This window comes from Narcine bancroftii, chromosome 12 (genome assembly GCF_036971445.1).
Source record: "Narcine bancroftii isolate sNarBan1 chromosome 12, sNarBan1.hap1, whole genome shotgun sequence".
Classification (NCBI taxonomy): Eukaryota; Metazoa; Chordata; class Chondrichthyes; order Torpediniformes; family Narcinidae; genus Narcine; species Narcine bancroftii.
In genome coordinates this window covers 37,855,293-38,143,650 of record NC_091480.1, presented here as the reverse complement: position 1 = coordinate 38,143,650, position 288,358 = coordinate 37,855,293, and the positions used below count along the sequence as shown (strand labels likewise).

General features: G+C 42.6%; 1 protein-coding gene across 2 annotated transcripts; it reads right to left on the bottom strand.

Annotated features, from left to right (window-relative positions):
• Positions 1 to 131,885: 131,885 nt before the first annotated feature.
• On the bottom strand, positions 131,886 to 250,536 carry tfcp2 (transcription factor CP2). 2 transcript variants are annotated; one of them, XM_069906541.1, is made up of 17 exons: positions 250,359 to 250,536; positions 217,400 to 217,551; positions 213,458 to 213,534; positions 210,134 to 210,239; positions 204,436 to 204,542; positions 185,620 to 185,772; positions 184,660 to 184,770; positions 181,038 to 181,126; positions 180,901 to 180,949; positions 166,809 to 166,874; positions 165,757 to 165,850; positions 163,533 to 163,623; positions 154,392 to 154,501; positions 145,033 to 145,175; positions 135,840 to 135,891; positions 135,516 to 135,648; positions 131,886 to 134,611 (listed from the first exon to the last, which is right to left on the bottom strand). In XM_069906541.1, exons 1-17 carry the CDS (start codon positions 250,481 to 250,483, stop codon positions 134,608 to 134,610), a joined length of 1,662 nt encoding a protein of 553 aa, XP_069762642.1. In that variant the 5' UTR covers positions 250,484 to 250,536; the 3' UTR covers positions 131,886 to 134,607. The 2 variants fall into 2 exon arrangements, with proteins under 2 accessions (XP_069762642.1, XP_069762643.1); XM_069906542.1 differs by lacking the exon at positions 135,516 to 135,648 and having other exon boundaries at positions 250,359 to 250,534.
• Between the last annotated feature and the right edge of the window lie 37,822 nt (positions 250,537 to 288,358).

The following is a 288,358-nucleotide window of genomic DNA, read 5'->3' as shown; positions in this document are numbered from 1 at the left end:
CACACAAGCTTGTTCTATTCTTACCTTACCAAGATCCTTTTCTCTGGTGAATACTGAAGCAAAGGATTTAGGGCCATCATAACTTCCTCTGCCTCCAGACACATGTTGCCTCCTTTATCTTTAACCAGCTTGACCTTCACTCTCATCATCCTTCTGTTCCTCATGTATGTATAGAAGGCCTTAGGCTTTTCCTTAATCATGCCCCATTCCAGCTCTCCCAAGTCCTTACTTAAGCTCCTACCCGGCTACCATTTATTTCTCATGAGCCCTTCCATTTTTCAGTTTCCTGTATCTAATGTCTGCTTCCTTCTTCCTCTTAATCAGCTGCCTTGCCTGTCTTGTCAACCACGGTTCCCTTTTCCCAACCATCTTTTCCCTGTCTCAGTGAGACAAACCTATCCAGAACCCCACGCAAGTCGTCCCTATATTTACTCTCCATAGTTCCTGCCTCATTAACCTAATTAATCCTTCTCCAATTAACACTTTGGACACCATGTCTTGGTTTGCTGGGACTACCAACAAGTGCATATACTCCATGTTACTGGTTTTACACCCAGCCGTGCACTGTACTTTACTACTGTAAAGGTTTACCCATGGACCCAGTCTGGAGTATACATGATGAAAGGTTATAAATGGCCAGAGTCCAAAGGGTTAAACATTTTACCATTTTGACGACTTTTTTACTTGTTTGGATATGCTAAAGCTCAGGGAGATGTGGTCGTTATCTTTGAAATGCTCACCCACTGAGAACACTGTCACCTGACCAGGTTCATTACCCAGTACTAGATCCAGTCTGGCCTCTCCTCTAGTCAGCTGGTCCACATACTGTGTCAGGAATCCTTCTTGGACACTCTTAACAAATTCTGCCCCATATACCCCTCTTACAGTGAGGAGGTGCCAGTCAATATTTGGGAAGTTGAAGTCTCCCATAATAACAGCAACCCTGTAATTTCTGCACCATTCCAGAATTTGCCTGCTTATTGGTTCCTTGGTGTCCCAAGGACTATTTAGTGGCCTATGGACTACTCCCAGTACAGTGATTGCTCCCTCCCTATTTCTTACTTCTATCCACACTGACCCCAGTAGATGCCCTCCACAGAATTTTCTATTTCTACCGCTGTGGTACTATCTCTGACCAGTAAACTTACTCACCCCTCTTTTACCTCCCATCCTATTCCTTTTAAAACATCTAAACCCCGGTACCTGCATCAGACAATCCTGTCCTTGCGTCAGTCAAGTCTCTGTAACAGCCACAACATCTCCTTTATTCCTAATATTCCTTCCATTGAGAGAGACCCATCTCTGCTTCCTCCCCTGCCTGTCCTTCCTCACATACCCACCACCAGTGGCAGATTGACCATTACGCTGAGCAGGCTGAGGTCTATGGGCCCAGAAGGTCAGAGGACTCATCACAACCACTGGTACAACACCCGTCAATCAAGGCTCACGGAAGCACTGCATTCACCTGTCAATCAGCAGCGGGATCTTGGTCCCATCAACCAATTCGGGCTTCGCTGGTCCCAATGCTCCTTGTCAATCAATGTTGGTGTTTGTACACACACGTGAGTCGGATGTCTGCCTCCTGCAGCAGAGCTCAGCTCATGCAGCATTGCTCACGAGAGGTTTACATTGTTAAAAAAGACTCTCCCTTCTCTTGTGTTGTTTTGTATGGAGAATTGTTTTTTTAAGAACTGATTTTTAAAAATCTTTTTGTAACTAACAGACTTTTCAAATTATTTAGGGCCAGCAGACGGCTTCTGTAAGGTAAAGTTTTGTTTGATTTTAATGAAGTTTTTCCTTCCCTTCTCCAACCAAATACCAACAGGTGTATTCCCAGCAGACCCGTTGGATAAATTTAGAATATGTGAGGGTATCATGCCCAAAGGCTAATAAATGGAACTATTTCACTTTATTCTATTCAACGAAGGATGGGGGGGGGGGGGGCATGAGGCAGTGGGGCAAGGCCATGGGAGCACCTTACTAAAACTCAGCCTAGGGCCTGGGTGGTAGTTAATCTGTCACTGCCCACCAAACACTGCATCATCCCTCTACCCGACCTTTACTCTGCCCTCACATTCTGGTTACCATCCCCCTGCCAAGCTAGTTTAAACTCTCCCCAAGAGTCCAAGAAAACCTGTCCACCTGGATATTGGTCCCTCTCCAGTTCAGATGCAGTATTTCCTTTTTGTACAGGTCATATCTTCCCCAGAATGATCCCTTAAAACTAGAAAAACATCAAACAGTCCCTTTTTTGAATATTCCCACTTATTGAACCCACCTCTTGGGCCGAAGTACTACGCAAGTACAATCAGTGCAGACTTTTGTGTTTCACTCCACGTGAAGCAATTTTCTTCCAATTTTAGCCCTGAATGGCTAAGTCCTTATTTTTTAAAAAATTCTTTTTATCTTTTGATCTTTTAAATAACGAGTCCTTCTGGTCGACAAGCCCACACTGCCCAAATTCACCCATGCGACCAATTAACCTACGAACCCCATACGTCTTTGGAAGATGGAAGGAAACCGGAACACCCAGATGAGACCCACACAGATATGAGGAGAAGGTACAAGCTCCCTGCAGACAGCAGCAGATTCGAACTCGGGTTGCTGGCACGGTAATAACATTGCATTAACCCCCTACACTAACCATTCCGCCCCATCGTGATACAGTGGCCTGCAGATCTAGACCCTCCATACAAGGAAAGCATCAACACTAAATCTATCCTGTCTAACATTCTGAAATTTAAACAGACTGCTTAACCTCCTCCGAACAGGACAGTTCCCTTCACCCTGGATTGACCATCCATGTTCAAAGCAAATGAAAGCGCAAGTCACTGCCTCAGAGCTAAGATCTTGGAATCACCAGAGCAAGCGTGAGTAGAACACTTTCTCAGCTAGTTAAGCATTAAGTGATTATTGAGACATTAATGCTTGACTGTGTTTTATCTGGGGACGTAGAATATATGATTTATGATTAAATAAACAGAAGCATGTAGGCGTTCGGACTAGACAGGACACCAAGGCTCACAAACAAACACCCCCATGCTTGTCTGTCGTTATGGCAACATCTGAGCTGATCATAAAGCAGTGTTGGATTTTCTGAAAGTAATCATTGGTGAAACACTATTTCCTTATAAAGATTTTCCCAGAACTGTAAGGTAATACACCTTTTCTTTTGGAGATCAAGGCTTTCAAAATTAGGTGGGTTTTGCATGTGGTGAAAAAAAAGAGACTTGAAAGGAAAGTTGATAATCAGAGGACAGTGATGAAAGAACCAGAGAGGACTTGAGGAAATTGCTTTTCTCATTCAGTTATTAAGATCCAGAATACAGGGTCCAAAATGGTGATGGAAATAGGTTCTACAATCATTCAGTCATTTTCAGGGCAGAAGCAACAGAAGCAGGGCTGGGTTACACCAATCTGCAAAGCTGCTCCACCAGTGCAGCTAACACTGTTCTTCACATCTCCCTTCTCAAGTAGCCCCACATTTTCTAATTCCCTCCCTGTTCAAAAATTTTTTTAAAACTGTCTCCGATATACTCAGGGCTGAATATCCAAAAAATCCAAAGAATTCCATAGAATTCCAGGGATTCTCAGAGTAAAGACACATTCCAACAATGCAGTATTCACTATGGGTGGAGGAGAGATGGGTGGGTCTAAATGAAATGGAGCCAACAATGCCAAGCAGAAGGAACTCAATAGGTCAGGAACATCCAAGGAGAAAATGTTGCAGGGCGGGACCCTGTAAGCCAACGCACATATGATGATTCGAATGATCTCCCCATTCTCCAAGATTCTACCGGAATTACTTTGTGTTAAACTCCAACCGCATGGAGAAACAATAGTGTAGATTTCACATTTATTGTCAGAGTTCATACATGACATCACATACAACCCTGAGATTCCTTCTTCCTGCAGGCACAGCAGAATTACCACTAATTGGTAGTGCAAAAAAGTAAACTGTACACAGTGTAAACAAATAAAATAACTGTAAACAGATAATGAATGTAAACAAACTGACTGTGCAATACAAGGAGAACAAAGAAAATCACCAAGTGCTGAAGTAAGAGTCCTTAAATGAGTCCCTGATTGAGTTTGTTGTTGGGAAGTCTGATGATGGAGGGGGAGCAGCTGTTCCTGAACCTGGTGGTGCGAGTTTTGTGGCACCTGTACCTCTTCCCTGATGGCAGCAGCGAGAACAGAGCATGGGTGGTGTGGATCCTTGACAATTGCACTGCTCTCTGAAGGCAGCGTTCCCTGTAGATGTACTCGATGGTGAGGAGGGTTTTGCCTGTGATGTCCTGGTCTGTGTCCACTTTTTGGAGGGCTTTATGCTCAGGGGTATTGGTGTCCCCATACCAGACCAGGATGCAGCTGGTCAGCGCCCTTTCCACCACACCTAGGTAGATATTTGCCAGGGCTTCTTCATAATGCCATTGGTTTGTTAGTGTAACTAGTAGAGCTGCTGCCGTCGTCTAATATGCAGCTTGCATTTTCTTCCTGTGACCCGGTGGCTTTCCTTTGCCTGCGTTAGTTTCCTCCTACATCCCAAAGACATGCATGTTGGTTGGTTAATTGGTGGTTCCTGGTGCGTAGGTGAGTGGTAGAATCAGGGAGGAGTTGATGGAAATATGGGGAGAATGGGTTACAGGAAAATGTGGGGGAATGGGACAGCTCTTTGTACCAGCATCAGCTTGATGGGTTTAAATATATCTGACATGATTAAGAGCGTTTATTGTCATATACAAGCATACAATGCAGAGAGTCACCAAAAATCTTATTTATTTGCTTCAGCCATACACCAACAACAATAGTATTAATCAACATTCTGCAACATATCATGTTAGCGAAGAAGAGATAACAAATATAAAAGAATAGATAGATAAATACTCACATTTGCAGTTAATGAAAAAAGAATATGATGTTTCAACAGTTCAGTCAAATCTTATATGGTCTTGGAATAATTGATTGACTGGGATGGACAGGGAATATAATAAGAATATGGGAATTTAACTGTTAATAATGGACTGGAGAGGGCAACTGAGTTTAGGTAAGATAGAAATTAGTGGACATTGGTTAAGGGCCAAGGGTGAAAAGGAAAAAAAATTAAAGGGGAAATTAAGTGGGAAAAAAATCTTCATGCAAAGAGTGGTGGGAGTGTAGAACGAGCTGCCAGATGAATTGGTGAATGCAGGTTCAATTTTAAGAAAAATGTGGACAAGTACATGGTTAGGAGAGGTATGGAGGGATCTGGTCCAGTTGCTGGTCAGTGGTGGAAAAATAGTTTGGCATAGACCAGAAGGATCAAAGGACTTGTTTCTGTGCTGGTTCTATGGCATTTGGCGAAAGTGAGATTGGGTGTAAATCAAGGACTAGTCCATCAGCCCCTTCCAACCCCAGACTCCAGGAACACTGACAGCATCTGACCAAGTGTCAACAAGCCTACGAAGGTTGTGGGTTCGAGCCTCACACAAGTCACAGATGCCTCACTGTGGGTTACAGGTGGCCAAAACCCTGCCACCATCCCAGATGCATCGCCAAACTTTTCACTTGTCAAATGAGTCATTACAGTGAGGTCCCAGCTGGCTGATATAGATCCAATGGCACTGCAATTATAAATAGTTCATGGGTTATTTGCTTTATTAATGTGGATAGGATGAGTGGACTAAAAGGTTGACGAATGAATCACGATGAGGAGAAATCCTCTTGGAAGGAAGAAAGAAAAAACAAATTAATATTTATATGAGAAAGACCAAGATGATGCTGAGCAGTAGACACAAGTTTCTCAAGTAGATTATCATGGTTTTGTAACTATGTGTAAATATTTAACATGGTACATTAATTTATAAATGTAAAGGGTGCATACTTACTTTATAAAGTGTACTATATATAGTATGAATATCTTTCAGCTTTGAGTGTACTTTGTAGAATGATGGATTGGTTGTTGTACCAACCACACCTTTATTTATTTGTTTTCAGGATCTGGGTAATTGTGGCAAGGCCCAGCATTTATTGCTCTCCACTAATTTCTCCTGAAAAGGTGGTTTGGCTACTTGAACTGCTGCAATCCTCTGGAAACAGGCCCTTCAGCCCACAATGTTGTACTGACCTACACCAACACAATCTAATTTTTGCCTGCCTCAAACCCCCTATTTTTCTTACATGCATGTGTCTATCCAAGAGTCTTTTGAATGTCCCTATTGTACCAGTCTCTACTACCCCTCCTAGAAATGTATCCAGGCACCTACCATTCTCTGTGCAAAAACACATGCCTCTGACATCTTAAACGTTCTCCACTCACCTTAAACCCTCTCATACCCACCCACAGTGCTACTTCCTCTCACAGGTTTTCGACCCAATGACGATGAAGGTTTTGTAATATATTTCTAAGTATCAATGTGTGTGAATTGAAGGGGAACCTGCAGGTGGTGGTGTTCCCTTGTACTTATTGATGGTTGAAGTCATGGGTTTGGAAGGTGCTGTCAGACCAGCCTCAGCAAGTAAGTTCAATGCATTTTGTAGATGGTATACTCTGTAGCCACTGTGTACCAGTGGCGGATGGAATGAACATTTGGGGTGGCCAGTGGCTTGCCAATCAATTGGACTCTTTTGTCTCGAAAGATCATTGAGTCATAGAGGACCAAACAGGCCCATCCTGTTGCACGAGTGGAGAGACTTTGGAGTGTCAGAAGGCGAGTCACTTGCCATAGGACACTGGATCTCTGACCAGCTCTTATGCCAGTGGTAGTTGTAGTTGGTCCAGTTGGATTTCAAGTTATTGGTCATCCTCTAGATTACTGATGGTGGGAGACTTAATTCCATTGAGTGTTAAGGGTAGGTGGTTGTTGGTGTGGTCACTGCCTGGCACATTTATGCACAGATGTTATTTTTCACATTAATCTATGTTTGAATGCAGTTCAGGTCTTACTGGACATTGAAACAAACATCAGTAAACATCACTTTTTAAATTAAAATTTTAATTTTGACATACAGAACGGTAACAGGCCATTTTTGGCCCCATGAGTCTGTGCCATCCAATTTAAACCCAATTAACCTACACCCCTGGTACATTTTTAAATGGTGGGAGGAAACTGGAATCCCTGGGGAAAATCTACACAGACACAGGGAGAACATACAAACTTCTTACAGACAGTGCGGGATTCGAACCACAGTCCCGATTGCTGGCACTGTAAAGTCGTTGTGCTAACCACTATGCCAACCGTGCCACCCTTATGATGGAAGGAAGGCCATTGCTAAAGGAACTGAAAATGGTCATGCAAGGATATTGCCCCGAGGAACTCATGTGATGATGTCCTGGGGTTGGGATAACTGACCTCCAACAATCTTCAGCAATAGCCTTCCTTCCATCAAAAGGCCATTCCTCCAATCACCTTCCGTTGCACAAGACATGACTCCAACCTCTGGCATATTTTTCCCTTCTTTAATGCCCATTGACTTTGGTGATACCAAGGATGATGCCACCACTGGTCAATTGCATTCCTGATTTTAAGAGCAGTGACTCTCACCTCAGGATTTCATCACTTTGGCTCCCATTTGAATTGTGATCAGTTCCAGAGCTGAGTGATGCTGGAAAAAACTAACCTGGACATCAATCAGCAGGTCAACTGTTTGACTGTTCCAACCTCACTGTGGGTACACACTGTTTGACAGCACTATTCATTCCTTTAAGAAGAGAGGGATTGGGCAATAATGAGCAAGATTGGATTTGTCCTGCTTTTTGTGAACAGGAAATGCATGGGGTTCAAACCTTGGCTTTCAAATCCATGCATCCCTCCAGGCAGGTTGGTGCACCCATTGGAAAGATAGTTAAGAAGGCCTATGGGATTTTGGGATTTATTAATAGGGCGTGTGAGTTCAGGGGTAGAGAGGTCATGTGGCAACTCTACAATAATCTCTGGGGAGACCACACATAGAGTATTGTGTTCAGTTCAGCTCACCTCGTTATAGGAAGGATGTGGAAGCTATGGAGAGGGTGCAGAGGAGATTTACCAGGATGTTGCCTGGATTGGGAAACAAATCTTATGAGGCAAGGTTAGCAGAGCTGGGACTTTTTGGAGCTGCAGTGAACTGGGATTCACTGGTAGGGTGCTGTGCTGATGGCCGGCTCCACTCCCCATCTGCTCACATATAACCTTGGTTTCCCGCCTAAACCCAGAACCCTTCTGAAGACGACTGTGAGACCCTACCCTTAGTTATAAGCTAATAAAAGTGTATGTTCTCCTTCCAGTCATGAGAGTTTTTATTCGTGCTACAATTTTATTAGCTTATTCCCTAACAATGGAGGTGCTGCTCAAGCCAGGGATGGTGCTGATAGGCCCTCCGTCCCCTGATGTGGCTGAGGAGTTCACATACTGGCCTACCTGAACGCGACCAGAGACGTCATCCACACCGATGAACTCAGGAGGTCCGCACTCGTTTTGAGGGTAGGAACGAAGGGGTATGCAGTTATCAGAAGGTTTTGTAATATATTTCTAAGTATTAACATAAGATGCTGCCATCGAGGCTTTGAAGGCTCAGTACCTGAAGTCACAAAACAAGGTCCTAGTGAGGCACCGACTCACTCTACATCGCCAATGGCCAGGATAGACCATCGATAATTACCTGCTGGATCTGTAGACGCTTACCAAGAAGTGCAGGTACGAAGCGGCTACGGGCCACGTTCATGAGGAAGAACAGATCCAGGACACTCTAGTCACGGGAGTCAGCTCAAGATACATGAGGCAGCAAATGCTTGAGTTGGGCAAGAAGGACAAGGCCAGCCACGTTGAACTGGGCGTTGCTGGAACAGGCGAAGCTCGAGAACAATTACCTCGAAGCCAGCGAGATCACTGACCCAAGCGACCCCTTCCAAGAACTGGTGGCTCCCACTGCCCCTGCCCTAACAGCTGCTGTTCCCATACTAGGGAGGGCTTTTTCTGCAGCAAGAGCCAGCATTCTCGATCTCATTGCTCGGCTAAAGACTCAGTGTGTTCCACCTGTGGCAAGAAAGGACATTGAGGGTTTTCCACTCGAGGGGAAGCCCGGGGAAGTCCACAGCCTGCACAGCTCCCGGATCCAATTCCAGCCCGCCACCTTCCCCGAATTCACCTGAACCCACTTGCTGTGTGACATGACGATGGAGGTTGGTAGTGGCAGTGAGGAAACAGCACAAAAAGGCTCAGCAGCCACTTTGCTGTGACTCAAATTCAAACTTGGCACCATCATCGTCAGAGGAGGAAGGAGGACGGCCATCTTGCCGCGCCATGAGGCCGACACCATCTTACCTATGCAAGGTAAACCAGGACAGTGGGGGCCACTCAAGTGAGGAGTATGGAGTCTCCAGTGTCCTGGCCTCGATGGTTCTAGATCAGGACAGACCTCACCAGCTCAGCAACTCCATAGTGACTGTGAAGGTAAACTGACATTCCATTAAATGCCTAATCAACACAGGCTTTACTGAAAGCTTCATAGACTCACGGACTGTGTAGGAATACAACCTAAAGATGTATCACATATTCCTTGCATCTCATTCACATTTTACGTGTATTCAACAACATTGTGCAGTACATCTGTCATTTGAAGGGGAGGAATTCGGTAAGATTCGCCCATATGTACTTGATGAATTGTTTGTTCTGGCGCTGTTGGGTCTGGACTTCCTGTGTCACCTTCAAAGCGTGACCTTGGAGTATTCTGATCCCCTCCCCACTGTAACAGTTCAGAACGGAGGGCCCCTAAAATCAGAACTGAATATCAACCCCACACCTCTCCTCCTGAATCTGTCCTCAAACTGCAATCCTATTGCTACCATGTGCAGGAGATACAGTACAGCAAACCGAGATTTCATAGAGGCTGAGACACAATGTCTGCTCGACCAAGGTATCATCGAACCTAGCACCAGCCCATGGAGAGCGCAAGTGGTGGTGGTAAAAGGGGAAAACAAGTCCAAGCTAATAATTGACAATAGTACACACTCCAGGACACATATCCCCTCCCTCGAATTTCGGACATGGTGAATGATATTGCACAGTAGGGGAGACATCAGGGGTAAGCTCTTTACTCAGAGTGTAGTGGTATAACACGTTGATCTAAAGTGCTGCACATAAATTGGTTATTGTCTAAATGATGACAAGCAGTCAAAATACACCGACACAGCCATCTTTTTACATAGACTATCCAACTTAGAACATTAATTATTTAAACCCTAACCCGTTCCTCCCGTTCACAGCAATGAACAACTTCCCAATTTCAAATGAACAACAGTGATACAAACACCAGACCAAAGAACAAGCTGAAAACATAAATAAGCCCGGTGGCATTTCCGTTTGGATGTTACAGAAAGTCCAACCGCAGCTGTCATTAAAGTCTGCCAGCTTCAAATGGGAAACTACCAACCAAGTCACAGTTTCTCGATGCAACGGAGCAACAGTTCGCCTCAAAGAGCCCCCGACCTCGGACGATTCGAATGCCTTAAGGCCTCATGACTCAGGACGACATCGAACATAACCTACACATCTTTTGGGATTTCTTTGGGCTAACACTGCTCCACCACTCCAGTACTATCGGGATACCACCTCTGTCTCTTCCACGTGGCCCCATTTCCATGGCCATTGAAGCAGGCACCACTAGAAGGCCAAGGATGAGGTCACATTGCCACACTACCCCACAGCTCAGTCTCTTCAGTCGGCATCACTCCACGACCGTCGAGCTGCAAACCTTGTGGCTTTGTCACAGCGACCGGCTCGCTGTTTGGCGACCCAGGTTGCAGTTCCAGACTCCCTGTGTTTCACCAAAAACTCTTGTCGAATCCAGGTTTGGGGACGGCACATCTACCTGTTAGTTACAGCAGTCCTGGGATCCAGAGCAGCTGGTGCTGTGACCGCAGTTGTGCCACCATCTTGCAATCTTGGATGGGGGTGGAGTTGTGGGGGCCTGGAATGCCTTGCCAGGGATGGTGATAGAGGCTGTAACATTAGTGGCATTTAAGAGATTCTTATAGACAGGCTCATGAATGAAAGAAAAATAGGAGTATTCTAGACCGCCCAATAGTCCATGTTATATTCCGGGTAAAACAGACAAACTTTCTGGCCAACCTGTGGTCTTCCTCAGTGTGTGGATACGGAGGCTTAAAAAAAAAGAGATTTGACCTATAATTCAATGAACTGGTTCTTTGACTGTAAATAAATCAGTATTGCAAGTTGATAGCAGTGAGACCATGCGCAGAATCGGAAAATGTAAAGCGCTTTTAATTGAGCCGACACCAGGTCAAATATCATAAAAGGTTGCTTCCCAAAATATTGTCTATTTAATCCAATTTACCTTTTGCAAAAGGCTGCTCACAGTAATATGCAACATGATCAAAATTAACCGATTTGACTGTAGTGGGACCAATCCAAAAATAAAGGTAAAATATAACATTCTATTTCAAATTAACATGCAAGTCAGATTTGAAATGAGACACGCAGCAAGAATGATATATAAAAAGAACTTGGGAACAAAATGTGCAGGTAAGAGTAAAAATGTGCATGTAATTGTTTTTACATGTTTTTCAGCTCTCAAAGTTTATCGTATGGCATTAAGCAAGTTTGGGCATCCTTAGTATAAATTGAGAGCAGGTAAGTTTCAAGGTAAGAGTTTTGCACAAAGAGGAACAAGGGTCTGGAATGCATTGCCAGGGCTGGTCATGAAAGATGGAGCAAAAGGGATGTTTAAAAGTCTCTTAGATCGACACATGGATGGAAGAAAAATAGAGGCTTCTGGGTGTGAGTTAGGATGGTTTAGTTCGTTGAGTGCATTTATGCAGGTTGGCGCAAAATGGTGTAATGTTCTATGTTAATGCTTTGATAGGTTTAGATAAGAACAGGGTCCCCATAATTAGTGCAAGTCCTATGGACAAGTTTTCAGGCAGAAATCCAGTTGATGATGGGAGGAAAAACATTTTTTTCATATAGCTTCATACCTGGAATTAACTGTCCATGAGAGTGGCAGATGTAAAGGAAATTGGATAGATCCCCAAAGGAGATATGCCTTCAAGGTTAAGGGGATAGAGTGGAGAATAGGACTGATTGGATTACTCCAAAGAGAACCAGCAAATACTCAATGGGCCAAATGGTCTCCTACTTCACCCCAACACTTGCATGATTTGACCTTAGGATGAAAAATGTAGGAGGAACCTCCAAACCCTTTGTGATAATGACCAAATTGAAGTGGGTGGAGCAACCACATGGTTAGATGGGCCAAATTGCTGCCCCAGTTGTCTGCCACAAGATGGCATGGGCCTGCCTTCCTTTCTGAGGAGAAGTCCGTGGTTGGTGACACGCGTTGCCCGGGGGACAGTGCTGCTTCCGTGTTGCATGCCACTGGACAGGGAGTGATGCCATGATGCACCGATGTCACTTCTTAAGGTCAGTGTGCCCCTCACAGGAAGTGGGTGATCTCTTCGAGCAGCGCAAGGAATTCAAAATAAAGTTTAGTTACTGGTTCACCTTGTGCAGTGTGGTCGTCTCTCATTTCGGTAGCGCTGCTGTTGGTAGACACTACAGTGGTGACCCCGATGGTTCCAACATCTTTGGAACCCACCTTGAAAGCGACAAAATGCAGGATGCTGCTACCGTTACAGTTGCAATGGCATTTGCCACCCTTCTGGTCCAACCAGCCCAGCAACTGGCCGCGCCTTAGTTTCAGGTCAGAAGCATTGTCTCAGAGGACACCAAGTTCTGGCAATCATCAGCGGCCTGGATGCCACTACCGCAGTCAAAGTAAAGTCCTTTGTAGAAAATCCTCCAATAGAGCATAAGTACCAACAATTACGGCGTTTCCTCCTCAATTCCCTGGAACGGAGCTGACACGAGCACTCCATCTGCATCCTGAATATGCAAGGTCTGGGCGATAGAAACCCCTCCGAGATCATGCACGAAGTGGTGGCTTTAGCGGACGGACACACAAACTGTTTCTTGTTCGAGGCCCTGTTCCTCTCCGGTGCACGTTTCCTCGGCAATATCCGACATGGATTTCAGCGCCCTCACCTGGAAGCCAAGGAAGCAGACAGACTTTTCCGCACCCCACAACAAAGCTCGATTCATGTAAATCGATCTGTGCCGTCGGTTCAGCAACCCCCCCGCCAGGCCCTTCAGCAGTAGCCATGGCCCAACTGCAACGTAACAAGCACTCAGACAAACAGAGTGATTACTGTTTCTACCACCACAGATGGGGGCGTAAAGCCCAGCAGTGCATCCCCCCATGCTTGTTCTCCAACATTAAGTGTAGCACGGTGGCAGGAAATGGACAGGCCAGCCACCGATAGTGGCCTCGGCGGTTGGCACACACAAAGGCCTACTCTACTTCAGGGACCAGCAAACAAATAGGGACTTCCTAGTTGACACACGTGCCGAGATAAGCCTCATTCCACTGACATATTTCAAACTGAAACAAAATCCCAAGTCCTCCCCCTACAGACAGCCAACGGTTCCTCCATTTTGAGTTTCAGCACCTGTCTGGTCGCAATCCATGTGGCGGACAAAATTTTCCATTGGAAGGGTACGTTTGTGTCCATGGGACACAAATATCCTCCAGGCACATGATCTTGTTGGACATAAACAGATGCCGTTTGGTCAACATTACCACATTCCAGTCATACCCCCTCACTCTACGGCAACGTTCCTATTTACTGTTAGGAATCTACGCTCTGGACCATAATGAATATGCCCACCTACTGGCCAAGTATCCATTACTGTTGGTGCCTAATTTCCACGACGCTAAACCAGTACATGGCATGGAGCACCACATCGAGACCACTGGACCCCCAGAGTACGTATAGGCATGGTGCCTCCCTCAAACTCCTCCAAGCCAAGACTGAGTTTGCTGCCATGGAGGAATTGGATATTGTTCGCTGCTCAAACAGCCCCTGGGTGTCCCTGCTGCACATGGTCCAGAAGAATTCCGGCAGTTGGCACCCGTGTGGCGACTACAGATGACTCAACAACACCACCATCCCAGATAGATACCCCATCCCACATGTCCAGGATTTCGCCATGAGGCTCTAGGGCTGCTGAACTTTCTCCAAGGTAGACCTCGTCAAAGGGTACCATCAGATTCCGGTGCATCCCAACAATGTCCCGAAAATGGCCATTATTACATCTTTTGGCCTTTTCAAGTTCCTTCGGATGCCTTTCAGATGAAAGAACGCAGCCCAGACATTTCAGCGTCTCAATGATGTGGTTGGCAGGGACCTCGATTTCGTCTTCGTCTACCTGGATGACATTCTCATCACCAGCCCTGACACCAGCACCTACAGGACACACCTGACTCACCGTTTCAACAGGTTGCAGGAATTCGGACTCGTGGTGAAACCAGCTAAGTGTCAGCTCGGTCTGGAAACTATTGATTTCTTGGGATACCGTATCACCCAAGAGGGGGCCACACATCTGCCGGATAAGATAGAAACCATCCAACATTTTCCCAGGCCGAGCACAAGGCCTACAGGAATTTTTATCATTGTTTGCTCCCAGGAGCAACTCCAATTCAACCTCATCAAATCCGGCGAGAAGATGCTCCAGTGGACCCATAAAACATTGAAGCATTCCAGGCAACTAAAGTGGCACTGGCGGAGGCCACATCTTTGGCTCATCCTGACTCTTCCTCCCCCCGGCCCTTACAACAGACTCATCAGACAGAGCAGTCAGCGCAGTGCTGGAGCAGTGGGTCGATGAACAGTGGCGCCCTCCCTGACCTTCTTCAGCAAACATTTCCGGTCACCAGAACTTAAGTACAGCACGTTCGACCATGAGCTGTTGGCCTTGTACTTAGTAATACGACATTTCCGGTACATGTTAGAATAAAGGGTTTTCGTTGCCGACACAAACCACAAACCACTCACCATGCACTCAGCAAGGTCTCGGACCTATGTTCAATGAGGCAACAATGGCACCTCTCTTACATTTCTGAGTATATAATGGACATTCGCCATGTCATAGGCAAATCTAATGCGCTGTCCAGACCAACCATCGCTGCTACCTCAGGAGGACTCGATGTTGCTCAGCTGGCCAAAGATGAAGCAGAGGATGCTGACATCCTGGCCTACTGGACCGCCATCACCAGCCTGAAGATTAGCGATTTCTGTCCTTCACCAGGGAGCCCAGCTTTACTGTGTGACATGTCCACAGGCTTCCCCAGACCCATCCTACCCATGATCTGGCAATGGCAGGTATTCGACCAAATACATGGTCTGCCACACCCTTCCATAAAGTCCATGGTCCTCCTGCTGTCTGACAAGTTTGTGTAAAACGGCCTCTACCACGACGTAACTCTATGGGCTAAGACTTGTTTGGACTGCCAACGCGCCTAAGTGTACAGACACACCAAGGCCCAGCCCCAAAATTTCAACGTGGCACAGCGCCGTTTTGACCATGTGCCCTTGGACATCGTTGGTCCACTCTCTGTGAGCCAAGGAATGCGGTATATATTCACAATAGTTGACCATTTTCCCCATTGGCCGGAAGTGAAACCCCTGCCCACATACAACACAGAGACTTGCGCCAGAACTTTCTTGTCCACTTGGATTGCACACTTTGGCGTCCTGACCCACATCACATTGGACCGAGGGGCCCAGTTCACGTCCTCGCTCTGGACCAACTTAGCCAAATTCTGCAGTAGCCAGTTACACCACACAAAGGCCTACCATCCTCAGACAAACAGACGTTGAACGTTTACACCACCATCTGAAAGCAGCCCTGAAAGCTTGACTACAAGGCCCGAATTGGATGGACGAACTCCCATGGGTGTTGTTGGGAATTCACACAGCACCAAAAGAAGACCTGCCAGTGTCGTCCACTGTGATAGTGTATGGCTCCCTGCTTACCATCCCAGGGGATATTAATTTCAACTCTCCCGGCCTACAACCCAGTGCCCTAGACATCTTCCAGCGATTGAGGGAACAAACGGGTAAACAGAAACCTCCGTCACCTTGCCAACAGGGCTCTCCACCCTGCCACGTTCCAGTGAACCTGCGGTCCACTGAATTTGTTTTTGTTCAGAGGACAGCAAGGAGGACCCCTACAAAGGCTCATTCAAGGCATTGCAGCACAATGGTGTAGTTTTCACCCTGGACATTGGCGGGCTGCTGGACAGGTTTACCATTGAATGCCTCAAGGCCAGTCTGCCCTGGGTCAGACACAGAGGCCGCCTGCCCAAAGACAGTATGGTAACTTGCTGAAACGGTGGCAGCTATTCTGGGGAGTGGTTGATGTAGCGAGATGATCCACTGCGTGGTTAGACAGGTCGAATTTCGGCCCCAGTCTTCCGACACAAGATGGCATGGGCCACCCTCCCCTTCCGAAGAGAAGCCCACGGTTGGTGATACGCGTTGCCCGGGGGGGGTGGATGGTGCCACTTCCTTGTTGTGTGCCACTGGACGGGAAGTGAAGCTATGACGTGCTGATTTCACTTCCTAAGGCCAGCGTGACCCTCACAGGAAATGGGCGGTCTCCTCAAGCAGTGCAAGGAATTCAGAATAAGGTTCAGTCACTGGTTCACCTCGAGCTGTGTGGGCATCTCGCAGTTCGGTAGCACTGCCGTTAGCAGATGCTACAAGATCATTGATTTTGCTGACACCGATTAAGGCAGGATATCAGGAGGAATCTCCTGCATGCACAGAAAACACTACACTTGCTAAGAAATAAAAGAAAATTAGAAGGAATCTAAGAGGACAATTTCAGGATTTACATTTTGTATTGCTTGGAGCTGTCAACCAACATTTTATACGATGCCTTCCATTCCCAAAGTGCATTGGCTCCATGATGATGTAAGGCAAAAGGGTGATTGTGAATCAGTGATTATTTCAGGAATCAGATGTAATTCTCTGGGATTTATTGCAGGAGGACACAATCCCTCGAGGCTCTCATGCAGTCTGCGGTTTCTCTGTCTGTCTGTCTGTTACCTTCTTTTTAAATCTTTAACTATTTCTTGGCTTTCAGCATCGCTCATTTCTGGAGACAAGCAGAGAGAACTGAGCAATTCCAGCAATTGTTGGATTTTCCCTGAGAAAAAACAAATCTTCATAGTTTTCAGAAAAACTTTAATAATTTTTCATAACCCCCTTGATTTAGGATTTGAAATCCTGGTACACAGAGGGTTAAGTGGAAATGATATCATTTTTGTTCTGAGTTAGCGGCAAAGAATTTAATGTTCCAGTTGTCTCTAATTTCAACAGGAGCTTTGATTAAATGTATGTACAGCCCTGGCTTTGGAGTGAAAGTGATCAATGAGAACAGAAGCCGGGTTAAAAACGCAAAAGCATTTATCTTCCAATGTACTGCCATGATTGACGGAAGGAGATAAAGTGTCTGCAGTTAGCAGGTAACCAACGTGCAAAATTAGCAGGGGTTGAAAGAGGTTGCAGTTACAACAGCCTCTCCACGAGTTGTAAAAATGAATCCTGCACCACATGTCCGATCGACTTATATTTGATTAAACAGCAATAACTTTGCTTATAATTTCTTTCCCCAGATTATCATCACTTTGACCTTGTGTTAATGATAACATTTCCTGCCACAGCTGCATGGATTGCCCTTGAGGCCAGATTACGAGATAGTCATTTAATTGAAGATTGCTGATCAAAGGTTTCATGTTGCTCGGAAATTTTAAAAAAGAAAGGACAATATAGATCTTTTTTTTGTGCTCATACACACTTTGTTCCTTATTGATGAGAACACAGGTAAGGGGAAGAGATAAAATATTAGCAAATTTATAATCTCCTTTCCCTCTTCCGCCTGGGTCCAAGACCTGGATTAGCTGTCAACTGTTAACATCCTGCACAGGTGTTGAAAGCTGTCAGGGAACTCGGGGTTTATGGCCCTTGTAAATGCCTGCAGGTGTGAGAATTACTGCAATTATTACAGTAACCACCCTCCAGTTCAAGGTTGCAAACTATTGAGTGGTAAATCTGTTTCTCCAGCAGTCCCCATATTATTACAAAATCTTGTCGTACAGGGATTTCCCTCTGTGAACCTCAACTGTGAAGGCTGACGTTCATCTACCATCGCTTTCTCTCTGTGAGCTCTCTGCACACGGAGAATGCTGAATAGATTGGTTTGGGGCCACCGGAATCGCAGGGGACAGGACGAAATAACCACACAAGGCGTTTTTAAAGTGAATCAAACAGATTTACACTTCATCACCCGCACAACCTTTTAAAGGCCAGAATCAGGCACTCAACACGCCCTGATGCCATCACGCATTGACGTCGCATGACCAGTTCGAAGCCTCCTGGGAGTTGTAGTGGCACCATAGCGCCACTACAGGTTCCTATTTTTGTTGGTATCTCAAAGGCTGAAGCCACAGGTTAACAACCATTTGAACTTGGATGGCACCCTTGATGCTGCAAAATATCCCATGGACGTTTCATCAAACATAAATTATGACCAAGTCATACCAGGACAAAGCTTGGTCATGGTGATAATGTTGAGAAAAGGGAAGGGAAGTTGTTGAGAGGTGTGATGATGTAATTTCAGGGCTGGGGAAAATGTGCCTCCAAGTGGTGAGGCAAAAAGTATCATGGATAAACAAGAGTCAGAACTGGAGGAGAATCCAGAAAATTCACGTCCGATTGAAATTCTCAGGAGGCTACGGTATGTAGTTAAGAAACTATAAGAGCAATGTGAAGGTCGAGCCATTAAAGTACAGAAAATGAAGGAAATCTTTTTTGAATAGATCATTTTAATGGCAGACATGTCCGCAAAATTCACAGTTACTGTAACTTCAACTCAGGACAGGAAGAATATCTTTAGTCAAGACATTGTAACAATTGAGTGCAGGGGGTAGGACATCATGTTACAACTGCACAGGGCATTGTGAGATTTGTGCGCCATTTTGGTTGCCCAGCAACAGGAAGATTATCATTAAATTGGAAAGGGTGCAGAAAAGTTTCATGAGAATGTTACCAGGCTTGTAATTCAAGTGCAGTTTGAGCTGGGACTTGTTTCTCTTGCATAGGAATCTGAGGAGACCAAAACGAGGTTTGGGGAAGAGCTGATTACAATGGGATGAGGCAGGAACTAGGGAAAGTAAATTGGGAACAGATGTTCTTGGGAGCACAGACATAGTGTGGAGGATGTTTATGGATCACTTGTGCAGGGTTCTGGATGGGTTTGTCCCACTGAGACAGGGAAAAGATGGTGGGAAAAGGGAACCGTGGTTGACAAGACAGGGGATGCAGCTGGTTAAAAGGAAGCAAAAAACAAGAAAGGCTCATGAGAATTTGGGTAGCCAGGAAGGATATTAAGAAAGGACTTACAAGAGCTAGAAGGGGGCATGAGAAGGCGTTAGCAAGTATTTAAATTTAGACATACAGCATGGTAACAGGCCCTTTCCACCCACGAGCCTGTGCCACCCAATGACACCCAATGTATCTGCAATCCTGGTACATTATGAAAGGTGGGAGGAAACCAGAGCAGCCAGAGGAAACCACGCAGACATGAGGAGAATGAACAAAATCCTTACAGACATCGCCGGAATCGAATCCTGGTCGCTGGTGCTGTAACGGCATTGTGCTTACCGTTACACTAACCATGCCACTGTAGGAATGAGGAAAACCCAAGGTCTTCCACGCTTATGTGAAAAAACTGAACAATGATGAGAATGGCCACTTAAGGATAATGGAGGTAACATGTGCCTGGAGGCAGAGGAAGCTGGGGAGGTCCAAAATGAATACTTCACTTCAGTATTCACAAGAGAAAAGGTCCTTGAAGTTAGAGTAGAACAGGCTTGTGTGCTGGACCATGTTTAGATTAAGGAAGGGGAAGTGATGGATTTTCTTAAAAACAAAAGGATTGATAAATCCCTGGGACAAGACGAGATATACCCCAGGTTGCGATGGGAAGGGAGGGAAGAGATTACCTGGCCATTGGCGATGATCTTTGCATCGTCCTTGGCCTCAGGGGAGATGCCAGAAGATTGGAGAATGGCAAATGTGGTCCCCTTACTTAAAAAAGGAACTAGGGAGAATCCTGGGAATTATAGACCAGTGGGTCAGACATCAGTGGTGGGCAAACTATTGAAGAGCATTCTTAAGGACAGGATTTACTAGAATATAGAGAAGTACAGACTTATCAGGGATAGTCAACAAGTCTAATTGAGTTTTTTTAAGGAAGTAATAATATAACTTGAAGGTAGAGCAGTAGATGTGGTGTATATGGATTTTAGTAAGGCCTTCATAAATCAAAGTATTGAGTACAGGAGTTGGGATATTAGGGTGAGGTTGTATAAGACAATGATGAGGCTAAGTTTAGAGTATTGTGTGCAGTTCTAGTCGCCAAACTACAAGAAGGATATAAGTAAGATTGAAAGAGTGCAGAGAAGATTTACCAGGATGTTGCCAGGTCCTCAAGAGTGAGTTACAGAGAAAGATTAAACAGGTTAGAACTTTATTCCTTAGAGCGTAGACAAATGAGGGGAGATTTGATAGAGGTTTACACAAATTATGAGGAGTATAGACAGAGTAAATGTGAGTAGGCTCCACTTAGATTGGGAGAGATAAATATGAGAGGACATGGCCTTAGGGTGAAATGTGAAAGGTTTAAGGCAGGGGTGTCAAACTCAAATTCACGGAGTGCCAAAATTAAAAACTTGGACTAAGTCGAGGGCCGAACTAAATATTTATTGAAAATTTTCAACAACATCTGCATGTTTTCTCTTCTTTCAACATATGTAATGTTAAACTTTTTCTTATTAAAATAAATGTTTAATAATAGTTTTGGATAAACTCTTTCCAGAAGCATTAACAAATGAGAAATAAAATATTCAATAAATAATATTTCTCGATAGAGGATTTGTCAAATGTTGCTAGTGTGCTGTCGAATAGTAAAATCTGAGGGCTATTGAGAATGTGGGAGAATAACATGATTCCTGAAACAATCAAATGGGTGACTGATTGTGGGCATGAACTCTAGCAGGGTTATTTGCCATGCCCTTTTTCCATTGGTACAGATATCCTTTGATTTACACATTTTTCAAGTTTTATGCCTAATGAGCTTGTATCCAGATGCAGGACCATTTTTAACCAGGAATATATTTATCACTGTGACATGAAACTATTGGAAGATCGTTTTATCCTGAGATTAAAGTTCATAATACTTACTCAGGCCTGTGTGTGGGAGGGCGGAGTTTCTCCCGGATCCCCCTTTGACCTGTTGAGTTTCTCCCGGACCCCCCTTGACCTGCTGAATTTCTCCCAGACCCCCCTTGACCTGCTGAGTTTCTCCCGGACCCCCTCCCCTTGACCTTCTGAGTTTCTCCCGGACCCCTCCCCCTTGACCTGCTGAGTTTCTCTCGGATCCCCCTTTGACCTGCTGAGTCTCTCCTGGATCCCCCTTTGACCTGCTGAGTTTCTCCCGGATCCCCCTTTGACTGCTGAGTTTCTCCCGGACCCCCCCTTGACCTGCTGAGTTTCTCCCGGACCTCCCTTGACCTGCTGAGTTTCTCCCAGACCCCCCTTGACCTGCTGAGTTTCTCCCGGAGCCCCCTTGACCTGCTGAGTTTCTCCCGGACCCCCTTTTCTTTCCGTGCCGGTGTCCCAGGACCTTTCCAGGGCAGTCTCTGCGCTCAGGACCGCGCTGGGATCCCGGTCAGCAGTGGAGGAGCAGGTGATCGTGGCTAATCCCGATCCAGCCCACGCCACTCCCTACCTGCCCAACCAGCCTCACTCTCCACGTGTACTCCGGGCACCCGCCGCTGGTCCGGTGGGAAGGCGCAGGGCGGCCAGCAGCCGGCGCCCCCATCACCCGGCGGGGAGCCCCAATCTTCCCTCCGGCGTCCCAACTCCATCTGCAGCTCCAAGAAACGCTGTGCCACTGGGGTTCCGGGTGCTGGGAAGCGGCCTTGGCTTCCCCTGACACCGGCCAGGCCGCGCTGCGGTGGTGGGGGGGTGGATGGGGGGACACGACAGCGTGTTTATAAAACCACCCACCACTACTTTTCAAGGACCAGGATTTTTCTCTCTCTCTCTCACCCTGGGACACAGCGGTTACTGTGCATGCGCTATACTGGCGCGGCGGCCAGCGGGCCACCTCTAATACATTTTTGATATGATCTTGCGGGCCAAATATAATTATATCGCGGGCCAAATTTGGCCCAAGGGCCAGAGTTTGACATGTGTGGTTTAAGGGGAACATTAGGGGAAACATCACACAGAGAGTGGTGGGAGTTTGGAATGAGTTGCCATCTGATATGGTAAATGTGGGCTCACTCTTAATTGGATAGATACATGGATGGGAGTCGTCTGGAGGGTTATGGAATGGGTGCAGATTAATGGAACTAGAGGAATGGTGTTTCAGCACAGACTAGAAGGGCCAAATGGCCTGTTTGCTGTACTGCAGTTTTCTACGGTTTCTATTTGTTAAGGTCCCCATGGGATATTTGTTCAGAGAGTCATAAGGTATGGTATCCATGGAACCTTGGCTGTGTGGATGCAGAATTGTCTTGCCTGTAGAAAGCAGAGAGTAGTCCCTTCTGAAACATTGAGTAAGTGTTCTGCTTGGAGGTCAGTGACTAGTGAAGTTCCACAGGGATCTGTTCTAGGATCCCTGCTCTTTGTGAGTTTTATAAATGACTTGGATGAAGAGGTACAGGGATGGGTCAATAAGTTTTCAGATGATACGTATGTTGGTTGCTTGGTATTGTGGATAGTTTTGAAGGCTGATATAGGTTACAACAGTATATAGACAGGATGCAGAGTTGGACCGAAAAATGGCAGATGGAGTTCAATCTAGGCTAAGTGCATTTTGGAAGGTCAAGCATTTTGGAAGGTCAAGCTTGAAGGCATGATTAATGCACAATACAATGTTGTTGAATATGTGTAGAATGCAAATGAGACGCACGGAATTATGTGATAATTGGATGGATACATCTTCAGGTTATATTCCTGCACAGTCCGTGAGTCTATGAAGCTTTCAGTAGAGTCTGTGTCGATTAGGCATTTAGTGGAATGTCCGTTTACCTTCCCAGTCACTATGGAGTTGCTGAGCTGGTGAGCTCTGTCCTGATCTAGGACCATGAAGGCCAGGACACCGGAGACTCCATACTCTTCACTTGAGTGGCCCCCACCGTCCTGGTTTGCCCTGCATGCGTAAGATGGTGTTGACCTCATGGCGCAGCAAAAGATGGCCCCCCTCCTTCCTCCTCTGACGACGATGGCACCGAGTTTGAATTTGAGTCATGGCAAAATGGCTGCCGAACCTTTTCACACAATTTCCTCACTGCCACTACCACCTTCTGTCGGCGTATAGCACAGCAAGTGGGTTCAGGTGAATTCGGGGCAGACGACTTGGGGCTGAAATCGGATCCGGGAGCTCTACAGGCTGTGGACTTCCCTGTGCTTCCCCTCACGTGGCAAACTCTCGTTCAATGCCCTTTCTTGCTACAGCTGGAACGCACTGAGTCTTTAGCCAGGCAACGAGATCAGGGATGCTGGCTCTTGCTGCAGAAAAAGCCCTCCCTAGCACGGGAAGTGGCAGCCGTTAGGGCTGGGGTAGCGGGAGCAGTCGGTCCTTGGTGAAAAGTCGATGCGTCACTAGGACCTTGTTTTGCGACTTCAGGTACCGAGTCTTCAAAACTTCGAGGGCAGCATCATATGTAGTGCAGTCCCTGATGACTGTATGCCCTTTCGTTCCTACCCTTGAAATGAGTGTGGACGTTCTGAGTTCATCAGTGAGGAAGACGTCTCTGGTCATGTTCAGGTAGGCCTGGAAGCAGTCTAGCCAGTACATGAACTCCTCAGCTGCGTTGGGGGCCAGAGGGTCTGTCAGCAGTATACCTGGCTTGAGGAACACTTCCTTTGTTTAGGGAATAAGCTAATAATAGTGTAGAGCAAATAAAAGCTCTCACAATTGGAGGGAGAACAAATGTTTTTAGGGGTTCACAGTAATCTTTGGAAGGGTTCTGGGTTTAGGCGGGAAACCAGGGTTATATGTGAGCAGATGAGGGCTGAGCTGGGAGGCGGACCCAGCCATCAGCACAACACCCTACCAGTGAATCCCACTTCACTCCACATATCAGGCAACTGACTTCATCAAATGCAGGGAAAGAATGTCATCAGATTTCTGGTGGGATTGTGGTACGAGGGGAGATTGGATCAACTAGCTCCAATCAAGTTTAAAAGCATAAGAAGGAATTTAATGTTCCTTTATTGTCATGTACCTAAAGCACAAAATGGGTTTACTTTTGTTGACCTGCAAAGGCACACAAAGAGGTGCCACTAGTCTAGCTCCCCCACAAAGAAGAGAAAGAGAAGCAAAAGAGAGTCCCTTCTGAGACATTGAGTATCCATGGACCAGCCATGTCCTCTGATGCCACTAACAAGTGTCAACTAACAAGAAGGGTTTTGTCCTGGAATGTCAACCATTCTTCTTCTCTCACCGATGCTGCTTGACCATCTGAATTCCTCTAATGCATTGTGTTTAGCATTGAAAAGATGTATGGATTTTCAAAGACCAAGTTATCGAGAGATACAGACAGGAAACGAGGGCATACTCTCAAGATAAAGAATCAGCCATGACTGGAAGAGAAGAGCTGCCACCTACTCTCTATGGTTCCTGGTTACAATGTTAGATGAGCCCTCCATGCCTATATGACAGATCTCACATAAGTGTGCATATATGCATTGATAATCAAAGAAACCAGGGTGATTTACGATAAAGGATATGGCTAAGTAAATCGAAACTTTGGAGGGTGGATAGAACCTGATCAAAGGGAAGAAACGGTATTTGCAGAAAGAAGCAAGAATGTATAGTAATCGATAGAATGAAGTAGAATTCACAGTCGAGGGCTTATGTAATTAGAGGGGAGGTGTGAAAACAGATCAAATGTTATTTAAAATTCTAAATTCACTTTCCAGTATTTAAGACATCCTTAACTGAAAAATCCTATGCATTTTGTATATGCTGAATTCAATTAAAAAAAAGCACCAAGTAACATCAAGTTTCATTCTCTTTCAATGTAAAATGGGTGGCATGGTTAACGTCCTGACTCATGCCATGCTAATACAGCGCCAGCAACCCAGGTTCGAATCTGGTGCTGTTTGTAGGGAGTTTGTACGTTCTTCCTGTGACCTCCAGGTGATCCGGTTTCCTATCACCCTCCAAAAATGTCCAGGGTTTGTGTTAATTGGACAGTGTGGGCTCGGGCTGGAAGGGCTGTCGTCCAGGGTTTGTGTTAATTGGGCAGCGCAGGCTTGGGCTGGAAGGGCTGTCGTCCAGGGTCTGTAGGTTAATTGTGCAGCGCGGGCTTGGGGTGGAAGGGCTGTTGACCAGGGTTTGTAGGTTAATTGGGCAGCGTGGGCTTGGGTTGGAAGGGCTGTCGTCCAGGGTCTGTAGGTTAATTGGGTAGCGTGGGCTCGGGGTGGAAGGGCTGTTGACCAGGGTTTGTAGGTTAATTGGACAGCGTGGGCTTGGGCTGGAAGGGCTGTCGTCCAGGGTCTGTAGGTTAATTGGGCAGTGTGGGCTTGGGCTGGAAGGGCTGTCGTCCAGGGTCTGTAGGTTAATTGAGTAGCGTGGGCTTGGGCTGGAAAGGCTGTCGTCCAGGGTTTGTGTTAATTGGGCAGCGCGGGCTCGGGCTGGAAGGGCTGTTACCGTGCTGCATCCCTAAAATTTAAAACAAAATATTTAAAGTGTTCCCCAGTCATTGAAAATGACAACAACTTTGCACAAAGTTGATTGTTTTGAGGAGATGGTATAGCTTTGGGCAATTGATGACTCTCAGCCAGGAGTTAGAAATCAGCATCTGTAATGATCTGTTGCAAATCTGGGACTCGATGGGAAAATAGAACAGGTGTCAAAATAGTGCAGAGCCATCAACCATCAGTTAAACCGAGATAATCCCAAGTGCAAACGAAAGGGAAAGGGTGGGTGGTGGCGAGAGCAAGGGAGAAAATCAAAAATAGCTAAGGAGTGTTAAAAAAATGCTTAAATCCGATATCCCTCTGGACAAATTAAACCTTCATCTACTCAACCAACAACTGAACGTGGGATGATATGGATATCTTCCAAGAATATAAGTTCAAGAGAACTGCTGAAAAAGATATTTCAAAGTGAGCACGAAGTACTCAAAACTACAGCTGTTCTTAGATCCCAGCAGGATAGAAGAGTTTGGGCCATTTATATTGGAAGAGCAGTTTAATGGTTATGCAATGCAAGGAGTATTAGGAATAAAGGAGATGAACTTAGAGCATGGATCAGTAAGTGGAATTACAATGTTTGGTCGTTATAGAGACTTGGTTGGCAAAAGGACAGAATTGACTGATGTATGTACCAAAGATTAGGTGTTTTAAAAAGGATGGGATGGAAGGTAAGAGAGGGGGTAGGTGGAGTAATATTACTGGTCAGGAATAGTATCACAGCTCTAGATAGGGATAACGGTGTAGAGGGAGTGTCCACTGAGTCGGTATGAGAGGAAGCCAGAAATAGGAAGAGAGCCATCACTGTTCCAAAATAGCCCTCAGGTCACTGAACAGATAAGTAGGCATATTTTGGTATGGTGCATAAATTATAGGGTTGTTATCATGGTACACTTCTCTAATATTGACTGCCACCTCCTGATAGATGGGGCAGAATTTGTCAGGTGTGTCCAAGAAGGATTCCCAACACAGTATGTGGACCAGCCAACTTGAAGAGAGGCCATACTGGATCTAATGCTGGGTAATGAACCTGGTCAGGGACAGACCTCTCAGTGGGGGAGCATTTTGGTGATAGTGACCACAATTTCCTGAGGTTTAGCATAGCACAAGGATAAAAGCAGAAAAAATGGGAAACTGTTTAATTGGGGACCTCTTACCAACTTTTAGGTGCTTCCATTGGGGATGAGAAACCGGAGTATCAGAGCCAGCACCACCAGGCTGAGGAACTGCTTCTTCTCGTGGGCAGTGAGAATGCTGAACCACTGTAATGTGGATTGTGGAGGGTCATGTGACCTCTCTATCTGGAACCTGGTCAGAATGTGGATTATGGAGGGTCATGTGTTCTCTCCAGATGGAACCAAGCTGGAAGTCAACTCGCCTGCCAATCAGGGTCAAGTCTCGTCAAAGGTTTAGGGCACATCTGGTCATTAGCCCCTTTAATTACCTGATTGATACCCGGGCCAGACTCTCCAGCTGATGGTAGTATAAATCCCACCACATGTGAGTTATCATCCTCTTTCTCTTCTAGGACAAACCTGAGCTGCAGTCCACATTGGGAACCATGGGAGGATCTTTGGCAAAGTGTGTGCAGATGAAGGGTTGGGAGCTATAGTATTGTGTATCTAGAAATTTCTGTCCCTTGTTTAGAGTAGTTAACAGCCTTGCCTGCGAGAGATATTAAAGGGTGGCAGGTATCGTATGTTGTAACTTTACTGTAAAGCTTTCTATCCATGAATAGTTGTGAATGTATGTACAATCTGGTGCATGTGTGTAGGTCTGTGTCTTTTATCCACGTTGAGACTCCCCCATATGTATAAATAAAAGCACTGTTCAGCCAGCATGAATTCAGACTCATTGCTCTTGGGACTCATCCAACTTGTTTCTTCACACATGATAACCAAAAGAACTGCTCACACTAACCATCCGAGACTCTCAATATTCATGAAATATTTATTTATTTGCATATAGGAATACTTTCCCTGCATATGTGATGTTTGTTTGCCTGTGTGTTATGTCTGGTTGCATGTCCGCATGTTTTGAACTAAGGACCTGAGAACACCGTTTCATCAGCTTGTACTTGAACAAACAGATGCCAATAAACTTGACTTTAAAAAATATTTTATTTAGCAATTTTTAAATCACAACAGTAAATTCATTTCTTTCAATAAAGAACTTACAAAAATTATACATGTGGTTTACAAAATCCCCCCTCCCTCCTTCCCTTTTCCCCTCTCTCCCCAAACACCACAAAAAAAAGAAGAAAAAAGAAAATAGAAGAGAGAAAAACTGGAGAATGTCAAAAGAGAAAAACCTATAATATAATGATGCTGGAGGTTACCAAGAGATGGGGTCTTCAGAGAGTCTGTTAAACATTCATACCCACATTTTGTAAATTATAAGTAACCTTCTCAAGTGAAGTTCCACATGTCATCTCTCCATCCTTAAATCTATATCTGATTTCCAAATAATAGCTATACACTTAATAGAAACTGCTAAATCAATTTGTACAAATTCAATTTGATACATAGTTAATTTCAATTTATAGTCTTATAGTCCTAATATTACTCAACAGAAATAACATCAGATCCTGTGGGAACTTAATCCAAAAAGTTTCCAACTACCAAACAAAAATGCTTAACTTTAGGACACTCCCATGTAGAATGCAAAAAATGATCCAACCTCTTGACCACATCTAAAACATAAATCTGAATTTTTTGAGGAGTTAAGTATAAGTGATGCAAAAAATTGTATTGAACCATCCTAAATTTAACATTCATAACTTCTGTCATATTATCTCTACATAATTGCATCCAATCTTTCTCATCTATTTGTCTATTCAAATCCACTTCCCATCTTAATCTTGATTTATGCACCCCTATTTTAAGGGCTTTCTTTTGAAGCAAATTATAGAGATAAATTTATTCACGTCACTGTTATGAATAAATAATTCCAATTCACTCTGACTAGGTAACACCAAACAGACCTATTTTGTCAGTTAAAAAAAAACCCTTAACTCAATAATAATAGAAAAAAGCATTATTTGACACATTAAATTTATTCTTCATTCATACAAATGTAATAAATCTTCCAGCTTCAAAACAATCTTCTATTCTCTCAACACCCATCCACATCCAAATCCTCAGAAATTGATTATCCATAGAAAATGGAACAAGTCCATTTTGACATAAAGGCATTTTTCATGAAATTAAACTTTTTGCACCTATTTCATAATCTATTTTATTCCATAATTCAATCAAATGTTTCAAAACAGGTGCATCCTGCTTCCCACCAACAATTTTGAATTCCACTTGTAAATAAAATCCTGTATATTAATTTCTCCTATTTTACTAAGTTCTATATTAACCCAAACAAGAATTTTACACAAAACAGTATATTAATAAATCTCAACTGAGCTGCCTTATAATAATTCTTAAAGTGGGAAAGATGTAAACCTCCCAATTCAATTTTTCCAAAGAAACCCTTGCCATTTTTCCTTTCCACAAAAACTTTCTAACACTTGTCTTCGTCCTTAAAAGTTTTTTTGAGGAACTGAGATGGGGATTGACTGAATAAAAATATTGAAAATATTTATCTAACACAATTAACTCCACCTACTAAAGTTATAGGCAAGTTATTTCACCTATTCAAATCCTTCTTAATTTATTAAGTAATGGTAAATAGTTCAATTTATATAAATTATTTAAATCATTATTGACCCTAATACCTAAATATTTAATTCCAGCATCAGGTCACCTAAATTGAGTGGCCTTTCTACATTGAGTATAGTCACCCTTAACTAAGGGCCAAACTTCACTTTTGTCTCAATTAATCTTATTCCCAGATACTTCACCATATTCTTCCAATCTTATATGTAATTGGTGCAACAAATTTATAAGGTTTGTCAAATAAACCAGAACATAATCAGTAAACAAATTTATTTTATATTCTTCTTGATTGACCTTTATAGCCTTAATCTTAAAATCTTGTCTATTAACTCCTTTAAAGGGTTTATTCCCAAAATAAACAAAGCTGGTAGTATAAAGGACATCCCTGTCTACTCGATCTAGTTAATTGAAAAGAGGTAGAAATTTGTTCATTAGTCACCACTTTTGCAGACAGACTTTTATATAAAATTTTAACCCAATTTATAAATCTCGGTCCAAAGCCAAATTTTTCCAATACCTTGAACAAAAAATTCCATTCTAACCTACCAATAAATTTGACTTGACTTGAGAAGCTTGCATGTTTTTTCTTACGAAGGGCCCAGGCCCAAAACATTGCTTATCCTTTATTTCCTACAGATGCTGTCGAACTGATGAGTTTTTCCAGAACATTTGGACATATTACTCAAGATCATAGGCCATCTCAGGATGGAATGTTTTCCATGGTGATACTCAGGAGGAAAGTTCACACTATCAGAAGTTCTGCATTTTCATTTTTCAACAATAACCTCAAAATCTAATTTTTCCATTGTTTAAAAAAGGCATAAGGTGCAGGCCAAGTAATTATCGGTCAGTAAGTTTGAATTCGGTGGTGGGGAAAGTTATGGAGGATATTCTTCGAGATAGTATATACACATATCTGGATAGGCAGGAATTGATTAGGGGCACTCAGCATGGGTTTGTAAAGGGAAAGTCGTGTTTGACAAACTTTGTTGAGATTTTTATTTTTTAAATTTTTTTATTTTTCACACCATAAATCACATTAGCCATGATATACACTTTTTCTTTTTCACACATTTACAGTGACTTTTTCTCCCCCCCCTCCCTCCTCCCAAGCCACCCCCCCATCCCCCCCCCCCCCTCATCCATTTTAGGTATACAATCTAGGTTGCATTAATTCAGTCAGACAATGTTGTCATTCAACAAAAATACACCAGAAATTCTACAGAGTCCATTCTTTTCTTTCCTTCTCCTTCCATCAACTTAGGTAATGTTTGTCCCCGGTAGGTTTTCGCTATTGTATGAAATATTCGAACAAGTATGAGCCTTACATTAAACTTTGTTGAGATTTTTGAGGAGGTGACAAAAAAAGTGGATGAAGGTAGGTCGGTTGATGTGATCTATTTGGATTTTAGTAAGGCTTTTGATAAGGTTCCGCATGTAAGGTTAATAAGGAAGGTTCAGTCACTAGGGATTAATAGTGACATGTTCAGAGATGGCTGGAAGAAAGATAGCAGGGTGCCTCAGGGATTGGTGCTGGGTCCCTTGTTGTTTATCATTTATATCAATGATTTAGAGGAGGGTGTGGTTAACTAGGTAAGCAAATATGCGGATGATACGAAAATAGAGGGAGTGGTGGATAGTGAAGATGGTTTTCTTGGATTACAGAAAGATTTGGTTTGTTTGGAAGAGTGGGCTGAAAGAAACAAGATAGGACATATGCTGTTAAGGGGAGGGCATTGAGATACGAAGAGGAACAGAGGGACCTGGGGGTTATGGTACAGAGTTCCTTGAAGGTGGATTCCCATGTAGACAGGGTAGTTAAGAAGGCATTTGGTATGCTGGCCTTCATAAATCATAGCATAGAGTATAGGAGCTGGGAAGTGATGCTGTGGCTGTTTAAGGCATTGGTGAGGCCAGGTTTGGAGTACTGTATTCAGTTCTGGTCCCCAAATTATAGAAAGGATATAGATAAGGTGGAGAGGGTGCAGAGAAGATTTACAAGGATGTTGCCTGGCTTACAACATTTAGAGTACAGAGAAAGATTAAGGAGACTGGGATTTTATTCATTGGAACGTAGATGGCTGAGAAGGGATTTGATGAGGTTTTTAAAATTGTGAAGGGAAGAGGTAGACTAGACATAAATAGACTCTTTCCCCTGAGGGCAGGGGAGGTTGGAATAAGGTAAGGGTAAGGGGGCAAAACTTTAGGAGAAATATTAGAGGATGCTTTTTCACTCAGCGAGTAGTGGCAGAATGGAATGATCTTCCAGAGGAGATAGTTGCGGCAGGGTCCCTTCTGTCCTTTAAGAGAAGGTTGGATGTGTACAGGGATGTGAGGGGGTTGGAGGGTTATGGGCGGAGAGCGGGAGGGGGGAGCTAGTGAAGTTGTTCAAGTGAACTGGCGCAGACTCGAAGGGCCGACATGGTCTGTTTTCCGCGCTGTAAATAGTTATATAGTTATATGGACACTAAGCAGCCTTTGTATCTGGTTTCTAAGAATTTGGCAAAAGCGGACATTCCAAAAGCCTGGGGTTTTTTTAAAAGCAGTCTGCTGGATGAACTCAGCAGGTCGAGCAGCATTTGTGGGAGAAAAAGAGACTCTCAATGCTTCTCGAGTTGAATTCCTCCAGCAGTTTGTTTTTTGCTCCAGAATCTAGCATCTTCAGTCTCTCGTGCGTCTCCTGGTATTTTTTTAAAACCTTTTCTTTTTCAAAACTGAGGGAGATTATGGCCAGCAAGACTCCCTCTGACAAGGCATTCAGTTTCAGTCATGGGCAATAAGGATGTAAGATTATACATGTGTGGACCAATCATTTTCCCACTTAGGCCTAGCAAGCTCTGGGTCTACATGATTTCTTTTTTGAAACATAAACCCAAGAATCGATTTTATATTTGAAGTGGGTCATGGTGGTTGGATTATTTTTATAGACCTTCAGTACATTGGTTTGGAAACGATCACTATGTGTCTGGAATACTTCCTTTCCCTGCTGGACGCTGCTTTGTTTTTCTTTCACTTGCACCTCTCGATCTGTTGGGACAGTCTGCAAGAGTGAAATATCAAACAAATAGAGCTACTTTGGAAACTGAGAGCACTTGCTGCCCTCCCTCTAAATCCCAGTTTGTGGAGTAAAACATGAGATCATAATTATTCTGACAGAAGCCAAGGTATGCATTGTATCTCATAGAATGTGCCCAGACACACAAGCAAGTGACAGTTGTTCAGGTATCCAGCACGCTATCTGGTGAGCTGGCCGTAGCAGAGGGGCGCCACATCATAATTTAACCATTTATATACTGCAAGAATTCCACAGAGAATTGTACAGCATTGAAACAGACCCTTCAGCCCACTACATCAATGCTGACCTTCACACTGATCTTCACGCAGGATCTGTCCTGGAGCCTCCACATTGATGCAATCACGAAGAAGGTTCGCCAGAGACTATGTCACCAAAGACTCTCATAGACTCACTGCCTAGTATGGAGGCGCCAACTCTCAGGACAAGAATAAACACCAGAGGGCTATTAACTCAGCCTGTGACATCTCAGGCACCAGACTTCACTCCATCGAGGACATCTACCTGAGAAAGTGTCTTAAAAAATAAACCTCTATCCTCTGAGACTCCAACCAACTAGGCCATGCCCTCTTCACTCTGCTACCTTCGGGGAAAAGGTACAGGAGCCTAAAGACAAGCACCCAGCGGCATCCCCATTGCCATTAGATTCCTGAATAATCAATGAACCAAAGACACTGCCTGACTTTTCGTGCACAATTATGATAATTAATGTTTTATTACTGTAATTTTGTAAAATGGTTATAATTATGCATGTTTGCTCTATGACGCTTCCGCAAAACACTGAATTTCATGATTTGCTCATGACAATAAATCCTGATTCTGATTCTTTTGATTCTACCTGCATCAATTCTGTTTCCCTTATTTTTTTTCTTTATTTTTTTTCTTTGGCTTGGCTTCGCGGATGAAGATTTATGGAGGGGTAATGTCCACGTCTGCTGCAGGCTCGTTGGTGGCTGACAAGTCCGAAGCGGGACAGGCAGGCACAGTTGCAGCGGTTGCAAGGGAAAATTGGTTGGTTGAGGTTGGGTGTTGGGTTTTTCCTCCTTTGTCTTTTGTCAGTGAGGTGGGCTCTGCGGTCTTCTTCAAAGGAGGTTGCTGCCCGCCGAACTGTGAGGCGCAAAGATGCATGGTTGGAGGCGATATCAGCCCACTGGCGGTGGTCAATGTGGCAGGCACCAAGAGATTTCTTTAAGCAGTTCTTGTACCTCTTCTTTGGTGCACCTTGGTCTCGGTGGCCAGTGGAGAGCTTGCCATAGAACAAGATCTTGGGAAGGCGATGGTCCTCCATTCTGGAGATGTGACCCACCTAGCGCAGTTGGGTCTTCCTCAGCGTGGATTTGATGCTTGCCGACTCTGCCAGCTCGAGTGCTTCGATGTTGGTGATGAAGTCATTCCAATGAATGTTGAGGATGGAGCGGAGACAGCACTGATGGAAGTGTTCTAGGAGCCGTAGGTGATGCCGGTAGAGAACCCATGATTCAGAGCCGAACAGGAGCGTGGGTATGACAACGGCTCTGTACACGCTGATCTTTGTGTGTTTCTTCAGTTGGTTGTTTTTCCAGACTCTTTTGTGTAGTCTTCCAAAGGTGCTATTTGCCTTGGCGAGTCTGTTGTCTATCTCTTTGTTGATCCTTGCATCAGATTAAATGGTGCAGCCGAGGTAGGTAAACTGGTTTTCCGTTTTGAGTTCAGTGTGCCTGATGGAGATGTGGGGGGGCTGGTGGTCATGGTGGGGAGCTGGCTGATGGAGGACCTCAGTTTTCTTCAGGCTGACTTCCAGGCCAAACATTTTGGCAGTTTCCGCAAAACAGGACGTCATGCGCTGGAGAGCTGGCTCTGAATGGGCAACTAAAGCGGCATTGTCTGCAAAGAGTAGTTCACAGACAAGTTGCTCTTGTGTCTTGGTGTGAGCTTGCAGGCGCCTCAGATTGAAGAGACTGCCATCCATGCGGTACCGGATGTAAACATTGTTGAGGTCTTTATTGGCTTGTTTCAGCATCATGCTGAAGAAGATAGTAAAGAGGGTTGGTGCGAGGACGCAGCCTTGCTTCACGCTGTTGTCAATGGATAAGGGTTCGGAGAGCTCATTGCTGCATCTGACCCAACTTTGTTGGTTTTCGTGTAGTTACATAACCATGTTGAGGAACTTGGTGGGGAGCATCCGAGGTGCTCTAGTATTTGCCAAAGCCCTTTCCTGCTCACGGTTTCAAAGGCTTTGGTGAGGTCAACAAAGGTGATGTAGAGTCCTTTGTTTTGTTCTCTGCACTTTTCTTGGAGCTGTCTGAGGGCAAAGACCATGTCAGTAGTTCCTCTGTTTGCGCGAAAACCACACTGTGATTCTGGGAGGACATTTTCGGCGACACTAGGTATTAGTCTATTAAGGAAAATCCTAGCGAAGATTTTGCCTGCAATGGAGAGCAGCGTGATTTCCCTGTAGTTTGAGCAGTCTGATTTCTCGCCTTTGTTTTTGTACAGGGTGATGATGATGGTATCACGAAGGTCCTGAGGCAGCTTTCCTTGGTCCCAGCAGAGCATGAAAAACTCATGCAGTTTGGTATGCAGAGCTTTGCCGCCAGCCTTCCAGACCTCTGGGGGGATTCCGTCCATACCTGCTGCTTTGCCACTTTTCAGTTGTTCAATTGCCTTATATGTCTCTTCCTGGGTAAGGACCTCATCCAGCTCTAGCCTCAAGGGTTGTTGAGGGAGCTGGAGCAGGGCGGATTCTTGGACTGAGCGGTTGGCACTGAAAAGGGATTGGAAGTGTTCTGACCATCGATTGAGGATGGAGATCTTGTCGCTGAGGAGGACTTCGCCGTCTGAGCTGCGCAGAGGGCTTTGGACTTGGGGTGAGGGGCCGTACACAGCCTTTAGTGTCTCATAAAAACCCCTGAAGTTGCCAATGTCGGCGCTAAGCTGGGTTCGTTTGGCGAGGCTAGTCCACCACTCATTTTGGATCTCCCGGAGTTTGCGCTGAAAGTGGCTGCTTGCGAGACGGAAGGCTCGTTTTTTCTCTGGCCAGGAAGGCTTTGCAAGGTGAGCCTGGTGGGCAGATCGCTTCTTTGCCAGCAGCTCCTGGATTTCCTGGTTGTTTTTGTCAAACCAGTCCTTGTTTTTCCTGGACGAGAAGCCCAGTACCTCTTCAGTGGATTTCAGTATGGCCGTTTTCAGCTGATCCCAGAGGGTTTCAGGAGACGAATCCGTGAGGCAGATTGCATTGTCAGGCTTTGCTTGGAGGTTTGCCTGGAAGTTTCCTCTCACTACGTCTGACTGCAAGTTTCCAACATTGAACCTCTTTCTGGGGGCTCCACTGTTCTTGAACTTTGGCTTGAAGTGAAGGTTGAGCTTGCAGCGAACAAGCCGGTGGTCAGTGTGGCATTCCGCGCTGGGCATGACCCTGGTGTGGAGCACATCTCGTTTATCTCTTCCTCGCATCAGAACGTAGTCCAGGAGGTGCCAGTGTTTGGATCGGGGATGTATCCAGGTAGTCTTCAGGCTGTCTCTCTGCTGGAAAAGGGTGTTAGTAATGACAAGCCGCTGTTCTGCGCAGAGTTCCAACAGGAGGCGTACGTTGTCATTGCACTTGCCGTCGCCATGCTTGCCAAGGATTCCTGGCCAGGTTTCTGGTCTTTGCCGACGCGAGCGTTGAAGTCGCCAAGGATGACAACCTTGTCGGCTGTAGGGGTGCGTTGAAAGAGGTTGTGCAGGTCAGTGTAGAACTTGTCCTTTTCTGCTGGTTCTGCCTGGAGGGTTGGAGCATAGACACTGATGAGGGTGATGCGACGCTTGTTTTGGAGGGGGAGTCGCAGGGACATGATCCGGTCCGAGTGGCCTGTCGGGAGGTTTTTGAGTTTGGAGGCAATGGAATTCTTGACCATGAAGCCAACACCAGATAAGCGTCGTTCAACCTGAGGCTTTCCAGACCAGTAGAGTGTGAAGCCCGCGCCGTGTTCTTGGAGGCTGCCTACATCTGCAAGGCGGACTTCGCTGAGAGCGGCTATGTCGATGTCGAGTCTGAGGAGTTCATGTGCGATGAGGGCAGACCGACGTTCAGGTTGGTGGCTGTCAGACTTCTCTAGCATGGTTCTGATGTTCCAACATGTTAGTTTGAGTTTGTGTGCACCTTTTGAAGGGGAGGACGTGGACCTGTCCTCGGGCCTGCGCAAAGGAGCTTTGAGGTGGAGTGCAGTGTGCGCAGTACTGGCCCCACCTTTTACACCCATGGTTCGTGTGCCGTGGCCAAGCATGCTGGGACGTGGCAGCGAGGTCCTTGGGTCGTAGGTTTTATATCGGAGTGACCTTCTCCTATGCAGGTTGCTTAACCGGGCTGAAGAGGCCTGCCTCCCCTTTTAGCTCGAACCATATCTGGAGATCTACGACCGCTGTCCACAGTTATGGAGTGGTGCGCCCTGGAATTGGCCTGCATGCGTTTAAGCCCTGTTTATTGCACATGAGAGATGAATCCAGAACAGGAGCTGAAAATACAAAAGTGAGCCATTCATCATTTCAAAGGAATTCGTAATGCTCCAGTAGAAAGAATTCACAAACATAAATCTGGGACAAAATTTCCAGGTGGGTTTGAAATGTGCTGATATTAAAAACTTGGTGGCTGTTTTTAGTGTTGAATAACTTTTAGATATTATCAACTGGATTTCAATTGCTGTTTATCAAGAGGAAGAAGGGGGCTATTCAGTCCAATCCAAATTCATCCTAGAGCCTGTTTTTTTCCACACAATCTTACATGTTAGCCCATGTGCTTTATGAAATTTCCTGAACGATCTGACTTTCAAGTTGACTGTCCATTTTCTAATAACTCGGGCTGGCAATTACTCATCTTTTCAGTTATATAAATCTCTAGCTTCTGAATACAAGCAACCAGCCAGAGGGAAAAGATACTGTTCAATGTCATTTTGATTTCTTTAACCAAGAAGTACAATCCCTGCTCTCCAATTCAATGAGTACAATCCCAGATTACAATTCCCAGACCTCCAATTCAGGGAGTACAATCCCAGCTCTCCAATTCAAGGAGTACAATCCCAGATTACAATCCCAGCTCTCCAATTCAGGGAGTACAATCTCAGCTCTCCAATTCAAGGAGTACAATCCCAGCTCTCCAATTCAAGGAGTACAATCCAGCTCTCCAATTCAAGGAGTACAATCCCACCTCTCCAATTCATGGAGTACAATCCCACCTCTCTAATTCAGGGAGTACAATCCCAGCTCTCCAATTCAACAAGTACAATCCCAGCTCTCCAATTCAGTCGTCTAATCGTTTGAAGCTGCTGAGCTGGAGGGATAGGTCAATGGGACCATTTTTAATAGGGTTGGGCTAAGCTTGCCTTGGCAATAGGTAGATGAAACCCCCTGTTTGACAGATTAAAGAGAGCTGTTAGAAAGAGATAAAACAAATGAGGGGATATCTAAAAGCGGTGAAGTGCCCAGCAACCAGCCAGATCCAGTGGAGATGGAAACAGTTGGATAACCTACCACAGAACTGGCCAATTCTGAAACAGACAGAATATGCCATTGAAATTGCTGAATTCAGCACTGGCTCCTTAAGGCTGCAAAGTTCCCACGAGAAAAGATAAAGCTCTGTTACTTAAGCTTACATAGGGTGTTAGTACATGAGTGCACGAGGCTATAGAAAAATAGATCAGAATGAGAATGGCTTGAAGAATTGGCAACACCTCAGGGTCACCTCTATAGGGTGAAATTATTGTACTTTGTAAAGCAGTCACCCAATCTGCACTTTGCGTTACTTCACTTCTGGGCTCTCTCGTATGTCTCTTGGTATTTTTTTAAATCTTTCCTTTTGCAAAACTGGGAGAGATTATGGGCAGTAAGCCTTCCTCTGACAAGGCATTCGAATTCAGTCATGGACAATAAGGATGTAAGATTATACATGTGTGGACCAATCATTTTCCCACTTCGACCTAGCAAGCTTTGGATCTACATTTCTTTTTAGAAACATAAACCCAGGAATTGATTTTACATTTGGAGTGGGCCATGATGTTTTGAAATGAAGGTGATTATTTTTATAGACCTTCATTGGTTTAGAAACGATTACAACTCTTCAAGGGCTCATTCCAGTTCATTTAAAATCTAATCAGGTATCCTGACTCAGGCAATGAATGACTGAATTTTCATCAGTCTTTCCCTCGCATCTGCTCTCGAACTCAGAATTTTAATTAAATGTCTCTCAGTCATCACTGCATGAAAAAAACTCAATCCCAGTCGAGATTGTCATCATAACCATAATTCTTCTTTTGGACCAGCTCCCTTTTTTTCTTGAGTATGAATGCCAAATGGTGTATAATCCCCTTGATTTAGGGTGATATACCTAACTCCATATTTAAGATACCATTTTGGTCTTTTATATTAATCAGTATTTGCTTTGAATGAAACTGCACAATAAGAAACATTTGCAGCGATACAGTGATATAGGAACAGGTGCTCCAATACCTCGAAAGGACTGTCTGCACTATTGTGGCCACTAATGGTGCATGAGGGACAACTATGAATGTTCATTATGTGTCTACTTTTTTTGCATTAATTGTTTTTCTTTAAATTGATTAAATATATTTCTGTTGTTACTATTTTACAAAGTACCTTTCTGCCTGCAACAATTAAGAATTTTGGTACAATGTATAAGAACATAAGAAGTAGGAGGAGTAGTCGGCCATCCGGCCCGTTGAGCCTGCTCCGCCATTTAATGAGATCATAGCTGATCAGCTCATCTCCACCTCCGTCTCTTCCCCATATTCCTTAATTCCCTTACTATCCAATTGTGTCTTAAATATATTTACTGAGGTTGTCTCCATTACCTCAATGGGCAGAAAATTCCATAGATTCACCACCCTCTGGGAAAAGCAGTTCCTCCTCATTTTTGTCCTGAATCTACCACCTTGAATCTTGGGGCTGCCCCCAGGTTCCGGACTCCCCTACCAATGGAAACAACTTACCTACCTCGATCTTTTATAATTTTATATATTTCTAATAAGATCCCCTCTCATGTTCTAAATCCCAGAATCTCAATCTCTCCTCATAGGCTAACTCCTTCATCTTTGAAATCAACCTGGTGAACCTCCTCTGTAAGGTCTCCAAAGTCAGATAAGGAGACCAGAACTGTACACAGTACTCCTTGTGCAGTTGAAGCATAACCTCCCTGCTCTTAAATTCCATCCTTCTTGCAATGAAGGGCAACATTTAATTTGCCTTTTTGATTGCCTGCTCCACCTGCAAACCAACCTTTTGTGATTCACGCACAAACACTCCCAAGTCCTTCTGCAAGGCAGCCTGCTGCAATCAAGTGCTATTTAAATAATATCCTATTCTTCAATTTTTCCTTCCAAAATGGATAACATTTACCAACATTGTACTCTGACTGCCAGACCCTGGCCCACTCAATTAACATATCTATATCTCTCTGCACAATTTGCTTTCCACTCAATTTAGTGTCATCAGTGAATTTAGATACACTACATGATGTCCCCTCTTCCAGATCATTAATGTATATCATGAACAGTTGCGGGCCCTGCTCCGACCCCTGCTGGACCCCGTTCACCACTGATTACCAACCAGAAAAACACTCCTGTACCCCAACTCTCTGTTTTCTATTGGTTCACCAATCCTCTATCCATCCTAATACATCTCCCCCAACTCTCTGTTTTCTATTGGTTAACCAATCCTCTATCCCTGCTAACACATCTCCCCCAACTCTCTGTTTTCTATTGGTTCACAAATCCTCTATCCATCCTAATACATCTCCCCCAATTCTCTGTTTTCTATTGGTTCACCAATCCTCTATCCATCCTAATACATCTCCCCCAATTCTCTGTTTTCTATTGGTTCACCAATCCTCTCTCCGTGCTAATACATCTCCCCCAACTCTCTGTTTTCTATTGGTTCACCAATCCTCTATCCATCCTAATACATCTCCCCAATTCTCTGTTTTCTATTGGTTCACCAATCCTCTCTCCGTGCTAATACATCTCCCCCAACTCTGTTTTCTATTGGTTCACTAATCCTCTCTCTGTGCTAACACATCTCCCCCAACTCTCTGCATCCTTATCTTCTTTTATGTGGCACCTTATTGAATGCCTTCTTGAAAGCCAGTTAAACCATGTCCATCTGCTCCCGTCTATCTACCGTGCTCGTTATATCTTCAAAGAACTCCAGTAACTTTGTCAAACAGGACCTGCCTTTTCTGAATCCATGCTGTGTCTACCTGACAGATTGTTTTCGCTCCAGTTGGTTTGTTATTTCTTCTTTAATGACAATTTGTGTCTGGGCCATAACCTCCAAATCTTTCTTATTCACATACCTGCCTAAATGTCTCTTAAAAGTTGTGATTGCAATCATCTCTACCACTTCCTCTGGAAGATTGCCCCATTGACCCCTTACTCTGTGTGAAAAAATTGCACCTCAGGTCATCTTTCCCCTCTTACCTTAAGTCTGAAGGGTGTAGAGTCCTCAACCCTGGGGAGAAAAAGACTTTAACGATTCACCTTATCTACGCCCTTTATTATTTTATACACCGCTATCTGGCCACCCACTGATGCTCCAGGAAGGAAAGCCCCAACCTATCCAGTGTCTCCTTTGAACTCAAACCCTCCAGTGCCAGTAACATCCTTATGAATCTTTCTTTATTGCCCTATGGAAAGAGATAGACATTCACCTAACACTGCAAAGAGAACATGTAGATATCATGGAGATGGTTCCACACACATTAAGCAGTGAGAGTAGTGTACAGAACATTTTTAACACAAAGACAGCAACAATTACGTCTGACAGTGGGAGCAGTGGACAAGGTGTCTTATGCTGTATGTTGAGCATAAATATTTTGATCACACAGAGGACTACATGCATCATACACATGGATTCACGGTGACCTTAGGCATGAGGTGCATCTCTCTTTCTGTTGGATCTGCAGGATGCTCTTATGCTCTGAGTATGTGCACTGCTCTCATACTTCTTTGCCTACTGGTTTCTCTGTGTGCATCCTTCTCTTTGTAAACTGTTTTTGTTTGTAGATATTCTGATCTTCCTATGCTGCTCCCTCTGAATACATGCTCTCTCTAGGTACACAGCTGACCATGCATCTCTCTGCATATTCTGCTCCTCAATCCCCCCCAGATGATATGTTGCTCTTTTCATATGAGCTACATCATTGACCATTTTGGCACTGACTTCATGCCTCACTCACTTCCCATTTAACCATGCTGATTCTTCATTATCACTTACATCAGAGAGGTTTTAGAGGGATACAGACTGGCCAAATGAATGAATAAAGACAGAGCAGAGGGAATATGATGTGGAAGTAAACCACACTGGTAGAAATTAGAGCAAGGCAGAACATTTTTTAATTGGAGTGACTGACAAGATCTGGAATTTTTTGGGGAAGTCTGTTCTCTATAGAGGGATGGAAGGCAGTAAAGATTCAACAGATTATTCACCTAAGAGTATGTTTGTCATATGAAAACAGATTAGACTCTGCACTTTCTTGAGTTGAGAAAGGGAGGTGGTCCTCTTGAAGTGTATAAAATTCCATGAGGGTTTGACAAGTAGATGAGGTAAATGATGTCTCAAAATAAAGGGGCCAGCCATGCAATACGGAGGTGAGAAGAAATTTCTTCACCCAGAAGGCTATACATCCTCTACACAAGTTTGTGGAGGCTCATTTGCTGAGACTGATCAAGATTATACACAAGTATGGTGGAAAACTGCTTCAAAGTTGGCATAACTTAACAAGGCTTTCACAGACCTAAAGCAGGGCCTCAACTCAAAACACTCACAAGTTTAAACATCCATAAAATGGGCGCCTGCCTTCCTTTATTTCGCCCTTCCAATAGTTTCTAACGGTCCCTTTTGCTCCCCCAACACGAACCTCACGCCACTCACCTTGCTGACCCATTGGCTTATTAACACGCATGTTATCACAACTCCTCACTCTAACCGCTCGTATGTGTTACTATCATCAGCTGGCTTGCGCAAGTGCACTACCTCCCACGTCCATCACTCTGAACGAACACTTGCGGCGCCAGGTCCAGGTAGGCATGTAACCATGTCAATCCCTTCCCAACCCCTGGGTTCCGAATCAGGTGAGGAGGCATCTGACTGGATCTACTCTGATACAACACTGTCTGGTGGGCAGACCATCTGTCCTGATCTTGACTGGTATTGCCAAGCACAGTGGTTCAAATGTCTCTCCCATGTTGGCAATGCCAAAGCAAATGGGGCATTGATTATAGGCTGCCTTTATATGATCAATGGAAACAGAGTCAGCGTTACCATTCCGCTGGATCATAAAATACTTAGGCTGTCGTTCCATGACTTCAAAGGAGCTGCCGAATACCAGTTGGAACCACGTCATGACGCATGTACAGGTTTGCAAATCGTGCGGTACATAAACCGTGTTTGACGAACGTTAGGTATGAGTTGGGCTTAACACCTTATATTCTCCTGAAGATGGTGGACATAACTTGATGGTTCATACAGCGGAGTCCCAATGCACAGCTCCACAAATTTAGCAGGTAGAGTTGAAAAAACACACAAATGCTGGAGAAACTCAGCAGGTCAAACAGTGCCTTTATGTAGCAAAGGTAAAGATACATCACCAACGTTTCAGGCTTTAGACCTTTATCAAGGTGTAGGAGAACAAGGTAGAGTTAGTGTGATGCCATACACCAACTACACAACCAAACACCCTAGGTCCTCTTTTATAGCCGGGTGCATGCCAAGGAGAACCATGGGTAAACGCTCGCTCCAATCAGACACTTCAGCCCCCCTCACCCCCATCCCCCAACTGCAGCCTTCAATTGTCAGTGGAAATGCTCCATGAGGCCATTGAATTGGTGGGCTGTGGTACAAATGTGGGTGGTGCCCAACAAATCTGTTTGAGTTTGAAGCAACGCCAACTCAAACTGAACCCCTTGATCCATGGTAATAGCGTCTGCGCCTATAAAAGAAAAAATCCAACAATGAACAAAAGCCCGAGCCACAGTCTCTGAAGAGATGTTGGTGATATGAATGATCTCCTTCCATCTGGTATGTCAATCCTTGAACTTGAGAAGATAAATAAATCCTCTTGATGGAGGGAGTGGACGAACAAAATCCTAGTGCACATGTGTGAAAGGAGCATCTGGAACAGAAAAATCCTCAAGCCTGAACTTGGTATGACTTGAAACTTTCGAATGCTGGCATGAGAAACATTTCCTTGCTCATCCTTTAACATCCCACTTAACATGAGGCCAAGTAAAGTGGTCCATAATCAACCTTTTCTGCCTGGGTGTGACATGTTATGGAGAGCCATGAAATCCTCCTACTGCATTGTCGTGAGTACAAAAGGACTTGGTCAACCTATGGAAAAGTCACAGGCTAATGTCTAACCAGAATCGTCTAGGCACAGACCTGCGTTGATCTGTTGGTATCGAATGAGATCAGTATTATTCGTAAAATCAATGACTGCCATTATATTTAAGGCATCAATGTCTCGTTTGGACAGGGGTCAGCCACCGAATTTGCCTTCCCTTTGATGTGTCATACATCCAATTAAAATTGCAGAATGAAATCCAAATCCTCATGGGGTGAACAGTGGTGCCTGCTTGTAAGTGGCTGGTGATTAGTATAAATGGTAAAAACTCGCCCTTCCAACCAGAAAAGGAAATACCACATTGCGAGGAAGATCGCCAGGAGCTCGCACCAGAAAGTACTGTATTTTGTCTGAGCAAGTGACAATTTGGCAAGTCCAGCGGCTCCAATGTCCCACTGATTTTTTTTCTGTGAGACAGCTCCCACTGCATTCTCAGAGGCATCCATGGTGAGAGCGAGAACAGCAATGGGCTTCTGATGCACCAACATCGTAGCTTCTGCAAGGGCAGTTTTCACCTCAGTGAAAGCTCGGACGGCCCCATCACCATAATCTAATGGTCCTTTAGAAACTGCCTTATCAGACCCCTTACGTAGATTGGTCAAGGGCAAGAGGGATGCAGCCTCTCTAGGTATGAACCAGTAGTAGAAATTAACCATTCCTAGAAACTGCTGCAACTGGTCAAACATATTGGGGGTAGGAAAATCTCAAATATCCCATACCTTTGCTTTCTCTGGCAAGACGGCATCTTTTGTAACCTTGTGCCTAAAAACATAAGCTCAGTAGCCCCCAAAATCCACTTGGATGTATTGATAATGATGGCAAACTCATCTGGAATAGCGTCAGAAAATGGTCCTTGTGTTCCTGTTTATTGACGCTCACCACAAGGAGGCCATCAATGTAAGTAAAACTGGAGAGGTCATGATCCATATATCGCTGAAACATTGGAGCTGCATTCTGTAACCTAAACAGAATTTGGAGAAACTCTAATGTTCTGAAAGGAGTAATATCTGAAGGTTCCTCTAGAATCTGACACATTTAGTGTCAGTCTTAGTGAAGCCCCATTTACCGTGCAGGTTGGCTGAGAAACTTGCAAATTTAGAATATTGTACCAATAGAGGTTGGTGGTATTATTCAGTGCACGGTAATCACCACATGGCCGCCAATCTCCCAGAGACTTTATCGGAACCATATGCCGTGGCGTTCGCCTGCAGCTATTGGACCTGGGATCAATTCCCAGCTCCTGCTTCGAACTCTGCCTTTGCTAATCCTGAACTTCCTTGGACCACAAGACCCTGCAGAGGATAGTGAAATCAGCTGAAAACATCATTGAGGGCTCTCTTCCTACCATGAAGGACATTTACAATACTCAATGTAGGCGCAAGGCAATAGACATTGTGAAGGACTCCACACATCCTTCATGTAAACTGTTCTTCCTTCTGCCATCTGGTAGGAGGTACTGCAGCACTCAGGCCCTTGCCCAGATTAGGCACCAGTTTTTTTTTCTCCTTCAACATCAGACTCCTGAATTCCCAGAACATTTGGGGTTAGGATACCGTGGGCTGATTAAGTCTTAATATTTTAAATGTGCAGTACTTCTATTCTAATCTATATTTATGTAAATCTGCTCCATGGTCCTGGAGAAACACTAACTTGTCTTTACTGTGCGAGCATGATCTGAATGATAAATAAAGGAGACTTGACTTGATTTGAAATAGTGCAGGGGTAATCTACACATAAGCGCTAAAACTGGGGGACCATAGGTTTCTATAGGGATGTTTTATATCCCTGTGCTGAGATGATGGAATTACCAAACAAGGGAAATGCTTGAGCAATCTCTGAAATGGGCAGGTTGGAGACCTGTAAGATGGGTGATGACCTTTGATGGATGTGAAATGCAGCTCACTTGCAAACAAGAACAGTGGTCCACTACATAGCTACTCCACAAGGAGAGAAAAATGTGATATAAAATTCACTCCTGAAATGGCATTCGCTACCTCTGCAACTGTGAAAGCCCAACGGAATGGCTTACGAAGCCCAAAATCCAGCCGTACAGCTGCATATTGGAGTTATTTGTGGTGGATAGAACACATGATCTATTAGGGTGTCTGTGTTCTTGAGAAATAGGTGAGACCACAGAGACTTCTGCACCAGAATTCACCAGAAATTGAGTACCTGAGGGATTGTCTGAGGAACAGACAGTGGCTGACGTGACCATGAGCAGTAGTCACAACCACTGCTGGACCACCTTGTTTCCCAGACGCTGTTTATAGAAATAGTGAAGTTAGATTACTAGAGCTGATGGGGCAACTGTCCCTTGATAATTTGTGGCTAAGTGTGTGCGTTTGGAAGAGTGTCCCCGGGAATCAGTGCCATTGTTCTTCCCATTGATTGCATCAAGCAAGTCTCTGCCAGCACAAGTGTGAGTTTGTAATTGCTTCAGAGAGTGCCAGAGAGGTGAGATATTCAACTCACATCACCACCAGTTTCTTTGAAATCTATCTCATTTGTCACAGGGCACACATTGTTGAGTTGTTCTTTCTTCTTAAAATATTTTAATTAATTTTAATAAAGAGCTTATAATTCTAATACAATACAATAAAATGATATGGATAGTTAGATATAATTAATAAAGCAATCAATATATCAAAAGCAAACATAAATTTTAAAGAATATCCATAATTCATAGTCCAAATAATATTCGTTTAAAAAAAATAAAACTAATAATAGAAAAAAAGGAAAGAAAAAGAGAAAAAAAGGAAAATGACAGGAAAGGAGAGACTAAACAAAAAGAAATAATTCAGTCTCCCTCCCTAACAGTGTTGCCAGGTGTCATAAATTATAAACATTGGGTGAGTAAATATGCAGACAATACAAAAATAGAGGGAGTTGTGGATAGTGAGGAGGGTTTTCATGAACTACAGAAGGACCTGGACTGTTTGGAAAGGTGGGCTGAAAGGTGGCAGATGGAGTTTAATGAGTGTGAGGTGCTTCATTTTGGGAGGAATAACCAAAATAGGATGTATCCAGTGAAGGGGAGGGCACTGAGGAATGCAGAGGAACAGAGGGATCTTGGAATAATGGTTCATTGTGAAGAAGGCTTTTGGCATGCTGGGCTTTATAAATCATAGCATAGAATATAGGAGCTGGGAGGTGATGTTGAAGCTGTTTAAAGGCATTGGTGAGGATAAGTATGAAATATTGTGTGCAGTTCTGGTCTCCAAACTATAGGAAGGATACAAATAAGGTAGAGAGGGTGCAAAGAAGGTTTACAAAAATTCTGCCTGGATTGCAGTATCTAGAATATGGAGAAAAATTGAGTAGACTGGAACTTTGTTCATTGGAATGTAGAAGGTTGAAGGGGGGATTTGATAGAGATATTTAAAATTATGAAGGGAATAAATAAAGTAGATGTAAATAGACTCTTTCCCCTGAGAGTAGGGGAGATTGGAACAAGGGGTCATAAGTTAGGGTTAGGGGGCAAAACTTTAGAAGTAATATAAGAGGATGCTTCTTCAATCAAAGAGTGGTGGCTGAGTGGAATGACCTTGTAGGCGAAGTAGTTGCGGCAAGGTCAATTCTGTTATTTAAGAAGAGGTTAGATGTTAGGGGAAACTGCCAAAATGTTTGGCCTGGAAGTCAGCCTGAAGAAAACTGAGGTCCTCCATCAGCCAGCTCCCCACCATGACCACCAGCCCCCCCACATCTCCATCGGGCACACAGAACTCAAAATGGTCAACCATTTTACCTACCTCGGCTGCACCATTTCATCTGATGCAAGGATCAATAAAGAGATAGACAACAGACTCGCCAAGGCAAATAGCACCTTTGGAAGACTACACAAAAGATTATGGAAAAACAACCACCTGAAGAAACACACAAAGATCAGCGTGTACAGAGCCGTTGTCATACCCACGCTCCTGTGCGGCTCCGAATCATGGGTCCTCTACTGGCATCACCTACGGCTCCTAGAATGCTTCCATCAGCGCTGTCTCCGCTCCATCCTCAACATTCATTGGAATGACTTCATCACCAACATCGAAGTACTCGAGCTGGCAGAGTCCGCAAGCATCGAATCCATGCTGCTGAAGACCCAACTGCGCTGGGTGGGTCACGTCTCCAGAATGGAGAACCATCGCCTTCCCAAGATCGTGTTCTATGGCGAGCTCTCCAATGGCCACCGTGACAGAGGTGCATCAAAGAAGAGGTACAAGGACTGCTTAAAGAAATCTCTTGACCACCGCCAGTGGGCTGATATCGCCTCAAACCGTGCATCTTGGCACCTCACAGTTCGGCGGGCAGCTACCTCCTTTGAAGAAGACCGCAGAGCCCACCTCACTGACAAAAGACAAAGGAGGAAAAGCCCAACACCCAACCCCAACTAACCAATTTTCCCCTGCAACCGCTGCAACCGTGTCTGCCTATCCTGCATCGGACTTGTCAGCCACAAACGAGCCTGCAGCAGATGTGGACATACCCCCTCCATAAATCTTCGTCCGCGAAGCCAAGCCAAAGAAAGAAAGAAGAAGGAGGGTTATGAGCATGGAGTAGGTAGGTGGAACTAGTTGGAGTTTCACGTAAATCAGTAAATGGCTTGTTTCCATACTGTAAATTGTTATATGGTTATATGGGGGAGGGAGGCAACTGGGTTCAAGATGAAAAGTTGATCATCTGCATAAAGAGAGAGCTTATGTTCAATTCCCTTCCCTCCAGATCCCCAAATGACTTTGCACTCGTGATAAGCAATTGCTAATGATTCAATTGCCAGATCAAATAATAAAGGACTTAACAGGCATCCTTGATGAGAGCCACATTGCAGATTGAAAGGCTGTGAACATTGTAAATTAGTAAGAATTGTGAGGGATGGACATGAATAACCCATGAAATAAAATCAGAACCAAAATTAGATTTTCAAGAGTTGTAAACAGATAGAACCATTCTATTCAATCAAAAACTTTTTCTGCATCCAATTAAATAATACACTCAGGAATTTTCCCAGAGAGCAAATACATAATATTCATTAAGCGGTATATTAAAATAGGAATATTGATTTTTAATAAACTATGTCAGATCTTAACTGATGGTAGAATTTTTTCCATCCTAGTAGCTAATAGTTTAGCCAAAATTCCAGCATCAAAATTTAGTAAAGAAATTGGTCTAAAGAATGAACATTTGGTTGTGTTTCTACCTTTCTTCACAATTAAAGATATGCAAGCCTCATTAAATGAATCTGGAAGTTTACCCTGTTTAAATTAATCTGCAAATACTACACTCAAGTAAAATGTGAACAATTGAGAAAATAATTTGAAAAATTCCACAGGAAGCCCATCAGGTCAAGGGGCCTTTCCAAATTGTAATGAAGAAATAACAATTGTTATTTCCTCTTGCAAGATAGATTCATCCAGTCTAATTTGTCTATCTGAAGAAATCTTGAGGATATTCAATCGGTCTAGAAATTTCTTCATCAAATTACCATCAGAAGAGTACATTAAGTAGAGTATAGTTTGGAATAGAATATTTTAAATGTATTATTTATCTCAGAATGTTCTTAAGTCATAGAACCATTATGTTTATAAACCTTTTTAATATGCTGCTTAGCACCAAATTCTCTCAATTGGTTAGCCATAAACTTACCAGATTTATCACCATGAATGTAAAATTTACTTTTAGATTTCAAAAGTTTGCAGTTTAAATTTAGTTTTCAGTTCAATCTATTTTTTGTATACATCTGAATTTTTAGTTTGAGTGTATTGCTGTTTAATTTGTTTAATTAACTCAGATCTTTTTTTATTGCTCTTTTTTTAGTAAGAGTATACAAAATGATTTGCCCTCTAAGAAAAGATTAAAAGTATCCCACATAACTAAGCCAGAAGTCTTCGAAGAGATATTAGTATCAAAAAACAAAAACTAACTGTTCTTACATAAATTAAACAAAGTTTAATACTGAATTAAAGTATCAAGATTAAATTTTCATCTTGAGGAAAATTAGGAAGATTCAATGATAATGTAACAGGGGCATAATCAGATGTTACAATACTGTGCTATTCACAAGAATGAGTTAATGGAATTAATTGATTATTGTTACGAGGTCAGAGGACCCCAAAGCCCAGCAGCAATAGATATTCACCAAGACAAAAGGTTACTTAAATAAAAGTTGCTTTTAATTATCTTTAAACATAAAAAAAGAATCACACTTTAACTTGACTTACCTAACCTAACTTAACCCCCTTCTAATTCTAAGCGCATGTGTATATAATGTGTGTGTAAGTTCAGAAAAATACTTTGGATCACAGTCCAATCCACTGAAGAGGTACTGGGCTTCTCCTCCAGGAAAAACAAGGACTGGTTCGACGAAATCCAGGAGCTGCTGGCAAAGAAGCGAGCTGCCCACCAGGCTCACCTTATAAAGCCGTCCTGTCCAGAGAAGAAACAAGCCTTCCGTCGCGCATGCAGCCATCTTCAGCGTAAAGTCCTGGAGATCCAAAATGAGTGGTGGACTAGCCTCACCAAGCGAACCCAGCTCAGCGCGGATATTGGCGACTTCAGGGGTTTCTACGAGGCTCTAAAGGCTGTGTACGGCCCCCACCCCAAGTCCAAAGCCCGCTGCGCAGCTCAGACGGCAAAGTCCTCCTCAGCGACAAGATCTCCATCCTCAACCGATGGTCAGAACACTTCCAATCTCTTTTCAGTGCCAACCGCTCAGTCCAAGATTCCGCCCTGCTCCAGCTCCCTCAACAGCCCCTAAGGCTAGAGCTGGATGAGGTCCTCACCCAGGATGAGACATATAAGGCAATCGAACAACTGAAAAGTGGCAAAGCAGCAGGTATGGATGGAATCCCCCCAGAGGTCTGGAAGGCTGGCGGCAAAACTCTGCATGTCAAACTGCATGAGTTTTTCAAGCTTTGTTGGGACCAAGGAAAACTGCCTCAGGACCTTCGTGATGCCACCATCATCACCCTGTACAAAAACAAAGGCGAGAAATCAGACTGCTCAAACTACAGGGGAATCACGCTGCTCTCCATTGCAGGCAAAATCTTCACTAGGATTCTCCTAAATAGAATAATACCTAGTGTCGCCGAGAATATTCTCCCAGAATCACAGTGCTGCTTTCGCGCAAACAGAGGAACTACTGACATGATCTTTGCCCTCAGACAGCTCCAAGAAAAGTGCAGAGAACAAAACAAAGGACTCTACATCACCTTTGTTGACCTCACCAAAGCCTTCGACACCGTGAGCAGGAAAGGGCTTTGGCAAATACTAGAGCGCATCGGATGCCCCCCAAAGTTCCTCAGCATGGTTATCCAACTGCACAAAAACCAACAAAGTTGGGTCAGATGCAGCAATGAGCTCTCTGAACCCTTCTCCATTAACAATGGCGTGAAGCAAGGCTGTGTTCTCGCACCAACCCTCTTTTCAATCTTCTTCAGCATGATGCTGAACCAAGCCATGAAAGACCTCAACAATGAAGACGCTGTTTACATCCGGTACCGCACGGATGGCAGTCTCTTCAATCTGAGGCGCCTGCAAGCTCACACCAAGACACAAGAGAAACTTGTCCCTGAACTACTCTTTGCAGACGATGCCGCTTTAGTTGCCCATTCAGAGCCAGCTCTTCAGCGCTTGACGTCCTGTTTTGCGGAAACTGCCAAAATGTTTGGCCTGGAAGTCAGCCTGAAGAAAACTGAGGTCCTCCATCAGCCAGCTCCCCACCATGACTACCAGCCCCCCCACATCTCCATCGGGCACACAAAACTCAAAACGGTCAACCAGTTTACCTATCTCGGCTGCACCATTTCATCAGATGCAAGGATCGACAACGAGATAGACAACAGACCCGCCAAGGCAAATAGCGCCTTTGTAAGACTACACAAAAGAGTCTGGAAAAACAACCAACTGAAAAACCTCACAAAGATAAGGGTATACAGAGCCGTTGTCATACCCACACTCCTGTTCGGCTCCGAATCATGGGTCCTCTACCGGCATCACCTACGGCTCCTAGAATGCTTCCACCAGCGTTGTCTCCACTCCATCCTCAACATTCATTGGAGCGCTTTCATCCCTAACATCGAAGTACTCGAGATGGCAGAGGTCGACAGCATCGAGTCCACGCTGCTGAAGATCCAGCTGCGCTGGGTGGGTCACGTCTCCAAAATGGAGGACCATCGCCTTCCCAAGATCGTGTTCTATGGCGAGCTCTCCACTGGCCACCGTGACAGAGGTGCACCAAAGAAAAGGTACAAGGACTGCCTAAATAAATCTCTTGGTGCCTGCCACATTGACCACCGCCAGTGGGCTGATATCGCCTCAAACCGTCCATCTTGGCGCCTCACAGTTTGGCGGGCAGCAACCTCCTTTGAAGAAGACCGCAGAGCCCACCTCACTGACAAAAGGCAAAGGAGGAAAAACCCAACACCCAACCCCAACCAACCAATTTTCCCCTGCAACCGCTGCAACCATGTCTGCCTGTCCCGCATCGGACTTGTCAGCCACAAACGAGCCTGCAGCTGACGTGGACATTTACCCCCTCCATAAATCTTCATCCGCGAAGCCAAGCCAAAGAAAAGAAGTTCAGTAAAGTACTTTGGTTCACAGTCCAATCTCACTCCTCATTCCTCCAAGTTTACTGGTTGCAGGCAATTCTTATACTGTGCATAGAATTTAACATTTATAAAGTTCTCCAGGCTTTGGTGGTTGAAAGGTAAATGGTTACCACTCATGAAGGTTCTTGTCAGTTTTCAGAGAGAGATTTGTTGTTCCTGGACACCCACAACTGATTCCTTTTTAATCAGCCATGTCAGTGTCTTAGCGATGAAACTTGCCCCCTCAGGGTTCTCCAGATGATAAACTCTTTCTTTCAGGTCACCACAGAGTTCCTTTTTATTTTTCTTATTTCAAGAGAAACATTAGATAGCCAGTGCTCTCCTCTTGCATGGGCTTTGACCAGGCTGAACTAAGCACTCACAACCCATCTTCCAAATGGGGTTTTCCACAAACTTTCCAGCTTGTCCTGTTCAAGTCCCAGTTGCTGCTGCTGACTGTAAAACTGAAGACCTGATCTCTCTCTGTCTCTGTCTCTCTGTCTCTCTGTCTCTCTGTCTCTCTGTCTCTCTCTCTCTCTCTCTCTCTCTCTCTCTCTCTTGTCTCTCTCTCTCTGTGAGAGAAAGCATGTTTTACTCTCTCTGCTTGCAAAACCACATGATCCTCTTAGAACAGCAAGTTCCACTGCAGACAGATTGTGGCTCCGACAAGTTCTTTCATCTGTTGTCTTTTTGTAAACAATAATCCATTAGTGAAATCTCTTGAGCACTCTCCAAAACTTTTCCAAAGGCTCTGGGCCGACATATCTAGCATGAGCAGAGCTCCAGTATTTTAAATAAAATCTGTTTTAGAGTGTTTGTATGTGACCTACACTAAAAAAAAACCTGCCCCAATTTATCTCCCAAAAACATATCTATAATTTGTCACAATTATCAATTAAAAAAGTAATCAATATGTGAGTCAGTGTGGTGAACATAGAGAAAGAAAAATATACTCTCTGTTAGTAGGATATTTGAAGTGCCATAATGTGATAGAAAAGAATGTATTAATAAGCCAGATTTATTTAATTTAGCTGGGTTAGAAGATGAATGATCTAAGATAAGGACCAATCAACAGTTGAAATCCCAGCATAGAATAAGTAAAAATAAACTTAAATCCAGCAAGCAAGTAAAAACAAATTTAAAACCCCAGGTCATCAATATTGGGGCATAAATATTTGTGAAAACCACCATTTTATCATGTAATTTCCTTGAAACAATAACAAACTGAATGTTAGAATCTGAAACAACGTTATATTTACTAAAAGGAATAGTTTTATTAATAAGGATCAATACCGCTCTAAATTTAGCTTGAAAGGAAGAATGATATTGCTGCCATTTCCACCAGAAATATCACTGCCATGAATATGTGTCTCCTGTAAAAATATAATTGCAGCTTGTTTTAAATATGAATCCACTTACCTTCATTTTATTGGATTATTTAAGCCTTTCACATTCCAACTGAGAAACTTAATAGGATTAGTTATTAAAAAGTAACAAATTCAAAAATTCCAGTGCACAGTTCATGCATCATGCATAACAAACTCCAGCCTGCAGATGGCCCTGTTAAACCAATAAGTACAACTCCAAATGCCGGAACCAAAACAAACACAGCAATGAAGCACCATTGGCAATGCAATACATGAACCCACCCCCGGTCTTCTCAAGTCCCACTCCCCCCAAGGTTGTCGAATAGACCAACAGCATGCTAATTAAGTCTGGAAACCTATTACCTTCCAGTGATATTAGATGTTGCTGCTCAAAAGCAAAATAATAAACGTTATCCCTGCAGCTGCTCATACCAGACGAGAAGTCAACAGGTTTAGACTAAGTTACAATACACACAAAAAAAATAGATTGAACACTTCTCATAAAGCTTTTAATAAATCTGTTACAGGGGAAAAAATTATCCCTGTTACAGGGGATATTAGAATGGCTATGGATATATATGTCTTTAAAAGAGATAGATGGGGGTTTCATGTAGGTCACTTCACAAACAGAGCAACACTTCACAGAAGACATTCCATTTTAAATGCAAGATCTTTGCTGAAGCTAGACATTGATGCTCCAGTTGGCTTTGCAGAAGCAATGAAGATGCTGATCTATTGTGTCTGGGCAATAAAGTCCAGGCTCAGAGATACTGATAAGGTCTTTCAAAGATTGGGTTTGGAGTCTTGGGAGAGGTTTTTGTTTTTTTTAAAAGCAGAGCGAGGAAAAAGCAAGCAGGTTTTTTTCTCAGAGAGAGTGATGGAGATAAATCAGTTCTACAGTAGCAGTTGAAGCTGAAAAATGGCAAGCTGGCAGGCTTGTTGAAAACCCAATTTTGAAGACGAGTTGTGAGTTCTGAGTTCAGCCTGTTCAAATTCATAAATGTTAAATTCTGTGCACAATATAAGAATTGCCTGATACCGGTGAACTTGGAGAAGTGAGAAGTGAATGATTGGACAGTAAAGCAAAGAACTTTCTTGAACATACGCATTATATATTCATGCACTTAGAATTAGAAGAGGTTTAAGTTAGGTTAAGTTAATAGTAATAAGTTAAAGTTTGATCTTGTTATTATGTTTAAAGAAAATTAAAAGCAACTTTTGTTTAAGTAACCATTGTCTTGGTGAATTTATATTACTGCTGGGTTTTGGAGTCCTCTGGGCTCATGATATCCCATTTTGATAGAAAAGTCTTAACTGTAAATATAATCAAAGTGTGTTGAATTCTTTCCCTTCAACCACTCCAAAATAAATCAACTCGCAATAACAATGCTTTCCCTGTGAAAGCCTCCAAAACAACATTCAACAGAAAAAGGAAAAAGAAAATGTCAATCAAGACTTGGAGCAGGAAGGTTGCAAGTGCATTCCCAACTGTCATCCACTGTACAAAATCATTTCTTGTTTCCCGCTGGATAGATAAAAAATGTAAAAGGAAAAGGTTCCATTATTGCCATGTAATACTATATTTAGAATGTGACATACATGAAATTCTTTAACTTTGTCTACCGTAAGAAAGACAGAGAATCACCACTTTGTCGAGTGCCTCTCACAGAGAAGAGAGACGAGCTGGGAACAGAAATGAAGGCTTACACCCATGCTTGAATAGCTCCAATATAACTTCCCTGTAGATGATCCATTGCTTCATAACGTTGGGAGAGTAATCTTCCATGATTCTAAATTGTTTGTCAAGATATTGGAGTGAACCTTCACGACAGGCTTCATGGATCAGCAGTTTCTTAATTTGATAGCGGTATAGCCAAATAACCACAAAACTTGGTTTTTGCCCCAATTTAGGCTCAGGCAATAGTGAACAATGCACTCTATCAAGCTCCAGTGGTGTTGGGTACATCTCTTTCCAAAACAACTTTACCAGCAGGTCAGAAAAAAATTAGTATATGTGCCAGTTTCAGTATCTTCAGCCAAGCCCACAATACGTAGATTCTACCGTCCACTTCAACTTTCGAAATCAATAATTATCACTGTTAACTTCCCGTTATTATCTTGCAGTTGACATCTTGTTCTTCTGTAGGACAACAGGCAAGTTGATTTTCCAATACCAACATCCTAGCATTTAGAACTTTAAATTCTGCAGCAATAAATTCTTTGACCTGCTCGAGCTCAGTAGTTTCTTGTTTTTTTTTCCATTTTTTTCAGTTTTTTCCACTTTGCCTCTTGTATCCATTTCAACTTAGATAATAGCTCAAAATATGAAATGTGACAGTGATTTGAAAATTTTAAAAAGGTAAGCAGGGAAAAAAGGAATACCGAAAGTATGGAGCTGTTATAGAGATTACCTCTCCATATCATGCCCAGCCAGAAGTCCTTGTTGACTTGTTCTGAGGCATCTTCTGTCGTTTAGGAAAGAGAAGGAAGATCCTCGCAAGGATTTACAAGCAAAACTTGAAACAGTATCTGTTTCAGTAAGGATCTTTTATTGCAATCTGTGCACTTTCAGTGCTTTGAGTTTAATTTGTTCTTAGATTCACTGTGCCTTAAAAAGTAGGAATGTCAGTCTCTGTGCCAAGTGACAACAGCATTTGCAATCCTGCAACTGGTAAGTTGGAAAGTGACACCAGTGCAGGTGGTTAAGTTTCAACATTGGTGGAATCACCTGCCTGCAGATGTTGCAAGTGTTGGGAAATGAGAGTGAAAGGTGAAGTTGTACCCAGGTCGGTATTTGCTGGAAGCACGAATAGAAAGGTCTCACAAACAGTGCAATAACTCCATAATTCATCAGGAAATCACAGATATAGCAGGCAATTTATTTTGAAGTAAAAGAAGTAGGGTTTAAGAATGTGGGACATGGTGACAAAAGCACTGAAGGATGGAGGGAGGGATAGAGAGAGGGAAGGAGACAGGAAGAGAGAGAGTGGGGAGAGCAAAGGAGCCAAGAGAAGGATGGAGAGAGAGGGGAGAGAGAAAGGGAAGGAAAGAGAGAGAGAGAGAGAGAGAGAGAGAGAGAGAGAGAAAGAGAGAGAGGGTGAGAGAGAGGGAGAGAAAGAAAATGACTTCCAAGCAAGAGCAGAGTTAACCTGGTTAAATATGATTGTTTCCAACATGGTGGACAGATCCCAATGGGATCATCTGGGCACACGGAGAGTGGGAGCATCTCACCTTGCATTGTAGGCGACAATCCCCAGTAAACCCCTCCCATCATGTGGCTCGGACTTTATGTTCTGTATAGCATTTCACCATTATTTCATCAAAAACACCTCTACTCTTCCCACCAGGCCAACTATGCCCTTTCAGGTGTGGTGAGAAAACAGGGGAAGAGAGACCACATTCTTTTCTGCCACCAGTATTGATGTCTCTTTTCAAAAAGGCCTTCTGTGTCATTACAAGAGGTTAATACTTGGTGGAGAGGAGCACTGAAGGAAAACAAGCCCTATTGTCTGTTTGGCTATTTAAATGTTGATTTTTTTATATAAAAAAACTGGAATCTGTTGCTTTTGGCCAAGATTTCCTGCAGCTGGTTGCTGAGAGAGAAGGGGTGACTTGTGCCCTGGCAAGGTCCCTGATGCTTTTTGCTTTATAAAGAATGAGACAGCTGCACGTGCTTGGTACAGACGGGACCCAGACTGGCCATTCATCACAGGTTTGACTGGTGCAGACACACACTGTAGAAAGGTCACTTACAAAGGGGCAGCAGGAGGGAGAGAGGGGCTGCATTGGGAAACACAGCACGACAACATCCTGAGTGCAAGTAAATGGTGTAATTGTTAACTCAAGGCAGATGGGAGAACATTAACGTTTTCCTTCTTAAGTGAAGGGATTAAAATTCACTTTGATAAATACCAAGAAGTCATGAGGTATGGAAACGGGGCCCTTGGCAAAATGAGTCCTCACCAAATATCACACATCCATCTGCATGGATCCTATTTTATTCTCCCCACAAACACTTTTGCTTTACTTGTACTGAGACTGTGAATATTTATTCATCCATCTATTCCTTACATGTATTATCTGTGCGGATACTATTGCAATTGTATCTTACACACTTGTTTGCCTATGAATTGCAATGCATCTATACATTGTATAATGTATATGACAGTAAACTCATTATTGTTATAATTCCCCCTGCTCCTCCCAGGTTCAACCACTCAGCCATACTCAAGCAGCTTCATACCCTGCTGTCTCGGTTATGACAATTTCAGCACCTTACTTTTTGATGTTAGTTCACTCTTATTGTTCCAAATCATACAACAAATGGGAATAACATTTGAGTGCCAGTTCTATAATATTATGTTGAATCACAGAATACACTCTGTATCATTTTGTACTTTGTATGGGTTCACACAACAAACTTCCTCATTATACCAAGGTACATGTGGCAATAAATTTGATCTTGATATTGCTCTTTAGCTGTCAGCACCAAGGTTTATAGCATTTCATATTATCTACCTGCTACACCATGCCTTACTTCACCTCCTCTCATTTCCCACCAGCCACCGGTTCACATTTCTGCAGATCATCACCTGGGAATCAGGGTTTATTGTCGTGAACAAGTCACAAAATCCGTTGTTTTGCAGCAGTATCACAGGGCAAACATTCAATATAACTCACCTTACAACAATAAAGAAAAATAATGCACAAAAAGTAAGGCAGTGTCTTTGGTTCATTGTTCATTCAGTAATCTGATGGAAGCAAGGAAGAAGCTGTCCTTCAGCCATTGACTTCACTCCATGGAGGACATCAACAGGAGATGGTGTCTTCAAAAAGCAGCCTCTATCCTCAAGGACTCCCACCACCCAGACTACGCCCTCTTCACACTGCTATCATTGGGAAAAAGGTACAAGAGCCTAAAGACGAGCACTCAGTGGCACAAGGACAGCCTCTTCCCCGCTGCCATCAGATTCCTGAATGAACAATGAACCAAAGACAATACTTTGCTTTTTATGCACTAGTATTGTTATTATTCTTTTCATTTTTATATTAATATTGGAAGATGCATATAATTTGGCTAAAACACCACAAGTCTTTCATGACTTGTACATGACAATAAATCCTGATTATGATTTTGATTCTAAATTTGCTGGTCATTCTGGGGCTTAATGGTCATTCAGGGTTTCATGGTCATTCTGGGGCTATTTGTCATTCTTTAGTTAATGGTAATTCTGGGGGTTAATGGTCATTCAGTGGGTTATTGGACATTCTGCGTGTCATTTGTCACTCTGGGGGTTATTGATAATTCAGGAGTTATTGGACATTCTGGGGGATATTATTCTTTCTGGGGACATTGGTCATTCAGTGGTTGATGCTCCTTTTGCAATTAATGGTCATTCAAGTGTTTTGGTCATCCTGGGAGTTAATGGTAATTCTAGTGTTATTGGTCATTCAGGGTTTATTGGTCATTCTAGGGAATATTAGTCTTTCTCGGGGTTATTGGTTATTCAGGGGATAATGCTCATTCTAGGGGTTAATGGTCATTCAGGGTTTATTGGTAATTCTGGGAGTTAATGGTCATTCTGAGGTTTATGGTCATTCAGGGTTTCATGGTCATTCTGGGGCTATTTGTCATTCAGTGAGTTATTGGACATTATGTGTGTCATTTGTCATTCTGGGCTGTTATTGGTAATTCTGGGGTTTAATTATCATTCTGGGAGTTAATGGTCATTCTGGTGTTATTGGTCATTCAGGGTAATTGGTCATTCTGTGGGATATTAGTCTTTCTCTGGGTTATTGGTCATTCAGGGGTTAATGCTCATTCTTGAGGTTAATGGTCATTCAAGGTTTATTGGTTATTCTGGGAGTTAATGGCCATTCTGGGGTTTATGGTCATTCTGGGGTTATTGGTCCCTCTGGAGTTATTTGTCATTCTGGGATTTATGGTCATTCTGTGGTTATTGGTCACTGGAGTTATTGGTCATTCTGGGATTTCGGACCATTCTGGGGTTTTTTGGTAATTCTGGGGATTAATAGTCATCTGGGGGTTATTGGTCATTTTGGGTGTCATTAGTCATTCAGGGCTTAATGGACATTCTGGGTGTTATTGGTCATTCTGGGGATTATTGGCCATTCTGGGGGTCATTGTTAATTCAGGGCGTTAATGGTAATTCTGGTGGTTATTGGTCATTCTGCGGCTTAATGGTCATTCTGGCGGTTAGATGCCATTCGTGGGGTTATAGGACATTCAGTAGTTAATGCTCATTCTGGGGTTTCTGGCCATTCTGGGATTTTTGTCATTCTCCGGTTTAATGGTCATTCACGGGTTAGTGTACTTTCTGGGGGTTAATGATTATTCTGGGGGTTATTTTTCATTCTGGGGGTTATATATAATTCTGTGGGCTACTGGTCATTCTGGGGCTTCATGGTAATTCAGGGTTTCATGGTCATTCTGGGGGGTTATTGGACATTCTGGCGTAATTGGTCATTCTGAGGATAATTTGCCATTCCAGGGATTAATTGTCATTCTGGGTGTGATTGGTATTTCTGGGGGTTAATGGTCATTCTTGGAGTTATTGTTCTTTCTGGAGTTATTGGTTATTCTCGGGTTATTGGTCATTTTGGGGTTATAAGTCATTCTGGTTATTGGCCATTCTTGGTGTTATATGTCATTCTGGCGGTTTTAAGTCATTCTTGGGTTTATTGGTCATTGTAGGGTTTATGGCCATTATGTGGGTTATTGGTCACTCTGGAGTTATTTGTCATTCAGGTTATTGGTCATTCTGGGGGATATTATTCTTTCTGGGGGAAATTGGTCATTCAGGGGTCGATGCTCCTTTTGGGGTTAATGGTCATTCAGGGGTATTTGTCATTCTGGTAAGTTAATGGTCATTCTGGCATTATTGGTCATTCAGGGTTATTGGTCATTCAGTGGGATATTAGTCTTTATCGGGGATATTGGTCATTCAAGGGTTAATGCGCATTCTAGGGGTTAATGGTCATTCAGGGTTTATTGGTAATTCTGGGAGTTAATGGTCATTCTGGGGTTTAGGGTCACTCTGTTGTTATTTGTCACTGGAGTTATTGGTCATTCTTGGATTTTGTACCATTCTGGGGTTTTTTGGTCATTCTGGGGATTAATAGACATCTGGGGTTTATTGGTCACTTTGGGTGTCATTGGTCATTCAGGGCTTAATAGACATTCTGGGTGTTATTGGTCATTCTGGCGGTTATTGGCCATTCTGGGGATTAATGGTCATTCTGTGTTTGTTGTTCATTCTGGGGGGTTTGTTAATTCTGTGGGTTTTTGGTCATTCTGGGGTTAATGGTCATTCTGGGAGTTAATGGTCATTCTGTGTTTATTGGTCATTCTGAGGAATTTGTTCATTCTTCGGGTTTTTGGTCATTCTGGGGTTAATGGTCACTCTGGGGTTAATAGTCATGCTGGGGGTTATTGGTCATTCTTCGGTTATTTGTCATTCTGGGGTTTATTGGTTATTCTGTGGGTTAATGGTCATTCAGGGGTTTTTGATCATTCTGGCAGTTAATGGTCATTAAGGGGTTATTGCTCTACTGGGGTTTTTTCATCCTTCGGGGGCTATTGCTCATTCTGGGGGTTATTTGTCATTCTGAGGTTTATTGGTCATTCTGCATTTATTAGTAATTCTGGAATTAATGGTCATTCTGGCATTATTGGTCATTCTGCATTGATTGGTCATTCTGGGAGATATTATGCATTCTGTCATTTATTGGCCATTCTTGGGTTATTGGTAATTCTGGGGTTTTGACCATTCTGGGAGTTATTGGTCATTCTGCTGGTTAGAGTTCATCTGAAGTTTATTGGTCATTTCAGGGGTTAATTGTAATTCTGGGTGTTATTGATATTTCTGGTGGTTAATGTTCATTCTGAGGATCATTGTTCTTTCTGGGGCTTCATGGTAATTCAGGGTGTTATGGGTCATTCTGGGGATTATTGGTCATTCATGGGTTTTGGCCATTCTGGGGGTTATTAGTCAATATGTGAGATATTGGTCATTATGGGGATTATTTGTTATTCTGGGGGTGATTGGACATTCAGGTGGTTATAGGTCATTCAGCTGTTTATTGGACATTCCGTTGTTAATGATTATTCAAGGGGTTAATGGTCATTGAGGGGCTATTGGTCAATTTGTGGGGATATTAGTCATTTTGGGGGTTACTGGTCATTCAGGAGCTAATGGTCATTCTTGGGGTTACTGGTCATTCTGGAGTTATTGGTCATTCAGGGGGATAATATGCATTGTGTGGTTTATTGGCCATTCAGGGATTAATGGTCATTGGAGTTGGTTAATGATAATTCAGTGGTTATTGGTGAGTCTGGAGGTTAATGGACATTCTAGGGTTATTGGTAATTCTGGGGGTTATTGGTCATTAGGTGGTTAAAACACATTTTAGGGGTTAATGGAAATTCAGGGGTTATTGGTCATTCTGGGAGTTAATGGTCATTCTGTGTTTATTGGTCATTCTGGGGGGGTTTTGTTAATTCTGTGGGTTTTTGGTCATTCTGGGGTTAATGGTCATTCAGTTGATATTGGTCATTCTGGGAGTTAATGGTCATTCTGTGTTTCTTGCTCATTTTTGGTGGTTTTTGGTCATTCTGGGAACTTTGGCAGTTCTGGTTGTTGGTCATTCAGGGATTATTGGCCATTCTGGTGGTTAGATGCCATTCGTGGGGTTATAGTACATTCAGTAGTTAATGCTCATTCTGGGGTTTCTGGCCATTCTGGGTTTTTTTGTCATTCTCGGATTTAATGGTCATTCACGGGTTAATGTACTTTCTGGGGGTTAATGGACATTCTGGGGGTTAATGGACATTCTGGGGGTTACTTTTCATTCTGGGGGTTATATATAATTCTGGGGGCTACTGGTCATTCTGGGGCTTAATGGTAATTCAGGGTTTCATGGTCATTCTGGGGGTTATTGTTCATTCTGGCAATTGGTCATTCTGGGGATTAATGGTCATTCAGGGTTTCATGGTCATTCTGGGGCTATTTGTCATTCTGTCATTAATGATTATTCTCGGGGTTAATGGTCATTCAGTGGGTTATTGGACATTCTACATGTCATTCTGGGCTGTTATTGGTCATTCTGGGGTTTAATGGTCATTCTGGAGTTATAGTTAATTGTGTGGGTTAATGATCATTTTGGGGGTTATTGGTCATTCTGGGGGTTATTGGTCATTCTGGGGGTTAGAGTTCATTCTGAAGTTTATTGGTCATTCCAGGGGTTAATTGTAATTCTGGGTGTTATTGATATTTCTGGGGGTTAATGTTCATTCTGAGGATCATTGTTCTTTCTGGGGGTTCATGGTAATTCAGGGCGTTATGGGTCATTCTGGGGATTATTGGTCATTCATGGGTTTTGGCCATTATGGGGGTTATTAGTCAATTTGTGAGATATTGGTCATTATGGGGATTATTTGTTTTTCAGCTGTTTATTGGAAATTCAGTTGTTAATGATTATTCAAGGGGTTAATGGTCATTGAGGGGTTATTGATCAATCTGTGGGGATATTAGTCATTTTGGGGGTTACTGGTCATTCTGGAGTTATTGGTCATTCTGGGGGATAATATGCATTCTGAGGTTTATTGGCCATTCAAGGATTAATTGTCATTGGAGGGGTTAATGATAATTGAGTGGTTATCGGTGAGTCTGGGGGTTAATGGACATTCTGTGTTTATTGGTAATTCTGGGGGTTTTGTTAATTCTGTGCATTTTTGGTCATTCTGAGGTTAATGGTCATTCTGTTGATATTGGTCATTCTGGGAGTTAGTGGTCATTCTGTGTTTATTGGTCATTCTGGTGGTTTCTGGTCATTCTGGGGTTAATGGTCACTCTGGGGTTAATAGTCATGCTGGGGGTTTATTGGTCATTCTTTGGTTATTTGTCATACTGGGGTTTATTGATCATTCTGGGGTTTATTGGTCATTCTGTGGGTTAATAGTCATTCAGGGGTTTTTGATCATTCTGGCAGTTAATGGTCATTCAGAGGTTATTGCTCTACTGGGGTTTATTCATCCTTTGGGGGTTATTGCTCATTCTCGAGGTTATTTGTCATTTTGGGGTTTATTGGTCATTCAGCATTTATTAGTATTTCTGGGGTTAATGGTAATTCTGGGTTTATTGGTAATTCTGGGGGTTATTGGTCATTCAGTGGTTAAAACACATTTTAGAGGTTAATGTAAATTCAGGGGTTATTGGTCATTCTGGGAGTTAATGGTCATTCTGTGTTTGTTGTTCATTCTGGGGGTTTTGTTAATTCTGTGGGTTTTTGGTCATTCTGGGGTTAATGGTCATTCTGTTTCTTATTGGTCATTCTCGGAGTTAACGATCATTCTGTGTTCATTGGTCATTCTGGGGATTTTGTTCATTCTGCGGGGTTTTTGGTCATTTTGGGGATAATGGTCACTCTGGGGTTAATAGTCATGCTGGGGGTTATTGGTCATTCTTCGGTTATTTGTCATTCTGGGGTTTATTGATCATTCTGGGGTTTATTGGTCATTCTGTGGGTTAATGGTCATTTAGGGGTTTTTGATCATTCTGGCAGTTAATGGTCATTAAGGGGTTATTGGTCTTCTGGGGTTTTTTCATCATTCGGGGGCTATTGCTCATTCTGGGGGTTATTTATCATTCTGAGGTTTATTGGTCATTCTGCATTTATTAGTAATTCTGGGATTAATGGTCATTCTGTCATTATTGGTCATTCTGCATTGATTGGTCATTCTGGGGGATATTATGCGTTCTGTCGTTTATTGGCCATTCTTGGGTTATTGGTAATTCTGGGGTTTTGACCATTTTGGGAGTTATTTGTCATTCTGGTGGTTAGAGTTCATTCTGAAGTTTATTGGTCATTCCAGGGGTTAATTGTAATTCTGGGTGTTATTGATATTTCTGGGGGTTAATGTTCATTCTGAGGATCATTGTTCTTTCTGGGAGTTATTGGTAATTCAGGGTGTTATGGGTCATTCTGGGGATTATTGGTCATTCATGGGTTTTGGCCATTCTGGGGGTTATTAGTCAATATGTGAGATATTGGTCATTATGGGGATTATTTGTTATTCTGGGGGGTGATTGGACATTCAGGTGGTTATAGGTCATTCAGCTGTTTATTGGACATTCTGTTGTTCATGATTATTCAAGAGGTTAATGGTCATCGAGGGGTCAATTAGTGGGGATATTAGTCATTTTGGGGTTTACTGGTCATTCTGGAGTTATTGGTAATTGTAGGGGATAATATGCATTCTGAGGTTTATTGGCCCTTCAGGGATTAATGGTCATTGGAGGGGTTAATGATAATTGAGTGGTTATTGGTGAGTCTGGGGGTTAATGGACATTTTGGGGTATATTGGTCATTCTGGTGTTATTGGTAATTCTGGGGGTTATTGGTCATTCTGTGGTTAATACACATTTTAGAGCTTTATGCAAATTCAGGGGTTATTGGTTATTCTGGGAGTTGAGGGTCATTCTGTGTTTATTGTTCATTCTGGGGGGGTTTTGTTCATTCTGGTGGTTTTTGGTCATTCTGGGGTTAATGGTCACTCTGGGGTTAATAGTCATGCTGGGGATTTATTGGTCATTCTTTGCTTATTTGTCATTCTGGGGTTTATTGATCATTCTGGGGTTTAATGGTCATTCTGTGGGTTAATGGTCATTCAGGGGTTTTTGATCATTCTGGCATTTAATGGTCATTCAAAGGTTATTGCACTACTGGGGTTTATACATCCTTCGGGGGTTATTGTTCATTATGGGCGTTATTTGTCATTCTGGGGTTTATTGGTCATTCTGCATTTATTGGTCATTCTGGGGTTAATGGTCATTCTGCGGGATATTATGTATTCTGTGGTTTATTGGCCATTCAGGTGTTAATGGTCATTGGAGTGGTTAATGATAATTCAGTGGTTATTGTTGATTCTGGGGTTTAATGTTCATTCTGGGGTTATTGGCCATTCTGGGGTTATTGGTCACTCTGGGGTTATTGGTCATTCTGGGATTTTTGACCATTCTGGGAGTTATTGGTCATTCCTGGCGTTATTGGTCATTTAGAGGTTAATACACATTCCAGAAGTTAATGATAATTCAGTAAGTATTGGTCATTCTGGGAGTTAATGGTCATTCTGTGGTCATTGGTCATTGAGGGGTTATTGGTCATTCTGGGGGATATTAGTCATTCTTGGGGTTAATGGTCATCCTGCGGTTTTAGGCCATTCTGAGAGATATTTGTCATTCTGGGGGTTATTAATCATTCAGTGGTTAATGGTCGTTCTGGGGTTTATTAGTCATTCTGGGGTTATTTGTCACTCTGGGAGTCATTGGCCATTCTGGGAATTCTGGTGATTCTGGGTGTTGTTGGTCATTCAGGGGTTATTGGTCATTCTGCTGGTTAGATGCCATTCATGGGGTTATAGGACATTTAGTAGTTAATGCTCATTCTGGGGTTTCTGGCCATTCTGGGGTTTCTGGCCATTCTGGGTTTTTTTTGTCATTCTCGTGTTTAATGGTCATTCACGGGTTAATGTACTTTCTGGGGGTTAATGATCATTCTGGGGGTTATTTTTCATTCTGGCGATTATATATAATTCTGGGGGCTACTGGTCATTCTGGGTCTTAATGGTAATTCAGGGTTTCATGGTCATTCTGGGGGTTATTTGTCATTCTGGGTTAATTGGTCATTCTCAGGATAATTGGTCTTTCCAGGGATTAATTGTTATTTTGGGTGTGATTGGTATTTCTGGGGGTTAATGGTCATTCTAGGAGTTACTGTGCTTTCTCTAGTTATTGGTTATTCTCGGGTTATTGGTTATTCTCGGATTATTGGTCATTTTGGGGTTATAGGTCATTCTGGTGGTTATAGGTCATTCTTGGCTTTATTGGCCATTTGGGGTTTATTGGTCATTCTAGAGTTTATGGCCATTATGCGGGTTATTGGTCACTCTGGAGTTATTTGTCATTCAGGATTTATTGGTCATTCTGGGGGATATTATTCTTTCTGGGGCTTAATGGTCATTCAGGATTTCATGGTCATTCTGGGGCTATTTGTCATTCATTAATGGTCATTCTGGGGGTTAATGGTCATTCAGTGGGTTATTGGACATTATGCATGTCATTTGTCATTCTGAGCTGTTATTGGTAATTCTGGGGTTTAATTGTCATTCTGGGAGTTAATGGTCATTCTAGGGGTTAATGGTCATTCAGGGTTTATTGGTCATTCTGTGGGATTAATAGTCATCTGGGGGTTATTGGTCATTTTGGGTGTCATTGGTCATTCAGGGCTTAATAGACATTCTGGGTGTTATTGGTCATTCTGCGAGTTATTGGCCATTCTGGGGGTTATTGTTAATTCAGTGGCTTAATGATAATTCTGGTGGTTATTGGTCATTCTGGGGCTTAATGGTCATTCAGGGTTTCAGTCATTCTGGGGCTATTTGTCATTCTGTAGTTAATGGTTATTCTGGGGTTTAATGGTCATTCAGTGGGTTATTGGACATTCTGTGTGTCATTTGTCACTTTGGGGGTTATTGGTCATTCAGGAGTTATTGATAATTCTGGCAGTTATTATTCTTTCTGGGGGATATTGTTCATTCAGGGGTTGATGCTACTTTTGTGATGAATAGTCATTCAGGTGTTTTGGTCATCCTGGGAGTTAATAGTAATTCTAGTGTTATTGGTCATTCAGGGTTTATTGGTCATTCTGGGGAATATTAGTCTTTCTCGGGGTTATTGGTTATTCAGGGGTTAATGCTCATTCTAGGGGTTAATGGTCATTCAGGGTTTATTGGTAATTCTGGGAGATAATGGTCATTCTGGGGTTTATGGTCATTCTGGGGTTATTGGTCACTCTGGAGTTATATGTCATTCTGGGATTTCGGACCATTCTGGGGTTTTTTGGTCATTCTGGGGATTAATAGTCATCTGCGGGTTATTGGCCATTTTGTGTGTGATTGGTCATTCGGGGCTTAATGGACATTCTGGGTGTTATTGGTCATTCTGGGGGTTATTGACCATTCTGGGTGTTATTGGTAATTCAAGGGGTTCATGGTAATTCTGGTAGTTATTGGTCAATCTGGGGCTTAATGGCCATTCAGGGTTTCATGGTCATTCTGGGGCTATTTGTCATTCTGTCATTAATGTTCATCTGGGGGTTAATTATCATTCAGTGTGTATTGGACATTTTGCGTGTCGTTTGTCATTCTGGGCTGTTATTGGTCATTCTGGGGTTTAATGGTCATTCTGGGGTTGTAGTTCATTCTGTGGGTTAATGATCATTCTGGGGGTTATTGGTCATTCTGGGGGTTATTGGTCATTCTGGGGATTATACTTAATTCTGAGGTTTATTGGTCATTCCAGGGGTTAATTGTAATTCTGGGTTTTATTGATATTTCTGGGGGTTAATGTTCATTCTAGGGGTCATTGTTCTTTCTGGGGGTTATTGGTAATTCAGGGTGTTATTGGTCATTCTGGGATTTATGGTCATTCTGTGGTTATTGGTCACTGGAGTTATTGGTCATTCTGGGATTTTGGACCATTCTGGGGATTTTTGGTCATTCTGGGGATTAATAGTCATCTGGGGGTTATTGGTCATTTTGGGTGGCATTGGTCATTCAGGGCTTAATGGCCATTCTGGGGGTTATTGTTAATTCAGGCGGTTAATGGTAATTCTGGTGGTTATTGGTCATTCTGGGGCTTAATGGTCATTCAGGGTTTCATGGTCATTCTGGGGCTATTTGTCATTCTGTAGTTAATGGTCAGTCTGGGGGTTAATGGTCATTCAGTGGGTTATTGGACATTCTGCTTGTCATTTGTCACTCTGGGGGTTATTGGTCATTCAGGAGTTATTGGTAATTCTGGGGGATATTATTCTTTCTGGGGGATGTTGGTCATTCAGGGGTTGATGCTCCTTTTGCGATTAATGGTCATTCAGGTGTTTTGGTCATCCTGGGAGTTAATGGTAATTCTAGTGTTATTGGTCATTCAGGGTTTATTGGTCATTTCGGGGAATATTAGTCTTTCTTGGGGTTATTGGTCATTCTGGGGTTAACAGTCACTCTGGAGTTAATAGTCATGCTGGGGGTTATTGGTCATTCTTCGGTTATTTGTCATTCTGGGGTTTATTGATCATTCCGGTGGTTTATTGATCATTCTGTGGATTAATGGTCATTCAGGGTTTTTTGATAATTCTGGCAGTTAATGGTCATTCAGGGGTTATTGCTCTACTGGGGTTTATTCATCCTTCGGGGGTTATTCCTCATTCTGGGGGTTATTTGTCATTCTGGGGTTTATTGGTCATTCTGCATTTATTGGTCATTCTGTGGTTAATGGTCATTCTGGAGTTATTGGTCATTCTGGATTTTTTGGTCACTTTGGGGTTATTCGTCATTCTGAGTCTTATATGTCATTCTCGGGTTAATGGTCATTCTTGGGGTGATAGGTCATTCTGGGTTTATTGGTCATTCCTGGATTAATGGACATTCAGGAGTTCAAGGTCATTCTTGGTTTTATTACTCATTTCTAGGGTTATAGGTCACTCTGATGTTAACAGTCATTCTGGATGTTATTGGTCATTCTGGATTTATTATTCATTCAGGGGGTTATTGGCCATTCTGGGGTTTATTTGTCATTCTAGGGTTTATTGGTCATTCTGTGGCTTAATGGTCATTCGGGGTTTTTTGGTCATTTTGGCAGTTAATGGTCATTCAGGGGTTATTGATCTTCTGGGGTTTATTGGTCATTATGGGGTTTCTTGGTCATTCTGCGTTTATTGGTCATTTGGGAGTTAATGGTCATTCTGGAGATATTGGTCATTCTGGATTTATTGGTTATTTTGGGGATATTGGTCATTCTCAGGTTATTGCTCATTCTGTAGGCTATTTGTCATTCTGGGGTTTCTTGGTCATTCTGCGTTTATTGGTCATTCAAGAATTAATGGTCATTCTGGAGATTTTGGTCATTCTGGATTTATTGGTTATTCTGTGGTTATTGTTCATTCTGGGGCTTATTGGTCATTATAGGTTTAATGGTCATTCTGTGGGTTAATGGTCATTCTTAGGGTTATTTGTCACTCTGGGTGTTAATGGTCATTCTGGGTTATTGGTCATTCTGGGGTTAATGGTTATTCTGGAGTTATTCATCATTCTGGGTTATTGGTCATTCTGGGGTTAATGGTCATTCTGCAGGGGGGTTATTGGTCATTATGGGGCGTTATTGGGGATTCTGGGGGTTTCCTGTTACCTCTGGTTGACCTTTGGTAGTTCTGAGAGTTTATAATATTGAACATTAGAACATCGTCCAGGGTCTTCAGCCATAATGTCGTGTGGATTGAAATAAACCCACTCAACCATCTTAACATTTTCTATCTCACACCTCTAATTATCATTCATCCATGTGCTGGCAAAATGTCACAATTGTACCAGCCTCCACCACCACACCTGGCAATGCATTCCAGGAACACACTACCTTAAACTTTCCTGCCTCATTTTACACAGATATCCTCTGATGTTTGGTATTGTCCCCATGGGAGGAAGTTTCTGTCGGTTCACCATATCTCTGCCTCTTGTAATCTTGTCGATCTCTATCAAATCTCCTCTCATCTTTTTTCGCTGTGAAAAGAAAAGCCCTAGCTCTGTTATCCTTGGCTCATAAGACATATTCTCTAATCCAGGCAACATCCTGCTCCCTCTCCAAAGCTTCCACATCCATCCTGTAATGAGATGTCATATTTGCTCATCATCCTGGGTGTTTTCTGGTAGTGCCGGGGTTTGCAGGTTATTCTGCTGGTGGTTCTGAAAGTTTAATGGCCATTCTGGGTATTTGATAGTCATTCTGGAGGCTTGCTGGTAGTTCTGGGATTGCGCTGATCATCCTGGGGGTATCCTGGTGATGACACGGTGAGTGTGGCAGAAGCATCATTGTTATAGCACCAGTGACCTGGTTCAAATCCTGGGCTGTCTGTAAGGAGTTTCTGTGTTCTCCCGGGTCTTCATAGGTTTCCTGCTGCTCTGGTTTCCTCCCACCCTTCAAAACGTATGGGGCCGGAGGTTAATTTAAGTATATTTGAGTGATACAGGTTTAATGGCCAGAAAAGGATTCTACCATGCCGTAAATAAAACTTCAGAAACATTCTCACACTTCTGGTGGTTTGCAGGTCATTCTGGGGTGATCCTGGTAGTCCTGGTCATTTACTGGTCATTCTCAAGATTTCCCAGTAGTTCTGGGAGGTGCACCTCCTCATTCTGGGGGCTTCCTGTTTGTTCTAGCTGGTCATTCTGTGGGGGGTGGGGGGGGGTGGGGTTGCTTATAATTCTGATGACTTTCTGCTTACCGTGGAGGTAGTTAGAACCAGAGAACATTACAGCACAGAAACTGACCTTTCGGCCCTTCTCGACTAAGCCGTACTCCCACTGACCTGCACCATTCCATAGCCCACCATACCCATCCCATCCATGCACCTGTCCAAACATTTCTTAACTGATAAATGCCCTTATTCACCACTTTAGCTGGCAGCTCATTCCATACTCCCACTACTCTCTCTGTGAAGAAGTTCCCCCTTAAATTTCCCCTAATCTTTTCCCCTTTCACCTTTATCCCGTCCTCTGGTTTGTATCTCACCTCAGTGGAAAAAAAAGCCTACTTTAATTTACTCTGTCTATGCCCCTCATAATGTTGTATCTCTCTCTCAAATCTCCCCTCATTCTTCTACGGCCCTGGGAATAAAGTTCTAACCTGTTTAACCTTTCTCTGTCCTCAGTTTCCTGAAATCCTGGCAACAGTTTAGTACTCTCTCAATCTTACTGATATCTTTCCTGTAGTTAGGTGACCAAAACTGCATTGGCCTCACCAATGTCTTATACAACTTTACCATACATCTTAACTCCTGGACTCAGTACTTTTGATTTATGAAGGCCTGTATGCCAAAAGCTTGCTTTACAACCCTGTGGTAACAGCAGCACGGTTAGTATAGCAGTTCAGTGCAATGCTGTTACTGTTCCAGCAATCAGGTCCAGGTTGAAATCCCGTGCTGTTTGTAAGGAGTTTGTACATTTTTCCCATGTCTATGTTGGTTTTCCCCAGGGCTCCTGTTTCCTCCCACCGTTCAAACTGTACCAGGGTTGTAAGTCAATTGGGTGTCATTGGTGGCATGGGGTCGTGAAAGGGACTATTACTATGCTGTATGTCTAAATTTCAATTTAATTTAAATTTTAAATCTATCTATGATGCCACTTTCAGGGAATTATGTATCTGTATTCCCAAATCCATTTGTTCTACCGTACTCCTCAGTGCCCTACCATTTACCATGTATGCCCAACCTTGGTTTGTCCTTCCAAAATGTAGCACCTCACACTTGTCTGCATTAAATTCCATCTGCCTTTTTTCAGCCCATTTTTCCAGCTGGTCCAGATTCCTCTGCAAGCTTTGAAAGCCTTCCTCGCTGTCCAAATCACCTCCCATCTTAGTGTCATTTGCAGATCATTGATATACAGGTAAGATGACAATGGTCCCAGCACTGAGAGGCCCAGCACTAGTTGCAGGATTCCATTCTGAGAACTACTCTCTGGCTTCTCCCACACAGCAAATGTCGAATTCAGTTTACTAATTCATCATAACTACCTCGCGCCTGGACCTTCCTGACTAACCTCCCACAAGTATCAGAATTAGAATCAGAATCAGGATTTATTATCATGAACAAGTCAGGAAATTCGGTGTTTTGCAGCTGCATCAGAGTGCAAACATTCATCTTATAAATATCTTATGACATAATCTATAAATAATAAAATAATAGCAATAATAGTGTAGGAAATGCAAGGCAGTGTCTGTGGTTCATGGATCATTCAGGAATCTGATGGCAGTGGGGTAGAAGCTGTCCTTGAACCACTGAATGCTCGTCTTTAGGCTCCTGTACCATTTTCCTGATGGTAGCCAAGTGAAGAGGGCATGGCCTGAGTGGGTCCTTGAGGATAGAAGCTTTATTTTTAATACACTGCCTCTTGTAGATGTCCTCGGGTGAGTGGAGTCTGGTGCCTGTGATATTACAGGCCGAGTTAACAACCCTCTGGAGTTTATTCTTGTCCTGTGCATTGGCACCTCCACACCAGGTAGTGATGCAACCAGCCAGAATGCTTTCAATAGTTCACCTGTTTACCATAGATTTCGGTGATGTTCAGAATCGACTCAGATACCTCACAAAGTTAAGCCGCTGGCGAGCCTTCTTTGTAATTGCATCAACATGGAGGCTCCAGGACAGATCCTTTGAGATGTTGATACCCAGGAATTTGAAGTTCTTGACCCTCTCCACTACTGAGGTCTCGATGAGGACTGGATCATGTTCCCCTGACTTCATCCTGAAGTCCACAATCATCTCCTTTATTTTGCTGCCATTGAGCGCAAGGTTGTTGTCGTTACACCATTTAATGAGCTGATCTCTCTCCCTCCTGTTCGCTTCCTCGTTGCTGTTTGTGAATCTGCTGACAACTGTGGGGTCTTCAGCAAACTTGTAGACAGTATTGAAATTGTGCCTGGCCACACAGTAACAGTCATCACCTCTGGTCGTTTCCCCTCCATGGCCACCAACTTCATTCTCTCCCACCCTCGCACTTCCCATTTTTACCTTCTACCCAAGATACACAAACCCAACCATCCAGGTAGACCCATTGTTTCTGCCTGCTCCTGCCCCACTGAACTAACTTCATCCTACATCGACTTTATCTTTTCTCCCCTGGTCCAATCCCTCCCCATCTACATCCCTGACACCTCGCATGACCCCAATCTCCTCAATGACTTCAGATTCCCTGAAAAGGACCACCCCATCTTCATGATGGATGTCTAATCCCTTTATACCTCTATCCCCCACACAGAAGGTCAAAAGCACCATTTATTTCTGGACCAAAGACCCGACCAGTCACCCTCTACCACCAACTCCCTCGGTCTGGCAGAACATCCTCACTCTAAACACCTTCTCCTTTAACTCATCCCACTTCCTCCAAATCAAAGGAGTAGCCATGGGTACCCACATGGGTCCCAGCTATGCCTGCCTGTTTGTGGGCTTTGAGGAGCAATTCATGCTGCAAGCCTACACAGGCAAGACCCCTCAATTCTCCCTCCAGTATAACAACGACCACGTTGAGGTTGCCTCATGCCCAACGATGAGCTTGTCGATTTTATCCACTTCGCGGACAAATTCTACCCTGATATCAAACTCACCTGGTCCATCTCCGACAACACTCTTCCCTTCCTGGATCTCTCTGTCTCTGGCGACTTAGACTACACCTCCTCACTCCCTGTCCCCTGCAGGGATTCCATCCTCTTCTCTCAATTTCTCCATCTCCACTGCATTTGTTCCCAAGATGAAGTCTTCCAGTCCAGATCTTCTGAAATATCTGCCTTCTTCCACATATATGACTGGAGGTGATGAAGTTGGAGATGGTGTTGGAAACAGTGGCTTGATGTGTGGTAGTGGCGTCTTGTGGGAAGGGACAATAGGAGGAGGGGTCTGAGAGCTGTTGACTGGCCTCAGCAAGGTCAGTGCGTCAGACCACAAGTTTTTCAAGGAGGTTACCAGGAAAGTTGAAGAAGGAAAGGCCCTCACCCGCATCTCTGCCATCTCCCACTCATCTGGGCTGGTCCCCTCTGTGCCCAGCCATGACAAACTTAGAATCTCCCTTATCCTCACCTACAATCCCACCAGCCTCCGCATCCAACACATTATCTGCCAGAATTTCTGGCACTTACTACAGGATCCCACCACCAGCCACAATTTTCCTTCTTTTCCCCTCTCGGCCTCTGCAGACACCGTTCCCTTAGCGAATCCCTCATGCACTCATCGCTTCCCACCCATCGCATCCCCAGCGCCTTCCCCCGTTCCCACGGAGGTGCAACATCTGCGCCCACACTTCCTCTCTCACCACAGTCCAGGGCCCCAAACAGGTCTTTCACATGAAGGGTCACTTCACTTGTAGATCCAGAGGACTTATTTACTACATCTGGTGCACCTTTTGTGACATTCTCTACATCGGAGAGACCGGTCGCAGACTGGGAGATCACTTCGCTCAGTACGTCTGCTCTGTTTGCAACGACAGCGACCTCCCAGTGACCAACCATTTCAATTCTGGGTCACATTCTGTAGCACGTTGAATGACTCAAAGACTTGTTGACTCAAACCAAGGCTTTTAATAGCAAAAGACTGGAGCATATTACATCGAGATTGACAGTCCAGACTGACCTGGGTCTGGTTAGGAGCAGCCCTTTATGACCTGCCTGTGGGCGTGGCTCAGATCTCAGCCAATCTTCTTTGGCTTGGCTTCGCGGATGAAGATTAATGGAGGGGGTAAATGTCCACGTCAGCTGCAGGCTCGTTTGTGGCTGACAAGTCCGATGCGGGACAGGCAGACACGGTTGCAGCGGTTGCAGGGGAAAATTGGTGGGTTGGGGTTCGGTGTTGGGTTTTTCCTCCTTTGCCTTTTGTCAGTGAGGTGGGCTCTGCGGTCTTCTTCAAAGGAGGTTGCTGCCCGCCGAACTGTGAGGCGCCAAGATGCACGGTTTGAGGCGAGATCAGCCCACTGGCGGTGGTCAATGTGGCAGGCACCAAGAGATTTCTTTAGGCAGTCCTTGTACCTTTTCTTTCCAATCACTATATTTAAATATATACAAATATATACATTGGCGATAGTATCCTGTACTATCACACACTCCTGCACATACATGTCTGTCCATGGCTTTATGTACTGTCCCAACCTGACCACCCGCAGATTGGAGGAACAACACCTTATTTTCCATCTGGGCACTCATCAGCCACATGACATAAACTTTACTACTTTCCATTAAACCTGTTTGCCTTTGCTTTCCCCTCCCCCTTTTCCAGTTTCTCCAGTTCCTCCATCCATCCAGTCATCCCTCCTCCCCCTCTCTTGCTGTCTCCTCCCTCCTTTCTCCACCTATCATCTCCTGTATTTGCCAACCCCCCCCCCCCCTCCCCACCAACTCTTTTGTTCAGACATTCTCATTCTTTGATGAAGAGCTCAAGCCTAAAACATTGGTTCTGTATCTTTATCTTTGCTGCATTAAAGGACACTGTTTGACCTGCTGAGTTTCTCCAGCATTTTGGTTTTTTTTCCTCAAAAAACTCTATAAGACTGGTTAAACACAACCTACCACGCACAATGCAATGTTGACTGTCAGTCCCTGAAAATTTAAATACGTATATCTGATCTCTTAGAACACTTTCCAATAATTTACCTACTCTTTTTCTTTCTTCTTTGGCTTGGCTTCGCGGACGAAGATTTATGGAGGGGTAATGTCCACGTCAGCTGCAGGCTCGTTTGTGGCTGACAAGTTCGATGCGGGACAGGCAGACATGGTTGCAGCGGTTGCAAGGGAAAATTGGTTGGTTGGGGTTGGGTGTTGGGTTTTTCCTCCTTTGTCTTTTGTCAGTGAGGTGGGCTCTGCGGTCTTGTCTCCGCTCCATCCTCAACATTGATTGGAGCGACTTCAACTCCAACATCGAAGTACTCGAGATGGCAGAGGCCGACAGCATCGAATCCACGTTGCTGAAGATCAAACTGTGCTGGGTAGGTCACGTCTCCAGAATAGAGGACCATTGCCTTCCCAAGATCGTGTTATATGGCGAGCTCTCCACTGGCCACCGAGACAGAGGTGCACCAAAGAAGAGGTACAAGGACTGCCTAAAGAAAGCTCTTGGTGCCTGCCACAACTTACCTACTACTGACAACAGAATCACTGCCCTATATTTTCCTGGGTAACTTTTGAAGCCTTTTTTAAACAACAAAACAACATGACCCACCCTCCAATCCTTCCACATCTCACCTGTGGCTAAAGACATTTTAAATATTTCTGCCAGGGTCCTCAATGTCTACACTAGCCTTTCTCAAGGTCCAAGGGATTTATCCACCCGTATTTGCTTTCAGACTGCAAGCTCCCACTCCTCTTTAATCTGTATAGGTTCCATGACCACACTGCTTGTTTTCATTACTTCCCTCAACTCTGTACCCATTTCCTGAGTAAATACTGTTGCAAATAAAATTTAAGATTTCCCCTATCTCTTCTAACTCTATAAATAGCCAACCACTCTGATATGCAATTTTGTCCCTTGCTAACCTTTTGCTCTTAATATATCTGTAGAAACACAGGATTTTCCTTAATGTCATATCTTCTTTTAGCCTTCCTGATTTCCTTCTTAAGGTTTTGTATTTTTATACCCCTCAAGTATCTCATTTGCTCCATGTTGCCTATACCTGCTGCACACCTTTCTATTATTCTTAACTAGATTCCCATTATTCCTGGAAACAAGGTTCCCTATCCCTGCTAACCTTGCCTTTAATCCTGACAGGAACCTACAAACTCTGTGCAGTACTCTCAAAATTTCACCCTTGAAGGCCTTTCACTTAACGAATACATCAATGCCAGAAAACAACTTGACCCAGTCCGCAGATTCTGGATCTTTTCTCATTTCCTCAAAATTGTTTTTTCTCCAATTTAAAATCTCAACCTGAGACCTATCCTTCTCCATAATTAACTTGAAACTAATGGCATTATGATTACTGGACCCAAAATGTTCCCCTGCAAATACTTCTGTCACCTGTCCTGTCTCGTTCCATAATAGGAGATCCAGTATTGCACTATCTCTAGTTGGTACCTCTATATATTGATTTAGAAAACTTTCCTGAACACATTGACAAACTCCAAGCCATCCAGCCCTTTTAAAATATGGGAGCCCCAGTCAATGTGTGGAAAGTTAAAAGCTCCCATTATCACAACTTCATGTTTCCTGCAGCTGGCTGCCGTCTCTCTGCAGATTTGCACCTCCAATTCTCGCTGACTGTTGGGCTGTCTATAATACAACCTCATGAGTGTGGTCACATCTTTCCTGTTCCTCTGCTCCACAGTAGAAAAGCCTTCTGGGTTGTCCTGTCTGAGCACGGTTCTGGGTGTTTGCTGATAGATCGTTTATTGGTTATTCTTGGGTATTCTTGGTCATGCTCGGGATTTGATGGTTGTTCCAGTGGTTTGATGCTCATTCCAGGGGTTTAGGGGTTTCACTTGTAGTTTTGGTGGCTTTCCAGTAGTTCTGTGGGGGTGGGGGGGTTGCTGGTCATTGTGGGAGCTTGCTGGTCATTCTAGTTTTTTGCTGGTCATTCTGGGGCTTTCCTGTTGTTCTGGTAGTTTTATTTTAATTTAGACATAGAGCACGGTAACAGGTCTTTCTGGTCCATGAGCCCAGTGCCATCCAAATACTGTAAAACCCTTGGTATCCAGAATTCAAGCAACCAGCAGCCTCAAAAACTGGCAAAAAAAATCAAGGAAAATAACTTTCAAAAATTAAAACAAATAAGAATAAAATAATGTGTAAAAATATGTAAGTTTAATATCGTAAATATAAATGTTCTATGTAGTAACACATAAACCCTTGGTGAAGATGGGAGGAAATATTCAGCCAGTGGAGTCCTCCAGTTGTGGTTTGCTCGTAGCAGCTGTTTGAATAAAGTTGTGTGAAACAGCAATGGTTTCACCCAGGATGAAGAGCTGGTTGATGCCACTCGCCGTTGGGGTGACTCCCTTAAAATGTCTCCTTATTCCTGCTTAGTAAGAGTCTCCCTGGTCAGGTGCATTATCTATAAGTTTGGGTGAGGAAGGGTTAATCATCTATAATGTCATTGTCTGTCTCTCGGGCAGCTCTGTGGAGGGGAAGATGCAGCAACAGTTAAATGTTTTCGAGGAATGTGACTGAAAAAATTAAATGCTTTAAGATTTATGTATTCATGCAAGTGAAATTAGTTCACTGTAAGTCCAGTATAGCAGTCTTGTCTTTTAAACTGTTTTCTAAATGCAGTTAAGCATTGTTAGGGCAAGTTTCAAGCAACCGGAAAATACACATCCAGCATCTACCAATCTCCATAGGTGCCAGATACCAAGGGTTTTACTGTACCCCAATTAACCTACAACCCCCGTATGTTTTGAAGGGTGGGAGGAAACCAGAGCACGTGGAGGAAACCCTCGTAGATGCAGAAAATATAAAAATTCCTTTCAGACAGCGGCAGATTTGAACCTGGATTGCTGGTGCTATAACAACCTTGCACTGACCTGCTGCACTAAATGTACTACTCATTGCTGGCCATTCTAGTGGGGAGGTTAAATCTTAAATTTAGACATACAGCACAGTAACAGGTCCTTTTGGCCCACGAGTCCGTGTCTCCCAATTAACACCAAATTGACCTACATCCCTGGTACGCTTTGAATGGTGGGAGGAAACTGGAGCCCCTGAGGGAAACCCACCTGGACATGGGAAGAATGTACAAGCTCCTTACAGACAGCACAGGATTCGAACCCCATTCCTGATCGCTGGCGCTGTGCTACCCATGTCGGTAATTGTGATTGTTGCTGTTAGTTCTGAGTGTTTATTGGTAATGTTATGGGTCCAGAGGACCCCAAAGCCCAGCAGCAATAGATGGACCAATACAAAGTGTTACTTAAACAAAAGTTGCTTTTAATTATCTTTGATCATATGAAAACAGAATCAAACTTTAACTTATCTCTATTGACTTACTTAACCTACTTAACCCCCCTCTAATTCTAAGCACACGTGTGTGTAATGTGTATATAAGTTTAGAAACATTCTTTGCTTCACAGTCCAGTCTCACTGGTTGCAGGCAATTCTTGTATTGTGCACAGAAGTTAGCATTAATAAAGTTCACCAGGCTTTGGTGCTGAACAGGTAAATGGTTACCATTCAGAAGGGTTCTTGTTGGTTTTCAGAGAGAGTTTTCTCATTCCAGGACACCTACTCCAGTGTCTTGCTGACAAAACCTGCCCCCCTTCAGGGTTCTCCAGATGATAACCTCTTTCTTTCAGGTCATCACAGAGTTCCTTTCTGTTTCACCTATTCCAAGGGGAACACCAGACAGCCAGTCCTCTCCTTTGACCAGGTCTCTTCCAAAGCTTGCCAGCTTGTCCCTCTGGAACCGAAGTCTCTGTCTCTCCTCTCTCTCTCTCTCTCGACCTCTCACTCTGAGAGCAAAGCTGTTCTGCCTCTGCATGCAAAGATCACCTGCTCTTCCAGACAGCAACCTGTTTTCCAGACAAAGCTGCTGCTGTATGTTGCTACATTGTTGCCTTTAGCAAATAGCACTCCATCATGAATATGTGAGCACTCTGGAAACATTCTGTGTTTTAAAGTGTTTGTGTGTGACCTGCTCCAACAAACCTTTCCAAATTTATCTCCCAAACACCTCTACACACTCTGTCACAGTAGTTCTGAGGTTTTCTTGACATTCTGGGTATTTGACCATAAGACATGGGAGCAGAAATAAGCTATTTAGCCCATTGAGTTTTCCCTGCCATTTAATCATGAGCTGATCTATTTTCCCACTCAGCCTCACTGCCTGGCCTTCTCCCCATAACCTTTGATGCCCTGGCTAATCAAAACTCTGCTTTAAATCCACCCTATAATCCGGTCTTCACAACCACCTGTGGCAACAAACACCGCAGATTTTCCATCCTCTGGCTAAATAAATTCTTCTGCCTCTCTGTTCTAAGCAAACACCCTTCAATTCTGAAGTTCGGTCCTGTTGTTCTAGACTCTCTTGCCATGGGTAAAAACCTTTTTACATCTACTCTGCCATGCCTTTCAACATTCAAAAAGTTTCAAAGAGATCCCCCTCATTCTCCTAAATTCCAGTGGGAAAAGGCCAAGAGGTGTCGAACACTCCTCATGTGATAACCCTGTTATTCCCAGAACCATCCTCTGATCCCCCTCCATCGTCAACACATCTTTTTTTCAATAAGGAGCCCAAACCTGCTCACCATTACTGCAAGGGAGGTCTTTCCAATGTCTTCAACATCACATCCCTGCTCTTATATTCTATTCATCTTGAAATGAACGCCAGCATTACATTTGCCTTCTTCACCACCGACTCAACCTGCAAGTTTACCTTCAGGCTCTCCTGTGTGAGGACTCCCAGATCCCTTTGCAACTGGGGATTTTCAATTTTCTCCCCATTGAGAAGTAGTTGGGCCCATTTATTTTTTTCTACCACATTGCATGACCGTTCATTTTCCAACATTGTATTTCATTTGGCCATTTCTCTGCCCTTTCTGCAGCCTCCCTGTTTCCTCCACACTACCTGCTCCTCCTGTCATCTGCAAACTTGGCTACAAATCTAAATCGTCAATATACGTCTGTGTATATTAGCAGCCCCAACACCAGCTCCTGTGGAACACCACTAGTAACTGGCACCAACCCTGCATTCTGACTCTCTGCTTCCTGCCAATCCTGCCATGCTAGCATGTTTCCTGTTATACCAGGGGCTCTTAACTTGTTAAGTAGCCTCATGTTCGGCACCTTGTAACTGTGGGGGTTTGCCAGTAATTCACCACAATGAAGGCATTTCCAAAAATGGAAACAATTAACTGTAAAGCAACATTGACTGTTTCTGAGGTTCGGCAGAGTTCATTCTCTTTCCCATTTGTTTTCTACTGAAGTGCTGTTAAACCTTCTCTTATCATCTCTTCTTCCACTTCAAGATTTTCATGATGTAAAGCCTGGTCCTGGCCTTGAGTTAATCGTAACGATCTCTGGCTCCTGTTGCCCAGTGACACAGCAATATCCATTTCCTGCATGCCGCCTGGGGCCATCGTCAAAACAGAAATGACCCTGCACAGCAGGTTGGTCTTTGGTGGCGTTACCCAGTTACTGCTATTGCAGATTCTGTCCTAAGAACCCCATTCATCTGAACACTCTGCAACCCTGAGCTTCCATCCTCCAGGCTGTTGATCATTCACATATCAGTAGCCACATGTAAGCCTTTCATTAGTACTTGTAGATCTCCCTTCGAGTGGGTTTCTTCCAAATGCCAGCAAGTTCCTGGGAAACCCTTCTTGGATTTCATTGGCTCTCCACTTGACCCCCGCTAGGGACAAATTATGGGCAGACAATACTGTTTGGCCCAGCAGGTGAGCCTTTAGTCTTCACAACCAGAGCCGTCCATTGACCCTCTCAGAGAATAGAGGGTGGAGGTGGATTCAAAGGAGTGAGGTGGAAGGTTTTTTTTATCTGCTGTACTGCACAAAATCCAACGCTCCACCAACATCAGGAGAACCAGATTATTTGGCCAGCTCACTCTTGGGCATCAATGACAATTGCCTTGTTGAAGCAGTGATGATGCTTCTCAATGTCTTTTCTTGACGCATCATGGGACATGTGATGATTTCACAGGATTCAACCTTCTATTTGGTTTCATTGTCAAGAATGACAACATAATCTTCATGTTCCTTCTCCTGGCTATGTCCATTTAAAGGACCTGCATATTTAGAACATGGGGGAAAGGATGGAACTTTTTTTTGACACCAAGCACTTTGATCCATTCAAACAGAACACATCCTGATCCTCTGCAGTTCAAACATCAACCTCGTCTGACTCACTAACCCTCGGAGCCAAGCCCTTTGCGATGTGGTGTCTTTCCAGTAAAGCAACTTGCTACTCCCAGCAAGTCAACACACTGGAGGAGGATGAGTGTGGAGTTTATTAAAGGAATAATAGAAAGGCAACAATGCAGAACCAGTCTGGTGGAATGTGAACTAGGCTTGGAAGAACACAACGGTGGAGCAAGAAAACGGAGTCAAAATTCCACAAACAGTGGCAAACTTTTTACCCTAGGCTACAGCAGCAGATGCTTCATTTGGCTCTAGATTGTTGGCTGGAGAACTTACTGAACGACTGTACAGTAATTATAAGGTCCTGCCATTGTGAAAGAAATGGAGGAGAAACAGGGTCTTGGGTGGTGGGAGGGGGGAGGGGGCGGTCAGGAAATGGGACCTATCATCTATAGTAAAGCAGAATTGGTGACAGTGGGTTCTTGATAGTTGCTTCAGGTTAAAGGGGTGCCAGAGGGGCAAGCGTGCAGAGGGATTGGAAATCTGGCTGGGAAGGAATAAGTTAAGTAAAAGTTAAGAATGAGCTGCAGCTGTCACAATCACCTGTTTCAGTGCAGCTGTGCACAACTCTCAGCCTCAGGCAGCACTGGCCAGATTGAAGCAGTGGAAAAGGAGAAAGAAAAAAGACAGACAGAGACAGAGTGAGTGAGAGAGAGAGAGAGAGAGAGAGAGAGACACACACACACACAGACAGAGACAGAGACAGAGAGAGACACACACAGACAGACAGAGGGACAGACAGAGACAGAGAGAGACACACAGACAGATAGAGACACAGACAGACAGAGAGACACAGACAGACAGACAGAGAGACACACACAGACAGAGAGACAGACAGACAAACAGACAGACATACAGACAGAGACAGACAGACAGAGACAGAGAGAGTGAAAGAGAAAGAGAGAGAGAGATCTTCACAAGTTACAGCTCCTACTGATGAGACATTTGTATTTCTGTGGCTCTCTAAATCAGGCAGTGCTGTTATGCAGACAAATAATTTCCTCTGGGTACTGGTGAATCCAGAATAAGTTAAGATTAGAGCAAAGACATTCAACAGATGGCAGTGAAATCTGAGAGTCAGGATATGCAAAGTCGATGGAAACAGTCACACAACATCAGTAGAGTCAAGAGGGAGGGGGTGTAGTGATGAAGAGTAAATCATATTCAAATGTTAAATAGAGCTGTCCGATGGAGTGACTGGTCTACACTTGCTCATTGGAAGGACTTTTAGCCCCCCCCCCCACCCCCCCACCCCAGCCGTTTCCTTTGGTCAATGATGTGGTGTTGGAAACCTCGTTGATCGTGGCTGCTTCCTGCTCCCTTGCCCAAGGGATCACTCTCCACTCCTCACACACCATGATGTGATGACCAATCTGGGAAGCTGGTGGGGGACAAGGCAGTGTGGGTGGAAGGGGTGGGGGGCGTTGCATTTATATCTCTCTTTCTGGTTCTGAGTGCAGGGAGAATGTGATGCTGTTGCTTCCTGGACATGTGAAATATTGATGTGCCATATCATGTATCTCTCTAATCCTGAGTTAAAAGCCATCTGCAGTAACATTGTACTGATAGGTCTAACAGTCCCTCTTATTGTGTAACGCTTGGCACAGACCATATATAAATGTGAAGGATCCATTTCATAGTTATTCTCATTGCAAACTGACAGGTTTTGCTTGAACTGTGGTCAGAGCCTTTGACCAATAAAAAAACAATTTGGCTTTCAACATTCCACCTTTTGACCTTTAAACAAAACCCTCCCCTCTGAATCAGAATTATCGTGCTTGAACTGAGGGTCCTTGAATGAAGTCAAGTGGCAATGAGGAGCAATGCATTCCTCACATGCGTTGGACGTCTTGGGATGTTGCGAGCAGGCCCCTTAAGTTTTCTCCTGGGTACTATCGCAAACCTTTATGGAGAAACTGAGATGCATTCTCGGTGTCAGCTTCAGAAGTGCTGTAATCGATTAAAGGAAATGAAGGCCAGACCGTTCCATTGTTTATCGCATTTTCCAGTTATTTCAGTTTAAAGTTTATCTTGCTACTGGTGAGGAGTGAACTTCGTTGTGTTGACGGTCCTTTGCGTTTGAAAGTTATCTTTCATCTTTGTGAAATAATTCCCGGAATTTTGGACAAAGCAGGTGCCCTGAAGGGGCCTCCTCCTGTGGGAATTTTTCTGGAATTCCACAGATAATCCTTTAGCCTTTCCATTTCCTATCCTCTCGGTGACATTTCCTCTGATCCTTGCGTAGTCTGGGTCACCGTGTCTTCCGGGCACAGCAGGGTCAATGTTTTCAAGTCCCTGCAGATCTCACATCGTTGATGATTAGGCTTTAACGGCATGTGGATGCTTGGAATGTAGCTTTATGGTGGATGGATTCTAGGATATTTTAGGGAGTTATATTCCCTGTTAAATATACCTCATCTGTTTACAGACAATGATGAAAAATGCTGGCAGATTTTCACCCTGGTTAAGGCTGAGCGACTTTTCACAAACACTTTTCACAAATGTGTAGCAGGTCACAGGGCATTCATAGGAAGTAAAACGCAGACAACATTTTTGGGCCCAAGCCCTGGTCAGGTATGTTGAACTTGCTGCTGAACTTCTCCAGCATTATGTGTCTTTTGCTTCAGCCACGGTGTCTGCAGAATTTTGTGATTTACCTCTTCCCATTTTATCCTCCTCACCTTCCAGTCAACCTCCTTCAGATGGCATCACTCAGTTACACAATTTGCTTTACAATGGCCAATTCGATAATGAGGTGATTGCTGTGCACAATTACAACAGCCTAACAGCAACGTTGTAGAAAAAAAACTTCCAATTAAATTACCAAGCAGAAATAGATAATAAATATCCACAGTTCGTCTTCCAGCTAATAATTAAGTGGACCATTTAGACAAAAGCTGACAGTGAGGAAAGGAAACTTTGGTTACAAAACAATATTGTGCCAGCTGATAAATTGGAGAGCAATTTAATCCTGGTTAAGGTGAGGTGTTACATTTTGGGCAGGTCTAATAGGGTAGTTCACACACATCAGCCTCTTTTAAATTGCAGCACCTGCAATTGGGTTGTAGAATAGAGGCAAAGGCAAATCATGTTGCAAATTTATAAAATTGTTAGAGTACTGTGAACAGTTCCAGTAACCACACAAACAGATGGGATATGATTACATTTGGAAGAGGGGCAGTAGGGATTCACCAGGATACATCTGGGATGAAAGACCCTATAAAGAGAGGTTGAATATGCTGGATTAGTTTTCCTGAGAGTGAAGGAGGCTGAAGGGGAAGCTGACAGAGGTGTACAGATTTATGAGAGGGTAAATAGTGGGAAACTTTTCCCTGTGGTCAAAGTGTCCCAGACCGTGTCTGCAATGCACCACAAGAACTCACTGACACTTCTAATGACTGCTTCCACCACTAAAAATTCCAAGGCTATCAGGTGCATCAGTACCAGAACACCACAGGGCTGCAAACTCCGCCCCCTGCTCTACTCACTTTACGCCTATGAGACTGGCTTGGTACAACAACAACACCATTTTCAAATTTGCTCATGATGCCATGGTAGTGGGTTGTATATAAAGAAAGGTGATGAACAAAAGTGAAAAACAGGTGTATAATCCAGGGATCAGAGGTGGAGAGGATGAGTTGGGAGTCACTATCTCGGAGGATCTTTCCTGGACCTAACACACCAATGGCATCATGAAGAAAGCACGTCAGTGCCTCTACTTCGTTAGGAAGTTGCGGAGGTTTGGTATGACATCAGAAGCCCTGGCAAATTTCTAAAGATGTGTGTTGGAAAGTCTCCTGACCACCTGCATCAGAGTCTGGTATGGGAACACCAATATCCCTGAATGGAAAGCCCTGCAAAAGGCAGTGGAACAGCCCAGGAAATCACGGGCAAACCTTCCTCACCGTTGAAAACATCTACAGGGAACGCTGCCGTCGGAAAGCAGCAGTAATCATCAAGGATCCACACTACCCGGCACATGCTCTGTTCTCACTGCTGCCATTAGAAAGGAGGTCTAGGTGTCACATTACTCACACCACCAGGTTCAGGAACAGCTACTCCCACTCCACCATCAGACTCCTCAACGACAAACACAATGGGGGACTCATTTAAAGACTTTTAGTTTTATACTTTATTGATTTTTTTCTCTCTCTGTATAGCAGTCAGTTTGTTTACATTTCTTTATTTGTTCACATATCTTCTTGAGTACAGTTTTTTTGCACTACTAACAAATGGTAATTCTGTTTCACTCACAGGAAAAAGAATCTCAAGTTTGTATGTGATGTCATAGATAGACATGTAGGCATTGGAATGAGGTGTGGAATTAAAATGGTTAGCCAGGAAGAGGTCCCTGTTATTGCAGTAGTCAGAGCGAAGGTTCTCAATGAAACAATCTCCCGTTATGTGACCAGTCTCTCTGATGTAGAGCAGGACACTATGCAGTGGAAGATTACTCCTGCCGATGTGTTGCTTCCCTTGGAAGGACTGTTTGGGCCTCCAAATGGTGATAATAGAGAAGGTGTGGGCACAAGTGTTGTATTTTCTACAAACACAGGGGTAGGTATGGAGGAGGCGAAGAGTGGGAAGGAATTCTTTCCTGCCCTCTATTCATGTTAATCTATGGTATCAAGGCTGTTGGCATGTGTTCATCCCCCCCATTCTCTCTTCCCTCCTCCCTCCACCTTTATATGCAGGTGACAAAGGGCTCAGGCCTGTAACGCTGGTGACATACCTTTGCCTCCTGTGGATGCACATGCCCATGGCTACCCCTTTGACTTGGATGAAGTGGGATGAGTCAAAAGAGAAGTTATTCAGGCAGAGGGGACTGGTTGGGTCTGTTGTTCAGGAAGAAAAGAAGGGCTTTGAGTGTTTCAGTATGGGGAATGGAAGTGCATAACGATTGGGTGCCCATGATGGAAAATGAGGCAGTTGAGATAATGGAAGTGGAAGTTGTTGAAGTGATGGGGGTTATGGGAGGTATTGTGGATTGTAGGGACTGGAACAGGGGGACAACATTTAGTCAAGGTAAGATGGTTGTGCTACTTGCCATAGTGTTAATTAGCTCTGTGGTATTCCCAGCTTCTTGCAAATTCCTGATTTTTAAACACCTAAAACAACATATCAAATCACGAGCTCCTTCACCTCCTCCATCCAATTCACAGAACAAAATCAGATGACTGAAGATTCCCATTAGTGTGCACAATGGTCTTCTGACTTAAATCTGAGATCATTGAGAAATCAGAGAAGAGAGAATTCACAGACAGGGCTGTTAAAAGTTTGTATTTTAAACCATGGTCATTTAGTGATGTCAGCTGCAAATATTTGAAAAAGAAATGAAGTCATTACAGAACATCCAAAGCAATGACAGGGATCTATAACCTTGATGGAACTACTGTAATGGAGAGCAGGGAGCGGAGATAGGTGCTCCCCTACAGGGTCCAACCACTCACTCCAACTACCATCAGCTCCGTACAGGCTTTTATCAGCCTATTTAATGGAGCCAACAGTGGTTTCATTTAAAATATACCTCAACCGCGAGGTCTGGCCTATGATTGGCAGTGGCCACGAGGGGTTGCAGACTCCATAAAAGCAAAGGACTGTTATGGGGAACCAGAAAATGGGGAGAAAACACCCCATTTGAGAAGGAGAAAGAGGAGACAACCCATGAGACAGTGACCACAGAGGCGGACCAGTGAGGGTTTATGCAGCTGAAGGCACGCACGCAGCGGGCTGTTAGTAACTCAAAATGAGGAACCTATGCAGGCAATTGGGATTCTCACCAGGATGTGGACTGCTGGAGACTGGCCGGAGACTGCTGGAGACTGGCCAGAGACTGGCCGGAGACTGGCTGGGGGCTGGCTGGAGACTGGCTGAAGGGGTACCAGGTATTGGAACTGGGATGCAAGGTGCCAAGAACTCGAAAGGTTTCCTGATCATGTCAAAGGTTTGGATCTGGAGCTCAAGCTACTGATGGTTTGGGCTGCGGAGGCTGCAGGAGTGGTGGAGACAAATTCACTGTCACTCAGTGACTCTGGGGTAACTCTCTTTTGCTTCTCTTCCTCTGACTGTAAGAGGCACTTCAGCCAATGTCCGCCAACGGCCAATCTGTCTGCCTTATGGCAGCCTAAAGCAAATTCATTTAATATGACATTGCTTTCTATTACATGACAATAAAGGAATCTTGATCCTATTTAGATACATCTCCAAATGTTTCAGCGTAAATACCCATTGTTCTATCCATGGCCTCCTGCACTGCCAAACTGAAGCAAACCCAATTGGAGCAACAACACCTCATTATATCTCTGGGCTCTCTCCAAACAGATGGCATTCACATTGACTTCTCCAGTTTCCAGTAAAATCCATGCTGTCTCTCTCCTTTCCTCCAATTCCCCTTCCACTTCCCCCTCCATTCAGAGAGCAAGCTGCTCCAACAATCACTTTCCAACTTTTTTCTCTTTTCCCTTCCCATCCAAATCCACCTGCAGTATGACCTGTTAACCTCTACTCCTCCCCCTGACCCTTCCTCCCTCCCTCTCCTCTGCACCCCCCACAATTTTATTCAGGCACCTGCCTTCCTTTTGCTCAAACCTTGACGAAGATCTCAGGCCCAAAACATTTATGGTTTTTAGACTGCAGGCATGGAACGGCGCAATCAAGGAATTTTGTCGCCACACGGGGCAGTCTAAAATTTGGAGGCAATTCCTGCCCCGCGATTTATCCTGCGGGACCCCTACAACTTTTTGGAGGAAGCCTGCAGCATAAATCGTACAGGAAAAATTTGTTGACGGTCATCCGGTCTACTGCATGTCCAACCCCCAGGACTGTTGCACTCAAGTACTTGCAGTCTAAAAAGGCGCCCAGTTGTGAATGACCACATGGGCAGTAATTATTAATTTTTTTCTGGTATTTTGCTAACATTAAAAAGCATAATTGGTTACCTTTTACTTCCTGTAGAATTGTTCCAGCATTATTTCTCCATTGCACTACAATCACATCGTAGGCAGTTTAAAATATTCATGAAGGAGGTTTGGCCGCAGAAGGTGGGTGGGGTGTTGGATAATAAAAATGCTTTCAATTTTTGAGGCCGATGAAGATATAGGGATGATTTGGAATAGATGTAGAGTCTGGGAAGCGAATAGAATAAGAGAAGGTGGAAGTGATTGCAGTTTCCATGTTAGTCTGGGTGGACTATCGATGAGATGACATTTGGGGTTCAGTGTCCAGGATGTTGGTCAAACTCTGAGGTGATCAGAGTGAAGTAGGGAGATTTTGCGGCACAATCACAGCAACGAGTTGGTGGCAGAAATGAAATGTAATCAAGGAGAACATATAGTGGAAGCCGGGTTTGGGATCAGTCAAGGCATCAAAAATTCAACTGGTAGCAGGAAGTCCATTGGCAGATTGATTCTAACTCAGATTGAGAGAGAACAGCCTTAGTTTGTCAGCTGTCAATCAGCGGACGGTTTGCTTCATCCAGTAAGTCAGGCTTGGTGTCATTTATGTACAGAGGAATCTGAGCCATGGAACTGGTATTGAGGACTGGGCAGGGGATGGACACTGGACCAGCTAGCCAGGATAAGGCCTTTAGCAGTAATAAAATAAGCTGGATTTAATAAGACAAGAGTTGATCAAAAGAGATCGGTGGGGGATGTTGGTGGTGGTGGTTGGGGGGTAGGTGGGTCTAAAATAAAAACAGAGAATAATACAGACAGACAAGGTAACCACAGAGGGATAGACAAGACTGTCATGAGGGATAGACAAGGCTATCGTTGAGGGATATGTGAATGTGCCTGAACTGTCTGTGTTGTGAACTGGGTGTGTTACATCGGTGAGGAGGGCGTGTGCACACTAGAAGAGTCAATTTGTCAGCTAAAAGGGTCAGAACACTCACCTTGACAGGATGACAAACTCCTACACTGCTCCCAAATCCTTGATGACAGGATCCTGATTGTGAATCTCCTGCCAGCGATACTTTAGCCTGATGACCCTCTTGTGCCCTCTGCTGCAGAGCATGTGTTCTCCTTCATCACCTGCTCCACAATAAAGTGTAGACCTGATGGTGAAAACCATCTCCCTCACATCCAATTCTCAGACACTTGTATCAGTGGATACTTCAGTGGACATGTTTCTTTTAAGTTAGAGATATGGTGTCAATTGGCCTAATAACTGGACTGGAAAGGTGGGACCATTTATCAGTTATTCTTCATCTTCCTCCTCCTCCTCGAGTTGTGTGTTCTGAACTGGTTGAATGAATCCCATGTTGCAATCATAGACTCTGCCACAGTGGTACCTGCTATCTTCTCTACTATGGGCTGTTAAAGGCTAGAGGTCAGAAGAAACATCTCTTCTTCAAAGAGGCTTTCAGAATATCCTTAAATTATTTTCTTTACATTCGCTTCGCGTGAGAGAACTCTGACTGGAGTCAGCTTTTGAGAGTGTGATCAACATTTCTTGCCCAGCTTACATTAACAAGGCTAACAGGGTGTTTTGTCTTCAAAACCCACATTATGTGTTTAGAAGGATGCTCCCGTGGAGTGGGTCACCTGTGCAGGCCGACTTGTACAGGCGCAACAACTGTCCCTTTTTGCTGACCCTGCTTCTCTCCTCATTACTGCTGTCTGACGACCCATTGAGGAATTGTTAAGACTTCTATCTCAACTTTCCAGGATCGGCAATGCTCTGTTCCCTCTTTTAACTTTTCTGAACGATGAAGCATCACTTATATGTTCACTACGAGTTCTTTTTATCATCAAGGAAAAACAAAATGAAACACAACATCAGATTTTAGCATCAGATGAAAGGAAAATAATCAACCTGCTGGGTTGTGCGATGTTACTTGGTGCTGTCTTCTTCTTCTTTGGCTTGGCTTCGCGGACGAAGATTTAAGGAGGGGGTAAAAGTCCAAGTCAGCTGCAGGCTCGTTTGTGGCTGACAAGTCCGATGCGGGACAGGCAGACACGGTTGCAGCGGCTGCAGGGGAAAATTGGTTGGTTGGGGTTGGGTGTTGGGTTTTTCCTCCTTTGCCTTTTGTCAGTGAGGTGGGCTCTGCGGTCTTCTTCAAAGGAGGTTGCTGCCCGCCAAACTGTGAGGCGCCAAGATGCACGGTTTGAGGCGATATCAGCCCACTGGCGGTGGTCAATGTGGCAGGCACCAAGAGATTTCTTTAGGCAGTCCTTGTACCTTTTCTTTGGTGCACCTCTGTCACGGTGGCCAGTGGAGAGCTCGCCATATAACACAATCTTGGGAAGGCAATGGTCCTCCATTCTGGAGACGTGACCCATCCAGCGGAGCTGGATCTTCAGCAGCGTGGACTCGATGCTGTCGACCTCTGCCATCTCGAGTACTTCGACGTTAGGGATGAAAGCGCTCCAATGGATGTTGAGGATGGAGCGGAGACAACGCTGGTGGAAGCGTTCTAGGAGCCGTAGGTGATGCCGGTAGAGGACCCATGATTCGGAGCCGAAGAGGAGTGTGGGTATGACAACGGCTCTGTATACGCTTATCTTTGTGAGGTTTTTCAGTTGGTTGTTTTTCCAGACTCTTTTGTGTAGTCTTCCAAAGGCGCTATTTGCCTTGGCGAGTCTGTTGTCTATCTCATTGTCGATCCTTGCATCTGATGAAATGGTGCAGCCGAGATAGGTAAACTGGTTGACCGTTTTGAGTTTTGTGTGCCCGATGGAGATGTGGGGGGGCTGGTAGTCATGGTGGGGAGCTGGCTGATGGAGGACCTCAGTTTTCTTCAGGCTGACTTCCAGGCCAAACATTTTGGCAGTTTCCGCAAAACAGGACGTCAAGCGCTGAAGAGCTGGCTCTGAATGGGCAACTAAAGCGGCATCGTCTGCAAAGAGTAGTTCACGGACAAGTTTCTCTTGTGTCTTGGTGTGAGCTTGCAGGCGCCTCATTGCCTCCAAACTCGAAAACCTTCCGACAGGCCTCTCGGACCGAATCATGTCCATGCGACTCCCCCTTCAAAACAAGCGTCGCATCACCCTCATCAGTGTCTATGCTCCAACCCTCCAGGCAGAACCAGCAGAAAAGGATAAGTTCTACACCGACCTGCGCAACCTCATCCAACTTGGTGCTGTAGAGCCTTTAGAAATCCCACACAGGGTTAAAAGGGATAACACTGCAGTGAATATGTGTTCTATCTCAACAGCCATCTCTCCTCCCTGTGGGGTGGTGTTCTGTATATTTTTCCAATGGAGCTTTATCTGACTGTTCCAGATAATTGGTCACACTCTGGTGGCCTCATTAAACGAATGTACACGTCGAATTACGAAAAGCAGAAAAAAAAAATCTCTGGGCAGAACAGCTGTTGGGTGAGTTCATCTCCTACAAGGGCCTAAAGCCAGCTGTTCCTATCTGAATGTGTCAACGCTGCCCCGAATGGAGATTGATGGAAGTGAACACGTTCTTCGGGATGTCAGGTGGTAATTTCCTGTAATAAACATCCCTTTGTGTCATTGATTCTTTTTCCTTTTGTTAGAGTGCACACATCACTTGTTTTTTTTTTAATTTTGTTGGCACATATTTAGTCTTAATCAATGGTAGAAGCTGGCAAACTGGAGCAAGGCACTGAGTTTGATAGGAGTGGGTTTATCATGCAAATTGACCTGCTCGGCTTCCTTCCAAAGTATTTGTTAATGGACAAAATATGCCCAACAGAATTTACATCACCTGCAGGCTTGAAGATTTTAACTATTGCTGGGACAGAAATAGCAACCCCAGCTAAAGACCCCTAGGAATCAAAATTATTTTTTGACTTTAGCAATTCTAAATGTGCAGTTCACCTTCCTAGAGTTTCCACATACTAAAGCATCCCTGTTTAATGAATCCCAAAGAGAAATGTTCAAAGAGCTTGCATTGAAATTGCATCTTGCATTACCCCAAGGGGTCCCAAAGTGATTTACCACAAAACAAGTTTTTGCTGTTGGAAAGTACAGAAGTTGATTTACATCTGGCAAGCTCCCATAAATAGCAATGGGATAATGAACAGTTTCCTGGTGTTGACTGAGGAATGAACGTTGGCTGGGCCATTGGTGGTATTTTCCTTTCTCTTCATATGGTGCAGTGGTTAGTGCTGCTGCCTCACTGCTCTGGGGACCCCCTTCCTATCCCAATCTAAGCTCTTGTCTGGCTGCATGATCTCTCCATGGCCAATGGAGTTTGTCTGGGTTCTCTGCTTTCCTTCCACGTCCTGAAGACATGTTTGTTATTTATTGTAACAATTGTATTAATGACAAAAGGAATCAAATGATGGTGAGATTCATTGACATGCACATGAGTACAATATACAGAATGTGATGACATTGATTCTTGCTCCCGCAACGCAGGCACATAAAACACACTAGCAAGCAATAAGTAGAAATTAAATTAACATAATCTGCCATAGACCCATAGAACACCACAACACAAAAAACAGGCAATTCAGCCCTTCTGGCCTGCACTGAAACATTATTCCACGAGTCCCATTGATCAGCACCCTCCAAACCTCTCCCATCCATACATCTATCCAATTTATTCTTAAAATTAAGAGTAAGCTTGCATTCACCACATCAGATGGTAGCTTGTTCTACACTCCCACCACTCTCCGTGAAGAACTTTCCCCTAATGTTCCCCCTAAACCTTTCCCCTTTCCCCTAAAGTATTTATCTCTCCTAATCTAAGTGGAAAGAGCCTACTCACATTTACTCTCTCTATACCCCTCATAATTTTGTAAACCTCCATCAAATCTCCCCTCATTCTTCTACGTTCCAAGGAATAAAGTCCTAACCTGTTTAATCTTTCCCTGTAACACAACCCTGAAGACCTGGCAACATCCTAGTAAATCTTCTTTGCCCTCTTTCGATCTTACTGATATCCTTTCTGTAGTTAGGTGCCCAGAACTGCAGACAGTACTCCATATTTGGCCTCACCATAACATCCCAACTCCTGTACTCAATACTTTCATTGATGAAGGCCAAGATGCCAAAAGCTCTCTTTACAACCCTGTCTATCTGTGACGCCACTTTCAGGATCTGTATTCCCAGATCCCTTTGTTCCTCCGCACTCTTCAGTGCCCTATCATTTACTGTGTATGTCCTACTTTGGTTTGTCCTTCCCAAATGCAACACCTCACACTTGTCTGCATTAAATTTCATATATAATCAGTTGCTCGGTCTGACTTCTACCCACCCCAACCATCTACAATGCATTACAAATTAATTTTCCATGCTGATGTTACATTGATAAGAGAAGCAAGCGCACCTGTGTAAAAATAGTTAATCAATATTGGGCCTACCCTTGAGGCGAGAAGTACCTGGGTGCCTTGCATGAATGATTCCTTGTGAGCTTTTCACTCTTTGATGTAGAGGCTGTATTGTTTCAAAATACTTTGTGGTTTCAGAATATAACTGGATTTTGTACATATGGATTTAAAGCATAATGAGGTCAATATTACAATACCATTTTAGTAAATGCTTACTTTTAATAATGTTCAACTTTTGACATCTTTCACATCCAGAACACTTGATCCAGACCCACTCCTGTGCATCACAGAGATCAGTGGTTGCCTTTCTCATATGACTCAGTCAAGCCCCTGTCTGTTCTCTCTGATGGATGTCATAGATTTCATAGAAAATAGGTGCAGGAGGAGGCCATTTAGCCCTTTGAGCCTGTACCACCATTCAATATGTCCATGACTCATCATGCAACCTCAGTCCTTTGTTCCTGCTTTCCCTCTGCACACATGTGCCATAAATGCCTCATCCAACTCCCTTTTGAATATACAGGTGCTCCTCAACTTACAATTGAGTTACATTCTGACAAACCCATCGTAAGTCGAAAAAGGATACAGTAAAACTCCGACAGTGCTGTATCAGTCCCCAGACTGATCCCTCTGCCCCACTCTCTCCTGACAGCCCTGTATCAGTCACACATTGATCACAATGCCCAGCTTCCTTCTGCCCCGACAGCACTGTATCAGTCCCTGCACGGACTCTACTGCCTGCTCTCCCCTGACAGCGCTGTATCAGTCCCCATACTGATCCTACCGCCCCTCTCTCCCCTGACAGCGCTGTACTAGTCCCCACATTGATCCTGCTATCCCCCTCTCCCGCCAGCACTGTATCAGTCCCCATACTGATCCTACTGCCCCACTCTCTCCGGCCAGCACTGTATCAGTCCCTGCAAGCTTTCCAACTGAACTAAAAGAGTTGATTAACCAAGGAGGCTACAAAGAATTCACCTTCACAGAATTATCAACGTTTATTGGAAAAATCAACGATGCTTGCAATTACCTTAATTTAACATATTACATGAAAGTAAATAATGACCGTTACGGTGTTGTACCATCGTAACTTCAAAAAATCCTAAATCGGACCATCGTAAGTAGGGGAGCACCTGTATTTGATGAAATGACCTCAACAACTTTCCTTGGGAGGGATTCCACAAGATTACAGCTTTGATTGAAGAGGTTTCCCTCATCCCAATCCTAAATGACGTACCCCTTCTCCTCGACTTATTCAACTTTGGAAACATTCTTCCTGCATCTAACTTACTTCAGAATTGTATGTCTTAATAAGATCCCCTCCCATTCATCTAAATTCCAATGAGTAGAACCCTGGCCTATCTTCAGATTTTCTTCATACATCAGTATGCCATCTCAGGAATCAGTCTGGAGAACTTCGCTGCACTCCTTCCATAACAAAGATTAGAAAACCAAAATTGTACACAGTATTCAAGGAAGTGAAAACTCCCTTGACACCACTCTGAAAAATGGGCAGATAATTTTCCAAGGTATCCTGGCTCATACTTAATTCTTAGCATGCACCTGTAGCACTGTGTCGCAGCGTGAAATGAAGAACAAGAAAATGACCGGATGAGGTCAAGTCGAAGTTCAGTCAAAGTCGTTACTCAAACAGTCACCTGCAGCTTTTGGAAATCCCACGCGTTCCAAATGGCATCATCACCTTGTGACGTCATGATGTCACTCAGAACCTCCCGAGCCAGTTTGATTAAGCCTCTGATGAGCCTCTATACACCAGTAACAGGCCACAATCACTTTGCACTTAGTGGTATCACATTGTGCTTTATTTGCCTGCTACAATTCTCCCATTTTAAACTCCATCAGCTGTTAAGTTACTTTGGATGATAAGAGGTGGTTTACAGTGAGATAGAAATGCAATTCTTTCTTCAGTCATCATGTGGTCTCTGTGGCTGATCTTGTCGCAGGAAACCTCTGCTTTTCTTTGCCCAGCATTCCAATGGCCCACAACTTGCCAACAAAATATTGTGTTATTATCAGGAAACTTAGAGTCATGGACTCTAAGTTATGTTTATGTTCCTATTTCCAAGCTGTATAATATGAAACAGTCTGGAGTCTAAAATCATTTAACAAGAGACCAAGATGGCCAAGGACAGACTGGTTTGTCCACAGCTTTGGTTCTGAAACACAAGTACACGTGGGCATCTTGGCATAGAATTTCAATAGTTTCTAAAAGAACTAGGCAAAAGTAGGACCTAATATTGGACATCATGTACCTAATACACCCTAAGCATATTTTCCCTGCGCCTTGCATGTGCAGCATTACCCTCTAGCCCTATTGCCCCATTGTATGCACAGCCAAGTCCTTTGGATGGATGGGGAAGGGAACTGTTTTTCAATGGTGGGCCTGGCCTCGTGTGGTAAGAGCTGGTTCAGTGATCAATGGTGATGGTGTGGTCATCTCTATTCTTAGCTCACAAATTCTTCAATCTCAAATTGAAGAGTTCCTCACTTCGACTTGTATGCTTTTAATGTTATAGATCCAAGATGTAGTCCTGGCCAGGCCCCACCGATTGCGCTGTCAGTCCAAAGACACTGCTGCATTTATCCAGCAGAGACCTGCATTTCACCACCTCAGATGCCAGGGCTCATAGGTCAGACAGCATCTGTGGAAAGAGAAACAGATAATGTTTCAGGATGATAACCTTTCATCAATGTTTGCACATGTCACTGATGGGTGAAGGTATGTCTGACAGATGAGGCATGTCAGAAAGCATCATGGGTAGAAATGGTCAGTCAACCCTTGATTAAGGTGGAGACCCTTTATGAATACCTGACCTGAAATGTTGACTGACCATTCCTACCTTGTCTGACCTGCTGGGTTCTCCAGCAAATGCAGCCCGAGTACCACCAGTGCTCATCAACAAGCTTCAAAACCTGGGCCTCTGCACCCACTTTGGCAACTGGATCCTTGACTTCCTCATCAGAAGACCACAGTCAGTATGCATCGGAAACTATGTCTCCTCCTCACTGACAATCAACACAGGGACACTTCAAGGATGCATACTTAGCCCACTGCTCTACTCACTCTACCACCTACAAATTGGCCAATGAGGCCATGGTCATTGGCAGAATCATAGACGTATACAGGAGGGAGATAGATCAGTTAGTTGAGTGGTGTCACAACAAGAACCTTGTACTTAATGCTAGAAAAACTAAGGAACTGATTGTTGCCTTGAGCAGAGGGAAATCAGATGAACACAAACCAGTCCTCAGAGGAGTCAGCAGTGGAGAGGGTCAAGAACTTCAAATTCCTGGGCATTAACATCTCTGAAGAGCGATCCCGGGACCTCCATGTCAATGCAATCATGAAGAAGGCTCACCAGTGGCTGTACTTTGTGAGGAGTTTGAGGAGATTTGGTATGTCACCGAAGACACTGCAAATTTCTATAGGTGTACCATGGAGAGCATTCAGATTAGTTGTTTCACTGCCTGGTATGGAGGTTCCAATGCACAGGAGAGCAAAAGGCTGCAGAGAGTTGTAAGCTTGCCAAATGTCATCATGGGCATTAAGGACATCTACAAGAGCTGGTGTCTTACAAAACCAGCCTCTATCCTCAAGGACCCTCACCACCAGGCCATGTCCTCCCTTTTCACATTGCTAGGAGCCTGAAGACCGATGACAGAAAAGCAGCTACTTCCCTTCAGCCATTTAATTTCTGAATGGACAATGAACCACAGACACAACCTCACTTTCTCCTTTTTGTGGTGCATTATTTATTTTTTTGAAATATCACTTAAGCAAAACAATGAATTTCTGATCCTGATTCTGTTTCACTGCCAGGAAGTTTGGTGATCAGAGGACGCAGTGTTAAGGTGATTTGTAAGATAAGCAGCGGTGCCAGTCAGATATGGCCTGAAAAGTATGGTGTTGAAGAGTGATGCAGGCATGCAATGGGAACTGCAGGAGCTTGTGCCTACTTTCCAATGCAGACCAAGAATACAACAATGCAGCAGATTTGATACAGCTCTGTAACAAGTCAATTTGGCCGCACAATTTACACCCCAGTAAGTTTTTGAAGGGTGGGAGGAAACTGGAGCTCTCAGAGAAAACCCACACAGACATGGGGAGAACATACAAACTCCTTACAGATAGTGCGGAATTCCAACCCAGGTCTGGTCCCGATCACTGGTGCTGTAAAGGGGTTATGCTAACCGATACGCTCTCCGTGCCTGTGCTAATTTGTGCTGCATCCTCTCTGTACCTTGGGATATGACTTTTTTTGCTGTTTCCTTTCACTCACAGTCAAGTAACAGACTGTGAAGTATTTATAATATACAGGTTAGAAGGGGTTGTCATTAAAATAGAGGCAAGTTCTGCCCTGGGCTATTGTGCATTCTGTAAACTGAGATGGAAGTGCATGAGGCAGAACGTGCTGTTCAAAATCATTGGAATGTGAAACAAAAATAAATATTTACAAGAGATGCCAAGAGTATGTAATGTCAGAGATGTCCTGAATTTGTCTGAAGGTATGTCAAACCACATTGTTCCACAAGAGTTCATCACACTTCACAGTAAAGAGCTTGCTGCCTGTCAATCTCTGACCTGTCAATGTACCTTTGAATCTTTTCTCTGGCATTGCCTTTCTGCCTTCTCTTAATAATACTTGCTCTGAATTTCCTACCAACATATTATCCATTTTTGCACAGTTACTATTATTTAGAACATAGACGTGTCCAGCACAGGAACAAGCCGTTCGGTCCACATGTCTGGGCCGAACATGATATCCAAATCAAAGCTCTGCTGCTCGCACTTGGTAGATATCCCTCCCCTATTTTCATATTCATGTGTCCATCTGGAAGCCTATTTAACACTACTATTGTATTTGTTTCCATCACTGGGTAAAATATTTGCCCCTCACATCTCCCTTACACTCCCTACCCCTTATCGTCTTCTTTGGCTTGGCTTCGCGGACGAAGATTTATGGAGGGGGTAAATGTCCACGTCAGCTGCAGGCTCGTTTGTGGCTGACAAGTCTGATGCGGGACAGGCAGACACGGTTGCAGCGGTTGCAGGGGAAAATTGGTTGGTTGGGGTTGGGTGTTGGGTTTTTTCTCCTTTGTCTTTTGTCAGTGAGGTGGGCTCTGCGGTCTTCTTCAAAGGAGGTTGCTGCCCGCCGAACTGTGAGGCGCCAAGATGCACGGTTTGAGGCGATATCAGCCCACTGGCGGTGGTCAATGTGGCAGGCACCAAGAGATTTCTTTAGGCAGTCCTTGTACCTCCTCTTTGGTGCACCTCTGTCACGGTGGCCAGTAGAGAGCTCGCCATATAGCATGATCTTGGGAAGGCGAAGGTCCTCCATTCTGGAGACGTGACCCACCCAGCGCAGCTGGATCTTCAGCAGCGTGGACTCGATGCTGTCGGCCTCTGCCATCTCGAGTACTTCGACGTTAGGGATGAAGGCGCTCCAATGAATGTTGAGGATGGAGCGGAGACAATGCTGGTGGAAGCGTTCTAGGAGCCGTAGGTGATGCCGGTAGAGGACCCATGATTCGGAGCTGAACAGGAGTGTGGGTATGACAACGGCTCTGTATACGCTTATCTTTGTGAGGTTTTTCCAGACTCTTTTGTGTAGTCTTCCAAAGGCGCTATTTGCCTTGGCGAGTCTGTTGTCTATCTCGTTGTCGATCCTTGCATCTGATGAAATGGTGCAGCCGAGATAGGTAAACTGGTTGACCGTTTTGAGTTTTGTGTGCCCGATGGAGATGTGGGGGTGCTGGAGGTCATGGTGGGGAGCTGGCTGATGGAGGACCTCAGTTTTCTTCAGGCTGACTTCCAGGCCAAACATTTTGGCAGTTTCCGCAAAACAGGACGTCAAGCACTGAAGAGCTGGCTCTGAATGGGCAACTAAAGCAGCATCGTCTGCAAAGAGTAGTTCACGGACAAGTTGCTATTGTGTCTTGGTGTGAGCTTGCAGGCGCCTCAGATTGAAGAGACTGCCATCCGTGCGGTACCGGATGTAAACAGCGTCTTCATTGTTTAGGTCTTTCATGGCTTGGTTCAGCATCATGCTGAAGAAGATTGAAAAGAGGGTTGGTGCGAGAACACAGCCTCGCTTTCCGCCATTGTTAATGGAGAAGGGTTCAAAGAGCTCATTGCTGTATCTGACCTGACCTTGTTGGTTTTCGTGCACTTGGATAACCATGTTGAGGAACTTTGGGGGGCATCCGATGTGCTCTAGTATTTGCCAGAGCCCTTTCCTGCTCACGGTGTCGAAGGCTTTGGTGAGGTCAACAAAGGTGATGTAGAGTCCTTTGTTTTGTTCTCTGCACTTTTCTTGGAGCTGTCTGAGGGCAAAGACCATGTCAGTATTTCCTCTGTTTGCGCGAAAGCCGCACTGTGAGTCTGGGAGAATATATGACAGTCAGATTCTTTTCCCCAGGGCAAAAGTGTCACAGTAGAGGACGTTTAAGACCTTCAGCCTCCTGCACTCCAGTGAAAACAATGCAAGTTTGTCCAATCTCTGCCCATGCTGATACTGAATCTTATTGCAACAGGACTTCTGTTACGAGCCCAGAGGATCCCAAAACCCAGCAGCAATAGATATTCATCAAGATGGATGGTTACTTAAACAAAAGTTTCTTTTAATTATCTTTAAACATGAAAACAGAATCACACTTTAACTTATCACTATTGACTTAACTAACCTAACTTAACCCCCTTCTAATTCTAAGCGCATGTGTATGTAATATATGTGCAAGTTCAGAAAAGTTCTTTGGTTCACAGTCCAATCTCACTTCTCATTCCTCCAAGTTCACTGGCTGCAGGCAATACTTGTACTGTGCACAGAATTTAACATTTATAAAATTCACCAGGCTTTGGTGGTTGAAAGGTAAATGGTTACCATTCAGGAAGGTTCTTGTTGGTTTTCAGAGAGCAATTGTTGTACACTGGACACCCAGCCACTTCAGTGTCTTGCCGAAGAAACTTGCCCCCTCAGGGTTCTCCAGATGATAACCTCTTCTTTCAGGTCACCATAGAGTTCCTTTTTGTTTCCCTTATTTCAAGTGAAACATTAGGCAGCCAGTTCTCTCCTCTTGCATGAACCACAAGGGCTTTGACCAGGCTGAACTAAGCACTCACAACCCATCTTCCAAATGGGGTTTTGCACAAGCTTGCCAGCTTGTCCTGTTCCAGTCCCAGATGCTGCTGCTGACTGTAAAACTGCAGAATCGATCGCTGTATCTCTCTCTCAGAGAGAAAGCCTGTTCCACTCTTCCTGCCTGTAAAGCCTCATGATCATCCCAGAACAGCAAACCCCACTGCAGACAGTCTGTGGCTCCGACGTTCTTTAATCTGTTGCCTTTTTGTAAACACCAATCCATTAGTGAAGCCTCTTGGGCACTCTCCAAAGCTTTTGCAAAGGCTCTGGGGCTGACATGTCTAGCATGAGCAGAGCTCCAGTATTTTAAATAAGATCTGCTTTAAAGTATTTGTTATGTGACCTACACTAAAAAACCTGCCCCAATTTATCTCCCAAAAACATATCTATATTCTGTCACACTTCAAAACATGCAGCTAATGCTGTTCTTGAAGGGCTTCAAGTTTATGACCTTTCTCATTCCCAGATCGAACATTCGTCAGGAGCACATTACCAAATTTCTGAGGCAAGATTTGAATGCGCGACCCATGAAAGTGCTCGCATTGAGCCTTGGCTCAGATTTCAAGGTAAGTTTTGCTTGGAATTCAGGAATGGTTTACTTATCATTCCAGAAATATGGCATCAAGCACTCTTCGTTTGATTCAGCCAACTTTTCACTGAATGTTGCTTATGCTAAAGCAAGAGCACACATTCCATCACAACTCACCAGCTGTCCTTCCACACTGCCTTTGTCTGTTCCAACCATGCTGACCAGATATGCCCCTTCAGCCAAATACAGCAGATGTTCATCCGAGGGGTTTAGGGGCTAGAATGGAAGGGTAAATTGACAGTGTCCCACCTGGGCTACACATACAAGTGGCTGCAACCATTTGTGAAGTCAAATCCAATTAAAAGAGCAAACAATAATCTGTCAATGGCATTTTTGGATCTGGCTGAAAATGATCCATTTTGTACTGTGATGATGGAGGTCAGGAAAGTGCCGACGTTTCCCCTCTTCCACCGATCGATCAGCATGGACAAAGGGTGAGGTGGACACTTGTACATTCGATCCTGAGGAATTGAGGCCTGGAGTAGGTAACCGATCTTATTGAATAGCTTGATGAGTTAGCAAGTGTATTCCTACTCCAATTTTCCTGTGTTCATTTGCTGTTGTGGGTGAAGACCTTCCCTGCCCCCTATCCATTTCCCTTCCCCTCTCCCTTTCCCCGCACCTTTCCTTTTCCCCTCAGCTTTCCCTTATCTTTCCCTTTCGTCATCTATTTCCTTCCCCTTCCCCAGGCTCTGAGGTATAGAAATACTCCATCTGGGTGTCCAGTGCAAGATTGCCAAAGGACTGGTATGCAAGTATAACAAGTAAATCCAGATGTTCTTATTTATTGTTGTGAGAATTGAAGACAACTGTATTCAATGCAGCAGGTCAAGTCATAGTTCAGTTCCTTCGGGCACTGGTGAGACCACATCGATGAATGTGCACAGCATTTGTCATGGGGTGATACAGTAGAGAAAAAGGTCACTTCTCCCAACAGGTCCACCCAGGTGTTTATGTTCAGCGCAAACCTCCCCAACACTCCCCATCTCACTTCTAACCCAGAGTTACGAGGTTCTTTGAGATCTGGAGAGTGAGTTCCCACACGATCTCGGGAAGAGTCAGCCAACAGCACCCTCTGCAGCCACAATCATCTCTCACACCTCATGCCAATCTCCCTGTCAGCTGACTCAGACTTCAGGACATGACCACAAAGCTCTTCCAGAATCATACTGCTGTTTATACAGAGCTATCACTTGATATTTCCTGCCGGCTGTCTCGTGTCAACCTCTTATTTCTAGCATGAAATTGTGGGTTTAACAAGCAGCAACATGTGTGCCTTGTAATAAAATAAAAAGAGGGAATCTATGCAGCAAGCTACCCAGCTGCTCCCGCTTGTATGACCCCTTCTTATCCATCCTTTATGATTAAAGAAAAGCACTCTCCCTGACCAAGAAAGCATCTTTCAACTGCAGTAGAACGCAAAGTTCAGTTATCTGAAATGAAGAGATCTGATGTGATGTTCACAGGTAACTAGTTATCCCTTCAGAGTGGCTTCACCTTCATCTTTGCTTCTGAAATCTTTCACTTACCCCCAGTCATGGAGTCATACGGCATTGAAACAGGTCCTTACACCCATGACGCCCATGATACCTATCTATACTAATCACGATTACCTGCCTTGGGTATACACAGCTGATCCCAAGAATGTCACGGCATGGAAGGAACTTCTGACCAGGAGCTTGGATTTTTAAAAGGGCAAGTGGAGATGGAGAGATTTTGGGGGAGGTTGCAGAGATCCGGGCACGGCAGCCTACATTGGTGAGACAGTTCAAACAGGAGATTTAGCCAACTCTCTCTGAACTGGTTGTTTTTGTTGTTAGTTGACGTTGGTGCTTTCTTACACCTCCTCCCTCACCATTATTCTGGATTAGCAAAGCCCTTCCAGGTGAGGCAAAAATTCACATGCATCTCCTCCAACCTCAGTGCCCCCGATGAGTGGATTCCTTTCCATCAGTGACACCAAGCAGGTGAGGTAACTGATTTGCACAGTGCCTGCACTCCGTTTGCCAGCTCCTGGATTCATGTCATTTCAACTCCCCTTTCCCATCCCTACCCAACCTGTCCATCCTCACCTTGGTGGTCTACAAAACAATGATGTGAGCATTGAATTGTCCAGTTTTAAGAAAACTTAACTCCTGTATTCCCCTCTCTTCTCTCTCTCTAAATTTCTCTCTCTTTCTCTCCCTCCCCCTCTCCCTCTGATCCTCAGGTCCTCACGTTTTTGTCTCTTTTCCCATAGCCCTTCCAGCACCCATTCATCATTCATTTTCAGCTCCCTTCCCACTCTTGGTTCTATGCACCCACTACCCACACATTTCACTCTCTGAATTTCCTCCCCTCTCCATTACCATCTTCCTTATTTATCAGCCTGCTCATCTCTTGCCTCCACTGTCACTTTCCCCACCATCACCCAGTTCCATCTATTTTTCCTTCCCAATGACCATTTCAACTGTCACCAAAGTCCACCCCTCACACCCAGCTCTCTGTCCTTCACCCTTCCTTGCTCCACCTCATCTGCGGCCCCTTCTCATTCCTCCCCATTTCCTCGATGTACTGTCTATCATCTCTCTCCTCTCTTCAGTCCTGAAACATGGTCAATTCCCTCACAAATGCTGCTCGACCCACCAAAGTCCTCCAGCAGTTTACTTTCAGCTTCAGGTTCCAGCATCCCTTGTAGTGACCTCAGCCAGACTCTCCCAACTTCAATTGGCTTCAGATCGGAGAAAGATTAGTTTTTAAAAAAAATACAAAATGCATCAAAGACATGTTGAAATGTGAAAAATACCCTGACAGCTGATGTGAGTGACAGCGCAGCGTGACAGGGTGATCATTTTACTTTCATGCCATATGCCGATGATGTGTTCTCTCCACAGTCAGGCTTTGGGCAAGGAGCAGGCCATGCTTGCCCAAGGCATTAATGCAGGTTTGCAGTTTCCTTTCTGTCTGTGTCCCTCCTCTCCTCTCCTCTGGACTATTGTGAACATTTCTGGTCTCCTAGCTAGAGGAAAGATATCATCAACTGTAAAGGGTGCAGAAACGATTTCCGAAAATGTTCATGGGAGTGACAGGCTTGCATTATAAGGACAGGCTGTAAAAGGCTGGGACTTATCACTCTGAGTGTAAGAAACTGAGGGGGACCTGAATAGGAATGAATAAAATCATGACAGGGCATAGATTAAGATACATGTAAATATTCCCAGGGTAGGGGAATCTAAAATGTGAGGGCAAAGATTGAGGATGAGAGAAGGAAATTTTTAAAAGAGATCTGAGAACTTCCTCACAGAGGGTGGGGGGATATATTCACAGAGGTTGGTACCTTTTTCTCACAGAGGGTGGTGGGTTATATTCACAGAGTGTGGTAGCTTCTTCTCACAGAGGGTGGTGGTGGGTTATATTCACAGAGGTTGGTACCTTTTTCTCACAGAGGGTGGTGGTGGGTTATATTCACAGAGGGTGGTAGCTTCTTCTCACAGAGGGTGGTGGTGGGTTATATTCACAGAGGTTGGTACCTTTTTCTCACAGAGGGTGGTAGTGGGTTATATTCACAGAGTGTGGTACCTTCAAACAGAGGGTGGTGGGTTATATTCACAGAAGGTGGTACCTTCTTCTCACAGAGGATGGTGGGTTATATTGACAGAGGGTAGTACCTTCTTCTCACAGAAGGTGGTGGTGGGTTATATTCAAAGAGGGTGGTACCTTCTCACAGAGGGTGGTGGGTTATATTAACAGAGAGTGTGGTACCTTCTCTCAGAGGGTGGTGTAGGGTAATATTCACAGAGGGTAGTACATTTGTCACACAGAGGGTGGTGGGTTATATTCACAGAGGGTGGTACGTTTTTCACTCAGAGGGTAATGGTGGGTTATATTCACAGAGGGTCGTGCCTTCCCACAGAGGGTGGTGGGTTATATTCACAGAGGGTGGTAGCTTCTTCTCACAGAGGGTGGTGGTGAGTTATATACACAGAGGGTAGAACCCTTTCTCACAGAGGGTGGTGATGGGTTATATTCACAGACGGTGGTACCTTCTTCTCACAGAGGGTGGTAGTGGGTTATATTCACAGAGGGTTTTACCTTGTTCTCACAGAAGGTGGTGATGGGATATATTCAAAGAGGGTGGAACCTTATACTCACAGAACGTGGTGGAGGGTTATATTCACAGAGGGTGGTACCTTCTTCTCACAGAAGGTGATGGTGGATTATATTCAAAGAGGGTGGTACCTTCTCACAGAGGCTCGTGGATTAAATAACAGAAGGTGTTACCTTCTTCACACAGAGGGTGGTGGGTTATATTCACAGTGGGTGGTACCTTCACACAGAGGGTGGAGGGTTATATTCACCAAGGGTGGTTCCTTCTTCTCACAGAGGGTGGTGGGTTATATTCACAGAGCGTAGTACAAAAACAAAGGCGAGAAATCAGACTGCTCAAACTACAGGGGAATCACGCTGCTCTCCATTGCAGGCAAAATCTTCGCTAGGATTCTCCGAAATAGAATAATACCTAGTGTCGCTGAGAATGTTCTCCCAGAATCACAGTGCGGCTTTCGCGCAAACAGAGGAACTACTGACTTGGTCTTTGCCCTCAGACAGCTCCAAGAAAAGTGCAGAGAACAAAACAAAGGACTCTACATCACCTTTGTTGACCTCACCAAAGCCTTCGAATCCGTGAGCAGGAAAGGGCTTTGGCAAATACTAGAGCGCCTCAGATGCCCCCCAAAGTTCCTCAACATGGTTATCCAACTGCACGAAAACCAACAAAGTCGGGTCAGATACAGCAGTGAGCTCTCTGAACCCTTCTCCATTAACAATGGCGTGAAGCAAGGCTGCGTTCTCGCACCAACCGTCTTTTCAATCTTCTTCAACATGATGCTGAACCAAGCCACGATATACCTCAACAATGAAGACGCTGTTTACATCCGGTACCGCACGGATGGCAGTCTCTTCAATCTGAGGCGCCTGCAAGCTCACACCAAGACACAATAGCAACTTGTCCGTGAACTACTCTTTGCAGATGATGCCGCTTTAGTTACCCATTCAGAGCCAGCTCTTCAGTGCTTGACGTCCTGTTTTGCGGAAACTGCCAAAATGTTTGGCCTGGAAGTCAGCCTGAAGAAAACTGAGGTCCTCCATCAGCCAGCTCCCCACCATGACTACCAGCCCCCCCACATCTCCATCGGGCACACAAAACTCAAATCGGTCAACCAGTTTACCTATCTCGGCTGCACCATTTTATCGGATGCAAGGATTGACAACGAGATAGACAACAGACTCGCCAAGGCAAATAGCGCCTTTGTAAGACTACACAAAAGAGTCTGGAAAAACAACCAACTGAAAAACCTCACAAAGATTAGTGTATACAGAGCCATTGTCATACCCACACTCCTGTTCGGCTCCGAATCATGGGTCCTCTACCGGCATCACCTACGGCTCCTAGAACGCTTCCACCAGCGTTGTCTCCACTCCATCCTCAACATTCATTGGAGCGACTTCATCCCTAACATCGAAGTACTCGAGATGGCAGAGGCCGACAGCATCGAATCCACGATGCTGAAGACCCAACTGCGCTGGATAGGTCACGTCTCCAGAATGGAGGACCATCGCCTTCCCAAGATCGTGTTATATGGCGAGCTCTCCACTGGCCACCGTGACAGAGGTGCACCAAAGAAGAGGTACAAGGGCTGCCTAAAGAAATCTCTTGGTGCCTGCCACATTGACCACCGCCAGTGGGCTGATCTCGCCTCAAACCGTGCATCTTGGCGCCTCACAGTTCGGCGGGCAGCAACCTCCTTTGAAGAAGACCGCAGAGCCCACCTCACTGACAAAAGACAAAGGAGGAAAAACCCAACACCCAACCCCAACCAACCAATTTTCCCCTGCAACCGCTGCAACCGTGTCTGCCTGTCCCGCATCGGACTTGTCAGCCACAAACGAGCCTGCAGCTGACATGGACATTTACCCCTCCATAAATCTTTGTCTGCGAAGCCAAGCCAAAGAGAAAGAGTACCTTCTTCACATAGTGGTGGCAGGTCATATTAACAGAAGGTGGTACCTTCTTCTCACAGGGGGTGGTGGGTTACATTCACAGATGGTGGTACTTTCTTCTCACAGAGGCTGGTGGCTTAAATACACAGAGGGTGGTACCTTCTTCCCACAGAGGGTGGTGGGTTATATTCACAGAGTGTGGTACCTTCTTCACAATAAGAGTGGTGGGTATTATTCACAGTGTGTGGTAGCTTCTGCTCACAGAGTGTGGTGGGTAATATTCATAGAGGGTGGTAATTCTTCATACAGAGGGTGTTGGGTTATATTCAAAGAGGGTGGCACATTCTTCACACATAGGTTGGTGGGTTATATTCAGAGGGTGGTACCTTCTTCTCACAGAGGCTCGTGGGTTAAATAACAGAGGGTGGTGGGTTATATTCACAGAGGGTGGTACCTTTTCACAGAGGGTGGAGGGTTATATTCACAGAGGGTCGTGCCAGGTGAGATTCTCCACCAAGTACACACTGAAAAACTTGATACTCTTTTTAAAAAAAAGTTTTATATATAGTTATGAAAATTTTCCATCTTCATAATATATAGATAACTTTTTCTCACAAAACACAACAACCCCACCCCCTTTACAGTATAAATCCACACACCGCCAGGGTTTAAAAAAGGAAAGTCTTCATTGGGGAGGTCACTCATATTTTTATAATAGTAACACCTTTTTTATATTTGGGCCCCTATATGATCTAAATAAGGTTGTTGTATTTTTAGAACTACATCGCAGTTGTTCTTGAGATTGAATATGATTTTTTTTTTTGTCTCTGCCTTCCATCATGCTCTTTGTAGAGGGAAGTCAAATTTCCAAGTAATCGCAATGCATTTCTTAGCCACGGCTAAAGCCATTTTAACAAATGAAATTTGGAATTTTGTTAATTATTTATTTCAATAAAGTTGCCCAAAAGATAAAGCTCCAGGTCTTCCGTGAAGGCCACCCCTTTTACCTTTGTTAGTATTTCAGTAATATCCTGCCAGAAAGGTATCACCATCACACACGACCACTTAGCATGGAAGAATGTATTTATTTCTAGTCCACATCTGAAACACATCTCTGATATTTCCAATTTTGATTTATGTAATTTCTGTGATGTGAAGTATAATTGGTTGCACTGATCCGTATCTTGCATTTGTCATTGACATCATACTATCCAAACACCAATGAGACCAGCATCTTTCCATTATTCCAACTCCCATCTCTCTCTGTCTCCGTAAACCTGGTTTTGCACTTTCATTTTGGAGACCAAAGTACATCTTAGATATAAATGTAGGTGTGTTCCCCATCAAATCGTTCATTCCATCTCACTACAGGTAGGGCTAAGTTTGGTCCCCATCTTTCTCTTAAGAATGATCTTAAGTAGAGAAAGCAGAAGAATGTCCCATCAGCTACTCCATACTTGTTTCTTAATTGTTCAAAAGACTGAGATTCTTCCATATAACCATCATCAACATATCTTATTCCTTTGTCATACCATGAATTCAATATTTGGTTACCCAGATTCATAGGCAGTAGTACATTTTTACATAATGGTGTCCTCAGTGATATACCTGCTTCTCCCCCCACCCCCTTACATTCATTTATTTCTTGGCCATATTCTAATCATGTGTATTAATATAGGATTGTCCATTTTTGCGTTATTAAGTTAACATTCATTCCACTTGTAAATAAAGTCCTTCATTGAACTCAGTCTCATTCAAATCCATGAGGGGGGACTGTTTACTTCAAAGAAAGATGATAGAAATCTTGCTTGTGCTGATAGATAATGCTTCTTAAAATCCAGATGTCTAAGTCCTCCCAGTTTATAATCCCATGTTAACTTTTACAGCGCAATTCTTGGTACTTTGTTATTCCATAGGAATTTTCTTATACAATTATATAATAATTTAAAGAAAATTTTAGTTAGTACAATAGGCAGCAATTGAGAGATACTGTTTTCTTGACATTACCTTCATTTTTATACAATTTACTATTCCTACTAATGTAATTGACAAAACTTTCCATTTCTGTAGTTCTTTTCCTATTTTTTTTCTTGTAGAGGGGCATATTTAAGCTTATATAAATTTTGTAAATTATTGTCATTATTCCTACATATTTAATTCCATCTTCCATTTAAATCGACTGCCTTTTTGATATCTTTCATAATCAAAGTTCTGCAATGGCATTATCTCACTTTTATCCATATTTATTTTGTACCCTGATATTCTTCTATATGTTTATAATATTGTTTGTAATCTTATCAGTGATTCATCTGGGTCAGATATATATAATAGCACATCATCATAAAATAAACTAATTTTATGTACTTCTTGTCCAACTTTGAAGCCCTTAATATCTGGATCTCTTATAAACTCTGCCAGAGGTCCAATAGCTAGGATGAATAATGCTGGTGATAGGGGACACCCCTGTCTACTCGATCTACTCAAGGGAAAAATAGACAACATTTGGTTATTAGTTATAATTTTAGATTGTGGTTTATGATAGAGTTCTCATCCAAATTATAAATTTTCTACCTACAAACCAAATGTTTCTAATGTTTTAAATAGAAAGACCATTCTAAATTGATCAAATGCCTTTTCTGCATCTAGAGAAATAGTTGTTTGGATTCAACCTTGATTTGGCCATTTGTATCATATTGAATAATTTACCTAGGCTTTTTGAAGAATATCTTCCTCTAACAAATCCCACCTGATCTGGATGTATTAATTTTGGTAAATACTCACCCAGTCTATTGGCTGGTGCCTTTGCTAGAATTTTATAGTTTGCATTCAGGATTGATATTGGTCTGTATGATGAAGTTTTTAATGGATCTCTACCTTTCTTCAGTGGCACTGTAATTATATAGCTATTGAAAAAGTTTCCAGGAGGGTTTGGGTCTCCGCCGCCTTGTCCAACACATCCATCAAAAGGGGCATCAACAAATCTTTAAATTGTCTTTAGAACTCAGGTGGAAACCATCTTCCCTCAGGGATTTATTAGCCTGTAAAGTACCCAGAGCTTTCTCTATTTTCCCCTTGTAAAAGGAGTATCTAAATCATCTTATTCTCTCTCTCTTCTAGTTTAGGAAGTTCAACATTTGTTAAAAATTCTTCCATTTTGTTTTCTTCATCTACTAATTCTGATTTATATAGTTTCATATAGTATTGTCAAAATGTATTAATTATTTATTTTTGATTGTGCTATAGTATCAGCTTCTATTTTTATTGCATTTATCATTTTGGATGACTCCTCTGTTTTTACCTGCCAAGATAACACTTTGTGTGCCCGTTTTCCCAACATAATATTTTTGTTTAGGTTTAATATCATTTTTTCCATTCTATATGTTTGTAGTGTATTATATTGTGACTTTATGTTCTCTAATATTCTATATTTTTTGTTCCTGTTGACTGATAATTTTTCATATTTGTTATAATCCTCTGTCACTCACATATTCTTAAGATTTTTAGTTTAAGAAATAATTTATCCCCTCAAATAAGCTTTAAGTGCATCCCATATTAGAAAACTGTTGTCAGTAGAAGGAAGATTGTTTTCTCAAAATATTTGTCTTTTAATAAATTCACAAAAACCTTTCCTTTTCAATAATGTAGTATTAAGATGCCATTTGCTTTTCCATTACTGTGATAGTTAACGATGAGTGGTCTGATAAATGTCTTGCCAAATACTCCATTTTTACCAGTCTACTTTCTAACTGGGCAGACATTAAAAATAGGTCAATCCTTGTATGTGAATCATGTTCCCTTGATTAGAATCAATAGTCTCTTTCTAAGGGGTTGAGCAGCCTCCATATATCAATTAAAATCCTTCATAAAAGATAGTGTTGTTTTTTCAGCCTTCACCCTTCTTGTTGTTCTTGCTGATTTGTCCAATATTGGATCTAAACTAAAATTGAAATCTCCTCCAATCAATATATTTTGCCTTCCCCCGGACTTTTTGAAATTGTATCCTTCATAAAGACTTCATCATCATAATTTGGGGCATAAATGTTCATAAACATCCATGATTTTGCATCAACCTTACAGTGTGCCATTACATATCTTCCAGCTTCCCTCTTACTTTTGATCCAAATGAAGATAATATGACTTGACCCACCCATCCTCTTTTCAATTTTGCATGTTTCAATTTGGTCAGATGTGTTTCTTGTAAATAAAAAGACTACCTGCCTTTAATTTTTTTAGGTATGCCAAGACCTGTTTTCTCTTCACTGTTGAGTTAATTTCATTCATATTAAAACTAATTAAATTTTAATGATCTATCCATATTCTTTTTAAAACAATATTTTTAACAGTAAAATCTCTTTGACTCTTTAAATAAGTAATCCTTCCCCTTTAAGAAAAACACACAATGTCCCTACCTTGATGGTGACGTATACATAGAGCCTCGAAAGCCCGTGAGAAACACCCATGGAATCTTTTTGAGGAAGAAGAACCCCTCCCTTTAGTGCCATCTTTTTTTTGTTTCTCCTTTCCAGGTGCCATTCTCTTAAACCAGAGCCTCTACCCTCCTATTACTTTCCCAGAATTATTTTTCTGCACTGAGCTCTCTGTGAACATTTCTATGCACTTTAATTTTAAACAATAAATACAAAGCAGTTTAACAAAAATGAAATTAAAAAACTGTTTCATAGTTCTATTATAAATATTTTCACAATCTTCTGCCTTAACCTTTTTTATATACAATCTTCACAGTCTTCCTCTTCATTCTTCGTCTTGAAAATCACTGGTTCCCTTCTGATACCTCGAACTTCAAAGTTGCGGGATAAATCATTAAGTATTTTAAGTTTTTAGCACATAATGGTCTTTTCACGTCTTCAAATTCTTTTCTTTGTTTAATCAAGGTCAGGCTAAGGTCTTGAAATAACAGTACTTTTTCATGATCAATCTCGGGCGGGCCATTATTCTGCTTAGTAGTCATATGCTGCTCCCAGAATTATCTCCTGTTCTCAGTAGCATAAAATTCTCACCAGAACTGGTCCTGGTCTCTAGTTTCTGGCTTTTCTAGGTCTGAGTATTTGGTGAACTCTCTCGATAGGCAGTTTTTCCAAATTTGTCTTCTCCCAACACTTGTGGGATCCATTTTTGAAAAAAAAAATCATCGGGTCTCTTCCCTTGATTTCTTCCTTCTGTCCAATGACTGGGACATTGCTCTGTCGACTAAAGTTCTCCATATGGTCAATTTTGTCCAGCAGTCACTGTTTATCTGACTCCCATTCTTTGGCTTTTTTTCCCCCCCCCAAAGCCTCAAGGTTTTCATTCGTTCAATCCCTGCTTGACCCATTCTCTCCATCAGGTCTTCAACAATCTTTTTTATTTTGGTAATTTTCTCCATAATATCTCTCATCACCGTTTCAACATTTATGAATTGGTTACTCAAATTCTCCATTTTTTTCCCCAGGAAGATGTTCAATTTTAGACCTGACTCCCCAGTTTTACCTGGTCTGCCGGTCTCGTTGCCATTTTTCACCAATCCCTTTCGAACTTTCACCTAACATTCCCAGTTGAATAGGAGCTTCTTCAATCTTTGTTCTCAGCTGCCTTGGCCTCTTCATGCCAGTTTTATCCATTTTTGATGAAGAAAATCTTGATTTTTCAAGTTTTGACCATCTATTTAGCTCTCTTCCCAGAGAGCTCAACCAAAACATGTCTGTCCAAGTTCTTTGCATGGCCATGTTCCTGGAACTTGATATTCTTTGTCCTCAATGGTCGAGGCATCAATGGTCAGCAGATGGTGGTCTCCTGGGCCCTCCTGAAGTCCACAACCTTCTCTTTTGTTTTATTAACATTCAAATACAGGTTGTTGGTTCTGCACCAGTCCGTTATCGACTGCACCTCACCTCTGTATGCTAACTCCTCATTCTTACTGATCAGGCCCACCACAGTTATGTCGTCAGCGAATATGATGTAGCTCGAGTTGTGTTTAGCTGCACAGTCATGGGTCAGCAGAGTGAACAGCAGTGGTCTAAGCACACAGCTCTGGGGGGGCCCTGTGCCCAATGTGATGGTCTTGGAAATGCTGTTACTGATCTGGACTGTTTGAGATCTTCCTGACAAGAAGTCAAGAATCCAATTGCAAGGGGGTGTGTTTAGACCCAGCAGGCTCAACTTCCTTATTAGGTACTGAGATATGATTATATTGAATGCTGAACTGAAGTCGATAAACAGCAGTCAAACATGTGAGTTCTTATTTTCCAGGTGGGTGAGGACTAGATGGAGGGCCTAAGATGAGGTCTTCCAGTTCAGATCCTCTGAAATTTCTGCCACCTTCCTCAAACATGACTTCCCCTCCACCACCATCAACAGCTCTCATCAGCATCTCCTCCATTTCCCACTCATCTGCCCTGGCCCCCTCTGACCCAGATGCAACAAACACAGCATACTCCTTGTCCTTACCTACCATCCCACCAGCTTCTGCATCCAACACATTATCCTCCAGTTCTGGCACTTACAACAGGATCCCATTACCAGACACCTCTTCCCCTCTCCTCCCCTCTCTGCCTTCTGTAGGGACTGCTATGTCTGTGACACCTTCATGCACTCATCACTCCCTACAATCATCCCTAGCACCTTCCCCTGTGGCCATCAGAGGTGCCACAATTGTTGGTTCCTCACCACAGTCCAGGCCCCAACCAGGCCTTTCAAGTGAACCAACACTTCACTTGTGTATCCAGAGGATTGATTTACTACATCTGGTGCTCCCTTTGTGGCCACCTCTACAACGGAGAGACTGGACACAGACTGGGAGATCCCTTATCTCTGTCTGCACCAGTGTCAGAGACCTCCCAGAGGCTAGCCATTTCAGTTTTGTGTCACATTCCCATACTCACATTTGTCCATGGCCTCATACTATCCCAACAGGACCACCCATGCATTGAAGGAACATCTGATTTTTCCATCCGGTTGCTCTCAAGGTGGAAGGAATTAACACAAACTTTTCTGTTAACCTGCTCTCCTTCTCCTCCCCCCATCCTTCCCTCAGCTCTCTGTCCCTTCCCTCTCTATTCACCTAGCTCCTCCCCATGCTTGATGCTGTCCCTCCCTCCCTTCTCCACCTATTACCTCCTACCTTTGTGAACATGCTTCTTCCCCCTTGCCTTCCCCTTTTTATTCAGATGCCTGTCAACTTTTTTTACCCATACCTTGTGAAGGCCTCAAGCCTGAAATGTCGGTTATGCATTTTCATCTTTGCAATATAAAGGATATGGTTTGACCTGCTGAGTTTCTCCAGCATTGTTTCTAAACTTCAATATGAGCTCACTCCTCTTTCCACTTTGGAACCTTTCTTTCCTTCACTCTTGAGCTGCTCCAAAAGCACAGAACACAAAATGAAATGGTTTGGAATGAGTTCACAGTTGAGATAAGCGACAAGAGGTCATTGTAATGTTGAAAACCTGAAGAGCAAATGGATGGGGAGAAAAAGACAAGGTGGTCCTAATTGCAGATTATCACAAGGTACAAGAGCAGAAGTAGTCGATTTAGCCCAATGAGTCTGTCTTGCAATTCCATCATGAGCCGATCCATTCTCCTACTTAGCCCCACTCCCCGGCCTTCTCCCCATAACCTTTGATACCCTGACATTCTTAGACATGCGATTATAAACCCAAATGAAGAATAGCTTCTCAAACATCCACACAAACACTCTATTGTCCTGTGAGTTCCATGAGTGTGCACATATTTCTTTCCTGGACCCAACACACTAATGGCATCATGAAGAAAGGCCGTCAGCACCTCTAATTCCTTGGGAATTTGCTAAGGTTCAGTATGACATAGGAAACCCTGGCAAATTTCTACAGATTGAAAATGCGCTGACTGGCTTCATCATGGTCTGGAATGCAGACACCAATATCTCTGAGTGTAAAGCCCTCCAAAAGGTAGTGGGCACAGCCCAGGGCATCACAGTTAAACACCTTCCCATTGAGAACATCTACAGAGAACACTGCTTTCGGAAAGCAGCAGCAAAGATCAAGAATCCACACCACCCAGCACATGCTCTGCTCTCGCTGTTGCCGTCAGGGAAGAGGTCTAGGTGCCACAAAGCACCACCAGGTTCAGGAACAGCTGCTACCCCTCTACCATCCGACTCCTCAACAACAAACTCAATCAGCGACATTTAAGGATTCTTACTTTTGCACTTCATTGATTTTTTTCTCCTCTATTGCACAGTCAACTTGTTTACATTTCTTTATTTATTTGTCTGTGTACATTGTGTAGTTTTTTTTTTGCACTACCAATAAGTGGTAATTCTGCCTCCCCCTCAGAAAGAAGAATTTCAGGGTTGAACGTGATGTCATGTATGAACTCTGACAATAAATCTGAAATAAAATGATCTTTAAATTTTTTGGTACCACCATTAACAAATTACTGAAGTATCTCAACTTTAGACTCTGTCCCAAGGATTGCTGCACAACCACCGTATTTGTCTTCACTGACATGATGCAAAAAAAATTTTCTCCTAAATATTTGCAGTGACTTGAAATTCTATCTGCCCAATAGACTAGTTCTCCCTCGGCATTGCATTCTTTATCACATACAGCTTGTATCTTTTAAAGCTAATTATCAATGTGATCTGCTGCCTAATTTTCCAGTGGTATCAAAGCGTAAAAGGAATAAGTCACATGAGAATTTAATATTTTGTTTCGTACAAGGTCCCAGAAAAACAAGGGTGAAACACTAAAGTCTGCAAACACTGTGATTGTACACACACCAAAATGCTGGAGGAACTCAGCTGGTCTTGAGGTGTGCATATATTGCAGATGTTTTGGGTTTGGGCCCTTATTCAAGGAATAAGCAAAGAACAGGAAATCTCAGAATAGAGACAGTGCTGGCTGGGGCAGGAGTCCAGACCAACAAAAGGTGCTAATTGGATATGATAAGGGGAGAGGTGAGAATCAATTTTGTCTGTGTGAAATGAGACAGGGAAAAAGGGAGAGGGACAGACATAGGGGAAGATGATGGGGGGGGGGGGATTGGAGGAGAAGTGGAGGGCCTGGGGTTGAACAAAAGCCAGAGAAGTCTATGTTAATGCCACCTGGTTGAGGGTGCCCAAAAAGAGGATGAGGTGTTCTAATTTCTGGGTGGTCTTAGTCTGGCGGTGCCTGAGACCACAGGCAGATATGTCAGCAAGGGAATGAGGTGGGGAATTAAAATTTGTGGCCATTGGGAGCTCCCCACTATTGCAGTGGCCAGAATCAAGGCGATCTCCAAGTCTGTGTCCATTCTTTTTGATGTAGAGACCATAGCGGGTGCATCGGACGCAGTAGATGGCCCATGTAGATTCACAAGTGAAATGTTGCTTCACTTGGATGGTTTAGGGCCCCAAATGGTGGTGAGGGAGGTGGTGTGGGTACAGGCAGTGCATCTCCAATGGTCACGGGGTAGGCATCAAGGGGACAATTGGTGGGGAAGGAGGAGGGACAAGGTGTCACAGAGTGGTCCTTACGGGAGGCAGAGAGGAGAGTTCTAGTGATGGGATCATGTAGTAGGAGGAAATAGTGGAGGATGATGTGTTAGATGCAGAGTTTGGTGAGATGGTAGGTGAGGACAAGGAATCCTGTCCTTGTTGCACGTGGAGGTGGAGGGGGCCAGGGCAGATGGTGGGTAATGGAGGATATGCAGGTGAGGAACAAGTTGATGGTGGTTGAGGGAAAGCCACATTGTTTGAAGGACATCTGTGATGATTTGGCATGAAAGTCCTCGTCCTGGGTGCAGATGTGATGGAAGAATTGAGAAAATGGAATGGAATCTTTGCAAGGGACAGGGTGGGAAGAGGTGTAATCGAGGTAGCTGTGGGAGTTGGTGGGTTTGTAGAAGAGTTTGTCACCTGAGATGGAGACAGAGATCAAGGAAAGGGAGAGTTGTGCTTGGGATGGGCCAAGTGATTCTGTTGAATGATCCTATTGTGGGGGCGGCATGGTTAGCACGACACTGTTACAGCGCCAGTGACTGGGACCTGGGTTCAAATCTCATGCTGTCTGTAAGGAGTTTGTATGTTTTCCCCATCTCTGTGTGTTATCCCTTTATGATACCAGATTTCCTCCCACCCTTCAAAAATTGAACTGGGGATTGTAGGTCAATTGGGTGTAACTGGGTGTCATGGGCTCATGGGCCAAAATGGCCTGTTACCGTGCTGTATATCTACATTTTTTCTTTGTAATATTTATCATTTTAATATACTTAACAATCAACATTCATATCAAATGTAAAACATCAAGAAAACCCCTCACCTCTATATAAGTCCAATTAGAGAAATAACGAAGAAAAAAAAATCATCCCATTGTCAGTGTATACAATAAAACGCATGGAGACATGATAATACCACAGTGTTAAAATCTTTACAGAGGTCTACTAGCTAGCCAGTAGTGATTGTAACCCTATGGTGGCACCAGTGAGGTACCTATATGTTTTCTTTCTTCTTTGGCTTGGCTTCGCAGATGAAGATTTATGGAGGGGTATGTCTACGTCTGCTGCAGGCTCGTTGGTGACTGACAAGTCCGATGCGGGACAGGCAGGCACGGTTGCAGCGGTTGCAAGGAAAAATTGGTTGGTTGGGGTTGGGTGTTGGGTTTTTCCTCCTTTGTCTTTTGTCAGTGAGGTGGGTGCTGGGTGGGTCACGTCTCCAGAATGGAGGACCATCACCTTCCCAAGATCGTGTTATATGGCAAGCTCTCCACTGGCCACCGAGACAGAGGTGCACCAAAGAAGAGGTACAAGGACTGCTTAAAAAAATCTCTTGGTGCCTGCCACATTGACCACCGCCAGTGGGCTGATATCACCTCCAACTGTGCATTTTGGCGCCTCACAGTTTGGCGGGCAGCAACCTCCTTTGAAGAAGACCACAGAGCTATATGTTTTAGGAAGATGTTATATCCCTTCCTGAGATTGTATGTGACCTTTTCAGCTGTTCATCTCTGAAGGTCACCTATCCACGATGAGATGGGAGTCAGACTTCCATGTTACTGCTATGCATTTCCTGGCCACACATAAGGCAATACCTGTGAATTTAATTTGAGAATTAGTTAGAGATCTGCCAACCGTGATAAAGTTCCCCAGAAGACAAAGCTCTGGGTCTACTGGGAAGGCAACTCGTGTGATCTTAGGGTATCACAGAGGTCATACTAGAAGGGTCTCACCTTCGTGCAAAGCCAGGTAGAATGTAAAAAGGAACCAACTTCTATATCACATCTAAAACACATCTCTGATAATTCAGGTTTATATTGGTGTAATTTCTGTGGGGTGAAGTACAGTTGATGGAGAAAATTATAATGGACTGATCTATACCTGGCATTGATAGTAGTCCACAAACTTCCCTGACATAGATCTAACCACAGTTATTTGTCAATTGTTGTGACTAGGTCTGACTCCCATCTCACCCTAGACATGCAAACCTGGCTTTGTGCTCTCACTCATCAATAAAAAAATAAACATTCTAGAAATAAACATATTTCCTTCATGGAGTAGTTTCTCCTTTTCAGTGGGTCCTGGTAGAGTCATTTCAGGGCCCAAGTTGATTGCAACTGATGCTAACAAAAAAAAACGTCTTATTGGACAAGTCATATTTTTTCTCCTGCTGATGAAATGACATGAAAAGTCCTTTTTCATAACAATCCTCCAGACGTTGTATCCCCTTATGATACCAGGCTTTAAAAAAATTATTATTCAAAGTCATGGGTGTAAGTTTATTTTGTCTTAAAGGTGTCTTCAATTACAATCCTCTTTTCAACCACATTTTATCCAAGTGTTTTAAAATGGGGTTGTCTATCCTGCTGCCTATAATTCTGGAATTCGATTTGCAAATGAAATCATTATACACCTTCTCTTTCAGAGAGTGCAATCCAATTAGTACCAAGGAGGGGATAACATCCCTCTCAAAAAATGAAATGAATCTCATTTCGGCTGCCAAATACTTTTTGAAACTTGGCAACCAGATGCCTAGTAATCCCATGTTAACTTTTCTGTGGATATTCTAGGTACCTCACAGTTCCAAATAAATTGCCCAACATGCTTACTGATGGTTTTAAGAAAGGTTTGAGGTAGTGGAATTGGCAAGGATGGGAAAAGGTACTGCAATCTTGGCAATATATTCATCTTTACACAATTGACCCTGTCAATTAGTAATGGGTAATTTCATCCACCTCCTCAAGTCTTGTTCAATTTTACTAAGTAGCAGGAGGTAATTTAGTTTGTATAAATTTTGGAGATAATCATCCACCATTATTCCAAGGCATCTGATGCTATCTGAGGGCAATTTGAATGGACTTGTTGGCTGATACTAAGCATAATCAAAATTTGTTGGTGGGATGATTTAACTTTTCCCCAGTTCACCTTTTATCCTGAAACTTTGCCATAAGTTTTTAATAGGATATGTAATTTAGTAAGGGAATTGATCAGATTTGTTAAATATGGATTACATCATCTGTCATAAAATGAATTTTGTGGCTTATCTGACCCACCACAAAACTCTTAATCTCTGGGTCTTTTCTAATTGCCTCTGTCAAGGGCACAATCGCCAAGACAAAAAGTCCCAGAGACAAAGGGCAAACCTGTCAGCTCGATCTGCTCAAAGGAAATGCTGCCGAGATCTGTCCATTAGTGCTGATTCTGGTTTTGGGTCCTTAATAAAGAGTTTTAATCCAACTAATGAACAGCTGCCCAAACAAGAGTTTGGTCAAAACTCAAAAATTTTACATCCATTCTAGCCTGTCAAAGGCTTTTTGTCAGCATCCAGGGCCACAGCCACACTCATTTCAGCCTTAGATTTTGCATAGTGGAAAATATAGAAGCACCTACATAGGTGCTTCAATAAAGCCACTCTGATCTGGATTTATTAATTTAGGCAAGTATTGGTCAAGCCTGTTAGCCACGGCCTTAGAAATCAATTTGTAATCTGTTTAGTAATTAAATGGTCAAAATGAAGATCATTTCAATGTGTCCCTGATCTTTTTATGTATCACAGTAATTATGGCAGTAGAAAATGATCCAGGGAGAGTTTGGGTTTTAGATGTTAAAATAATTACATCCATGATGAGGGGTATAAGTAAATCCTTAAATTCTCTGTAAAACTCTGGTGGGAAACTGACCTCCCCAAGTGATTTATTGGACTGTGATAAGCCCAAGCTTTTCAATTTATTTTGAAGTAAAGGGAAGGTCCAAATTTATTTGGTCCTCTTGGTCAAGTTTGGGTAGTTCTTCTGTGGCTAAAAATTCATCAATCTTAGTCAGGTCTTCTGGGGAATCTGACTTACATAGGTTTGTATAAAACTGTTTCAATATATCATTGATTTCTGTTGAATTACGTGAAATTGAGCCCATTTCAGTCTTGAATGAATTTATTGATCTCGAACTCTCCTCTGCCCTCGTCAGGACAAGACTTTATGTGCTTTTTCTCCCAGTTCATAATATCTTTGTTTAGTTCTTAGGATGGTTTCTTTTTCAAATTCTCTAAGTGTGCAGTGGGTTGTACTTGAGATTGGTTTTGTTTACAAGCACTTTATGTTTCTTTGGAGCTGGAATATTGAAACTTCTTTTCCAATTGCAGAATTTCTGTTTCCAGTTCTTCTATGTCTGCCATGTATTTCTTCTTAATAGCTTCTGTATATGAAATTATCTGACCTCTAAGATAGGCTTTTAATGTGTCACATAGAAGGGAGCAGAGGGGCAGTTTATCTCGCAGAACAGCTTTATCTGGTCTCTAACGAATTTGCAAATTTCTGTGGATTTTGGAGTAAGATAGGATTTAGATGCCATCTAATTGATTTTTCTGGCATCAAAATAGAGAGTCAGAGGTAAGTGATCTGATAAGATTCTAGATAGGTATTCACATTCAAATGTTCCGTGGATTAACTGTGTTGATAACAAAAAGAAGTCAATCCTAGTATGGTAGTTGTGAGGAGCAGAATAAAAGGAGTAGTCCCTGGTTTTCCTCCGCTTTCATTTTGGATACTGTTTACATTGATGTGTCCAGAATAGGGTCCAAACAAAAGTTGAAGTCGCCCTCTATAAGTATATTTTGTTGTTCCCTGATACCTTAGGGAAGATATCTTGAATAAAGGATTCATCATCATAATTAGATGCATACAGGTTTTATAATATCCAGCACTCTGAGTAAAGCTGACAATTAACTAATACATATCAGCCTGATGGATCAATGATAGTTTCTCCAGTCATTACTGGCATGTTTTTATTTATCAAGATGGCTAGTCTCTGGCTTTGGAATTAAAAGATTATATTACATATCCTACCCACTTTCTCCTTAATTTCTTATGTCCCTGTGTAGTAAGGTGGGTTTTTCAGTTTCATTTTTTTTAAGTGTCCCTTGACTCGTTTCCTTTTAACTATTCCATTCATCCCATTCACATTAAAGCTAACAAATTTCATCATTCATAAATAATAATCATATATATATATATATATATACACACCAAAGTGTTGCAATGTCCTGTAAAATCTCCATACAAGTAAAAATGTGTCTCCTGTGACAAAGAAGCAAAAAATCAAATAAGGCACTGACATGGTTGACAAATTAAAAAAAAATGACTAAGAATAAAAATAAATATAAAAAGCCCTCCCTGCTCCCTCCAAATGAACATTTGGCATTACCTCCCTCATTAAACTGCACTCACTAAGTGCAGCATATCTAACTAACTAACATTTTGTCCGGCCCAGAGGTCCAATATAAAAAATATGAACTATTATACAAGATTATTCAATTTTGAATACAGTATTTCTAAAAAAAATGCTCAACTCAGAAACAGTTTCTGTGACCATAAAAAAAAATTGGTCAGTTTAAATTGGTTAAGATTGGAACTTATTTATCTATTTCTTTGGCTTGGCTTCGCGGACGAAGATTTATGGAGGGGTAAATGTCCACGTCAGCTGCAGGCTCGTTTGTGGCTGACAAGTCCGATGCGGGACAGGCAGACACGGTTGCAGCGGTTGCAAGGGAAAATTGGTGGGTTGGGGTTGGGTGTTGGGTTTTTCCTCCTTTGTCTTTTGTCAGTGAGGTGGGCTCTGCGGTCTTCTTCAAAGGAGGTTGCTGCCCGCCGAACTGTGAGGCGCCAAGATGCACGGTTTGAGGTGAGATCAGCCCACTGGTGGTGGTCAATGTGGCAGGCACCAAGAGATTTATTTAGGCAGTCCTTGTACCTTTTCTTTGGTGCACCTCTGTCACGGTGGCCAGTGGAGAGCTCGCCATAGAACACGATCTTGGGAAGGCGATGGTCCTCCATTCTGGAGACGTGACCTACCCAGCACAGTTGGATCTTCAGCGGCGTGGATTCGATGCTGTCGACCTCTGCCATCTCAAGTACTTCGATGTTAGGGATGAAGTCGCTCCAATGAATGTTGAGGATGGAGCGGAGACAACGCTGGTGGAAGCGTTCTAGGAGCCACAGGTGATGCCGGTAGAGGACCCATGATTCGGAGCCGAACAGGAGTGTGGGTATGACAACGGTTCTGTATACGCTTATCTTTGTGAGGTTTTTCAGTTGGTTGTTTTTCCAGACTCTTTTGTGTAGTCTTCCAAAGGTGCTATTTGCCTTGGCGAGTCTGTTGTCTATCTTGTTGTCGATCCTTGCATCCGATGAAATGGTGCAGCCGAGATAGGTAAACTGGTTGACCGTTTTGAGTTTTGTGTGCCCGATGGAGATATGGGGGGGCTGGTAGTCATGGTGGGGAGCTGGCTGATGGAGGACCTCAGTTTTCTTCAGGCTGACTTCCAGGCCAAACATTTTGGCAGTTTCCGCAAAACAAGACGTCAAGCGCTGAAGAGCTGGCTCTGAATGGGCAACTAAAGCGGCATCGTTTGCAAAGAGTAGTTCACGGACAAGTTGCTCTTGTGTCTTGGTGTGAGCTTGCAGGCACCTCAGATTGAAGAGACTGCCATCCGTGCGGTACCGGATGTAAACAGCGTCTTCATTGTTGAGAGGTCTTTCATGGCTTGGTTCAGCATCATGCTGAAGAAGATTGAAAAGAGGGTTGGTGCGAGAACGCAGCCTTGCTTCACGCCATTGTTAATGGAGAAGGGTTCAGAGAGCTCATTGCTGTATCTGACCCGACTTTGTTGGTTTTCGTGCAGTTGGACGACCATGTTGAGGAACTTTGGGGGGCATCCGAGGCGCTCTAGTATTTGCCAAAGCCCTTTTCTGCTCACGGATTCGAAGGCTTTGGTGAGGTCAACAAAGGTGATGTAGAGTCCTTTGTTTTGTTCTCTGCACTTTTCTTGGAGCTGTCCGAGGGCAAAGACCATGTTAGTAGTTCCTCTGTTTGCGCGAAAGCCGCACTGTGATTCTGGGAGGACATTTTCGGTGACACTAGGTATTATTCTATTTCGGAGAATCCTAGCGAAGATTTTGCCTGCAATGGAGAGCAGCGTGATCTATCTTAGCATAGGTCCCCTGAAACCCTCTGGAATCAGCTGAAGACTGCCATACTGCAATCCACTGAAGAGGTACTGGGCTTCTCCTCCAGGAAAAACAAGGACTGGTTCTACGAATACAACCAGGCAATCCAGGGGCTGCTGGCAAAGAAGCGAGCTGCCCACCAGGCTCACCTTGCAAAGCCGTCCTGGTCAGAGAAGAAACGAGCCTTCCGTCGAGCATGCAGCCATCTTCAGCGCAAACTCCGGGAGATCCAAAATGAGTGGTAGACTAGCCTCGCCAAACAAGCCCAGCTCAGCGTGGACATTGGCGACTTCAGGGGTTTTTACGAGGCTCTAAAGGCTGTGTACGGCCCCTCAACCCAAGTCCAAAGCACGTTGCGCAGCTCAGACAGCAAAGTCCTTCTCAGCGACAAGATCTCCATCCTCAACCGGTGGTCAGAACACTTCCAATCTCTTTTCAGTGCAAACCGCACAGTCCAAGAATCCGCCCTGCTCCAGCTCCCTAGGCTAGAGCTGGATGAGGTCTTCACCCGGGAAGAGACATATAAGGCAATTGAACAACTGAAAAGTGGCAAAGCAGCAGGTATGGATGGAATTCCCCCCAGAGGTCTGGAAGGCTGGTGGCAAAACTCTGCATGCCAAACTGCATGAGTTTTTCAAGCTCTGCTGGGACCAAGGAAAGCTGCCTCAGGACCTTTGTGATGCCATCATCATCACCCTGTACAAAACCAAAGGCGAGAAATCAGACTGCTCAAACTACATTTATCTATTACAGGTGGAGAAACTGACTAAGGAACATATCCTCGTCAATTTGTGAGGATCATGGTTGCGTCTCCAATTTTCCACCACCTGCTCTTGCTTGCTATTTAATTTTCCTCCTGGCCAATTACGCAAGAGTGTAATTTCTTCCCCGGGCACTTTGAAGAATCTCCTCCTTCCATCAGGGAGTACAACCCTCTGTGTTGCTGGTTGAAGTAAGGCAAATGGGAGATTCTTAGACTGGAGTTCTTTCTTTACCTGGTCAAACTCACTCCTCTGCTTCATTAGACCTGCACTCAGGTCATGAAAAAATAATACTGGCCTGTTGTCATATGAAATGGGACCCCCTCTCTTGCTTGCCATGTGGGGGTGCGTAGAATTTTATCCCAGTCTTGAATACCTCAACAGATCTATCAGGACGTGTCTTGGACTCTGCCCCGCAGATGTGCCAGGCACAGAGATTTGATGGCCTATTTCAATCACTATTGGTTCACTAAAGTGTTCTCATCCCAGGATCCAGCTTTTTAAAAATTCTATGGGATCCATTCCCTCAGAACCTTCCTTCAGGTTAATGATACGGAGATTATTATACTGCTGTCATTTTCTAGCTGGTCCACTTTTCCCAGCAGAAAGTCATTTTCTTTTCTTAGTGTCTCAAGGGAGGAGTCCACCTCTGTTATTTGGTCCTCTACCATCCTAACACACTCGAATGGTCAATTGGTTGAACATGATGAAGTCCTGAGATGGAGTGATTAATCTCCTCCATTTTGGCATATAATTTATTGGAGAGGGTTTCATTACCTCTTTGAATCTCCTGAAGGAAGATATGTAAATCCGCTCCTTCAGTGGTTGCTCCTGGAGCTAACCTTGTGTCAGGGATGGATATCTTTGCAGACCTTAAGGTTTTTCCAGTGGCCAACCTGCTCCCCTGCCGATGTCCCTGTGCTAAGATGGATTCCACTATCAAGGCTGGACTCTGGTCAGTAATTGTATTTCTTTGTTTAATTCCTCATTTTTTTGTTAATGCTTTAGGAATGTAACTAGTTTAAGGCAATTTTAAGTGTTTTAAACAGCTGCCATCTTGCAGTTTTGCTGATGTCCCATTGCTGGGATAAACTTCACCATTAAGGTTAAATTCTGGTCAGAACCTGTATTTCTTTGCTTGATTCTTCATTTCTTGCTCTTCGTTCAGCTAATGTAAAGGCAATTTTGAGCAATTTTAAGTGTTTAACTGAATTCTTCTGAGAAGTCCCAGGGCTCACATCCTCCTAGCTATGTGGCATCATGTGACCTCCCTCTACATTTAAAAATAATTAAAAACATAGGCTGGAAAAGATGCACAAGGGTGTTGTCAGGACTGAAGGGCTCGAGTTATAAGGAGAAGCTGGATAGGCTGGGAATTTTCTTCCCTGAAGTATAGGAGGCTGAGGGGGGGGGGGGGGGGATCTATAAGGTTAATAAAATCATGAGGGGCATGGATAAATGAATTGCCATAGTCTTTTCCCAAGGGTAGGGGAATCAAAAACTTGAAGGTTTAGATTTAAGGGGAGGAGACAATTAAAAGGGAATGGAGGGGCAACTTTTTTTTCCCCAATCAGAGGGTATATGGAACAAGCTGGCAGAGGTAGAGGAAGGTACAATTGCAATGTTAGAAGGATAGTTTGACAGCTATACAGAGGTTAATGGATCTGGGCCAAATGCAGGCAAAATGGGACGAGCTGAGATGTCCAACTTTCCCATCATGGGCTAGTTGACGCATACTGCACAATTTGCATCACATAGGTGATGGATGGAGTTCAATCCGGGTAAGTGTGAGGTGATTTTGGAAGGGCAAACCTGAAGGCTGAGTACATGGTTAATGGTCGGATACTTAACAGTGTGGAGGATCAGAGGGACTTAAGAGGACAAAATCCATACATCTCTCAAGGTGCCACGCAGGATGATAGGATAGTTAAGAAGCTTCTGGGTTGCGGGGTTTCATCAGTCGGGTGATTGAGTTCAAGAATCGAGAGGTAATGTTGCAGCTCTATAAATCTCTGGTGAGACCACACTTGGAATACTGTGTTCTCTTCTGGTCACCTCATTAAAGGAAGAATGTGGAAGCTATGGAGAGGGTGAAGATATTTACCAGGATGTTGCCTAGATTGGAAAATGTGTCTTACGAAGCAAGGTGTGAAAACATTGCTCTTCCATTCCCTTTAATTGTCCTGCCCCCCACCCCCCCCCCCCACTTAAATCTAAGCCTTCAAGCGAGGGCTTTTATTTTTGGACAGAAGGATGAGAGGTGACTTAATAGAGGTCTACAATATTATGAGAGGCTAGATTTAGACATACAGCACAGTTACAGGCTCCTTTGGTCCACAACCCCGTGCTGCCAAATTACACCCAATTGAACTACAATGGCGATAGGAAACCGGAGCCCCCGGAGAAAACCCACGCAGACAAGAGAAGAATGTACAAACTCCTTAGAGACAGTGCGGGATTCGAACCCCAGTCCCGATCACTAGCACTCTAAGAGCATTGGGCTAACCACTATGCTAACTGTACCGTTAACAGAGTTGCTATTCGAGAAGAAATCCTTCCAGCTGTAACTCGGGCTCAAGGCACATTTCCCTGCAAAAGAACACACATTTCATGTGAACGACAAGGCACATTCTGTGGCCATTGTGAATTTGCTTGAGTATTGTATTTAGGTGTTTGTGAGGGTCCAGCTGGTGAATGCGATTAGTATCGTGTGGACAAGAGTCTGGCCCTGTGCTACATAATTCTATGCATTAACACACAATATAAAGAGTCCACGCTGCTGAAGATCCAGCTGCGCTGGCTGGGTCACATCTCCAGAATGGAGGACCATCGCCTTCCCAAGATCGTGTTATATGGTGAGCTCTCCACTGGCCACCGTGACAGAGGTGCACCAAAGAAAAGGTACAAGGACTGCCTAAAGAAATCTCTTGGTGCCTGCCACATTGACCACCGCCAGTGGGCTGATATCGCCTCAAACCGTGCATCTTGGCGCCTCAGTTTGGCGGGCATCAACCTCCTTTGAAGACCGCAGAGCCCACCTCACTGACAAAAGGCAAAGGAGGAAAAACCCAACACCCAACCCCAACCAACCAATTTTCCCCAGCAACCCCTGCAACTGTGTCTGCCTGTCCCGCATCGGACTTGTCAGCCACAAACGAGCCTGCAGCTGACGTGGACATTTACCCCCCTCCATAAATCTTCGTCCGTGAAGCCAAGCCAAAGAAGTAAGGATGCAGGAACATTTTCTACATCAGCACCATTTACTGATTCTCTAAAATCCACACAAAACTGAGTCAAGGCTGTGGCAAATTCATTCTGCATGAGGAGAGTCTTATTCAAATGGTATGGGCAGAATTCAGCTCTTCATCCCCCCAACTATGGAATATTCTAATATCTTCTGCCAAAGACTCTTGCAAATTTCTACAGGTGTGCCGTTAGGAGTATTCTGACTGGTTGCATCACTGTCTGGCATGGAGGTGCCAATACACATGACAAGAACAGACTACAGATTAAAACACAAAGCTGGAGAAACTTAGCAGATCAAACAGGGTACTTTACATAACAAAAATAAAGATACATAACCACGTTTCGGGCTTAAGCCCTTCATCAAGCCTGAAACGTTGGTTATGTATCTTTATCTTTGACCAGATGAGTTTCTCCAGCATTGTGTTTTTACTTCATCCATGGTGTTTGCAGACTTTGATTTTACTACAGGACACAGAGAGTTGTGAACAACATCATGAGCATCAGTCTTCACTCCATTAAAAGACAGTGCCTTAAGAAGGCAAAACGCACGCCATGATCTCTTCACACTGCTACCATCAGGAAGGAGGTACAGGAGCCTGAATGGTACAAAAACAGATTATTCCCCTCTGCCATCAGATTTCTGAACGGACAATGAACCCATGGACACCACCTCATTTTTTCTGTGCTAGTTTTTAAAAGAAATCTTTTATTTATGGAATTGTAATTTTATCCATTGTCATTTTGAACCTTATTCTGCACAATAAAGCTGCCACAAAACAACAAATTTTGCGATGCACCTTCATGACAATATATCCGATTCCGATTCAATTTGTAACACTAATCTCATGTTCCATGAGGCAGGGTTCGAGCTAACTTCAGCCTTTCTCCCCTTTCGCAAATCATATTGTCGCAGGTGGAACTCATCATTGAACAGGACCTATCACTACTTCTTCCATTCCTCCATCTTCCCTCCTACAAAATGGCTTCAAGTAGTTTACAACAACAACAAAAAAAGATACTCTGGAATTCTGTATTTCAATTGGCCGCTGATTACACAGACATTAAAATGGCCCAGATATCAAGGCTCTTGAATTATGGTACAAATTAAACAACTTTAAAAAAAATCAAAATTATGTCCTGATTTACTCAATTTCTATAGATTTCCGACAATTGCAAACCAGAGGTTATTAGAAAATTAAAACCAGTTACAATTATACATTTTGTGGAGTGTTTTAAAAAATACAGGTATTGATGAAACCTAAATAAACCATGGATCATCTTGATCTACTAAATTGTGTGTTTTTACACAATAGAGCATTTTTAATAATGGTGAACAGTATCCATTAATGGATATCCTTTAATGGATGGCACAGTTAGCATAGTGGTGAGCTGTTACAGTGCCAACGATCAGGACCAGGGATTCCGGTTTCCTCCCACCCTTCAAAATGTACCGGGATGTAGGTCAATTGGGCGGCATGGGCTCAAAAGGCCTGTTTCCGAGCTGTTTAAAATGGTGCAGTATCTAAGTTATGCAGATTCTTGAAAACAGCAGCTTTACTCTTTGCAGTATTCTGTTCTTTTGATTACTTTCTCCTAATGTATCTTCTGCATTCAATTTGACAATCTAAAATGATTTGTTTTAAACAATAAACCATTCTGAGACATTTATTTAACTATTGCTGCTGCCTGACACACCTCAGATAAACTCTGTTACATCTAATAGTTTTACAGATCCTACATCCTTTGGTGTTTGCAATGTTCTTTTATGATTTCTTACATCTGGATCATATCACGTTAGGTTATGCAATGTATCAACTTTGCTTTACATTTTCTGTATTGGTTGCATGGAAAAAATGATTTAAATTTGTAATCAGTCATTGACTATTAGAGCCAGACTACCTTCTTCCCTACATCCTTCAGGAAATTCCATGTATTCAAGAGTTCCACTTAATCGACTGGTTCATTCAGTCTGCAAATATGCCACACCACTAAAGCCAATGCAGACATTTATATCAAAGATATCACATTCTTACAATTGGACTCCAAGATCCTCTCAAACCCAATCTACAAAACAAGCAAACATATATTGAGATAATCTCTCACCCCACATGGCAAGAGGAAAATTATGATTTATTTCACATTTTGATTCAATTAAATATATTTAAATATGAACTTGTATGGAACAGAAGACAGTCGAACTCAGACTCAACTGGTTTCCTCATGAGCCCACATCCTCAACTCCTTGACAGCAGCCCCAAGGTTAAATTCACCCCACAGTCAAATCAGGTCAAGACCATCAACTTCATCACTGATGGTCCCTCATCATTTCCATCTCGAATCTATTTTTCTGTATTGGAATTAATGACACATAAAATTGGAATGGGAATGCAAGCTTGATCCAGAATAATCTATTGTCAGACTTGAGTTTCTAAACGTTGTACAATCCTAAATGATGCTGCCCCTGGACACAGAGTCACAAACATCTACTCCATAACTAAGAGTAAAGGAGCTTTTATTGTAGCCAGGTCATGGGCATCAAAAAAGATAGTACTGTAATTTTATTTCTGAACTTAACAGTGTAAGATGCAAACCATGGCAAAGGTGGTATTCTTTAGATCTTGGGCAGTTCCTTTACACCTCCTCTTTGCTCTTGCCATCACTCTGATACAGGCTAATCTTGGTCTAATCTGTCCACAAGACCTTTTTCCAGAATTCTGCAGGCTCTTTTAATTACTTCTTGGCAAACTGCCACCTGGCCATCCTTCAGTGGCTAACTAGTGGCTTGCATCCTACAAAGTAGCCTCTGTATTTCTGTTCATGAAGTTTTCATTTGCATGTCCATACCTGCCTCTGGTCTATCGGACAGGGGATTTGGGGATTTTTTGTTCATTATGGTGAGAATCCTTCAGTGCAGTGGAGATCTTCCTTGGCCTTCCAGTCCCTTTGTGATTACTGAGCTCACCTACATTTTCTTTCTTCTTACAGTTGATTTTTGGTATCATAAGGTTTGGACGATGTCTCTTACTGTTTTATTCTTGTTTTTCAGCCTCATAATGGCTTCTTTGACTTTCATTGGCATAACTCTGGTCTTCATGTTGAAAAATGGCAAGCCCAGCTCTCTTATACCTGCACCAATGAAGCAATTAAACTTACCTGAATAATCACAAAGACCTGTGAAGCCAAATGTCCCAAACATTATAGTGCCCTGAAATGAGGGGACTATGTGTAAAAAGTGCTGTAATTTCGATATGGTCAAACCAAAATGTAAACAAATAACCTTGAATAAAATGTGGAATGTGCACTTTAATCACATGTGAATTGTTTGCTTACAAATTTAAAACTGTGGAGCACAGGGGAAAATAAAAGAAAAAAAATAGTCTTTGTCCCAAACATTATGAAGGGCACTGTTAATGATGAGCCCTCAACTGTAGCTGGAGAGTTCCAATGGAAATACAGTTTCTGCTTCAGCTCCTTTCTGCCTTCCCCATGACCACACCTGCCCCTTTGGTTCACCCACGGTCACATTGAAAAATAAAAGGAAGAAAGCTGCATTTTAGTACAAATGAATTCCCCAATGGACACAAATTTTAAGTGAAGGAGTGGTCTGCAAATAAACATCTCCTATATGTAGTAAAACACAAAAGTCCGCAGACACTGTGGTTGGAGTAAAAACACCACGCTGGAGAAACTCAGCAGGTCAAACCGTGTACATTATCTCGCAAAGATAAAGATACATAACCAACGTTTCAGACGAGCCCTTCATCAAGGTATGGAAAAATGTCGGCAGGCCCCTGAACAAAATGGTGAGGGGAGGAGCACAAGCCCAAAGGCAGGAGGTAAGAGGTGGATAAGGGAGGGAGGGCATAGCAGCAATTAGGGGGAGGAGGGATGACTCTGTGAATGGAAAGGGAAGGGGGGTGGAAAGCTAAGGGAAAGAAAACAAAGGGAAATGGAAGGGAGGAAGAACGGAGAGCATGTTAGCAGAAACGGGAGGTCCATGTTAATTCCAGCCATTCGGAGAGTGCCCAGACAGAAAATCAAGTGTTGTTCCTTCAATTTTCGGGTCGTCTTGGAGGGATAATTCATGAGGCTATGGAGCTTGGGAGTGGGATGCAGAATTGAAATGGTTGGCCACTGGGAGATCCCTGTCACTGATGACAGCGCATGCTAATTTTTACATATACCTGAAACAATAGATATTACTATACCAATGATGGCAAGATGTTTAAATTTAGATATACAACATGGTAATGGGCCAGAAAATGGCAGATGGAATTTAATGCAGACAAGTGAGGTTTTGCATTTTGGAAGGACAAGTCAAGGTCGGACATACATAGTAAATGGTAGGCACTGAGGAGTCATGTAGAGGAGCAAAGGGATACAGCGTTGTAAAGAAAGCTTTTGACATCTTGGACTTCATCAATGAAAGTATTGAGTACAGGAGTTGGGATGTTAGGGTGCGGTTGTATAAGACATTGATGAGGCCAAATTTGGAGTATTATGTGCAGTTCTGGTCACCAAACTACACATAAGGATATCAGTAAGATTGAAAGAGTGCAAAGAAGATTTACTAGGATGTTGCTGGGTCTTCAGGAGTTGAGTAACAAGGAATGATTAAATACAAGGAATGATTAAATAGGTTAGGATTTTATTCTTTGGAGCAAAAAGAATGAGGGGAGATTAGATGGAGGTTTACAAAATTATGAGGGGAACAGACCAAGCAAATGTGAGTAGGCTCTTTCCACTTAGATTAGGAGAGATAAAGACGAGGGACATGGCTTTAGGGTGAAAGGTTTGGGTGAGCATTAGGGGAAAGCTCTTCACTCAGAGAGTGGTGAGAGTGTGGAACGAGCTGCCATCTGACATGATAAATTCAGGCTTACTCTTAATTTTAAGAATAAATTGGGATAGGTACATGCAAAGGAGAGTTCTGGAGGGTTATGAACTGGGTGTAGGTCAATGGAACTCACAGAATAATATTTTGGCACAGACTAGAAGAGTTGAATGCTTTGGTTTCTGTAGCGTTCTATGGTAACAGGTCATTTCGGCTTACGAGTCTGTGCCACCCAATTTACACCCCATTAACCTACATCCCTGGCATGTTTTGATTGGTGGGAGGAAACCGGAGCCCCCGGAGAAAACCCACGCAGACACAGGGAAAATGCACAAACTCCTTACAGACAATGTGGGATTTGAACATCAGTCCCAATCTTTGGCACTGTAAAGGCATTGCGCTAACCACTTCACCAACCATGTCATGTTATATTCTCCATATTAGGTTTAGTGAAGATCATTTTTAGTTGGAAATCGACATCCCTCCTCTCCACCCTTCTGTTGGTATGGAGTCTTCCCATTATAGATTTTGTCTTCCAAGAAATTTCAATGATAATTCAGAGAAAATAATCAAATCAGTATTCTAAATAAAAGGCTTAGACAGAGCACTAAATGTGGACCAAGAGTTACAAGATAGGACAGCCTGTGGTAATGCAAGATTTGTGGCAAATAACTAATAATATGCAACCTTGAAGCAAACTGCACTGGACAAAATGTATTTCCGATACATTTTCTATCCAGGCACTAAAAACTGCGCACATAAATTATGCAAAGGTGCAAGTTAAGAATTGGGGAAAAAGATCGAGCTCCGGCCAAAACACCTTTCTCACATCACCCCACCCTCCCCTGCCCAAAGTCAAGAACAGCAACGAACATGATCATCAGGAACAATTTTGTATCAGAGCTGAACGACACACATTCATTTGTCGGGTTCTCTCACTTCCCCTACCTATCCTCCTGCCTGCAATTTAGAGTATGCTTCAATAGAAACCAGTCACGTGTCAGGCTGTTGGATGTATGCACAATCCCGTCAAGATGTGCAAAGGTAGGCAGCCACATCTTTGTCTTTGTTGATGGTCGTACGAGTCACAACTTTGGGGTCAGGTCATTCACAGAAGACATTATCCTTGGAGGTGACTCACTTGAGGATTATGTGGTAACTGTCACTGTCCTCAGCTGCAGAAAAGAAATGGATAAAGCAAAGATCGATTATATTTTAGACTTATTGATTTACAGACACAACATCACATATAACCCTGAGATTTTTTTTCCTTTGGACAAGGCAGAATAACCATTTATTGGCAGTTCAAAAACAAAATACACAACATACACATTTAAACAAATAAAGAAATGTAAACAAACTAACTGCAGTACAGAAAGTAAAAAAACATTAAAGTGCAAAAGTAAGAGTCCTTAAATGAGTCCCTGGTTGGGTTTGTTGTTGAGAAGTCTGATGGTGGAGGGGAAGCAGTTGTTCCTGAACATGGTGGTGCGAGTCTTGTGGCCCCGATACCACTTTCTTGATGGAAGCAGCGAGAACAGAGCGTGTGCTGGGTGGTGTGGATCCTTGAGAGCTGCTGCTCTCTGGCAGTAGCGTTCCCTGTAGATCAGTGGTTCTCAACCTTTTACTTTCCACTCAGATGCCAGTTTAAGTAATCCCTATGCCATCGGTGCACTGGGATTAGTAAGAGATGGCTTAAGGTGGTATGTGAGTGGGAAGGTTGAGAACCACTGCCCTAGACCCAATTGTTACTGAAATATTTTGCCTGAGAAAAATTGTTATTGGTCCATTTCCTTTGGAGTTATGAAACCATGCACATAAAGAGTCAATTAAGTACGATAAAACAATGGTTTTCAAACTTTTTCTTTCCACCCACATACCACCTTAAGCAATCCCTTACCGATCACAGAGCACCGATGGCATAGGGAATACTTAAAGTGGTATGTGAGTGAAAGAAAAAGGTTGAGAACGACTGCTGTAGATGTTCTCAATGGTTGGGAGGGTTTATCTGTGATGTCCAAAGCTATGTCAACTACCTTTTACAGGGCTTTACGCTTGAGGGTATTAGTGTATCCATACCAGTCCATGATGCAGCTGATCATCTTCAAGATGCCATTAGTGTGTTGGCTCCAGGCAAGATTCTCCAAGATAGTGACTCCCAAGTGTTGTGCTAACTGCAATGCTAACCGTGTCACCCTAAGAGTTAGAGCAGCTGAAACAATACAAGTAGTTGGAACTGAATTTACCTTCTAATAGTCTTCTACATTTGTGAAAATTCATTATTATTGCTTTTCAGTGACTGGTGAAACCCAAAGATTGGGAATTAATCACCTGAGACCATACATCAAGCTGTGTGAAATTATTTGAATAGAAAAGATGGAGATTCAGTGCTGGAGCTGTTACCTTTTAAGGTATCGAGAATAAAACACGATTCATCCTGGAAGTTTTGGATCATCTGGAAAAGCAAACACAACAAATAGTGCATCGCCTAAGAGATTTTTATTTCAGTGAAAGGCCAAAATCAAAATCAGACAACTGACCAGATTCAAAGAATGTGGATGCCTTAATGAGCTTCCCCCTCTGAACATTGTACTACAACCTTGTTATGCAAAAGCCACAAGCTGCACACACAGTCTTTTATTTCTAGTTTATAAATGTCTCAATGGGCCAATTACCATACATACTCGTGTAATCATCAACATTATGTTAAAGTCGACCCCCCCCCCCCCAACTTTGGCCTCAAAAATTGGCAACCTATTTTTGGCCCAAGCCACCTGCCCAATGGAGCTCCTGTCACCCTGGCAGCCCTCTTACCAGAGCTCCCGACACCCCAAACCAGACCCTTGCCCTGGTCATCTGCCCACCAGAACTCCCGAGATCCCAGTTACCCGTCCATCCGAACTTCTGATGCCCCGTCCACAGTCTCTCTCCTAGGCCCCAACCGCCTGCCCATTCAAACTCATGACGCCCTGACCATGTACTTATCACCCAGTCCCGTTCATCCAAACTCCTGACACCTTGAACAACGCAGGTACTTACTGTGGTCAAAAGTTTGACCCATGTAAAAGTTGACCCCCATTTTTGGCCCTGAAAAGTGGTCCAAAAAATTCCACAATTACACAAGTATATATGGTAATTTCAATCTGAAATCAAACTGAATCCAAACATTAATCTTCCAAAAAACCTGCAAACATGTAAGTGTATGCCAAAGAATATTAATTATTTAAAGAGGAAACACTACATACAATTTATATTTTACACCCTCCAGACAGTTTTAGGTGCAGACATGAATTTAAGAGGGTTGGATTCCATCCCTGAAACCAATAGTTAGTTTTGAGTTGCCAATGGGATTCCATTAATGTGGTGGAACACTGTATTACAGTCATTGTACTGGTTGGTTCGCTTCCGATATTGTAGCTCCTCCCCCTCCAAGATCCCTAATAATCCCTTGGAATCGGGCCAACAGCATGTAAGATATAACTGTGAGTTTATAGTGATTAAAGCCTATTAATCTCAACTTCTGGCCTGTCGGATCTAACTGATAGCACTACAGTTAAATCACAAGATATTGGAGCATAAATAGTTTCATTGGCCCATCGTCTGCTCCACTATCCTAATCCATCCTCCCTCTCAGCCCCACTCTCCGGCTTTCTCCTCGTAACCCTTGATGTCCTGACTACTCAAACATCTGTCAATCCCTGCCTTAAATACACCCAACGACCCTGTTTCCACAGCATCCTGTGTCAACAAGTTCCAGACTCACAACTATCTGACTAAAGACATTTTCTATAGACAATAGGTGCTGGAGTAGGCCAAATGGCCCATCGAGCCAGCATCGCCATTTATCGGATCATGGCTGATCTTTCTCTTTCAATAACCAATCCCAGCCTTATCCCCATAACCCTTAACTCCCCTGCTCACAAGAGCCTTATCCAACTCTCTCTAAAATCTATCCACACCTTTGTTTTAATTGATGCTTTTTTATCCTGAAGTTATCCCTGAATCCCCTACCATGGGAAACATCCTTGCCACATCTATTCTGCCCAGGTCTTTCAGCATTTGAAATGCCTCCATAAGGCCTCCCCCATCCTTCAGTAGTCTTAACTCTTCCATTCCTGGTATCATTCTACTAAATCTTCTCAGAACCCTCTTCAATGCCAGCACGTCTTTTCTCAAATATAGTGTCCAAAACTGTACACAGTACTCCAAGTGAGGTCTCACCAGTGCTTTATAGGGTCTCAACATTACATCTCCGTTCTTGTACGTTATCCCTCCAGAAATGAATGCCTACACTGCATTTGCCTTCTTCACCACCGATTCAACCTGGAGGACAACCTTTAGGCTATCTTGCAAGTCCCTTTGCACCTTGGAGTTTTGAATTTTCTCACCATCTAAATCAAAGTTTGCCTGTCTATTTTTTCTACCAAAGTACATGACCATCCACTTTCCAACATTGTATTTCATCTGCCACCACTTTGCCCGTTCTCCTCATCTATCCAAGTCTCTGTGCAGCCTTTCAGTATCCTCAGCTCCATCTCACCTACCACCTATTTTAGTATCATCCACAAATTTAGACCAAAAGCCATCTATTCCAAAATCCTGGTAATTAAAGTGTTTTAAATTTGAAATTACTTTTGTGGCTCTGCTTTGCATCTCTTTAAAGCCTCAATATCATTCACCATGGAGAGGATTTAACGTGGTCATGGTATTCTAACTGACCTCATTTCTGAGTGGGACTTTGAAAAAGGAACACCATGAGGTTTTATTTTGGGGACTGAAAATGTCAGAGGTTTGGCAAATCATTTTCCACTTTTGCAGTCAAGAGCAGAGGTCTTGATTGTCCATTTAGGCTTAGCAGTGAAGTACCACACATGCCGTCGTCTAGGACAATCCTCTAATCTTAAAATTTTCACCATAAAATCAGATCATCTTATACAAAGGATCTAAAATTCTTACCTTGACAACTAAGTCTCAACACCGCTGCCATCTTCCTTCTGGCTCCAACACATTCTCAAGCGTGTCCCGTTAGTTATCAGCGAAGTCTCAGCGCCCCTCTGCAGGGTCCATCAGCCCGGTCTGATTGCTGTTAGCTCTGTATAGGCTTTAAACAGCCTGTTACAGGAGCTGACAGTGGTTTATTTTAAAATATCTAAATAAAATTTAAAACTTTAAATGATAATTTGTTGTTAAGATATTGTGATTTGGCTTTTAACAGCATCCATTGCGGTAAGTGCCAGATTTTTTTTTGGTGGGTGGGGGGGGGTTGTCATATATAAAGGGAATCATTTTGGGTGGAAATTCTGGGGACATATACAACGGCATATGTAGAATAATAAATGTCAATATGTGAGATTGTTTGTAATTGAAGTCGGTGACACTGTAGTTCCCCATTTTAGTGTCTTCTAAGCTCATGGTTCTTCAGATCAGATTTCAGATTTATTGTCAGAGTACATATATGACATCACATACAACCCTTTTTCCTGCAGGTGAGGCGGAATACCACTTATTGGTTGTGCAAAAAGAACTACACAATGTACATGAAATGTCAACAATTGTGCAATAGAGAGAATTTAAAAAAATCAATAAAATGCAAAATTAAGAGTCTTTAAATGAGTCCCTGATTGAGTTTGTCATTGAGGAGTCTGATGGTGGAGGGGGAGCAGCTGTTCCTGAACCTGGTGGTGCGAGTCTTGTGGCACCTCAACCTCTTTCCTAATGGTAGCAGCAAGACAGAGCATGTGCTGGGTGGTGTGGATCCTTGATGATTGCTGCTGCTCTTTGTCGGCAGCATTCCGTGCAGAGGTTCTCGATGGTGGAGAAGGTTTTGCTTGTGATGTCCTGGGCTGTGTTCACTACCGTTTACAGGCCTTTATGCTCAGGCGTATTGGTGTCCCCATACCAGACTGTGCTCAAGTTCAGCTTAGAGTCATCAACATAAGAACACAAGACACAGGAGCAGGAGTGCAAAAAAATGACATCTGGAAGTCTGACGAATGCTTCAATTACTGATGGATCTGTCATCAATGAGATCGAGAGCATACTGCAAGGTGATTCAATCTTCAGTATCCATGTCAACTGCAAATGGGGTATTGGAGGTGACCGTGCCATTCAGATATGGGCAGACTAGAGGGAATTCCACATGGCATGTTTCTGAGAGAGCTCTCTCCACAGCGAGTACGGTGGGACTTTGCGGCCCTGATTCTTTTTTCCTACCTTCTGTACAAGAATTTGGTTTACATCAATGGTCAGTGTTTGGTATCTAATCTTTCCAAGATCTCTTTATTGACCAAAATTTGGCCTCTTTTGAACAATTATCTTCTAAATTAATAATAATGAAACACCATTTTTTTAAAGATCTTTACAGCTTTTTAAATTCCTTGCTATTATATTTAAAATATTTTGATTGAGTTTAATCGAAAACATACATAATAGGTTCGTAAAGTACCAAATACAATATATATTTATATTGATTATCATTTGCCTATTAATGATAGTACATGAAATCACAATCAAACCCATATTCATTGTCCCCCAAAAAAAAGACAAAAAGAAAAAAGACCAACTAAATAAAAAAACCATAGCTCTAACCCCTCCTACTAAACAAAGTTAAATTAATGTTATTAGCAGCTTGGAATCAAGGAGCGACCAGAGGTCCAGCAAAGCATATCAATCTACTGAATCCATGTACCTTAATTATTTAAATTGTGGAAATAAACCATAAATGTATCCCATGTCTTATCAAACGTGACCTTAATTTTCCTGACATTATGTCTAATTTTCTCTGGAAATGGTATTCTCTAACCATTGCATATGATTAGGTGTAAAATCAGCTTTCCATTTTAACAGGATTTCTCTTCTCGCCAGCAATATAGAAAATGTTAAAACCTGTCTTTGATTTGACATTAAATTTATATTCTCATCCTTGGAGAAACCAAATATTGCTTTTAACGGACAAGGTTCAAGATTGATCCTGAAGATATCCAAAAAGGTTTTAAAAATATCTGTCCAAAATTAGGAAAATTTTGGACATGACCAAAACATGTGCATCAAAGAGGCCTCAAAAATTTTACATTTATCATAGAATGGATTGAGATCAGGATTAATTTGAGACAGCGTAACTTTAGAAAAGTGTATTCTATGTACCACTTTAAATTGAATCAAACTGTATCTAGCACACAGAGAAGAATTATTGATCAGGCCTAGAATTATGAACCAATCTTCCTCTGAGAAGGATAAATTAAGATCATTCTCCCATTTAGTTTTGATCTTTATTAAGGAAACTGTCTTTATATTCAATATTTTATAATATAATGTGGATTTTATATCTTTATGTATAAAATGTCATTCAAAAAGTTTGTCTATAAAATTCAGATCAGAAAGGCGTGGACATTTTAGAAGTTTAGATTGAATAAAATGCCTAATTTGGTAAAACTTAAAAAAAAAAGTCTAATTGGTAAATTAAATTCTGCAATCAACTGTTGTAAAGATGCAAAATTTTGTTGAAGAAGAAGATCTTTAAAGCTTTTATTCCCTAGCCAATTCCATTTTTCATAATTGCATCTAAAATGGAGGGCTGGAAAAGATGATTACAGAATCGGACTGGAGATCAAAAATCTCAGAAAGCCAAAAACTTGGTATTAAACCTCCCTCAAGATTTGGAATTAAAGATGATAGAGAGGATTTATCTTCTTTGGCTTGGCTTCGCGGACGAAGATTTATGGAGGGGGTAAAAGTCCACGTCAGCTGCAGGCTCGTTTGTGGCTGACAAGTCCGATGCGGGACAGGCAGACACGGGTTGCAGCGGTTGCAGGGGAAAATTGGTTGGTTGGGGTTGGGTGTTGGGTTTTTCCTCCTTTGCCTTTTGTCAGTGAGGTGGGCTCTGCGGTCTTCTTCAAAGGAGGTTGCTGCCCGCCAAACTGTGAGGCGCCAAGATGCACGGTTTGAGGCGATATCAGCCCACTGGCGGTGGTCAAGGTGGCAGGCACCAAGAGATTTCTTTAGGCAGTCCTTGTACCTTTTCTTTGGTGCACCTCTGTCACGGTGGCCAGTGGAGAGCTCGCCATATATCACGATCTTGGGAAGGCGATGGTCCTCCATTCTGGAGACGTGACCCACCCAGCGGAGCTGGATCTTCAGCAGCGTGGACTCGATGCTGTCGACCTCTGCCATCTCGAGTACTTCGACGTTAGGGATGAAAGCGCTCCAATGAATGTTGAGGATGGAGCGGAGACAACGCTGGTGGAAGCGTTCTAGGAGCCGTAGGTGATGCCGGTAGAGGACCCATGATTCGGAGCCGAACAGGAGTGTGGAATCTTAAACCAAATACCAAAAAGTTGATATTGGTTATCTATGAGCTATTATTGAGGTCTAATGTTGATTCCCTGGACAAGACTAGGAAATGATGAGAGCAAGATTTTCAGTAAGAATTTTCTGATGCTCTATGGGGTTCTATTTTGAAATTGGTTAATTCATCTTCTCTATGTGTCCGACATTCACTATTGCAATTGAAAGTAGTACAATGAGCTTACTTTTCCAAAGTTCAATTGGCTAAATTTTATTCTAATTTCTCATCAAAGTGTGATAGATGTAAGACTGATGAAAATACATTATTTCCTGTTTGGTGATGTTGCTCAATTTCCAGTTTTTGAGAAAGTATCTTCTGTACCTTGTCTTTAATTTGGCTCCTAATCCTTTTCTTGTCCTATTAAGTTGATTTAAATTTGTTTGGGCTACAATCCCATGTAGTTGCCTTTGCTCTCCTTGTTGCAAGAAGATGGAAGGATGCTGTCCCTCCTACACATACTCAATGGTTATCTGATGTGATGGCATGCTTGACTCTGGAAAAAATTACATGCTCTATTAATGTAATGAAATTTAACTTTTTAAATTTCTGGGGCCCTTTCCTTGATTATTTTCAGAATTTTTAAGATTATTGGATCCAATTCTATTGTTTGGTTGTCCTTTCTTTCATACATTAATGGAATATATATGTTTAATCATAACTTCACAAGGGAGGGGTTAGATCATTAGAATATTTTTTGTTTTATGTACATTTTCATTTTTGTCTCTTTCATAGGTTGTTTACAGTTATTTGTTAATATACGTTTTACTTTGTTGGATATATATATATATTACCTATATATGAGCCCACAGTATATTTACATGATACTCAATAAAAATATTGGAAAGAGGGACTTTGCGTCCAAATATGATTCTGATGTTCATGCACGTTCTATTTAATTTTTTTTCATGTTGACAACCAGGTTGGAAGTTCCGTTGTTTCCTTGTCCCTTGAGATTTGTGGGATCCTTGGCTGCATCCAGTGACACTGGACAACAAAGATCTTGCTTCCTGAACACTTTTGGGTGTATTTTATGGATTTTGGGCTACTGATCATGAATATCACCTTCAAATTTTCCAATAATGTACTTTTTTTTAGATACAACCTATTTTTGTGATTCCCTCTCATATTATAAGTCTAATTCAAGCACACAAAACCATGAAAATTCATTTTCCTCATTCGCACTGGACCTCTTCCCCACTGATCTTGGTGCAGTGATGAGCATGGTGAAAGGTTTCACCAGGACATTGCAACCATGGAAAAGCCAGTATCCAGACAACTGGAATCCATCAATTCTAGCCAACTATTGTTAGACACCAACATGAGATGCATCAGTTGCTGAGCACAAACAAAACCATTTTTAGGTCAGTTGAACTAACACAATGTGACAGCATCATCATAACCTGCTAAATTCAATGTTTCTCCAACTTCCTACGTGACACTGCAAATCTGAAATTATCTTTGTGTTCAGCTTGCAGTTGTCTATCATATTCCCCATTGTTTTTTCAGGAAGCAAACATTTTGGAAAAAATAATTGTCCAGTGTTATCATGTGGCCCTCATTACAATTCAGGGCCCCAAACAGTCCTTTCACTTCACTTGTGTATCTGGTGCTCCCAGTGTGGCCTTCTCTGCATTGGAGAGACTGGGCGCAGGCTAGGAGATCACTTCACTGAGCATTTTAGTTCTGTTCACATTAGTGACAGGGATCTCCCAGTAGCTAAACATTTCAATTCTGCACCCCCCCCCCCCCCCCAACCCCACTCACATCCTACTAAGACCATCTGTAAATTGGAGGAACAACACTTGATTTTCTGACTAGGATGCCATTGACATCAACTTCCCTGGTTATTCTTTTCACTTACTCTCCATTTTCCCTCCCTTCCTTGTAGTAAAAACAAAATGCTGGAGAAACTCAGCAGGTCAAAAAGTGTACTTTAGATACAGAAACATAAAGATACAGAACCATCATTTCGAGCTTGAATCAATAATTTGCCTACTACTGACATCAGGTTCACCGGCCTATAATTTCCAGGGTTACTTTTGGAGCCTTTTTTTTTAAAACAACAGAACAACATGAGCTACCCTCCAATCCTCTGGTACCACACCCGTGGCTAAGGTCATTTTAGATGTTTCTGCCGGACCCCCTGCAATTTCTAAACTAGCCTCCTTCAAGATCTGAGGGAATATCTTGTCACACCCTGGGGATTTATCCTCTCTTATTTGCTTTAAGACAGCAAGTAAATCAACACCTAATAGCCTGTATATGCCTGAGGTTGTCTGTTCTCAGAAGCTAAGCAGGCACAGGACTGGTCAGTACTTGGAGGGGAGACTACCTAGGGACACAAGGTGCTGTAGGTTTCTGTAAGGGGCACTAGACAAAGTGGTGAGAATTTCATGTACGTTACATTCTAAATGTAGTATTAGATGATGATAATGGAACCTTTACCTTTTATCTCCAGCATTTTTTACTTGTCATGTGGCCATAATGTTCAAGATTAGCAATTCTTCCTGTTGCTTTTGTCAATTCAATTATTGCAATTTTATAAACGCATCTGGCTTCAAGATCAAATTAAAATGACCATATGTACCGCTGTTTAGGACAACTCTGTAAAGGATGACCCTCGGAATTTCCACCTAAAATGTTGATTTTGAGCGATATCCTTTTTATAAGATGAAACACCTCCCCCCCACCCCCCACAAAAATCTGGCACTTACCGCTGACCAGTGGATGCTGTTAAAAACATATCACAATATTTTAATAACAAATTACCATGCAAATACTCATACAGTTAGCGTAGCTGTTAGTGCAATGCTGTTACAGCATCAGCAATTGGAACTGGGGTTCGAATCCCGCACTGTCTGGAAGGACTTTGTACATTCTCCTGTTCCGGTTTCCTCCCACCATTCAAAACATATCAAGAGTTTGTAGCTCAACTGGGTGGCACAAGGATGTGGGCCAAAAGGGTGCGCCAATACATCAAAGATAACTAACAGGGCACGTGCAAGATTGCATCAGAGCCGGCAGAAAGATGGCGGTGTTGAGACCTTACCGACAACATAAGAATTTTAGACTACTTGTATAGACAATTTTGAAGTGAAAATTTTGAGTTTCAAATATTATCCTATACAATAGAATATACAATATTGCATATAGGGTATTGCACTGTGTAATTATCAGTGCACAGGATCGCAATGGCACAGTAGGATACCAGCTGTACAAGTGCTAACATTCAAAATTCCACAAGGCATTTACCTCATCGCTCACAAGCACGTGAATACCTGTGGGACCCTGTTTATAGATCTGTTGTATTTGATGGGCAGAAATGTTGAAAAGTTGAGCGATCTTCTCCATCATTTCAATTGCTGTTAATTCTTCCAGATATATTGCATGGTACACTGTAATAAAGGAACACAAATGAAATTTGACTGCTTTAATAAAAACTTCCCACCTTATCAGTTTTACATGTATTGTAATGTGCTTCAAATGTTACTGCTACCCATTCATGATTCAACTTATTGTCATGTAATAAAAACAGTATCATATTACATGAAATTGCCTTTTGTCTGCTGGAAAGCAAACACATTTGCCGTTGGCAGAAATTGTCTGAAGCGCCTCTTAGAGTCAGAGAAAGAGAAGTAGAGTTCCCCCAGAGTCTCCAAGTGTCTGTGGATTCACCTCCAGTACTCCCACAGCCTTTGTAGGCACACAGAGTCCAGGCAACCCGAGCTCCAGATCTGAACCTTCAATATGGTCAGGAACCCTTCAGCATCCTCGACACCCTCTCGCATCCCAGTTCCAATACCCGGTAGCCATTCAGCCAGTCTCGATCCAGTCTCCAGCAGTCCACAGCCTGGTGCGAGTCCTTTACGCACAGTATCCAACAGCCCACAGCCTGGGCAGGTTCCTCCCCTTTGGTCACAACAACCTCGCTGCCTGTGAGTTCCTCAGCCACAGAACACCTCACTGGTCCACTGCCGTAGTCACTGTCCTTTCAGTCGTCTCCTCTGCTTCTCCTTCTCAAACAGGGAGTAGTCCTCCTGGTTTATGGTGCCCTGCAACTGTCCTCCACTTTCTTAGAGTCTGCAACCCCTTGTGGCTGCTGCCGATCAGAGGCGCTGCCATCTTGATGCAGACCCCAGGTCACAGATTTTTAAATAAAACTACTGTGGGCTTCTTCTATAATCAACATATAGGAAGAACACATGCTATGATAAGGGGCTGCTGTTTTTGCGGAGGTTTAGCCTGACATTGGAAAAGCCTGGCAAATTTCTGCTGATGTGTGGTGGAAAGAGTGCTGACTGGCATCTAATACCCCTGAGTGTAAAGCCCTGTAAAAGATTGTAGACACAGACCAGGACATGAATTTTTTTAAATTCTCCGTATTGCACATTTTGTTATCTGTTCACAGTTCTTTATTTGTTTACTTTTTTTGCACTGCCAATAAGTAGTAATTTTGCCTTGCAGGAAAAACAATCTCAGGATTGTATGTAATGTCATGTATGTACTGACAATAAATCTGAAATCTGAGGATGGAATATAGAGGAATCAATGAATTTTGGCATGGTACCGATGGACAGGACAATTGTGAATGTCACTCCACTGTTTAAGAAGGAAGCGAGGGAGCAGAAAGAAAATTCTAGACTTATTAGCCTGATGTTGGTGGTTGGGACATTATTGGAGTTGATTATCAAGGATGAGGTTACAGAATATCTGGATGTGCATGAAAAGATAGGCCCAAGTCAGCAAGGTTTCCTGAAAGGAAAATCTTGCCTGACAAACCTATTGCTATTTTTTGAAGAGATCACAAGTAGGACAGACAGGGGAGATGCAGGGGAAGTTGTGTATCTGGGTGGTACAGTTGGCGTAGTGGTTAGCACAGCACCAGCAACCGGGACTGAGGTTCAAGTCCCACGCTGTCTGGAAGGAGTTTGTACATTCTCTCCGTGTCTGCGTGGGTTTCCATGGGGCTCAGGTTTCCTCCCACTATTTGAAACGTACTGGGGGTATAAATTGGGTGGCATGGGCTCATGGGCTGAAAGGGCCTTGTAGGTCTAAAATGTAAAAAATTTTAAATAAAAAAAAAAGCCCTTTGACAAGGCGCCACACATAAGGCAAGATGAGAGCCATGGAATTACAGGAAGGGTATGGGTAGAGTGTTGGCTTATGGGCAGGAAACAGATAGTGGGAATAAAAGGATCCTACTATACTTGTTGGAGTACAGGATGAGGGGGGACCTCACAGAGGCATTTCAAATGTTGAAAGGCCTGGACAGAGTAAATGTGGCAAGGATGTTTCCAATGGTAGGGGATGCTAGGACAAGAGAGCATAACTTTAGGATAAAAGGGCATCAATTTAAAACAGAGTTGCAGAAACATTTCATTAGTCAGAGGGTTATGAGTCTGTAGAACTTGTTGCCACAGGCAGCTGTGGAAGCGAGGTCGTTGGGCAGAGTATTTGATGAATCAGGGCATTAAGGGAGAAAGCTGGGGAGTGGGGCTGAGAGGGAGGATGAATCAGCTTATGATTAGAAGAGCGGAGCAGACTCACTGGGCCAATGGGCCGAGTTCTGCTCTGATATCTTGTGAAGCAGGCAATGCAGGAAATAATTAACAGTGCAGCCCTGCATCTCCAATCCAGACTCCACAGGACCCCTCTGCTTGGAAGATGGAACCAGTGAGTTTATCCATCAGTTTCTCAAAACCCTCTGGGCAAAGGGAGGAGGAGGAGAGGAGGGAGGAAGGGGCAGGGAGAGGAGGGAAGAAGGGGCAGGGAAGATCATACGCCAACAGGAAAAAGGTCATATGTGGATATAGGTGAAAGGGCAGAAAAGAAACAAAAGCTGAGAAGTGATATGAGAAGGGGGTAGCTCTCTGAATTTAGAGGGAACGGAAAGGGGTAGGTAGCTGGAGAAGGAGACAGAGAGATAGAGAAAGAGAGAGAGAGATGGGAGAGCTTCACTGAAACCACATTAACTATGTTAATACCATTTGGTTGGAGAATGCCCAGATTAATTCCTCCAATTTGTGGGTGGTCTCGGTTTGGCAGTGCATGAGGTCATGGACATTAGATTTAGATTTCAGATTTATTGTCAAGAGTACATACATACATACATGACATCACATACAGCCCTGAGATAATTTTTCCACTTAGTGGTAGTGCAAAAAAAACTACCAATGTACACGTGTAAACAAATAAAGAAATGTAAACAAATTTACTGTGTAAAGAGAAAATAAAATCAATAAAGTGCAAAATGTAAGAGTCCTTAAATGAGTCCCTTGTCGTGTGCACACTACTGCGAAGTGTGGAAAGAAGACATACACACACGAGAAGTCGAAGTTAAAGACTGATTTATTGCACTGGCAGCTCTGCTTATATTCATTCCTCGCTGCTGACGTCAGGAGTGATGTCACAGCAGTGCTGATCTCCGACTGGGCAGCATTCCCGCCATTGCTCACTGTTTCCCGCTGTGCTGGTGGTCACCTGGGACGAAGTTCATTGGCCCCCATGGGGTCTGTGCAGTCACTGTGTTCGTCAGCTATTTTGTGTACTGCATCGCATCCCGGTTAGCAGGCCGTTACACGACATCCCTCCCCCCCCAGAACTTGGAATCGGAGCACTATTCGCTGCTTTTGGTGGCCTACCTCTACGACACAGGGGCTGCGGGGAGAACGGTTGGCTAATGTGCAGATGTGCTAGTTTGAGGTGGTCAAGCGTGAAAGTCTCTTCCTTTCTGCCGATATCCAGCACACATGTTGACCTGTTGTGTCCATTATTTTATACAGCCCCTCATATGACCGTTGCAGAGGTGTTCGATGTGCCCCCCTCCTCACAAAAACATACTCACAGGTTCCTAAGTCTTTGGAGACATAGGTTTTGGTCTGGCCATGTGGTGGAGACTGTGGAGGTGCTAGAGTGCCCAGTTTTTCTCTCAATTTTGTCAATGAGGCTATGGGGTCCTCCAGGTCCTTAGCGGCGGCCAAGAACTCCCCCATTATTACAAATGTTGCACCGTTTACCATCTCAGCTATGGAGGCATTGAAGCCCTCTTTCGGCGCAGTGTAGATCCATGGGAGGACCCAGGGTAACTCATCCGCCCAGTTCAGCCCCTTGAGTTGAGCTGCCTTTAGGTGCCTGTGGAGCCGCTCCACCAACCTGTTGGGCTGATGGTGGTAAGCCGTGCTATGGTGGAGCTGGGATCCCAGAAACTTAGCCAGTTGAACCACCTCCAGCCACCTTGTGGAGCGGTCAATCATGGTGAGAGATATCTTGCTCCACGGGAGACCGGAAACAGCCCTACAATGTCAATATGGACGTGGCTGAACCAACGTCGCACTGGCTCGAAAGTTTTTTTGGGGGGAGGGGCGCCTTGACATCTGTCTGCACTTTGGACGTTTGGCAGAGCGTGCAGGTCTTGGCCCACCTGTTTCCGGAAGCCATGCCAGACAAACCTACTGGTCCCCATTTTAATAGAAGTCCTAATGGCTGGGTGCATCATGTTGTGCACTGCGTTGAAGATCTGCTGCCTCCACGCTGCCGGCATGATGGGGTGGAGTTTGCCGGTAGAAATGTCGCAGAGGAGCATCTGGTTTCCAGGATTGATGGTGACATCCCCCAACCTGAGACTGGACACTGCAGTTCTGTATGCCAGGATCTTAGGGTCTTCCTGCTGTGCACAGAATAGTCCTGACATCACTCCTGGGACAGGGTCTGGACGCATTTGATCACGGGGCAGGACAGTGCACCTGCCACCACGTTGGTCTTACTCACGATGTGTTGGATGTCCGTGGAGAACTCAGACACGTATGAGAGTTGTCGCTGCTGCCTGGCTGACCACAGGTCAGACACTTTGTGGAAGGCAAAGGTCAATGGTTTTTGGTTCGTAAAGACCTTGAATTGCCTGCCTTCCAGGAAATACCGCAAGTGCCTGACTGCCAGGTACAATGCCAATAGCTCCCAGTCAAAGGCACTGTATTTAAGTTTTGGTGACCAGAAGTGCCTGCTAAACAAGGCCAGAGGCTGCCATTACCCTTTGATTAATTGTTTTAGTTCGTTCCCTTCCGCAGTGCTGGAGGCATCTACTGTGAGGGCGGTTGGTCCTCTGGCCTGGGTGTACCAGAAGGGTGGCATTGGCCAGAGCATCCTTGGCCTTCTGGAACACCTCCGAGGCCTCATTGACCTGGGTAATGTCTTTACCCTTCCCAGCCATGAGCGCAAAAAGAGGGCACATGATGCAGGCCGCTGCCAGTATGAATCAGTGATAGAAATTAATCACACCGGTAAATTCGTGCAACCCCTTCACTATGCGGGGCTTGGCGAAATGCTAGATGGCCTCTACTTTTTCAGGCAGGGGTTTCGCTCCGTGCTTGTTGATCCGATGCCCCAGGAAGTCTATCTTTTCCAACCTGAACTGGCACTTAGCAGGGTTTATAGTTAGCCCGAATTCCTGCAGCCGGGCGCACAGTTGCCTTAGATGGGCCGTGTCCTCTGAGAATATCGTCCAAATAGATAAACGTGAATGGGAGATCCCAGCCCACCGCATCCATCAACCTCTGAAACATCTGGGCTGTGTTCTCAAGTCCAAAGGGCATTCTCAGGAATTCAAAGAGTTTGAAAGGGGTAATGATGGTGGTTTTGGGGATGTCATCAGGATGGACTGGGATCTGATGATAGCCCCTGATGAGATCAACTTTTGAAAACATCTGTGCCCCTCGTAAGTTAGTGGTAAAGCCTTGGATGTGTGGCATGGGATACCTGTCAGATGAGGTGGCCTCATTGAGGTGGCGATAGTCACTACATGGCCTCCACCTTCCTGCTGCCTTCATTACCATGTGCAGGGAGGCCCAAAGGCTGTCAGAATGCCGCACGATCCCCAGCTCTTCCATTTTTTTGAACTCTCCCTTGGCAAGGGTGAGCTTCTCGGAGGGAAGGTGGCGGGGTCCTCAGTGAGGATGTGGTGCCTTAGCCTGTACTTCGGCTTGATGGCGGAAAATTGTGGCACCAAGATCCAAGAGAACTCCAGTAGGATCCACATTAATGTGTTGTCGGATAGCGTAATGGAGTCGAGATGGGAGGGCAGGTAACTTGGCTTCCCTGAGGGGCATGGTCTGAAAAGTCCTGGCATGCATCAGTCACCGCCCTTCAAGGTCCACCAACAGGCAGTGAGCTCACAGGAAATCTGCTCCCAGAGTGGTTGTGCCGCAATCATGAACGTCCATGTGAACCAGTTGCTGCCAAAGCAGAGGGGAACGGTACGGTTACCGAATGTTTGTATGTTGGTGTTGTTCGGTGTCCTCAGTGCTGGGCCGTTTGTCATTCCAGGTGTCGTAGGCCAATGGGGGGGGGGGGGGGGGGGAGGAGAAGAATACTTATTTTGGTGTCGGTGTCCACAAGGAAGCGCCTTCCTGACAGAGTCCCACATGTGGAGGAGGTTGTCACGTTGGCCAACCGCCGCAGCCATCAACGATGGTTGGCCATGGTGTTTCCCCACCCCATCGCTGATGATAGTAACAATACTGTTGGGCCGGGGGGTCTACTTGCCACTGTTTGCTGTGGCCTTGTTGCGGCTGTGTGTGAGGCCTAGCGACCTGCTCCACCGAGGTGATGTTTCCTTTCTTTGCTCTCCAGCTGGGCTGAGACTTTCCTGGGGGTCGCTGAAGTCCTCGTTGGCATGCAAGAGTTGGATATCTTTGGGCAGCTGCTCCAGGAAAATCTGCTCAAGGAACAGGAAAGGTCTGTGTCCTTCAGCAAGGGCGAGCATTTTGGTCATGAGGGTGGATGGGGCCCTGTCCTCCAAACCGTCCATATGCAGCAATCAGGTGGCGCACCCATGCTGTCAGAGCCCAAAAGTGTGGGTTAATAGCACCTTGAGGGCACCTTATTCGCCTTGCTCTGGAGCTTGCTTTAGCAATTGACAATATATGCTGTCTTCTCCTGGTCGAGCGAGCTTAGCACATAGAAGTAACGTGCATCATCGGTGTTGATCTGTCGAAGTAGAACTGGGCCTCGGCCTATTTGAACCACACGTGTGGCTGGGACACCTAGAAAGTTGGCAGCTTCAGCGAAATTGCATGAAGAACTGCTTGTTCCATCATCTTCTGGTCCAAAGTAGCGTGCGTGCTACTGCGAAGTGTGGAAAGACACACACACACACACACACACACAAGAAGTCAAAGTTGAAAAGTGATTTATTGCACTGGCAGCTCTTATACTCACTCCTCGCTGCTGAAGTTGGGAATGACGTCACAGCAGCGCTGATCTCCGACTGGGCAGCGTTCCCACCATTGCTTTTTGTTCTCTGCCATGTGGGTGGTCACCTGGGACGAAGGTCGTTGGGGTCTGCACGGTTACCGCGTTTGTCGGCCATTTTGTGTACTGGGTTAGCAGGCCATTACACCCTGCTTGAGTTTGTTGTTGAGAAGTCTGATGATGGAGGGGTAGCAGCTGTTCCTGAACCTGCTAATGGGAATATTGTGGTGCCTATATCTCCTTCTTGATGGCAGCAGCAAGAACAGAGCATGTGCTGGGTGTCATGCATATCAGTGTGGGAATGGGGTGTGGATTGAAATGGCAGGAAATGCTACACTTATGCCTGCACCACCTCCCTCACAACTATTCGGGGCCCCAAAAAGTCCTTCCAAAGGAAGCAATAGTTCACTTGCAAATCTGCTGGGGTCATCTACTGCTTCCGGTGCTCCCATTGTGCACTTCTATACATCAGAGAAACAGGACGCAGACTGGGAGGTTACTTTTGCTCTGTCCACTGCTATAGCGGTGACCCCCACTTTCAATTCCACACACCATTCCATATATGAATGTCCTGTAGTTGAAGATGAAGCTTGAACAGCAAGGAAGGCTTTCAAAGTTTGCAGAGGGATCTGGACCAGGTGGAAAAATGGGCTGAAAAATGGCAGATGGAATTTAGTGGAGACAAGTGCGAGGTGTTGCATTTTGGAAGGTCAAACCAAGAAAGGACGAACACAGTGAATGGTAGGGCACTGAAGAGTGCAGTAGAACAGAGGTACCTGGGAATATAGATAAATAATTCCTTGAAAGTGGTGTCACAGATAGATAGGGTGTAAAGAAAGCTCTTAGAATATTGGCCTTCATAAATCAAAGTATTGAATAAAGGAGTTGGGATCTTATGGTAAAATTGTACAAGACATTGGGGAGGGCAAATTTGGAGTATTGTGTGCAGTTTTGGTCACCTAACCACAGGAAAGATATCAATAAGATAGAAAGAGTGCCGAGAATATTTACTCAGATGTTGCCTGGACTTCAGGAACTGAGTTGCAGGGAAAGATTAAACAGGTTAGGACTTTATTTCCTGGAGCATAGAAGAATAAAGGGAGATTTGATAGATGAATTTAAAATTATGAGGGGTATAGACAGAGTTAATGTAGGTAGGCTTTTTCCACTGAGGGTAGGTGAGATTCAAACCAGAGGACATGGGTTAATGGCGAAAGGTTCAGGGGAAACATTAAAGGGAACTTCTTTGCACCGCGTGGTGTGAGTGTAGAATGAAATGGTGAATGCCGGCTCGATTTTAATTTTTTAAGAAGAATTTGGACAGGTACATGGATAGAAGGGGTTTGGAGGGCTATGGTGGTCGTGCAGATCAGTGGAATTATGCAGAATAAGAGTTCAGCACAGACTAGAAGGGTCAAAGGGCCTGTTTTTGTGCTATAAATGTTCTGTGGTTCTATGGTTCTAACACAGTGGTTGTTGTGGGAGACCTCAACTTTCCAAATATTGACTGGCACTTCCCTATTACAAGAGGGGTAGAATTTGCCAGGCATGTCCAGAATGATTCCTGACAGTATGTGGACAGGACATACTGAATCTAGTGCTGGGTAATGAACCTGGTCAGGTGACAGAACTCAGTGCAGGACCATTTCCACGAAAGTGAACAGGATTAGACCATGTGGTTTTATGGGGGAAGGGCCAATTACAATGAAGTGAGGCAGAAACTGGGGAGAACAAATGGGAACACACGTTTCTGTGCTGTATTATTCTTTCTGTCAAAAGTGGAGATGCTGCCAGAGCTGCTGTAACAGCAGCGTTGCCACTGAGCAGACCCACAAGTAGCAGGGAGTGGAGTCACAGTGCTCCCACGGGGTCCAATTGCCCAGCTTGACTGCCATCAGCTATGTACAGGCTTTAAATGGCCTGTTAATGGAGCCAACGGCGGTTTTATTTAAAAATACTGTAAAAACAATGGAGGCAAATCCATAAACACTTAGGTACTCCAAAGGGACTCTCTTTTGCTTCTTTGACATCAAAAGGTGCTTCAGGCAACTTCTGCCGAGGGCAGACAAAAGCAAATTCCATCTGATATTGCATTGTCTTCATTACATGACAATAAAGGAATCTTGTATCTATAGTTCTAAATTTAATTAGCATCTTAAAAAAGGTCCAAAAATGGAATTTGACAGCTATGCAGTCAACTCTAATGTGCATTTCACAGTTCAGGTACAATTGCACAGCTTGGGAGGGGAGCTGACTTGGAAGAAAGGAAGACTCGAGGGATCAAATTTTCTCATCCATCAATAATTTACAGAATAATCTTAACTGATATTGATTTCAGGTGTACAGGGCAACTTCAATGCACTTACCGAAGAAAGAACTGGTCACAGAGTCACCATTTTCTTGCTTCTGATCCTGCTGCTCTTGAACCTGTTGTGATTCCTGGCAAACGTAAATGGTGAGCCTTGGTCTAACCATCCTTAATACAGAAAAGAGAAATAGAAATGATATTCCAGTATAATTATTCTGGCTTGCTGCAGCCACAGAGGTGTGTAAAATAACCCCTGGTACGGGAAGGTATGAAATGAAACATGAAAGTCTGCAGATGCTGTGATTGCAGTAAAAACGCACCAAAATGCTGAAGGAACTCAGCTGGTCTTGCAGCATCCATGGGAGGTAAAGATATATTGCTGACATTTCAGGCCTGAGCCCTTCTTCAAGGAATAAGCAAAGAACAGGAAATCGCAGAATAGAGACAGTGCTGGCTGGGGCAGGAGTCCAGACCAACAAAAGGTGTTAATTGGATAAGATAAGGGGAGAGGTGAGAATTAATTTTGTCTGGGAGCTGGGGGAAGAAGTGGGGAGGTTTAACGAAAGCCAGAGAAGTTGATGTTAATGCCATCTGGTTGAAAGGTGTCCATTCGGAATATGATGTGTTGTTCCTCAGTCTGGCAGTGCATGAGACCATGGACAGACACATCAACAAGGGAATGGGTTGGGGAATTGAAATGGGTGACCACTGGGAGATCCATGCTATTGCAGCGAACAGAGCTAAGGAACTCAACAAAGCGATCTTCCAGTCTGCACCCAGCATCTCTGATGTGGAGACCACAGAAGCACCGGATTTGTATGTTCCTGTCAGGATAAAAGGCAAGGTTAGCAGGCAAGGTTGGGGAACCTTGGCTTTCAAGGGATATTGGGGATCTGGTTCAGAAGAAGAGAGGTGAATGGCAAGTATAGGCATCGTGGAGCAAATGAGGTACTTGAGGAATATAAAAAATGCAAGAAAAACCTCAAGAAATAAATCAGGAAGGCTAAAAGAAGACAGGAGGTTTTGCATTGCCAGAAACTGATTTGGGATAGTCAATGTGGCTTTGTTTGTGGTAGGTCATGTTTAACCAATCTTGTAGTTTTCCAAGGAGGTTACCAGGAAAGTTGATAAAAGCTGTGGATGTTGTCTACATGGACTTTAGTAAGGGCTTTGAGAAGGTCTCACAGGAAAGTTCAGACACTAGGTATTCATGGTGAAGTAGTAAACTGATTCAATAATGGCTGGACAGAGGAGGCGTGGCATGATGCCGTAGGGAGAAGACAAGGAAAGCGCCTCTCCTGGCAGAATTAATTAATATTTAAAAACCTTTAAATTTTTTTTTTAAGTCTAACTGGTTTTAAAAATTTCTTAGAGGTCTCAGAAGATGGGTACAAAAACATCCAGAACTCAAACTACAAAAAAAATTGTCTGCAACTGAAGTTACTTTGTTGGAAGAATCAGGGCCTACCTTGAAGACTCAGCCTCCGATCCTTGTTCTTCTCCATCCCCGACCGACAAAGGCTTCGCGGGTAAGGAGTCAGGCTCTAGCGCCACCTTCTCGCGGAGCTGGGGAAGATGGCGCTGGAGCACGGAAGAAAACTACGCAAGAAAACTACACAAGTGATAGCAGAAATAACACACATGCGTGAAGTTCCGCGCATGCACGCCACAGAAGCGATTGAGTCGGAGTCTGTGGACCTGACTCCGTCAATGGTCGCAGGTCAAACAAGGGCTTAAAAAAAAAAGCCCGCCTACAGTTTCAGCCCCTGGCAACTTCAACGGAGGAGGATGAAGAAGAACCTGGAGTAGAAGAAGAAAGATTTTTTTGCCATAGTCACAAGGAGAGGAAACAAAAGAAGAAGGAGGAAATCAATATATTCACAGTAAAATGGGTGCATATTATGTTACCCCAAAACCCCTTGACCAACAGATTTTTGATAAGATTTTTGAAAAATGGATTTAATTAGTCAGAAAATGGATGCAAATTTTGCTGGTGAAAGCTGATTTTACTAATCAGTTGGGAGCTATCAGAGAAGAAATGACTGTAATGAAGACAGATATGGCAAAGTGTAATAAAACTGTTGATAGAATGTTCAAAAATTTGAAGAATACTTCCAGGAATGTCATATGGAGGTGGAAGAATGTAAAGATACAGTTAATAAGATAGAAGATTCTTTTATGGCGTGGGAAGTTAAGAAGAAAGATTTATTGCAAAAAGTTGATATGTTGGAAAATCAGAGTAGAAGAAATAATGTGAAAATTGTTGGTTTGCCTGAACATTTTGAAGGCAATAACCCAGTAAATTTTTTCAAAATTGGCTGTCTGAAATTTTGGGACCAGAGAATTTTCCAAATGGTTTGGAGCTCGATATAGCATATAGACCTCTATGGAAAAAACCGTATCCGCGACAACCGCCACGCTCTGTCTTGATTAAATGTCTATGTTTTCAAGCAAGGGAAATGATTTTAAGAATGACAGTTCAAAAAGCTAGAGAACACCAAAGTCCTTTAGTGATTCAGAATAATAGAGTATTTTTCTATGCAGATTTGAGTAGTGAAATTGTCAAAAGAAGAACTTAACTCAGCAAAATCAGTTTTGTGGAATAAGGGATATAAATTTGCTTTTCAATACCCAGATAAAGTTTTTTCTGGACAATCTCAAGCTCAATTTTTTGCTAATCAGTCTGAAGCTTTGGAATTTGCCAATTCGTTACCGAACATTAAGCAGAATGGAAGGCAATCTTCTGTACCTCAACAAATCGAAGGGGATCAAGAAAAATCAAAAGGAGGGATTTCACCTGGAAGACAGCCAACTGAACCCCAAGTTGAAATTGATGATGATGAAGAAGCTGATTGAATTTTAATGTTGATATTCTGTATGGGGGAGGCAGGTTCTTTTTTTTCCCGCTTTCCTCTTCCGAGGCCTCATGCCACTAGTGGCGAGGGCCACTTCTCGTAATTAAGGGAGTTAGCGCCGACCTAATCGGCGCTTTTGGAGTTTTTTTTAATTTTTTTTTACTTTTGGAGTTTCTTACTTTCTATCTTTGATGATGGTAGGTTTTGAAAATTAGCTGTGGAACTGGGTGGGGAGGAGAATTGAATATTTTCAAAATTAAAATATGGTAATACAAGGTTTGAATTACATAATGTTAAATGTGAATGGAGTCAATAAAATTATTATTAAGAGAGTTTTAGCTCATATTAAGAAGTTGAAAGAAGACACTGATGTTTTACAGGAAACTCATTTAACAGAGAAAGAAAACGTTAAAAAGGGAATGGGTTGGACAGGTTATAGCTTCGTCTTTTAATTCTAAAGCACAAGGAGTAGCCATTTTAATTTTAATTTTGGTAGATTTGTATTAGTAAATTGTCAAATTTATTCAGAATCTTTTTTATAAATATTTATGCTCTTAATATAGATGATGAAAAATTATTCAAGATGCTTTTTTTTTAAATTTGGTACAAATAGATGGAAATATAATAATTGGTGGAGACTAATTGTTTAGATCCAATTTTAGATAAATCTACAAAATCTTTAATTAAAACAAAAATGGCTAAAAGAATATTGATATTAATGGAAGAGTTACATTTGGTAGATATTTGGATGAAATTAAATCCGAGAGAGAGATTATTCATTTTATTCTTATTCTAGAATAGATTTTTTCTTAATTTCAGCTAATTTACAAGGAAGAATTGAGTATGTACAATATAAACCTAGAATTGTATCAGATCATTCACCGTTATTAATGTGATGTTCAATTTCTGATAGAATTGAAACAGTTTATAGATGGGTGTTTAATTCATTACTATTAAGAAATGTAGAATTTTGTGATTTCATGAGAAGTTAAATACACATATATTTAGATACAAATGTTAAATCAGTTGTTTTATGGGATGCATTAAAAGCTTATTTGAGAGGTCAAATTTGACTAAAATTAAGAAAAATTATCTTAAGGAAGTAGATAAATTAGAGAAGGAAATTATGATTTTGGGAAAAAAAATTACAAAAAACCTATCTGGAAAAAAGAGGTTAGAATTGATAAATATAAAAATGCATTATAATTCAATTCAGATTTATAGGGCTGAGAAACTAATTGATAGAACTAAACAAAAATATTATGAGTTGGGAGGTTTAGCTTGGCAATTGAAAACGGAGCATGCATCAAGGGTTATTAATGCTGTCAAAAAGAATTCAAATATTACTTATAAACCACAGGATATAAATGATTATTTTAGAGAGTATTACATTAAGTTATATTCATCTCAATCATTGAATAATGAAGAAGAAATTAATGATTCTTTACAGAAGTTTCAATTACCATTTTTGAATTGCCAAGCTCGGAAAAATTTAGATTGTCCGTTTATGTTGAAAGAAGTTGTTAAAGCTTTAAATCAGGGGTAGCCAACCTTTTAATTTTTAATCTTTAATTTAGACATACATCATGGTAACAGGCCATTTCAAGCCACGTGTACGTATCAGGAGTGTAGGTTAATTGGGCATCACGGACACATAGTCCAAAATGGCCTGTTACTGTGCTGTATTTCTAAATTAAAAATGTAAAATTAAAAGGTTGGCCACCCCTGTTTTAAATTCTATGCAAAACAGGAAATATCTTGGTGACGATGGGATTATGTCTGAATTTTATAAAAAATTTATTGATGCCTTTATTAGTGGAAGTATTAAAACAAGCAACTGTAACTTGTTCTTTATTTGAATCTTTTTCAAATGCTGTAATAACAGTAATACCTAAGAAAGATAAAGATTTATTAAAACCTGAGTCTTATAGACCTATATTGTTATTAAATGTTGATTATAAAATTGTTGTTAAAGTTTTGGCTAATAGAGTAAATGAATATTTAACTGAGTTAGTTCATTTAGATCAATATGGATTTATTAAGAAAAGATATTCTGCTGATAATATAGCTAAATTAATTAGTTTAATTCTCAGAGACAATCGGACCCAGCGTTAGTTTTATTGTTAGATGCAGAAAAGGCTTTTGATAGATTAGAATGGAATTATTTATTTAAGGTTTTACAAAAATTTCAATTTGGGTCAAAATTTATTAATTGGATTAAAGCTTTATATAGAAATCTTATGGCTAAAGTAGTTACTAATGGACAACTTTCTCCTTTTTAAACTAACACAATCGGCTAGACAAGGTTGTCCTTTATCTCCTGCATTGTTTTAGCAATGGTGCAATCAATAAGACAAGATGTTGGTATTAAAGGAATTAAAGTGAATAAAGAGGAATATAAAATTAGTTTGTTTGCAGATGATGTATTGATTTATGTAACAGATCCTGAAAATTCTTTAGTTTATATAAAAAGTTACAAGATTATGGAGAAATATCTGGTTATAAAATTAATTGGAATAAAAGTGAGGCAATGCCGTTAGTAGAAGGAGATTATAATCATTGCAAATGTGTAGCTCAATTTTGGTGGACAAATAATCTGATTAAATATTTAGTTATTAGAATTGATAAAAATTTAGATAATTTGTATGTTAAATTATGTTCCATTATTTAATAAAATTAAAGATGATTTAAATAGATGGAATGATTTACCTATTACTTTAATAGGAAGAGTGAATTGTATTAAAATGAATATCTTTCCAAGGATTCAATATCTTTTTCAATCTATTCCTTGTTTAGAACCCCAAAATTTTTTAAAAGACCTTAATTTAATTGTAAGGAAATTTTATGTAAGGGGAAAATTAATATGGTATGTTTGGAGAAATTAACTTGGAAATTTGAATTTCTTTATATCAAAACAAACTTTTTCCTTTTACTGTCAATAATCAGTTTTTGAAAATGTGGAATCAATTGGGGATTAAGAAGTTGAAAATTGTTTTGAAGCAGAGAAGTTTTTATCTTTCAATCGAATGAAGGAGAAGTTTCAAGTTCCTAATAATATATATTTTTTGTTATTATCATGTTAAAACTTTTTTATTGGGAAAATTAGGCCATAGTTTAAAATTACCGAGATAATCTGCTTTAGAATTATTGCTCACTAAGGAAGAACCAAATAAATTTATTTCTGAGATGTATAAGTTATTACAAAATAAAATGCCTATGTTGAATGTTCATAAATCAAGAATGAAATGGGAACTTGATGGAAATAGAAAGATAGATGAAAATGTTTGGAGAAACTTGTGTAAGGATAGAATGATAACGTTATAAATGTAAGATATAGACTAATACAATATAATTTTTTTACATCAATTGTATTTAATTCCTCAGAAATTAAAGAAATTTGAATTAATTTATGCAGATTTATGTTTTAGATGTAGACAAGAAATAGGTACTTTTTTTCATTCAACTTGGACTTGTTCTAAGGTTAAGAATTTTTGGTTACAAGTAAATTGTTTTTGGAGCAAGTATTAAAAGTAAGTTTACCATTTGATCCAATGTTATTTTTATTAAGGGATATTAAGTCGATTGTTTTAGTATTGAAATTGACTCTGTATCAAATTGAATTTTTACGTTTGGCTCTGGCTTTTTCTCAAAAATGTTTGGCTATTACTTGGAAATCTGATTTAGTTTTAGGAATGCAAAGATGGCATGCTGAAATGAAATCCTGTATTCCTTTGAAAAAGATTATGTACAATTTTAGGGATAAATATAATTTTAGGTATAATTTTTTATCATATTTAAAAACTTTTGGTATTAAAATTTAACCTCCCAGTCTGCTCCAGTGGGTGTCTCAGTTTCCACAGCTAAAAAGTTGATTATTGCTGTTCTTAGTGTTGATCTCCTTTCTTCTTTCTTTGTAGGTGGGTAGGGCAGGAGGGAGGAGGTCGGGTTTTTTTTTATTCAATTACATAATGTTTGTATCAATATGTTATAATTAATGTCATATGATTTAAAATTGTAAATAAAATATTTTAAAAAAACAATGGCTGGACAGGAGAAGCCAGAGAGTAGTGGTGGGTGATGATTGCTTCTCAGACTGGAGGCTTTGACTTGTAGAATGCCTCAGGGATCAGTGCTTTGTCAAGGATTTGTCATCTATATCAATGCTCTGGATGATAATGTAGATTGAATCAGTGAATTTGGAGACAAACTAAGATTGGAGGCGTTGTGGACAGTGAAGAAGGTTTTCAAAGCTTGCAGTGGGATCTGGACCAACTGGAAAAATGACAGATGGAATTTAATGGAGACAAGTATGAGTTGCAGTTTGGAAGGACAAACCAGGAAAGGATATATATAGTAAATGGTAAGGCATTGAGGAGTGTAGTAGAACAGAGGGATCTGGGAATGCCGATACATAATCCCTGAAAGTGGCATCACAGGTGGATAGGCTGTAAAGAGAGGTTTTGGCATATTGGCCTTCAAAAATCAAAGTATTGAGTATAGGAGTTGGGATGTTTTGGTAAAGTTGTATAAGACATTGGTGAGGCCAAATCTGGAGTATTGCCCAGACTTCAGGGACTGAGTTACAAGGAAAAGTTAAACAGGTTAGGACTTTATTCCCTAGAATGTAGAAGAATGAGGGGATATTTGATAGAGGTATTTAAAATTATGAGGGGGACAGACATAAAACGTTGCAGCACAGAAAACAGGCCATTTGGCCCCTATAGTCTGTGCCGACTATCATCTCACTTGTCCCACTGACCAACTCCCATTCCATAACCCTCCAGACATCTCCCATCCATGTATCTATCCAATTTATTCTTAAAACAAAAGATCGAGCCGCATTCACTACATCAGATGGCAGCTCATTCCACACTCCCATCACTCTCTGAGTGAAGAACTTCCCCTAATGTTCCCCCTAAACCTTTCCACTTTCAACTTAAAACTATGACCTCTTGTATTTATCTCCCCCATTCTGTGGAAAAAGCCTACTTACATCCATTCTGTCTATATCTCTCTTAATTCTTCTTCACTCCAAGGAATAAAGTCCTAACCTGTTTAATCTTTCCCTGTATCTCAACTCCTGAAGACCCCGCAACATCCTAATAAATCTTCTCTGCACTCTTTCAATCTTATTGATATCCTTCATACAGTTAGATGCCCAGAACTGCACACAATATTCCAAATTTGGCCTCGCCAATGTCTTAAACAACTTCAACGTATCATCCCAATTCCTATACTCAATACTTTGATTTATAAAGGCTAAGATGCCAAAAGTGTTTTTTACAACCCCGTCCACATGCGACATCATCTTCAGGGAACAATGTATCTGTATTCCCAGATCTCTCTGCTCCTCCACACTCCCTCAGTTGCCCTATCATTTACTCTGTATGTCCTAACTTGGTTTGCCCTTCCAAAATACATCATCTCAACTTGTCTGCATTAAATTCCATCTGCCAATTTTTTGGTCCATTCTCCCAGTTGGTCCAGATCCCTCTGCAAGCAGTTCACGGTGTCTCCTATCTTTGTGTCATCATCAAACTTGCTGGCCAATTTACCATATTATCATCCAGACAACAACCAACAATTGTCCCAACACAGATCCCTGAGACACACCACTAGTGACAGGCTTCCAGTCTGCGAAGCAATCATCCACTATCACTCTCTGTTTTCTCCCACACAACCAATTACGAATCCAGTTTACAACTTCTCCATGGATACCTAGTGTCATAAACTTCTGCACTATCTTCCCATGTGGGAACTTGTCAAAGGCTTTATTAAAGTCCATCCACAGCCTTTCCTTCATATACCTTCTTGGTAACCTCCTCTACAGAGTAAATGTAGATAGGTTTTTTCCACTGAGGGTAGGTGAGATAAAAACCAGGGTACATGGGTTTAGAGCAAAAGGGAAAAAGTTTAGAGGGAACTCGAGGGGGAACTTCTTCACACAGAGAGTGGTAGGAGTGTGGAACGAGCTGCCAGCTGAGGCTGAATTTTAACATTTAAGAAGAATTTGGACAGATACATGGATAGGATTATGGAGGGCTTTGAACTGGGTGCAGGTCAGTGGGACTAGGTAGCAAAATGATTCGGCACAGACTAGAAGGGCTGAAGGAGCCTCTTTCTGTGCTGTAGTGTTCTGTGGTTCTATAAATTGAATCTTGAATTTAAAATTGTGGAGCACAGGGGCAAATAAAGGAAAAAAAAATGTCTTTGACCCAAACATTATGGAGGGCACTATCGTATCCGACCTGCCTATGCAACCGTAGATTGAGAATACATAATCCACTAACATTTCAGTGTTTAAAATTTAAAGATAAACTACAAGGTATAACTGATTAACTTGCCTCCCTTTCAGAGCATTAAAGAGTCGGATCCCATCTGCAGGGCCACAGATCTGGATCACATCGTCTCTGGTCAGTTTTAGCAGATCTCCACCTGTGAATACAAGCAATAGAACCTCACAACTGGCAGAGCAGCAAACATTTGCAAAGAATTCCAATGCAACTCCTGTCATAGTTTTGAAGGAGTGGGGCATTTGCTGTAATACACATGAATATCTACGGTAATGGAAGTCAACCCAGAGGACCGTAAGAGTGGCAGAGAGGAGCATTGGAGTCTCCCTCCCCCCAATGGGCATGATTTACCGGGATCATTGTCTGAAGAGGCCCGCAAAATCATCGAGGACCTTTCGACCCAGCACACAGCATCTTTCAGCTGCTCCCATTGGGGAAGAGATATAGGAATATCAGAGCCAGCACCACCAGGCTGAGGAACAACTTCTTCTCATGGGCTGTGAGAATGCTAAACAACCAAAGGAACTGCTCGCTAACCATCCAAGACTTCATATTCATGAAACAATATTTATTTGTTTGTATTGATGAAATATTTGTTCTGCATATGTATTATTTGTCTGTTTGTGTGTTATGTCTGGCTGTGCGACTGTGTGTTTTGCACCGCGGACCGGAGAACTCAGGTTGTACTTGAACAATCACATGACAATAAACTTGATTTGACTCATTATCTCTACTTCAACTTAATCTTTCCATTGAACACCAAAACTGAAATTCCTTCCCTCCCTCCAGTCACTTTGCCTTCCTACTAAAACCTAAAGATTTGAATTAGTTATTAACTATAACTGAACATTTCACTCGACTAGCCAGTGATATCACGGGCACCAGTCTTCACTCCATCAAGGAATCTACAAGAGGCAGCATCTTAAGAAATCAGCCTCTATCATCAAGGACCCCCACCACCCAGACCATGCCCTATTCACTCTGCTAACATCGGGAAGGATGTACTGGAGTCAGATGAAGAGCACTCAGCGGCCCAAGGACAGCTTCTTCTCCACTGCCATCAGATTCCTGAATGATCAATGAACCAAAGACACTGCCTGACTTTGACTTTTTGTGCTGTCATTTTATATATTTTTGTAAGGTGGCTTAAATAAATGTTTGCACCATGATGCTGGCACAAAACAACAAATTTCATGAATTGTTCATGAACATGAATTCTGATTCTGAAGTCCATTAGTTTACTTCCCTCTTCCTCGTTCAAATAAGGTGGAACCATGTCCATTAAGATCCTTAATTTGGCCTGTTCATTTTAGAGAAGAAAAACACTTAACAGCTGATAAAGCATTGTGCTTCTCCCACGTAAACTTTGCCTTAGTCTCAGATACGTATCCCAATTGAAATCTCAAGTTTCCAATTAAATGTCATAATACAAATTGGCACTTGTGCATTGTGGATGTGAGATGCTACAGAGAATTTATCATACTGTATGTGCCAATCCTTAGAAATTTAACATTTCACCTTAGAATCTGGATCTAAAATTCTTACTTTGGTGGTGAAGTCTCAACACCGCCATCATCTTCCCGCCGACTCTGACACAATCCTGCGCATGCCCCGTTAGTTATTTGCAAAGTCTCAGTGGTCCCCCGCGGGATCCACCCGCCCGCTCCGACTGCTGTTAGCTCTGCTCAGGCCTGTTACAGCCTGTTACAGAATCCAACGGTGGTTTACTTTAAAATACCCAAATAAAATTTAAACCTTTAAATGATCATTTGTTATTAAAATATTGTGATTCGGCTCTTAACAGCATCCACTGGTCAGCGGTAAGTGCCAGATTTTTGGGGGGTTGTCTTATTCAAAGGGCATCGCTCAAAACCAACATTCTGGGTAGAAATTCTGGGGTCGTCCTATACAGTGGCACAGTGTGTGGAGACTACTTCCATCTGGCCCAATCGAATCTAAACCGAGATCCAAGAGAACGAGTTCCAATCCAGCAGCTAGATAATATTAAATTTAGACATTCAGCATGGTAACAGGCCCTTTTGGCCCACAAGACCATGCCGCTCAATTACACCCAATTAACCTACAACGGTACATTTTGAACGGTGGGAGGAAACGGGAGCACCTGGGGAAAACCCACATAGACACAGGGAGAGCGGGATTTGAACCCTGGTCCCAATTGCTGGTGCCATAATAGCGTTGAGCTAAAGCCTACGCTAACTGCACTGTCCAAAATTTTGAAAAATGTTCATCTCAAAGAGTTAATAAGAAAGGGTACCAGAGAAGTTTGCGAAGAGCCTGCAGTATGGAGAAAATCGATTTCTATGTAACCACTGCTGTGCATCCTGTGGTGTGGCTGTTGGCAACAGATTCTACAAAAACAAAAATAGCAAGTCAATCCTCAGATATATTGGTCTGAATAAACAGATACACTCTCATGTAGCCTTGCCCTCAATGTCACAAAAACCTAGGAGGTGATTGTTGACTTCAGGAAGGGGAAACCAGAGGTGTACGATCCAGTGATCATTGGCGGATTGGAGGTGGAGAGGATGAGCAAATTTAGTTCTTGGGAGTCACTATCTTAGAGGATCTTTCCTGGATCCAACACACTAATGGCACTGCTTCCTCTGGAGTTTGCAGAGATTTGGTAATGACATCGGAAACCCTGGCAAATTTCTACAGATGTGTGGTGGAAAGTGTGCTGAATGGCTGCATCATGGTCTTGTATGGGGACGCCAATACCCCTGAATGTAAAGCCCTCCAAAAGGTAGTAGTCACAGCCCAGAACATCAAAGGCAAAACCCTGAGAGAACATTTACCAGGAACGCAACCATCAGAGAGAAGCAGCAATCATCAAGGATCCACATAACCCAAGACATGCTCTGTCACGCTCTGTTCTTGTTGTTACAATCAGGAAAAAGGTACAGGTGCCACAAAACTCACACCACCAGGTTCGGGAACAGCTATTACCCCATCACCATCAAACACCTCAACAACAAACTTAATCAGGGACTCATTTAAGGACTCTTACTTTTACACTTTATTGATTTTTTTCTCTCTGTTTTGCACAGCTTGTTTACATTTCTTTATTTGTTTACATGTGTATATTGTGCAGTTTATTTTTTGCACTACCAATAACTGGTAATTCTGGCTCACCCACAGGGTTGTATGTGATGTCATGTATGTACTCTGACAATAAATCTGAATCTGATTATGGGAATTTATGGGAAGTCACAAGGAAAGTGTGCTCACAGCAGCATTTGTGGGTCTTTAAACAAAAATACTTTATCAAGACCAGACAAAAGTCCCACCCAATAATGAAAAGCCTACCTGATTTTCAGACACAGGAGACACCGACAATTCTTGACAACCCCACTTCCGAAATGACCCTAATGTCTGATGAGAAAAAGTCACTTGTAAACTTTTGGAAAAAAAACTATAAAATGTATTTTTTTTTACTTTCAATGCCCATATACCTGGTCATACAGTTTCCATTGTGTACACTGAGGAAAAATGTAACATAACAAAAATCACTTACTGAATCTAGCAGAAATCCAACCGAATTAATGGACAGAAGCATGACAAGGCCAAACCTGAATTTTCAGAAAGAACCTACTGTATATGCCGTTGTGTAGGATGGTCCTCCAAACTTAAAAATTTCATCTTTAAATCAGGGTCATCCTATACAACAGGTCTTTAAAAATTTACTTTGTCGTTGAAGTCTCAACACCACTGCCATCTTCCTGCCTGCTCCGACGCAAACTCGTACATGTCCCATTAGTTATTTGCGAGTCTTAGCACTCCCCCGCGGGGTCCATACTGCTCTGACTGCTGTCGGCTCTGTACAGGCTTTAAACAGCCTGATGGTGGTTTATTTTAAAATATCCAAATAAAATATAAACCTTTAAATGATCATTTGTTATTAAAATATTGTGATTTGGTTATTAACAGCATTCACTAGCCAGCAATAAGTGCAGATTTTCTTTTGAGGTGGGGGCAAGGAAGTTTAGGTGGATATTCCAATGGTGTCCTATACATGAGTAGTCCTATACAATGGCATTTATGTTAATTTCCATCAAGAAGATGTACATATAAAATTTAGATGTCAATTGCTGACATTAATTCCTTAATTAATACTCGCTGCAAGAAAACCAAATCTATCGAACTCTCTTCGACCGTGGATAGGGTGCTGATAATTATTGTAAAAACACCACAAAATGCTGGAGGATCTCAGATGGTCTCACAGCGTCCATAGGAGATAAAGGGCTTAAGCCCTTCTTCAAGGAACAAGCAAAGAAAAAGCAATACTGACTAGGGGAGGAGTCCAGACCAACAAAAGGTGTTAATTGGATAAGAGATGGGGAGAGGTGACCACAGGGATGCTCCACTTGTGCCCACACCTCCTCCCTCACCACCATTTTGGGCCCCAAACAGTCCTTCCAAGTGAAGCAACATTTCACTTGTGAATCTGCAGGGGTCATCTAATTCATCCAGAGCTCCCGTTGTGGTCTCCATTACATCAGACACTGGGTGCAGACTGGGAGATCACTGTTGAGCACCTCAGCTCTGTCTGCTACAATAGTATGGATCTCCCAGTGGGTACCCATTTCAATTACCCACTCCATTCCTTTGATGACATGTCTGTCCATGGTCTCATTCACTGTCAGAATGAAACCACCTGCAAATTGAGGAACAACACCTCATCTTCTGACTGGGCACCCTCCAACCAGATGCCATTAATATCGACTTCCCGGACTTATTTAAACCACCACCCCCCCCCCCCCCACCATCAACTTCCCTCTTTTCCCTTTGTCTCCTTTCACACAGCCAAATTCAATTCTCACCTCTCCCCTTATCACATTTTGTCATGAATATTGTATTTCTGTTCATGAATTCTTCTGCAGACATATCCACAACTGCCTCCTGAAGCATGTTTCTGATCTGTTGGACATATGTTTGGGGAGTTCTTCTTTATTATAATGAGAATTCTTTTGTCATCAGTAGAGGAGGTCTTCCTTGGAAAAGTACTGAAAAAGGATTACAGAGAGCTAGGACAGAAACTAAGAAATAGGACAGCCAGGGTGGTGATCTCTGGTTTGCTACCTATGCCAAGTGCAACTGAGGACAAAAATGGAAGGTTAAGAAAAATGAATGTGTGGCTGAGGGGCTGGTGTAAAGGACAGGGTTTTGGCTTCTTGGATCATTGGGATCTCTTTTGGGGAAGGCATGACCTCTACAAGAAGGATGGGTTACACCTAAACGCAAAAGGGGTCAATATATTGGCAGCTAGGTTTGGTACAGCTGTCGGGTGCGGTTTAAACTAATTTGGCAGGGGGGTGGGAACCTGTATGATAGGGCAAAGGACAGAAAAGATAAAACAGGAAAAGTTAGGTTAGGCAGCGAAAGTAAAAAATCAGAAAGAGCAAGGAGGGTGAAAGAAGCAAATCTGAAGAATGCAAGAAGCATTCGGAACAAGGTAGATGAATTAGCTGTGGAAATTGAGATAAACAAATATGATTTGATTGGGATTACAGAAACATGGCTGCAGGGTGGGCAAGCCTGGGAACTTAACATCCCGGAGTATACGATATTTAGGAGGAATCGGCAAGAAAGAAAAGGGGGTGGGTAGTATTGATGGTGAGAGAAGGGACCGACACGATTGACAGGAAGGATATCAACTCGGAAGATGCGGAATCTATATGGGTAGAACTGAGGAATAGCAAGGGGCGGAAAACATTAGTGGGGGTGGTATATAGGCCTCCAAATAGTAGTGTAGAGAGAGGTGAGGGAAGGCATTAAAAGAGAAATTAGAAAAGCGTGCAATAAGGGAACAGCTGTCATCATGGGAGACTTTAATTTGCATATAGATTGGACTAGCCAAATTAGTAAAAATACTGAGGAGGAGGAATTCCTTGAATGTTTATGGGACGGTTATCTAGACCAATATGTCGAGGAACCAACTCGGGAGCAGGCCATTTTAGATTGGGTATTATGCAATGATAAGGGGCTAATCAACAACCTTGTTGTACGAGGCCCTTTGGGTAGGAGCGATCACAATATGATCGAATTCTCACTCGACATGGAGAGTGATGAAATTAAAACCGAGACTAAGGTCCTGAATTTAAATAAAAGGAATTATGATGGTATGAGACGGGAGTTGAGTAAGATTGATTGGGTGGTGTTTATGGGGAAGTTGACTGTGGATAGACAATGGAAAGCATTCACAGATCTAATGGAGAAATTGCAAAAATCGTTTATACCGGTTTGGCATAAAAATAAACCAAAAAAGGTGACTCAACCGTGGATAACAAGAGAAATTAGAGACAGCATTAGGTCCAAAGAGCATATCAATTGGCCAAAAAAAGTACCACAACCGAAGACCGGGAGCAGTTCAAGATACACCAAAGGAGGACAAAGGGATTAATCAAGAGAGCAAAAATAAATTACGAAAGTAAGCTTGCGGCAAATATAAAAACCGACTGCAAAAGCTTTTATAAATATGTCAAGAGGAAAAGATTGGTGAAATCCAGAGTAGGTCCCTTGCAGTCGGAATCAGGGGAATATATAATGGGGAATAAGGAAATGGCAGACCAATTAAATTCTTACTTTAGTTCTGTTTTTACAAGAGCGGATACAAATAACCTCCCAAGGACGTTGGGAAACATAGAGACTAATGCAAGGGAGGAACTGAAAGAAATCAGTATCTCTAAGGACATGGTCTTGGGGAAATTGATGGGATTGAAGGCAGATAAATCCCAAGGGCCTGATAATCTACATCCTAGGATACTTAAGGAAGTGGCCATTCAGATAGCACATGCTTTAAGAAATATTTTCCAGAACTCAATAGACTCAGGATCAGTACCCATGGATTGGAGGGTAGCTAATGTTACCCCACTATTTAAAAAGGGGGGTAGAGAAAAAGCGGGGAATTATAGGCCGGTGAGCCTTACATCAGCAGTGGGCAAAATGATGGAATCCATTATTAAGGATACAATAGCGGAGCATATGACTAGCAGAGAAGGGATCGGACGGAGTCAACATGGATTTACAAAAGGTAAATCATGCTTGACAAAACTATTGGAATTCTTTGAGATGGTGACAGGTAAAATAGATGGGGGAGAGCCAGTGGATGTGGTGTACCTGGACTTCCAAAAGGCCTTCGATAAGGTCCTGCATAAACAACTGGCTTACAAAATCAAGGCTCATGGGATTGGGGGAAAAGTATTGATGTGGATTGAGAACTGGCTGGCAGGTAGAAGACAGAGAGTTGGGATAAATGGCTCGTTTTCTGAGTGGCAGGCGGTGACCAGTGGGGTGCCACAGGGATCTGTACTGGGACCCCAGCTGTTCACAATTTACATTAATGATCTGGATGAGGGGATTGGATGTAATATCTCCAAATTTGCAGATGACACTAAGCTAGGAGGGGTTGTGTGCACGGAAGAGAGGGTCAGGAAGCTCCAGTGTGATGTGGATAAATTGAGAGACTGGGCAGATACATGGCAAATGCACTACAATGTGGATAAATGTGAGGTTATCCACTTTCGTAATACAAACCGGAGGGCAGATTACTATTTGAATGGCAATAGATTAAGAGATGGGGAAGTGCAGAGAGACCTAGGGGTACTTGTACATCAGTCTTTGAAGGCGAGCATGCAGGTACAGCAGGCGGTTAAAAAGGCAAATGGTATGTTGGCCTTCATATCAAGAGGGTTTGAGTATAGGAACAAGGATACCTTACTGCAGCTGTACAGGGCCTTGGTGAGACAACACCTGGAGTATTGTGTGCAGTTTTGGTCACCTTATCTAAGGAAGGATGTTCTTGCAATGGAGGGAGTGCAGAGGCGATTCACCAGGCTGATACCTGGAATGGCAGGAATGACTTATGAGGAAAGATTGCGCAAATTGGGATTGTACTCGCTGGAGTTTAGAAGATTGAGAGGGGATCTCATAGAGACATATAAAATTCTGGCAGGACTGGACAGAATGGATACAGATGGGATGTTTCCAAGGATGGGAAAATCCAGAACCCGGGGCCATGGTTTGAGGATAATAGGCAAACCATTTAGGACCAGATGAGGAGGAATTTCTTGACCCAGAGGGTGGTGAATCTGTGGAATACATTGCCACAGAGGGCAGTAGAGGCAGGTTCATTAAATATATTTAAGAGGGAATTAGATCTATTTCTTCAGTAGAGAGAAGACGGGGACGGGGTACTGAACTTTAAGATCAGCCATGATCTCGTTGAATGGCGGAGCAGGCTCGAAGGGTCGAATGACCTACTCCTATCTTCTATGTAACTCCGGAGAAATTAAGGAAATATAAGTTTATTTCTTCGGATTTATGTTTTAGATGTCATAAGGAGGTAGATTCTTTTTTACATTCTACTTGGTTATGTGAGACGGTGAAACCCTTTTGGAATAGATTTAAGGAACTTTTAGAAGCTATTTTCAAAGTGAAACTTCCATTAGATCCTTTAGTATTTTTATTGGGTAATATTAAAAGGTTGAGTTTAGAATTAAAATTAAATAAATTTCAAATTGCCTTTTTTGTGATTGACTTTAGCTGTGGCTAGAAAATGTTTGGCAATTACTTGGAAAAATGAGACTAATTTTAGTATTCAGAGATGACATATGGAGATGAGATCTTGTATTCCATTGGAAAAGATTACATATAATTTACGTAATAATTATTCCTTTTATGGTAAAACTTGGAGCCCGTATTCGGATTACACGAGGTAGAATTATTAAATCCCCTTTCCGTGCATTAGTGGTGTTGCTCCAAACAATGGTAATTAATTGATGAGTTTTATGTTATGTGATCTCCTCTTTCTTCCTTTCTTTTTTCTTTTTGGGGGTAGATTAGAGGGGGGGTGGGTAGGGTGAGTGGGTTAGGGTAGGGGATGGGGGGTTGTCAGTGTTTTTTTTTGTTTTTTTAAATATACATAAAAATATCATGTATGTATTTTGTCCTTTTTAAGTTGTATCTGTTATTTTATGTTTAACAAATCTATCACGATTTAATAAATAAAATTTTCCACAAAAAAAAACAAGTTTGCTGATGACACAATGTTTGGAGGTGTTGTGGACAATGAGGAAAGGTTTCAAAGCTTGCAGAGCAATCTGGACTAGATGGAAAAATAGGCTGCAAAATGTCAGATGGAATTTAGTGCAGATGTGTGAGGTGTTGCATTTTGGCAGGACAAACCAAGAAAGGACATACTGAAGAGGGATCTGGGAATACATATACAGTACATATTTCCCTGAAAGTGGCGTCACAGGTAAAAATATGTAATTAAAAAAGAATTCATTACATTTTAAAATAATATTTTAAATTTAGACATAGAGCACGGAAACAGGCCCTTTTGGCCCACAAGCCCATCCTACCCAATTACACCCATTGACCTACAACATAAGGTACATTTTGAACGGTGGGGGTTGAAACTGGAGCCCCCAGAGAAAACCCACGTAGACACAGGGAGAACATACATACTTCTGACGGACAGCGTGGGATTTGAACCCTGGTCCTGATCACTGATGCTGTAATAGCATTGTGCTAACTGACATGCTAACCGTGGTAGGTAGATCTGGTTGTAAAGAGAACTTTTGGCATATTGGCCTTCATAAATGGAAGTACTGAGTATTGGGATGTTCTGGTGGTACAAGACATTGGTGAGGCCAAATATGAACTATGGTGTGCAGTTTTGGTCACCTAACTACAGGAAAGATAGCAATAAAACTGAAAGAGTGCAGAGAAGATTTATTGGGACTTCAGGAACTGAGACACAGGGTAAGGTTAAATAAGATAGGACTTTATTTCCTGGAGCGTAAAAGAATGAGGGGAGATTTGATCGAGGTATATAAAATTATGATGAGTATAGATAGAGTAAATGCAAGTAGGCTCTCTCTACTGAAGTTAGGTGAGATACAAACCAGAGAACATGGGTTAAGGGTGAATGAAAGGGGAGAAGTTTAGGGGGAATATTAGGGGAAACTTCTTCACACAGTGGTGGGTGTGTAGAACAACCTGCCAACTGAAGTGGAGAATGCAGGCTCAATTTTAACATTTACAAAGAATTTGGATGGGTTTGGAAATAAAATAGTTTGGTATAGATGAGAATGGCTCTCTCTCCGGCAGCTAATAATAATAATAATTAATACTGCTCCTATTGGCTTTTTGGGGGTATATAAGGAGAAAATGTTTTGTATTGTTATACTTTAATATCTATATTTTACATTTTTTCTGAATAAATAAAGTTTTTTTAAAAAGAATTTGGACAAGCACAAAGATGGGAGGGTTTGGAGGGTTAAGGACAGGGTGCAGGTCCGTGGGACTAAGCAGAAAAATAGTTCGACACAGACTAGAAGGACTGAAGAGCTTGGTTCTGTGCTGTAATGTTTTATAGTTCTATGGACATTTGAATTACTAATTAGCCATGGGAACTTGATTCCAAAATAGGAAAGGATATGTAATTGGTCACAGAACAACACCAGAAGACCCAAAAACTTTCAAAGAGAATGCTCATGAGGCAATATACAGTAGATTCTCCATTATCTGGAATTCAATCAACCTGAAACTCAAAAGAAGAGTACCAAGAACTTTACAGAGAGATAGAAGATAAAACAGATGGACAGAATATAGATAAAGCTTTTTTTGAATAACAAATTAGAGCATTAAAAGAATGGTTGTCATTAGAATTTAGTGCAATTAAAAGAAAAATGAAAAGAACAGAAGATAAAATGCAAAGATTAGAACTAGTCATGACAGAAATAGGGAAAAGAGTAGAAAATGTGGAAGAACAAGAAACGGCTGTAGAAATGGAAGTAAACGACTTAAGAGGAAAATTGGAAGAAAGTGATAAAAAAAATTAAAGAGACACAAGAGTTGTTAGCTTAGAAAATTGATATGTTGGAAAATTATAGTAGGCGAAACAACATAAAAATAGTGGGCCTAAAGGAAGATGAAGAAGACACAAATATGAAGGAATTTATAAAAGAATGGATCCCGAAGGTCTTTGGTATGACAGAAATACAGGAAGGAATGGAAATAGAAAGGGTCACACAGAACACTAGCTCCGAAACCAAAGATACATCAAAAACCAAGATCCATTAAACCATTGGAATACAAGGGTCAAAAAATATTTTTTTACCCAGACATAAGTTTTGAACTCTTAAAGAAGAGGAAGGAGTTTAATACAGCAAAATAGATCCGATGGAACAAAGGTTATAACTTCATGTTAAGACGTCCAGCTATGCTTAAAATATTTATCCCTGGGGAAGACTGTTCTCGGATCCGGAGGAAGAACAAGAATTTGCAGAATGCTTGCAAGACAGAAGGAGAGATGAAGAGATGTAATAAGAATGAAGAATGGCAATAAAATATATATAAGGATGTAAAAACAATGTATATGTAAAGAACTAAAGAAGGGAAAAAGGAGGAAAGGAAGGAAGTATGGGGAAAAAGGAGAACTTTGTTCTATCTGTAAAAAAAAGTGTTTTCTGGGGGGCGTTGGGGAGGGGGGGGAGAGAATAACTGTCACTAAGAAATCAGTTGATGCTTGCAAGCAGGATCGCAATCCAAATGGAAAGGGGAGTTGTGGTTGACCGGCAAGGGATAAGGGGCAACTCGGGGGGGGGGGTTTATTTGGTTATTTGGGGTTAAGGTAATATTGGAAGTGGGAGTTGTTGGAGTATTTTATGTTTTAAATGTGTTTAAAAAGGGAAAACTGAGAGATGAAAATGGGGAAAAGGGGGATGGTGGTGGTGAGGAAGCGGAAATGAGGTGTACACAGGATATGAGATGGCCACGTTGAACTATATGACTATAAATATTAATGGAATACATAACCAAATGAAAAGGAAGAGGCTATTAAATTTACTGAAAAAAGAAAAAATAGATATTTGTGCAGAAAATGCACCTAACTGAAGTGGAACATAATAAATTACAGAGACTGGGTAGGCCACATAGCGGCAGCATCATATAATTCAAAAGATAGAGGTGTAGCTATATTAATTAATAAAAATGTACCAATCAAAATAGAGGAGGAAATAACAGATCCAGCAGGGAGGAATGTAGTGATAAAGTGTCAGGTATATTCAGAATTATGGAATTTGCTCAATATATATGCACCTAATGAGGAAGATCAAAAGTTTATGCAAGTTATTTTTTTGAAGATTGTAGATACACAAGGAAGTATATTGATAGGAGGGGATTTTAACTTTAATTTGGATCCAATGTTGGATAAAGCTGGACAAAAGACTAGTAAAAAGAATAAAGTTGCCAAATTTATGGTTAAATCAATGCAGGAAATGAAACTTATGGATATATGGAGGAGGTAGCACCCAAGAGAGAAGGAATACTCATATTATTCGAGTAGGCATAAAACATACTCAAGGATTGGTATGTTTTTGTTGTTGGCCCATACTAAAGGGAAAGTTGGGAAAACTGAATATAAAGCTAGATTACTATCTGATCATTCACCCCTGTTATTTGCAATAGAACTGGAGGACATCCCACCAAGAACTGCATGCTACTTAAAAGGCAGGAATTTAGAGAGTTTATTGAATGCCAAATTAAAACATATTTTGAAATAAATACCGAATCAGTGAAAGACAAATTTATATTATGCGACGCAATGAAAGCCTTCATTTGAGGGCAGGTAATAAGTTATAAAACTAAGATGAAAAAGGACTACAATCGGGAAATAGATCACTTGGAAAGGGAAATAGTAATGACAGAAAAGGAACTAGCAAAAAGGGATGATATAAAAAGAAAAGAATTGGCGGACAAAAAAAATTAAAATACAAAACATTACAAACGTACAAGGTGGAGAAGAACATAATGAAAATAAAGCAAAAGTATTACGAACTAGGAGAAAAAACACACAAAATATTAGCCTGGCAACTTAAAACAGAACAAGCTAAAAGAACTGTATTGGCATCAAGGAAAAAGGACAAACAAATTACATTTAATCCAATAGAGATTAATGAGAACTTTAAGGAATTTTATGAACAATTATACCAAACTGAGAACGAGGGGAAAGATGATAAAATAGAAGAGTTTTTAGCTAAAATTGAACTGCCAAAATTGCAAGAAGAGGAATGAAACAAACTGATAAAACCATTTGAAATACAGGAAGTACAGGATATATTAAAAAAAGCTGCCGAACAATAAAACGCCTGGAGAGGATGGATTCCCAATAGAATTCTATAAAACATTTAAAGAGTTATTAATTTCTCCTCTCCTGGAAGTAATGAACACAAAAGTAAGAAACGCAAAACTTGCCAGATTCATGTAAGACAGCAATAATTCTTTGGCTTGGCTACGCGGACGAAGATTTATGGAGGGTTTAAATGTCCACGTCAGCTGCAGGCTCGATTGTGGCTGACAAGTCCGATGCGGGACAGGCAGTCACGGTTGCAGGATCTTCAGCAGCGTGGACTCGATGCTGTCGGCCTCTGCCATCTCGAGTACTTCGATGTTAGGGATGAAGTCGCTCCAATGAATGTTGAGGATGGAGCGGAGACAACACTGGTGGAAGCGTTCTAGGAGCCGTAGGTGATGCCGGTAGAGGACCCATGATTCGGAGCCGAACAGGAGTGTGGGTATGACAACGGCTCTGTATACGCTTATCTTTGTGAGGTTTTTCAGTTGGTTGTTTTTCCAGACTCTTTTGTGTAGTCTTCCAAAGGCGCTATTTGCCTTGGCGAGTCTGTTGTCTATCTCGTTGTCGATCCTTGCATCTGATGAAATGTTGCAGCCGAGATAGGTAAACTGGTTGACCGTTTTGAGTTTTGTGTGCCCGATGGAGATGTGGGGGGGGCTGGTAGTCATGGTGGGGAGCTGGCTGATGGAGGACCTCAATTTTCTTCAGGCTGACTTCCAGGCCAAACATTTTGGCAGTTTCCGCAAAACAGGACGTCAAGCGCTGAAGAGCTGGCTCTGAATGGGCAACTAAAGCGGCATCGTCTGCAAAGAGTAGTTCACGGACAAGTTTCTCTTGTGTCTTGGTGTGAGCTTGCAGGCGCCTCAGATTGAAGAGACTGCCATCCGTGCAGTATCGGATGTAAACAGCGTCAAATTATTAGCATTCAGATTGGCTGATTGTGTACCAAAAATAGTAAAACAAGATCAAACTGGATTTATTAAGACAAACAGCGGATAATGTCTGTAAACTTATTAATCTAATTCATGTAGTTCAAAGAAATAAGAAGCCAACAGTGGCTGTTGCTTCAGACGCAGAAAAAGCCTTTGACAGAGAAGAATGGAATTATTTATTTAAAGTATTACAGAGGTTTAATCTACCAGAAAAATATATTAATTGGATTAAAGTATTATATAATGGACCATTGGCGAAGGTAATAGTAAATGGATATGTATTGAACCAATTTAAATTAAGTAGGTCAACTAAGCAGGGATGTCCATTATCCCCCTCATTGTTCGCTTTAGCAATAGAACCATTGGCAGAACTGATAAGAACAGAAAATAAAATAAAAGGGATAAAAATAAAGGAGGAGTGTAAAATCAGCTTATTTGCAGCTGACATCATAGTATACTTAACAGAACCAGAAATATCAATAAAAGAATTACATAAGAAATTGAAGGAGTATGGAGAAATATCGGGGGGTATAAGATCAACGCAAATAAAAGTGAAGTGATGCCAATGAGTAACGCAGATTATACAGAATTTAAAAAAGAATCACCATTTAAATGGCAAACACAAGCAATCCGATACCTAGGTATGAAGTTAGATAATAACTTAAGCCACCTGTACAAATTAAATTATCAGCCACTAATAAAGAAATTGCAGGAAGACTTAGAACATTGGAAAGAATTACCGCTAATGTTGATAGGGAGGGTAAATTGCATTAAAATGAATGTCTTCCCAAGGATACAATAGTTATTTCAATCGTTGCCAATTCCCTTAACAGAGAAATTCTTTAATGAACTAAAGAGAATAATAAGGAAATTCTTGTGGAAAGGGGGGGGGGAAACTGAGGATAGCATTAGATAAATTAACAGAGAGGTACAACCAAGGTGGTTTGGAGTTACCAAACTTTAACAATTATTATAGAGCAGCACAATTAAGGTATTTATCAGATTTTTACCAGACAAGGGAAAAGCCAGACTGGACTAAGATAGAACTAGATAAAATAGGGAACATATACTTTATAAGCAATATAACAGCTCACCAGTATTGCATCATTTACTTAATATAGGAAGAAGATCCATTTAGAAAGGAAAAAAACGAATTACCCAAATACCAAAATTGTTATTGATACAAAACCCACTAATCCCTTTTACAATAGATAACCTTTCCTTTAGAGAATGGGAGAGGAAAGGAATCAAAATAATAGAAAATTGTTTTTTAGGAAATAATTTATTAACATTTGAACAGTTGAAGTACAAATATGGAATAACTCATGGTACAATGTTTGAATATCATCAACTGAAAGCTTATTTAAAGGATAAATTGGGAAACAGACTGAGATTACCAGAAGGAAGCAGCTTTGAATATGTGATTACAGACACAATGATAATTAAAAGATTTATTACAAACATGTATATTCAGCTGCAAGATAAGGAAAATGAGGAAAATGATGAAATAAGCTATAAACCCAAACAAAAGTGGGAAAAAGATTTAAACATAAAGATAAAAAATGAAAAATGGGAAAAGTTATGTTCTGGAACTATGAAGAATATAATAAACACAAGGTTACGCATGATACAGTATAATTGGTTACACAGGTTATATATCACGCCCCAAAATTTAAAAAAATGGGATCCAACATTATCGGATAGATGTTTTCGCTGTAAGAAGGAAATGGGAACAACAGTACATGTAAGAAAGTGAAAAGGTTTTGGGAAAATCTAAATCAGATATTAAATAAAATCACAAAAAAATAACATACCAAAAAATCCAGAGATCTTTCTTCTAAGTAATATAAGTAAGGAATTAGGCCTCAAATTGGATAAAGCGCAAAAAAGATTTATTATGATAGCCTTAGCAGTAGCAAAAAAATGTATGTCAACTTTTAAAATGGAAGAGAGCCTGAGAGTACAGCAATGGTACATGGAAATGAATAAATGTATTCCATTAGAAAAAATAACATATAATTAAAAAAAATAAAGTCACATTATTTGAACAAATTTGGGAACCGTACATGGAACATAACAGAGAAGGCTTGCCTTGGACCTCCACCCCCTAAAATGATAAGAAGACAAAACAACTTGTGTAAAAGTAGATGACACATTTTTCTTGTTTATTTTCATTGTGTGATGATATTGTTTAATGGTTTTATTGCATTGTATGTGTTGAATATTTATTGGTTTTGGAGGGGGGTGGGAAGGGGGGAGGGAGGGTAGAGGGGAAAAAAAGGGAGAAACATTTGTATATATTTTGGTTGATATGGTTCAGTGTGAAAAATAAAAAAATATTAAAAAAAAACAGAAACTAAAAAAAAAGGAAACAAATAAAATTAAAGTTTAAATAAAAGTTTAAAATTGTAAAAGTAAATGTTCTCTGAAGCAATGCATAATCCCTTGGTGAAGATGGGAACAAACATTTACCAGTGGAGCATCCCTGTTATGTCCTGCCCACAGCAGCTGTTTGAATAAAACGGTGTCCCCCAGGATGACAAGCCGGCTGATTCCACTGGTGCTGGGGCGACTCTCCCAAAGTGTCTCCCTAGTCAGAATCTTTATTTGTTTTAGGTATATGAGTAAGGTTTTATCTGTAAACTTGGGGAGGGGTGTTAATTACGATGGCAGCACAATTAGCGTAGAGGCTAATGCAACACCGTTACAGTGCCAGCAACCGGTGTTCGAATTTATATTTTGTAAGTTACGGGTATTACTTGAATGAAGTGAACTTTACATAATTAAATACTGCAATACTGATTTTTTTTCCAAATTTCGTTACATTTTGTTCTGTCTTTTGTCTTTTAAACTGTGTATTCTTAATGCAAGTGTATTAGTTAGGCATTGTAACAGTGTCTCAGTCAACCGGAAAATTTGCATATTTGGCATCCGCGATCCCCATAGGTGCCGGTAACAGGGATACAACTGTATTCAGTTTCAACAGAACTCCATAACATACCTTCAAAACATCGATCAAATTGTTCACTTTAGATGTGCAAGGGGAAAGGAGGAGAAAAGAAATCGGAAAAATACAGCTGCCCAGGAGTCAAACATTGGGTAGTACAGCAGCCAGGAGTTCCAGAAAACCAAAGTACAGGCAAGAACTGGATGCATTTTGATGTCAAGCTCCCCACAAGATATGCAGAGTTGGAATATTTGATCACACTAAACAAACTATGGGAATAACAGTGAACACCTAGTTAGGAACACAAAATGATGCAATTCCCAACTTTACTGCAATCAGAGCTAAAGCATATATTCAATGCTAGAAAAATCCACTTACATCAGTGGTTGCAGGAACTGGGTCAGGCTGATGATGAGGGGATCCATTCCTGAAATTAGATGAATAATTTCTAATAAAAATTAACTCTCAAATCGTGGACCTTGTGGTGATAAGAATGTGCCAATAAAGAGACCTACCCTTCAGTTATGGTGAAACTGCCATGTGAACTTGTAAACCCAGGAGACGCTGTGTTGTTAACGTAGGAAATGTCTGGCCATGGAGAACACTGGACAGAGAAATTTCATTAAATACTTAAAATTTATCACACGATGATAATTTTCCCATCTTAATTATATAATATTCAATTATGTGCAGCAAATAAACTGTACATTTTCTGGTTGCTATAGAAGTTTTCATCATCTATTCTGTACCGAAATATACATTCATTTGAAGTAATGTCAAACACTGAGACTCCTTTTAAATTTAAAGTTAATTAATTTCAAAAAATTTAGATATACAGCAAGGTAACATGCCATTTCGGCTCACGAGCCCGTACTGCCCAATTACACCCAACTGACCTACAAAGCCATTATGTTTTGAAGGGTGGGAGTCAACTGAAGCCCTCATAGAAATCCTACGCAGATGTGAGGAGAACGTATAAACTGCTTGCGTACAGCACAGGATCCGAACCCCAGTCCCGATCGCTGGCACTATAACAGCATTGTGTTTATTTATGCTGCCCTTTGGATGCTGAGTGTGAAGAGGAGGATTATGCTGGAAGAACGGCAGAAACCTTGCCCGAATAACCTTGGTTACTTAGTTACTTCATTGTAGTTTATTCTGCACATTTCAAATTATCTCACAAATATTAATACCATATTCAGTGCCCTTCATATTGTTTGGGACAAAGACACTTTTTTTCCTTTATTTGCCCTTGTGCTCCAATTTTATATTGGTAATCAAATCAAATTGCACTTTCCAGATTTTATTCAAGGTTATTTGTAAACATTTTGTTTGACCTTGTAGAAATTACAGCACTTTTTATACATAGTCCCTTCATTTCAGGGCACCATAATGTTTGGAACATTTGGTGTTTGTGAGCACTCAGGTATGTTTAATTGCTTCATTGGTGCAGGTCTGAGAGAGCTAGGCTTGCTTCTAAGCTTCTGATCACCTTTGGAGGCTGCAGTTGCCATTTTTCAACATGAGCACCAGACTCATGAAAGTCAAAGTACCCATTATGAGGCTAAAAATAAGAATAAAACAGTAAGAGACATCACCCAAATCTTAGGATTATCAAAATCAACCGTTTGGAACATCATTAAGAAGGTGTGTACTGGTAAATTTAGACATTAAATTTTAGATATACATACATGCAGCATGGTAACAGGCCATTTCAGCCTACAAGTGCATGCTGCCCAATTTACACTCAATTACCCTACACCCTTCGGTACATTATGAATGGTGGGAGGAAACTGGAGCCAACGGGGAAAACTCATGCAGACACAAGGAGAACAAAAAGATCTCCTTACAGACAGCACGAGATTCGAACCCCAGTCCCAATCACTGGTGCAGTAAAGGAATTGTGCTAACCGCTACACTAATCGTGCCGCCCCAAACTCAGTAATCACAAAGCTACTGGTATCCAAGGAAGAATCCACTGCTGATGACAGAAGAATTCTCATCATAATGAAGAAAAGTCCCCAAACGTGTATCTGGCAGATCAGAAACACTCTTCAGGAGGCAGGTCTGGATACGTCAATGACTACAACTGCAGAAGACTTCATGAACAGAAATACAGAGGCGACACTTTAAGATGCAAACCACTAGTTAGCCACAGAAAGGATTGCAGTTTGTCAGTAAGTATTTAAACGAGGCTGCAGAATTCTGGAAAAAGGTCTTGTGGACAGATGAGACTAAGATTAACCTGTATCAGAGTGATGGCAAGAACATAGTGTGGAGGTGTAAAGGAACTGCCCAAGAACCAAAGCATACCACCTACAACATGGTTTGCAGTGGAGCCTTTGTATTTTTTCTCATGAAGTCTTCTGCAAACAGTTATCACTGACATATCCACATCTGCCTCCTGAAGTGAGTTTCTGATCTGTCGGACATACTTTAGGGATTTTTCTTCATTATGATGAGAATTCTTCTGTCATCAGTAGTGGAGGTCTTCCTTGCAATACCAGTACTTTCTAATTACCGAACTCACCAGAACACTCTTTCTTCTTAATGATGTTTCAAACAGTTGATTTTGATAATGCTAAGGTTTGGGTGATGTCTCATTGCTTTATTCTTGTTTTCCTCATAATATAAATGCATAATAGCTTCTTTAACTTTCACTGATACAACTCTGGCAACTGCAGACCCCAAAGGTGATCAAAAGCTTAGAAGCAAGCCTAGCTCTCTTATACCTGCACCAATGAAGCAATTAAACATACTCACAAACACCTGTAAAGCCAAAAGTCCCAAACATTACGGTGCCCTTAATTAAGGGTCTATGTATAAAAAGTGCTATAATTTCTACATGGTCAAACCACAATGTACAAAAATAACCTTGAATAAAATCTGGAATGTGCACCTTAATTATATGTGAGTTTTTTGATTATAAATTTAAAACTGTGGAGCATCGGGGCAAATAAAAGTGTCTGTCCTAAACATTATGGAGGGCACTGTATGTTGGCTGTCTGTCCCAAACATTATGGAGGGCACTGCAAGGTGGGCATAAGAGATGACCCCTAGAATTTCCATTTGAACTGTAGGTTTTGAGGTATACTTAATGTATAAAAATTCTTCAAGTTTGGCACTTACTGCTGAGAGCATACTGCCCCAAAAGTTCTTTACAAACCATCCCACTGACCAGTCGAGTGATGCAATGAAGCGCGCTAATAAGCAACACAGTCTTTCTTATTTAAAATTTAGCCAATTCATTTCAAGTAATAGCAAAATACTGTATAGTACCTATCATAATATGCATCAAACTTTCCTAGGTGGTGTTACGTAAACACAAGTGACATCACTTGGGCATCTGTTCTTTTACAGGACTTGTGTATCCATGGGAGTGATTTACTGTATCCAATGCTCCCTTTGTGGCCTTCTCTACATCAGAGAGACTGGACGCAGACTGGGAGATCGCTTCGCTGAAAAACCTTCGCTCTGCCCACGTCAGTGTCAGGCATCTCCCAGTGGCCAACCACTTCAATTCTGTGCCCCACCCCCATGTCTGTCCATGGCCTCGTACTATCGCATGAAGGCCTCCCGTAAATTGAAGGAACAACACTTGATTTTCCAACTGGGGAATCGCCAATCGGATGGCATTGACATCGACTTCTTTGGTTTCTGCTAACCTGCTCTCCTTTCTCCCTTCATTTCCCCTCTGTCCCCTAGCTCTCCACCTCCTTCCCTCTCTATTTCCAGAGACATCCCTGCTTGCTGCTCTGCCCTCCCTTCTTTATCCACCTATTACCTCCTGCCTTTGGAACCGTGCTCCTCCCCTGCACCCCACCCCCTATCACTCTGTACGAGAGCCTGCCGACCTTTTTATCATATCGTGAAGAAGGGCTCAAGCCTGAAACATTGGTTATGTATGTACCTTTATCTTTGCTACACAAAGTACACTGTTTGACCTGCTGAGTTTCTCCAACATTGAGTTTTACTTCAGCTACAATGTCTGCAGACTTTTGTGCTTTAATTCTAACTCTTCCTCACAGCTCCAGTTTAATAATGCACAGGTAAGCTTTGTATGTGCATACCAAAGTTTGAACAAACCACTGCAAACTAAAGCCTACATCTCAAATATTTGTTTGACAGTAGCCTTACCTCTGTGAGAATCGTTGTATCATAAGAAGGTTGATACTTTTCCTTCTCTTGGGGAGTCCGCTTCTCCATCTTTTCCCGGTCAGTTTTCTGTTTTCGATCTGCACCTTTCGGCTACAACAAATCAGAAGAAATTATAAAAAAAAATTAGCATGAAATAGTAAAATGTCGAGCAGCGTCACACTGAACACTGTCGCACTTCAGGGCTGTGCGCTAAGCATACTCCTGTTCACGCTACTGATTCGTGACTGCATCACCAGATCCAGCTCCAACAGTTTCATCAGGTTTACAGATGACACAACAGTCGCTGGCCTCATCAGCAACAACAGGTCGCACTTCAGGGAACAGATGAAAACTCACGTGATATGGTGCAAAAGTAACAACCTGAGTCTCAATGCAGACAAAACAAAGAAGATGATCGTGGACTTCAGGAGGACCAGGAAAGCTGTCTTCTTATAGACCTCTCTCACTATTAAATACGAACTATAAGATAATAGCCAAAGTCCTGGCAAACTGATTAGTGAAGTATTTGCCAAAAATAATTAATAAAAATCAAGTGGGCTTTGTGGAAAAAAACAGGAGGTGGAAAATGTTAGCTGAGCTGGGACTTTTCTCTTTCAAGCACAGAAGGATGAGAGGAGACAATAGAGGTCCACAACATTCTGAGAGGCATAGATAGAGTGGACAGCTAGTGCCTTTTACCCAAGGCAGTAATAGCAAAAAGTGAAGGGAGGAAAGTTTATGGGAGACTTTAGGGGTAGGCCTAGAATGCCTTGCCAAGGGTGGTGGTGGAGTAGGAAAATGGAGGCATTTTAAAATCTCTTAGGCGCATGAATGAAAGAAAAATACAGGGTCATGAGATAGGAAGGGTTTAATATGTGTTTTTGGTAGGGCCAAAGGGCTGTTCTGTGCTGTAATGCTCTATGTTCCAAATTCAAAACAATGTACCCCCATTCTCCATACCTTGAACACTTTGATTTGACAGCTGGCTGAATGAAGGTGCTCTGTATATTCACTTTTCTCATTCTCCTTGAATGTGTCTATTTGAATTCGAAAAGGCACTCCTTTTTCTCCACCATGTTTCCTTGTTGTGAATTCAGTACTAATGCAGTGTACCTGAGGGAACCAAAAGAGACATGAACCAGAGACATCAAAATAGGATTGGATACAATAAGCTACATGTCGACGTCATCATGAAGAAGGTTCACCAGCAGCTTTGCTTGTGAGGGGTTTGAGGAGATTTGGTTTGTCACTGAAGACTCTGGAAAACTTCTACAGGTGGACCATGGAGAGTATTCTGGCTGGTTATATCACTGTCCGGTCCAGAGGTGCCAACGCTCAGGACAAAAAAAAAACTCCAGAGGGTTGTTAACTCAGTCTTCAACATCATGGGTACCAGACTTCACTTCATTGAGAACATCTACGAGAGGCGGTGTCTTAAGAAAGCAACCTCTATCCTCAAGGATCCACAAGGAGCCCCACCACCCAGGCCATGCCCTCTTTACTCTGCTGCCATAGGGAAGGAGGTACAGGAGCCTGAAGATGAGCACTCAGTAGCACAAGGACAGCTTCTTCCCCAATGCCATCAGATTCCTGAAAGATCAATGAACAACAGACACTGCATTGCTATTTTTATTTATTTTTGTTCGATGGTTTATATGAATGTTTACACTGTGATGCTGCCACAAATCAACAAATTTCGTGACTTGTTCATGACAATAAATTCTGATTCTGAGGACATTGATGACAGCTTAAAATAAGCAACTCCCCATGGATACGTTAAAATTTATCCTGGATCTCATGACAATCAAGAATTTGATGGAGCCAACCAATGCAATCAGATGTGATAACCATTGTTCCCTCTAAGCTGTGCATGTGTGCACGCGCGCATACACGTTTTGCAACCAGCGCACAAAGGAAATTAACGTGCACACAAAAGGTTAGTTACCTAAAATAATGTAGTAATTAATAATCATACTTTTTGAAAATAATCTCTTAGTTCACTGTTTCTGTTAACTGGTTAGTCGGATAAACAAGTAGTTAATCATACTAGTATTATATTAAAACATACCAATACAATTTTATAGCCATGAGAGATCGGCTGTGCCAAAATGATCTTGAAGCAATTTCAAGTTTACATTTGCACAAGCATTCAGCGTGACATACTTGTGTCACAGGAAAAAAAAATTGCACAAGATTTTTTGTGCACATCGACTACCTATAATTAGAGGGAACATTGGTGATAATGTAAAACTATACTAAATCCCAGGAACATAATTTAAGAGTTCATACACGTTCTTCCAAACCACGATCTGCATTTTGCATTTACTGGTGCTAACAAGACCTTGTTTTGCAGTTCAAAGCACAGCTACCAGAAAGGCTTTTGTGTTTGAGAATTCATAGAGAGACAGTTGAACAATGGTTAAGCACTGGGACTAGGTACAGAATCAGCTGCTGTTCAATTCTTTAGTCACGTTTTCAATGTGGTAAAAATAAGATACTGTATATACTCCCGTGGTTGTCAACCCACCCCCTCCGCCCACCCCCCTCATTATTGCATGTTTTCCTTATATCCCATGTAAATTCAACCCCCACCCCCCAACCATTATTTCTGGCCATGACCGCCTGCCCATCCAAGTTCCAACCGTGGGCCCTCGCCCCGTCCACCTGCCCAATGGAGCTCCTGATGTCCTGACCGTGGACCCTCACCCCGTCCGCCCATCCTCTGAAGCTCCCTACGTCCCAACCACTGACCTTCTACCTGCCCACTGGAGCTTGAGACGCCCCGACTGTGGATCCATGCCTCGGCCACCCGCCCATCCAACACCCCGACTGCAGTCCCACACCCCGGCCGCACACATACCAGAGCTCACTACACACCAGAGCTCACAACACCCCAGCTGCCCACCCACCGGAGCTTCCGACGACCTGACACTCACAACAGCCTCCTGCCCACCGGACCTCCTGAAGCCCCAACTCTGGACCCTCAACCCAGCCACCCGCCCTCTGCAGGATGCACTAGCTGCCTGTCCACCAGAGTTCCTGATGCCCCGACCATGAACTTCCCACCTGGTTCCAACCATTCGAGCTTCCGACACTGTAACGATGCAAGTATTTACAGCAGTCAAAAGCAGTATCTGTGTAAAATTCAACCCCCAAAATTTGATCTGAAAAATTGGTTATTTGACTATTACAAGAGTATATAAGGTAGTCTAAACACTGAAAACGCAGTGGTGGCTGATGAACGCAAAATAACAACACACACAGTTGCAGGAAATCCGAACTAGTTTACTTGAGTCCTGAGCGTAATCTTTTCAAACAATGAATCTGTGTCCCATGTCATGACTTTATGACGCCCTGTGCTGGTTCGCTAGACTTCTGGGAAATCTAGTCTATCTATAGCGCCGCTAAGCAGCACCCCGCCCCCCCCCCCCCCCACCTCCCCCCGAACCAGCACTATCACCTGGTAATTTTTTTGGGAGGTTGGCTCTGGCGTCGGACTGCAGGCTGTTAAATAGGGGCAGTTTTGTGAACATGGATAGGTTTGATTGTGAATTGTGAATGACAGAGGTTGCCCAGCAATGTCCAAGATGCAGGTTGACCTCGTACATCTTATCACCCTGTATGGTGCCTGCAAGGGCTCTCCATGTGTTCCTCTACGTACAAACACGTATTCACAGTCCTTCAGTTTGTGTGGTACAAAAAATTTTGCCATGTGATGATGGTGGTACAGGAGACAATTTACCTACAGCAGTAGTTTTCAACCTTCTTCTTTCCTCTCAAATACCACATTAAGTATTCCCTATCCCATAGGTCCTCTATGACTAATAAAGGATTGCTTAAGGTGGTATGTGGGTGGAAAGAAAAAGTTTGAAAACCACTGTTTTAATCATACATCATTGACTTGTTATGTGCACGGTTTCATAACTCCAAAGGAATTGGGCCAATGACAATTTTTCTCAAGCAAAAGATTTCAGTTACAATTGGGTCCAGAGCAGTGATTGTTAACCTTCCCTTCCCACTCACAAACCATCTTGTGTGAGTGGAAAGAAAAAGGTTGAAAAGTACTGCCATAGGTAAATTATCTCCTGTACCACCATCATCCTTTAGTCTGCTCAGCAGCTCTTTGGCATCTTCATCTTTACTGGATCCACGTGGAACGCATTTCTCTGGGACCACCAAAGGTGCACCGTATACAAGTTCCGCAGACGAAGTGTGAAGACTTTTTATTGGAATTGTCATAATCCCGAGCAACATCCATGTAATTAGTCTGCACAGTTGGGACCATCCAAACAAGCCATTAGGCTGATTTAAGGTGACAATGGAATCGTTCAACCATCCCGTTGGACTGTGGGTGATGGGTGCTTGTATGATGAAGCCCAGAGCCGAGCAGCCGAGATATAATGAAGATGTAAATTGAGGTCCTCTGTCAGAAGTGACGTGCGCCGGTAGGCCAAAGCAAGCCACCCAAGAATTAAGGAATGCTCGTGCACAAGAGTCCATAGAAGCATCCACCATGGGGACTGCCTTAGGCCATCTCATAAACCTATCGATCACCGTGAAGAGAGAGCGGTAGACTTGTGAAACTGGAATGAGTCCCACAATGTTCACATGGACATGTTTGAAGCGGCGAGTTACCAGTGTGAAATGTTGTAGCAGTGCTTTCATATGCCAATGGAATTTGACTTTTTGAAAAGCTAAACAAGATCTGGCCATTTGCATGACGTCTTTCTTCAGACCGTGACAAACAAATGTCTAAAATCAGATGAATGGTCGATCTGATGGATGGATGAGAAAGACCATGGACAGAATCAAAAATGCTATGTCTTCACGAAGCTGGAACCACTGGCCGTGGATGTCCTGTTGACATGTCGCAAAAGAGCAGTTTGCCATTGGCATCGCTTTGCATATCCTTCCATTGCAGGTTGGTTATCATAGAAACATAGAAACAGAAGATAGGAGCAGGAGTAGGTCATTCGGCCCTTCGAGCCTGCTCCGCCATTCAATGAGATCATGGCTGATCTTAAAGTTCAGTACCCCGTCCCCGCCTTCTCTCCGTAACCTTTAATACCCTTATACTGAAGAAATATATCTAATTCCCTCTTAAATATATTTAATGGACCTGCCTCTACTGCCCTCTGTGGCAAAGAATTCCACAGATTCACCACCCTCTGGGTCAAGAAATTCCTCCTCATCTCGGTCCTAAATGGTTTGCCTATTATCCTCAAACCATGGCTCTGGGTTCTGGATTTTCCCATCCTTGGAAACATCCCATCTGCATCCATTCTGTCCAGTCCTGCCTGAATTTTATACGTCTCTATGAGATCCCCTCTCAATCTTCTAAACTCCAGCGAGTACAATCCCAATTTGCGCAATCTTTCCTCCTAAGTCATTCCTGCCATTCCAGGTAAATCGCCTCTGCACTCCCTCCATTGCAAGAACATCCTTCCTTAGATAAGGTAACTAAAACTGCACACAATACTCCAGGTGGGGTCTCACCAAGGCCCTGTACAGCTGCAGTAAGGTATCCTTGTTCCTAGACTCAAACCCTCTTGATATGAAGGCCAACATACCATTTGCCTTTTTAACCGCCTGCTGTACCTGCATGCTCGCCTTCAGAGACTGGTGTACAAGTACCCCTAGGTCTCTCTGCACTTCCCCATCTCTTAATCTATTGCCATTCAAATAGTAATCTGCCCTCTGGTTTGTATTACCAAACAACTCCATCTCATCGTCTTGTGCTTGGGCAGCGGTGAGAGTCGCGTAGTCAATACCATGGTTCATAGCTGATACCTTGAGTGCAACTGAGCGGGAAAGTGCATCAGTCACCTCATTGTCTTTTCCAGAAATATGCATTATTCTGATAGAGAATTCCAAAATGAAGGACAACTGCTGCTGTTGTTGAGCTGACCAGGGCTCTGACACCTTAAAAAACTCAAAGGTCAAGGGTTTATGGGCTGTGAACATGATGAAGTGTCTGCCTTCCAAAAAGTAACAGAAGTGATGGATGGACAAGTATATGACTAGGAACTCTTTATCAAAGGTGCTGTATTTTTTTCTCGGCCTCAAAGAAGTAGGGGCTAAAGAATGCCAATAGCTTCCACTGTCCATCGACATACTCCTGCAGATCACCCCCATGGCCACATCAGACACGTTTAGGACTGGATAACTGAGCACAGTTGCTTGAGCTAATAGCTCCTTTGTTTTTATGAAGGTATCTCGACTTTTATCTGTCCACTGAATAGATTTGGCATTTTTTTAAAACCCAAAAGGCATATGTAAAAATTCAAACAATCCAAAAGGGGCAATTACTGCTGTTTTCAGGATGTCATCTGGTGATATCCGCACACCAAGTCCACTTTCGAAAAGATTTTCACCCCATGCAGATTCACTGAAAAATCTTGAATACAGGGAATAGGGTAGCAATCCAATATCATGATGTCGTTGAGGCGTCTATAATCTCCTCAAGGTCTCCAGCCCTGGTGTGTTTTTGAACTAAATGTTATGGTGATGCTCAGGGGCTGCAGGATATGCAAATTATCCCCAGCTCTTCCATTTTGTGGAATTCCTGTTTAGCTAATTGCAGTTTCTCTGGAAGCAAGCATGTGTGGGAGGGCCCTTGATAAAAATACAGTGATTAAAAAAAACTGCAGTTGTAATTATGGGAACCACTTTTCAAGTCTGGAGAATCTGACTTGAAGGCATAACGCAGGAACATGTGATTCTGCCAGGCGAATAGTTTGAAAGGTGGTACCATCCACCAGACAATGGCCTTTAAATCCACCATGAATGAATAAGCTTGAAGGAAATCAGCCCCAAGTAGCGGTCATGACACTAATGCTATAATAAAAGGCCATGTGTAAATGTTCTCCTTGAACTGAAATTCATTTTTTTGGTGTCATACGTGGGTAGGTTGGAACTATTGACTGCGGTGAGTTGGAGGTTAGGGGTAGGATAACGTGTATCCAAACTGGTTGGTGGAAAAACACAAACCTCCGATCCTGTGTCCACCAAAAATTTATGCTGGGATAGCTGATCCCAAACATATAGAAGGCTCGTAGATTTTCAGCCAACTGTTACAGCTATTAATGACAGTCGGCCGGGGTCTTTCCTGAGAACACACAGGGTGGCAGGCACCTACGTGCATTGACTCCCCAACACCGGTGGTAAAAACACCAAGTGCAAGTGTCAACAGGCTGTCTGCCTGTCTTGAGACATTGCCTTGTAATAGAAGCTGGTGTGTTGAGAGTGTTGGCCTGGGAAGTAGAGTCAACACTGGAGGTGCTGGGCGCGGACAGCTGCAATGCAGCGTCATTGTCTGAAGACCTTTTGATGTGTTTTTTTTTTGCCAGCCACAGGACGTCTACCTCTGCAGATACTGCCCTGGGGTCTTCGAAAGAACTCTGAAATAATAAGTCTAATGTCTTCTGGCATCCTCTCCAGGAAGAGCTGTTTGAATAACATATCTGGCCATTGGCTGGATGCCAGGCACAGCATGTCGCCCATTAGTTCGGATGGGCCATGGTTACCCAATTCCTCCACGTGTAATAGTCTGGCGGCCCTCTCTCTGCGGGACATGCCATAAATTCGCAGCAGGAGCACTTTTAGAGTGTCATATTTGAGCTCTACAGGCTCTGGTGGATCACTCTGGATGTCACCGACTTGCTTGGTCCATGGCATTGATGAGGTGATAATAGTGAGTTGAGTCCACCCTCGATCTACCCAAGGTGAAACTGTGCCTCAGCCTGTTAAAACCACAGCTCTAGTTCAACCGTCCAGAAGGGTGGTAGCTTAACATCAACAGCTGCAGTATCCATATGGTCCTTTGGGGTCACCACTTGTAGCCACTGAAAATATAGTGGTGGCTGATGAATGCAAAATAACGACTCACGCAGTTGCAAGTAAATCAGAACTAGTTTACTCGAATCATGCACGTATTCTTTTAAAACACTGAACCATACATGCCACGTCATGACGTTATGCCATCCCATGCTGGTTCGCTAGACTTCTGAGAGTTGTAGTCTATCTATAGCACTGCTACAATAGTACAATTGTTAAAATTGATTATTGTCATGTTCAATAATCCAAAAGCAAAATTCTGATGCTAAAAATCTGAATTAAAAACTGAAGAGGGGAAAATGAAGAGGGTGTTATATTCATTTTTTTTTTTTTAAAGTTTTTTTTATCCTCTGCAGATGTACAATAGCGACTCAGAATACTAAATAGAACACTGAATGCCTCACTCCAGGCATTATTATGGTACATATGCAGCAAAGAGCGACAACTGTTTTTTTAAAATCATGTTTACTATAAGATTGATCCTCATTTTAACATGGGCAGCATTTGTTATACTGATTTACTTAGATTCGTTTTTTTAAAAATTCTACTGTGCTAATGGTTATTAACCAATCCATTTATTGATTGTTTAAGGACTTTTGGGGAATTTTTTAAATCAATTTTAATTTACATATGAAAAGTTTGATTATATATTAATAATGGATTATTAAGAATTTAGATTTTTTTGCTCTTGATAAACTTTGGATTATATAAATAGATTATGTAAAATAGATAGGTTGGGTCACATTTGACTGATTTTTTTTTATAAGATTTTATTCTGAAGTGGAAAGTGGTGATTTTTTAAAATTATAATCTTTTACTTTATTTTTATAAATTGTTGGTTTTGAGGAACTTTAAGACCATCAACTGAAGTTATTTTGGTTTTTTTTGTGTATTTGTGTATGAGCTGATACCAACTGTGGTTTGGTATTTTGGAGGGCTGGAAGGGCGGGGGGAGGTCCATTAGGGAGTTATTTAGTTTGGCAAGGTTACCGTTCTTTCAAGTTTTTTTCAATCCCTGAAGCCGGATGGGGATGACTGGAATGGATGCTTTTTTGCATAAACCATTTTATTAATCAGACGATGGCTCCAAATAGCATAGCTTAATGGAATGTTAATGCTTTGAATGGGACAATTAAGAGGCATAGAGTTATGGCACATCTTAGACAATTAAAAGCAGATATTTGCTTTTTTCAAGAAACTCAAGGAATTCCAGGTCAATATTTAGATGGAGAGGACAATATTTTCATTCATGCTCTGAGGCTAAAATAAGAGGAGTTTCGATATTAATACATCAAAACTCAAAACGGTCAACCAGTTTACCTATCTCGGCTGCACCATTTCATCAGATGCAAGGATCGACAACGAGATAGACAACAGACTCGCCAAGGCAAATAGTGCATTTGGAAGACTACACAAAAGAGTCTGGAAAAACAACCAACTGAAAAACCTCACAAAGATTAGCGTATACAGAGCCGTTGTCATACCCACACTCCTGTTCGGCTCCGAATCATGGGTCTTCTACCGGCATCACCTACGGCTCCTAGAACGCTTCCACCAGCGTTGTCTCCGCTCCATCCTCAACATTCATTGGAGCGACTTCATCACCAACATCGAAGTACTTGAGATGGCAGAGGCCGACAGCATCGAATCCACGCTGCTGAAGATCCAACTGCGCTGGGTAGGTCACGTCTACAGAATGGAGGTCCATCGCCTTCCCAAGATCGTGTTATATGGCCACCGAGACAGAGGTGCACCAAAGAAGAGGTACAAGGACTGCCTAAAGAAAGCTCTTGGTGTCTGCCACATTGACCACCGCCAGTGGGCTGATATCGCCTCAAACCGTGCATCTTGGCACCTCACAGTTCGGCGGGCAGCAACCTCCTTTGAAGAAGACTGCAGAGCCCACCTCACTGTCAAAATACAAAGGAGGAAAATCCCAACACCCAACCCCAACCAACCAATTTTCCCTTGCAACCGCTGCAACCGTGTCTGCCTGTCCCGCATCGGACTTGTCAGCCACAAACGAGCCTGCAGCTGACGTGGACTTTACCCCTCCATAAATCTTCGTCCGCGAAGCCAAGCCAAAGAAAAGAGAAAGTCATCAAAATATTCCATTTATGCTTCATAGCATTATTTTAGAAAAAACAAGGATGTTTCATTATTTTAATATGTAAATTATACAATAAACTAGTAGTTCGGCTAATTTTATACCCCTAATACTGATGATCCAGCTTTTTTGAAAAATGTTTTCAGTCTTACCAGATTTAAATCAATATTCTTTGATTTTAGGAACAGATTTTAAATTGTTGTTTGTATACAATGTTAAATTGCTCCTCTTCTAGAAAAGTTTCCCCTTCAAAATCTGCTGGTATAGTGCATTCATTTTTTAATCTAATTTTGGTATTACAGATGTTTGATGTTTTCTAAATCCTATCTGAAGAGAGTACTCTTTTTTTTAATCTAATGTGCATTAGTAGTATTCAAGGATTGATTATTTTTTAAATTGATATTCAATTGATCTCTCAGACCAAATCACGTGAGTATCAAGGAATAGTTATTTCTGATCATGCCCCAGTTATATCTTTGAATATCTATAATTCCCCTATTTTTAAAAAACGGAGATTTATTCTACTCTTCTTGCCAACAGAAAATTTTTAGATTTTATGGAGCAACAAATTCAGTTCATTTTTTTTGCTACTAATTCTTCCCCAATGATGTCTAACTTGATTGTTTGGGATACAATGAAAGCATGCCTAAGATGGCAAATTATTTCATATATGGCCAACATTAAAATAAAAGACCAAGAAGAAAAGGCTCGATTTAATTAATCAGATTAAGCAAATTGATCTACAATTTTCTCAAAACAGAAATCCTTATTTTTATAAGAGAAGAGTTGAACTTGAAACCAAATTTGATGTACTTTCTACTTATCCAATTGAACAGCAAATGTTAAGAAATAGAAGTCTTTTTTTATAGTCATGGGGAAAAATCTAGCAAATTTAGCAAGTTACTAGCTGGTCAATTAAAAGGAATAATTGCTAAAGAAACAAATAAATAAGATTCGTATGAGCGATGGCAATATGACAAAATTAATGAGACTTTTAGAGAATTTTATGCTAATCTTTATATTTCTGCATTTAAGAGTGATCATGTTTCAATGTCGGATTTCTTGGATCAATTGAATTTATCTGTACTTTCTCAAGTGAAATGGGCTAGTTTGGAGAAACACATTTCGCAAGAGGATATAGCTGTGGCTATTGTTCCTCACTAGTCAGTTAAATCGCTTGGACTAGATGGATTTCCTGCAGAATTTTATAAATCCTTCTCTAAACAGTTTGTATCTGACTTCTCTTTGGAATTAGCTGATTTTTTAAGAGAAATTACTTTTATCATTTAACAAGGAAGCACTTAAATTAAATCAAACCAGGCTATGATCCAATCAGACAGTATACTTTCCTCAGTGCATCAGGAGAAGTTTGATGGAGCTTGGAGGGTAAGGAGCTCGTGGACCTCTTTATCTTCCCAATTTGTAGGTTTTGCAAACAAGACTCTTGGAGTTTGCCAAGGTGGAATTACGGAAGAATTCAGCCACTGAAGTTGGAATTCAAGGGGCAAACCCATCGGGACCATTGCCTGAAGAGGGCGCACAAAATCAGTGAACCGGTGCGGACTCGAAAGGCCAACATGGCCTGTTTCCGCTCCGTAAATGGTTATATGGTTATATATGGTTAAGGATTGCATTTCTAAGTGAATGAGCCAACAGAATGTACTTCTTAAAGACCTATATCATTACTTAATGTTTATATGAAGATTTTATCAAAGGTTTCAGCACATAGATTGTAAAAAACATTACCAACTATTATAGACTCAGACCAAACTGGTTTTATTAAAAATTGTTATACTTATTATAATATACATAGATTACTGAATATTCTATATGTACCTTCTACTTCATTGATTGAATGTGTTCTTTGAATGATTCTGAAAAAGCATTAGATCGAGTTGAATGGGAGTATTTATTTTCTGCATTGGGTAAATTTAATTTTGGTCCCAATGCTATTAAATGGATTAAATTTATATACAAGTCCCAAAGCATCGGTCTGTTCTAATTTACAGCAATTAGCTATGTTTAATCTTAATAAGAAACACGGCAGGGTTGTCCTTTAAGTCCCTTGCTTTTTGATATAGTATTGGAACCATTAGCTGTTGCTCTTCGACTGTGTAGAAAATTTAATGGTATAATTAGAGAAGGAATTGAACATAAAATATAATTTTATGTGGACGATTTATTGCTTTTTATTTCAAATCCTGAAATTTCTATACCATGCATATTAATCATTTTTGATAGATTAAGTCAGTTCTCAGGCTATAAGTTAAATTTACACAAGAGTGAACTTTTACCCTCAAAAGGTACTTTTGAAGGCTATTCCAATTTTCCATTTAAAATAGTTTAAGAACATTTTCAATATTTAGGAATTACAATTATGAAAAATTCTAAAAACTTATTGAAAGAGAATTTCTGGGTATTGTTTGATAGGATTAAACTATTATTATCGAGTTGGACTCCCTTATCTATTGCAATGATGGGACTTATTAATTTGATTAAAATTAATATTTTACCTAAATATTTGTATCTTTTTCAAGCGTTATCAATTTTTATCCCCAAATCTATTTTTGAGTTCACGGATTCAGCTATTTGACAAGGGAAAAAACCCATGTATAAACAAAGCCTATCTTCAAAAGACCTCACTAAATGGATTATTACTGCCGTATTTTACATTACACTACTGGGCAATTAATATATGATTTACTTTTATTATTACATTTGGATAAATCAGTGAATCACGCTTCCTGGGTAGAAATGGAATTACAGTTTACTAAAAAAACCTCCATGTTGGCCATTTTAGGATCCTTTTTACCATTTTCCTTTTCCAAATTAACAAGTAATCCACTGTTGAAAAATAGATTGAGAATTTGGGCTCAGTTTAGGAAATCGTTTCTAATTAATGGTTTTTCACTGGCTCGTCCAATTATAGATATCCATCTTTTTTATCCATCTATGTTGGATGCAGGTTTCAAAGGTATTCAAATTTTTAAGAATCTTTTTATTTGAAATAATTTTGCCTATTTTCAACAATTATAAGCCAAATTTAACCTTTCCAATAGGCATATTTTTAGATATTTACAAATTAGGTATTTTGTTCAGTCCAAACTTTTGGATTTTCTGCAAATTTCAAAAATTAAGAATCTTAATTTGCTTTTAAATATACAATTTTATTTTCATGGTAGATTAATAGCATGTATTTATAATAATTTACTGGACTTAAATTCAGTCCCAATGGCTTGGATCAAAAGAGATTGGGAAAGAGACTGAAATATAACATTTTCAGATGAAGGTTGGTACCCTACTCTCAGCTTGATTACTGATCCCTCGTTTTGTACAAGGCATTGCTCATTACAATTTAAGGTGGTGCACAGAACTCGTATGTCTAAGCATAAATTATCCCATTTCTATGCAGATATGGATCCTTTTTTGGGAGAAATGTAAAATTTTGAAAGTCTCTCTGATTCATATGTTCTGGGAATGCCCAAATTTAGTGATTTTTGGAAAGAGATTTTTCAAACTCTATCAACAATTTTCAAGATTAATTTTGAACCCTGTCCGTTAATTGCTCTGTTTGATGTTTCTCGCAACTCAGATGGAACTCTATCAGCATCTCTGCAAAAAGATTGAGCTTTTACTACATTGATTGCCAGGCAAGCTATTTTACTGAAATGTAAAGGAGGTTCATCCCCTACTCGTGTGGAGTGGCTATATGATGTAATGTCCTATTTAAGTTTAGAGAAAATCAGATATATTAAAGATATAAAGTTTCAATTTATGAAATTATGGGACCCATTCTTAAACAAAAATTATAATTGGAAGTATCAAAAATCATAATACATTCCAGTAATTCTTTGTCCGTTCTCCAGGGGTCATCAGTGATTCCACATCATCATTAATATATATTTTCTCTTTATAAAAAAAGTAACCTTAATTAGAGAGAGTGGATAGATTATGTTATGGATTATATTGTATATTAATAGATTTTTATAAGAGATAGATTGTGGGGGTTTAGTGTTGGTCACTTCACAAACAGATACTGACACTTCACATCTCATTTAAGATGCAAGAGCTTTGCTGAAGTCAGACATTCAGGCACCAGTTGCTTTGCAAAAGGTAATGGAACTGCTTTAGAAGGAACTTCAGAAGTAGGTGCAAATGGAACAAAGTCCAGAATCAAGTGCTGATAAAGATCTTTCATTGATTTATTTGGAGCCTTGGGAGAATTTGATTTTGAATGAGAGAGAATGAGATAAGTCAGTTCTACAGTGGCTTTTGAGGCTGCAACATGGCAAGCTGGCAGCTTGTTGAAAAAACCCATTTTGAAGACTGGTTCTGAGTTCTGACTTCAGCTTCTTCAAAACCCTTGTAGTCCTTACAAGAGGAAATGGCCGGCTAGAGTGTTTCTCCTGAAATAAGGGAAACTAGGAATTCTGTGGTGACCTGGAAGAAGAGGTTATCATTTGGGAAACCCATGATGGGGCAAGTTTCTTCAGCAAGAGGGAATCAGTTTGTGTGTGTCCAATGTTACAAGTCCAGAGGATCCCAAAACCCAGCAGCAATAGATAATCACCAAAACAAATGGTTACTTAAACAAAAGTTGCTTTTATCTTTAAACATGAAAACAGAATCACACTTTAACTTATCACTATTGACTTAACTAACCTAACTTAATCCCCTTCTAATTCTAAGCACACGTGTATGTAATGTGTGTATGTGTAAGTTCTGAAAAGTCCAAACTCATTTCTCATTCCTCCAAGTTCACTGGTTGCAGGCAATTCTTATACTGTGCACAGAATTTAACATTTATAAAGTTCACCAGGCTTTAGTGCTCGAAAGGTAAATGGTTACCACTCAGGAAGGTTCTTGTCAGTTTTCAGAGTAAGATTTATTGTATGCTGGACACCCACAACTGATTCCTTTTTAATCAGCCACTTCAGTGTCTTATCAAAGAAACTTGCCCCCTCAGGATACTCCAGATGATGACTTTTTTCTTTCAGGTCACCACAGAGTTCCTTTTTGTTTCTCTTATTTCAAGTAAAACATTGGAAAGTCAGTCTTCTCCTCTTGCATGAACCACAAGGGCTTTGACCAGGCTGAACTAAGCACTCACAACCCGTCTTCCAAATGGGGTTTTCCACAAGCTTGCCAGCTTGTCCTGTTCCAGTCCCAGCTGCTGCTGCTGACTGTAAAACTGCAGAACTGATCTGTGTGTGTGACTCTCTCTCTCTCTCTCTCTCTCTCTCTCTCACACACCACACACACACACAAAGCCTGTCTCTCTACTTGTAAAACCACATGACCCTCCTAGAACAACAAGTTCCACTCCAGAAAGTCAGTGGCTCCGACAAGTTTTGTCATCTGTTGCCTTTTTGTAAACAAAAATCCATTAGTGAAGTCTCTTGGGCACTCTCTAAAGCTTTTGCAAAGGCTCTGGGGCCGACATGTCTACCATGAGCAGAGCTCCAGTACTTTAAATAAAATCTGTTTTAAAGTGTTTGTATGTGACCTGCACTAAAACTTGCCCCAATTTATCTCCAAAAAACGTATCTATATACAAAATAAACAAAACATAATCTGTCACACCAACAAACAACAAATATCTCTCTGAAACCAACAAAAACCTTCCTGAGTGGTAACCATTTAACTTTAAGCACCACAGCCTGGTGAAAATTCATAAATGTTAAATTCTGTGCACTGTATAAGAATTGCCTGATACTGATGAACTTGGAGAAGTGAATGACTGGACTATAAAGCAAAGAACTTTCCTGAACATATACACATTACATACACGTGTGCTTAGAATTAGAAGGGGGATAAGTTAGGTTAAGTTAATAGTAATAAGTTAACGTTTGATCCTGTTTTCATGTTTAAATATAATTAAAAGCAATTTTTGTTTAAGTAACCATTTGTTTTGGTGAATTTCTATTGCTGCTGGATTTTGGGGTCTTCTGGGTTCACAGCAATGAGATTACCGTATACGTCAACCCCCATTTTTCAGACACATTTTAAGGGTTTTATGGTATATCCGGCATATAGGTCGACCCCTATTTTCTGGATGCCTGAGTTGCCCTGTTAGACTGCTGTAGAAGTTAACCCCAAAGATCGCAATGCCTGAGATGGGCCACTGACCAGAGTATACATTGACCCCCAAAGATCACATGATTTATCTATCATGGAGGGTCCAATGACAACACAACTCATGACAAAAGTTAAAAGTTGAAAGTGACAGAAATGGCCAAGAAAGCCAACAAATACACTACTTCAAGAACATTTGATGTATATGAGAAGTTGGTAAGAGACTGGAGGAAGAAAGATGAGACAATGAAAAAATATCAAAAAGGCAATTTACTTTGAGAAAAGGAATCACTCATTGCCATAGATGGAAAATCATGTTGCAGAATGGGTACGTGAACAGAGGCAAGACTGCTGCTTCGTCACCCGAAATAAAATAAGAACATTTGCATTGCAGTGGGCCAAGTTGCAGCCAGACCTCAGTGATGATTTTGAGGCCAGTGCAACCATTTCATGAACAGGAAAAACCTGGTCTTACAACAAAAAACAATAATTGCACAGAAACTACCAAAAGATCTTGATCATAAAATTGCAAGTTTTCACCAGTTTATTATACAGAACCAGCCCAAACACCAGTTTGCATCGTCAAATATCGGAAATGTGGACGAATCCCCCATGAATTTCAACATGTTAGGCAATAAAGCAGTAGAATGGAAAGATGTTAAAACTGTGCAAACTAGTATAGGCCAATGAAAGGATCAGGTTTACCATAGTGTTATTGTGCATGGCCGACAGGGCGAAGTTAAGACCCATGGTAATTTTCAAACGGAAAATTAAACTTAAAATTCCCTGCAGGTATTTTTGTACATTTTCATGAAAATGGATGGATGGATGAAAATGGTGTAAAACTATGGATAGGACAGACGGTCAGGCAGTTTACGCAATGAATGGAGTTTGCTGGTCTGGGATATGTTTCGTAGCCACTTAACTGAGAAGACTAAAAGTAGATTAGCACTACGTCATACTTACATGGCAATTATCCTAGGTGGTTTGATGTCTATATTGCAACCTCTCGATGTCTGCTGGAACAAGCCATTCAAAGACCATGAGCGCGAGTAATGGAATACATGGATGTCGACTGCAGAAAAGTCGTTTGCAAAAGGTGGGGAAGTGGGCGCTGGATCGCTTGATGTGCTGTGTAACTTCGTGCTCAAGGCATGAGACAAAGCTAGAGACCGTGATAAAATCATTAAAAAGTGCGGTATCTCTTGTGCAATTGATGGCAGTGAAGATGATTTATTGTGGGACACTGACGATGAAGCTGAAACCGCCTCATCAGATTCAGACTGGGACCCATATGATGACTATTTAAACTGTGAGAGTATTGATGTGCTCGCCGCCATCTTTGCCTCAAATGATGATGTGATTTTGAAGGGTGGTATTTGTGTTGTTGTTTTCATTAAAAATCTCAATGAAAATCTGTCAGTCAGGTTATTTTTGAGTTTTCAAGGGTCAACTTGTATGCCGAATCTGCTTTTCATGGGTTGACTCGTACACTAGTTTGGATTGGCATGGATTGGATTTTGAGCTAAATTTAAGGTCTCAAAAGTATATCCAGTGTATAAGTCGACCCTCATTTTTTTTTGGAGATTTTTTGGGGGCGGGGTTCACAACTCTACTTATAAGCCGAAATATTCGGTAGTTTAGTTCATTCGTTTTTAGTTTTCCATTATGCTTATTAGTAAATTGAGTTATAAGTACCTATTAATGTAGTTATTATTTAGCCATTATTTTTTTCTCCCTTCTGTATGTATTTACTTGTTTACAATTGATTAATTCTGTAATCGTTATTTATTATCTATGCTTATATGTTAAACAATAAAAATATTTGAAAAAGAAAGAAAACTGAAGACTGGAGATACTCAAGTCAGGCCCCATCTATGGGAGAGATTCAGTTACTCGGAGTTTGAAATACAGTAAAATCCCCATCATCTGGCATTCAAACGGAAACAAACAAATGGCAAAAAAAAAGGAAATAAATAAATTTTAAAATAAGAATAAAGTTTAAAATAAAAGTTTAAAATTGTAAATGTTCTCTGAAGAACACACAACCCTTTGGGTGCAAATATTCAGCCAGCTTGGAATAGCATTTACATACAAACTTTCCCTAAATGTTTCCCAAGGGCAGCACAATTCGTGTAGCGGTTAGCACAACACCGTTATAGTGCCAGCAATCGGGACCAAGTTTTGAATTCCACCCTGACTGCAAGAAGTTTGTATGTTCTCCCCCTGTATGCATGTTTTTTTTTCCCGGGGGCTCCAGTTTCCTCCCACTGCTCAGGGGTGTAAGTTAATTGGGTGTAATTGGCCGGCATGGGCTCGAGGGCCGAAATGGCCTGTTACCACTCTGAATGTCTACATTTTTAATAAAAATTATATTTAAAAATTTAAATTTATAAGAGGTCTAGTTTCCTGATGAGACCTGTCACCAATACCCCTAAGCGCAAAGCCCTGCAAAAGGTAGTGGGTACACCCCAGGACATCACAGGCAAAACCCTCCCCACCATCGAAAACATCTACAGGGAACACCGTCGTTGGAGAGCAGCAGCAGTCATCAAGGATCCACACCACCCATTGCACTTTCTGTTCTTGCTGTTGCCATCAAAAAAATATTGGTGCCACAAGATTCACACCACCAGGTTCAGGAACAGCTGCACCCCCTCCACCATCAGACTCCTCAACAACAAACTCAATCAGGGACTCATTTAAGGACTCTGACTTGTGCACGTTATTGATTTTTTTAAATTCTCTGGATTGCACAATTTTTACATTTCTTTATCTGTTCATATTTCTTTATTTGTTTACACGTGTAGGCTGAGTACAATTTTTGGTTTTGAATTACCAGTAAGTGATAATTCTGCCTCGCCTGCAGGAAAAAGAATCTCAGGGCTGTATGTGATGTCATGTATGTAAAATTAAATTTTAAATTTAGACATACGGCATGGTAACAGGCCCTTTCGGCCCACGAGCCCATGCTGCCCAATTAACCTACTCCCTCAGTATGTTTTGAACAGTGGGAGCCAACTGGAGACCCCAGGAAAATACACGTGGGCATGGGGAGAATGTGCAAACATCTTATAGATAGTACCAGATTTGAACCCCGGTCCCCATTTGCCGACACTGTAACAGCATTGCACTAACCTCTACACTAACCGTGCCACCCCTACTCTGACAATACATCTGAAATCTGAATCTGAAAGAGGTTGGGTCACAGTAACTCTACCCCCTTTGACTAAGTGTAATAGCAGTATGCCAGGACAGAAAAAAGGTTTCTATGGAAAAAACAAATTAAAATCAAAGATCAATGTGCATAATCAGCACTTTCTATTTATACACTGTATATATTCATGTAATCGACGATACTCCCCCTCCCCCCCCACCCCCTTTTTGGCCCAAACATCGAGTGTTTTTGTATGACCTGTATAAAGTTAATTCCCCACTATTTTTGGCGCCAACTGCACACCCAGCATAGCTCCCGACTGTGGATTCTCGCCTTGGCTTCCCACGCATCTGAGCTCCCGAGGGTTTACAACCTGGTCCTGGTCACCTGGGCTCCCAATGCCTTGAACGACCACACAGGTACTTATCACGGTCAAGAGTTTGACACATATAAAAGTTGACCTTTTTTTGGCCTGAAAAAGTGGTCCAAATAATTCGACGATTACACGTGTATACATGGTAACTAACAGCACATATCACTGTGAACACACATGCCGAAGCAATATCTACCTAATCTTTGATCCAGTAAGCAGCAGTCATACCTGAATGAATACAGAGGTTCTCTTTGAAGGGTCCCACAGAAACTCCACTGTATTAAGTTGTGTTGGATTCGCTCTGGGGTCAACAATGCCCACTGACAATGGAATGTCTGAAGGAAACAAAAAGGCATTATTGCAGGAACACATTCATTTGAGATGATGCATTTTGGAAAGTGTTTTGGGAAGGGTTGTGGCTGTCATGTGACAGCATGGTTCCCGACCTTGTCAGAGGATATACCAGCTGCCAATCAAGGTTTGGTTCCACCCCACCCATTAGTGCACACCTTGCAGTTGAATCCATGTAAATTACCTGGGCTGAACTATCCAGCCTGCCTGTACTTGGCCTTGGGCCATTGGCTGTTGTAATTGGATTAACCCTCCTGGCACCGAGCCATTGTCCCTGCTAATGAGCGAGGCTGGAACCTCCAGCACTATAAAGGTGCCATGTGTTTTTTACTCTCTCTTTGCCAGCTTAGGACCACCCTGCTTCACTCCAGGCCTAGAAATGTGGAAGGGTGCTGGAGAAAGTATTGGTAAGATGTGCACTGTTAAAAGGGTTGTGAGCGTTTTATTAGTGTCCCTTGTAGCATCGAGCCGTGCCTGAACTGAGTCAATGGGAGGTGGGGCATTACAGTGATTTTCCTTAATCATTGTATATACCAGTTTGTTGTATGTGCATGTGTGTGTATTTTGCTCCCACGCTATTTTCCCCACGTTCATTATTAATTGTCCGCTTTTTCTTTCTCACAGCTGTTGTAAACTTTGTGCGCGCGTGTGTACTGAATCAGTTACCATTTCCCACACTTGCCTTCTGTAAATAAAATCCTTCCCTACCAAAACTGTGTTCAGAGTCCTTGCCTTTGAGACCTGCAAAACCTGTTTCCTCACTCACAACAGATGGTCGAACCAGAAGGCTGAGTATAGGGTTAATGGTCAGTTACTTAAGAGTGTGGATGAACAGAGGGAACTTGGGGTCCAAATCCATACATCCCTCAAGGTCGCCTCACAGGTTGATAGGATAGTTAAGAAGGCCTATGGCATTCTGGACTTCATTAATAAGAAGACTGAGTTCAAGAGTTGATCATGCTGCAAATCTACAAATCTCTAGTGAGACCACACTTGGAGTATTGTGTTCAGTTCTGGTTACTTAATTATAGGAAGGATTTGGAAGCTATGGAGAGGGTGCAGAGGAAATTTACCAGGACATTGCCTGGATTGGAAAATAACTCTTAAGAGGCAAGGTTAGCAGAGCTGGAACTTTTCTCTTTGGAGCACAGAAGGATGAGAGGAGACTTAATAGAAGTCTATCAGATTCTGAGAAGTATCGATAGGGTGGACAGCCAACACCTTTTTCCCAGGGCAAGAATAGCAAAGCCCAAGGGTCATGTCCACAAAGTGAAGGGAGGGGAGACATCACAGGCAAGTTATTTGTGCATTTATTTATTTTATTTTTTTTTTAAAAACACAAGAGTTGTGGGTGCCTAGAATGCTTTGCCAGTGGTTAAGGCTGTAACATTAGGGGCAATAAAGAGACCATTAGATAGGCACATCGAGGAAAGTAAGATAAAGGGTTTAGCACTTTTTTAAAGGAATATCCGGGTCAGCACAACTTCGAGGGCCGAATGGCTTGTACTGTGCTGTAGCGTTCTATGTTCTAACACCAAATTGTTGCTAAACATGGCATTGTTACTTCAGGTACACTGCATTTGGTTACATTATCCACCAAAAAATAAAATGTAGGATCTTCCAAAGATTATCAGGCACTTGGAAATATTGTTGAACTACCTCAAAAGAGCACACTGTGGAGTTTACAAATCTTACATGGAAATAAATTTAAAACACTATGCTGAAGAAACTCAATGGTTAAACAGGATACTTTATCTTTCTTTGGCTTGGCTTCGCGGACGAAGATTTATGGAGGGGGTAAAAAGTCCACGTCAGCTGCAGGCTCGTTTGTGGCTGACAAGTCCGATGCGGGACAGGCAGACACGGTTGCAGCGGTTACAGGGGAAAATTGGTGGGTTGGGGTTGGGTGTTGGGTTTTTCCTCCTTTGTCTTTTGTCAGTGAGGTGAGAGCCCTCCAGGATACTTTACACAGCAAAGACAAAGATACATATCTAGCGTTTCATGCTTGAGCCCTTCATCAAGGGATGGACACAATGTGGGCAGATGCCCAAACAAAATGGTGGGTTGGGGAGAGGAGCACAGACCCAAAGGCTGAGTTATCAGGTGGATAAGGAAGGAGGGCACAACAGCAAGCAGGAGGAGGGATGGCTTGGTGAATGGAAACGAAAGGGGATAGAGAGCTAAGCACCTCCTGTGTTGTGCTGATGAACGAAATCTCCCCAGTTTCATCCTATTTACAAAAAGCAGGATACTGTTCATTCTATTGACATTCCAATAGGATACCTGACAGCTGTGGCAGGGTCTAAATGACATAACCTGCTAAAAATCCAAATCCAGTGCAGTAGGAGACGACAAAGCTTCACTCCCAGATGAACTCAATGCCTTTTAAACCCAGTTTCACCATGAAAGAACCACTACTGTACACTCCCATGTTCCCTGATGACCCTCTCCTGTTCATAATCCAGGATGACATGCAGACTGTCTTCTGGTGAGTGAATCCAAGGAAAGCATCTGGTCTGGATGGAGCACCCGTCTGAGTATAAAAAATCTGTGCTGACCAACTTGCCAATGCATTCACAGATATCTTCAGCATCTCACCCCGGCAAGGCGTGGTACCCATATGCTTCAAACAGAAGAGTGTGATCACCTGCCTCAATGACCAATGACCAGTGGCTCCACTCTCACCAACAGTGAAGTCTTTTGAAAGACTGGTGTTCAAGCACCAACTCCTGTCTGAGTGGCAACATGGATCCATTCTAATTTGCCTACTTTAGCAATAGATCCATGATGGATACTATCTCACTGGCTCTACACCAGTGGTTTCAAACTGCCCCCCTACACTTCAAATGCCATAAGTGCTGTGATTAGTAAGGGATTGCTTAAGGTGGTATATGAGTGGAAAGAAAAAGTTTGGAAACCATTTTTCTCAAGTAAAATATTTCAGTAACAATTGGATCTAGACCAGTGATTCTCAACCTTCCCTTCCCACTCACATACCACCTTAAACAATCCCTTAGCACTTATGGCATTGGGATTGCTTAAGGTGGAATGTGAATTTAGGGGGGGGGGCAGTTTGAAAACCACTGCTCTGCACAAAGCTCTGGAAGACCTGAACAAAAAAGATGCATACATCAAGATGTTCTTTATCGACTACAGTTTGGCATTAAACAATTTCATCCCCTCAAAACTGATCAGCAAACTCCAAGACCTGGGAGTCAACACACCACTGTGTAATTGGATCATGGATTTCCTCACCTCCAGAACACAATCAGTGAGGATTGGTAAGATTATCTCCACAATCTCCATCAGTACTAGAGTTCCACAGGGGTGTGTCTTAGACCCCTGCTCTACTTGCTTTACACCTATGACTGTGTGGCTCACTATGACAACACCATCATCTACAAATTCGCTGATGATACCATGGTAGTAGGTTGTATAAAGAGGGGCGATGAGTCAGCATACAGGTTGATTGGAAACTTGGCTGAATGGTGCAGTAACAACAACCTCAATGTCACGAAAACCAACGACTTCAGGAAGGGAAAGCCAGAGGTGTACAATCCAGTGATCATTGAGGGATCAGAGGTAGAGAGGGTGAGCAAATTTGTTATTGGGAGTCACTATCTAGGAGGATCTTACCTGGGCCCAATACACTAATGGCATTGTGAAGAAAACACATCAGTGCCTCTTCTTCATCAAGAGTTTGCATAGGTTTGGTATGACATTAGAAACACTGTCAAATTTCCACAGATGTGTGGTGGAAAGTGTACTGACTGGCTTTATCATGGTCTGCTATGGGGGCACCAATACCCCCAAATGTAAAACCCTCCAAAATGTAGTGGCTCCAAGATATCACAGGCAAAACCCTCCCCACCATCGAGAATATCTACGGGGAATGCTGACATCGGAGAGCAATAATCAAGGATCCACGCCACCCACCACACACCCTATTCTCGCTGCTGCCATCAGGAAAGAGGTACAGGTGCCACAAGACTCACACTAGGTTCAGGAACCCCTTCACAATCAGATTCCTTAACAATAAAAATATTTTGGGACTCTTACTTTTGCATTTTGTTTTTTTCCTCTCTGTATTGCACAGTTTGTTTACATTTCTTTATTTGTTTACTTGTATACATTGTATAGTTTTTTTTGCACTACCAATAATCACCAAGTGGTAATTCTACCTCGCCCACAGATAAAGGATCCCAGGGTCGTATGTGATGTCATGTATTTACTCTGACAATAATCCTGAAGTCTGTTCACCAGGAGCTGAATTCCAGAGGTGTTGAGAAGTGATTCCACTTCATGGAGAATGGCATCGTCACGCTAGTAAAATTGTAGCTCTTGAAAATAAAGAGCATATGCTCCAAGAGATAGACACCAGGTTCTCAATGATATCCTCCAGTTTAAATGGCTTACTCCAATTCTGATCTCAACTATTTTCTTGACTCTTCCTGACAATTATGGCCTCAATCCCCAACTCTATTATGTGGCAGAGATGGTTCGCTGAAACACTTTCAATTGAACCATAGAACACTACAGCACACAAACAGGCCGTTCGGCCCTTGTAGTCTGTGCCAAACTATTTCTCAAGATTCAATTTACTGTCATGTAGTAAAGACAGTGCAATATTACATGTAATTTGTTTTCGTCTGCCTTAAGGCAAACAGATTCACCATCGGCAGAAATTGCCTGAAGTGCCTATGACAGTCAGAGAAAATGAAGCAAAAGATAGTTCCCCTCACCTCCAGCGCACCCGTAGCCCCTGCAGCCACACAGAGTCCAGTCCAAAACATCAGCAGCCTGAGCTGCAGATCCTAACATCTGACTCAATCATCACCCTCGGCACCCTCTCGCATCCCAATTCTATACCTGGTACCCACTTCAGCCAGTCTCGAGCCAGTCACCAGCAGTTACAATTCCACTGACCTGCACCAGAATTATGTCCCTTCATACCCTCCCCATCAATGTACCTATCCCCAATGCACTGAGGTTATCATATATGCCTTCATATAGGACAATTAGTGTATGGGACAACCCCAGAATTTCCACCTAAAATTTTGGTTTTGAGCAATGCCCTTTATATAAGATGACCACAAAATCTGGCACTTACCACTGACCAGTGGAGGCAGTTAAAAGCAAACCATAATATTTTAATAATGAATTACCATTTAAAGTTTAAATTTAATTTGGATATTTAAAAATAAACCACTGTCAGCTCCTGTAGCAGGTTGTTTAAAGCCTGTACAGAGCCGACAGCAGTCGGAATGGCTGGATGGACTCTGTGGGGGACCACTGAGACTTCGCAAATTACTAATAAGGCATATGCATGATTGTCCCAGTAAGAAGATGGTGGTGGTGTTGATACTTTGCCATCAAGGAATGGATTTTAGATTCTTTGTTAGGACAACCCAATTTTGAAGTGAAATTTTAAAGTTTTGAGGATTGTCCCATATGACGGCATATATACAGTATATTAAGTTTAAGTGTCTTGTACAATAATAGTTTTATCCTATCAAATCAGAAATTAGAATAAACTCGTGTAAATTACACTATTTACCCACACGAGATAACATACCCAAATCCAGAATCCTATCTCCTGGTCGATTCCACCTCCATCCTTCCAATTGCTGATGTTCAGTATACTGCAAACGGCGATCGTGAAACACCACTCTAATAATACTCTAGTGAGAAATGAAATAAAGCAGCAGTCTTTAAGAACTATTACCTTGTCCACAATTAAATCTCCCCCCTGCCCCCCCAACTGAATAAAGTCCTTCACATTGCAACATCTTCAATAATAAGATTATTGTATTTGTTTGAAGAATGATTTGGTAATAATTTCTCCTCCAGTACCGGAGCACCACAGGGTTGCATTCTTAGCCCCTGCTCTACTCACTTTACACCTACGACTTTGTGGCTCGGTAAAACACCACTACCATCTATAAATTAGATGGTAGTAGGTTGTCTTAAAAAAGGCAATGAGTCTGCATACAGGAGAGAGATTCAAAACTTGGCTGAATGGTGGACCAAGAACAAACTTGCACTTAATGGAGCTGATTATTGATTTCAGGAAGGCAAAACCAGAGGTGTAAAATCCAGTGATCAATTGGGGAATCAGAGGTAAAAGGGTGAACAAATTTAAGTTCTTTGGAGTCACTATCTCCGAGGATCTTTCCTGACCCAATTCACCAATGACAGTGCCTCTATTTCCTCAGGAGTTTATGGAGGTTTGGTATGACACCAGAAACCCTGACAAATTTCAACAGATGTATGGTGGAAAGTGTGCTGACTGGCTACATCATGCTCTGGTACAGGGACACCAATACCCCTGAGTATAAATTGCTGCAAAAGGTAGTAGATACAGCCCAGGACATCACAGGTAAAATCCTCTCCACCATCAAGAACGTCTATGGGGAATGCTACCATCGGAAAGCAGCAGCAATCATCATGGATCCACACCATCCAGCATATGCTCTGTTCTCATTGCTACCATCAGGAAAGAGGTATAGGTGCCACAAGACTCACACCACCATGTTCACGAACAGCTGCTACCCCATTATCATCAGACTCCTCAACGACAAACTCAATCAGGGATTCATTCAAGACTCTTATTTTTGCACTTGATTGATTATTTTCTCTTGTGTTGCACAGGTTTTTTACATTCTTTATTTGTTTACATGTGTACTTTTAAATACAGTAAAATCTCAGATTTCATACCGCGTTATAGCTGAGTCATGGAACAGATGCCTATATATCAGAGAGCCCACGGATAATCAAACCCAAATATTACCAGTTTTCAAAGGATCCGCTATCTAGAACTAACAATTTCAATGAAAGAAAGCAAGCGCATACTTTTAATATTGGTATTCTGAATTTTAATCAACTTATTTGCAAAGTTTGGGGTCCACAGACACCCGAGCTATAAGCAATTCTGCAGATTAATGAATCGCGTTCGAATGAGGTTTCACTGTATTTTTTTCCACTGCCAATAAGTGGTAATTCTGCCTCACCCACAGGAAAAAGAATCTCAGGGCTGCATGTGATGTCATGTATGTACTCTGACAATAAATCTAAATCTTGTATGCAACTGAATCTCCACCCCCTTGCCCTTCATCTGTGTTAGTACAATTAATGTCAAAAATAAAATGAATGCAGTCTTCCACATCGCATCACTGAAACAATAGCATTCCTGTATTTATTTGAAGACTAATTTCTCTGGGGAAAAGTAATTAATAGAAAAAATTCCACAAGCCAATGCAGAAAAAAACAACAATTTATCTATATCAATGATCTGGATAATGTGGTAAATTGGATCAGTAAGTTTGCAGATGACACTAAAATTGGAAGCAATGTGGACAGTGAAGAAGGTTTTCAAAGCTTGGAGAGGAATCTGGACCTGCTGGAAAACATAGGCTGAAAAATGGCAGATGAAATTTCACAGAGACAAGTATGAGGTATTGGATTTTGGAAGGACAAACCAAGAACAGACATACAAGGTAAATGGTAGGGCACTGAGGATGGTGGTAGAACAGAGGCAGGGAATACAGATACATAATTCCCTAAAAGTGGAGACATAGGTAGATAGAGTTGTAAAGAGAGCTTTTACATATTGGCCTTCATAAATGAAAGTCTTGAGTATATGAGTTGGGATGTTATGGTAAAATTATATAAGACATTGGTGAGGCCAAATTTGGAGTATTGTGTGTAGTTTTGGTCACTTAACTATAGGAAATATCTCAATAAAGAAAGAGAGTAGAGAAGATTTACCAGGGTGTTGTCCAGACTTCTGAAAATGAGTTACAGGGAAAGGTTAAACAGGTTAGGGCTATATTCCCTGGGGCAAAGAATAAGGGGAAATTTGATTGAGATATTTAAAATTATGAGGGGTACAGACAGAGAAAATGTAGATAGGCTTTTTCACAGAGTCTAGGTGAGATACAAACCAGAGGAAATTGGTTAAGGGTGAAAGGGGAAAGGTTTAGGGGCAACATGAGGGAGAACTTCTTCACACAGAGAGTAGTGGGAGTGTGGAATGAGGTGTCAGCTGAAGTGGTGAATGCAGGCTCAATTTTAACATTTAAGAAGAATTTGGATAGGTACATTGATAGAAGAAGGACAGAGGGCTGTGAACTGGATGCAGGTCTGTGGGACTAGGCAGAAAAATAGCTCTACATAGTGCTGAAGGTTGTTGTAGGTTACAAAAGGATATAGACAGAATGCAGAGTTGGGCAGAAAAGTGGCAGATAGAGTTCAATCCAAATAAGTGTGAGGTGATGCATTTTGGAAAGTCAAGCCAAAAGGCTGAGTACAGGGTCAATAGTCAGTTACTTAACATAGTGGAGGAACCCTAAATTCATGCATCTCTCCTGGTCACCTCACAGATTGATAGGATTGTTAAGAAGGCCTATGGAATGTTGGGCTTCATTAATAGGAAGAATGAGTTCAAGAGTCGAGAGGACATGTTGCAACTCCACAAATTTCTGGTGAGACCACACTTGGAGTCTTGTGTCCAGTTCTGGTCACCTCATTATAGGAAGGATGTGGAAGCAATGGAGAGGGGGCAGAGGAGATTTACCAGGATGTTGCTTGGATTGGAAAACAAGTCTTATGAAGCAAGGTTAGCAGAGCTGAGACTTTTCTCTTTGGAGCAAAGAAAGATGAGAGGGAACTTAATAGAGGTCTACAAGATTCTGAGAGGCATAGATAATATGGTCAGCCAGCGCCTGTTTCCCAGGGCAGGAATAGCAAACACCAGAGGACATATATACAAAGTGAAGAGAGGGGAGTTTAGAGCAGATATCTGGGATATACTTTTTTTTAAAAAAACACAGAGAGTTGTGGGTGTCTGGAATGCCTTGCCGGGGGCAGCTCCACCATTGACTGACATGGTTTTCCTCACCTTCACATATTTTCCATTGATTTCAGGCAACTCCCCAATTTTCCGATTATCAAGCATGCGAATCTCACAAGATTGCCCTGAAAAACAGAACACATCAGAATATTGTACCAAATCGATTTCATGCATTGAGAACATAAATTTACCTTCACGTGGAAAGGGATTATAAATAGGATGACACGGTTAGCCTAGCAATTAGTGCAACACTGTTACAGCGCCAGCAATCAGGACATGAGTTCGAATCCCGCGCTCTCTGTAAGGAGTTTTAATTTTTTTTCAACTTTAGACATACAGCACGGTAACAGGCCCTTTTCGGCCCATGTGCCCATGCCACCCAATTACACCCCTGTAAGTTTTGAATGGTGGGAGGAAACTAGAGCCCCTGGGGAAAACCCATGCAGTCATGTGGAAAACGTACAAACTCCTTATAGACAGCATGGAACTCAAGCCCCGGTCCCGATCGCTGGTGCTGTACACTAACCATGGCCCGGGGAGTTTCTATTCCCGCAATAGATTAGTCAGGTATTATTTTCCTTTAAGCAGAAAAAGCGGGTCCATTGGCCCATTGAGTCTGATCTGCCTGGTTTTCCTTTTTTCAACGAATGATTGGCAAGCAATTTTAAGTGAATTGTTAACGCTGAGTGAAGAGTTCAACTATGAGAAAAATAATAAATTCTCAATGCGAACAGCTACCGTATATGCCGGCGTATGGGATGGCTCATGTATAAAACGATCATTGGGATGTCCACCTAAACTGTTCGTTTTGAGCAGCAATGACCCGCCCCCCCAAAAAAATTGGGCACTTACTGTTGACCAGTGGATGCTGCTATAAGCAAATCACAATATTTTAATGACAAATTATTGTGTAAAAGTTTAAATTTTATTTGAATTTTTAAAATAAAACCATCGTCGGCTCCTTTAACAGGCCATTTAAAGTCTGTAAAGAGCAGACAGCAGTCAGACCAGGTGGAAAGACCCCGTGGAGGAGTTCTGAGATTTTGCAAATAATGAGACGCGTAAAATTGCGCCAGAGCCGGCGGGAAGATGGCGGCGGTCTTGATACTTCACAGTTAAGGCACAGGATTTTACACCCAGCATACAGGATTTTAAGGTGAATTTTTAAAGTTTCAGATTGTCCTATGCGCTCTAGTATTTGCCAAAGCCCATTCCTGCTCACGGTGTCGAAGGCTTTGGTGAGGTCAACAAAGGTGATGTAGAGTCCTTTGTTTTGTTCTCTGCACTTTTCTTGGAGCTGTCTGAGGGCAAAGACCATGTCAGTAGTTCCTCTGTTTGCGCGAAAGCCGCACTGTGATTCTGGGAGAATATTCTCGGCGACACTAGGTATTATTCTATTTAGTAGAATCCTAGCGAAGATTTTGCCTGCAATGGAGAGCAGCGTGATTCCCCTGTAGTTTGAGCAGTCTGATTTCTCGCCTCTGTTTTTGTACAGGGTGATGATGGTGGCATCACGAAGGTCCTGAGGCAGTTTTCCTTGGTCCCAACAAAGCTTGAAAAACTCATGCAGTTTGGCATGCAGAGTTTTGCCGCCAGCCTTCCAGACCTCTGGGGGGGATTCCATCCATACCTGCTGCTTTGCCACTTTTCAGTTGTTCGATTGCCTTATATGTCTCATCCAGGGTGAGGACCTCATCCAGCTCTAGCCTTAGGGGCTGTTGAGGGAGCTGGAGCAGGGCGGAATCTTGGACTGAGCGGTTGGTACTGAAAAGAGATTGGAAGTGTTCTGACCATCGGTTGAGGATGGAGATCTTGTCGCTGAGGAGGACTTTGCCGTCTGAGCTGCGCAGCGGGCTTTGGACTTGGGGTGAGGGGCCGTACACAGCCTTTAGAGCCTCGTAGAAACCCCTGAAGTCGCCAATGTCCGCGCTGAGCTGTGTTCGTTTGGCGAGGCTAGTCCACCACTCATTTTGGATCTCCCGGAGTTTGCGCTGAAGATGGCTGCATGCGCGACGGAAGGCTTGTTTCTTCTCTGGACAGGACGGCTTTGTAAGGTGAGCCTGGTGGGCAGCTCGCTTCTTTGCTAGCAGCTCCTGGATTTCCTGGCTGTTTTCGTCAAACCAGTCCTTGTTTTTCCTGGAGGAGAAGCCCAGTACCTCTTCAGTGGATTGCAGTATGGTAGTCTTCAACTGATCCCAGAGGGTTTCAGGGGACGGGTCCATGAGGCGGGTTGCATCGTCGAGCTTTGCTTTGAGGTTTGCCTGGAAGTTTCCTCTCGCTTCGTCTGACTGCAGGTTTCCAACATTGAACCTCTTTCTGGGGGCTTTACTGTTCCTGGGCTTTGGCTTGAAGTGAAGGTTGAGCTTGCAGCGAACCAGCCGGTGGTCAGTGTGGTATTCCGCGCTAGGCATGACCCTGGTGTGGAGCACATCTCGTTTGTCACTTTCTCGCACCAGGATGTAGTCCAGGAGGTGCCAGTGTTTGGATCGGGGATGCATCCAGGTGGTCTTAAGGCTGTCCCTCTGCTGAAAAAGGGTGTTTGTAATGACAAGCCGCTGTTCTGCGCAGAGCTCCAACAGGAGGCGCCCATTGTCGTTGCACTTGCCGACGCCATGCTTGCCCAGGATTCCTGGCCAGGTTTCTGAGTCTTTGCCGACACGAGCGTTGAAGTCGCCCAGGATGACAACCTTGTCGGCTGTAGGGGTGCGTTGGATGAGGTTGCGCAGGTCGGTGTAGAACTTGTCCTTTTCTGCTGGTTCCGCCTGGAGGGTTGGAGCATAGACACTGATGAGGGTGATGCGACATTTGTTTTGAAGGGGGAGTCGCATGGACATGATTCGGTCCGAGAGGCCTGTCGGAAGGTTTTCGAGTTTAGAGGCAATGAAGTTTTTGACCATGAAGCCTACACCAGATAGGCGTCGTTCATCCGAAGGCTTGCCAGACTAGTAGAGTGTGTAGCCCCAACCAACCAATTTTCCCCTGCAGCCGCTGCAACCGTGTCTGCCTGTCCCGCATCGGACTTGTCAGCCACAAATGAGCCTGCAGCTGACGTGGACTTTTACCCCCTCCATAAATCTTCGTCCGCGAAGCCAAGCCAAAGAGAAGAAGAGATTGTCCTATACAACGGCATCTATGGTTAAGGTGGGAATTTTACAACAGAGGCCAGTTTTTGGTTCACAACATTACAGACAGGTGTGATTAAAAGAGAGAAATACCAAAATGTTAAGACAATGAGCACACTTCAGATTGCTAAACTATAGGTGTACAAAGTAGGAACATCCCACAAATTTGACATTAGTTTTGAAAATGCAATCCAAATCAAAGGGGAAAAATCACCATATGCCATTGTATACGACAATCCTCAAAACTTAAAAATTTCACTTTTAAGATGTTGTTGACATATATAGTCTAAAATTCTTACCTTGACAACGAAGTCACAACACCACCGCCATCTTCCCACCGGCTGCAACGCAATTTCGCACATGTCTCATTTACGAAGTCTGAGCGCCTCCCCGCTGCCGCCGGGTCTGTACAGGCTTTAAATGGCCTGTTACAGGAGCTGACAATTGTTTATTTTAAAATATCCAAATAAAATTGTAACTATTAAATGATAATTTGTGATTAAAATATTGCGATTTGCTTTTAACACTGGTCAGCATTAAGTGCCAGATTTGGTGGGGGTGGGGGGGTGGGTCAACATATACAAAACCAACATTTTATGTGGAAATTCCAGGGTTGTCCAATGTGAGTCGTCTTATGCACCGGCATCTACAGTATTTCACACAATTGCATTGATTATGCTGACTTTCAATGCTTTCATTCCAAACCGAAAATGATAAGGGAAACAGAATTCAGATTTTCCCTGAGATGGCAACGTTGGTTGCAAATAAATTGCTCATGATTTCTTTACTTTCCAATCAGCAGTGAAGACGTTTAAATGTTTGCTTGTGGAGATCTCTGCTCCATTGTTGTGGCAGCCTTCAAACTTACCTTGGTTAAGATACGTAAGTGTCTCGTCGTGGAGCTTTACAGCTGGAGAGGTAGCTGCACATAGAACATATTGAAATGGGAGCAGCTTATTCTCATTCTCTGGAGGCAAGTTGGACTCTTCCTGTTTGAAGATTGGCAATGCAAGGACATCACTAAATTTAGAACAAAATTCAGATGTTACAATATAATCCTGTATTATGCAGTGTGTAATAGAACCCAGGCACAATCTAAGTAAATGAAAACCTTGGCTGGAGTCAGGTTTTAATAGTTGACACATTTTCCCAACTATTACATCCGTCAGATACAAAATTTCCAAACTGATATTTCTCCTTTCGATGCAGTCTGGTATCCACACACAAGTGTCACTTCTATTCAGACTCATTTCTGTATCATCAAATGGAAAATCTTCCATAAACTAGAATAATATGATGGGAATTGAGTATGCAATTTATATCAAGATACACCTTGATTATAATTAAGAGCATCTAGGTTCAGTTAGATTAAATATATTGCGTATCAGAATTTTATTGCCATGAACAAGTCACGAAATCCGTTGTTTTGCAGCACCATCACATTCATATATAACCCACCTCACAACAATAAACACAAAGAGTGCACAAAAAGTCAGGCCGTGTCTTTGGTTTATTGTTCATTCAGGAATCTGATGGCAGTGGGGAAGAAGCTGTCCTTGTGCCGCTGAGTGCTCGTCTCTTGGTTCCTGAACCTTTTTCCCGATGGTAGCAGAGTGAAGAGGGCATGGCCTGGGATCCTTGAGGATAGAGGTTGCTTTTTTACGACACCACCTCTTGTAGATGTCCTTGATGGAGTGAAGTCTGGTGCCTGTGATGTCGCAGGTTGAGTTTTTTCTTGTCCTGAGATTTGGCACCTCCATTTAAGGCAACGATGCAACCAGCCAGAATGCTCTCCACGATACACCTGTAGAAGTTTACGAGTTTTCAGCCACGTACCAAATCTCCTCAAGCACCTCTCGAGTATAGCTTCTTTGTGATTACATTGACATGGAGGCTGCAGGACAGATCCTCCGAAATGTCGACACCCAGGAATTTGAGTTCTACTACTGAGCCCTCAATGAGGACTGGTTCGTGTTCTCCTGATATTGAACGCAAGGTTGTTGGCTTGACATCACTCAACGAGCTGATCTATCTCCCTCCTGTTCGCTTCCTCATTGCCGTTTGTGATTCTGCCGACAACTGTGGTGTCAGTGGCAAATTTGTAGATAGCATTAGAATTGTACCTGGCTACAGAGTCATGGGTGTATAATGGGTAAAGCACATATCCTTGAGGTGCACCTGTGTTGATAATCGGTAAGGAGACAGTGTTTCCACTGACTGTGGTCTTCCGATGAGGAAGTCAATTATCCAGTTACAGAGAGGGGAAGAGGGGGATGGTGCAGAGGCCCAGAATTTGGAGCTTCTTGACCAGCACTGAGGGAATAATGGTGTTGAAGGAAGAGCTGTGGTCGATGAAAAGCAGCCGTATGTACGAGTTGTGATCCAGACCCAGTGATATTGTGTCTGCCGTGGAGCGATTGTGACAATAGGTGAATCGCAGTGAGTCCAGACTTTTGCTTAGGTACGTGTTAATTCTGCCCATGAAAAACCTCTCAAAGCATTTCATCATAGTCGTTGAGGCAGCTCACACTACTCTTCTTGGGCAACAGGATGATTGGTGCCTTTTTGAAGCAGGTAGGAACCTCTGACTGCAGCAATGAAAGGCTGAAAATGCCTGTGAGCTCTCCAACTTGTTGGTGGGCACAGATTTTCAGTACCCTACTAGGTACTGACACCTCACGAGGGTTCACCCTCTTAAATGATGGTCTGACATGGTGTGTGTGTGAGAGAGAGAGAGAGAGAGAGAGGGAGAGAGAGAGAGAGAGTGGGGGCGTGGCAAGATGGCGTAAAAGGATCAGACGTGCCTTCCAGTCCTCTCCTGACTCTATCTTATTGTTTTGTCTAGAAATGCCCGTTAAAATTCTTTAAAAGTTTAGATAATTTCAGTGCTGTTAATTTAACTTATGATGGTACAATTGGTGGAAAAGAGCAAACAAAAACGACAACAGATCATCAAAAAACTACATTTTTCAAAAGTTCAAGTTTTGGAGCCTACCTACAGGAAAGACACCGGGACTCAGCGTGAAATGGATCCCACAGGAGAGAGGTACAGTGTTCGGATGTAGAGCTCTATGTTACATCGGTAGAGCCCCCTAAAGAGGGCGCCAAACAGCCTTTAGAACAAAGAGTTACTCAAAGGCATTTGTCAACTGTAGAGGTGGCGCTGCAAACTGCATCTCTTGAGATACAAGAACCTATACAACTTGATGAACTGGGAGAATTTAATACATTATGGACTGGGGAAAACCCCGGCCAGCGTCCTCCAGTCATTGCTGGAGAGGCTGTGGCTGGGGTTTCCACACGCAGTCATACTACAAGGAAGGCAACCAGAATGAAGGAAGGAATAGAAGATCCTTTGGAGAAGAAGCAGGAATCTGTTGAGCCAAAATCTCTTCCAATTGAAAAGATTTTTGTGAATCTTGAATCTAAATTATCTTATACAATGCAGGGATTATCCAAGATTATGACTGAACTTGGTACTAGGTTTAATACTTTGGTGAAAATACATTCTCAACAGATGGCTGAGTTTGGGGCTTTTAAGCTTGAAGTGAGAGATAAATTTAATTAGTGTGAAGATAGAGACGAAATACGGGATCAAGTTTTTGATGTGACCAAAATGGTCGAAGACTTACAAACTCAAAATAAAAATTTGGTGAAAAAGATTGATTATTTGGAAAACCAATCCAGACGGAACAATATAAAGATTATTGGTTTGCCGGAAGGTATGGAGGGACCAGACCCAAGAAAATTTTTACTGAATGGATTCTGCAGGTGTTGGGTCAAGAACATTTCCTGGAAGGTATAATACTGGAACGTGCTCACAGAGCCTTGCGTAGAAGACCTATTTCAGGTCAAAGTCCAAGACCTGTTTTGGTTCGTTGCTTGAATTATTACGACAGAGAAATAATTTTACGAGTGGCTATTAGAAATGGACAACAGAAAAAATCACCCTTGATGATTCAAAATAATCGAGTTTTCTTCTATGCGGATTTGAGTCAAGAAGTTATGTTCCAAAGACGGGAATTCAATCCTGCTAAAGAGTTGTTGTGGAAGAAAGGTTACAAGGCAACCTTTAGATATCCAGCTGTTTTGAAGGTTTTTCAAGATGGTTGCCAACCAAAGTTCTTTGATTCTCCAAAGGAAGCTATAGCATTTGCTCAAGAGCTGCCAATTACTCAGTTTCAACAGTGATGTAGTCCGCCGCGATCTCTAAGGAGACAAGAGATGGAAGAAAAGAGCCGTGCTCCAAGAAGGAATGGTTGTAATGGTGACTCGGGAGTTGGAGCTGATTAAAAGAAGAGTTGATCTTTTTTTTTCTAATGTTTTTTTTTAAAAAAAGGGATATTAAATAATGATGATGTTAGTTTAAGATGAAGTGACAGTTGGGGGAGAGAACTGGATAGGCACTATTTCCTGAAAGTCATCTGCTACGTGTGAGTTATCTCACACCCATTTTTTTTTGGGAGTTACCGCATTGCGCAGTTTAGACGGGAGGGGGTATTTTTAACCTCCTACCCGTTTTTTTTTCCCTTTTTTTGTATTATTAAAGAGTGACGGTTTTTTTTTGTTTAAATTATAAAAAAAAAAGCATAAGAAAGTATTTGATTGTTTAAAAAACTAAAAATTGATGTGTTTTTTTTTGTAAAGTTTATTCAGTAGATAAGGAATATCTGAACTTTAAATGTGAATGGGATGGATAAGTTTTTTTTTAATATTTTTTCTTTAACTTTAAGGTGAAAGGAGTGGTAATTCTGGTGTATATTATTTTGCTATTTTAGTTATAGAACGAAGGGAATAATGGTGAAAGTTATAAATTGAATTGTACAATTCTTAATGAGGCTTGAATTTTGTTTGTGGTTTATGCTCCATTTGTTGAAGATATAGATTTTGTTGTAGATGTGCTTTTATTATTTGGATATCTGAATTTTAACGTAATGATTGGGGATATTTAAATGTGGTATTGGAGCTTTTATTGGATAACTATTCAAGAGTAAAAGGGAAAAATGGTGGAAGAGTACTAAAATTGAATTGTACAATGCTTAATGAGGTTTGAATTTTGTTTTAAGATGGTGGTTTATGTGACTAATATGATGATAGATGTGAAGTTAGTTGATATTTGGTGAAGGTTTATCTCTATAGAGAAAGTTTTTTTTTCATCTTTTTTTTCATGCTACAATTTTTTTTTAAAGAATTGATTATTGTTTAAGAATTTTTGATAGATAATGTTACTAACTTTACTAATTTTTTATATTAAGTTTGAGTTAAATATATGTTTCATCTTAACTCCGTTTGTTAAATATATGCATTTAAGTTTGATTTAAATATGTTTTTTAAGTCTGATATCTTAGTATTAATTACTTTTCTTTTTGTTAGTATTTTAAATCAGTTATGTTTTTGGTTTTTTTTGTAAATGGGTTTTTTTTCTCACATATATTATTAACTTTATTAATTCTTCACTCTTTATTTTGGGGGGGAAAGGGGGGGGTTGGACTAATTTGAGTTGGGTTATTAATGTGTAATAATTATTGGGGAGGGTATAGTTTATTTAGATTACTGATACTGTATTGTAATTTTATTATTTTATTCTTAATTTTTTTTAATGTAATCCTATATGTTATTCATGTTATAAAATCTTAAATAAAGTTTAAAAAAAGAGAGAGAGAGAGTGTATAACAAGAGGGATAGATGGGGCTCAATTTGTCAGATGTGTACAAGAAGGATTCCTGAACAGTATGTGGACTGGCTGACTAGAAGAGAGGCCATTCTGGATGTGGTTCTTGGGAATGGACCTGGTCAGGTGGCAGACCTTTCGGTGGGGGAGCATTTTGGTGAGAGAGGCCACAACTCCCTTAGATTCAACAGAGCTATGGAAAAGGATATAAACAGTTAAATTGGGAAAGCGCTTGACTGGGGAAGGGCTAATTATCAAGTGATGAGGCAGAAACTAGTGAGAATAAATTGGAAACATATGTTTAGGAGTGAAAGCACAGAAGTTATGTGGAGGAAGTTTAGGGACCACTTGTGCAGGGTTCAAGATAGGGTTGTCTCACTGGGACAAGGAAAAGATGGTAGGAAAAAGGAACCATGGATGATAAAGCAGGTCAGGCAACTAGTCAAGAGGAAGAAGGAAGCATACATTAGATATAGGAAGCAGGAAACAGGAAGGGCTCATGAGAAGTATATCGAGGCCAGGAAAAACTTGAGAAAGGACTCAGGAGAACTCAAAAGGGGCATGAGAAGGCCCTAGCATGTAGAATTAAGGAGAACCCCAAGGCGTTCTATGCATATGTGAAGAACAGAAGGATGATGAGAATGAAGGTTGGGCCGCTAAAGGATAAGAGAGGCAATATAAGCCTGGAGGTGGAGGAGGTTGGGGAGGTCTTAAATGAATACTTTGTGTCAGTATTCACAAGAGAAAATGACCTTGATCATGGTGATGCCTGTGTGCTGGACAATGTGGAGATTAAGGAAGAGGAAGTATTGGTTCTTCTTAAAAACATCGATTGACTAAGTCTCCAGGGCCACACATGATGTACCCAGGCTGCTGTGGGGTGAGGGAAGAGATATTTGGGGCAGGAGCTATGATCTTTGAATCCTCTTTGGCCACAGGGGAGGTGCTGAAGAATTGGAGAATGGCAAACGTAATCGTCTTGTTTAAAAAAGGTAATTGGGAGAATCCTGGGAATTATAGACCAGTGAGTCTTACATTAGTAGTGTGTAAACTAATGGAAAAGATTCTTAAGGATGGGATCTAAGAGCATTTGGAGAAGTACAGTCAACTCAAGGATAGTCAGCATGGCTTTGTGAAAGGAAAGTCATGCCTCACAAATCCTGAGTTTTTTTTGAGGAGGTCAAAGAAAATGATGAGGCTAGGGTAGTACATGGATTTTAGCATGTCATTTGACAAGGTCCCCCACAAGAGACTCATCCAGAAAATCATGAGGCACAGGAATCATTGGAACCTTGGCTTTGTGGATAAGAAACTGTCTTGTAGGAAGAATGCAGAGAGTAATAGTGGAAGGAAAGTATTCTGCCTAGAGGTCAGTGACTAGTGGAGTGCTGCAGGAATCTGTTCTGGGACCCCTGCTCTTTGTGATTTTTATAAATGACCTGGATGAAGAGGTAGAAGAATGGGTCATTAATTTTGCAGATGACACAAAAGTTGGAGGAGTTGTGGATGGAGCCAAGGGTTGTCAAAGGTTATAAGAGAATATAGACAGGATGCAGAGTTGGGCAGAAAAATGGCAGATGGATTTCAATCCGGATAACTGTGAGGTGATACATTTCGGAAGGACTAAACAGAAGAGTAAGTATAGAGTTAATGGTCAGCTACTTAAGAGTCTGGATGAACAGAGGGTCCTTGGTGTCCAAATCCATACTTCCCTCAAGGTCATCGCACAGGTTGCTAGGATAGTTAAGAAGGCCTATGGTGTATTAATAGGGGGATTGAATTCAAGAGTAGAGAGGTCATGTTGCAACTCTACAAATCTTTGGTCAAACTCACATAGAGTATTATGTTCAGTTCTGGTCACCTCATTATAGGAAGGATGTGGAAGCTAAGAAGAGGGTGCAGAGGAAATTTACCAGGATGTTGCCTGGATTGGGAAACAAGTCTGATGAAGCAAGATTAGCAGAGCTGGGACTTATCACTTTGGAGCATAGAAGGATGAGAGGAGACTTGATAGAAGTCTACAAGATTATGAGAGGCACAGATAGGGTGGACAGCCAACACCTGCTTCAAAGGGCAGGATCAGAAAACATCAAAGGACAAAGTTAAGGGTGGAAGTTTAGGGGAGACATCAGGGGTAATTTTAAAAAAATATATATACACAGAGAGTTGTGGGTGCATAGAATGCCTTGCCGGGGATGGTGGTGGAGGCTGCAACACTGGGGGCATTTAAGATACTCTTAGACAGACATATGGATGAAATAAAAATAGAGGGTTATGAGGTAGGGAGGGTTTCGAACTTTTTTTTGGAAGGAATATATGGGTCAGCACAACATTGAGGGCCAAAGGGCCTGTACTGTATTGTTGTGTGTCTGTGTGTGTGAAAAACACACTCACTCATACACATATACAGGTATGCGCAGTTTAACGTTCGACTGCATATCTATCTGTGGTCCCATAATTATTCAGTTTTCGTAACCAAGTCCGGAGCAATTTAGAAAGAGCAATCGCTAGCTGATCCTAACCGATCCAACTGCCCCGCTCTCTTCCCATAGCCATGTATCAGTCCCAACTAATCCCAGTGCCCCATGCTCTCCCCACAGCCCTGTATATGTCCCCACACCGATCCCACTGCCCCCCTCTCTCCCCACTCCCCCACTCTCTCCCCACAGCTCCGTGTTGGTCCCCAGACTGATCACACAGCCCTGTGTCAGTACCTACACTGATCCCCCACCCCGCTCTCTCCCCACAGCCCTGCATCGGTCTGCACACTGATCCCAGTGACTTGTTCTCTCCCCACAGCCCTGTATTGGTCCCCACACTGATCCTATGGACTCACTCTCTCCGACAGCCCCGTGTCAGTCCCCACACTGATCCCACTGACCCGCACTCTGCCTCACTTACAAATAAAAAGTTTACAGGTACACTATAGCTTTGCTATATGTCTGTGTAAACATCAAATTTTTTATACCACTTTTTCAGGCCAAATAAATGGAGGGAAATCAACATTTACAGGGTCAAACTACTTACTGCGGTAGGTACCTGCGCCGTTCAAGGCAACGGGAGTTCGGATGGCCAGGACCGGGTGGTAAGTCCACAGTCAAGAGCTCGGATGGATAGGTGGTTGGAGTTTCGGAGTTTGGATGGGTGGGTGGCTAGGGCGAGGACCCGTGGCTGGGGCATAGGAGTTCAGATGGATGGTTGGCCGGGGCGAGGATCCATGGTCAGGAGCTCAGATAGGTGGGCAGCTGGGGTGAGAGTCTGCTGTTGTGAAGTCGACAGTCTAAACAAAAGGTAACCTGTCTAATTTATTAAAATGATCTAAGACACCCATATTTAACAAGTTAATAAAAAGGGGGAAAAAAGAAAACAGAAAAAACTAAAACTAAAACTGGCAGTTGACTACCTTCCCTCTAATCAAGGTTACCTTGTAGAAAAGGATAAGGATCAAATAACAACCTTAAGACCCTACACACCAGAGTCCCCAAACTTCTTAAATCTTCCAATTATGATAGTAATCTATGATTGGGCCCCACATCTTTTCTTTCTTTATAATTTTTTTTATTTAATACTTCACATTTTAATAACAATATATACAATTATTAAGCATTAAAATATGCAAAGTGACATTTTCATTCCCCCCCCCCCCACCCCATAACTTAAAGCAAGAGACAAAAGTGAAAAAATTTTGGGAGAATTTAAACCTAATATTAACTTGTAAATATCTAAAATAAAATGTCTATCAGAAAGATCAAATTTAGCTGACAACAAGAGATCTTTCTAACTTTTGATACCTAATATATACCATTCCTTAAAGCCTGTGTCTAACACAGACAGCTGATCACGATGGTTATTTATAACAGAACTAGCAAGATAGAAACTACTATAACCAAAATATTTTCTAAATTGAGCCCATATTCTCAACCTATTTCTCATTATCGGATTAGAAAAGGAAAAGGCTAAAAAGGAACCTAAAATTGCCAACATAGATGATTTAGAAAACTTCAGCTCCATTTCTATCCAAGAAGGGCATTTAAGTAATTTATCAAAATGCAATAATAAATGTGGATTATGTATATTAATCACCCAATGATAAATTTGAAAACTTGGAAGTGATAATCTCCCATACCTTTTAGTTTTTTTAAGATGGGCTTTATTTAAGCGTGGTTGTTTTCCCTGCCACCTGTCTGAAGAAATAACCAAATCTAATGAGTTAAAGAAGGATTTAGGAATGAAATTTGGTAAAGCTTGAAAAATGTACAAAATTTAGGTAAAATTTTCATTTTAATTGAATTGATATGTCCAATCATTGCAATAGATAAGGGTGATCATCCCGATAATCGTACTTTAATCTGGGAGGAGTCACGTGATGGAGTAGTGGCCGGACGGTGAACTCCAGCCCTCTCCAGAAAAGTCGGGAAAAACAAAGGAAAACACAAAGGCACAGAAATAAAAGTTACAGAAAAGTGAGTATAAAGGTGGAAAGAAGATGGCGACAAAAAAAGAAAAATCGAAAGCAACGGTAAGAAGAGAGGAAGAGAAGACAAAGGAGGAAAAAGGTGAAGGCCTTACCTGTCCGAAGAGGCCCGCTGCGGAGAGAGAAACCCGCTCCCTCAGGTCGGTAAATAATGGACTACAAAAATGGCTTGCAGAGCCGAGTAAAAGTGCGCAACCGCGCATGCGCGATGCGAATGAAAAAAAACACACCGACGGGAGGGGGGACCAGCTGGGGAGTCGATCTCCACAGCCGGCAACGACAGCTGCAGAACACCTGCAGCAAGAAGAGACCACAGAAGACAATAGAAACAAGAAAGAAGAGGAGGAAAGGGCACCAAAGAAACAACAGATGGTCAACCCAGAGGAAGAAGAAGAGGAAGAGGAAGAGTACAGTGAAATAGAAGAAGAAAAGAAAGGCAAGGTAAAGGATATACTTGCTCTTATTAAAGGATACATGGAGTCATTTAAAGAATGGCAAACACAGGAATTTAAGGATTTAAGAAAAAGAATAAACAACACAGAAGAGAAAATAAATAAAATGGAGATGACCTTAACAGAAATGGGAAAGAAAATGGACAAGATGGAAGAGCGGGCAGTAGCAGCAGAAATGGAGGTAGAAGACTTAAAAAAGAAATTGGAGAAATCTAATAAAAAAACTAAAGAGACACAAGAACTACTAGCTCAAAAAATAGATACAATGGAAAACCATAACAGAAGAAATAACATAAAGATAGTGGGCCTTAAGGAAGATGAAGAAGGCAAGAATATGAGGGAGTTTATAAAAGAGTGGATCCCTAAGACCCTAGGATGTCCAGAACTACAGCAAGAAATGGAAATAGAAAGGGCACATAGAGTATTGGCCTCTAAACCACAACCACAACAAAAACCAAGATCTATTGTAGTAAAATTCCTAAGATATACTACAAGAGAAAAGGTACTGGAGAAGACAATGGAAAAAGTAAGAGAGGGCAACAAACCACTGGAGTATAAAGGGCAAAAAATCTTCATTTATCCAGATATAAGTTTTGAACTCCTAAAGAAGAGAAAAGAGTTCAATACAGCAAAGGCGATTTTATGGAAGAAAGGGTATAAATTTATACTAAAGCATCCAGCGGTATTGAAAATATTTATTCCAGGACAACAAAACAGACTATTCTCGGATCCAGAAGAAGCACGAAAATTTGCAGAACAATTACAAAAATAGACTGAGGGAGGAAGACGGGTAATGAGAGTTAAAATGATCACGATTGATATGTATGTGGGTAAAGACAAAAATAGACTGAGGGATGAAGACGGGTAATGAGAGTAAAAATGATCACGATTGATATGTATGCGGGTAAAGAGGTATAAGAGTGAATAGAGACAATGAGCATACATGAATGTATCTGTACTTAGAGGAAAATATAGATAGTATAGACAAGAATTAATAAGGGAAGGTAATGGAATAGAGAGAATAAGGAGGGAATTAAAAGAGTGACCTTTGTGACATATGAAAAGTGAAATCTTTTCTGGGGGAGGCGGGGTGGGGGGAAATAGCGGTCACTGCAAAATCAGTTGACGCTTGCGAGTGGATTCGCAAATCCAAATGGAGAGGGGAGATGTGGTTGTCCGACAAGGGATAAAGGACAACTCAGGAGGTGAAGGGGAGATTGGGGATAAATAAGATAGAAATAGGAGAATAAGGAAAATGTTGGATGTTGTAGGAATGTTGTCTTATAAAGAGTTGAAAATAAGAAAACAGAAATGGAAAAGGAGGAAAGGTAATGATGGAAAAACGGAAAGAGAAGATAAACAAAATATAAAAGGGCTACGCTGAACTATATGTCTTTAAATATTAATGGAATACATAACCAAATTAAAAGGAAGAAACTACTAAATTTAAATGAATAAATGTATTCCATTAGAAAAAATAACATATAGGTTAAGAAATAATATGGAAATATTCGAACAAGTATAGGAGCCTTACATTAAATACAATAGCGAAAACCTACTGGGGACAAACATTACCTACGTTGATGGAAGGAGAAGGAAAGAAAAGAATGGACTCAGTAGAATTTCTGGTGTAATTTTGTTGAATGACAACATTGTCTGACTGGCTTAATGCAACCTAGATTGTATACCTAAAATGGATGAGGGGGGGGGGTGGGGGGGTGGTTTGGGAGGAAAGGGGGGGGGAGAAAAAGTCACTGTATATGTGTGAAAAAGAAATAGTGTATATCATGGCTAATGTGATTTATGGTGTGAAAAATAAAAAATTAAAAAAAAATTTAAAAAAAATCGTACTTTAATCTGATTGAGGAATACCTAAAAAATTTCTTTCCATGAGTTTTTATAACTTTTCATAATTGTAATTCCTAAATATTGACAAATACACTAGTTATGTACAGTATTTGAAAACAGATTATAAAGCATTTTTTAAAAGCAAAGGTCTCCTATTTATAGTGGGAATGAAATTAAAAGTCCACATTAATTCAGTACAGTTCAATGTAATTCATTTCATTCACCAAACTAATGCCACAGCTGATGATGTCTGGTTTGAGGAAACATTGACATTACAATCCATCATGTGGGTCATTTGCATATTGTGAAACCACTAGACAAAACTGAAGTGGATATTCCCTGTTGGACAAGCCTTTCTCCCTTATCAGTGCGGATGACTTACTTTCAAGTTGTTAAATGGTGGGGCACTGAGCAGCCAAGTAGAAAAAAAAGAGGAAGCAATTATGACATTTCAGAATCAGAATTTATTGTCATAAACGAGTCACAAAATTTGTTATTTGTGGCAGCATCACATATAAACCACCTTACAACAATTTAAAAAAGTAATGGAAAGTCAAAGTAAGAAGGTGTCTTTGGTTCATTGTTCATTCAGGAATCTGATGGCAGAGGGGAAGAAGCTGTCCTTGTGCCACTGAGTCTTTAGGCTCCTGTATCTTTTTGGTAGCAGAGTGAAGAGGGAATGGTCTGGGTGGTCCTTGAGGATAGAGGCTGCTTTCTTAAGACACTACCACACATAAATGTCATCAATGGAGTGAAGTCTGGTGCCCATAATAGTTAACTCGCAGGCCGAGTTAACAACACGCTGGAGTTTTTACTTGTCCTGCGTGTTGACACCTCTGTACCAGACAGTGATACATCCAGACAGAATGCTCTCCATAGTATAGGTACAGGTTTTCGTGACTTACCAAATCTCCTCAAACACCTCACAAAGTATACCCTCTGACAAGCCTATTTCATGATTGCATCGACATGGAGGCTCCAAGACAGATCCTTGGAGATGTTGACACCTAGCAATTTGGTTCTTGACCCTCTCCATTACTACACTCTCGATGAGGACTGGTTATATCCTCATTTATCTTTGTTATGCTGCTCCAGCCTTAATTCTTGTCATCCTACCATATTCAGATTTATTGTCAGAGTATCTATATGACATCACATTGAGATTCTTTCTCGTGCAGACAAGGCAGAATCACCACTATCTGGTAGTGCAAAAAAGACTGTACACAGCATATAAATGCAAACAAATAAACAGATAACAATGTAAAATAAAGTGTACATGTAAGAGTCCTCAAATGAGTCCTTGATTAAGTTTGTCGTTGAGGAGTCTGATAGTGGAGGAGTAACAGCTGTTCCTGAAACTGATGGTGCGAGTCTTGTGGCATCGATACCTCTTTCCTGATGGCAGCAGCGAGAACAGAGTGCACACTGGGTGTTGTGGATCCTTGATGATTACTGCTGCTCTGACGGCAACATTCCCATTAGATGTTCTTGATGGTGGGGAGGGTTTTACCCATGATGTCCTGGGCTGTATCCACTACCTTTTGCAGGGCTTTATGCTCAGGGACATTGGTATCTCCATACCAGAAACTAGAACTAACCCTCTTTGCTCACCAGAGGTTATCCACTCCAGTCAGCAGACAGATGAGGAATTGCTACTCTCAGAGGGTCATGAATTGTGAGAATTCCAACCCAGAGTATTGTGGAAGCCAACTCATAACTATTCAAGGGGGAGATTGCCAAAAACAAAGAACTCATTGAGTGCAGGGAAGTTGTAAGAATCTGGCCTTGAGGTCGATTCCTTCTCCAACATTTAGAAAAAAATCAAATGAAGCAGAAGAGTCTACGGATGCTGGGATTGTAGTACAATACAAAAAAGTGAGAGGGAAACTCAGCAGGTCACACAGTATCAATAGGAAGTTATGAGCTCTGAGCCTGAGCCCTTGTACAAGCAAAACAAATAGATATGCACCTGAATGAATAAGTGAAGGGGGGTGTGGATAAACAAGAGGAAGGGGTGGGGAGCTGCAGAAAAGGACACAGGAATAGTGAAAGAGATATTCAGGGGAGGGGTTAAACAGAAACTGGCTGGTTGATGCTGACTGGTTGGAGAGTGCCCAGACGGTATAGTAGATGTTGTTTCTAACCTGAACCTCTCCCCAGAATCTCTCTCTTTTGGTATGTCTAGGCTCTTTCTACCCCTATGTGGCTGTCAGAAGGTGCACTTTCCAACCCTCCTCTGAGAGGGATAATCACCAGAGCACTGAAGTCCCCCTAGGCATCTGCTAAGGGGCAGCTGATGACAATCAGCTGGTGACCAAAATGCCTGACAGCCCCCCTGGATTCAGGTGCTCCAGCGGTTATCCCTCTCGGAGGAGGGACGCAAGCGCCTCTGGCCCAAAACATCAGTTACCGTTCAGTTTCTATGGATGCGGTGCGACCTCCTGAGTTTCTCCAGCAGTTTTTTAATTGCATTAATATAACCAAAATAATATTCAACTCCCACCAAAGAAACATTATTTTGGACCTTCGTTCCTCCACAAATCAGTAATTTAATGTGCAAACTTGTAGAGTGAGTTTGGGAATGTACATTATCTACTGTGAAACAGAAACAACTCAAAGACAGAAGTTATTTGTTTATCCAACCAAGTGAAGGGTATTGACATGTCCAGGAGCAGCAACATTTCCCCCTTATCCAAAGGCTATTAATAAACAATTCCTCTACACCATTTGCACCACCCCCCCCCCCCCCCCCCACCACCGGCACCTTCCACTACACTGCACACCTCCTCCCTCATCAGCATTTCAGAACCACAAACATGCTTTTCAAGCAAAGCAACACTTCACTTGTATATCCTCGGGAGTGATTAACTGCTTCCTGTACTCCCTTTGTGGTTTCCTTCACATTAGAGAGACTGGGCACAGACTGGGAGGATTGCTTTGCTGAGCACCTTCGCTTGTTCCGCATTAGTGACAGGGACCTCCCAATGGCCAACCATTTCAATTCTGTGGCCCTCCCATGCTCACATGTCTGTCCGTGGCCTCATGTACTATCCCACCAAGATCACCCGTAAATGAAGAAACAACACATGATTTTGGTCTGGGCGCTCTTCAACCAGAAGCATTATCATTGACTTCTCCGGTTTCCAACACTTGCTCCTCCTTAATCTCAATATGGTCCAGACCTATTCTATTCTGACCTCACCCTGATCAAGATCCTTTTCTCTTGTGAATACTGACGCAAAGTATTCATTTAGGACCTCCCAACCCCCTCCTCCTCCAGGCACATCTTGCCTTCTTTTTCCTTAAGCGGCCCCATCTTCACTCTCGTCATCCTTCTTTACTTCATGTACACATAGAACACCTTGGGGTTTTCCTTAATCCTATGTGTCAAAGGCTTCTCATGTCTGCTTCAAGCTCTCCCAAGTCCTTTCTTAAGCTCCTGCCTGGCTACCATTTATTTCTCATGAGCCCTTCCTGTTTCCAGCTTCCTGTATCTAATATCTGCTTCCTTGTTCCTCTTAACCAGCTGCCTTGCCTGTTTTATCAACAATGGTTTGCTTTTCCTACCATCTTTTCCCTGTCCAGGGGACAAACATATCCTGTAAGAAGGGACAGGGTGCAGACTCTCCACCACAGATGTGCCTGACCTCCTGACACTGACTAGCCAGAGCCTTTGCTTGTGGCTGCAAACCCCTTCATCTCTGTTATCAACCTGATGAACCTCCTCAGCACCACCTCCAAACCCAGTACATCCTTCTTCAACAAAGGAGACCAGAACTGCATGCAGTACTCCAGGTACAGTCTCAATATTACCTTGTACAGTTGCAGCATAACCAACTTGCTCCCAACTAAGGAGAGCTTATGTAAGAGGAGACAGAGAGCAGTATCTCAACCACTGCTGGCATCCCCTCCCCACATAGACCGGCCACAGATTCCATTGGTGGGTGCAAGCACTTCCAACACCCCTCCCCCCCCCCAACCCTCATGCTGTAGGCTCCTGCACCAACTCCTGGCCGATTCCAGACTAATGAAGTCCAACATCACATAAGCCTTATTAACTATGTTCGCAGTATATTTTTTTACTACAATCATAGTATCTGCAGATTTTCATGTTTCACTCAATCCCACTGCAGACCTGAGAATGTAATCTAAGCTCTGAGGATCCCATGCCTTCTGATTTTCTGAATGAGTCTCTCATGGGGGACCTTGTCAAATTCTTCACTAAAATCCATATAGATTACATATGCACCACCAAGTAAGAATTTGGACAGGTTCATGGACAGCAGAGGTATGGAGGGCTATGGACTGGGTGCAGGTCAGTGGAACTAGTCAGAAACATAGTTTGGCATTGACTATAAGAGACAAAGGGCCTGTTTCTGTGTTGTAGTGTTCCATGGTTTTAAATTTTAACCATCATTCCCAAGGCTATCAAATTTGCTGAGCAGGTTTAATCCTTGATCTGATTGCATCCAGGAGTGACACAAAGGCTTTGAGAATCCTTGACTGAGAGGTAGGGAGGTCTTACACTGCTGGGCAACCATTATAACCATATAACAATTACAGTACAGAAACAGGCCATCTCCACCCCTCTAGTCTGCACTGATTTAAAAGAACTCCACTGGTTCTACCTACCCACTCCCTGTCCATAACCCTCACATCCATGCACTCATCCAACCTTCTGTTAAATGACAAAATTGACTTTGCTGCAACCATCTCTTCCGGAAGGTCATTCCACTCAGTCACCACTCTCTCAGTGAAGAAGTTTCCCCTCATGTTACTTCTAAACTTTTGTCCCCTAACCCTTAACTCATGACCCCTCATTCCAATCTTACCTACCCTCAAGGGGAAGAGCCTACTCACATCTACTCTGTCTATCCCCCTCATAATTTTATATACCTCCATCAAATCCCCCCTCCACCTTCTATGCTCCAATGAATAAAGACCCAGTCTACTCAATCTTTCGTTGTATTCTAGATACTGCAATCCAGGCAACATTTTATTAAATCTTCTCTGCACCCTTTCCACCTTATTGATATCCTTCCAATAATTTGGGAACCAGAACTGCACACAGTATTCCAAATTTGGCCTCACCAATGCCTTGAACAGTCTCAACATCACCTCCAAGCTCCTATATTCTATGCTTTGATTTACGAAGGCCAGCATACCAAAAGTTATATGCATCTGAATAAAACTGGATATATACCATGCCCTCCATAATGTTTGGGACAAAGCAGTTCTCCTCATCTCTATCTTATTTCTATTACCCCGACACTTGAGGCTATATCCCCTAGTTCTGATCTCCCCTAACAATGGAAACAATTTACCTACCCCTATCTTATGAATCCCTTTCATAATTTAATATGTTTCCCTAAGGTCCCCTCTCATTCTTCTAAATTTCCCGAGTAAAGTTGCAGAAGACTCAATCTCTCCTCATAGGATAGCCCCCAACCCCCCCCCCCCCACCCCCTCATCCCTGGAATCAACCTGGTGAATCTCCTCTGCACTACCTTCAAAGCCAGTACATCCTTCCTTAAGAAAGGAAACCAGGGGGGAGTCACGTGATGGAGTAGTGGCCGGTTGGGGAACTCCAGCCCTCTCCGGAAAAGTTTAAAAAAAACACAGAAAACACAAAGGCACAAACACAAAAATTAAAATAAAGTGAAAGTAAAGGTGGGAAGAAAATGGTAGCGAAGAAAGAAAAGTCGAAAGCAACGGGAAGAAAAGAAGAAAAGACATCAGAAGAAGAAGGTGAAGGCCTTACCTGTCCGAGGAGGCCTGCTGTGGAGAGAGAAGCCCGCTCCCTCAGGTCAGTCGAAGTCCCGAGCTCGGGACTACAAAAATGACTCGCAGAGCCAAGCAAAAGTGCGCAACCGCGCATGCGCGAGGAGTCGCGGATGCGCAAGACAAAAAAAAACACTGACGGGAGGGGGGAACCAGCTGAGGAGTCGATCTCCACAGCTGAAAAGGATAGCTACAGCACAACAACAAGAGGAGAACACAGAAAATAACGAGAGCAAGAAAGAAGAGAGTAAAAAGAAATCAAGGAAACAACAGATGACCAACCCAGAGGAAGAAGAAGAAGAACACAGAGAAATGGAAGAAGAAGGGAAGGGCAAGACAATGGATATATATTTTTTTAAAGAATATATGGAATCAGTAAAAGAATGGCAATCACAAGAATTTAGTGAAATAAAAAGAAGAATTAAAAGTACAGAAGAAAAAATGAATAGATTAGAGATGGTCATGTCAGATATAGGAAAAAGAGTGGACAAGGTGGAAGAACGAGAAACAGCCGTAGAAATGGAAGTAGAGGACTTAAAAAAGAAATTAGAAGAATCTAATAAAAAAGTTAAAGCGACACAAGAGCTGTTAGCTCAGAAGACAGATATAATGGAAAATTATAATAGAAGAAATAATATAAAGATAGTGGGCCTTAAGGAAGATGAAGAAGGCAAGAATATGAGAGAATTTATAAAAGATTGGATCCCCAGGGTCCTAGGAATACCAGAATTACAGGAAGAAATGGAAATAGAAAGGGCACATAGAACATTAGCCCCTAAACCACAGTCACAACAAAAACCAAGATCCATTTTAGTAAAATTCCTAAGATATACAACAAGAGAAAATATATTGGAGAAAGCAATGAAGAAAATAAGAGAAGACAAAAAGCCACTGGAATACAAAGGTCAAAAATTTTTTTTCTATCCAGACATAAGTTTTGAACTCCTGAAGAAGAGAAAGGAGTTTAATACAGCAAAAGCGATCCTATGGAAAAAAGGATATAAATTTATGCTAAAGTACCCAGCAGTACTTAAAATAATTATTCCAGGGCAGCAAAACAGACTATTCTCGGATCCAGAGGAAGCACGAAAATTTGCAGAACAACTACAAAACAGACAGAGATGAAGACATGTAACGAGAGCAAAAATGACCACGAACTATATGTATGTGTGTATATGGGTATATATATATATATATCTATATATATATCTATATATATATCTATATATATCTTTGGCTTGGCTTCGCGGACGAAGATTTATGGAGGGGGTAAAAAAGTCCACGTCAGCTGCAGGCTCGTTTGTGTCTGACCAGTCCGATGCGGGACAGGCAGACACGATTGCAGCGGTTGCAAGGGAAAATTGGTTGGTTGGGGTTGGGTGTTGGGTTTTTCCTCCTTTGCCTTTTGTCAGTGAGGTGGGCTCTGCGGTCTTCTTCAAAGGAGGCTGCTGCCCGCCAAACTGTGAGGCGCCAAGATGCACGGTTTGAGGCGTTATCAGCCCACTGGCGGTGGTCAATGTGGCAGGCACCAAGAGATTTCTTTAGGCAGTCCTTGTACCTTTTCTTTGGTGCACCTCTGTCACGGTGGCCAGTGGAGAGCTCGCCATATAATACGATCTTGGGAAGGCGATGGTCCTCCATTCTGGAGACGTGACCCATCCAGCGCAGCTGGATCTTCAGCAGCGTGGACTCGATGCTGTCGACCTCTGCCATCTCGAGTACCTCGACGTTAGGGGTGTGAGCGCTCCAATGGATGTTGAGGATGGAGCGGAGACAACGCTGGTGGAAGCGTTCTAGGAGCCGTAGGTGGTGCCGGTAGAGGACCCATGATTCGGAGCCGAACAGGAGTGTGGGTATGACAACGGCTCTGTATACGCTTATCTTTGTGAGGTTTTTCAGTTGGTTGTTTTTCCAGACTCTTTTGTGTAGTCTTCCAAAGGCGCTATTTGCCTTGGCGAGTCTGTTGTCTATCTCATTGTCGATCCTTGCATCTGATGAAATGGTGCAGCCGAGATAGGTAAACTGGTTGACCGTTTTGAGTTTTGTGTGCCCGATGGAGATGTGGGGGGGCTGGTAGTCATGGTGGGGAGCTGGCTGATGGAGGACCTCAGTTTTCTTCAGGCTGACTTCCAGGCCAAACATTTTGGCAGTTTCCGCAAAGCAGGACGTCAAGCGCTGAAGAGCTGGCTCTGAATGGGCAACTAAAGCGGCATCATCTGCAAAGAGTAGTTCACGGACAAGTTTCTCTTGTGTCTTGGTGTGAGCTTGCAGGCGCCTCAGATTGAAGAGACTGCCATCCGTGCGGTACCGGATGTAAACAGCGTCTTCATTGTTGGGGTCTTTCATGGCTTGGTTCAGCATCATGCTGAAGAAGATTGAAAAGAGGGTTGGTGCGAGAACACAGCCTTGCTTCACGCCATTGTTAATGGAGAAGGGTTCAGAGAGCTCATTGCTGTATCTGACCCGACATTTATCTTTACAGGAGGGGGGCACAGGGAGAGCAGTATCTATATATATATCTATATATGAAATATCATCAGATGCAAGGATCGACAATGAGATAGACAACAGACTCGCCAAGGCAAATAGCGCCTTTGGAAGACTATACAAAAGAGTCTGGAAAAACAACCAACTGAAATACCGCACAAAGATAAGCGAAAACAGAGCCGTTGTCATACCCACACTCCTGTTCGGCTCCGAATCATGGGTCCTCTACCGGCACCACCTACGGCTCCCAGAACGCTTCCACCAGCGTTGTCTCCGCTCCATCCTCAACATCCATTGGAGCGCTTTCATCCCTATCGTCGAAGTACTCGAGATGGCAGAGGTCGACAGCATCGAGTCCACGCTGCTGAAGATCCAGCTGCGCTGGATGGGTCACGTCTCCAGAATGGAGGACCATCGCCTTCCCAAGATCGTGTTATATGGCGAGCTCTCCACTGGCCACCGTGACAGAGGTGCACCAAAGAAAAGGTACAAGGACTGCCTAAAGAAATCTCTTGGTGCCTGCCACATTGACCACCGCCAGTGGGCTGATAACGCCTCAAACCGTGCATCTTGGCGCCTCACAGTTTGGCGGGCAGCAACCTCCTTTGAAGAAGACCGCAGAGCCCACCTCACTGACAAAAGGCAAAGGAGGAAAAACCCAACACCCAACCCCAACCAACCAATTTTCCCCTGCAACCGCTGCAACCGTGTCTGCCTGTCCCGCATCGGACTTGTCAGCCACAAACGAGCCTGCAGCTGACGTGGACTTTTTACCCCCTCCATAAATCTTCGTCCGCGAAGCCAAGCCAAAGAAAGATATAGAGTATAGATAAGAATTAATAAGGGAAAGAAAGGGAAGAGAGGAAGTAAGGAGGGAATTAAGAGAGTGACCTTTGTTGTATATGAAAATTAAAATCTTTTCTGGGGGGGGCTGGGTGGGGAGGAGTTACGGTCACTGCGAAATCAGTTGACGCTTGCGAGTGAATTCGCAAATCCAAATGGAGAGGGGAGATGTGGTTGCCCGACAAGGGATAAAGGGCAACTCAGGAAGGGGAGGGGATAGTGGGGTTAAAGAAATTTTAGATAGGAGAATAAGGGAAATGTTTGATGTTTTAGAAATGTTGTCTTATAAAGTGTCCAAAAAAAAAAGCAGAAATGGATAAGAAGGAAAGGTGATGATGAGGAAACGGAAAGGAAAGATAAACAAGGTATGAAATGGCTATGTTGAACTTTCTGACTTTAAATATTAACAGAATACATAACCAAATCAAAAGGAAGAAACTGCTAAATTTACTGAAAAAAGAAAAAATTGATATAGTATTCGTGCAAGAAACACACTTAACTGAAATGGAGCACAAGAAATTAAAGAAAGATTGGATAGGACATGTAACAGCAGCGTCATATAATTCAAAAGCGAGAGGAGTAGCTATATTAATCAGTAAAAATGTACCAATTAAAATAGAAGAGGAAATAATAGATCCAGCAGGGAGATATGTAATGATAAAATGTCAGATATATTCGGAGTTTTGGAATTTACTCAATGTATATTCACCTAACGAAGAAGATCAAAAATTTATACAAGATTTTTTTTGAAGATAGCAGACACGCAAGGGAACATACTAATAGGAGGGGATTTCAACCTTAATTTGGATTCAAACATGGATAAAACTGGGAAAAAAATTAACAGAAAGAACAAAGTAACCAAATTTATAATTAAATCGATGCAAGAAATGCAACTTTTGGATATATGGAGGAAACAACACCCAAAGGAAAAGGAATATTCATATTATTCGGGTAGACATAAAACATACTCAAGAATAGACCTATTCCTGTTATCAGCTCGCATGCAAGACAGAGTTAGAAAAACAGAATATAAAGCTAGAATATTATCGGACCATTCACCCCTGATATTGACAATAGAGTTAGAGGACATCCCTCCAAGAATGTATAGATGGAGATTAAACTCCATGCTACTTAAAAAGCAGGACTTTAGAGAATTCATTGAAAGACAAATTAAAATGTACTTTGAAATAAATACAGAATCAGTGAAAGATAAGTTTATACTATGGGACGCAATGAAAGCGTTCATCAGAGGGCAAATAATAAGTTATGTAACTAAGATGAAGAAGGACTAAAATCAGGAAACAGAGCAGTTGGAAAGGGAAATAGCAAATATAGAAAAAGAATTAGCAATGAAGGAAGACACAACTAAAAGAAGAGAATTGGCAGATAAAAAAATAAAATATGAAACACTACAAACATATAAGGTGGAGAAGAACATAATGAAGACAAAACAGAAATATTATGAACTAGGAGAAAAAACGCATAAAATTCTAGCATGGCAGCTTAAGAAAGAACAAACTAAGAGAATGGTATTGGCATCAAGGAAAAAAGACAAACAAATCACATATAATCCAACGGAGATTAATGAAAACTTCAGAGAATTCTACGAACAATTATACCAAACTGAAAACGAAGGGAAAGAAGACAAAATAGATGAATTTTTAACTAAAATTGAACTACCGAAATTACAAATAGAGGAACAAAATAAATTAACAGAACCATTTGAAATAGTAGAAATACAAGAGATAATAAAAAAACTACTGAATAATAAAACACCAGGAGAGGATGGATTCCCAATAGAATTCTATAAAACATTTAAAGATTTTTTAATTCCTCCCCTCCTGGAAGTAATCAACCAGATTGATAAAACACAAAGCTTACCAGATTCATGCAAAACAGCAATAATTGCAGTAATACCAAAGACAGGGAAAGATCCACTTGCACCAGCGTCATATAGACCAATATCTTTACTTAACACAGATTATAAGGTAATAGCTAAACTATTAGCAAACAGATTAGCCGACTATGTACCAAAAATAGTAAATCTAGACCAAACTGGATTTATTAAAAAAAGACGAACAACAGACAATATTTGTAAATTTATTAACTTAATTCATGCAGTAGAAGGAAATAAAGCTCCAACAGTAGCGGTTGCTTTAGACGCAGAGAAGGCCTTTGACAGAGTAGAATGGAATTATTTATTCAAAGTACTACAAAAATTCAGTTTACCAGAGAAATATATTAATTGGATTAAAGCATTATATAAGGGGCCATTGGCGAAAGTGACAGTAAATGGATATATATCAAAACAATTTAACTTAAGCAGATCAACAAGGCAGGGATGCCCACTATCGCCCTTATTGTTCGCGTTAGCCACAGAACCAATGGCAGAACTGATAAGAACAGAAAATAAAATAAAAGGGATAAAAATAAAAGACAAGGAATATAAAACCAGTTTATTTGCAGATGACGTTATAGTATACTTAACAGAACCAGAAATATCAATACAAGAATTACATAAGAAATTGAAGGAATATGGAGAAGTGTCGGGATACAAGATTAAAGCAAATAAAAGTGAAGCAATGCCAATGAATAATGCGGATTTCTCAAAATTTAAGAAAGAATCACCATTCAGATGGCAAATGCAAGCAATACGATACCTAGGTATACAAATAAATAAAAATCTCGGCCATCTATATAAACTCAATTATTATCCACTAATGAAAAAAATTACAGGACGACTTAGAGCATTGGAAAGACTTACCATAACACTAATAGGAAGGATAAACTGTATTAAAATGAACATTTTCCCATGCCTATTTCAGGCATTGCCAATACACTTAACGGAGAAATTCTTCAAGGAGTTAAAGAAAATAATAAAGAAATTTTTATGGAAAGGGGGGAAACCGAGGATAGCACTAGATAAATTAACAGAATGGTATAAACAAGGAGGCTTACAACTGCCAAACTTTAAAAATTATTATAGAGCCGCACAATTAAGATACCTATCAGATTTTTATCAAACAAGGGAAAAGCCAGATTGGACTAGATTATAACTAGATAAAATAGGGGAGAAGATACCCGAACATATATAATATAAATGGGATGAAAAATTGGTACAACGTAGGAATTCTCCAGTATTACATCATCTGCTCAATATTTGGAAGAAGATTCATGTAGAAAGGAATAAAACAAATTACCAACTACCAAAACTAATATTGACGCAAAATCAGTTAATCCCTTTTACAATAGATAACCTTTCCTTTAGAGAATGGGAGAAAAAAGGGATCAAAAGAATAGAAAATTGCTTTTCAGGAAATAAATTATTATCCTTTGAACAAATGAAGGATAAATATAATATAACTCACGATACAGTGTTGGCATACTACCAACTGAAATCCTACTTGAAGGACAAATTGGGAAGCAGTCTGAGGTTACCAGAGAGAAGTAATTTTGAATATGTGATTGCAGTCACAATGATAATCAAAAAAATTATAACAAACATGTATATTAAACTACAAGAAAAGGAGAACGAGGAAACAAATGGTAAAACTAAACAAAAATGGGAACAAGATCTAAACATAAAGATAAAGAAGGAAACATGGGAGAAGTTATGCTCAGGAACTATGAGAAATACAATAAATACAAGGTTACGTATGATACAATATAACTGGATACATAGGCTATATATTACACCTCAAAAGTTAAATAAATGGGACCCAACAGTATCTGACAGATGTTTTCGCTGTAAAAAGGAAATGGGAACAATTCATGCAATCTGGACATGTGAGAAAGTGAAAAAATTTTGGGAAGATCTAAACCAGATATTAAATAAAATCACAAAAAGCAATATATCAAAAAACCCAGAGATCTTCCTCCTAAGTAACATAAAAAACAAAGAATTTGGACTTGATTTGGATGGTGCACAAAAAAGATTTGTTAGGATAGCCCTAGCTGTAGCAAAAAAATGTATTATGTCAGCCTGGAAATTAGAAGATAACTTGAGAATACAACAATGGTATATAGAAATGAATAAATGTATTCCATTAGAAAAAATAACATATAATTTAAGAAATAATATTACAATATTTGAACAAATATGGGAGCCATACATGAAACATAATAGAGAAAACCTACCAGAGACATCTACCACCTAAAATGACAGAAGGAGAAGAGAATGAAAAGAACTGACTCAGTGGAATTTCTTGTTTATTTTTATTGAGTGACAACATTGTTTGACGGGTTTAATGTATCTTAGATTCTGAACTTTAAATGAATGGGAGGGGAGGTAGGGAGGGTGGGATGGGAAGAGGAGGGGGGGGGAGAAAACGACACTGTATATATTTGAAAAGGAAAATGTATGTATCTTGATCAATGTGGTTTATAGTGTGAAAATTTAAAAAATTTAAAAAAAGAAAGGAGACCAGAACTGCACACATACTCCAGATGCAGTCTCATCAGTACCTTGTACAATTGTACTATAATCTCCCTGCTCTTAAATTCGATCCCAATTTAGTGTCACCAGAAAACCAAGATACTTGACAGATGTCTCAACTGCCGACCCTAGCGCTCGCTCTGCAGAAGATGATGTTGGAGCCTCCCATGCTGACTCGCATCACGTGGCTCCTGACACAGGCTATCACCAAAGTCCTGATCTAGCCACTGGATCCTACTCACACCCCCCTCATTACTCCTCACCATTCCACCCCCACCCCTCCCTACACCTCCTCTTCTCCCCTACCCCCCAATCCTCAGACCTCATCTCTTCCCCCCTTTCTCTCTAGCTATCCTCCCTAGCCCCTCTTCCCTGATCTCTCCCACCCCCTCCCACTCCGACCTCCCCAACCCCTCCCCCTCCGACCTCCCCCATCACCCTCCAAAACACCGATCCGCACTCTAACCCCCTGTTTGGTTTTCACCTTCCCTTACTAATCACAAAGCACCAATGGCACAGGAATTACTTAAAGTGATACGTGAGTGGAACGATAAAGGTTGAGAACCACTGTAGGGGATAAACCTTTCCCTGTAACTCAGTTTTTGAACTCTGGGCAACATCTGTAAATCTTTTCTGCACTCTTTCTATCTTATTGATATATTTCCTGCATTTAGGTGGTCAAAATTGCACACAATACTCCAAACTTGACCTCACCAATGTCTTTTACAACTTTATCAGAGCATCCAAATTCCCATACTCAATACTTTGATTAATGAAGGCCAATATGCCAAAAGCTCTTTACAACCCTATCCACATGTGATACAACTTTGAGGGAATTATGTGTCTGTATTCATTGATAAAGATGACAATCAACAATGGTCCCAGCACCGATCATAGTGAGGCATATCACTAGTCACAGGCCTCCAGTCTGAGAAGCCATCATCCTCCACCACTCTTTGGCTTCTCCAGTCCAGCCACTGTCGAATCCAGTTCATTACTTCACCATGGATAACTCGCATCTGCCGATCTTCCATGTGGGATCTTCCTTGTGCCAAAGGCCTAACTAAAAAATCCATCCAGACAACATCTACAGCCTTCCCTTCGTCAACTTTCCTGGTAACTAATAACGTTGATAGGACAAGTAAACTGTGTGAAAATGAATATCTTTCTCCGTACACAATTCCTTATTCAGTCTATTCCTTGCAGAATTCCCCTAAAATTCTTTAAAGATTTGAATGCTTTGGTGAGGACTTTTTTATGGAGAGGGAAAATGGCAAGGGGGTCACTGTAGAAATTGACTTGGAAATATGCTTCAGGAGGATTGCAACTTCCTCATTTTCAAAATTATTATAAATCGGCGCAAATGGAATTTATTAATAGAATGTTTGAAGTGGATAAACCCTTGGTTTGGGCTAAGATTGAATTGTCCTAGATTAATGAGAAGAGAATGTATTATTTTCTTTATAAATGGAATTCTCATCTTTTTCAGTGTTATAATTTACCAGTTTGAAACATTTAATGGAATTATGGAGCAAGAAGAATGAAATTATAGGTACTGAAGGTAAAATTTTGGCTAAAACTCCTTTGTATCAGAATAAACTTTTTTTCTTTTTCATTAAATAATCAGGTTTTGAAAATGTGAACAGAAAGATATTAAGTTGGTTGAGGATCGTTATGAAGCTGGGTATTTTATTTTGTTTCAAAGAATGAAGGAGAAATACAGAATTTCATCAAATACTCTGTTTACTTATTATCAGGTTAGAGCTTTACTCTTCGATAATTTTGGGTGTACGTCACAGTTGCCTAGGCGGTCTAAATTTGAAAGTTTATTTACTGAAGGGGGTAAGAAGGGATTTATATCTGAGATGTAAGCCAGATATTTATAAAGCTAGGCTCAGATGGGAAAAATATTTGTCTATATCTATTTCTCAGGATGATTGGATGACCATATGTGAGGATAGTATGACTAAATTAGTGAATGTAAGATATAGATTGGTTCATTATAATTTTATACATCAGTTATATTTAACTCCTGATAAGTTAAGGAAATATGTTTATTTTTTTCTGATTTATGTTTTAGGTGTCATAAGCAAGTTGGTTCTTTTTTGCACTCCACTTGGTTATGTGAGACAGTTAAACCTTTTTGGAATAGAATTAAGGAATTTTTAGGTTGATTTAAATTTTTGCATTGACCCTATGGTATTTTTATTGGGTTATATTAAAAAATTGAGTTTGGAATTAAAATTAGATAAGTTTCAAATTGCTGTTTTGAGATTGGCATGAGCTGTGGTAAGAAAATATTTGGCAGTTACTTGGAAAAATTAGACTGATTTAAGTATTCAACAGTGGCATATGGAAATGAGGTCCTGTACTCCGTTGGAAAAGATAACGTTGTGGCGGCACACCATTAGGCAGGCAAACCGGCCCCGCTTGTCACGCACGTGGCGGGTCAGCCGGCCAAAATGGCACCGTCGGGTTTCCTCCCGACCTCGGCACTGGGCTCGGAAGCCCGCGCTTGGGGACCCACATGACACCCCGGTGACATCGGGGGCCCCCAGCGCGGTTCTCAGCCAGGTCTGGGCTGGGAGTATAAGACCAGTCAGGCAGCCTGCAATAAATCAGTTTTTCCTCACTGAACTCAACCCATCTGGTTGTGCAATCCTTAAGTTAGCAGTGTAGCCGCCACTACATTTGGTGATCCCAACAGGTTCAAATGTCTTTGAACCCAACATGAACAACCATCAGCCATCAAGCTTCCTGCCACACAGAGGCTCATTTTTACCTCTGCCAGATTTCATCGGATTCGACCAAGTTTTACCATGTGGTCGCCGCCCTAGACTAGGCCACCCCCAAATGAGTGCTGCACCTCGTTCAGCACCCACCCACGGAAGATAAGTACGGGACCATTAAGCGGGTGCTCATCGGCTCCCTCGGCCTCTCCAGGTGCCAGCATGCTGCTCAGATGCTGCACTTCAACGCCTTAGGGGACAGAACAATCGAGTTGATGGACGAGATGCTCGCGCTCATGGGCGATCACACCAACTGCCCACTCTGCGAGTGCATCTTCCTCAACCATCTGCCTGAAGACATCTGGCCGTTACTGCCCCAGGAGAGCTTCATCGACCCTAGGAAGGTCACTCAAAAGGCTCAGGAGCTATGGCTCGAACGATTCCCGGAGGGCTCAGCAGTCCAGCAGGTTATGAGTCACGGGCATGACCAGCCAAGCCTTTCTCTAGCGCTGCAGTGGAACACCCGGCCCCTGTAGGGGCCTCAAAGAGCATAGCCAGAAGCAAGTCACCCACTTCAGGCCTCTGCTTCTTCCACCAAGGCTCGAAAATGTCATCAGCCCTGCTCGTTTCAGGGAAACAAGCAGGCCGGTTGCTGTTAATGGCTGCGGCGGCTGGCCAAGAACACAGCCTTCTCTACCTACGGGATTCAGTCAGCAGCCGACGCTTCTTCGTCGACACCGGGGCCCAGATCAGCGTCATCCTGGCCACGGCCATCGAGTCCCGGAACTGGCCTCGAGGACCTCCCTTCGGTGCAGCCAATTTGACATAGATCCAAATGTATGGAGACAAGACCGACCACTTCCAGATCAGCCAGTGGAAGTTCTCGTGGAGGTTCACTGTTTCATTCCTTCCAACCGCCATCCTGGGTGTTGACTTCCTCCTCGCCCACGGACTCCTGTTCGACATTCGAGGTAGGCAACTGGTAGATGCCCGTATCTTCCAATCCGTTCGCCTCAATGCCTCCCGCACAGAGCAGCCGCAGATGGCCACGATCAGCACGCCCAAGGTCAGCGTATCCTAGATGAGTTCCCATCCCTCCTCAACCCGCAGTTCTCCGCCGCCTCACCACGCCATGGGGTGTTTCATTACATCCCCATCCAAGGCCTGCCGGTCCACGCCAAGGCACACCAGCTCCCGCCAGATAAGCTTCAGATAGCAAAGGAAGAGTTCTCGCATCTGCAGGAGCTGGGGATCATTCGACCCTCCGACAGTCCTTGGGACTCACCACTCCACCTGGTCCCGAAAGCCTCCGGCGGCTGGTGCCCCTGCGGAGATTATCGACGGCTTAACGACGCGACAGTACCTGACCGTTACTCGATCCCTCACATCCAGGACTTTACGGCCAACCTGCATGGCGCGAGGGTATTCTCCAAGGTCAATCTGGTGTGCGGGTATCACCAAATCCCGATGCACCCCAAGGACATACCCAAAACAGCCATCATCACCCCCTTCGGCTTCTTCAAGATCCTACACATGCTGTTTGAGCTCAAGAACGCCACCCAGACCTTCCAGCGCCTTATGGATACAGAGGGCAGGGATTTGAATTTCGTATTCATTTACCTGGACAACATCCTTGTTGCCAGCAGAGACCGGGCACAACACAAGTCTCACCTGCGCACCCTCTTCTCCCGACTGGCTGACTTCGGCCTAACGATCAATCTGGCCAAGCACCTGTTCGGGAAAGAGTCCATGCAGTTCCTGGGCCATACCATTATGGCCGAAGGAGCCACACCTGCCGATACAAAGATCGCTGCAATCAGGGAGTTCCCACGCCCGGACAACCTCAAGGGGGTATGGTCAATTTCTATAACCGCTTCATTCCAGGCGCTGTGCGCATCATGCAGCCGCTCTTCACCCTCATTGTAGACACTTGCCTGGACTCCAGAGGAATTCAAAGCCACGAAAGATGCCCTCGCGAAGGCTACCCTGCTCATCCACCCACGCACCGACCTGCATATGGCACTCTCTGTCGATGCCTCTGCCACAGCTGTCAACACCATCCTGGAGCAGCAGGTGAACAGACAGTGGAAACCACTGGCATTCTTTAGCAGACTTCTTCACCCGCCAGAGCGCAAGTATAGCGCTTTCGATCGTGAGTTGCAAGGCATGTACCTGGCGGTGCTTCATTTCCGCTATTTCTTGGAGGGGAGGCCTTTCACCATTTTTACCGAACACAAACCCCTCACTCAGGCGCTTCGCTATGGCAAGAGATCCCTGGTCGGCCTGCCAACAGCGTCACCTCTCCTCCGTGTCAGAGTTCACCACCGACATTTGGCACAAGGCGGGGAAAGACAACGTGGTCGCCGACGCACTCGCTCGACCAGCCATTTGCGCGTTGACACCCAGCTTCGACTTCGACTAGCTCGCCAGGAACCAGAAGTCTGACAAAAAGACACGGGCCTTCAGGACTGCCATCACGGGCCTGCGGTTCCAGGACCTCCCGACTCCTCACGGTGAGGGCACCGTCCTGTGCGGTCTCCATGGACACCCCGTGACCAGTGGTTCCCCAGCAGTGGCACAGGCAAGTCTTGCACCATATCCATGACCTTTCCCACCCTTCCATCAGGTCCACGGTCCATATGGTGGCAGAACGTTTCGTCTGGCACAGGCTTCGGAAGCAGATTGCGGACTGGGCCAGAACCTGCACCCATGCCAGGTTTCCAAGGTACACAGGCACACCAGAGCGCCCATACAAGATTTCGAACATGTCCGGGAACGGTTCAGCCACATACATGCGGACATCATCGGAGCCATACCCGTTTCCCGAGGAAACCGTTACCTTTTCACAGTGGTAGACTGCTCCACTCGTTGGCCCGAGGCAATCCTGATGCCAGATGCCTCCACGGACTCCTGCTCCCGAGCGCTTTTGAACAGTTGGGTTGCCCGGTTCGACGTCCCAAACCACCTCACCAGTGATCGAGGCGCTCAGTTCACCTCTGCACTCTGGGCACAGCTCACCAACAGGCTGGGGATTGAGCTACATCACACCAAGGCCTATCACCCACAGGCCAATGAGCTAGTCGAGCTATTGCACCGCCATCTTAAGTCGGCACTTATGGCCCGCCTCACCGCCCTGACCGGGTGGACGAACTGTCTTCGGTGCTCCTGGGCATCCGCTCGACACCCAAAGAAGAGCTCACCCAAACTGATCTACGATGCACCGCTAGCCCTACCTGGTGAGTTCATCAACGCACCTCACAACCCCCAGCAGTCACTGCTCGGGCTACTTCACTGCCTCCGGGCCCAGTTGGACTCCTTCACACCCCCACCGCCGCCCAGACACAGCACACAGGCCTCTTACGTCCCCAGCGAGCTGTACTCCGCAGAGTACGTTTTTATCAGGTGGGGCCCGTCCACAGCACCTCTACAAAGACCATACAAAGGGCCGTACAAAGTCGTCCAGCGATCGGGATCCACTTTCACAATGGACATTGGTGGTAAGAGAGAACTGTTTACGGTGGACAGGTTAAAGCCAGCTCACCTCAAGCCCACCGAACCATAGTTGTGGCCCAACCCAAGAAGCGGGGCTGCCTGGCAAAAAAGGACAATGGCGCCGGTTCTTGGGGGGGGGGAAGGGCTGTGTGGCGGTACGCCATTAGGCAGACGAACCAGTCCCGCTTGTCATGTACGCGGTGGGGCAGCCGGCCAAAATGGCGCAGTCGGGGGTTTCCTCACGACCTCAGCACCAGGCTCAGAATCCCACGCTTGGGGACTCACGTGACGCCCTGGTTACGTCAGGGTCCCCCAGCTCGGTTCTCTGCCAAGTCTGGGCTGGGATTATAAGACCAGCCAGGCTGCCTGCAATAAATCAGTTTTTGGTCACTGAACTCAACCTGTCTGGTTGTGCGATCCTTCAGTTAGCAGTGAAGCTGCCGCTACAATGTATAATTTACGGAATAATTACTCCTTTTTTATTAAAGTTTGGAGCCCGTTTATGAGATGTATGGGTTTGAATTTGTAATTGTTTTTGTTCCCCACCGGTGTTGGGGTTGCACCAGTTGATGATTGTTATGTGAGTTGATCTCCTCTCCTATCTTCTATTCTTTTCTTTTGGGGTAGTTTAGAGGGGAGTTGGGAAGGGTTGGGGGTTAGGGTCAGAGGGTGGGGGATTATATTATGTATCTATTTGTATTTTGACTCTGATTGTACAATTTATTTTGATCAAGAAATAAAATTTAAAACGTTCCTGGTAACCTCTTCAATGCACTCTAAGATTGGTTCAACATGACCTACCATGCACAAAGCCATGTTGACTAGCTCTAATCAGTTTTTGGGTATCCAAGTAATTGTATATCTGATCTCTTAGAACACTTTCCAATTATTTGCCTACAACTGACCAGGTTCACTGGCCTCAATTCCCATGGTTACTTTTGGAGCCTTTTTTTTTAAAAGAACAACATGAGCTATCCTCTAATCCTCTGGCATTTCTGCCAGAGCCGGTGAAATTTCTACACTAGCCTCCCTCAAGGTCCGAGGGAATATCTTGTCACACCCTGGCGATTTAAGACAGCAAGCAATACGACACCTAATAGCCTGAACAAGCTTGGGTTTGTCTGATCTCGGAAGCTCAGACTGGTCAGTTCTTGGAGGGGAGACCGCCCAGGAAGACCAGATGCTTTGGGTTTCAGTGAGGGGCGCTGGACGAAGTGGCGACTCTTTCTGCCTTACGGTGGACAAAAGTTAAAGAATTTCCTGCATGTTACATTCTAAATGTAGTAGTATGTGACCATAATGGAACCTTTTCCCTCCTCCTCTTTAATCTACAGGTTCCATGACCTCACTGCTTGTTTTCCTTCCTTCTCTCCACTCTGTGCCTGTTTCCTGACTGAATACTGATGAAAAAAAACTCCTGCTTCCTAAATCTAAGCTTCCTTATTGCTCTTTACAAACGGCCTTGTGTGTTTTGTCAACCACAGGCCCCTCTTCCTACCCTCCTTCTCCTGTCCCACTGGGGCAACCTGCCTTGTGAGGGGCCAGTGAAGTTTCTCCACCCGCTACCATACATCCCCTCCCAGGCTCCGCTTCCACCAACCCTCCCCACCCCTACCTCATGCTGTAGGCTCCTGCCCCCAGCTCCTGCCCAATGCCCGAGAGGCTGGCGTCGAAGTCGTGCGCCAGGCCCGACTCAATCACTTCGTCCGGCATCGGAGGCATCTTCAGCGCCCAAGCCATCGCCACCGCTCCGGCCCCGTTACCCCATCAAATATGGCGCCGCAGCCGCTCCGACCCTCCCGTTCCCCCATCAAAGATGGCGCCGGCCCCGTTTCCCCCATCAAGGATAGCGCCGCAGCCATTCCATCCCCATTCCCCTATCAAATATGGCGCCGCAGCCGCTCCTCCCCCCACCTCACGTTCTCCCCCCATCAAAGATGGCGCCGTCGCCAACCCGGCAAGACTCTCCCACTGGGATCCTCCTGTCAATGAACGCCGACCGACCAATGACCTTCGTGCCTCTTCGGAACGTTTGAGAACCAACCTATTGGCGTGGAGCCTGAAGGCGGGACGTGGAACCCGGTGAAGAAAGGCTGAGGATCAAGCGGGCAGACGTGTCCTTTTCAAGTCGGATCTGCTGTGAAAATAGTTTTTGCAAGGTTCTTCTTTCTGCTTTTGTTTTTTTTTAAATTTGACCTGCTATCAAATTGTATCAGTAAGATGCAGAACAGATTTCAGTGAAAAACATTTCTCACATGATCAAAATTGGCACTGAAAGATTGGAAAATGTCAATTTTACTAGATCTGAAAGCTTGTTCATAAATTGGCTGAACCTCTGAGCAAATGCATTTGGTTATCTCCAGATACAGCAGGCCTTACAATTTCAGATTCATTGTCAGAGTACACACGACATCACATACAACCCTGAGATTCCTTTTCCTGAGGACGAGGCGCAATTACCTCTAATTACTAGTGCAAAAGAAATTACACAACGTACACATGTAAACAAAGACATAAAGTGCAAAAGTAAGGGTCCTTAAAAGAATTCCTGATTGAGTTTGTTGTTGAGGAGTCTGATGGTGGAGGGGTAACAATGAGTCTTGTTGCACCTAGACTTCTTTCCTGAAGGCAGCTGCGAGAACAGAGCTGGGTGATGCAGATCCTTGATGATTGCTGCTACTCTCCGATGGCAGCGTTCCATGTATGTGTTCTTGAAAGGGGGAGTGTCGATGGAGGGGATGGGGTGTGATGAGGTGCAGACGGAGTCAATGGAGGGGAAGGGGGTGAGGAGATGCAGACAGAGTCGATGGAGGGGAGGGGTTGATGAGGTGTACATGGTGTCGATGGAGGGGAGGGGGTGTGATGAGCTGCAGATGGAGTCGATGGAGGGGAGGGGGTGTGATGAGGTGCAGACAGAGTCTATAGAGGGGAGGGAGGGTGATGAGGTGTGAAATTCAAAGTTCAGATTTATTGTCAGAGTACATCCATGACATACATAAAACCCTGAGATTTTTTCTGTGAGTGAGGCAGAAATATCACTTATACACAACACACACCTGTAAACAAATAAAGAAATGAAAATAAACTGACTGAGTAATACAGATGGAAACAAAGAACTCAATGAGTGCAGGGAAGGTGCAAGAATCTGGTGTGGAGGCCAAGATTTGATTAGGCACAAACTTACTGAGTGGCAGAGCAGCCTTGATCATTTCTTCAACATTTAAAAAAAATCAAATGAAGCCCAAGAGTCTGCGGATGCTGGGATTGTAGTACAATACACAAAAGTGACAGGGAAACTCAGCAGGTCATGCAGTATCAATAGGAAGTAAAGGGCAACCAATGTTATGAACTCCGAGCCCTTTGTCAAGGTACAAATAGGCATGAGCCTCATTGAATAGTTGGGGGAGTGGGGGGAAACAAGAGGAGGGGTGGGTGATGGTGACTAACATCAACCATGAGACAGAGTGTGAGAGGGGGGGGTGGGGGGGTGGCTTGGGAGGAGGTGGGGGGGGGAGAAAAAGTCACTGTATATGTGTGAAAAAGAAATAGTGTATATCATATGGCTAATGTGATTTATGGTGTGAAAAATAAAAAATAAAAAAAAAAGAATTAAAATATTTAAAATGAAAAAAAAACAAAAAACCATGAGACAGAGTGCAAGTTAAACGCTAGTTTTAATAGAATAATATATACAGCAAGTTCTTGCCTCTGTGCAAGCCTAGGGCAGAATGGAGGAACATGAGCTCCGGTCGGCTTCCTCAGGTGGTGGCCCCTGGAGACCTAGTGGTGTAATAGTATATCACCATATTCACCCCTACTTAAAGGATTTTGATCCCCCGTACGTTCATAAGTCCAGTATCTGATGGGCTTTCCTTTGTCTCTTGGTCCTTCAGGGTACTGGGGTGGGGGGAGTGGAGGGTATTGAGGGCAGAGGGTCCTGACATTTGGTGGGGGTATGCTGTGAGGGTGTAGGTTTCCCAGTCAGTTGTAGGGTGGGAGTATGCTGAGGGGGTGTAAGGCTTCCCATCAGTTGCAGGGTGGGAGTATGCTGAGGGGGTGTAGGGCATCCTGTCGGTTGCAGGGTGGGAGTATGCTGAGGAGGTGTAGGACTTTCCATACGAGTACTGGTTGTTGGGAGTGTATTGTTCGGCGGGGCCCTTTGGGGTGATGTGATGGTCAGCTGTCCTGGTGTCTGTCGTCTTTCATGCTGGTCCGTAGGGGTCTGCGACTCTCCCGCGTTGTCCATGATTCTGCCCGGTGTGAGGTCCCTGGTGGCCACCGAGTCTTCCCATCCATCCCTGAATGCGACAAATACGTAGTGGGGGTTTGTGTGCCCCAGCTCCACTGGCTCCACCAGTGGGTCCGTTATGTGGGGCCTGCAGTGCTTCCGGTGTCATCAACCATCTAGGCAGCACTGTGCCTGTTGCGGCTTTCCCCATAAAGGAAAACGTTCGGTCATGTGGTGTCGTGTTAGTGGCGGTACACAACAGCGAGTGTATAGAAGCCTCCGGTAACACATCTTGCCATCTTGTCACGGGTAGGTCTTTTGCCTTTCAGGTCAACAGGATGGTTTTCCAGAGAATGGAATTTTCCATTTCTACTTGCCCATTACCCCTGGGATTGTAGCTTGTGGTGCGGCTGGTGGCAATGCCTCTATCCTGTAGGTACTGCTGGACTTCGGCACTCATAAAGGCGGCACCCTTGTCTGTATATATATAGCTGGGGTACCCACACATGCTGAAAATGGATTGCAGGCACTTTATTACTGTGGCTGCCAATATGTCAGGACATGGGATTGCTAAAGGGAAGCGTGAGTATTCGTCTATGGCATTAAAGAAATAGATGTTCCTGTCGTAGGAAGGGAGCGGGCCTTTAAAGTCAAGGCTGAGGTGCTCGAAAGGTCTAGCAGCTTTCATAAGTGTGGATTTATCCGCTGGTAAAACTGCGGTTTGCATTCTGCACAGATGGGACAGCCCTTGTTTACTCTCCGTACCTCCTCTACTGAGAATGGGAGATTTTGGGTCCTTATGAAGTGGAACAGTCTAACGACTCCCAGGTGACCCAGCTCACTGTGCAAGCTTTACAGTTGGGACATGTGGTTGAGGGCCACACAGATGTCCCTGGACAGCGCATCTGGGGGCTCATTGAGCCTCCCGGGATGGTATAGAATGTCGTAATTATACGTAGACAATTCTATCCTCCAGTGCAAGATTTTATTGTTTTTTTATCTTCCCCCTGTTCTGGTTGTAGAACATAAAAGCCACGGATCGTTGGTCCATGACGAGGGTGAAGTGTTTACATGCCAGATAATGTCTCCAGTGCCTTACTGCTTCCACAAGGCTTGAGCCTCCTTCTCCACTGCTGAGTCTCTCACCTCTGACCCCTATAGGGTCCACAAGAAAAAAGCTACCAGTCGCCCCTCCTGGTTCAGTGCGGCAGCTAGCACTACATCTGAGGCATCGGTCTCCACTTGGAATGGGATCGTTTTATCTATGGACCGCAGGGTTTCTTTTGTAATCAGGTCCCTAATATCTGTGATGGCTTTGATAGCTGCTGGGCAGAGAGGGAAAGCGGAGGCTTTTATGAGTGGGCGAGCCCTGTCGGCATAGTTGGGGACCCACTGTGCATAATATGCGAAAAGTCACAAACATCTCTTTAAGGTTTTCTGTGTGTGTGATGGGACTGGGAGGTCTAGAAGTGGGCACATGCTGATTTCACCGTTCTGTACCACATATCCCAGGATGGCCAGTTACCTAGTGCTAAAGACACATTTATCCCTATTATACGTTAGATTGCGTTCCTCTGCTGCCTGAAAAAAAAAGTTTAAGGTTAATGTCATGGTCAGCTTGCGAGTGGCCGCAAATCGTAATATTGTCAAGGTATGGGAATACAGCCTGGAGTTAGTACTCATCTACTATGCAGTCCATTTCACGCTGGAACAGGGACACCCTGTTGGTGATCCCGAAGGGGAGACGGCAAAACTGATACAGCCTGCCATCTGCCTCGAAAGGTGTATATATGCGGTCGCTCTCTCTAATGGGCAACTGATGATACGCTGCCTTGAGGTCATAGTGGAGAACACTTTATACTGAGCAACGCTGTTTAGCATGTCCGCAATACGAGGTAGTGGGTAGGCATCCAGCTGTGAAACTGCGTAATCATCTGACTGTAATCAACCACTATTCGCTGCTTCTCCCCTGACTTCACAACAACTTGTGCTCTCCAGGGCCTGGAGCTCTTCTCTATAACGCCCTCCTGCAGGAGTCTGCAGACTTCTACTGTAATGAAATCTCTGTCCCTCGGGTTGTACCTCCTGCTCTTGGTGGCTACTGGGGTGCAGTTGGGAGTGAGGTGCGTGAATAGTGAGATGCATAGGTTCTATGTTCAAGGTTGTCAGGTGACAGTGTTGCCTGTTCTTAAGGAGCAGTGGGGGAAGGGGCCTGTTATGTCCTCGGTTGTACCATCAGAGGTCTTAATAAACACTCAGAGAAGGTTGTAAGTTTACAGCACAAACTTTTACTTGCATCAGCACTGCTCAGGCTGTTTGTCATGTACTGTCACACTGAGCATGCTCACCACTCAGTGTGATGCGGCTCTTACAGTCTTGCAGTGTTCATGCTCCAGCATAAAATAGTCCCTAATTTCCACTGTATATAACAGGGCCCATTATGTACTATTGTGATGCTTTTCAATTGGCTCTGAAAGTCCAGCCCCAGCAGGACCTGGGAGTACAGAGGCGTGGGAGAACTAGCAACTTAAATTCTTGGTACTCTGTGCCCTGTATTTCCAGTGTGACCCTGCAGAAATGTTTTACTTTAGCTATGTGTCTGCTGGACGCTAACAAAATCTGGTGGTCACTCGGGTACGTGTTTAGAGCAAGGTGTTCTACCAGCGCCTGGTCTATGAAACTTTCAGTACTCCCATTATCCATCAAGCAATTTACTTTCGACCTGTTAATTTTATTACTAACAGCAGCATCCGATAAATTGTGTGGACTCGCCTGATTCAAACGCAGAGAGGCCAGCATGGCATGTCCTCCATTCTGGTAGTATTCAGCATCCTGGTTGTAGTAGTACTCTGTATCGTATTCATCCCCTGATGGTGGTGTCCTCTGTCCGGAATCCTTTGTCCAACATGGTTGGCTGCACATGGCTCTCTGTCTCTGTCTACTTGAGGAGGAAGAAGAACTTTTCTGCCTCTCATTTGCATGAGAAAGGGCTTTGGCGGGAGCCTTGGGGCTTCTGCAGGCTTTCGCATAATGTCCTCTCTTTACACATTTTGAACAGACCTTTTCTCTAGCCCAGCAGAGAGCTCTGGGGTGCTTCAGCTGTCCGCAAAAAAAGGCACTTGGAGTACTCCAGTAGGGCTGCTACTGTTACGTGCTGCCCTTGATCACTCGTATTCCTTTCCTTGTGAGGGGCTAACGAGACCAGCAGTGTATACTCTTCTAGTTCTCTCCAAGAGTCCTCCAGAGCCTCCGCAATAGTCTCTGCCTCTTCCAGCCTGACTATCCCTTTTCCAGCAGCCTTTGTCTGATTTCTGTAGATCTGATGCCGGCTATGATCCTGTCCCTTACGAGGTCATCTGCATACTCTTGGGCTGATACTGCTTTAAAAGTACACGCCCTTGCTAGGTCTTTCAGGGAGAGGATGAAATCTCTAACGGACTCTCCCGCTTGCTGTGACCTAGTCATGAGCTTGTGTCTGGAGTGGAGTTCGCTGTGCCCCTTATTATAATGACTCTGTATGGTGCTCATAGCCTCTTGGTAGAACTTAGCATCCTGTATGGGCAATCCACCAACTGCTCTAGCAGTAACATTAACATCTCTTCCTCCGATGCCCCATCAACCCCACATAATTTAAAAAACACCTCTGCCATCGGCCGAAGTGCATGCTTGCTCCAGGGGTTCTGGGGTCCAGCCTGTCTGGCCTCAGCACCTGGCTGAACCTTAGCCTCTGATTCAGTGGCTGGGGTGGGGGTGGGGGGGGGGGGGCGCATACCGAGGCTGATCCCTTCCCCATGCGGCCACTCGGTCCTGGGGGATTGGAGTTAGCTGGGGGTGTCTCAGGGGTAGCAACCTGCCCATGCAGTCCTGGCGGTAGATCGTGATTGGGAGGGCGACTTGCTGTACACCTTCTGCCCGCGCTTGTCGTGATCCTTGATTATTAATGGCTGGTCCCGGTTAACTAACAGGTGGGGCTCTTGGGTGCTCTTTACCAGCTCCAGCATACAAATATGTAAATAGCAAAAGAAGAGTGAAGGTTAAAATTGGTCCCTTAGAGAATCAGAGCGGACAACTGTGTGCAGAGCTGAAAGAGATGGGGGAGATTTTGAACGAGTTCTTCTCTTCGGGAAAAGGATATGGAATTGTGTAGGATAAGAGAAGCAAAAGAGGTGATTATGGAAAATGTAGGGATTAGGAAAGAGGGGGGTGTTGGAACTTTTGAGGCATACAAAGGTGGATAAGTCTCCAGGTCCCAACAGTATTTTACCCAAGACCTTGAGGGAAGTCAGGGAGGAAATAGCAGTGATTTTTCAAAAGTCACTAGAGGGGGGCATGGTGCCGCAGGATTGGCTTATTGCAAACATGGTTCCTCTGTTTAAAAAGGACTCCAGATGTCAGCCCAGCAATTATAGGTCAGTAAGTTTGACAACAGTGGTCGGTAAACTAATGGAGAGTATTCTTAAAGATATTATGTATAAGTATCTAGAGAGGCAGGGACTGATCAGGGACACCCAACATGGGTTTGTGCAGGGAAGGTCATGTTTGACAATTCTTGTTGAATTTTTTGAGGTGATTAGGAAGGTTGATGAGGGTAGAGCAGTAGATGTAGTCTATATGGATTTCAGTAAGGCCTTCGATAAGGTTCCACAAAGAAGGTTGGTGAGGAAGGTTCAGGTGCTAGGTATTAATGTTGAGATAGTCAGATGGATTCAACGGTGGCTAGACGGTAGATGCCAGAGAGTCATGGTGGACAACTGTCTGTCAGGATGGAGGCTGGTGACGAGCGGTGTGCCTCAGGGATCGGTGTTGGGTCGCTTGTTGTTTGTCATTTACATTAATTATTTGGATGATGGAGTGGTAAATTGGATGAGTAAATATGCAGATAATACAAAAATAGGGGGAGTTGTGGATAGTGAAGATGGTTTTCGGGGACTGCAGAACGATTTGAACTGCTTAGAAGAGTGGGCTGAAAGATGGCAGATGGAGTTTAATACTGAAAAGTGTGAAGTGCATCATTTTGGGAGGAATAATCAAAACAGGACATATGCAGTGAAAGGGAGGGCATTGAGGAATGCAGAGGAACAGAGGGATCTTGGAATAACGGTTCATTATTCTTTGAAAGTGGAATCTCATGGATAGAGTGGTGAAGAAGGCTTTTGGTATGCTGGCCTTTATAAAACAAAGCATAGAATATAGGAGCTGGGAGGTGATGTTGAGACTGTTCAAGGTATTGATGAGGCCAAATTTGGAATATTGTGTGCAGTTCTAGTCCCCAAATTATAGGAAGGATATGAATAAGGTAGAGAGGGTGCAGAGAAGATTTACTAAAATGTTGCCTGGATTACAGTATCTAGAATACAAAGACTGAGTAGACTGGGTCTTTATTCATTGGAGCGTAGAAGGTTGAGAGGGGATTTGATAGAGGTATTTAAAATTATGAGGGGATAGACAGAGTACCCTTGAGAGTAGGTGAGATTGGAACAATGGGTCATAAGTTCAGGGTTAGGGGGAAAAAGTTTAGAAGTAATATGATTGGGGGTTTCTTCACTCAGAGAGAGGTGGCTGAGTGGAATGACCTTCCAGAAGAGGTGGTTGCCTTGTCAATTTTGTCATTTAAGAAAAAGTTGGATAGTTGCATGGATGTGAGGAGATTGGAGGGTTATGGGCAGGGTGCAGGTAAGTGGGAATAGATATCACTTAAATCAGTACAGACTAGAAGGGCCGAGATGGCCTGTTTCCGCACTGTAATTGTTATAGTTTATGGTTAACAGCCAATATCAGTTTCCCAGGGCAAGATCAGCAAACACCAGAGGATATATTGTGACAGATTATGTTGTGTTTTATATTGTAAATACATATGTTATAAAGGAGATAAATCGGGGGTGGTTTTTTTTTAGTGTAGGTCACATACAAACACCTCAAAACAGATCTCATTTAAAATACTGGAGCATATCTAGATATATCAGCTCCACGGCATTTTCAAAAACTTTGAAGAGTGCCCAAGGGGCTTCATTAATGGATTGTTGTTTTGAAAAGCAACAGATGAAAGGACTTGGAGGATTAGGTTTGGATCTGCATGCTGTTGGAGTGCAGTTTGCTATTCCAAGAGGGTCATGTGGTTTTGCAAGCAGAGAAAGTTAAACAGGCTTTTCTCTGAGAGAGGGAGAGAGAGTTCAGTTCAGCAGCAGCAGCTGGAACAGGACAAGTTGGTAAGCTTGTGGAAAAACCCAATTTTGAAGATGAGTTGCGAGTTCTTAGTTCAGCCTGGTCAAAGCCCTTGTGGTCCATACAAGAGAGGAAAAACACTACCTATATTTACCCTATCTATACCCCTCATAATTTTAAATATGTCTATCAAATTTCCCCTCATTCCTCTACGGTCCAGGAAATAAAGTCCTAACCTGTTTAACCTTTCCCTGTGACTTAGTTGCTGAAGTCCAGGCAACATCCTAGTAAATTTTCTCTGCACTCTTTCAATTTTATTTATATCTTTCCTGTGGTTAAGTGTCCAAAACTGCACAAGACTTCAAATTTGGCCTCAACAATGTCTTATACAATTTTACCATTGTAACAGTTTATAGATGTTTTTGGGAGATAAAGTGAGAAATGTTTGTTAGAGTAGGTCACATACAAACACTTTAAAACAGATCTTATTTAAAATACTCGAGCTTTGCCAATGCTAGACATGTCGGGGACTCAAAGTCTTTGCAGAAGCTTTGGAGAGTGCCCAAGAGACTTCACTAATGGATTGTTGTTTACAAAAAGGCAACAGGTGAAAGAGCTTGTCGGAGCCACTTCTGTCTGGAAGAGAGCTTGTTGTTCTAAGAGGGTCATGTGGTTTTGCAAGCAGAGAGTCAAACAGGCTTTCTGTGTGTGTGTGAGTGAGAGAGAGAGAGAGAGAGAGAGAGAGAGAGATCACTTCTACAGTCAGCAACAGCAGCTGGGACTGGAAAAGGACAAGCTGGCAAGCTTGTGGAAATCCCCATTTGGAAGACGAGTTCTTATTTCAGCCTGGTCAAAGCCCTTGTGGTTCATGTAAGAGGAGAGGAGTAAGTGAAACAAAAGGGAACTCTGTGGTGACCTGAAAGAAAGAGGTCATCATCTAGAGAATCCTGAGGGGACAAGTTTCTTTGATAACACACTGAAGTGGCTGATTAAAAAGGAATCAGTTGTGGGTGTCCAGCATACAATAAATCTTTCTCTGAAAACCGACAAGAACCTTCCTGAGTGGTAACCATTTACCTTTCGAGCACCAAAGCCTGGTGAACTTTATAAATGTTAAATTCTGTGCACAGTGTAAGAATTGTCTGCAACCAGTGAACTTGGAGGAGTGAGAAGTGAGATTGGACTGTGAACCAAAGAACATTTCTGAACTTACACACACATATTACATATACGTATGCTTAGAATTAGAAGGGGGTTAGGTAAATCAATAGTGATAAGTTAAAGTGTGATTCTATTTACATTTTAAAGATAATTAAAAGTAACTTTTGTTTAAGTAACCATTTGTCTTGGTGAATATCTATTGCTGCTGGGTTTTGGGGTCCTCTGGGCTTGTAACACCATACCATCCCAACACCTCCACTCAATACTTTGATTTATGAAGGTCAATATGCCAATCAAATCCACCTGTGATGCCACTTTCAAGGATTTATGTATGTGTATTCTTAATTTTTAAGAATTTGATCAGGTACATGGATTGTAGGGTTATGGAGGGCTATGGTCAAGGTGCAGTTAGTGGGACTAGGAAGAATAGATCAGCAAATCCCTTTGTTCTACTGCACTCTTCAGTGCTCTACCATTTAACGTGTATGTCCTTTCTTGTTTTGTCCTTCCAAAATGTAACACCTCACACCTGCCTGCATTAGATTCCATCTGCCATTTTGTAGCCCATTTTTTCAGCTGGTCCAAATCCCTCTGCAAACTTTGAAAGCCTTCCTCGCTGTCCACACCACCTCCAATCTTTGCCATCTGCAAATTTGTTGATCCAATTTACCACATCATCATCCAGAGAACCATAAAACACTACAGCACAGAAAACAGGCCATTCGCCCCCTCTTGTCTGTGCAGAAACATCATTCCGCTCGTCCCACTGACCTGCACCCAGTCCATAACCCTCGAGACCTCTTCCATCCATGTATCTATCCAATTTATTCTTAAAATTTAAGAGTGAGCCCACAGTTGATAGTGATTCATTGATAGAGATGACTTACCTTTGATTTTTTTCACATACATTTTTTTTTATTCTCTCTGTATTGCACAGGTTGTTTACAGGTTTTTGTTTACATGTGTACATTGTGTACAGTTTTATTTTGCACTACGACAAAGTGGTAATTTTGCCTGGCCTGAAGGAGAAAGAATCTCAGGGCTGTAATTGATGTCATGTGTGCGCTCTGACAATAAATCTGAAATCTAACAAAGTAAAAGCATTTGCTTTTTTTTGAATATTTTATTTATAATGAGCACATGCATAAATACAGTTTTCATATATAATAATATTTAAAAAATGGAATGATTAAATATATGATAATTTTATATAAAGAAAGAAAGGAAAAAACTGGAAGGAAAAAAAACTAATACACCCTCCAACACCCCCCCCCCACCTCCTCTCCAAAACTCCCACTACCTACCCAAAGAAAAAAACAAAACTACAAAAAAACACTAAAATACTAAGAAAAATATAGTAAATATACATATTAAGTTAATTTGCTCCCTCCCTAAAAAAAACTTGAAAAGAAATAAGAAAAAAATGGAGTGGATATTTTAAAAAATATAAAGATTATATACTCGTTATATCTAAATACGTAAATCATATGTTTTAAATCAATTCTAAATGTTAAATTTCAATACATTTAATATTAATCCTATTTAATCATATATCTTTTAAAAATCTCATATCTCTTCCATCATCCAATTTAAATTCCGTGTTAAATCAATTCTCTAGAGTAAAATATAACTCCATTCATAAACATGTATTTAATAATAGAACTCTCTCTATGGCACTAAGGAATATAGCATCACACTCCCCCCCCCCGCCCCCCATCATACAAGAAGTGGCTTATTGTCACAAACGAACCCATGAACAGCAGCCGATGGACTCCCTTCACCTCCCAGGTATTAACAGAGTCTCTAATTTACTAGTCCATTGTCTCATTCCAAATAATTCCTCTGCATTGACTCATCCTATTAAAAGGCAAAGTTTCCACAAAACCTGATGTCTGTTTGTAATCCATAAGAAAATTATTTTTACCATCCGTTAATACAATCTTCATCATCACTGGATAACGTAACATAAACTTTTATCCCTTTTCCCAAAGACTTCTCTTGACTTCATTAAACTGTCTCCTCTAAGCCAACAGCTGTGTAGTAATATCCGGATAAAAGAAAACCTTCAGACCATGATATTCAAGTGGACTTTTCTTTACTCTTCCTTAAGTTCAGACTCCAAATTTTACAGCTTCTCCTTTATATATTTAACTTTTCAATGAACCTTCATAATATTCTGATTTTCCTCATCCTGTTGTTCTTGTACTTCCATCGTATTTGTGGATAAATGCTTGTATTTTTCATTCATATCCTTCACCTCAGATCTTTAATAATCTATTTCTTTCCACATCATTTTGATATAATCCCACATTTTCCAAACCATCTGTTGCAATTCATCATCAGAGTTTTCTTTATCCTTTTGTATAGCCTTAGTTTTATATTTAATTTGTTTAACATCTTCATAGACTGAAGCAACCTCTCCAAATCTTGCTGTCCTTGTTCCACAACACTTGCTAATTCACTACTGAAATCAATCATCTCACTTGAATATGACATTCTGACCTTGCTTAAAGAATTTGTTTTCTTTGGCTCGATGCCATCTTCGCCAGCCGAAAGGCTGGTCACACTCGCTGCTACTCCTAGCAACTCAACTCCCTGAGGGGCCTTGACTATCACTCCAGATCCAGGATTTCTCTGCCTCAAAGGCCTCTCTTCATAACCAGGTCACACTCGCTGCTACTCCTAGCAACTCAACTCCCTGAGGGGCCTTGACTATCACTCCAGATCCAGGATTTCTCTGCCTCAAAGGCCTCTCTTCATAACCAGGAACACCACCTTCATCTGCTCCAGCAACAACAATTCTTTTCTTCAAAAGCATTTTAAAAAGTAAATGGACTTTCTTATCTTCTTCCTTTATATTTTAATCTCTGTTTATTTCAATTAAATAATCATTTTTTTTCTATTTTCCTGGGAGTTTTAGGATCCCATGTCCTACATCGTCCGCTTCTCGTGACTCCCCCCTTAGGGATCCACTCTTGAAAAAAAACGAATCACATCCCTTTTTACCTTCCGACAGTCCCGCTATTTTAACATTGTTCCTTCTACTAAAATATTCCAATATATCAACTTGATTCATCAATTTTTCATTCATTGAGATTAAACCAGTCATCGAGTCTTCACAAATGTTAGATCTTTCTTCAATACGCTGCACATCAACTTGAAAAATTTCTACTTTATTTCCAGTTTATCCACTTTCTGTGTAATGTTATTCATCATACTCAGAGCTTTATCTACTTTAACTGTCAAATTTTCTTTAACTTGTTTCAATCCTCTGAAACTTTACTTATAGTTTCATTTAATAACTTTAAATTATTTTCCAGAGTGGTATTAAATTTAATTTGCAATTTATGAATTTCTGATTCAAACTTGCTTACTTCTTTCTTAGAGATCTTTTTCTTGCCTCTTATTTGTTCCACTTCTGAACTTGACGCATCCTGACCACTTTCAGAATCTTCTGTTGCTTCTTCCACTGGGCTAGTATCACCATCATGTTCTGAGGTTGACATGCCTGACTGCCCCTTTAAAACTTGTTGAATTTTTTTCATGGCTTGATGTTCAACTGTACCGTACATGTGCAAAGCCATATTTGCGGGTCGACGCGAAGACCGCTCCGGAGGACATTCTCTCACTTGGGTCTTCACGGCGGATCCAGAAGGTAATTCAATGGCCTGCTTCGGCGTCAAGGTGGGCCCAGCTTCTTTCTTTTCCTTACCTTCAGGTCTTGTAGTTGGAGTTAGTTCAGAGCTTTTTCTTTTTTTGGCAACATAGTTAATTATTTTATAATTACTTTAAAGTAATTAGAGTTAGATAAGACTCTAGTGGGCAAAGGAGTTAAGGGTTATGGGGATAAGGCTGGAAAGGGGTACTGATGGTAGTGATCAGCCATGATCTGTAAAATGGCAGTGCTGGCTCGACGGGCCGAAGGGCCTACTCCAGCTCCTATTGTCTATTGTCTATTTTGATTTTTAAAGAACATTGCTAATTGGTCACTTTTTAAAATTAAATCGCACAGGAGTCGCGAAGCTGCGTGTCGTCTCTCACAGCATCATGTGACATCCCCCAAGCATTTTCATTCACTGCAATAAGTTAACATTGTTCAAAGGAAAACACATTTTGAAATGGACTGTTAAAATAAAGTTTTATTCCTTTGTTATCAGCTTCTACTCACAAATAATTAATAGCAGTTGACTCATCAAAATAGCATTTATTTTATTTGCAAATTCCATGGTATTTTGTGCTACAATAATTAAGTCAAAAAAAAATCAGTCTTTTGAATTCAAACTCAGCAAATTACTGTGATTATCAATGAATAACTTCATCTTATTTCACCCGTTTCATGTCAAGAAACCATTTTTAAAAAATAATCTACTCTTCCATCTTATACCCAATATATTTTAAAGTACAAACAACTAAATACACAAAGCTGGAGAAACTCAGGATGTACTTCATATAGCACAGATAAAGATACATAATCAATGATTCAGACTTGAGCCCTTCATCAAGGTATGGACAAAATGTTGAGCAAAGGGCAACTTCTTCATGGTAGCATCCCTCTGGTAGCATCCCTCGAAGAGATTTCACAGAGTTTTGCAGAAATAAATACACAAAGCTGGAGAAACTCTGCAGCTCTAAGTATATATCAAAGAGAAAGATACATAACCATCGTTTCGGGCTTGAGCAAAGATAATGACACATAACCAATCTTTCGGGATTGAGCCCTTCATCAAGGTATGGAAAAATTTGTGGAGCCGTCTGAACAAAATGGTGTCAGAAAGAGGAGCAGGGGATGGAGCACAGGCCCAAAGGCAGGAGGTAATAGGTGAATAAGGGAGGGAGGGCACAGCAGTAAGCAGGGGGAGGAAGGATGGCCTGATGATTAGAGAGGGAAGGGGGTGGAGAGCTAGAGGAAAGGAGACAGAGGGATGGGGAAGAGAGAGGGAGAATGGGGAGTGGGCTGGTAGAAACTGGAGAAGTCAATGCCATCCGGTTGAAGAGTGCCCAGACGGAAAATCAGGTGTTGTTCCTCCAATTTATGGGTGGTTTTGGTGGCATAGCACATGAGGTCATGGACAGACGTGAGCATGGGAGTGGGGCATGGAACTGGAGTGGTTAGCTACTGGGAGATCCCTGTCATTGATGTGGACAGAGCGGTGGTTCTCAGCAAAGCCATCTCCCAGTCTGATGTAGAGAAGGCCACAAAGGGAGCAGCAGACGCAGTAGATACACAAGTGAAATGTTGCTTCACTTGAAAGGTATTTTTGGGACCCCAAGAGGTGGTGAGGGAGAAGGTGTAAGCCAAGTGGGGCATTTCCTGTGGCCGCAGGGCAAAGTGCTGGGGTGGGGGTTCAATTGGTGGGGAGGGATGAGTGGATTAGGGAACCACGGAGGGAGCGGACCCTAAAGAGAGAGGGGAAGATATGACTGGTGGTGGGATCCTGTTATAGGTGGCGGAAAATACAGAGGATAATGCGTTGGGTATTTTAAATACATTTTAAAGTACACATATTTTCAAAGAAATTAAGTCAAAAATGGTTGTGAGAGAAGCATTAACATTGTCTGACTGAATTAATGCAACCTAGATTGTATACCTAAAATGGATGAGGGGTGGGGGGGTGGGGGGGTGGCTTGGGAGGGGGGGGGGAGAAAAAGTCACTGTAAATGTGTGAAAAAGAAAAAGTGTATACCATGGCTAATGTGATTTATGGTGTGAAAAATAAAAAATTTAAAAAAAAAAGAAGGCTTATGGGATGCTGGGGTTCATTAATAGGGGAACTGAGTTCAAGGGTCAAGAGGTTATGTTGTTTGAGCAGTTCACTTAATCATCTGAACTGTCGTTCTCCGAAGGATGAAGCCATGCTAAGGAGGAGGATTTCCAAACAAAATTGGTCTTCTTTGAAATCACAACAGATGGCCAGCAATGCATCTTGGTCGAAGCAGTCATAAACAAACAATAGTAAAATACTGAAACCACGTTTTTGAATATTTATGAATTTCTTCACATATCTGACATAAATAGAATAGACAAACTATATCATGATTAGTTATACCTCATTAGTAAGGAATATATAAAACACTACAGCATAGTACAGGCCCTTCGGCCCTTGATGTTGTGCCGACCCATATATTCCTTATAAATACTAAACCCACTCTACCCCATAACCCTCTTTTTTTGTTTAATCTATGTGCCTGTCTAAGAGTCTCTTAAATGCCCCTAATGTTTCAGCCTCCACCACCATCCCCGGCAAGGCATTCGAGGAACCAACAACTCTCTGTGTAAAAAACTTACGCCTGATGCCTCTTCTAAACTTCCCTCCCTTAAATTTGTACATATGTCCTCTGGTGTTTGCTGTTCCTGCCCTGGGAAACAGCTGGCTGCCCACCCTATCTATGCCTCTCATAATCTTGTAGACCACTATTAAGTCTTTTCTCATCCTTCTACATTCCAAAGTGAAAAGTCCCAGCTCTGGTATCCTTGACTCATAAAACTTCATTTCCAATCCAGGCAACATCCTGGTAAATTTCCTCTGCACCCTTTCCATTGCTTCCACATCCTTCCTATAATGAGGTGACCAGAACTGAACACAATACTCTTAAGTGTGGTCTACCAAAGATTTGTAGAATTGTAACATGACCTCTCGACTCCTGAATTCAATCCCACTATGAATGAAGTCCAGAATTCCATAGGTTGTGGCGGCACACTCTCTCGAGGCAAACCAGCCCCGCTTGTACCGCCGCATGGCGGGGCAGACATGAGAAGATGGCGCCGTCAGAGGTTCTCCCTGCCTCGTGCTCCCAGCCCAGCCCAGCACGTGCTTTGGGCAGCTGTTTTGACATCACCGTGCACACGGTGGCCGAGCTCATGCTGCCCTTAATGGGGCCCGCGCGGGATTTGAATAAAACAGTCATTAAGGGCATGCAACGTGGTAGCTGTGAGTTTCTTGCTGTAGCTTGTGCTACATTGGTTACCCCGAAGAGCCCAGATGTCTTTCTGGTCTCGCAACATGGATCCAGCTGAGATCAACACCATTGCTATCAAACTGCCCCCCTTCTGGACTCATCGCCCACGTACGTTGTTCAGGCAGGCGGAGGTGTAATTTCACCTCAGGAACATTTCCGCAGATGCCACGATGTTTTACCACATCGCTGGACGAGGAGACGGCAGCCAGGGTGGACAATCTCATCCACAACCCACCAGCCGAGGGTAAATACCCTGCCCCCCTTCTCCTGGGCACGTTCGGTCTCTCCCCTCAACAACGTGCCTACAGACTCCTGCATCTGGACGGATTGGAAGATCGAACGCCATCAGCCCTCATGGATGAGATGCTGATGCTGGCAGAGGATCACAAGCCCTGCTTCTTGTTCTGCCAGATCTTTCTGGAGCAGATGCCCAAGGACATTCAGCTCCTACTGGCGGACAAGGACTTCACGGACCCATGGCGAGTCACAGCCCGAGCGGACACCCTCTGGCGCACCAAGAGGTAGAACAAGGCTGCCCTCAGCCAGGTCACTCATCCAGGAACCAGCTGGCCGCAGGCCCCCCCCACCCCCCAAGCACAAGCACAGAGGGAGGACGCGGAGACGCAGGCCCTCTAGACTGCCATTTTGGGGCTCGACCTCCAGGACATTCTGTTGCCGAACAGCCCAGACACGCTGCTCTGTGACTTTTCCACCGGTTCACTGCGCCCGGTAGTCCCGCTGCAGTGGAGGTCACGGGCCTTCAGCTTAGTCCACGACCTGGCCCACCCCTCGGTGAAGACATTGGTGCGTATGGTGGCAGAATGGTTCATATGGCATGGGCTCAAGAAGGAGGGGGCCGAGATGGCAAAGAGCTGCACCAAGTGTCAGGCCTCCAAGGTCCACTGGCATACACAGGCCTCGATTCAGCAGTTCGACCTGGCAGTTAGGAGATTCCAACACATCCATGTTGATATCGTAGGCTCCCTGCCAGTGTCCAGGGAGGCTGGCTACCTGCTCACAGTGGTCGACCGGACCATAAGATGGCCGGAAGCCATTCCCATCAAGGAGGCTTCCGCTGAGACATGTAGCAGGAATTTAGTCAGCCACTGGATCGCCATGTTTGGAGTTCCGGCGCACATCACCAGCGACAGAGGTGCCCAGTTCACCTCCGCTCTCTGGTCTCAAATGGTGAACCTTCTGGGGATTAAATTCCACCACACCACAGCCTACCACCCGCAAGCAAATGGTTTGGTGGAGAAATTCCATCGCCACCTGAAGTCAGTCCTCATGGCTTGCCTCACAGGCCCTAGTTGGGCAGATGGACTACCCTGGGTCCTCCTTGGCATCAGAACAGCACCCAAGGAGGACCTACAGGCGTCATCTGCAGAGCTGGTTTATGGCATGCCACTCTCGTTGCCCAGCGAGTTCTTCGGCCCAGAACGCAGCTCTTCGTCCGAGCACACGAACCTGTTAGCGGATCTCCGTAGCAAGCTCTCCTCACTATCCCCCCCACTGCCCATGCATCACAGCGCATGATCGACCCATCTTCCCAAAGAGCTGGACTCGGCAGAATTTGTTTTTGTTTGGCGCGGACCACACTGCACCTTTGCAGTGCCCGTACGAGGGCCTGTACAAGGTCCTCCAGTGGTCTGGCAAGACTTTTTCTTTGGACATGGGGGGGGAAAAATGAACTGTTCACCGTAGACCGCCTAAAGGCAGCACACTTGGACCTCTCGCAGCCAGTTCAGACAGCCATGTCCAAACGCCAGGGCCGCCTGCCCAAGCGACGGGAAGCATAAGCCAGTTCTGGGGGGGTTGTGTGGTGGCGTACTCTCTCGTGGTGAATTGGCCCCGCTTGTACCGCCGCATGGCGGGGCAGCTATGAGAAGATAGCGCCGTCAAGGGTTCTCCCTGCCTCGTGCTTCCAGCCCAACGCGTGCCTTGGGCAGCCGTTATGACGTCACCAGGCATGCGGTGGCCAAGCTCACGCTGCCCTTTAAGGGGCACGCTTGGGATTTGAATAAAACAGTCATTAACGTGGTGGCTGAGTTTCTTTGCTGTAGCTTGTGCTACAAGGTCTTCTTAATTATCCTATGCAGTGAATTCCAAGATCTCTCTGTTCACCCACACTCTTTTTTCTTTTAATCTTTTTATTGGTTTTTATAATAAATACAGTACAATGAAGAAAAGGGAACGTAACTGAAAATACAATATCACATATGTATATATAATAAGATAAAACCAAAGACTATAAACCTGGTCCCCCCTCCATTCCAATGGGTGAAAATTAAAAAAATTAAAAATCATCAAGGTATGTTATGTAGGACTAGGTATTAATATTCCTTATAGGATTCCTGACACTTGCTGCCTAGACTCTGTAGGGTGGCCAAATGAGTGGTGGCATCTTCTTGGTTATCAAGTGGTCGCCCTCCTTCCTCAGTGTTTCGCTGATTGACCCACAACACCTCCGGAGGGTTCTGCAGTGAATCCTGGCATTCTGGGCTCACCCCCTAGATGTCATTCACTCTGGTCTTGCAGCCCACCAAAATATGTTTTAGTGTTACTGAAGTTGGCCAGAGGGAGCATTGGCTGAGATTCATGGCAAGACATCATATGCAGCCCTAATGGTGAAGCATGCTTTGAATGTCTCCAGATCTTTCCTTGCTTCACTTCCTCCCATCTTGTCCATTGCCCTTGCTTTGCCTGAGCGACGGCCTTTGCGTACCTTGCCGCCTTGCCTCCTCCTGCCGACATATCTCCTCCGTCACAAGCCTGCTTCTCTGAGACACAGCTGGGACATTGCCTCCAAGACCAAGACCATTCCTCCCTTGCTGCACTCGGACCACGATGATCCTTAAGCTTGCTTAGTTGCTTCTGATGGAATCTATTTCCTCCCAGTATCCAGGATGACAGCAGCTTGAGCTACAAATGGATCACTCGCCTCTGTTAACATCATCTCCAGTCTTTGGTGCAATGAAAGACTGGAAATGGTTATCATAAACCCCTGTGCTGCTGAGGCATCTGGGAAGACCCAGCCACTTCCTTACGTATGAGTTGATCAGTCTCTCCAGCTTTTCCACTTTCGAGACTGGAACTTCATACAGGGTTAGTGACCACATGAAAGAGCCCAAATTCCATACACCAGAGCTTCAACTAGTGTGGTTCCACCTAACCTACTCTAATAATAAAAAGAAAAAACAAAAAAAAACAGCTGAGCAGCTTATCCTGAGGGTTACATATATTTTGTAGTTATTGGCTCCTACTGTAAATCAAAAAACAAAGGTAAAACTGTATCTCATCTGGAAGATGATCACATTAGAAGCATTTACATCATATGAAAATAAGACATAAAAGGTCACCATGTATCTTCAAATTTCACCAATGAATCAAATACCTGATATCTATTTTTTTTCTAAACTTAAACAGGACATAATAGGAGAAAACCATTGAAACACTGTTGAAGATCTAGAGTCTTTCCATTTGATTCTTTGGCTTGGCTTCACGGACGAAGATTTATGGAGGGGGTAAAACCACAACCTGTTGAACAGGTACAGAAAAACTCCCTATGTCTGGGTCAATAACCCCAAAAAGAGCAGTTATTGGACTGGGCTGTATCTCCACCTGGAGTACAGTTGAAAAGTTATTAAAAAATTTCTTTCTAATGGTTGTCTAAGGGTGAACAAGACCAAAACATATGTGTCAATGTATCAATTTCAGATTTGCATGTCACAAATAAGGTTAATATAACAAAAAATACTAGCCAATTTATCTTTGGACATGTGAACACAATGAACCATTTTGAATTGGATTAATGAATATCGGGCACATATTGAAGATGTACTTACCAGTTTAAGAATTCTGTTCCATGCAAGTTTCAGTTCCCAAGCCTTTTTAATCTTATCATGAAGTACTGGACATAGTTTTAATAATTTATTGTATATAATTCCAATTAATCTTTTCTCAGAAAGACTCAATTGAAAAATATTATCAACTAAATCTGGTGGATATACAAATGGAAAGTCCGATAATATTGTAGTGCTGCTGAAATAAAAATCATCTACAAACACACGAGGGTGACCCAGTAACTCATTTTATTTGAATTTCATGCACTGCTTTAAGGGTACAAGCCACTTCCTGTTTGGAATGCATTGGTCTGTGGGAGTGACATCAGTGCGTTGTGGAGTCACTGCCTGCTCAGTACTAAGTGATCAGAAAGTGGTGACATTACCTCGGCAACACATGTTGCCAAACATGGGCTTCTCCAGAGAAGGGAAGGGAAGCCCACGCCATCTTGCACCAACTGACTGGGCGGCGATTCTGCCCTTTTAACTGCGCCCTCTCTTCGGCTGCTACAATATGGTATTTAAGAAATTTCTAATCTGTAAATATCTAATAAAAATTAGTATTTGTTAAGTCATATTTACTTGCCAGATGTTCAAAAGACATTAAACAATCTTCCTTAAATAAATTTGCAAAAGAAATAACACCTTTAATTTTCCATCTAGAGAAAGATTGATCAATTATTAATGGTTGAAAAAAGTAATTTTGAGAGATAGCACTCAATAAACCAAAGATTTTAAATTTAAAAAAATCCTAAATTGGAACCAGATTCACAATATGTTTAAATAATGGATTAGATATATTCCTTGGAAAAGCGAAATGGAAGGGAGACCCCCAATAAAGAGGTCATTGAATACTGCTGTATAGATCTCAATTCTAAATCTCTCCATAATGGACAATCCAATTTATCAGAATAAAAAATCCAAAAAGGGATGGATGAATTTGAACCCCAAGGTCCCTCTGTTCACCCACAATCTTAAGTAACCAATCATTGACCCTGTACTCAGCCTTCTGGTTTGTCCTTCCAAGATGCATCACCGCACACTTATCTGGATTTATTAACTCACTCACAGCTTTCCTGCTTCTTGACTGTCAAATCCAACATGAAATACAATGTTGGAATGTATACGGTCATGCAATTTGGTGTAAGAAATAGACGGGAAGACTATTATTTAGATTGGGAGAAAATTCAAAATTCCAAGGTGCAAAGCATGAGGAAGGGGCTAGAAAAGGTGCCCTAAATGTTGCCTGCTTCACTACACCCTGGCCAGTTTACCGTGGCTGGCAGGAATCCCATTTTAGCGTTTGAATAAACAACAAAACGCAAGGTGACACCGTTCTCGATTGGCACTTGGAACATGTGCATGCTTTTGGACCAACCTACAGCAGAGAGACCAGAGAAAACAGCCTTAGTTGCCAGAGAACTTGCAAGATACAACATTAACATTGCAGCCCTGAGTGAGACTCAACTTGCCAATAAAGGTCAGCTGACTGAAACTGGGGGTGGATACACTTTTTGTGGAGCAGTCGCGGCAGCGATGAGCATCGTGATGTTGGAGTTGGATTTGCTGTCAGGAGTCACCTTGTTCGGAAACTTGCCAGTCTCCCCAAGGGTGTGAATGACCGACTCATGACACTACAGCTTCTGCTGCAGAAGCCAAGCCACCCTGATCAGCACCTATGAACAACCCAGATGAGACAAAAGTTTTTATGAAGAACTAGATGTCATAATATCAGCAGTGAGCAGGACTAACAAGCTGATCTTGCTCAGCGACTTTAATGCAAGAGTAGGGTGCGACCCTGCAACTTGGCAGGGAATCATTGGGAGACATGGAGTGGGCAAATATAACAGTAACACCCTACTCTTACATCACACGACCTCCTCATCACCAACATAATTTTCTGCCTGCCTATGCACAAGATGTCCTGGATGCATCCCTGCTCTAAGCATTGGTATCTTATCGACTATGTATTTGTCAGGAGAAAAACAGGCAGAATGTCAGAGTGACCAAAGTTATGTGTGGTGTTGACTGTAGGACAGATCACAGGCTCATGGTCTCCAAAATGAAACTCTGCATCAGACTCAAAAGGCGGCCACAAGGAAGCAAGACCATGAAAAGAATCAATGTGGCTTGGCTGAAGAACCCCAGCATAGCTTCAGCACTGGAGACTTATAAACCAAACTCGCTGATCTACCCCTTGCAGGCAGCACTGAGGACAACTAGAAATGCTTCAGGATACTGTCCATTCATCTGCACTGAAGATGCCAGGGCCCGCTATCTGCAAGCAACATGCCTGATTCAATGAGAATGATGAGGAGATATAGGCTCTACTTGTTGAAAAGCATCACCTTCATCGTGCCCATCATCAGCTGCTAAGAAAAATACCTTCACCAGTGCCCGCAGGACAGTCTAGAATATACTGTGTAAAATGTAAGATGCCTGGCTGAGTGCCAAGGCAGATGAAATACATGGATATGCTGACAGAAACAACTTGAAACAGTTCTATGAAGCCCTCAACACTCTCTACCGACCTCAGTCTCTCAGGAGTTTCCCCCACTGGAATACAGATGGTACATCTCTCATTGCAGAGAAGGCTCAGATACTGCAGAGATGGGCTGAACACTTTGAAGCCAACCTCAACCATCATCTATCAATGGTGAGGTGATAGAATTCCCCAGGTTAACATTAATAAAGCCATGGAAGACCCACAGGTAATAGCTGAAGTCATGAAAGCTGTCAGCCAGCTATCCAGTGGAAAATCCCCAGGGGCAGACACCATACCTGCAGAGATCAAAATCCGGTGCTCCTGTACATAGAGAAGCTCACTGAGTTATTCCAGTCTTCTTGGATGCAAGGATCCATTCCTCAGGAACTTAAAGATGCATCCATCGTATACCTCTATATGAGGAAGGGCAATCGACAATATGCGACAATCACCAAGGTATCTCGCTGCTTTCCATCGCAGAAAAAACCCTTGCAAGAGACTTGCTAAATTGTCTGCCCACTCATGTGGAGCTGGGCCTGCTGCCAGAGTCAGTGTGGCTTCGTGGGACTATTGATATGATTTGCCGTGCACCAACTTCAGCAGAAGTGTCAGGAGCAGAATCGTGAACTCTACATAACCTTTGTTGACCTCACCAGCCGACAAGGATCATGCCAAAGTTCGGCTGCCCCGCCAAATGCATTCAGTTGGTATGCCAGCTCCATGATGGCCAGAGTGCTGGACAGCAGAGAATTCTCTAAGGCATTCCCATTCACCAATGGCATCAAGCAGGGCTGTGTGCTTGCACCCACACTGTTCAGCATGACATTTACTGCCATGCTAAATGATGCCTTCCAGGACAGTGACGTTGGAATCAGCTTCAAGTACAGAGTGGATGGGAAACTCTTCAACCTGAGAAGACTTCAAGCTAACACCAAAGTGAAGGAGACTGTTCGGAGAGACTTCCTCTTTACTGATGACTGGGCCCTATATGCTGGCTCAGAGCCAGAGATGCAAGTCAGTGTTGTTAAATTCTCCACAGCTTGTATCAACTTTGGACTCATCATCAACATTAAAAAGACTGAAGTCATCTACCAGCCTGTTCCTCATGTTCTGTGCACAGAACCCAAAACCACAATCAAAGAGCAGAAACTACAGGCAGTGGACCAGTTCACTTACCTCGGCAGCACCCTCTCCCGAGCATTGACTATTGATACAGAAGTTAACTGCAGAATAGCAAAGGCAAGTTCTGCTTTTGGAAGGCTGCGTTCCACTGTATGGGAACATCGAGGAATCAGACCTGCAACAAAACTGAAGGTCTACATAGCTGTGATACTCTTGTATGCCCGTGAAGCGTGGAGTGTGTATCAAAGGCATTTTCACAGCTCATCCATTTTCACAGGCATCCGATGGCAAGACAAAGTACCAGACACTGAAGTTCTCTCTAGAGGAAGTCTATCATCAGTCCACACACTGCTGATGAGAGCACAGACCCGATGGGCAGGACATGTTATCTGTATGCCAGGCGAGCACATACCCAAGTAGCTCCTTTTTGGGGAACTCTCTGCTGGTAGATGCTCACATGGAGGGCAGAAGGAATGTTACACAGACACACTAAAGGCCTCCCTGAAGCCGCTTGATGTAGTCATGACCACCTGGGAAATGCTGGCACAAAATCACCCTACCTAGATCTGGAAAAAGTAATAGGTGAATAAGAGACATGAAAGTATGAGTGCCTCTTCAATTTGGAGGAAACTACTTATTGATAGTGAAAATGTTATTGTGACAGTTCTAACCTTCCTTTTCCAGAGCGTAGTTCTAGTGCTGGCTATATTTGATCCTTTGGAATCTTTGCCTGTTCTATGTAACAGCACCATAAAAACTTCTAGTTCTGTAAGTACTCTATTTAACAGCTAATGTTATTTCTGAGACCCAGGGTGAAGATTATAAGGACAAAATAACAATACAATATATATAGCTGAAAATACTACACTGCAGATTGGTAAGTTGTGGCTTACCAACTCTGGAACTCACAATAGTTTTAACTTTTGCCTTAACATCCAGGAGCACAGCTTTTTAAAATGCTTTCTCACAACGAAGTACTGTGATTAAACATGGGTTAAATACAACATTTATTCTTGCTAGCTACTTATACTTAACAAAACTAAATACATTTTAATAATTTTGGAGACATTTTCTTTTTCACTAATTGTGGAACTCTTGGTTTCATTAATTAATTCCTGGCCACTTTACATTTCTTTAGGTCTTTCAAGATATTCCGGTTAAAAAAAATGTTCTCTATGTGAAGTGGATGGATAGCCTGTGAGAATTCTGGCAAAATGTATTCTATATATTGGAATCTTGGCTGTTCATTGGTTTTGTTTTGGTTAAAACAAATCTTTACCTCTCTATATTACTTTCCCAAAATATATAATTAAATTTAAAGTTGATGGAAAGTGTCTCAGAAAAACTCTTTGAAGCTAGGAAATTTTATCTTCACTTGATTTGTAATTGTTGAATAGGAATTCTGGGTTTTAAGGAAGACTCGTTTTGTATGAAATAAGCTTTCTTCCTCTAGGAAAGTAGAGGACCATTATGCTTATTTCTGTAGTTTAATAATTTAGCTGTGTTCTCATGGAGAAAAAACATTTATAATGAAAAACAGATCTAATATTTAACAATGCATCTCTGAAGCTTGGTTTATTTAGAAGAGTGGTGTTAGGTGAGGAGGAAATGTGACCTCACTACCTGTCTGGGATGTGCGTATTGCGTGTCCTCCTCCACCTCCCCACCTCCAAGTCTGGAACTTATTTGGAAGTCACATCACCTGTCAATCAAGGTTGGGCTCCAGCTGGGGATCAAAATGGATAATGATTTAAAAAATTTGTATAAGATGAACTACCTCCCCTTGCTTAAAAAAACTGAAGATTTAAATAAATGGGTAACTCTTCCAATAACATTGATTGGAAGAGTGAATTGTATTAAAATGAATATATTCCTGCTTATACAATACCTCTCTTCCGATACCATTACGATAGAAATTCTTACAAAATCTGAATAAGTTAATTAGGAAGTTTCTCTGGGAAGCCAGAATCTCCATGAAAAAATTAACTTGGAAATATCATATGGGTGGGTTACAACTCCCAAATTTTAAATAACACTATTAGGTGGCCCACATGAAATTTGTCACTTCCCTCTTTGACGGAAGAGACAAGCCTTCATGGGTGGAAAATGAACTGCACAAAGATGGAGAGAGAGAGTAGCAGAAGATTTTATATATAAATGGGATGGTAAATCTATTTCTGGTGGAAAGGAAACACCATTAATAAAGCATATTTTGAATACTTGGCATACATTGAATAATTTAATAGGATCAAAAAGAAAAATAACTCCAAAAATGCCCTTGATTCAAAATAGATCAATTCCTTTAACAAAGGATAATTTAATATATATGTATGTGTGGTGCCGTAAAGGGATCAGATATGTAGAATATTGTTATGTACAAGGGCAATTAATGTCATTTGAACAGTTACAAAATAAACACAGTATTCTCAATAATACAATCTTCTGCTACTTTCAATTGAGTTTTTATTCAGAGATGAATTAGGAACGACCTGATTTTACCAGAGTGCAGAGAAATGGAGATTCTGATTTGAAAAGGGATCACAAGAATTTCACATCAGTAAATTACATCAGTTATGTACTTTTTACTTCAATCGGGCACTCCTAAACCAGAGTTATATAAAGCAAAACAAAATGAATACTTGGCATACGTTGAATAATTTAATAGGATCAAAAAGAAAAATAACTCCAAAAATGCCCTTGATTCATTCCTAAACCAGAGTTATATAAAGCAAAACAAACTGGGAATCAGATTTGTATATTAGTTTTGATGATAAGAACTGGTCCAATATATGCAAGGACTTTATGACTTGTACAATTAATGTAAGGTCTAGACTGGTGCAATATAATTTCTTGCGTCAGCTATATCTTACCCCGCAGAAGTTGTGTAAATTAAATTCAAAAATATCGGATATATGTTTTAGATGCGGGGAAGAAACAGGTACCTTTTTAGAATTTACCTGGACATGCACTAAAGTGAAACCCTTTTGAGAAAATTTAAGAATTTTATTAAACCAGATCTTTGTCATTTTTATAAATGACCTGGATGAATGGGTCAGTAAGTTTGCGGATGACACGGAGGTTGGATTGGAGGAGTTGTGGATGGAGATGAAGGCTGTTGAAGGTTACAAAATGATGAAGACGGGATGCAGAGTTAGGCAGAAATGTGGCAGATGGATTTCAATCTGGATAAGTGTGAGGTGATGCATTTTGGAAGGACAAACCAGAAGGCTGAGTCCAGAGATAATGGTCGGTTATTTAAGAGTGTGGATGAACAGAGGGACCTTGGGGTGCAAATCTACACATTTCCCAAGGTCGCCGCACAGGTTGATAGGATAGTTAAGAAGGCTTATGGTGTGCTGAGATTCATTAATGGGGGATTGAATTCAGGAGTAGAGAGGTCTACAAATCTTGGGTAAGACCACACTTAAAGAGATTTGTGTTCACTTCAGGTCACTTCATTATTGGAAGGATGTGGAAGCTATGGAGAGGGTGCAGAGGAAATTTACCAGGATGTTTCCTGGATTGGGAAACAAGTCTTATGAGGCAAGGTTAGCAGAGCTGGGAGTTTTCTCTTTGGAGTGTAGAAAGATGAGAGGAGTCTTCATAGAGGTCTACAAGAATATGAGAGGCATAGATAGGATGGACAGCCAGCACCTGTTTCCTAGGGTAGAATCAGCAAACACCAGAGAACATATGTACAAAGTTAAGGGAGGGATTTTTAAGGAAGGCATCAGGGGTATTTTTGACAGAGAGTTATGGGTGCCTGGAATGCTTTGCTAGAGATAGTGGTAGAAACTGAAACATTGGGGGCATTTAAGAGGCACATGGATAAAATAAAAAATAGAGGGTTAAGGGGAAGGGAGGGCTTAGTACTTTTTTAAAGGAATGAATATATGGGTCAGAAAAAACATTAAGGGCTGAATGGTCTGTACTGTACTGTATTGTTCTATGATCTATCAGAGTGGTTTATGCGAACTATATGGATTTTAGTAAGGCACTCAATAAGGTCCCCCTTGGGAGACTCGTTCAGAATGTCATGAGGCAAGGTATCCATGGAACCTTGGCTGTGTGGATACATAACTGGCTTGTCTGTAGAAAGCAGAGAGCAATAGTGGACGGAAAGTATTCTGCCTGGAGGTCAGTGACTAGTGGAGTGCCACAGGGATCTGTTCTGGGTCCGCTGTTCTGTGTGATTTTTATAAATGACTTGGACGAAGAATAAAAGGGTGAGTCAGTAAGTTTTCAGATGATACGAAGGTTGGAGATGTTGTGGGTAGTTTTGAAGGATGCAATAGGTTACAACAGGATGAAGATATAGTCAGGATGCAAAGTTGGGTGGAAAAGTATCAGAATGGAGTTCAATCTGATAAGTGTGAGGTGATGCAATTTAGAAGGTCAAACTTGAAAGATTGTTACCAATGCTACCACTACCTCTGTCAGGGCCTGAGGGTCTAATCCATTTGGTTCAGGAGACTAATCCACCCTTAGACTTTCAGCTTTCTGAGCACCTTCTGCCTTGAAATAATAACTGCCCTCACTCTCCTTCCCTGATACCCTTTGACATCTGGCATATAGCTAATGTCTTCCATAGTGAAGAATGATGGAAAATACTCATTTAGTTCCTCTGCTTTGCATCTCCCTGTCTCCCATTATTATTTCTTGAGGTCATATATCTACACTCACTTTGCTTTTACTCTTTATATACTTTATATTCCTTATCTTCTCCATTCTTATCTCTGAAATCTCTTCCACACTTACTTCAACCTTTTGGGATTTCTGCACGCTCCAGTTCTTGGCTGCTGATCATCCCTTGATGCATCTGTCCGTTAATGCTGCTATGCTTTCGGTTTGAGACAGATAATTAAGCAAGATCACCATTGGCAGAGAGATACATTGAAGGATGATCAAGAGTCCTCAACTATGGCATTTACAACCTAATCCTCCCCACCGTCTACATCTTTCCACCTCTCTAACCCCTGTGAAGCTCTCCTTAAAACCTTCCTTGAAGAAGGGCTCAGGCCCAAAACATTGGCAATACTGTATATCTTTGTCTCCTATGGATGCTGAAAAGACCGGCTGAGTTCCTCCAGCATTTTGGTGTGTTTTACTATGATCATAGTGTCTGCAGACTTTCGAGTTTCACTCCTTAAAACCAATCAATGTGACTAAATCATTGAGGACCCTTTCTACCGTGCACCCAGCATCTTTTAACTGCTCCCATCGGGGAAGAGATGCAGGAGAACCAGAGTCAGCTCCACCAGGCTGAGGAACAGCTTCTTCCTGCGGGCAGTGAGAACGACCAAAGGAACTGCTCCCACTGACCATCTGAGACTCTGATAGGTACAATATTTACTTGTCCTGCATTTGTATTGTTTGTATGTGTGTTTATGTCTGGTTTTGTGCCTGCCCGGAGATCGCTGTTTCGTCAGGTTGTACTTGTACAATCAGATGACAATAAACTTAATTTGACCTGACTCCCTTCCCTCAATGGACTGGTATCACTCCTAAATGACAGAATAATTACAAGCTGTTCCATAAACATAAAGAGCTGAAAAAGGTTTAAAACCTTCAAATTCTCCAGTAATTTGCTAATTAAACAAAAATAAATTAAACCTTATAAAAGCTCTGGTTGACCTAAATGCCACCAAATTCATTTGTCAATATATTTGAAAATATACAGGAAAGTATTTTCTATACAGATGAAAGTAAGGGTTCTGTAAAATTCATCTATAAAGCTGTTTAACGCAAATCAATTTATTTTTAAAAGTTTTTTTGCCTATTGACAACAAAGCAACAGAGATTTTGTTTAAAATATTTGTTTCTTTCTTCTTTGGCTTGGCTTCGCGGACGAAGATTTATGGAGGGGTAATGTCCATGTCAGCTGCAGGCTCGTTTGTGGCTGACAAGTCCGATGCGGGACAGGCAGACACGGTTGCAGCGGCTGCAAGGGAAAATTGGCGCCAAGATGCACGGTTTGAGGCGATATCAGCCCACTGGCGGTGGTCAATGTGGCAGGCACCAAGAGATTTCTTTAGGCAGTCCTTGTACCTCTAATACTGAATATTTTAAAATAATCAGAACAGGGCCACCTGATGAATTTCCTGGCACGGGTTAGAAAACTATATCAACACATCATGGTGATCCAACCGTGAATCTTTGGATCCATGTGGCCATCTGGTAGAAAATGGTGGTGCTGCCGGAGCTGCTGTAACGGCAGCGCTGCTCCTGGTGCAGCACACGGGGAGTGGGGAGTGGGGAGCTCCTGTGGGGTCCAACTGCCCAGTCTGACTGCTGTCAGCTCTGTACAAGTTTTAAATGGCATGCTAAAGGAGCCAACAGCAGGTTCATTTAAAGATCCCACGACCACAGGGACTGCACCCAAGATGGCAGCGCCTATGATTGGCAGCAGCCACGAGAGGTTGCATACTCCGTGGTAGCAGAGAACTGGTACAGGGCACCAGAAAACAGGGAGACCAAACCCCCTCTCCCCCTCGAGAAGGAGGTGCAGAGATGACCACGGGACAGTGACCATGGGGTTCTGCGGGCAGACAGGCTGTTGGTGACTCAAGGCAAAGAACCCACGCAGACTGCGGTCTGCTGGAAATTGGCTTGAGATTGGCTGAAGGGGTACCAGGTATCAGACCAAGATGAAAGAGGGTGCCGAGGATGCTGAGGGCTTCCTGGTCGGATCGACAGTTCAGATCTGAATCTCAATTGCAGATTGGGGGGGGATTCTGTGTGGCTCTGGAGGCTACGGGAGAGCTGGAGGCAAATCCACGGACACTTGATGACTCTGAGGGGACTCTCTTGCTTCTTTTTCTCTAACTGTGAGGCATTTCAGGCAATTTCTGCCGATGATGAATCTATCTGGCTTATGGCAAACCAAAACAAATTTGGTGTAATATTGCACGATCTTTATTACATAATGTAGTGTGGACTATGGAGGGTCGTGTGAGTCCCCGTCTGGAACCTAATGGGAATGTGGACTGTGGACGTTCACGTGACCTCTCCACTTGGAACCTAGTCAGAAGTCGCATCACCTGCCAATGAAAGTTGGATTCTGCCCACCCATTAGTGCACACCTGACCACTGGCCCCTTTTAACTCCTTGTGATTACCTGGGCTGGACTCTCCAGCTTACTGTATTATAAAGTCCAACAAGTGCAGTGACTCAGCCTCTTTTACTCTTTGGCCCTGAGAGGAACCCTGCTGAGGACAATGCTGGAGGAGTTGTTGGTAAGGTGTGCACTACATAGGCATTGGAGGTGTTGTATACAATTGTAGTTGTTGGTAGGATCTGAGCCGTGCCCACGTAAGACAAGAAATGGCAGGTAGCGTATTTTAGTCCTTGATTGAGATAAGTCTGTATAATCAGCTGCTGGTATCAGTAGTATTAAATCCAATGTGACTGGTTGCACTGTGTTGTGTGATTGAGAATACTTGCAATGTGCTATCCCTGTTACAATACCCTTACTAGTTTTTTAATAAAGATTGTCTTGCATTCAGCCTTTGAACCCATCAAACTCTTACCTTCCCACACAACACAGATGACAAGAAAGGAATCTTCAGACTACTCCTGGAGCTTGCTATTTTCTGTTCCGCTGCGATAAATGTTTTGCTAAAATGTGTTATTTTAAAATAATAAATGTTTCAGCATTATAACCGTGCCTCTGTGGTGCTTAGCAGTACTTTATAGATATTACAATGCCAAATCCACCTCAAATCAGTTGAGTAGATCTGCAACCCTCATAATTCAGTAGAATTCTACCAACTGAAAACTCAACCAACCAGCCAAAAACAACAGAGGATATAAATAAAAATATTTAAAAAAGAACAAATGAAAATTTGAATCTAAGTTTGAAATTGTAAAAGTAAATGATCTCCAAAGCAACATACAACCCCTTGGAACAAACATTCAGCCAGCGGAGTGCCACGGTCGTGTCCTGCCCGCAGTAGGAGTTGGGATGTTATGGTAAAGTTGTACAAGACACTGGTGAGACCAAATTTGGAGTATTGTGTGCAGTTTTGGTCATCTAACTACGGGAAAGAAATCAATAAAATAGAAAGAGTCCAGAGGAGATTTACTAGGATGTTGCCTGGACTTCAGGAACCGAGTTACAGGGAAAGGTTAAACAGGTTAGGACTTTATTCTCTGGAGCGTAGAAGAATGAGGGGAGATTTGATTGAGGTGTACAAAATTATGAGGGAGACAGACAGAGTAAATGTAGATAGAATTTTTCCACTGAGGAGATGGGTTAAGAGTGAAAGGGGAAAAGTTTAGGGGGAACATGATGGGGAACTTCTTCACACAGAGAGTAGTGGGAGTGTGAAGAAGCTGCAGTGTATTATGGAATAAAGTTTTAATCAACTTGTGTTTGAATAAAATGGCAGTGCCCAGAATGAAGCCATTCACTGCTGGGACAACTCTCCCAAAGTGTCTCCCTATCCCTGACTAGTAAGACATTATATCTTTATTAGTATTAGGAACAAAGGGTATATTTGCATTTAAATTTAAACATACACCACGGCCCACAAGCCTGTACTGCCCAATTACACCCACTTGACCACTGGTACATTTTTTGGAGGGTGGGTGGCAACTGGAACCCCCAGGGAAAATCCACACAGACATGGGGTGAACGTACAAAGTCTTTACAGATAGAGCCAGCAACCGGGGTTCGGTTCATATTTAAAGGAAGGTGCACTGAAGGCCTGATCAGGACACCATGATGCAGAGACAGTTAATGCCACTCACTGCAGGGGTGGCTCTCCCAAAGTATCTCCCTATTCCTGCCTAGTGAGAGTCTATTATCTTTATTGGTACGAAGTAAACTTGGGGGAGGGGGTTAATTATGACAACAGCACGGTTAGTGCAGAGGTTATGGCATTGCTGTTACAGCGCCAGTGACTGGGGTTCAAATCTAAATTTTGTAATTTACTGCGATTCAGATTTATTGTCAGAGTACATCTGTGACATCACATACAACCCTGAGATTCTTTTCCTGCAGGCGAGGCAGAATTACCACTTATCGGTAGTGAAAAAAAAGTTGGACACAATATACACATGTAAACAAATAAAGAACTGTAAACAGATAATGAATGTAAACAAACTGACTGGGCAATACAGAGAAAATTAAAAGAAAATCAATAAAGTGCAAAATTAAGACTCCTTAACTGAGTCTCTGATTGAGTTTGTTGTTGAGGAGGCCGATGGTGGAGGGGGAGCAGCTGTTCCTGATCCTGGTGGTGCGAGTCCTGAGGCATTGCTGGAATTAATTGATAAAAGTGAACTTTACATAATTAAAGACTGTAATACTAATATTTTACTTTTCATTTTGGACTGCCTTTTGTCTTTTAAATGGTCTATTCTTCATGAAGGTGTTCTAGTTAGGCATTGTTATAGTGAGTCTCAGTCAAATGGAAAATTTGTATATCTGGCATCTGTGATCTCATGAGTGCTGGATACCTGAGATTCTACTGTATATGGTGGATTCTCATTTTTTGCCCATCACCTCGGCACATGCAGTTGGTTGTTTGGCAGAAGGAACAAAGCTGCTGCAATGGAAATCGCCCTAAAGGTGTATCACAAGATCACATGATGTCAGAGCAGAAGTAGGCCCATTGGCCCATCGAGTCTGCTCTGCCATTCTAATCATGATCTGCTCCATCCTCCCACTCAGCCCCACTCCCCGGACTTTCCCCATAACCCTTGATGCCCTGACTGATCAAATACCTGTCAATCTTTTCCTTAAATACACTCATTGACCTCGCTTCCACTACCACCTGTGGAAACGTTCCACAGACTCATGACCCTCTGACTATAGAAATGTTTCTGCATCTCTGTTTTAAATTGACACCCTTTTATCCTGAAGTTATCCCCGCTTGTCCTAGAATCCCTACCATAGGAAACATCCTTCCACATCTACTATGTCCAGGCCTTTTAGCATTAGAAATGCCTCTACGAGACCCCCCTCATTCTTCAGCACTCCAATGAGTACAGCCAGGAGCTGCAATCCTTCTTCATATGCTACATTATCACATTCAGAATATGATAGGAACAGTTGAATATTTGTGAAATATTACATGTGTAACTGCATTTTCAGACCACCAGCACAATTCAGAACATTTCTGAAAGTTAGGAAATTTGTGTCCATGATCAGCTCGTCCACAACACTGAATTGGCAGGAATGGGTATCTCATTTTAAAATCCAACCGCTTGGCCTTTCTCTTACTGAAAGGATAATGGCACCTGCAAGGTGACAATCTAACCCAAATGGTTCTCAACCTTTTTTTTTCCACTCACATACCACTTTAACTATTCTCTATGCCCTAGGTGCTCTGTGATTAGTAGGGGATTGCTTAAGGTGGGATGTGGGAGAAAGAAAAAGTTTGAAAACTGCTGTTTTAATCGTACCTCATTGGTTCGTTATGTTTCATAACTCCAAAGAAAATGGGCCAATGACAATTTTTCTCAAGCAAAGTACTTCAGTAACAACTGGATCTAGAACAGTGATTCTCAACCTTCCCTTCCCACCCACATCCTGCCTTAAGCAATCCCCTACTAATCGCAGAGCACTGGTGGCATAGGGATTACTAAAGTGGTATGTGACTGGAAAGAAAAAGGTTGAGAACCAGTGATACCCCTCACCATCAGACTGCCCAGTTGTATGTTAAATGACAAGTAACTGCAGGACTTGGGATTGCTTGTGCATGAATCACAAAAGGTTGTTTTGCAGGTGGAGCAGGCTATCAAGAAGGCAAATGAAATTTTATAAGATACAACAATACAGCCCTTCAGTCCTCGATGTGGTGTCGACCTATATATTCTCACCAAAAAAAGTACTAAACCCACCCTATCCTGTAATCCTCTATTTTTCTTTCATCTATGTGCCTGTCTAAGAGTCTCTCAAATGCCCCTAATGTTCCAGCCTCAATCACCATCCCTTGCAAGGCATTCCAGGCACCCACAACTCTCTGTAAAAAATGTACCCCTAATGTCTCCCCTAAACCTCCGTCCCTTACCTTTGTATAGATGTCCCCTGGTGTTTGCTATTCCTGCCCTGGGAGAAAGGGGCTGGGTGCCCATAATTCTCATAATATTGTAGACCTCTGTTAAGTCTCCACTCATCCTTCTATGCTCCAAAGAGAAAAGTCCTCGCTCTGCTAACTTTGCATCATAAGACTTATTTTCCAATCCATGTTACATCCTGGTAAATCTCTTCTGTACCCCTTCCATAGTTTCCAAGTCCTTCCTTTAATAAGGTGGCTAGAACTCTACACTATGTGTGGTCTCGCTAGAGATTTGTAGAGTTGCAACATGAGCTCTTGACTCTTGATCTCAATTCCCCTATTAATGAAGCCCAACATCCCAAAGGCCTTCTTAACTATCCTATCAACCTGCGTGGCAACCTTGAAAGATGTATGGATTTGGACCCCAAGGTTTGTTGGCCTTCATTGCAAGAGAAATTGAATTTAAGACCAGGGAGGTTATGCTGCAACTGTACAAGGTATTGGTGAGACCGTATCTGGAGGACTACGTGAAATTCTGGTCTCCTTACTGGAGGAAGGATTTGGTGGCAGGCAGAAGAGGTTCACCAGGTTAATTCCAGGGATGAAGGGGTTATCCTATGAGGAGAGGTGGAGTCAGCTGGGACTGTACTCATTGGAATTTAGAAGAATGAGAGGAAATCTTATGGAAACATAAAATTATGAAAGGCATATTCTGTCGATCAGACAGAGGAAGGTAAGATGTTTGCATTAGTGAGGGAGACTAGAACTAGGGGTCATAGCTGCGACTAGGGGTAGTAGATTTAGGATGGAGATAAGGAGGAACTGCTTTTGACAGAGGATGATGAATCTGTGGAATTTGCTGCCCATTGAAGCAGTGGAGGTGGCCTCAGAAAATATATTTAAGACAAGGTTGGATATATTTCTACATAGTCAGGGAATTAAGGGATATGGGTGAAAAGCAGGTAGGTGGAGATGAGCCAATTATTAGACCAAGATTAATCTCATTGAATGGTGGAGCAAACTTGACGGGCCAGATGGCCTGATGTTGATAACTTTGAGCTGAATTTCGGCAACAAGCTCGGAGGACACTAAGCTATAGGAACTACAGCATCTCCTGCTTTAATTACACAATCTCTCACCTTGGCATTTAATACATTTCACTGCTAAGTCTAATATCAGAAATGGAAAATTGAGACCTCTGCTCCCAACTGCAGAGTGGAAAATTATTTGCCAAACCACTGACATTTTCAGTCCCCAAAGTAAAACCTCGTGGTGCTCCTTTTCCAAAGTTCTCACTCAGAAATGAGAACATGCAAACTATGTTGCAGGTGGCATGCTTTGGATCTTGGGCTGTTCCTTTATGCCTCCACACTTTGCTCTTGCCATCACTTTGATACAGGTTAATCTTGGTCTCATGTGTCCACAAGACCTTTTTCTAGAATTCTGCGGGCTCTCAAATACTTCTTGACAAACTGGCACTTGGCCATCCTTTCTGTGGCCAACATCTTGCAGTGTAGCCTCTGTTTCTGATCTGTTGAACAGATATTTGGGGATTTTTCATCATTATGATGAGAATTCTGCTGTACTTAGCAGTAGAAGTCTTCCTTGGCCAACCAGTCCCTTTGTGATTACATAGCTCTTTCTTCTTAATGATGTTCCAACTGTTGATTTTGGCAATCCTAAGGTTTGGGCGATGTCTCTTACTGTTTTATGCTTATTTTCAGCCTCATAATGGCTTCTTTCATTGGCACAACTCTGGTCCTCATGTTGTGACGCCAACACTCAGGATAAGAATAAACTCCAGAGGGTTGTTAACTCAGCCTACGACATCACAGGCACCAGACTTCACTCCATCGAGGATATCTGCATGTGGTGGTGTCTTAAGAAAGCAGCCTCTATCCTTAAAGACCCCCATCGCCCAGGCCACGCCCTCTTCACTCAGCTATAATTGGGGAAAAGGTACAGGAGCCTAAAGACAAGCACTCAGCGGCACAAGCTTCTTCCCCACTGGCATCAGATTCCTGAATGATCAATGAACCAAAGACACGGCCTGACTTTTCGTGCTCTACTAGTTTTATTTTTTTATTTATAGTATAATATGTTGCTGAAAAAGATCGAATTTCATGACTTGTTCAGGACAATAAATTCTGATTCTTAAATATGCATCTACAGACTCCAAAAGTGATCAAAAGCTTAGAAGGAAGCCTAGCTCTCTTACACGTTCACCAATGAAGCAATTAAACATACCTGAGTAATCACAAACACCTGTGAGGCCAAATGTCCCAAACATTATGGTGCCCTGAAATGAGGGGTATATGTATAAAAAGTGCTGTAATTTGTACATGGTCAAATAAAAATGTATACAAATAACTGAATAAAATCTGGAATATGCATTTTAATCACATGTGAATTGTTTGATTACAAATTAAAAACTGTGGAGCACAGGAGCAAATAAAGGGAAAAAAGTGCCTTTGTCCCAAACATTATAGAGGGCACAGTATATATCCAGCTTTATTCAGATCCCCAGCAGTGGAAGACCCCTCTGCCTCTCACTCAAGGATTCTCAAAACCTTTGTGCCACTCCTGGACGCAATCAAATCAAGGATTAAACCTGCTCAGCAAATGGTTAAAATTTAGAACCGAAGAACATTA

What these genes read in the sequence shown, in the direction of transcription:
- tfcp2 (XM_069906541.1), bottom strand. Translation starts at nt 250,483, where the DNA reads ATGGCTTGGGCGCTGAAGATGCCTCCGATGCCGGACGAAGTGATTGAG. An exon ending in GTCAAATCAAAGTGTTCAAG is followed by an intron (nt 184,771 to 185,619) that starts GTATGGAGAATG and finishes GATTTGTTGTAG; the next exon opens with CCGAAAGGTGCAGATCGAAA. An exon ending in TTTAATGCTCTGAAAGGGAG is followed by an intron (nt 154,502 to 163,532) that starts GCAAGTTAATCA and finishes TTCTGTATTAAG; the next exon opens with GATGGTTAGACCAAGGCTCA.